Source organism: Balaenoptera acutorostrata, chromosome 2 (genome assembly GCF_949987535.1).
Source record: "Balaenoptera acutorostrata chromosome 2, mBalAcu1.1, whole genome shotgun sequence".
Classification (NCBI taxonomy): domain Eukaryota; kingdom Metazoa; phylum Chordata; class Mammalia; order Artiodactyla; family Balaenopteridae; genus Balaenoptera; species Balaenoptera acutorostrata.
This window is the reverse complement of record NC_080065.1, coordinates 120,024,298-120,293,323: the sequence shown is the minus strand read 5'-3', so window position 1 is coordinate 120,293,323 and position 269,026 is coordinate 120,024,298. Positions and strand designations below refer to the sequence as shown.

Here is a 269,026-nt window from a genome sequence, read left to right as displayed (position 1 = left end):
GGGGACACGGGTTTGATCCCTGGTCTGGGAAGATCCCACATGCCGCGGAGCAACTAAGGCCCATGCGCCACAACTACTGAGCCTGTGCTCTAGAGCCCGTGAGCCACAACTACTGAGCCCGCGTGCCACAACTACAGAAGCCCGCACGCCTGGAGCCCGTGCTCCACAACTAGAGAAGCCACCGCAATGAGAAGCCCGCGCACTGCAACGGAGAGTAGCCCCCGCTCGCTGCAACTAGAGAAAGCCCGCGTGCAGCAACGAAGACCCAACACAGCCAAAAATAAATAAATTAAATAAATAAATTAAAAAAAAATTAGCCTTCTAGCTCTCTGCTGCAGCTGCTGAATGTATTAGAACACAGATTCTTGGTCCCCTCCCCAGAAACCTGAAACAATCTAGCAGGGTGGAGGCCAGGGTCTGGATTTTTAAAAAGCTCTCCCAGTGGTCTTTGCAGCCAGGATTAAGAGCCACTTTGTCTAACTGGCCACCTAGACTCCAGCCTCTCCCTGTTCCAAACCCTCCCACCCACAGCTATCAGCTTAATTTTCTTAAAGCACAGTTTATCTCAGGTCACTGTCCTGCTCAAGATTCCTTGGTGGCTCCCCACTGCCTGTAGGCCAGTGCAAAGTCCTTGGTGTGGCATTCAAGGCCCTCTCCATCCTGATCTACTCATCCTGCTAACCCCTTGCCCCACCCACAGAGCCACGTTTCCCTGTGACAGCCTCCTGGCCCTGCTCTCTCTCCTTAGCTTGTCTGGACTTTAGATGTCAATTGAAACAGCAGTGATCCTTCCCTAAGACTTTGAGCCCTTCAATAAGAGGAATGAGGAATTATTGCTAAAATGCCCTCTTAATTCAAGAGTCATGTGTGCAGCTTTAAATGAAGAGGGTTTGTGTGGCTGCAGATGAAAGGAGATCCGCCAGCAGATACAACACAATAGCAGTAATGTGTAAACACAAGATAGCAGGAGAGGTGGGGCTCATGATTAATTCAAAGAAGATGGTATTTCAGCATTCTCCCTGCTTTTATTCAAGCCCAAAAGACAGAGCAGGTCTGGTAAGCACTGGGGCCGGGACCATGTTTCAAAGTGCCTCTCATGCTTTTCTGTCCCCATTCCTAGACAAAAGCAGAGAAACCCACTTGGATCTCGTTCAAAAGGTCAGAAGTGTTTTACTAATATGATTAAACAATGTGTGTGTTTGGACTTTGCTCCATTTCCCACAAAGAAACACCTAGCCCAAAACGTAATAAAAAGTGGATTGACAGCAGGAGTCATTTCAGAACGTGGCCTGGAAATTGTTCCCCTCAAGTACTTCAGAGTGAAAATGGACTCTAAAGAACTTCTGGCTAAATGTGACAAAAGAGCCTCTCATGAATCTCCATCTGCTCCCTCCCAAAGCCCTACTACAAACAACCATAAAGGAGTAAAAAGAGTTACAAATCCACAAGGTTTATGCAAATAAGGGAGGACATGGCAGCAGATGAAGTATGTCAGCACATTTTTGGAAGGCAGGAAGCAGAGGAAGGAGTGGCGAGTCACATGGCAGCAAGGGGGAGGCTGAAGGCCTGATGCCTACAGAGGGCTTCTGGGTGAGAAGCGGGCAGACTGCTGGGACAGGGAGGGCAGAGCTGCACATGGGGCACGGAGGGGGGAACTGGTGGAGACTGCATGAGAGCACAGTCCCTGTGGGCAGTGGGGTCGCCACACCTCGCTTGCTCCTGCAGGGGACTTCAAGTGCCCATGGGGAATTTGGGTCAGCTCATCAGGCACTATGGAGGGTGAGTATGGAGTACAGAACTGAAAATATGGGGACTAAATGGAAACCCTGATACTAAGAGGTAAACTTCCAGCCCCTTTTCCTCACCCTGCTTCTAGGAAGCCTGGCAACCAGGCACACCCCAGGCTGAAGACTCAAGAACTCTTCTGAGGAAACCGAGCAGACTCAAGGGAAAGGCCTACAGATACAGACATGATACCGTTACAGACGCCCAATAGAAGAGCCAGCTCATGACCAGCCACCTTCTACAGGGCAATCCACTGGTAGACAAGCTCTACCCAAGCATGCTGACCATCCAGTCATCTCTTCAGCACATGACTCTTAAATATGATCTGAGAGCCAAGATCCCCAGACATTTAAGGAAAGCCTCAGGCATGAGAGATAGGTGTGGGGGAGGGAGGAAGAATGCATAAGTTTAGAGAGGAGAAGAAAGCTTTACAAATGCTATGAAATCTTCAGGGAAAGAAAAGAAGATTTCTCTCTCAAGGTTCATTTTCATGAAATGTCAGAACACCAGGGATAAAGAAAAGACCCCAAAAGGACTCAGAAAAGAAATACAGGTCAATTGAAAGGATCAGGAAAAGATCAGAAGACACCAGACTTCTCAGCAGCAACACTGGAAGCTGGAAGATAATGGAGTCAGGACTTCAGAATTCTGAGTGAGAATTATTTATAGCTTAGAAATCCAAACCTAAACCATTAAGAGAAATGGTAGAATAAAAGACACTTGAAGACATGGGAGATCACAAGTAATTTGCCTCTCATGCTCCCTTTCTCAGGAAGCTCTCCACCCAAATAAGAGAACAATCCAAGAATGAGGAAGACATACCCAGGAGAGGGCATAGGGATTCCCAGGATGATGGTAAAGGAGACCTGGATGCCAGGGGGGCAGTAGGCCTAGGGATGTCCCCCTCTGAGCCAGAGAATAGAGGACTCAGGACAGAGATGAGCCAGATGGATTACCTAACAGGTGTGACTAGGTGGAAAATTACGTTGAGGGGCTATTAGATGGTTGTGAGAATTAGTTGTGAGAATAAGTTTGTGAGAAAAAGTTTACCAAAAACTGAGTCAATAAAAAATCTGAGGCAATTGCTACCTACAGAAAACCCCACAACACAAAAACTGTAAAAGATAAAGGCAACACAAAAAAATTTACAGAGCCATAATAATGTTAACACAGATTATTGATTTAACCAAAGGCTGTGATACAGTGTTGGGAAGCTGGAGGAAAGGGAAGGAGGATGTAGGTGGAAGAAGGTAAAAGAAACCAATCCTCATCTCCCATGGTTGCAAGAAAATGGGTAATATTTAAAATTGACAAATCAACAAAAGAACACTATAAATATATGATTTAGAAAGATGGGAGAGGAGGTTAAAACTGAGAGAAACAGCTGAAAGCATTTAACTGGGTACCTCTGAGCATCAAACAGGGAGCTGGGGTTGGGTGGGATAAGAGACTGCTATTTTCACCATGTCTCTTTCAGTACTATTTGACTTTTTAATTTTGGGGGTATATATGTTATTTTTATGAAAATTTTAAAATTAAGAAAAATTAATAGAAAATATTTTAAATTGACAAAAACAAAAATTTTAAAAGTGTTAGATATGTATTAATTACACCTCTGTGATTTGTTTCTGTCCGATTGATCTTCCTCATCATTCATTCATTCATTTTTCTTTCAAAGTCTTAAATATTGATTGGAAAAATGTGGCAGGTTGCCAGAGAAAACACATTTGGGATATACTTACACTAAAAAATTATTTGTTTATCTGAAATTCAAATTTAAGCTAGCTTCCAGTATTTTTTTGTGTGTGCTAAATCTGGCACACTAAAATGTGGTTCTCCTTTCACTAGCCCCACAGGTTAATCCTGTGGCTAAAGAGATGGCAGAACCAGAAAGTTTGTCTGCAATTAATATTCACAGTGTGGGAGAGTGTATAACAGGCGACGGAACTTCCTGGTTAGATGCTGAGAAGTGATCTGGTATCTAGTCGTGGTGTGGTGCCAACCAGTCCCTGGCCAGTCTTGGTGAGTCTAAAAGTATTAAAAGAGTGCAGTTCTTGCCCTGTGACTGGCATCAGTGTCCACCCCAGGGCCCAATGCCTGGCTGCTTCCCTCCATCTGTTCCTCAGGGCACAGGAGATGAGCCCAGGGCTCTTGCCAGTCATCACCATCCCTTTGCTGCATTTTCTTTCTTGAGAAGGGGTGGGGCAAGATAAAAAATAAATTTAACTTAGCTAAATTCAAGAGTGGAACCACATCCACATCACCTCTGCTTGCTTTTTTTTAAACCCAAACCCCCAAAATTGCTAGTTTATTTTTTTTTGGCCGGGCTGTGTGGCTTGCAGGATCTCAGTTCCCCAACCAGGGATTGAATTCGGGTCCAGTACTGAAAGTGATGAGTCCCAACCACTGTACCACCAGGGAATTCCCCCTTCTTGCTTTTTATTGAAAAACTATCTTTTTTTTTTTAATTGAAGTATAGTTGATTTACAATGTTGTGCTGGTTTCAGGTGTACAGCAAAGTGATCAAGTTATACATATATATGTGTGTATGTATGTGTGTATATATATATATATATATATATATATATATATATATATTCTTTTCCATTATAGGTTATTACAAGATATTGAATATAGTTCCCTGTGCTATATGGTAGCTCCTTGTTGTTTATCTGTTTTATATACAGCAGTGTGTATCTGTTAATCCCAAACTCCTAATTTATCCCTCCCCCTCCCATTCCCCCTTTGGTAACCATAAGTTTGTTTTCTATATCTGTGAGTCTGTTTCTGTTTTGTAAATAAGTTCATTTGTATCATTTTTTTAGATTCCACATATGAGTGATGTCTTGTGATATTTGTCTTTCTCTGTCTGACTTACTTCACTCAGTATGATAATCTCTAGGTCCATTCATGTTGCTGTAAATGGCATTATTTCATTCTTTTTTATGGCTGAGTAATATTCCATTGTACCATATTCCATATCTTTATCCATTCATCTGTCAGTGGACACTTAGGTTGCTTCCATGTCTTGGCTATTGTAAATAGTATTGCTATGAACATTGGGGTGCACATATTTTTTCGAATTAGAGTTTTCATCTTTTCTGAATATATGCCTAGGAGTGGGATTGCTGTATCATATGGTAACTCTATTTTTAGTTTTTTAAGGAACCTCCATACTGTTCTCTATAGTGGCTGTTCCAATTTACATTCCCACCAAAGGTGTAGGAGGGTTCCCTTTTCTCCACCCTCTCCAGCATTTAATATTTGTAGACTTTTTGATGATGGCCATTCTCACTGGTGTGAGGTGATACCTCAATGTAGTTTTGATTTGCATTTCTCTTATAATTAGTGATGTTGAGCATCTTTTCATGCCTGTTGGCCATCTGGATGTCTTCTTTGGAGAAATGTCTATTGAGGTCTTCTGCCCATTTTTTGATTGGGTTGTCTGGAAAAACTATCTCCTTAAGCAAGTTTCTTACACAAAAAGTGTACTGTGTGCTTACTTAAGAGTTTCACTCTCAGAAGAGGATTTTGTTCTTGAACTGTGGGGAAATCCTCTACCACCACTGACTAACAGTAGGAATGTAATAATTTTCTCCCTTTTGTGCTGGGGAAAGTGTTCTTTGGGGTTAATAGAATTAATACAAAGGATATGTGAGTCCTCCTGAAAGCTAAAGTTATTTCTGGAATATATAAATACATAATTTGGAAATACATATACATAAATGTATATAGAGAAAGAGAAACAGCTAAAATTTAGATATTTAAAAATGAGGAAGAACACAAATATAAAGCATTTTTGTTGTTTTGCTATTAATTATTCCTTATGTGAGTAGATGTCAAAGGCAGCCAGGCAGGCAACAGGTTTCAGAACTCCAATTGGGATTAAGATGATCAGCCACAGGGTCCTATTCAGCAAAACTAATAGAATAACAAAAGAGTCTGCTTTTCTTAAACATTTTCAGGTCTTCCTAAAAACAAATAGCTGTGGCCATATTTTTTTAATCGTAAAATATTTAATTATGTATCTAGTTCAATCATGAATTTAGTGTAGATGTGAGATGACCGGGAGCTTGGTTCAACCCAACGAAGCATTTTGTTTTCTTCTGACATCTCTAATTGTTTAAAGTTCTTCTATTTAAAGATTAAATCTAATTTTATAGAGCTCTCACTCTTTGGCCTTATGCCTGCCTTGAAAAGCCACGAAGAATGAGCCATATTCTACAAAACAGCCCTTCAAAGATCTGAAGACAGTCCTAGGGCCTCTCCAACTGTGTCCTTTGCTCCCATATAACCTGGTCTCTGACTCCCCTCCTCCATCTCCTTCCCTGTGAGCACTTCAGTTCATCAGTGCTGTGCTTAAAATAAGGCACTCAGACTCAACTCCTGGTATGGCCCGAGGCATACAAAATAGTGAAGAACTAGAACTTCCTGTGATCTGAGCGCTGAATATCCATTCAGTTAGGTTAAAGCAGCCGCTCAACTGCTGTTATAAGAATATCAGTTTTAACGTTTCTGGCAGAGAGAAGACTTGTCTAATTCAACAGAAAAAACTTAAGCTTACATTTACAACAGGTTAAAACATTCATGCATTTTGATAAAAAACACCATCTTATATGAATATAAATGATGGATTAACAAACTTTTGCAAAACAGAGGCTAACCTGATTTTAATCTTTACTACCTTTGCAGTAAGGAGCACGGTAACTTCCTGCAGTAGGAAGCCTTTGGGGAATGTAATTTCCACTGCCTTGTGATGTTAATTTGAGACAATTATCATAAGCAGACTAAAACAAGTTGTGCATATTATTTGTCCCTGTGAGAGCCCTCTGCTGTTGGCTAGTCAGGATATGGGAGAAGCCCTAGGAGAGGAATATCTAGAATTTAGATACCTCTTTAATAGCCATGGATCCCAGGGTTTCAAAACTTTTAATGTTTCCCAGCTTTGGCTGGGAAAACCTGTACAAAGGCTTGAGAAGCCAGATCCAAGAGCTCTCTCCACTTGGTATTTTTAATGCACCTGCATTTTCAACTTTTCCAAAGCAGGATGGGCAAGAATAAAACCGCTTCTCCAGTCCATTTGGCTATTTTGAAATAGTTTTGTCATGTATGGAGGGGAACTAGGTATTTTTTTCCCTTTGATACCTCCAGGACCGCTATGAATTTAGGTTATTTGCTGAGAAAAAGGAAACCCTGGGGGTCCATGGTTCACTGCTCTCATCTGACCACCCACTAGGAGGCCTTCTTGAGCCATTTCCAGGAGTGTTTTCACCTGTTGGATTGACCCCCCTTTTCAAGACCAAGATCAGAAGAGAAGAGCTGAAAGTGTTGGAAGGTAAATAATGACAAGCTGTTTTTCCAGCCTCAGGACTCCATGCCACGGCCTCTGGGTGGGGGACTTCTACAGAGTGTCAGCCACAAACAAAGTGGGGGCCTGCACAAAGAGAAGGAAAGTTTTGCTCAAGACAGTCTGGAAATATTAGAATGTTTGAGCAGTGATTGCAGTAACTGTTCACTGGCTTTAAAGAAGAAGGCTGTGGCTGGTAGATATGGAAACTTAGGTATAAACTTTCTAGGGGGTACTTTGGCAAAACATAGTAAAAGCTTTAAAAGTGTGCATGCCCTTCTGAACCGGGAATTTCACTTTTAGGAGTTTCTCAGAAGGAAAAAAAAAACCCTGATGTCCATTGAGGTTTAGTTGAAAGGATGTTTTAGTGGCATTAATATTTTTTATTATAATTTAAAAATAGGAAAATGTTCCATTTCAGAAGGAACATGGCAGCAGTTTAGTTCTGAATTGTCTCACACTCAACAAGGACAACAACAAACCTGCCAACTACGTATGTGGTGAAACCAGGAGAAAAATGCAACCTCCAAAGTGTTGTTAAGAGCAGCCAGAGGTGAAAATGAGCAGGAAAGCTGGTGAAAAACCTTGAGTGAGGAGGGGATGTAGAGCCTCAGAGAGCTCAGAAATCTCCAGCAATGATTCCCTTCTGGAAGGGAAGGACCCTATTCTGAAAGGAAACTATGAGAACAAGGTCATTTTGAACAAAGCATGATTACTGGGGACAGTGGAAAGTCTTGGAAAGCACTGGAAAAAAATAAAACTTTTAAAAGTGGGTCCATTTTCCTAGAGACAAAGGCTGTAAAGAAATCTGGGAAACAGAGAAGCGCTCCTCAACCAAGCTCTGAAATCCACAGAACAGGTGACTTCTCAAGGAGTCCATGTCAGAAGTCCAAGACTGTGGCAACGGAGAGGTCCCCCGGCCCCACCTCTCCACCCTTCCACCACTTCTCCAGGGCAACAATCACTACCACAAACAGTGGAGCCACACCTGCAAGACTGAGAATTCTATCCAGCCAAACTGATCTTCAGGTATAAACCCTGCAGACAAACATTTAAAAATCTGTAAGAAGTCGGGATATCATTCTCATGAGCCCTTTCAGAGGAACCTGCTAGAATTATGGGACAGCAGTCTCAGCACCCCTAAGCAAGCCTGAGGAAATCAGGGTAAAAGGACCTTCCTTGAGCACTGAATGTATTAAACTGTAGGAATAAGAGTAAAACAAATATAGAGATTAGGGTGACAGATCAGAATGCAGATGTTACATGCCTTACTTAATACTGTAGACATTTCTCATTACTAATACAAAATTGAAGAAGAAAGAGAGAAGATAGGAATAAGAATGAGTTTACTGATCACCTCAAATTACTTGATTCAAAGGATAGTATTTAAAGTTTCCAAATCAAGTAGAAGCTTAATCATATGCAACATAAACACTAAGATTGTTAATTCTATTGACTAAATGATGGAGGAGGGGTGAGGCAGAGAGGATGAAATTAAAAGGTAATTTTATTGTTGCTCATAGTAGGGAATCAAGATACAGTCCCCAAAAAGAGTGGATTGAGGGTACTTTATAAAGGTAACTTTTAGAGCAAAAATACAAACCTTCCTGAATATCAGAACTACATTAATAGGGCTTCCCTGGTGGCGCAGTGGTTGAGAGTCTGCCTGCCAGTGCGGGGGACACAGGTTCGAGCCCTGGTCTGGGAAGATCCCACGTGCCGCGGAGCAACTAAGCCCGTGAGCCACAGCTACTGAGCCTGCGCGTCTGGAGCCTGTGCTCCGCAACGGGAGAGGCGGCGACAGTGAGAGGCCCGCGCACCACGATGAGGAGTGGCCCCGGGTCTCCGCAACTGGAGAAAGCCCTCGCACAGAAACAAAGACCCAACACAGCCAAGAATAAATAAATAAATAAATTTAAAAACAACAACAACAACAAAAAACACTACATTAATAAAAAGGGCAAATTCAAAAATATATAATGAAAACACAACATAAAATAATACGACAGAGTTGAAATGAAATATATCTGTCTATTCAATAAATATAAGTGGGTTTAACTCATCTATTTTAAAAATGGTTTTCAAAGTAGATTGCAAAGCCTAATCCACCTCTAGACTATATACACAAAATGATTCAGAAAGGTTCATAATGAAAGGATGGGGAAAGAAAAGCATACCAGAAAAATACAAACATTAAAAGTCTTAATATCTGACAACACAGAATTCAGGACAAAAAGCTTTAAACAAGGTAAAGAGAAGTACTTTTAAATGCTAAAGGCTATAATTCATCATGAAAATTTAACTTATGAATATCTATGTACCAAATAACACAGCAGGAACTTTCACATAATAGAACTATAGAGATACAAGGAGATTTAGACAAAGACACACTGTGGTAGGGCCCAGCGGTAAGGCTAGGTAAGAACACAGGACTGGAGATGTATGAAACATAGCCAATACTCAATGCACAATCACTTGGTCTACTGCACACAATTAATGCACAACACAGGTTAGTCAAAGTAGTGAAAATAGAAAAGGGGTAATGAACCACTCCAAGGGGAAGTCCTCAGAAGGAGGCATCTCAGCAGTGGTCCCCAGTCCCTCAACAGGTCTCACAACAAGCCTGAGTGAGAAGTCGCCCTCTGCTCCGACAGTCTCTGGCAGTGTCAGTCTAGAACAGCTCTCAGCAGCCTGGAGGTGGGTCCTCCAGCAAAGAGCCTTCAAGTCACCTGACTCAAGGGTCTCATTTTAAGGAGTCTACCAGCAGGGTATAATGGTTACACCACAGGGAGTCTAGTCTCTATCTGATGTACCTTCTGTTCCAGTGAAGTCTTTCCTAAGATGTTACCAAATTTCTTATCTAAAGTAACACTCTTAGTTTCTAACACTGAGACACTCACAATCCTACATCAGATGTTTCAAAACAACTAATATGGAAATTCACACTGGCCACTGTGACTCCATTTTGAACTACTTAACACAGCTTAAATTCTATGAGTTTCTCACAAGATGAGTAGGAATCATAACACAAAAGAAATCCCATCACAACACACACTAATAATAGAAGGCTTTGATTTCACCTTTCTCAATCCAAAACAGATCAAGTGGTCAAAATTAAATAAGGATCTAGAAGTCTAACCAACACAATAAAAAATGTAGATATTATTGATATGCATCAAATATTGTGCCCTGAGAATAGAGAACATACTTTTTTCTCAAGTGCTCTGGGATATTCCTGCATACACACAAGATTATAAATTAGGCCACAAACCAAACCTCATTAAATTCCCACAGTAAAAAGAATATAGATAGCATCCTATAATAACACAATAAACACTGACATTTATAACATATTCAGAAAAGAAAAAGTGCCCTTCTATTTGGGGGTGTGTGGGAGGTCTAAAATAATTCCATGATCAAAGGGAAAATACAAATTCAAAACTGTAGAATTTCTAGAAAACAATAATAATGAACATACCATATCGAAGAATCTATGAGTATAGCTGAAGTAGTACTGAAAGGAAAATTAATAGCCTCCAATGATTGTATCAACATAAATGAAAGAAAATAAGTGAATTAAACAGCTGATTCAAAAATCTAGAAAAATAATTTAAAAGTAAACCAAAGGCAAGCAAAAGGAAAGTTAAGACAAATATAGAAATTAATTAGTTAATATAACAAAAATAAAGTAGAACTGATAAATAAACTTGTTCTTAGAAAAAAAATCTGTAAATTAGGTCAGTCTCAAGCGAATTTAATCATTTAAATAGGGAGAGGAAATATACAAATAACTCAAGTAAGAAATTACAGGTGGGAAATAGTCAAACAAACATTAGAAAGTAAAAAACAAAACAAAAAACCACAACAGAACACATTATACAATTTTATGCAAATAAAGTTGAAAACCTATATGAAATGTACAATTTTATCAGAAAACTAAAGATAGAAAATCAAAATACACCAATCTGCCTAAAGTAATTTGTCAAAATAATTTTAATGAAATATATTATGCATAAATATAATGTATACAGATGTAATATATAATTTATAATAAATAATTTATTAGATAATTTGTCAAAATAAATTGATAAAACTTGTCAAATACTTACCCTTCACCCCCCAAAAAAACCCCCAAGAAACACCAGGCTCATTATTGCACAGGGGAATTCTACAAGCCTACTAATCTTTAAAGAACAGGGCTTCCCTGGTGGCGCAGTGGTTGAGAGTCTGCCTGCCAATGCAGAGGACACGGGTTCGAGCCCTGGTCTGGGAGGATCCCACATGCCGCAGAGCAGCTAGGCCCATGCGCCACAGCTACTGAGCCTGCGCATCTGGAGCCTGTGATCTGCTACAAGAGAGGCCGCGATACTGAGAGGCCCGCGCACCACGATGAAGGGTGGCCCCCGCTTGCCACAACTGGAGAAAGCCCTCGCACAGAAACAAAGACCCAACACAGCCAAAAATGAATAAATGAATAAATAAATAAATAAATAAATAAGCTTTCATTAAAAAAAAAAAAAGAACAGATGATTCCAATGGTTTCTAAAACGCCCCACAGCCTAAAAAAAGAAGAAAAGCTTACAAATTATTTTCATAAAGCAAATATAAGTACATTAATACCAAAATATAATAAAGATTATAAGAATAAAGAAAAAAAAGGCCTATCTCACTCATAAATATTAATGAAAAAACCCTAAATAAAATTCTAGCAAACAATCCAGAGAAGCACACTGAAAGAATAATATACAGCAGCCAAATGGAGTTTATTCTAGAAATGGAAATAAGGTTCAATATTAGAAAATCTATCAATATAAATCATCATATTAATAGTTCTAAATAGAAGATCATATAATTACTTTATAAATACTGAAAATGCATTTGATAAAATCAAATACTTATTCTTTTTTTTTTTTTTTTTAACTTTATTTATTTATTTATTTATGGCTGCGTTGGGTCTTCGTTTCTGTGCGAGGGCTTTCTCTAGTTGCAGCAAGTGGGGGCCACTCTTCATCGCGGTGCGCGGGCCTCTCACTATCGCGGCCTCTCTTGTTGCGGAGCACAGGCTCCAGACGCGCAGGCTCAGTAATTGTGGCTCACGGGCCCAGTTGCTCCGCGGCATGTGGGATCTTCCCAGACCAGGGCTCGAACCCGTGTCCCCTGCATTGGCAGGCAGATTCTCAACCACTGCGCCACCAGGGAAGCCCGCAAATACTTATTCTTGATTAAAAACAAGACATTCAGTAAACTGGGAATCAACGGATACTTCCTCAAAATGGAAAAATAGGTTTTTCTTTCAGCAGAAAAGCAAAACTTTACTTAACAAGGAAATACTAGAGACACTAATATTTAGGATATACTATACTTACTAACCAATGCAATGTAGACATGAGAAATAAATTCGCGGTAAAAGAATTGAAGTATTCTAGAGTATTTTCTAAAGTATCTTCTAGAATTCTCTCAAGGTTTCCAGGCCCACGATTAAAAGAGTTGGTGAGGAATGTTCTAGAAGATAATCTTAGGAGGAGGAGGAAAGAGGACGGGTAGAAAAAGGAAGAAGAGGAAGAAGGAGAAGAAGAAGAAAGAAGAGAAGAGAAAAAAAATGTTTTAAATAAAAGAAGATGTGGTGGCTTAAAATCCATTCACAGGGCTTCCCTGGTGGCGCAGTGGTTAAGAATTCACCTGCCAAAGCAGGGGACATGGGTTCGAGCCCTGGTCCAGGAAGATCCCACATGCCGCGGAGCAACTAAGCCGTGCACCACAACTACTGAACCTGCGCTCTAGAGCCCGCGAGCCACAGCTACTGAGTCTGTGTGCCACAACTACTGTGGCCTGTGCGCCTAGAACCCATGCTCTGCAGCAAGAGAAGCCACTGCAACAAGAAGCCTGTGCACCGCAACAAGAAGCCTGTGCTCCACAACAAAGAGTAGCCCCCACTTGCCGCAACTAGAGAGAGCCCGCATGCAGCAATGAAGAACCAACGCAGCCAAAAATAAAATAAATAAATAAATTTATAAAATCCATTCACAAATTCTTTGACACTCTATTTGAAAGATGGAGCCTAAAACACCTTGCCCTCAAATGTGTACTGGACTTAGTGATTTACTTTTTTTTTTTTTTTTTAAGATTTTTTTGATGTGGACCTTTTTTTTTTTTTTTAATGTTATTCTTGTCTGCTTACATTCTTTTTATGTATGTATGTATGTATGTATGTATGGCTGTGTTGGGTCTTCGTTTCTGTGCCAGGGCTTTCTCTAGTTGTGGCAAGCGGGGGCCACTCTTCATCGCGGTGCACGGGCCTCTCACTATCGCAGCCTCTCGTTGCTGAGTGCAGGCTCCAGACGCGCAGGCTCAGTAACTGTGGCTCACGGGCCTAGTTGCTCCGCGGCATGTGGGATCTTCCCAGACCAGGGCTCGAACCCGCGTTCCCTGCATTGGCAGGCAAATTCTCAACCACTGCGCCACCAGGGAAGCCCTATGTGGACCATTTTAAAAGTCTTTATTGAATTTGTTACAATATTGCTTCTGTTTTATGTTTTGGTCTTTTGGCCGTGAGGCATGTGGGATCTTAGTTCCCTGACCAGGGATTGAACCTGCACCCCCTCCATTGGAAGGTGAGGTCTTAACCACCAGACCACCAGGGAAGTCCCTGGAGTTAGTGATTTACTTCTAATGAACAAAATAGGTTAGAGTGATGGTATGTAACCGATGAGTCCATGTCATACAAGATACTGTGGCTCTGCCTTACTCCTTGGTTCACTTACTCTGAAGGAAGACCTCTGCCATGTGAGGACACTCAAGCAGCCCTGCGGAGAGGTCCATGTAGTGAGAAACTGAGAACTGAGACAAACAACTCAGTGACTGAGCCATCTTGGAGGTGGCTCCTGTGGCCCTAAACAAGGCTTCACATAACTAAAGTACTTGCCAGCAAATGTACTGAAACCTCAGCAGAGACCCTGAACCGGAACCACCCAGCTAAGCCATACCTGAATTCCTAATTCACAGAAACTGTGAGGGACTTCCCTGGAGGTCCAGTGGGTAAGACTCTGCACTCCCAATGCAGGGGTCCTGGGTTTGATCCCTGGTCAGGGAACTAGATCGTGCATGCTGCAACTATAGAGCCTGCATGCCACAACTAAAGATCCTGAATGCCACAACTAAGACCTGGAGCAGCCAAATAAATAAATAAATTTTTTTTTAAAAAAAGGAGGGGCTTCCCTGGTGGCGCAGTGGTTGAGAATCTGCCTGCCAATGCAGGGGACACGGGTTCGAGCCCTGGTCTGGGAAAATCCCACATGCCACGGAGCAACTAGGCCCATGAGCCACAATTACTGAGCTTGCGCGTCTGGAGCCTGTGCTCCGCAACAAGAGAGGCCGCAATAGTGAGAGGCCCGCACACCGCGATGAAGAGTGGCCCCCACTTGCCGCAACTAGAGAAAGCCCTCGCACAGAAACGAAGACCCAACACAGCCATAAATAAATAAATAAATAAATAAAAATTGTATAACTTAAAAAAAAAAACAAAAACAGATTTATTAAAAAAAAAAAGAGAATGTGAGATAATAAATGGTTACTGTTTTAAGACACTAAGTTTTGGGGTAGTTTGTTATGCAGCCATACAACTAATACAGAAGGCAAAATAAAGTCATTTTAAGCTTGACAAAAAGTGAGCTTGCCACTAACAGACCTGTACTAAAGGAAATGTTAACAAATTTCAGGTGGAAGAAAAATGAAACAGATTGAAAGTAAGAAGTAGAGAATGAAGGAAGAACAAATAAAGTGGCAAGTGTGTTTTAAATCTAATATTTCATCGGATTTTAAAATATACCATAACAATAAGACCTAAATACATGGAGATATACCATGTTTATGAATTGGAAGATTCAATATTGTTAAGATGTTAGTTCTCCCCCAGTTGATCTATAGATTCAATACAATCCCAATTAAAATCCTAGCAGCTTTGTTTTTCTAAAAATTGAGAAACTAATGCTAAAATTTGTATTGAAAAGCAATAAATTAAAATAGCCAAAACAATTTTGTGTTAGAACACAGCTGGAGAACTCAGATGATCTTTTTTTTTTTTATAAACTTATTTATTTATTCATTTATTTTTGGCTGCGTTGGGTCTTCATTGCTGTGCGTGGGCTTTCTCTAGTTGTGGTGAGCAGGGGCTACTCTTCGTTTAAGTGCACGGTCTTCTCATTGCGGTGGCTTCTCTTGTTGCGGAGCATGGGCTCGAGGCGCACGGGCTTCAGTAGTTGTGGCATGCAGGCTCAGTAGTTGTGGCTTGCGGGCTCTAGAGCACAGGCTCAGTAGTTGTGGTGCATGGGCCTTAGTTTCTCTGTGGCATGTGGGATCTTCCTGGACCAGGGATTGAACCCGTGTCCCCTGCATTGGCAGGAGGATTCTTAACCACTGAGCCATCAGGGAAGTCCTTAAACGACCTGAGTTTGTTTTTTTTTTTTTTTAATTTTATTTATTTATGGCTGCGTTGGGTCTTCGTTTCTGTGCGAGGGCTTTCTCTAGTTGCGGCAAGTGGGGGACACTCTTCATCGCGGTGCGCGGGCCTCTCACTATCACGGCCTCTCTTGTTGCGGAGCACAGGCTCCAGACGCGCAGGCTCAGTAATTGTGGCTCACGGGCCTAGTCACTACACGGCATGTGGGATCTTCCCAGACCAGGGCTCGAACCCGTGTCCCCTGCATTGGCAGGCAGATTCTTAACCACTGCGCCACCAGGGAAGCCCCCTTAAACGACCTGATCTTAAGACTTTATAGGGACTTCCCTGGTGGCGCAGTGGATAAGACTCTGCACTCCCAATGCAGGGTGCCTGGGTTCGACATGCATGCCGCAAATGAGAGTTCACCTACCACAACTAAGGAGCCCGCGTGCCGCAACTAAGACCCGGTGCAACCAAATAAATAAATATTAAAAAAAAAAAGAAAGACTATAAAGCTACAGCATGGGCCAAATTAGCCTGCAGCTTATTTTTGTAAGGCCCATAAGCTACAATGCTTTTTATGTTTTTAAATGGTTGAAAAAAGAAACAAAGTATACACACTAATATGTATAAAATGGATAACTAATAAGAACCTGCTGTATAAAAAAATAAATAAAATTCTAAAATTCAGAAAAAAAAAAGTATACAACAGGAATTATATGTAGCCCACCCTTAACAGAAAAAGCTTGCTAACTCTTGAGCTACAGTAATCAAGACACTATGGGGGGCTTCCCTGGTGGCGCAGTGGTTGAGAGTCTGCCTGCTAATGCAGGAGACACGGGTTCGAGCCCTGGTCTGGGAGGATCCCACATGCCGCGGAGCGGCTGGGCCCGTGAGCCACGGCTGCTGAGCCTGCGCTTCTGGAGCCTGTGCTCCGCGACGGGAGGGGCCGCGATAGTGAAAGGCCCGCGCACCGCGATGAAGAGCGGCCCCCGCACCGCGATGAAGAGTGGCCCCCACTTGCCGCAACTGGAGAAAGCCCTCGCACGAACCAAAGACCCAGCACAGCCAAAAATAAAAATAAATAAATAAATAAATAAATAAATAAAAATTAAAAAAAAAAAAAAAAAAAGACACTATGGTATTTGTAAAAAGATAGACACATAGATCAATGGAGCAGAATAGAGAGTCCATTAATAGATTCACACATATATGGTCAATTAATTCTTGACAAAGGTATCAAAGTAATTGAATGGAAAAAAGATAATCTTTTCAACAAATTGTACTGGACCAATTAGACAACCATATGCAAAAAAAAAAAAAATCTCAACCTATGCTGGGAAATAATTTTCCATGGGTTTCTCAAGTATCTGCACACCTTAAGAGTTAGACACTAACTGCCCTTTTGTTCCAGACTGTCTTTTCAAGGATGTTTTGTCCATGAAGCAACCTAGGGATAGTGTCTACCTTCAGAGCAAAGGGTAAATTTGTTTACCATCCAGATAAAAAAGATAATGTATTGCTCTGGGGCAAAGGTTGAGCAGGTTTGCTTGTAGTCCTTTATAAAAGATTGATGTTCCCTGGGACTTCCCTGGTGGTCCAGTGGCTAAGACCCCATGCTCCCAATGCAGGGGGCCCGGGTTCGATCCCTGGTCAAGGAACTAGATCCCACATGTCGCAACTGAAGATCCTGCATGCCACAACTAAGACCCAGCGTAGCCAAATAAATTAAAAAAAAAAAAGATTGATGTTCCTTAAACTTGGGGTTCCTCAGTGGTCATACAAACCCACTGTGTGTACCTGTTTGTACCTTATCTACCTGGGCCCTCTGGCATAGCCCCTGTGGGACTTAGGGGACAAAGGGAACCAATACAAACATGAAACTCATGTTTGCTGTGCTCTGAGTCACAAAGTTCTTTGTCTCTGTTTTAGGAGTCTTAAGTATTTTGCCAGCACCCACTGAAACTGTGGAAGGGTAACCTATTAGCTTGTAAGTGGGATAAAATCTTATATTCTTTGTTGCTCTTGACAACTCATACCTTGCATCATATACAAAAATTAACTTGAAATGAATCACAGACCTAAAAGTATAACGTAAAACTATAAAACTTCCAGAAGAATACAGAAATTTTTAGGTCACTGAGTTAGACAAAGATTTCTTCGATAGGACAAAGATTTGTCCTTAGATAGGACAAAGATTTCTTAGATAGGACAAAAAAGCATGGCTCATAAAAAAAATAATAAATTTGATTTCATCAAAATTAAAAACTTTTGCTCTTCAGAAAACACTGATAGGATTTTTAGGGCAGTAAAACTATTCCGAATGTTAGTATGATGATGGATATATGTCATTATGCATTTGTCAAAACCCACAGAATGTACAACACCAAGTGTGAACTCTAACGTAAACTGCGGACTTCGATGAGAATGATGTGTCAATGTAACAGATGTGTCTCTGGTGAGAGCAGTTGGTAGTGCAGGAGGCTGTGTGTGGTGGGGGTCAGGGGAGGATGGGATATATGGAAACTCTCTGTACTTTCCATTCAATTTTGCTGTAAACCAAAAACTGCTCTAAAAAAATAAAGTCTATATATATATTTTTTTTTAAAAAAGGGCAAGGGAAACACTCCTGCACTGTTGGTGGGAACGTAAATTGATACAGCCACTATAGAGAAGAGTTCCTTAAAAAACTAAAAATAGAACTACCATATGACCCAGCAATCCCACTACTGGGCATATACCCTGAGAAAGCCATAATTCAAAAAGAGTCATGTACCACAATGTTCATTGCAGCACTGTTTACAATAACCAGGACATGGAAGCAACCTAAATGTCCATCGACAGATGAATGGATAAAGAAGATGTGGCACATATATACAATGGAATATTACTCAGCCATAAAAAGGAACGAAATTGAGTTATTTGTAATGAGGTGGATGGACCTAGAGTCTGTCATACAGAGTGAAGTAAGTCAGAAAGAGAAAAACAAATACCGTATGCTAATGCACATATATGGAATCTAAAAAAAACGGTACTGATGAACCTAGAGGCAAGGCAGGTATAAAGACACAGATGTAGAGAACGGACTTGAGGACACAGAGGGGAAGGGGAAGCTGGGATGAAGTGAGAAAGTAGCACTGACATATGTACACTACCAAATGTAAAATGGATGGCTAGTGGGAAGCTGCTGCATAGCACAGGGAGATCAGCTTGATGCTCTGTGATGACCTAGAGGGGTGGGATAGGGAGGGTGGGAGGGATGCTCAAGAGGGAGGGGATATGGGGATATATGTATACATATAGCTGATTCACTTTGTTGTACAGCAGAAACTAACACAACATTGTAAAGCAATTATACTCCAATAAAGATATTAAAAAAAAAACAGGGGCAAGGGATCTCAATAGATATATCTACAAAGAAGATATACAAATGGCCAATAAACACATGAAAGATGCTCAACATCATTATTCCTTAGGGAAATACAAAACAAAACCACAATGTGATACAGCCTTGTACCCACTAAGATGGCTATAATCAAAAAAAGGGAAAATAATAAGAGTTGACAAGGATATAGAAAAATCGGAACCCTCATACATTGCTGGTGGGAATGCAGAATGGTGCAGACACTGTGGAAAACAATCTGTTAGTTCCTCAAAAAGCTAAACATAGACCTAGCAATCCACTATCTACCAAGAAAATTGAAAATATATGTCCACATAAAAACTTGTACATGAATGTTCACAGCAGCATTATTCATAATAGCCAAGATGTAGAAAAAACCCAAATGTCTAGCAACTGATGAAAAGATAAACAAAATGAGGTATATCCATACAATGGAATGTTACTCAGCCATAAAAAAGGAGTGAAGTACTGACACATGCTACAACATGGATGAATCTTGAAAACATTCCGTAAGTGAAAGAGCTAGTCACAAGAAACCATTTACGTTAAACGTCCAGAATAGGAAATCCATAGAGATAAAAAGTTCATTAGTTGTTGCCAGGGGCTTGAGGGAGTGGGGAGCAATTGCTAATGGGTATGGAGTTTCTTTTTGGGGTAATGAAAATGTTCTATATTTAATTCGTGTTGACGGTTGCACAAATCTGTGAATATACTAGAACCATTGAGTATTTTAAATTGGTGAATTTTATGGTATGTGAATTATATATCAATAATGATGTTTTAAAACGAAGATGAAGTAGGAAAACTGATCCTTGTCTATATAAGTAAGTAACTTTAAGAAAACCTGAATCACAGAAACGAGTTAGAAACAATAAACTGGGCAGTAATTGGACTTGCCATAGGGGCTGGTAAAATGTTAATATTATCTAATCATTTTAGGCTACTTTACATTTTGAAAGTATAATGTTAACAAGATCATATTATAAAAAAAGAATTACTATTTGTGTACTTTTGAGTTGTTATAACCTGCATGGATGTCTGAATATGTTTGTATGTAGGTACACATCTGCATATGTCTCATCATTATCAAAGATGATGCTAAATGAGCCAGTTGCTGGATGAACTCTTAGCTTTTTCACACCCTGGGGGGCGGAGTTAGCTGTGTAGCTGCAGCTGTTGGTCACAAAGCCCAGGTTCCTATTTCTGGGTCAACCTCTCCACCATACAATCAGGTGACCCAGAATTTGGTTCCAAGAACCCTCATCAACATTTTTCAAAGTTTGGCCAGCTGCAGATGGAATCAATTACCTGGAGCCTAGACTCAACATCCAGTGATGGGCCTGGGAATCCACTATTTTTTTTTTTTTTTTTTTGCCACATCCCACAGCTTGTGGAATCTCAGTTCCCCAACCAGGGACTGAACCTGGGCCATGGCAGTGAAAGCGCCGAATCCTAACCATTAGACCACCAGGAAACTCCCTGGGAATCTGCTATTTTAACAAGGCCCTCAGGAGACATAATCTGCACTCAGTTTTGGGAGCCCCAGCTCTGGGCACCTATTCCTGGCTGATGTAGAGTAGCTGAGTCTGTCTTTGGTTTCACAGCCCTGTTCACATTCTTCCTGCTCACCAGGGTGAGAGTAGCATGCCTCCCTATTTTTAACCACAATGGGATGTCACTGAGCCTGGTGCTGGTTCTACAGGCACAGTCTACTCATAAGACTGCCTGATATTTCCATTCTATATGGGGTTTCTGCCTGTTGGAGGCCCTGATGTCTCATCAGAAGCTGCAGAAGCAGCAGACAACACATAGGTGGCTCTGCCCCTTGGCCTCATTCACAATATAGGACCTACACTGGAATCCTGGATCCTGGATTCTAGGCTCAGCTCTGTACTCTGCCCCACATTTGATGGGGGATGATGGGGAAACCTATTAGGTCAATAATTTCCCAAGGCTGATGGAGGCTCAAGTGGTTTCCCAGTTATTGTACTTGAACAGGATGGGAAATGCACCTCTTATGAGGAAGCTCTTCTGTTTGTCGATGGGTCTACCTGACCCTAGGACAGACAGCAGAGTTAGGCCAACTCACCTGCTCATCTCCTCTTGACACATCCATTTTGGCTCCTCCCAACATCTTTTGGATACGCCTGGTTAAAATCCTTCAGTGGCTCCCCATTCCTTTTAGGGTCTAGACCACAACTCCTTCCATGACCTACTGTGCTTGGTGATCTTTGCAGCCTCATCTCCTCCACTGTCCCCCACTTTAGGATCTGTCATACAGATCTTGCAGTTCTCTCACCAGGCCAGGCTCTCTTGCAGTGCCCTACTCGTTTTCATGTAGTTAACTCTTGTTCATCTCTCTGCTCTCCAGCATCATTTCCCTGACCTCCAAGTCTGGATCAGGTCTCTTGCTTATTCATGGTCCTAGCACTCAGGGCCTTTCTTTATTAAAAGTTGTCAACTTTGAAAAACCACCCTAGAGCAATTAAGTATTCACGACTGTAAAGTTCATTAGAGCAGCGCTCTGAATTTGCTCTCACTGCATCTCCAGTACCTAGCAAAGGGTCTGGCAGGTATTCAGTTGGATGGATTACTGGCTCCAGGAAGGCGGGCCACAACCTGGGTGGAGTGTCGAGACCTCTGGGAGTCGATAAAAGTAGATCCAGAGCAGCTACACCTATACGTCCTCAGAACTGGGGGCATCGGTCTGCGGGCCGGGTGCCCGGGGAATTCCCAGGCCAAGGACACAGTACAGTCCTGGCTGGCATCCGGCTGCCGAATTGGAGAGGGCCGCCCTTACTCTGTGCTTGGGAGGGCCTCAGTTTCCCAGTTTCCCTCAGGCTCCCCGCGGGGTGGGCCGAGAACTGCCCCTGAGGCCCCGGGGTAGACCCACTCCAGGGGCCGCGCTGCAGAAGTCTGAGGGGCCGGGCCGGGTGAGGCCGCCGCGCCCGCCGAGGGCGCTCCAGACCAGTCCGCCTGAGCAGTCGCTCGCCGCTGCGGCCCTTCTAGCCGCGGGGAGGTGGCGCAGTGCGTGTACGGAAGGCGGTGGGCGGGTCCGGCCCTCAGCGGCGGAGGGCGCCATGGTGGGTGGTGAGGCGGCAGCAGCTGTGGAGGAGCTGGTTTCGGGTGTGCGGCAGGCGACCGACTTCGCTGAGCAGTTCCGCTCCTACTCGGAGAGCGAGAAGCAATGGAAGGCCCGCATGGAATTCATCCTGCGCCACCTGCCCGACTACCGCGACCCGCCAGACGGCGGCGGCCGCCTGGACCAGCTGCTATCCCTCTCCATGGTCTGGGCCAACCACCTCTTCCTGGGTTGCAGGTGCGGACCCCTGGCGGCTGGCTGACCCTGTCCCGATCCGCAGTCCTCCCCCAGGGCTGACCCCTGCCCAAGGCTGACCCTGCCCCCAAACTCCAACCGTACTAGACAGGCCTAAGGCAGGTTTCCACCCTAGCCAATCCTTTGGAAAGATACTTAATCTCTCTGAGCTTTAGTTTCCTCATCTGGAAAATTAGTTGTGATGACTACAGTATTAAAGGGTGAAAAGCACTTAGCACAGGCTGTCATCTCGCAAGAGCTCTATACATGCTAGGCGTTCGAGTTGCCATTGTTATTTATATTATTATTATAATTACTTCAAACTGTCACCTTTGCAGAGGGCATTTTAAGTTCATTAGCTCCTTTCTTCCACATGGCAAACGTGCAGGGACAGAAACTCAGATCTCCAGTTTACATCTACGAAGCTGAGAGAGGGAAAGAGACATACCTAGGGTCATGCAGCATCTAGCAGGATTGGTGGATTTTACCATTTATGGCAGGATGTAATCTGTGGTCCTTGTCTTTTTCTCCCCATGTCCTAGTCTGCTGGACCCAAAGAAGCAGTCTTTGCCTCTCTGCCTTTCCTTTTATCAAAATAACAAATGCCTTCAAGGGACTTTTTGAAATGGCACTCCCTCTGCCACTCCATGAAGCAGGTGGCAAATCTTGAGGCTCTCACATCCTTTTATATAGCATTTCCTGAAATTGTGTTAGGATAATGAGATGACTTGGCTTAGTCCTGGTTTCTGTGCTCCTTATGGCTGTCTGGACACATGGTCCCTCCAGCCCTAAGCTGCTTGGTTTTGCTTTCAGATTTGGGGAGCTTTAGAACAGGATATGGGGAAGCAGTGCCTGCTGTATCCCTCCCTTTTCTGACTTCCAGGTTCCTCTAGTAAATTCTGGTTAACAGGATCCAAGATTAGGCAAATGTTAGAAAACTGGACAAATGAACAAATAATGTTATTTTCGTTAGACGAATACTCCACATGTTCAAAAAAATAAAAAAGAATTTTGGCCCTCATATCATATCCGTGAATATATACTGCCAGAGGTACAGTGCCTCTATTTTTGTAAGTCTTGTTTGTTTTGTAAATCTTAAAACGCCTGCTCCATTGGCATCCCTAGTGCTGCTTCTGTATCCACATGCACAAGAACTATTTTCTAACTTGATGCTGAACATCTATCAGTTTCCCCAGTAGTATCAGATCGTTCCTCTGAGAGTTGAGTTTATAGTCCAGCTACCTGCAGTTTCTTTTTAGCCCACAGTGACAATAAATCTTCCACGGTTTTTATCTTACTACTTTTTATCGTGCAGTTACAACAAAGACCTTTTAGACAAGGTGATGGAAATGGCTGATGGGATTGAAGTGGAAGACCTGCCACAATTTACTACCAGAAGTGAATTAATGAAAAAGGTAAACAGGATTTCCAAGTACATTTGAAATGGTATAGAGCTAACGGCCCCTGCCTTTATGATGATGTATTAGAGTATATTGTTTTCTGAATGCTCTTGTTTACTACCCCAATCTAAGCCCTTTCATTTTATTTCTCTGTAATTGGTATAAGCCTTTTCGTAACTAGAGAACAACTCAGTAGATAAGTTATGCATTGTTGGTAGAGTAACACATAAACTCAACCTCTTCAGTTCCTTTAGGAAAATTCTGTTGTGAGCTTTTTGCTTGAATTTTAAGAAAATGTTGGTTAGAGTGCTACAGTTTCCCACTTATTAAAAAATCTTGTTGGTAACATTAACTCATCCTTACCCCAATCGGTGAGGACCCCACCAGACCTGTTTGGACCCTCTGACTTGCTGATGGAAATGTAGATGGAGTAATATCATCATAGCTTTTCCCTATTCTGCCAGGCTTGTTCTGATCTGAGGCTGTGGATTTTTTACATGGTGAGCTGCTGCCTGTCAAGCCTTGTATCTGGGTCCTTTGGCTGGAGCCATGGAGAGTGTGGCAGAAGGAAGCTCAGAGGATGGGGCTGGGCGTCCCAACTGCTTTTCACAATCTCCCAAGATATGGTTTTTCTCATTTGCCCTGGTCTCCTCAGGCAACAAAATTAATTGCTTCCTCATCTCCCGTAGTTTATTTCTTTAGCACTTTACCCAGACTTTTTTAAGAGCAGATTGTAAGCTTCTTGAGGGAAGAGATGGTGCTTAAGATATTAGTCCTTCTAATTCCAAAACCTAGTATAGGCATAACCCAGAGAAGATGCTCAGAAAATGCTTACAAAATTGACCAAAGCAAAAGAGTAAAGACTGCTGGCCTCTCTTATAGTTCTATCGTCAGAAACATAGGTAAGCCCGTGCTTCACCCTAGCTGTGTCTTTTTCTGGGAAGCTGGGCATATAACAAGGTTCCCTTCAGTGTGAGTGTCAGGAGCTAATCAAATCCTCAGCTGCCCAGAAAGTACTTTAGCCCCAAACAGCACACCCCACTTGATTTCAGATATTTTTCCTTAAAAAAGTATTGTTTTTTAATTGAACCTGGAATCAAAAGTTCAGGTTGTGTTCAAGGGGCTATTTTGTTTTTAAAATCTGTTAACAGGGCTATTGTTTGTAGCCCGGGAGCCGTTGTGAATTGGGAGTTTGTGACTTCTTGGATTCTCTTATATAATATTTTAAAAAAACCTCTAGTAAGTCCTTCAGTATCCTAGCGGTGAGGTTCCTGGGGCCCAGGCATGGGGCGTCTAGATAATTTCCGGCCACCTGATTGCACCCCATTCGTCAGGGGCAGGCAGGGAATAGGATGAGCCTTTACTTCCTGACTGCTCATGGCTGATTCTTTCCTTGGCCTTTTGGTCTTAAGAGGTATTCTGCCCTCCGTAAGATCCGTTTTCACATAAATTTTGTTATACTTCTCTGTCTCTTTCCCGTCATACTGGGATGTTAGAGGTCAGAACACTTCACGATATTTGGGCTTCAGACTCCAGAAGAGACTAAGGAGGTTCTGTAATTAATATGCACATCCCTAACATTATCCATAGGCTGGTGTGAAGAAGTATATGTATGTGTGTTGAGGAGAAGAGTTTCTAAACTGTTATAAACATTGTAAAGGGGTCTTGAACCTCAAAAATGTAGGGAGCCCTGTCCTGGGATGTTCATTTTTGACACTTTAACTGCACAGTGTCAGCCTCCAGAGAAGAGTCCTCAGAAATGAACTTTGGCATCCCTGAAACGAGCTCTGCCATCAGACTGATGATTGGCACCTAGCTACCTGGAAGAAGCCTACAGGGAGCCTGTATTTCTATAGCACTTTTTGATTATATATGTTTGAACTTCCTTCAAATAAAACTTATGTTTTCTTAGTAACCAAGTTTTAGACTGTTGATGTCACTGAAAATGAAGCTAAGTTGATCCTGAAAAGTGAGATACTTAGAGGATGTGTAGAGTTTTGCCAGTTGGTAAGAGTCTTTTAGATAAGCCTGTGCTGAGAACAAGTCATCTGATCTGTGTGCCATGACAGAATTGTGTTGTGTTGAAGGCTGTCCCTTCTCTGTTGAAGGCTACCCTGAGAGCCCACTGGAAAGAGCGCCCTGGGAGCTTTGCAGCAGTTTTTTTTTGTCTTCTTGCCTGAGGTTTTTGCATGTAATAGATAGAGGCTGGCAAACATTAAGCAACATTGCCAGCCCAGAAACAAAAAACAAAAACAAAAATCTTTGATGTTGAGCCATGCACCTGAAAAGGTCAGTTATAGTTCTTTGATCCCTAGCTCTAAAATTATTTCAGTTGGGTTTTGAAGCTAGCTAGCAAGTGGAAATGAATCGCCTGGCATTATTGGTATCCCGAGACTGAATAGTGAAGATAACTTAGGGACATAAGTTCTTTAAAGTAAGATTTTAAAAATACTTCATGGTTATTCTGCAGTTTTAAGGGTTGTACACCTCTGTGGTCTGTTCAACTCTTTATTTTTGGCGGGGAAAGGGGGATGTGGAATCTGAGAAAAGAAATGAGCATTGGTCTCTGACAGGTGGTATTTGTCAGATATTTGCAGTGTATGATTTATTTTTGAAAAAGGGGGATTCAGACACAAATATATTGAACAGTCTCAGTTATCTAACAGCCCTCCCTAGGTACTTACTAGCAGACTTCGTGATTGACCAACCGGCTTTACCCATTAATGAGCAATAATTAACAAAGAGCAGCCGCTCACTCAGGAATGATGTTATTACTAAGACTGTCAGAGTTTATATTTCCAAGGCATTGTCTTAAGGAGAAAGAGGAGTGATTGACTAAGAAGCTATCATTATTGGCTCAAAAAATCTGTCCACTTAATTACTCCATTTTTCCTAAGAACATTTTTTTTTTTTTTTAATTTTATAGCTACTTTATTTATTTATTTATTTATTTCTTTTTGGCTGTGTTGGGTCTTCAGTTCTTGCGAGGGCTTTCTCTAGTTACGGCAAGTGGGGGCCACTCTTCATCGCGGTGCACGGACCGCTCTTCATCGCGGTGCGCGGGCCTCTCACTATCGCGGCCCCTCCCGTTGCGGGGCACAGGCTCCAGACGCGCAGGCTCAGTAGTTGTGGCTCACGGGCCCAGCTGCTCCGTGGCATGTGGGATCTTCCCAGACCAGGGCTCGAACCCGTGTCCCCTGCATTAGCAGGCAGATTCTCAACCACTGTGCCACCAGGGAAGCCCAGAACATTTTTTTTTTATAAATTTACTTTTATTTATTTTTGGCTGCGTTGAGTCTTCGTTGCTGCGCGCGGGCTTTCTCTAGTTGCGGCGAGCAGGGGCTACTCTTCATTGTGGCACGCGGGCTTCTAATTGCGGTGGCTTGTCTTGTTGCAGAGCACAGGCTTTAGGCGCGCAGGCTTCAGTAGTTGTGGCACACGGGCTCTAGACTGCAGGCTTAGTCGTTGTGGCACATGGGCTTAGTTGCTCCGCAGCATGTGGGATCTTCCCAGACCAGGGCTCGAACCCGTGTCCCCTGCATTAGCAGGCAGATTCTCAACCACTGTGCCACCAGGGAAGCCCAGAACATTTTTTTTTTATAAATTTACTTTTATTTATTTTTGGCTGCGTTGAGTCTTCGTTGCTGCGCGCGGGCTTTCTCTAGTTGCGGCGAGCAGGGGCTACTCTTCATTGTGGCACGCGGGCTTCTAATTGCGGTGGCTTGTCTTGTTGCAGAGCACAGGCTTTAGGCGCGCAGGCTTCAGTAGTTGTGGCACACGGGCTCTAGACTGCAGGCTTAGTCGTTGTGGCACATGGGCTTAGTTGCTCCGCAGCATGTGGGATCTTCCCAGACCAGGGCTCGAACCTGGGTCCCCTGCATTGGCAGGCGTATTCTTAACCACTGCGCCACCAGGGAAGTCCCCCTAAGAACATTTTTGTCCAAGAGGGAAAGTGGCAGTATGGAAAGTGACTAAATATGAAATGTGAAAGAGAAGTTGGAAAAACAAGTGTGCCTGCCTTTCAGGAGGTTTTTTGTGCATTATATACAGTCTTGGCAAGCTCTAAAGTAATGCAGCAGCCACTCCATTGGTGGAAGGAGATGCGATTCTAATAAGATGGCAACTATTTGTGAGTATTTAAAAAAATTTTTTTTCAGCTTATCAGATTAGTTAAATCAGGTTTTGTCTTGTATCCTAAGATAAATGCTCCATGGAGCTACCTTTCTTTTCCCTTTATCCACAGAAATAGAAGAAGCCAGAAAAGCTCTGTCTGACCCCACAGGCCAGTCTGTTGCCTGGTGCCCAGGCTGAGTGAATCACCTGCCAGCACCTTGAGTCAAAGACCATACTTGCAGCAGCCAAAGCCAGTGGCAACTCTTCTGCTATAGCCTTGGTCTATCCTATTGGAAATTTGAGAGATGGCTTAGGGGATTCTCTTTCCTTTTGGACTAAAGATGGTTTCTTTAGGTGATACTGCATTCTCCTAAAAAGACAAAGCCCTCTTATATTTTGCTTTTGCTGAGGAATTTCGCTTCTTCACTTCTCAAAGACTGGAGTGACAGGCTTAAGCTAGGAAATAGGTCATACCTTGAAAACTCTGCTTACTAAAAAGTGTCTCAGACTGATTCACTTGCACTGCTAAATGTTAAGGAAATCCATTCAAATAGAAGGTGACAGACAAAATGATTTCTTTGCACCCTGCTTAAAAGTTGTCTAAAGCCAAGTTTAAATTTACCAGTGGTGCTAGAGAGTACCCAGAAAGAATATATCTGCTTCAGTTCACCACTGTTAGAAAACATGCAGTTTCTGTAGTTTCTAATAGTGTGAAATCCACAAACCTATAACCTTCACATCTCCTAAATATCCTGACTCAATGTGAAATGTTGTAAATTACTACCTGGATTCAACTGATTTTAATTTAGAACAATAAGTGTTTATGTGATTCTGTTTTATTTTTTTTTAAATTAATTAATTAATTTATTTATGGCTGTGTTGGGTCTTCGTTTCTGTGCGAGGGCTTCCCCTAGTTGTGGCAAGCGGGGGCCACTCTTCATCGTGGTGTGCGGGCCTCTCACTATCGCGGCCTCTCTTGTTGCGGAGCACAGGCTCCAGACGCGCAGGCTCAGTAGTTGTGGGCCCAGTTGCTCTGCGGCATGTGGGATCTTCCCAGACCAGGGCTCGAACCCTTGTCCCCTGCATTGGCAGGCAGACTGTCAGCCACTGCGCCACCAGGGAAGCCCTGTGATTCTGTTTTTAGAAGCCTTCATTGCAGAGCATGCCATGGAAAAAAGTTATATTTTAAGTATTTCTGTTATCACTTTAAATTGTGAACATTTATCGATCACAAGTGACAAGACAAAAAAATTAGACTCTGGCTTCCAAATGGGTAGTATGGTCAGTGTTTTGCTGAATTTTCTGTATGTAGTAAAATCTTGATAATTTCTGAGTCTACCTACGATCTGGGTAGTACATAAATATTGCATCACTGCTGTATTTTAATTTATGAGTTTGATTCATTAGACTACATGGCTACTAACTTTTTCTTTTTTTCCTAGCATCAAAGCTAAGGCAGAAGATTCATCACATTTTCATCATTAGTTACAGGCTTGGAAAGGAGGCTGGGATGAATATGACATTGACCTCAGCAGCTCTCTTAAGACTCTTGATATTAACAACATGTAGGAAAGAGGCAATTGGAATGAAAGGGAATCTGTCTAGATTGACGTTTTAAAAGTTCTCATTCTTCTAGTAGCTATCATTGTAAAAGTATGCATGGATATTTATGTATTTATAAATCATGCCCTCTTTTTTATTTTCAGGTTTTGAATGTTGGTCAAAATGTTAAAAATGCCTGTTTTTTTTTTTAATGTTGATGTAATAATGGCAGGTAGTGAATTTTACACTTTGGATTTTTCAACAACGTACCTTTATGTGTGATTCTGCTTTATGGTCTTTTTTCCCCGCCGACTGAGGTAAACTATATCTCTTATTTCTACCTGAAGTTTACACCATCCATGTACCCTATTGCCACACACACTTCATCTTTTTTTTAAAGAGTTGAGTGGAAATCAAATCATAGGCTTCCGGCATCTACCAGCTCATGGGAAGAGGCAGCCTATAAAAAAGTCTTATTTTAAAACTCACTGACACAAGATTCCACAGCTTGTTTCAGGCAGCCAGTTGATTGTAGGTTCTCTAGAAAGCCTTCCAGGCCGCTGAATAAAGCCTATATTCTCTTTTTCTGCAGGGAGCCTGAGGCTTCAGTATTCTAGGCTTGAGGAATTGCCTTGTACAAAGTCCCTCAAGAAATACTTGCTTATTAGTGCAGTGCTGCTTTGCTCAGAAATTCTGGTTTTATTAATTTCCCCCTTTCAGTTGATGTATGTTTCTTACCCCCTCCCTGTTCCTCTTTCTTATTTAGTACCCACTCTTAAGTACTTATCTCCAGGCATAAATACCGAGAGGGACTTCATTTGGGGGGCAACAATGTAACAGTCACAGCAGGAGTCACTTATCACTGTACAGGAGAGGGTGGCAGAATATGACAGTGGACCTGCCTTAGCTTAATCTACTGGTAAACTCAGGTCACTGAAGTGCTGAAGAGGAGAGCAACTGTGGGAGCGTGGTGTCTGGGAGCAGAGAAGTAGGACGACTCTCACCCATGGCTCAAGGTTAAGGCCAAACAGCATACCACATCTCTGTGCAGCTTCTAGCTCTAATCTGTAGTGACCACTAGGGTGGGCCAAGTGAAGATCTCAGGACCTCTGACAAGCCACTTTTCTCCTGTGGCCTTTCCTGGAAAATGAAGATCGTAGAAATACCTACCACAAAGACCTATGGCAAGGATTAAGATGTTAGAGGGCCAAGCACGGTGCTCAGTGAGCCTTGGCCTCTCTATAAGATATAAAATAAAATGTCCTATCAGGAACATATCCATTGCAGTCTTTATAGTTTTTGAAGACTTCTCTAGTTAATCAAATTTTCTGGTGCCATTTTCTAGTGGGTTTTCTCTGTTTCCTCAGTTTAAGCTGCCCTTTTTAAAAAACTTTTTAAAAATAAGCTTTTATTTTAGAACAATTCTAGATTTACAGGAAGTCTGCAAAGATAGTTCAGATTTCCCATATAATCTGCACAGTTTCCCCTATTACTAGCATCTTGCATTAGTATGGTACATTTGTTACAATTAATGAACCAATATTGGTACACTATTAACTAATGTCCACACTTCATTGAGACTTCCTTAGTTTTCACTTAATATCCTTTTTCTGTTTCAGGATCCCATTACTCTTCCCAGGATAAGCTGCCTGTTTTTCATCTTACCTTCACAACCTCTGTGGCTTTCTCACCTATAAAATTAATATTTTAGAATTTTATCCGTTGTTTTTTTGGAGTGGAAAGTGGCATAGAAATCTAAAATTTGCATTGCAGCACTCCTTGTGCAAGTATAATGGCCCACTCTTAGATCTGAAACTGGAGCTCACACCAGATATAAGCTGCAAGCTACTGGTCTCTTCATATATACAGCCCTCCACAAGATGGGGTGAGGATCAAGTGAGATCACAGGAAGGGACATGGTAAAGTATTACTGCAAGTAATGACTAGGAGAGGATCTTATCTGTTAAAGACCTAAGTCTCAAGACCTTTTGAGAAGCAACTACAGTTGATCCTTGAACAACCCATGGATTCAACCAACTGCAGATCCTGTACATATTTATTGAAAACAATTTACATATAAATGGACCTGTGCATTTCAGACCTGTGTTTGGGTGACCTATACTAACGGTACAGTTTAGGGTGCTCAGTTAATAGTGATGCCCTTTTATGTTATACAGAAAGTTGCTTTTTGAAACATTCCTCAGAGTCTGTGGCCCACCTGATCAATATTCTGCCTTTGCAAAGGAAAGGATTCCCTCTGAACTTTTCCAGGATCCATTTGGACCTGTGGCTTACCTATTCTGTGGGCACTGGGAGGAATCACATTAACTATCACTGCCCATCCTCTGTTGCTTTGCTATCTGTAGTAAATGGCAGTGAAAATACACATTGTTGTATCTGACATGAGATATATATACCCTAACCGTCATGTGACTTGTGTTTCCCAGCTGTCCAGCTCTAAAGTCTCTGCCTGGGTACCCTTATGTCTGGAAGGAGACTGTCAACTTCTGGGGTCTGAGGCCTGTCATTTAGTTATCTTGTCATCTAGTCCTGGCTCTCATTCTTGACTAGTTTAGGGATACCTTTCAGTTCTGTAGGAATAAGAGTAAACATAATCCTTAAGAGGCAAGAATTTTAGAACTTAAACAGGTTGGTGGTCGTATGGAAATTGCTTCCTTCAACAAATAAATGCATGCTCTCCCTCTCCCTCTTAAGAAACAGAACCTTGCCTGGCTTGCTTTTCATTAAAATAGCTAGCCAGAGAACCTGTTTATTTAAATGAAAAGCAAGCCTGCTAATTTCTTTCCCAAAGTTTACTCTGTCCCTTCTAAGTTATGACACCCAGGGCAAGGGGTGGCAGTATTGACTGCCTTTCTCATTTTGGTGTGGAAGGTTTTTTTTCACACTGCCAGCAGTAGAGGCAGAGTCCTTTGCATGTGCTCCTATCAGAGATGGAGGTGGGCCTGAAGGCTTGCTCATAGACAAGAGTACCAGCTGAGGAGGTGGGGTAACAAAGACTATATCACCTGAACAGATTCCCTTGGAAATCAAATAGAAAGTAAAAGTTGAGACTATTAAGCTCCTATTAGAATGGAGCTAATTCCTACCTGTTCTAGACCTGGGCATGTGAACCAGAGCTTTTTTCCTTGACAGTGCTGTCAGACAAGGATACCTCTTTAGAACATAATCCAGGTAGTCACAGCGCAAGTCCCATCCTTCTTTCCCAGCCTAGTAAAAAAAAAAGGCCAGTGAACCAAAAATATCCTTGAATATGGCCCTTGAACTTATTTGCCTAGGAGAAAGAAGCTGTTAGGGGCCTGAGGCAGATCTTTTTTTTTCTTTTTTAATCTTATTTTTGGCTGTGTCGGGTCTGAGTTGTGGCACGCAGGCTTCTTTCTAGTTGCGGCATGCAAGCTCAATAGTTGCAGCGCGTGGGCTTAGCTGCCCTGCAGCATGTGGGATCTTGGTTCCCTGACCAGGGATTGATCCCGCATCTCCTGCATTGCAAGGCGGATTCTTAACCACTAGACCACCAGGCAAGCCCCTTGAGGCAGGTCTTGGTCCACCCCTGCTTTAGTGGAGGGGCAATTAACAGTAAGGTCAACCTTGAACTGCATGGGCCTAGTGATTAAAGCCCTTGCTTTGCTGTGAATGCTAGCACCAAAATCTCATGCTGTTAGGGCTGCATTTTTCCTTCCCTTCAGCATTTTCTCTTATTAAGAATGTTTAATTATCCCCAGTAGTTGTGAACTGGTAGTAATTCCTTCCTCTTGACCTCCTCAGTGTAGGGATCTGCACTGTGCGGATGATTCCTACTTTATTGGAGGATTCCGTAGAAAAACCAATGTCTGTATAAGTACCTGGCACTTAGTGAATTGCTTCATTTCTGCCCTACTTTCCCTTTGAGGCCACGCTGGGAGGATATGAAATGTTTCAAATAAAATTTACATAAAATAAAAATGACCACCCATAATCACCCCACCAGACCAGTCTCCATTCCCAAAGTTGGAAAAGGGTGGACCTAACATGCAGCTTGGCACCCATTAGGTGCCAACGTATCAGCAGTTATGTTGACAGAACAAATGGCAGCAGGCACTGAACAATGCAGCACAAATTAAATGCCAGGCTGTTTTGGACAGGGGGCAGAAGCAGGATGGGGAAAGGGGTCAGCACGTGGCCAGCCTTGGAATCCCTACCTCTAGGGGTCTGGGGCTTGCAAAGGCTGTGGGTATGCTCCTTTCTCCATGAACATAGCTGCCTGGCAGAAGGCTTGCCCTGGAGTCTCACACTGTAAACTGACTAGATTCCTTATCACTTTGGGTGTGAATTTTGGGCCCCAGACTATTGGAAACATTTGGGCTTGGACCAACACCTACAGTCCTCACTTCCCCTTAAACCAGCTGTTCTCAGCTTCTCAGGTGGTGAGAATGACTCATGCTTCCTTCTACCTTTGTGCTTACCAAATTTATTTTTTATGACTAGGTTCTACTTTTATAACAAAAAACAAAGCCGCTAATTAAAGTGTCCCCAGAGGATTCAGAGCTTGGACTCCTGTTGGCCTCCTCCCTAGGCCTGTGCATGTACTGCCAGAGGTTATCTGGAAAGCAGTTCCCAGTGCTTGGCTCCAATCTTTGGTACTTATATTGTTGCTCTTACAGCCTGATCCCTCAAACTTAGGTCTTGAGAGGGCGCCATGGTGATGGTGGTCTGTTCTCAAGCTGCTCTGTGCACAATATCCAGCCCCTGCCAAAGAACCAATGTGTAAGGGCTAATGAAAGCTAGGAAGGAAACTTTCTCCCTAACAGATGGTATCATCAACTTACCACCAGGCCCCAGTACTGCCCTCGCTGATCTTTCTGGCTTGCGAGAGATCTCTTGTACCCACCCCTGGGATTGACAGTCTTCATTCTAAAGGCAGCTTTCCAGCCGATGTTCCAGGGAGTCTCCATCTGAAACCACAGCCTTATGTGCTCATGCAGGTACAGTCCTATAGCCAAGGCCCACTACAATACAGCAAGGTCACTAATCTAGATTTTCTTTGGAGGCGATATTCTAGGCCTTTAGCTGAAGCTGAAGCCATGAGCTAGTCTCTGGATTCTTTCCTATTCTCTGCTCAGGATAGTTATAAGAACAAGAAGCTTCCCGTTCCTGTTGTCTTTGTACTAGCACCAACACAAAAACAAAAAACATAAAAACATAAAATCTCCCAACTCAAGTTTTGTAGAATGACTTCATGCAGAGGCCAGCCAAAGAGCTGCCTTTGACATTCTGTTCAAGTGCTGCTAGTCCAATTTAGCTGGTGGGCTGCAGTATTCTTGGCACAAGGCCTTGTTTGTAAAGGGGGAAGGGAAGAGGGCTTCAGACAGGAAGCAGCATTAAGAGGTCTGCCTTAAGTGTGCTTACACTTGCACTTTGGCAGCCCTTAAGACACCACAAAAGCCCTCCTGCATTCCAGGAAGAATGGCAACTAAATGGTTCAGGTTGATGGAGCCTGAGGTCAGCTCTAATATCCCCCCAAAGGACTACAGAAGCATCACACTTGTAACCAAATGAAGACCATCACCACGTAAAGACCTCTCTAACCAGCTAAAAGGTTATTTGATTTTACTCAGCAAAGTACACTCTATATTTAGAGTCTTTCCAAATATACAATTCCAGAAGTCACTGGTAAACAAAAGCATCTTGTGGCCAAGCTTTAGCACTAAGTCAATGGCAGAGTTCCTGACAGTCCATGCAGGCTTCTAGCCCAAGTCTGAGTCCTCCATATGCCAAAGAGGAAACTTGGAGCTTTTCCTTCCAGGGCTCTTGATTTCAACCAGCAAGGAACTAATGTTGCTGAGCTAAGAGAGTTTTGTATAGGGTGCATCTCGTTCATCTTTTGGGCCCAACTAAAAGAAAGCCCTAGTCCATGCTATGAACAGAAAACTTAAAAACCTCAGGATATTATTGACAAAATTATTTTAAAAACCTGTAGTGATGGTGGGGAGAAATTACTGAAAAAACAGCACACACGTTTGTGTGTTTCTAATATATCTTTGTGTTCTATATCATATACTGGAACAAGATAACTAGAATTTCCCCATATCAGACAACAGTTTAGTTTTTCCCTAACTAGATGGGAACTGAAGTACAGGGCTACCATCTTCGCACAAGGCCCCTGTCCTATGGACAATTTCATTTACCTTTAATGGCTTTCCACCTATGGACTTCTGTTTACATACATAATCCCCACATACCAGATTCCTTTGGGACTCTGCATTGCTGAATGCAGTAGAAAGGAATTGTAATAAACACCACCAAGACCTAAAAACTTGATCTCTCTTAAAACCTGGGAGAATTGAGGTTACCTTAGACATAACTCTAAATTGTTTTTTGAGCTCCAGGCTTGTCTTCTAAAAGAGTACTAAATGAATAAATTAAGATAGGTACCTTGTTTACTGGGCACACAACAGACTTACTAAATAAGCCACCTTCAATAGCTTTCCTCTCCACTACCTTCCACCTACATGAGGAAGAATTTTTAGATCAGTTTCAGAAGTTATTCATATTCATGGAACTTTTTAATTTTGGGGTGTGTGTCTGTACAGACCCAAGGATATTTCTAGGAAGGGGAAAAAAATTGGTCTATAAGTCAAGAGTGCTTTCTATCAGAGATGAGAGTGTTCCTATATCCAGACTTTACTTGTTTACATTACAAAAAAAAGTGGAAAATGGTGAAAACCTCTTCACTGGATAGACACAAGTCTATATAAAACTCAATCAACATGGTATTTTCACAAATTGGGATGAATATTTAAGTTCAGTAGAATTTTAAAACTGAACTCAATCCCTTAACATCTCTTAAGGGATAGTATAGTTATTGGCTAAAAGACCAGACTGCCTGGGTTCAAATCCCAGCTCTATCACATACTGGCTGGTTGACCATGAGAAAGTTACTTGATCTGTACCTAGTTTCCTCATCTGTAATATGGTAGTACCCACCTCATAAGATTACTCTGAGTTTGAAATGTGATCATGTTAAAGTGCTTAGAATAGTGCCTTGCACAGAGTTATGTTAGAAGTACTGTTACAGAGGAATTGCACATCACAAATGCACTTAATCTTTAACATGAATCCAAATTTGTACCAAAATAAATTAGTTCTAGCCTCTTGCCGTACCATACATTTATAAAATTTATGTAGTAAATTTTAGAGTAAACATTCTTTGCATGACATGACTTTGTAAATTGAAGTACATCTGGTATTCAACCAAAGAAACAGGAATCTGTTCCAAGGCTGAAGAAAAAAACTGAAGAGTAATTGAGAGATGGAACATTCCTAAGAATTTTCTCCAATAGGAATGGGGGCTAGAAATGAGTTTTATGCATGTGTTGAATTTAGGAGTTAGAGCTCATTAACTGCCTGCGAAGTAAGATGTAACTTCCTTATAATTATCTATCAATACTTGAAATATTTCAGTTTTAAATAGGGAAAACAGGTTAAGGATAAAAATAGATTTTGTAGTATCCAAATAGCATTTAATGAAATAAGAGGGGAGACTATCATAGCTACTGTATATTTAATCTAAGAGACAGTCACTGGAGTAAATGTCTAAAGAAACTGTTTTAGAGCTGAATATAGAAGTATCACACATTTGATATGACCAAAAAGTACCTTTAAATAAAGCATCTTTTTTTGGGGGGGCGGGGGCATAATTCCAGTGAGTTAACTCTCAATTGTATCAAAAGTTCCCTAAGATCATACACTTACCCCCAAATTTCCCAAGTATTAACTTTTAAAGGGAAACATCAGCACTTATCCTTTCTAAAATTTGCTTAATAAATAGAACCTATAGATATTGCCATCCTACAGTCTTCCAGTAGAGAAATCAGTCTTTCAATAGAAAAGAAGCTGTTAGCTTACTAAGCTACTATGAATGTGCAAGAAACTCTTGGGGTTAATGAAATAGCTCTTTTAACTACTAGAAAGACTACACAGGTGGTTCAACAGAATTTACTTGTATATTTTCCATTTTCTATACTATTTGAAGGCATAGGATAGCTTTGTATTAGCTTTCTTCAATACTGTGTTTTATGTTTATCCAGTAAACTAAAATGCAGTACAACTTTTATACAACTTAGGAGATTAAAAAAAAAAAATCTCCACAAGAGAAAGCAACTCAGCAGGCCCTGGTGTTAAAACATTTTTCCAGAATAAACAGATAGGCAATTGCATTAAAAGGCAGTTTTCAAATATTTAAATTACACCAAGATTCCTTCCAAAATATCTGCCTTGTTCAAACCAATGCAACAAGTTCTTATTTATTGTTAATAGTGGGGCATGAGTTTTTGGTAAATGTTGACGGTTTACTTTTTTCATTATCAAAAATCTTTTAAAGTGCTATCAAGCAGCAAAATAAGTTGCATCAGCTCTCTGCTCATGGTAGAGGTGCCAATTCCTCGTGGTGGAGGTGAAAATTGTGAAATCGCAAAAGGTAGAGTTTAACAGTAAGTAGTGCATGAAGAAACAGTAACAAGTGGCCTAAATACAGAGTTGGACAGAATCAAACCAGTTATGTCTATAATTGCTCAACTGAAACTAATATAGGTACATTCAAAATAAAGTTTGAGATTATAATTGGTGTTTAGAATCAAATTTGAAGAATTTCTTGATAAAATATAAATCTGTCCTTTTGAAATCAGACATGAAACTATCAATTGATGGAGAGCTAGAGACTTATTAACCCCTCCTACTCAGATAAGGAAATAAGTGACAAAGTCTCTTGCACTGAAGTTATGTATTTTAACAGCTTTACATGTAATATTCATATATAAAAAACTTTAAGTGCTTTTCTCCAATTTAAAAATCTAAAGAATTCAAAAATAAGGCATTCAATATTTGAAAAAAGTACAGATTTACAAAATGTGTATATTCTGTCATGAAAACTCCACACCAACATTATACACTTGGAAAAAAATACAAACAGGATATATTACAAATTTATGTAAGCAATAACTTAGTTCACACCATGCAATAAAAAGTACATTAATCAAGATACACAAGCTTTTGTAGGTTCTAAACCGAAGGACTTTTTTTTTCTGCAGAATCCTTAAAACCTGTGGCACTTAAAATTTGTTAGCCTTTCTACTGAGAGGTAAATTATACACAACAATGATGAAAAAGATTAACAGACCAGTTGTCTATTATGAATCATTCCAGCTTTGTTCAACAATGGCCGAAACTCTTTTCTCATATTCTCGTTTGTTTTCCTGATAAAGCTGTGCTGCCTGGCTATTGGCTGGACTATTTGGATTTGGTTCATCCAGCAGAGACTAGAAGGAAAGACAGAAGATAAAACATATTTGTAGAGTTATTTATATTAACATGGGTCCGATATGGAGCACAGAAGTTGTACAAAACAAATTATTCTATGAAGAAAGACAGAAATTAGTACGTCTTACATATTTTTAGATCTAAGTACTTTCAGAAATGGTTTGATAAATACACTAAGTTTCCTGCTGCTAGAGAACTTAAGCTTTCAAAACAGATAGTTCTTAATTGCCTTAAGACCTCTAATCTCAAAGAAATTGGAAAAGAACAATATTCTTCAGCATACTGAGACAATAACCAGAAAATAACTTGATTTGGTTAATACACAATATCTATAAAATAGCTTAGCAACTAACATTTTCCGAAGTTTAACTCTATTACTGAGGTAAACTTGCAAATTTCTGACAGTAAGTTGGGTAGTGTACCTTGTTTCCTTTAATCAACAAAACATATGCACCTAGCAGCAAGGGAATGAAACAGGAAAGCTGAAAACACTTTATAAGATGACGTGAATTAAAGCAGAAGTGTGACAGAAAAAACTTTAAAAAGGTCATAAACCAAAAACGTTACTTCTGCTCCTCTCAAATCCATATAACTAAAACATCACTCACCCCCCCACCCCTCCCCCAAACTGTCATTCAAGGTCAACTCTGAAATATTCTGCCAGAGTGCTTTGGTGAATAGTTATTTACTTTCGTTTAAAATAGAATTTCTTGGATGGGGTAACATACTCAATGCTTCTCTGCACTTGGCAGTTTCTTGAGGTCCCTATGTTTTTTTCTAAACAATCATCTTTATCTCTCTCCAAGAAGACTCTTCTTTGTGGGCATGAATAATACTTGACCCGTGAGGGAATTCCCTGGTGGTCCAGTGGTTAGGACGCTGCACTTTCACTGCAGGGGACATGGGTTCAATCCCTGGTCAGGGAACTAAGATTCCGCAAGCCTTGTGGTGTGGCAAAAAACAAACAAAACAAAACAAAACAAACACCTGACCTGTGAGAACACTTTATACTTAAATTTGATCAGAATGATTGTGTATTTGATCCAATGTGGTCACGAATGAAAAAGCAGATTGGTTGTATAAAAATCATGAGGGTTTTGTCCAAGCTCTGCCACTGGTTACCTTAGTGTTGGGAAGGTTAGGTTGCTCACTTGGCCTTTAAATTGATCCTAAAAGAGCCAATTATATCCCACAGAACCTTGAAAAGTTAAGATGCATCCTAACACATGCTTACCTGAATTGATGTTAAGATAGAAGATACATCGTATGTTGGACTCCATCTATTCTGAAGGATATCTAAACATATGCTACCATCAGCATACACTGCAAAGACAACACTAAAATTGGTTACATATTAACTTTGTCATTTCTAACAATTAAAGAGAAATTTTTACCACAAACCAAATGCTTGGTTCCGTCAGAAACCTTGAACATTAGTCAATAACTAAAACTTTTTGTCTCACAGGAAAATCAGTCTCAAACTAAGGACTCTTTATGCGCCTTTTGATCAGGAGGCTGAGTGAGAGTTAAATTTTTTCATCACGTACTATATAGCAAATCTGTTTAAATTCCACATTTCCAAATATTCCTCAATAAAGTTCTTGGGGGGATAAAAAAGCTAATTTTTTGACATAGCAATTCCACTCTAAAAGTAATAATCATGGACATGCAAAGTTTTATTTACAGGATGTTCACTATAATACTCTTTATAGAAGTGACAAACTGGAAACTACCTTTGGTCCACAGTGAGGGGACTGGCTAAATAATGGTACGTTATTAACGGTACATACCAATACTGCTGCCAGAAATGATATACATCTACCATATGTTAATTAATGTAGAATGACACCCCCAATATATTACATTAATAAGTTTCCAATTACTTATTTAGGATAATTCCATTTTTTATAAAGAATTATTTATAAATATTTTCATTTGAAGTATATGCAATCAGAAAAACATTTGTAAGACTAAATGCCAAAATGTAGATATCTGTAAATAGTAGGATTATGAAGGGTATTATTTTCTTTACCTTTCCTTGTACTTTATGATTTGTTTTTCCAATAAGTATGCATTCCTTTCATAATAAAAATAAAAATCAAGTGATTACCGTTTTAAAAGTCTAACATTTGAGAGGCTTTTCCCCCCTCCTGAACTGATTATGTGAGAATACAAACAATGAACATAAATTTTTATCCAGAACTTGCCAGATTATTTATCTCTACAATAAATTTCCAGAAGCAGAATTGCTGTGTTGACAAAGGATAAATGCATTTAAATGTTATAGATACTGCCAAATTGTGGAATGCTTCACAGAACAAGCCAGACCACTCTGCATCAAACAGGAATAAGTGAGGCCTTTTTGGGGAGGGGAGGCAAATTACACTTAAGTACCTTCATCCCTCAGGGCTCTATCCTCGGTCCTCTTCCTTTTTACCCTTTACACACCCTCTGGGCAATTTTATTCATGGCCTCAATTATTACTATCTATGTGCTAGGTACTTCCAATTGTTAGCGTTAGACCGGATTTAACTCTCAGCTTTAAAGCAGCATAGTCAACCGCTTACTGTGTATCCCACAGGAACATCAAACTTAGCAAGTCCAAAGCAAAAATCATCACCTCTGTAAGACCCATAAAACTGTAAAATGATTTTAAAGTTTTGAACTAGTAACTATTTTTGAGAAGTAATCCAAAAGTAAACTAGAAACCGAACATCCATCAACTGATGAATGAACAAAATGTAGTCTATCCATACAATGGATTATCATTCAGCAATAAAAGGAAATGAAGTACAAGTATGTGTTACAACACAGATGAACCTGAAAACTATGTCAGCTGAAAGAAATCAATCACAAAGGACCACATATATTATATGATTCCATTTATATGAAATGTCCGGAATAAGCAAACCTGTAGAGTGAAAATAAATCAGTGGTTGCCTATGGCTGGGAGGCAGGGGGTGGTGGGGATGGGGAGTGACTGCTAATAGGCATGGGATTTTTTGGGGAGGGTGATAAAAATGTTCTAAAATTGATAATAGTGATGGTTGCACAACTCAGTGAAGATACTAAAAACCACTGAATTGTACAACTTAAATGGGTGAGTAGCACAGTATGTCAATCTTTTAATAAAGATGTTTTAAAAAAAGCAAACTAGGAAGTTAACTAAATAAGGTACTGATAGTGGAAATAAGGGAAACCATGTTATTAATATGAAGGGATAAAAAAAAATCAAATACACTGTTTCCTTATAAATTTGTTAAGGCTGAAAATCTTAAACCTATACACATACACTCCTTGCACATTCCACAGTCTTTTCTACCTTGATTTACAGAGCTCCCTTACTACAGTTTGGGTTGATTCACTAACAAGTCTAAGCTAGTAAAGCTACAGTAGAATAAATGATAATAAGTGACTTGAAAATTTCCTCAGAATAGAAACAGAAAATAAAATTAAAGCTGCCTTGCCTCTGGGTGGGGGAAGACCTTGAAAGAAAAAGCGACTTCACAGCAATAAAGCACAAAGGCTAAATCTATGATCTAATCTATTATTGGGAAGTCACCTTGATTCCAGACACACAAACACACCTCTCCTATGAGTAGGGAGACCCCTATCTGCCTGCAGTTATCTCACGTAGTCTGTAGTTCTAGACTAGACGCACAATCAAGAGGACCTCTGAAAATGTTCCTCCTGAAAGTAAGTTAACTGATGGGGAAAACCACATTTAAATGTGCAAAGGATATAAAAGGGAAAAAGAACTTAAATATTCTGGAAAATAAGTCTTTCATACAGTAATTTATAATCCAGGAATACAAATTTATTAGAAGTAAAGAGCAATAAGTCAGGAAGAGCAAATTTAATTACAAGAGTCACTTAGCAATCATTTATGGCAAATAGTAATAAACTGCTAAAAGTAAAAATAAGAACAAGGGAGGAAAACTGTATTTTAAAAAAACCCTTAAAAACATACAAATCTTTGACCTAGTAATCCTACTTCTAAAAACTTATTCATGGGTATTTGAGATTTATTTTCAAGAAAAATGTGCTGTTTAAAACTGTAAACAATTAAAAATCACCAACTGAACAATGATTAAATAAATAATGGTAAACTCATAAAACAGAACATTTTGCAGCCATTAAGAATGATATAGGGAATTCCCTGGTGGTCCAGTGGTTAGGACTCCACGCTCTCCCTGCCGGGGGCCCGGGTTCAATCCCTCGTCGGGGAACTAAGACCCCACAAGCCGCATGGCGCGGCCAAAGGAGGAGAAAAAAAAAGATACAAAAGAATATTTAATAAGTGAAAATGTTCATGTTATATATAAATTACTTAACTTTACATACAACATGATCTTAATTTTGTACATTTATTTGCAAGCTAAATTTTAAGCTATAAATTCTTTTTAGTATCTTTCACATTTTGATAAATAAATAGATATTACTTTAAAATGAGAAGTTATTAAAACAAAACTTTATCTCAAATCTGGAACCTTGATAAGATTCCAGACTACAAAAGTATGGTTAATATTGACATAGAAGCAACATCTAGAAGTGGGCCCTAATAACGAGAAGTATGGGCAAGACCTAAAAGGATGAAACAACTCTTTTTTCCTCCTATCATTTGCAAAGGCTAATAAATTGCTACTTACCATTTGGATGAAACATTTTGGATAAAAACCTAACAGTTGGCGGTTTATTTGGATATTCTTCAGAAAATTCTATTACTAGTTTAAAAGTACCTAGATAGAAAACAAACCAAAATAATTACAGTAAAGACAAGCATAACTTTTCTCTCTCTTCATCAATGAACTCCCAAGCCCATGCTGGCTTTTGCATGACCACACAAAAATTAATGTCAATTTTGGTTTAGCGCATAAAACATACTAAATATACTATTTATGTACTGATAACATACAGCATTGGCAAGCACTTGGGGGGTACAAGCACTTACATGTGCTACTGGTGGGAACATTAACTGTCATATTGTTGGAAAGCAATTTTGCCCTAGCTACCAAAATTTTAAATGCACATTTGAGGAACTACAAATAATTTATTGTAACTTAGAAGGGGGTGCCAAATGATTTTGAGATGGGCTCACCACCACATGACAAAGGACTCAGATTGGAGGCATGGCCACTAATGTGAAAAGTCTGCTCTGTCCCTATCACTTAAGTATGCCAAGAATCAGTTAAGCATTAGTGTAACTGCCTACTGTTGGTTATAGACCAAAACAGTACATTTTGGTCAGTCTAAATCATTATCTTATGGTCAAAAGAAACAGGCATTTAAAAAAAATTATGCATTTATAATAAAGTCAATCTGTTCAGAGTATACAAAGAAGAGCTCTTAAATTCCAAATCTATTTAGCAGAAACAACCACCGTTAATAGTTTCGTGTTTGTCTTTCTAGCCTCCTTTTGCATTTATTCACTATCCAGAGTCCTTTTATTTTGAGGAAATCTACCTGAAGGTTGGATAGGTACTCCAACCACAACACCTTGGGCATAGTAAGTTGAGGCTTATTCCTAATGAAGTCAAAAGTTTAAAACCATTCCAGATGTCTCTACAAGCTTCTTTCCTTATTTCATCAATGCAGTTTAAAAAAACAAAACAAAAACCCTTTCTCACCCTAAATTCTAAACTCATGACTCCAGTATCAGAGGCATGTATTTAGTAAAATATTTAATATTTTATTTTCATTAGTCATATATTCAGTATGTAACCTCTACCTCTTTACATTTTTTGTTTGGAAATTTGGGATTAGGGAGGCCAAAGATACAAACAAAATCAAAGATGATATTTAATTCACATTTTGATATATTAATAGTCTATGAAATGTACAGTTCATTAGCAAAGATAGCCTTATACCTAGTTATATAGTTTTACAGTTTTAATTTTAATTTTAAAAATGTACAACATAAACACTTCAGACAAACACAGATATGAAACAGCTTTTTTTTAACCTTTTTAAATTCACATTATGGGGTCTCAGGACCCCTTTATACTCTTACTCCCAACCACGCCAAGCTTCCAAAGTGAAGTCACTGAATATGAAGTTGAGAACAGCATACCATTTTATAGTATTTCTACCAAAAATTGAAAATAATTTAAAAACATGGGCTCTTTAATAACCAACTTGCAAAAATTCCCCCAAATTTTTAAACAATCTATTCTCACAATCGGTATAAGCTGCCTCCAGCACATCACAGGCTATAACTATCTATATTTATTGTATTAGCAACTATAACTCAAGAAAAACTTAACATATTTATTAACAACTGTAAACTCATTACACATTAACCTAAGTAACATTTAATGAAAATAACTATATTTCCCCCAACCAAGTTAGTGAGAAGTGTAGCATTGTTTTACGTATTTGCAAATCTCTTAAATGATTAGCTTAATAGAAGACAGCTGCATTCTCTTAGCTGCTTCTGCATTCAATCATTGCAACATGCTGTTTTGGTTGAGGTACATGAAGAAAATCAGGCCTCACACAAATATGTAAATGAAAAAGGAAAGACTATTTTCATAGCCTTTTCAGATAATTTAGATATTCTTTGATATTACACCAAAGAAATGGTACATTTTTAAAGGTTAGCTGCAATGTAGAATCTGAAACCACAAAAACTTTCTGCATCAGTTACATTAACAACTGTTGCATATTGCATATATCTTTTATCCATCCATAATTTTCTAATACATTGGCCATTTGGAAAATATTGGTTCACTGAGTTATCCAAATCTTCTAAATGTTGCCGTATTTCATTATATATATACTCCATCAAAAAAAAAAATCACAACAGGTAATACCACCTACTGATCTCATGAGAGAAGTCTTAAAAGTATTGGGAAGCCGTCATTTTATCAGCAGCTACAAATACTGTCAGTCACTTTGCTTGACCTAACAGCTCATTTTGGTAACTTTTAAGAATACGTCAACCAAATACAAACTCGAATCTAAATAACCGGAGTTTGTCAGTCATTCCTTCAAGTAAAAAATGTTCCATGAAAAAAGCAGTAATTGAAGTTGCAGCTCAAACTACTGCAGAACTGCTTTCCCTCTAGATGACCATCATAGTTTGGTATGTAAGAGAAGTGTTTCATGCATACTTCCAACTTCATCACGCAGAATATTAAAAAGATGCATACTCAACGGTCAGAATTTAGTAATATTAATAAATTCCCACTTTTTCATCAAGACATTTTAAACTGAAACTGGCATCTTTTAAAATGCAAAAAATACAATGACTCCCAGCAGTTTGGTGCCACTATCTTGATATATGCCAAGGTGCTAAACTGCTTAGGGCCAGTTTTAACCACTAACACTTTTGTACCATCAGAGCTAATGTTAATACAATGAAAAAGGCAAATGTCTCACTACTGGTATGAAGACAGTTTTGATCCCATGGAACCCCTGAAAGAGTCACAGGGAACTTAAGGAGTTTATGGACCACCCTTAAGAATCCTCTGGTATAAAGTAAAAAGCTGAACTCCTTGAGTACCTCCCTTCAACTCCTTACCCCCCATCTAGAGGTAACTACTGGTAACAGTATGGTATATAACCCCCTTTAACCACACACACTTGCATGTATGTATTTAGTAAAAATGTGGTATTACAACATACATTCTGCAAGTTTTTTGTCTCCTCAGATATACGTCCAGATCTACCTTATTCTTTAATAGGTACATAATATTCTAGAGTCTAGATATATCATAATTTGCTAACCATTTCTCCTATTGAACATTCAGGTTATCTCCTTAAAAATACTTCTGCAATCATTATTTGTACAAATATCCTTGATGGGTTAATTCTGAAGCCACTGTGATAACTAAGACAAACCTGTTTAACAATTTTTAAAAATCCATGCTATAATTAGGGAAACTAAGTATCTGGTTAAACTCAATTTGAGAAGTTAAACTATAAATACATATTAGAAGGAGTTTTCCATTTTCCTGGCTCTTGGTGAAAATACTGAATTTAAGATGCAAAAGATCAAAAAAAAAAAAAAAAAAGATGCAAAAGATCCTGCAGAATGGTAACTATTTACGGGTGTCAAATGCTAGCTGTTATGTGAAGCTACTGGCAGCTGTGTTTGATTAAGAACAATTTCAGCTCAGCACCTGATCAATATACATAAAGTTAAAAAAGCATGATTACCCTTCTGATGTTTACCTCAAGGACACTTTTAGCATGCTACAAGGCCATTTAAACTATTCTCAACATAGACCCCACCATCTAATCTAGGCTTAGAGTTCTACAGCCAATATCAAAGTAACAGAGGGAACTAGTAATGAAGGTGATCAAGCTGACTTGAGAAGAAAGTCCTTTGTAAACTATAAATTCTCAGTAGCATTATTTAGTTACAATTTGACCTATTAACAATAGAAACTAGTTAACTAGATAGGTTGGTGTTACAATTCCCTACTTAAAAGAAGCCTCTTAATAGAAAACATTGAGAATGACTTACCATCTTCAAAGGGTGTCCCTTCTGGTCTGAAAACAAGAAGATTTCTGATTAAAAGAAGTTTTTCATTCTGCTTTTTCCTGATTTTCACAAGTGGAAAGAATAAACTCAGAGAAAGAGGGGCTCATTCTGGTAATTTGTGGAGTATTTAAGTTATTGTTAATTTAGTATCACCTCAGCCCTGGATTTTTATTGATATAGACATAAAAGGTAACTTTAATTTTCAAAGTTTTCCTTTTAGGGTGGTTTTGCAAAAAACAAAACAAAAAAAACTTGTCATAATTTTAGCACAAAAAGAATTCAGTTCATAAATACCAACCCTTTTGTAAGTATCTGTATTCTTAAGAGGAAAAGTCTTACTTTCAATGTATATCAGTAAGATGGAAATTAATACCCTTTAGTTTAAGATAATTATGACACCATGGACTTCCCTGGTGACACAGTGGTTAAGAATCCGCCTGCCAATGCAGGGAACAAGGGTTCGAGCCCTGGTCCAGGAAGATCCCAACATGCCGCGGAGCAACTAAGCCCGTGCGCCACAACTACTGAAGCCTGCGCACCTAGAGCATGTGCTCTGCAACAAGAGAAGCCTCCACAATGAGAAGCCTGCGCACTACAAAGACGAGTAGCCCCCGCTCGCTGCAACTAGAGAAAGCCCATGCGCAGCAATGCAACCAAAAATAAATAAATAAATTTATATTAAAAAAAGATAATTATGACACCAAAGTGTCCTGCTCTTCAAAAGAGCAATAGCTCTTGTTCAAATCGACTAGATTTATCTGATGTCACCAAGAAAGCCAGTTTCTTTTGCCCAAATCTTTTCCTTGCTACCACATTCCAATTTCATCTTTCCTAAGCAGCAACATGAAGTTTAATTACCACTTGCAAGGCACATTCAAGGTCTCAAAGAAGCATTCTAACAGCCTGAATTAGAAGGGTGAACTACACTCAATTTTCCACTAGTCTTTAACGTAGACTCTCATAACTGATTCAATAGCAATTCAGAATTCTGTTTACAAAAGTATTCCTTTAAAGTTTTAGTGCAAAACCCTAGTTTAAAAAGAGCGAAAGAAAATAAAATCCAGTTCTGGAAAACTAAAGAAAAACCATAAGGAAATTTTAAATTAAAAAGCATATATAAAATATTTACTATCTGTAAAAGGTAAGAATGCGTCTCAAAAGGCTCCATTCAGTTATTTCACACTGAGGTGTGAAACATTTTTCATTTAAATCCTTACCATGGTGGAAGTTCTAGTATTTTTGGTTCCTAGCCTTTTTACAGTTCTAGTAGAATGCAAGCGTAAGAATTTGCTTGGCACATTTTCCACAAAATAGTTTATCCTTCTCCTTTAGTCTCAAATGATATTTTTATCATGTAAAGCCCAAAGTGATCATAAAATCATAAATTTTATGTAACTGCCGAAACTCTTCTCAGAATTTTTTTTTTACCTTGCAGTTTTTGTAAGATCCCTGATCCCTCAGCTCCCTTTCCTAGTTGTTATACGTTCACTTTTCTTAAAAAAATCACCACACCTACCATTTGTCATTTCTTTCAACTCACCCAAATATAACTGCATTCCACTGCATGATGTTGTTTTCAGATGGTGCGCCACTGACACCCACAGGTGGGTCCTCTTGCAATCTAGAAATCCAGAGTAGAAATTTTAAAAGTTGAACATTAAGGCCACTAAGAACGCCAAACAGAACACCTATGGACTGTACACCATCTACTTTGAGAGACAAAGTAAATCAATTTCCTTGTTCTTGTGCTGAGCTGGAATAAACCATGACTTAAAAGCGCTTTGGAGTCATCCCTCTTCAAATATCACCAAGGTTAAGATATCTGTTCAAGAACTGCCTTCAACAGTAACAACAAAGTAAAAACCTCAAGTGAAAAAACGATTTTACTGTTGTCAACATGCAAAGACTTCGTGAGTCCTAACCACAGCTACTTGTGCAACATGGCCACCAAATATTCCTCCCCCCAAAACAAAAACAAAAAAAACCCCACCTCAGTGTAAACACTAAATGACTGAAAACACACGTATATCCAATTTAATTAGGAAACTAGTTTTAGGCAGTAGAGTTACTTTATCCCATTTGCTTCAATTAGCAATAGGTTTTAAAGTAATCAAAGCTTTGGTAAGGTTTTCCCCTCAGTCCCTATTTTAAAAGCTCTGCACCAACACTAAATCTACCTCTCAGATCATGCAACTCAATACAAAGTTACCTTCCAACATTTGTCATAATCAAATTCTTGCAACCGAAGTCCCCTGGAAAACTACCAAAGATGCCAAGTATACAACTCAGAATGAAGCAGAGAATTGCAGTGAGAAACCAGGGTAACAATGGCCACGAACTGGGAAGTTTTAATATTTGAATTTCACTCATGGGAGCTAATCTGAAATCTACTGGTTTCAAGCTGTAGAAAGCGAGTTCTGCACCAAAAAGAACATCTCCTTTTAAAGACTGTCATCTCAGTAAAAAAAAAAAAAGTTACATTATATATATATAGACTGCCATGTGGTATGATACTTGATATTAGTCACCCCCCAAAATGGCTCTTTTTAGTCAACCTCAAGCAGAATAGGCCACAACGAACAGAAGCGTTAGAGGATATGCTGCTTGAAGCCCGCCCACCAAAGATAAATGCTAAGTTACGAATACACTCAATGATAAACTGGCCAAAGCCCCAAACAATGGTTTCCAAGTGCCTCATTTAAGGGTTTATAATGAAGTTGAGAGATTACTTCCTGAGCGGCCATTCTAAGTTCTTACACTAGGTATTTTGCCTCAAGCAGGGCGGGTCTCCCTAGAAAAACACTTAAAAATGCGCAGAGGAGCGTAATGCTAAGTTTTCTCGGTCATTTTTCTCCCCGTACCTCCAAGCATTCAATCAACGGGAAACAACTGAAAAAAAGTCACTTCCTCCTCACTAACCCCAACACCTCCTAACAAAACCCTACTTTACAAAAGGAGGCCCAGGGAGTATCGGGTTAGCGCCAGTCTCCAAGGCGGCATTTCCCCAGGCTTTGGAGGCTATAGATAGGGCTTTATACACCAGGCCACAGAGCTGAGTTCCAGAAAGCACTAGCAGCTGGGGTTGCCAGCCCAAGTCCCAGCCCTCTAAGCCAGTTCTCAAGGTCCTTTCAGGAGGGCGGGGGGAGAGTCGGGTTTCGGAGGATGGGTTAACCTCCGGCTCTAGCGCATCAGACCCCACCCTCACTGCAGAAAGAATGGGGAGGGAGGGAGGGAGAGAGGGTTCGGCCCCAACCCTGGCCCTCGAAGGAGACCGCAAGGCCATCGAACAAAGCTAACTGGTGCAGCTAGCGGGGGGAAAGGCTTCTGCAAGGGCTTGCTTTCAGGGCAGAGAGAGGAGGTACCGCAAGGTGCAGGGGCGGGGGATGAGGTTTGAACGCCAGGGCGAGACATCGGGCAACTGGGACAAGTGGGCAGCAGGGAATCCTAGGACAGCCCATGGCCATCTTTTTACTTTTTGAGGGGGAGGGGGTGGCGAGGGGGTATCGAAATTTCTTACGTCGAACGAATGAACAGGCAAGGACACGAGAGTGCTAACGGGGGCTAGGACTGCGCTTCCGTCCGTCCCGCTGGGCCCACAGCGGCCCTCTTAGGGTCATGAGAGGAAGGTGTCCTGGATCCCCGCCCTGCAGCCCCGTAGCTTTGGGGAGGAGCCGTCATCCAGGCGAAGATGAAGGCCCTTACCGCTTGAAATCCCGCATAAGTCTCCTCCGGGCCGGGGTCGACATGCTCCCCAGCTGCCCCGCGGTCAGTCTGAAAAAAAAGAGTCCCGCGCAGCCCCCCCACCCCCCGGCGCGGCGGCCGAATCACTGTGGATCACTGCCTCCGCCGAGGTTGCACAAACAACCCTGCAATGACGTCTCCCTCCGCCGCCTCCAGATCCCTCCGCCCTCCGCCAGTACCATGGAGTGAGGGGTGGGGAGAAGGGGACGGGACGTAGGAGAGCTCGTTATTGGAGCCCTTTAGCAGGGACCCTATCCATTTTGGCTTCCTCAACTAATCGACCAATTATTGTTCTCTGTGCTCAGGCTGGAGATTGTGATTAAGAAACACCGAAACCGAAACACCAACCCGTTTCCCCCTCTTTTACTAGTTTAGGCTCAACCGGGTGGGGAGAGAGGGACGCATCCGGGGCCAGAGATATCAGGGAAAGAAGGTGGGATGACGTAAGATCACGTGACGGCCGGCGGCGTTGTCAACAATCCACGCCTAAGGGGGAGGGGACGAAGTATCTAGAACCACGTGTCCCTATGACGCGATTAGAACGGATCACGTGAGAGCGTCGCCTGGATCCGAGTTTCCTCCAGGTCTTTGAACCGGGTAAATTTACGGGGCTGAGGACGGGTATACACCTTTATTCGTTTTCCGTCCAGTTTGTCCAATGAACGGCAATTGATGAGGTGGTGTCGGAAGCAGTAGTTTGTTTTGCTTCTTAAATCTTTAAAATAGAGCCAAAAATAACTTGGACTTAAAATGCCCCCTAGTTGACTCAATGGCTTATCAAGTCTGGTATGTGGGGAACAGGGAAGGGACCTCCGTTTTCCCCAGCTCAATGCTGAGGCCCATACTAAGTAAAATCCCCTGAAATGCTTCCTTAGGGCCACCAAAAATCCTGCATGTGCATTGCAGTGGGTTTCCAGGGTTGGAAATTCTGGGCAGAGATAAAAGAACGGTGTATAGATTATCTAGTATTTGTTTACAATCCCCATAGAATTACGGAATTGTTTTTCCTTTATGGGTCTGCTCTTATTTGAGGTTTTGTGAGTCCGTGGATTTGGCTACAATAGGGTACCGTTGTATTTGTCAAGAAATGTGGGGGTGATCGCAAGAGAGTATATCAATAGGTGGTTGGTTGTCAGAGAAACCTAATACTATGATTCAGATCTGGGGCAGAGAGCATGCAAACGTCGGTGGGGGTTATGTATCTAGCCTGAGTAACTTATTTCAGGTTTTCTACACTAGCAAGTAAATGACCTGAAATGTCCCCCTCTAGGGGGGCTCGGGGATGTTGACCATTGGGATTCTGACATTACTTCTAGTCATTAAGTTCTTTTCCTCTATTGCCGCCAATTTCTGTTTTTCAGGGCTTTGTTGGTCTGAACTCTGAGCTCTTTTAACCCATTCGGGCAATTCCTCAGCCCAAAGTGTTATAGGAAGATAGAATGAGGAATTTAGCGTTGCCCATACTTTCATGGAACCAGAAAGGGTTAACGTTCTCTACTTTGTTGGTACCTCCCTTTCTTCAATCCCTGAATTCTTTCTCTTGTTTTTAGTAACTGCCTTGGTAATCAAGTTAGCCAGGCCTAACTCTTGACAGACACGCATTCACAAATGTAGTTCTCTAATAAGGTGAATATTCTTACTTTTGCCTTCCTGCCACAGCAATCCTTATCCTCCCTATAACTAAGGATGAGGACACACTGGTAGGGTTACCTACAGTGCAATGCCAAAGAGAAACTTTTTAAAAAAAATCCGTTATGTCATTTGTCTAGCAATTTATTATAATTGTTTTGGAAATCTACAGATTATGGTTTTCCAAAATGAAGTAACGCTTTTGAGAAAATCAAGTGAGGAGATTTCATTTAAGTCCTAGAGCTTTACTGTATAAGAAAGAATCATAGGCTGTCCTGGTTACCAGGCCTGCCATAATCTATTTGTAGAAAGAATAGTTTTAAAGCTATAATTTTATACTGTAGAGACTGTAGCTTTAGATTGTGAGCTCACTGAGAGCAGGAACTCTGATTCATGCTTTGTCCCTTGTCAATATTAAGCCAACAACAAATATTTAATAAATGTGCTTTACAGCAAGTCTGGGTCCGCTGTAAGATTTATTATGATATTCTTATTCATAGATAGAAAGTATTTTCTAACATGGTTGAATAACTTTTCAAAAGGAAAGACAATTCTGAATATTTTGGTGGTGATAAGCAAAAAACCATGACCACTTCTCCTTCCTCCCCCACACCTCTCTCAGTATAAACCTTAGCAGCATAGAAAACACTTAGGAAGGTTTTAAAATACCAGTTCCTTTACCCTAACTCATTTAAATCAGGATGTCTGGGGATGGGACCTTTTAAAAAGCTCTGTAGGTGTGATTTTAACGTGCATGGTGGGGTGAGACCAACTGGATTAGCATTTATCGGACAATAATAGTGCTTTCTCTTATTTCCGAGCAGCACACTGAGATTCGGCCTCTTACACTTTTTTTTACAGAAAAAAGAAATGAAAGCCCTAACAAAGACAGCACTCCTTGGGCGCTTCCAGTGATATTCAGTTTATTCATTGGAGGCTGGCACTCCAGCAGAACCTCATGTCTAGTTCTTAAGCAATTAGATTAAGGCTTCTTTTGGGGGGGGGGGGGTGGAGCCCTCTGAATTATTTGCTTTTCAAGAGGGACTTTTAGAGTTTTGACACGTAGGAAGGGAGTTTTTTAAAAGGATTACTATGAGTTCGAAAAAAAGTTGTAAGCATATAAGAGGTGTTCAAGAAATGTTCTTGATTTATGAATCGTTTTATCCCTGTTTTAAGGATGAATGTCAACAGTTGAGGTCGAAATCAGATCTATGGAATATTAACGTTAACTAGGTAACTTAGAAAACTATAATTACACAAGACTTCCTTGGAAGTCTCGTTTTACAAGAAATCTCTGCCTGGTGACACCAGGCATCCTTTTAGGATCCGGCACAAGAGGCAAGTGTTCACGAGCCTGGGGGCATCTAAGACACAGGTCGGATAAACTTCCACGCTGGTTCCCCTTCCCTAGAGGATCTGCAGTCACTCAAGCTGCCGTCAAAATGCGACCCGCCCCCATCGCCGCTCAAAACCAACCTTGTGTAGTGGCCCCAGTTTGATCGACAGCAGCTCGTATTTCCCACTTCCACCCTCAAGGAGGCTTTCAGTTGGCGCCCCCCAGGAACTCTTTTCTGCTTGTTCTCTCTTTTTCCTTCCGGGTCGGGCCTGGCCGGTGTTCCGGTCTTGCGCCCTAGGCCCCGAGCGAGAGGCCCGGTGCACTGTTGCCATGGCAGTAGGCCGTTGGGAGCTGACGGGATAGGTAGGGTCGGTGTCCTGGTTCCCGGCTGAGACTGCGCGGAGCCGGGCCGGCGAGACTGCAGAATGGGCTGAGGCGGCGGCGGCTGTCCGGACGAGGTCGACTGAGGGGCGAAGGGCGCGGCACTGGTCCAGGACCCTAAGACGCCTGGTTTGAGGAGCGGGTGGGACCGAGGTTTTCTTGGGCCCCAGGGCCTGACCTGTTGGCGACTGCAGCTTTGCGGGAACCTCATATTTGACGCGGGCATGACTGGACGTGTGGGGACCCCACTCATGATGAATAGGTGACATGTAGTGAGCGAATCTTCACTCTTGGTGGGAATGATCTTGACAGCAGGAAGCTCCCCAAGTTCTGGTGGGGGCCAGAGCCCCACAAGGACCCCTTACTGCCGAACTGGCAGAGTTCCCGAAGACAAACAGAATCTGTGAAAAGATTCCTACTTTTCCTGTTTCCGTATTTTTAAGTATGGGTTTATTGTGGAAATGCATTATCCACCTTGAATAAATAAAGGTATAAATGTTTAACCTTCTTCCTCCCCCCCCCCCCCTTTCTTTTTATAAAGAAGAAGCTGGGCTTGAAAATGGAGATGTATGAAACCCTTGGAAAAGTGGGAGAGGGAAGTTATGGAACAGTCATGAAGTGTAAACATAAGGATACTGGGCAGATAGTGGCCATTAAGATATTTTATGAGAAACCAGAAAAGTCTGTCAACAAAATTGCAACGAGAGAAATAAAGTTGCTAAAGGTTTGCTTCTTTTGCCTTAATTGCACTCTGTAAGTCAAAAGGGAAGTTGTTATGGAATAAAAAATTATATAATGAATATTTCAGTTAACATATGTATTTGGACATATAATAGAAAAACAAGTGTGTTAGCTTACCTTACTGTGTACATTTTGTAATTTTACAGTGATACTAGATATATGTTCTTATGTATAATGTAACAAAAGCTATGCCAAATATTGTGAAGTAATTATTCAGAAATATCCAGGTATAATACTTAGTAAAAATGTCTGTTTTGTGCAGGGTTTTGTGCCAGATGCTGTGACTATAATGACGTAAAAGACAGTACCTGCTCTTCCGGACTTTTATTAATTAGAAAGACAAGAGGGCATATAAAATAATACTGAATATTAAGTGGCTGATAATAAAAGCCAAGTGATTAACACAGAGTCCTGTTGGGTAGGGAAGGTTTCTTGGAGGAAATGGATCATGAATTTGGCCTTAAAGGGTATGTAGAATTTAGGAAAGAGGGAGAGGCTATTGTATTCCAGGTTAGGGGAACAGCATAAACTCAGAGAGGCTGAAGGCAGGACAAAGAGCAGAGCAGAAAGGACAAAGAGCATTTGCCTGTAGAATTTCTTATATGGAAATAGAAGGAGGTGAGATTAGAGAATTAAGCTGGAGGTAGGTTTTAAAGTCTTGTCTTTTAGGCTAAGGAATCAAAACTTGATTTTGTGAGAGGTGCGAGGTTTTGAATTCAGAGTAAAGAAACTGTAAATATTAATCTAGCATTATTTTTTAGAGTAGATTGGAGGACTGAGAAAGTAAAAATAGGGAGATCTGTTGTGTTTTTAATTCAGGAATCCTGTTAAATGTGAGGGTCCTTGCTAGAATGCAGCAATTTGAATGGAAAGTAGAGTTAGAACATAATATATTACTAAAGAAGACATGAAAGTGTAGAAGGAAACAGAAGGGGAATCAAAGGTATCTTTGAGGTTCAGTGATTGCTACCATTGATGGAAATATGAAAGACCCAAAAGAGACATGGTTTGGGAACTAGTTCAGTTTTAGAAATGTTGAATTTGAGGTGACAGGAATACAGTGCAGTAAACATGATAGGTAGGTGTTTAGAGGTGGAGAACAATAGCAGGAGAGATCAGGGGACAAGATAGAATTTCATGTAGGTATGATAGGTCCACTCAGTGGAAAGACCTCAGGAGTGTAAAGAAAGGAGCATTAAGATTCATTGGCAATTGGGTACAAAAGTAGTGATTTTAAAAATATTTAAATATACATATGTATTTTGTTTATTGGAATTTATCTAGATGCTTTAAGGTTCATTGCCTAGATGTTTTTACATGTGATGAAGAAAACAGATACTGTTCTTGATCTTTTTTATCTGATACAAAAGTAATATTCTCTTCTTTCTTTGTAAGTCTATATTAGATATGATGGATCAATTTGCTTTCTAAATAGAAGAAATATATTAGGCATGTGTGGATTGTTGGAACTGCTCTGTTTCTAGACAATGAAAAGGAAAGTTAAAGTCAGTAAAGATGTTATGATTTTGTGAGCGATACCTGTCCTTATCCTGATGACCTAAAACATAATAATACTGTAAGGCAACTGTTGTGCACCATAAGTGAAAATCTGACTAGAAGGAGACCTTTTCCCAGGCAATATCTTTTGCTCTTTCTTCACCTTTGTTGCATTTAAGCTAATTATTTTTTTCTTCTTAATTGTTTTGTAAAAATAACCAATATGTGGCAAGAACACAGAGATGAATTTGAAAATTTACTATTACAACTATTGTGCAAACTATTTTGAGATAGCTTAACTATTTTTTCTCATTGGTTTATTTCTTGTAGAATTTTTAGTTTGATCAGATCTAATTCCACGAGAGATTTCTTGGATTAGTTAACATTCTTAGTCTAAAAACACTGCCATAATGACTTAATTAGAACTAAATTTTTATCTGCTAGAATTTCATTAAATAAATTACAGTTAGAGTAATTAGTGAGAATATCTGTAGAAAAGTTTTCTATTTATAAAGGAAAACAAAGGTAAACAACCTGAAAAAGGATAATGGAGTATTTCAAGTGGTTTTATGGTTTATCTGAGAAAGTCACTGATTCCTTACCCCTGGATGGATGTTCCTTAATGCTTATTAACTCGCATTCACCCTTATCTGCTTTTGCCTTTAAAATTAAGACTGGTCAAGAAACCAGTAATTCTCCTTAGTTGAAGGATTAATATTATAGTGTCTAAAGGCAGTCTTTTTTTTTTTTTTTGCTACTGCCAGCATGTTGTTGCTGCAGCACTCTGGCACCCCACCAACCAGGAAAATTGGATTGGGAGCAAAAATAGGAAAGAAATCTGGCATTATATTTTGGCATGTTTTTCTATTAGTCATGTTTTGAGGAATTTAGTCTATGTATTAGTACAGATAAGTAGAAAAATGGATGTTGTGCCATTGGAATAAAGGCAAACTTTTTCTCTTACAAGTATAGCTTTTTGATGAATCCAACATCAAAAATATACCCCTTAATTTTTAGCCAAATGAATAAATATTTTTGGTAATTTGAAAAAGTTAAATATTTGAGAATTGATTGTAATTAAGTCAGTGTGTTAAAAAATAGAATAAGCAGCATAAAATGATAAACCTCTTTTGTTTTCTAAGCTGATACATGCCATTTTTGACATTTTGAAATTATCTTGACAGTGAGTGCTTACCAGTCTAAAAATGTGTTTGGTTGCTTAATAGACTATTACAGACAATGAACAAAAATGTACACACAGGGCTTCCCTGGTGGCGCAGTGGTTGAGAGTCTGCCTGCCAATGCAGGGGACACGGGTTCGTGCCCCGGTCCGGGAAGATCCCACATGCCGCGGAGCGGCTAGGCCCGTGAGCCACAACTACTGAGCCTGCGCGTCTGGAGCTTGTTCTCCGCAACAAGAGAGGCCGCGACAGTGAGAGGCCCGCGCACCGCGATGAAGAGTGGCCCCCGCTCTCCGCAACTGGAGAAAGCCCTTGCACAGAAACTAAGACCCAACACATCCAAAAATAAATAAATAAATAAATTTATTAAAAAAAAAAAATGTACCCACAAATAATTGTATATTTATGTAAAGTTCCTATGGATATAAATTGGTATTTCACATATATGAAAAGTTTCTAGATATTTTGATACCCTTTTGTTACAGTGTGGTGAATTTATAACGTCCACCTGGAACTTATATTTTACTCTTGAGAGTTCAGGACAAATCTCAGAGAGTAATTAACTTCTGTAAATTCAGATTACATGCTCAGTGGCACTGGAATCCATGCTCATTTGAAATCATAAGGACCTTTTAATCACAAACCAATTTAAAAGATAGGAAGATATTTCTTAGCAGAATACATTTTAGTACATTAACTCTGAATTATTTTAGTAGGCAACCAAATGTCAACTTGAAGTAAAGCAATACATCTCCCTCTGTTCTATAAATATTAATTATTAAATAGATTAACATTAAAAAAAAATAGGAGTGTAAGCAAATCAGTTGAGAAATTTTTATTGAAATGCATGGAGGAAAAGAAGCAGAGAATATTTCTTTTTAAAATTATATGGGTCTTATATGTACAAATTATGGTGCATGAAATACTAAAAATCCATTTCTCTTGTTAATAGCAATTTCGTCATGAAAACCTGGTCAATCTGATTGAAGTTTTTAGACAGAAAAAGAAAATTCATTTGGTGTTTGAATTTATTGACCACACAGTATTAGATGAGTTACAACATTATTGTCATGGACTAGAGAGTAAACGACTTAGAAAATACCTCTTCCAGATTCTTCGAGCAATTGAATATCTTCACAATAATAATGTAAGTGCTTCTGGGACGAAGTGAGAGAGTGGCATTGACATATATACACTACCAAATGTAAAATAGATAGCTAGTGGGAAGCAGCCGCATAGCACAGGGAGATCAGCTCTGTGCTTTGTGACCACCTAGAGGGGTGTGATAGGGAGGGTGGGAGGGAGACGCAAGAGGGAGGGGATATGGGGATATATGTATACGTATAGCTGATTCACTTTGTTATACAGCAGAAACTAACACAACAACGTAAAGCTATTATACTCCAATAAAGATGTTAAAAAAAAATAATGTAAGTGCTTAAAAATAAGCCAAACTAGGATGAATATGAATTGTAAGTGCCCTTTAAACATTGTTCTGTTTTTATGAAAGTTGTTAAAATTATTTTTCTGGACAATATTAATTGACATCCTGAAAATAGAGAGAAGATCAGGGGAGTTACTACCTTATAATTCAGCTGCAGAACCAAAAAACGTATTGAACACACACTAATTATAACTATAGGGCAGACCAACTATGGGATGCTAAAGGATGTATAGAGGAATCAACAGTCAACTGGGGCATCTTTTATTAACGAAAGTACGTTAAAACATTGAAAGTCAAGCCAGCTCAGATGAAGGGAGGTTTGGAGGTAGGAACTGGAAACTAGGCCAGGGGAATGGCAGGAGAAGGTGGATGCCTTTAGGGAAAGAAAAGAGAGAAATAAAGTGGCTGAGGGGTGTAGAGCCTTGTCATTTAAGTCAAGAAAGGAAAGAGGATCAACTGTTTTGATTTTTAGTGCTGTCTTTTAGCATTGTTTAGTTAATGTTTATCTCAGCAGGTTTTTATGGACATACTTTGTTCCCAACATGAGCTCTACTTTCTGTAAAGTTAGATGTATGTTTGTGAAATAACAGTACAAGCCTCAAAAGTAGTTTTATTAGTAAGTGATATAGGTATAACATCTATATGCCTAGGCTTTTTCAGATACCTTAATTTCTAATTTTCTGTCTTGGTAATAGTGCATCTCATGTTGCAGCTTTGAAAAATGTGGTTATGATAGCAACTAGAAATTCAGATTGTAATTTCCTTGCCAACTGGATCCATGGGGGGACAGTATAATGTAATAGTTAAGAGCACACAGTCCTTGGAATCAGACTGTCCTGGATTTTCACCCACCAGCTTATGTATGGATAACCACACAACTTGTGGAGTTCACACTTGCACAATGAAAGGTGGTAGCCCCATTACTCTGTGGCCCCAGGAAAGTTATCTAACCTCTCTGAACTTCATTTTCCTCATCTGTAAAATGATACTATAGTACCTCACAGATCTTTTATAAAGATCAAATTAGGTAGTAGGTAGTGTTTAACACTAGGTGTGTTTTAAGTGCTCATTAAATAGTGCAGATAAGGAGTCAGGAATAGTTATATGTTATCTGTATCCCTATAGTGTCTTGCCTGTAGTAGACTTTAAAAATATTTCTTGAATAATGGGAGACACCAGTATGGGCTATACTGAGAGTAGAAAACTTCAAAGGGAGGAAAAACTAAAGTAACAATTTTGAACTTATATGGGTGTTTAAATTCAAGCACATAGGGGAACAACCCAAGTGTCTATCAGCAGATGATTGGTTTAGGAAGATGATATATATATATCTAAATAGATATATATCATATTATTAAGCCATAAAAAGGATGAGGTATTGCCATTTGCAGCAACATGGATGGACCTAGAGAATATCATACTAAGTTAAATAAGTCAGAGAAAGACAAATATATATCACTTATGTGTGGGATCTAAAAAGTAATACTAATGAATCTATATACAAAACAGAAACAGGCTCACAGACGTAGAAAACATACTGTGGTTACCAAAGGGGAAAGGGAGGGAGAGATAAATTGGGAGTATGGGATTGACAGATAAACTACTATACGTAAAATAGATAAACAACAAAGATTTACTGTATAGCACAGGGAACTATATTCAATAACTTGTAATAACCTATAATGGAAAATAGTATGGAAAAAAAAGTATGTAACTGAATCACTTTGCTGTACATCTGAAACTAACACAATATTGTAAGTCAACGATAGTTCACTAAAACAAACAAAAATGCCTTAATGGAATCAAAATGGAAAAAAATATAAATGATCTTAAAACTAACAAAGAAAATGAATCAATAGTCAAAAAAATTCAAGGGGAATTCCCTGGTGGTCCAGTGGTTAGAACTCTCTGCTTTCACTGCCAAAGGCTAGGGTTCAATTCCTGGTCAGGGAACTAAGATGCCACAAGCTGCATGGTGCAGCGGAAAAAAAAAAAAAAAAAAAAAAAATTAAACAAAAATATTCAAGCACATGGAGCAGAGTTATTATAAATCATTGTAATATGGAGTTCTGTGTAGTTTTGGAGCATTTCACTACAAAATAAAGGAGAATTAAACTCACTGAATCCAAAGTCTGATAGTTCACACCATATACAAAAATTAAGTTGAAATGGATCAAAAACCTAAACATAAGAGCTAAAACTAGAAAACTCAGAAGAAAACATAGGTGTAAATCTGTGTGATCATGTATTAATGCATCAAAAGCAATCAAAGAAAAAGACAAATTGGACTTCATCAAAATTAAAAATTTTGTGCATCAGAGGACACTATCAAGAAAGTAAAAAGACAGTTCACACAATGGGAGAAAATATTTGCAAATCATATATCTGATAAGCAACTAGTATCCAGGATATATAAAATACAACTCAACATAAAAAGACAACCCAATTTAAAAATGGGCAAAGGACTCAATAGACATTTCTCCAAAGAAGATATAAAAATGGCTGATAGCACATGAAATGATGCTCAATATCCTGAGTCGTTATGGTAATGCATATCAAAATCACAATGAGATACCATTTCACACCCAGTAGTCTAGCTGTAATTTAAAAAACAGACAAGAATGAATGTTGGCAAGGAAGCAGAGAAATTGGAACCCTCATGCACTGCTGGTGGTAATGTAAAATGGTGCAGCTGCTATGGAAAACAGCTTAGCAGTTCCTCAAAAAGTTAAACATAGAATTACCATATGACCCAGCACATTTACTCCTAGGTATCTACCCAGGAGAACTGATAACATGTTCACATAGAAACCTGCCCAGCAATGTTCATAACAGCATTATTCAAAGTAGCCAAAAAGTGGAAACAGCTCAAATGTATATTAGCTGACGAATGGATAAACAAAATGTGGTACAACCCTACAGTCGGATTTATTCAACCACAAAAAGGAATGAAGTATTGATACGTGCTACAAAATGAGTGAACCTTGAGAACATTATGTTGAGTGAAAAAAGTCAAAATGCAAAAGACATAAGTGTAAATTCCATTTAAATGAAAAGTCCAGAATGGGCAAGTTTATATTTGTATATCTTCTTTGAAGAAATGTCTCTTCAAGTCCTTTGCCCATATTTAAATTGGGTTATTTGTCTTTCTATTGTCGAGTTGTGTTTTCTGTATTTTGGATACTAGATCCTTATCAGATACATGATTTGCAAATATTTTCTCCCATTCTGTGGATTGCCTTTTTGCCTTCTCGATAGTGGTTTTTTAAAAAATCATTTCTTGCTCTTTATTGATATCCTTTATTTGGTGAGACGTGTTCATACTTTTCTTTAGTTCTTTAGACATGGTTTCCTTTAATCTTGAACATATTTAAAATAGCCAATTATAGTCTTTGTCTAGTGGCTTCAATGTTTGGGCTTCTTCAGGGAAAGCTTATTGACTGCTTTTTTTTTTTCCTGTGCATGGCCATATTTGTTTCTTTGCACACCTATTTGGGGGGATTTTTTTTGGACATTTGTAATTTTTTGTTGAAAACTGGACATTTAAAATAATATGTGGTAACTCTGGAAGTCAGAATTTCCCATCTCTCAGGGTTTGTAGTTGTTGCTATTTGTTTAGTTACTTTGCTGAACTAATTCTGTGAAGTCTGAATTCTTTGTCATGTGTGACCACTAAAATCTCTGCTCAGTTAGTTTAGTGGTCAGCTAAGGTTTGGACAGAAATTTCCTTCAATTCTTGAAACCAATAAATCTCTCAGCCATATTTACTGAGGGCTCTTTCTCTGTGTTGGGCCATGTCTTCAATGTTCAGGCAGGCAGTTTACAACTCTGCCTTAGCCTTACCTTCCTGCTTGTGTAGAACCTTAAAGTCCACCAGTCTTGAGAGCTTAGGGACAATCTCAGGTCTTTCCTGGGTGTGTGCACAGCTGTGCATGTACCCTTCATGATTCTCAGGAATATGTTGGAACTTTTCAAACCCTTTATGGACATCTCACTCCCAGCCTTTCTTTCTTTCTTTCTTTCTTTTCTCTTGTTTTACACGCATATTTTGTTTTAACTTAACATTATATCTTGGAGGTCACACCATGTCAGAATACAGAGAATGTCTTCAATTCTTTTTTACAGAAGAATCATAATAGTAATCAACATTTTTGTGGCAGTTAGCACACATGAGGCACTATTTTAAATGTTTTCAGTGTTTAACATATATTAAGGCATATGTAATGGCATATTCTTCAAAACCACACTAGGAAATATATATTTATTTCACCCCCATTTATAGATGAGGAAGCCATGTTCATGAATCTTGCCCCACTCTCACAATATCAAGGGGTAAAGTAGGGATTTGAACCTGTTAGTCTCACCACAATTTGTGCTCTTAAACTTTATACTATAATACCTTTCAACTGCAGCCTTTCTTTTTTTTTTAAATTGAAGTATAGTAGATTTACAATGTTGTGGCAATCTCTGCTGTGCAGCAAAGTGATGCAGTTATACACATAGAGACATGCTTTTTTATATTCTTTTCCATTATGGTTTATCACGCAGGATATTGAATATAGTTCCCTGTGCTATACATTAGGACCTTGTTGTTTATCCATTCTAAACAGCCTTTCTTTTTAATTAAATATTTTGGTCAGCTTGTTGTTTGTCCTGTTATAGCTTCCTCAGGTGGCTATAATGTTATATAGTGGCTGCTAAGAAGGCTGATTGCTTGGGCCAGACCTGAGTTAGGTCAGTAAAGACAAGACTTCTAGTGTGATTTTCCAGTGATCTGCCAGACATGTCAAATAATGACTATTACCTGGGAATGGGGCTTTGGAGGAGGTACAACCCTATTCTACTCCCTCTGGTGGCTGCTAGGCTGCTAGTTTTCACCATGATTTTGGGGGCTGTTGGTTTACAAAGCTACCGGGAGCTGTGGAGAGAGGAATAGAAATAGGACAAGCTAAGAATACTACTGCATCACATGGTTAGTTTATGTTTCAACTTTTTAAAGAAACTACCAAACTTTTTCCAAAGTGGTGGTACCATTTTACATCCCCATCAACAATGTATTCCAGTTTTTCTGCATCCTCCCGTTATTGTCTTTTGATCATAGCTATTCCAGTGGGTGTGAAGTGGTATCTTTTTTTTTTTTTTTGAGTAGTAAAACTGTCTTTATTCACAGATGACATGATCATCTATGTAGGAAATTCTATGGAACCTACAACAAAGTTAAGAGAACTAACTTGTAAGTTTATCAAGGTTGTAGGATACAAGATCAATATACTGAAATTAATAGTATTTCTGTGTATTAGCAACAAACAATCAGAAATTGAAATTAAAAATACCATTATAACAGCATCAAAAATATAAAATACTTAGAGAAAATCTGACAAAAGATATATAAGACCTATACATTGAAAACTATTAAATATTGATGAGAGAAATTAAAGAAGATCTAAACACATAGAAAGAAATACTGTGTTTATAGAGGTCTCAGTGATTGTGGAAGACCAAGGAGGATGTTGTCAAAACACAGAATTTTAAAAATTGGGATTCAGAGAGTGCTTGATTCTCAAGGATAGAGTTCTGCCATGTAGTCATGGTGTTAGTTGTTAAAACGAGTGAGAACATTAAGACATCAGCTGAGTGAATCTTTCTCCCCCATGTTTAGAGCACTGAGGAGGAGGGTGATGGATGTGTAGTAGGCAGAATGTGTGAAGTGGTATCTTAACGTGCTTTTCCATGTTTATTTTTGCTCATGTTATATCCTCAGATCTTGGTATAGTGCCTGGCATATAGTAGTCACTCAGTAAAAGTTGTAGAAGTAAAAAAGGACTAATATAGTTTTATAGATGTCTCCTTTAAGGTGACTCATTACCCTAAATTAATTATTTGGCCATTTAGGAGGAAGAGTGAGGCAGAACAAGAGCCAACCCCAAAGGCTTATAGCAGCAAGTTGTATAAAAAAGGAAAGATCCCAGATTTCTGTCACCAAGATATTTTCACTTGTGTCATGATACTTTTCTGGTGATGAGAATATGCTTAATACATTTGATAAAGGTTTTAAATGCCTTCTTTGTTTTAGGCATTGTACTGGGCCCTGGAGATATAGCCTGAACAAAACAGACATACATCTTGCCCTCATGGAACTTACAGTCTGATGGGAGTGACAAAAAAGTAAATATGCAGTTAATAATAAAGCATGACAAATGCTGTGAAGGGGGAAGTGCAGAATAATGTGAGAACATACAGAAGGAACATCTAATAGAAACATCTCAGCTGAGACCTGAGGAAATAGTTGGCCAAGCAAAGTGTTCTAGGTGGTTAGAACAGCATCAGCAAATGCAAAAAATGATGACACAAACCTGGAAAATTGGGAAGCTAATATTCAATAGGCTAGCGAAGGGACATTGAGAATGTGAGCAGAGACCAAATCCTATAAGGCCTTACCAGCCATTTTACGTAGCTTCAAATTTGTCCTGTGGGGTAGGGAATCCTTGAAGGAGTGACATAATCATACATGTGACTTAAAAATAGTACTGTGATTTCACTGTGGACAATGGATTGGAGGGGATTAGAGTGAATTCAGGGAGACCATTTGGTAAGCTAGTAATTTTGATGAGAGAACTGAGGGAACTTGAACTAGGGAGAGAAGTAGACAGGTTGAGAGAGTATGGAACCTGAGGGAGAAAAGTGCCTTGATTTCTGGCTTGAGCCATGGGATCAATGTTGGTTCCATTTACTGAGCTAAAGGACTGTTGAGAACAAATGAGTTTGGGAGAAAAGATGATGCGTTTAGTTTTGGATTTGCTGAGTTTGTGGGGATGTGTGGTTCAGCCCTGTGGGACTTCTTGTGGACTTCCATTCCTTGTGGAAACCAGGAAAGATAGAAATAGAAATACGGAAGTCATCAGTTTATGGATAGTTACTAAGGCTGTAATGGTAGGTGAGATTGAGATGGAACAGCCAATAGATGGGAAGAAGCCCAAAAGAATATGGTGTTCCCATAACCAAGTGAAGAAAGTGCTAAAAAAAAAAAAAAGTAGTTGAGATTGTGCAGGAAACAAGATGTAAGAGAAGAGAAGCCTAAGACCAGAACCCTACATTTATGGACAGATAGAGAAAAAGGAACTGCCATAGGAGGAAGACTGGGGAATTTTAGGTCCCAGAAGTCAGGAATGGAGGAGTGGTTGATATCTTTTACACTAAGATACCAAGTAAGATGTGTATTGAGGGGTGTGTGTTGGATGTAGCAACGAGGCTGTTGATGACTTTGGCTAGGGCAGTTTGAATGTGGGAGCAGAAGACAGGTTGCATTACCTTGAGGAGTGAATGAGTGGTCAAAGTGAAGACTGAGTAAAAATAATGTCTTTGAGAAGTTTAGCCGTGAAGGAAATGAGAGAAAGGGCAGTACTTGGAGTGTGACATGGGGTTAAAAGAAAGTTAAACTTTTTCCATTAAGTTCTTTTAATTACTTTTCCTTTTAGGAATGTGATTTACCTTTTCAGTATTATGTCTGTTTTCTTGGCTTTGTTTGGAGATGATGGATGGGGCAAGAACTGAAAGTATATAACTATTTAGCTTTTGCATTGTGTAGTTAATCATTTGCATTTGGTAAGAAAATAGCTTTACTGTCTTAATTAGCTAGATTTTCTCTATGTAATTGTTGAGAGATTTTCTAGATAATGAAACCTCATTTTAATCTATTGCATCTTCTGTTTGTTTTTAGATCATTCATCGAGATATAAAACCTGAGAATATTTTAGTATCCCAGTCAGGAATTACTAAACTCTGTGATTTTGGTTTTGCACGAACGCTAGCAGCTCCTGGAGACATTTATACGGACTATGTGGCCACACGCTGGTATAGAGCTCCAGAATTAGTATTAAAAGATACATCTTATGGAAAGTAAGTATATTTGGGAATCCTGCCTGGCCTTTCCTAGCCGTCTCTTTTTTTCCCTTGGTGTATCTGTCACCCATACTACTGACACCCTCTGCCTTCTGCATCTGGGTTTGGGCTAGAAAAGGGACACCCCAAAATAGAGCAGAGAGACCCTAGGCACCTGCCCTGCTGCTATTGACTTTACCACGCTTGCCCTCTGGGGCTGAGTGGCCCCAGCCCCAGAAGACCTATGCAGTCACCCCTCAGGCTGTATCCATGCTTGCTTTAAGCTGTGCCACACCCTTAACAGAGTTGCCTCCTCTGCTTACCTGTAGGCTCTACATTTACTGTACTCTGCCAGTGTCACCACAGGATCTGCCAGATTTCCTGCTTCTTGAATATGGCACAGTCTTTGCAGACTGGCAAATAATTTTTAAATTGTACTGTTCTAGAGGCCTCAAAAAGTAGAAAGGTCTCAGTCTATTGTGAAACAGTAGAAACAGTATAGGAAACAACAATCTAATAAATAATGAATCTTGAAGAACAAAGGGACCAAGTTGTACAACTGAATACAAGAAATGGGAGTGGGGATAATTCTCACATGCTTTTCCTAGAAACCATTGTTCTGTTATTATAATAATATCTAACATAGGGGCTTCCCTGGTGGTGCAGTGGTTAAGAATCCGCCTGCCAATACAGGGGACACGGGTTCAAGCCCTGGTCCGGGAAGATCCAACATGCCGCGGAGCAACTAAGCCCGTGCACCACAACTACCAAGCCTGTGCTCTAGAGCCTGCGAGCCACAACTACTGAGCCCACATGCCACAACTACTGAAGCCCGCACTCCTAGAGCCCGTGCTCTGCAACAAGAGAAGCCACCGCCATGAGAAGCCCGTGCACGGCAATGAAGAGTAGCCCTCGCTCACCGTAACTAGAGAGAAAGCCCACGCGCAGCAACAAAGACCCAATGCAGCAGTAAATAAGTAAATAAATAAAAAAATAAATTTATTTTTAAAAAAATCTAACATCAATAAGTACTTATTTTAAAGCTAGAAACTGTTCTAAATGCTTTACATGCATTAAATTATCTAATTTTCACAACAACCTTCTGATGAAGGTGCTAGTATTTTATCCCCATTTCAAATAAGACGACACTAAGACAGGTAGTGAGTAAGACACTAAGAAAGTAAGAAAGTGAGTAAGTTTACTAGGAAAAGTAAACTAATTTACCCAAAGTCTATCCAGGGTATGTTTTCGACTGTACTTATCACTGATACCATATGCAGACCACCTCTGTGCCTCAGTTACTTTATCTGTATAATGGAAATAATAATGGAACCAGCTTCATAGGTTTGTTGTGAGGATTAAATGATTTAATGAATGAGAAAAATGAAAATAAAGTAAATGCTCAATCAATGTAGCCTCTGTAAGATCTCTCCTAGTTTTACCCTCTGTTTGTGATATTTTACTTCAATTCCTTTCCTGATGTACCCCCTTATTCCTATCCCTTGCCCCCAAATCTTATCTTCCTCTAAATCCTGTTGTACATTATATGTAAATTTTGTACCAGTTAATATTTAATATGGCCTAGTTCTATCTACCTCTTTTTAAAATATTCTTCTTGCTGAAAGATAAATTCCTTGAGGATAGGTGTAATCTCTTGTATTCTAGAGAGCCAAAATTGATGCCTTGTATATAGTCAGTGTGGATTCTAATGCAAGGCTTCACATTGAGTTTGAAATAAATTTGCTAGTGAGTTTTTAAAACATGTTAGATTTTAATATCTTTACATTTTAAAACATGTAAAATAAAACACAGATACAAGAAAAGCTCACACAACAAATGTATACTTCCATCACCAGATGGAAAAATAGAATTTTGCAGGCTACCCCAGAAAACCCTCTATGTGCCCTATTCCACTTACAGTACTCTTTCTAACCTCAAAAGTAACATGATATTGACTTTTTTTTTAAATAGATTTATTTTTTTATTTTTGGCTGCGTTGGGTCTTCATGGCTGTGCGCGGGCTTTCTCTAGTTGCAGTGAGCGGGCACTACTCTTCGTTGCAGTACATGGGCTTCTCATTGTGGTGGCTTCTCTTGTTGCAGAGCACGGGCTCTAGGCGCATGGGCTCAGTAGTTGTGGCTCACGGGCTCTAGACTGCAGGCTTAGTCGTTGTGGCACATGGGCTTAGTTGCTCCGCGGCATGTGAGATCTTCCCGGACCAGGGCTCGAAGCTGTGTCCCCTGCCTTGGCAGGCAGATTCTTAACCACTGCGCCTCCAGGGAAGTCCCTTGACTCTTATTATAATCAGTTTCTTGCATTTTTAATAGTTTTATTACGCAAAAGTATATCTACTTAGTTTAGCCTTTTTTAATGACAGCTCTTTTAAAGATAATGATTCACATACCATACAGTTGACAGATTTAAAGTGTACAATTCAGTGGTTTTTAGTATATTTACAGAGTCGTGCGACCATTACCACATTCAATTTTAGAACATTTTCATCACCCCAAAAAGAAATCCTGTGCTCATTAGAAGTCACTCCCCATTTCCTCCCAACCCTTCCAGGCCTAGGCAACCACCAATCTACTTTCATTTTCTCTGGATTTGCCTACTCTGGACATTTCATATAAGTGGAATTATGCAATATCTGGTCCTTTGGGACTGATTTATCTCACTTAACATATTGTTTTCAAGATTCATCTGTGTTGCAGCATGTATCGGTACTTTATCTTTTTTGGCTGTATAATATCCATTTTATGGGTATACCACATTTTATTTACCCATTCATTAGTTGATGGACATTTTGATTGTTTCTAGTTTTTGGCTATTATGAATAATACTGCTGTGAACATTTGTATACACATTTTACTGTGGACATGTGTCTTTATTTTTTTGGGGTATGTACCTAGGATTTGAAATTGTGGGTCATATGGTAACTCCATGTCGAGTTTTTTAAGGAAATGCCGGACTGTTTTTCAAAGTGTCTGCATCATTTTACTTTCCCACCAGCAGAGTATGAGGGTTACAAATTTCTCCACATCCTCACCAAGACTTGTTAGTATCTGACTTTTGGATTCTGGTTATCCTAATGGGTGTGAAGTGGTATCTCATTATGGGTTTAATTTGCATTTCCTTGATGACTAATGATTTTTGAACTTCATTGTTGATCTTTTATGTGCTTATTGGCCATTTATATATCTTCCTTAGAGAAATGTCTGTTCAGATCCATAGCCCATTTTTAAATTATATTGGCTTTTATTATTAAATTGTAAGAATTCTTCATATACTCTAGATACAAATTCCTTATCAGGTATATATTTGCAAGTATTTTCTCTCACTCTGAAGTAGTCTCTTCATTTTCTTAATGGCGTCTTTTGTCACACAAAATTTTTTATTTTGATGAAGTCCATTCTATCTGTTTTTTCCATTTGTTGCCTATGCTTTTGGTGTCATATTTAAGAATCCTTTACCAAATCCAAGGTTGTGAAGATTTACCCCTCTGTTTTGTTTTAAGAGGTTTATACTTCTAGTTCTTACATTTAAGTCTTTCATCTTTTTTGAGTTAATTTTTAATTAAATGTGAAGTTAATTTAATTAATATAATGAAGTTAATTTAAATGAAGTTAATTTAATTAACTTCATTCTTTTTTTTTTTTTTAATTTATTTATTTATTTATATTTATTTTTTGGCTGTGTTGGGTCTTCGTTTCTGTGCGAGGGCTTTCTCTAGTTGCGGCGAGCGGGGGCCACTCTTCATCGCGGTGCGCGGGCCTCTCACTGTCGCGGCCTCTCTTGTTGCGGAGCACAGGCTCCAGACGCGCAGGCTCAGTGGTTGTGGCGCACGGGCTTAGTCGCTCCGCGGCATGTGGGATCTTCCCAGACCAGGGCTCGAACCCGTGTCCCCTGCATCGGCAGGCAGATTCTCAACCACTGCGCCACCAGGGAAGCCCTAACTTCATTCTTTTGCATGTGTGTAGCCATTTGTTCCAGCACCATTTGTTGGAGAGATGATTTTTTTCCCCTATTAAATGGTCTTGGCACCCTTGATGAAAATCAGATGGTTTATTTATGGACTTCTGATTCTGTTCCATTGATCTGTATCTCTATCCTTGTTCTAGAACCACACTGTCTTGATTACCATTGCTTTGTAGCTAGTTTGAAATCAGGAAGTGTGAGTGCTGCAACTTTGTTCTTCTTTTTTAAGATTGTTTTGGCTGTTAAGGGACCCTTGCAATTCCATGTGAATTTTAGGATCAGATTTATCAATTTTGGGGGTTTTTTTGGCCAATAAGACAGCTAGGATTCTGATAGGGATTGCATATCTATAAATCAGTTTGGAGAATATTGACATCTTAATGTTAAGTCTGCTCATCTATGAACATAAGATGTTTTCAGATCTTTAATTTCTTTCAACAATGTTTTATAGCTTGTAGCACATACATTTTACATTTTTTTCATGGGAAGGCATTTTATTTTAAATATAGTAGTGTGTACATGTCAATCCCAAACTCCCAGTCTATCCCTCCCCACCACCCTTCCACCTGGTAACCATAAGTTCCTTCTCTTAGCCTGTGAGTCTGTTTTGTAAGTAAGTTCAATTGTACCATTTCTTTTAGATTCCGCATATACGTGATATCATGATATTTGTCTTTCTCTGTCTGATTTACTTCACTTAGTATGATAATATCCAGGTCCATCCATGTTGCTGCAAATGGCATTATTTCATTCTTTTTAATGGCTGAGTAATATTCCACTGTATATATGTACCATATCTTCTTTATCCATTCATCTGTTGATAGACATTTAGGTTGCTTCCGTGTTTTGGCTATTGTAAACAGTGCTGCAGTGAACATTGGGGTGCATGTATCCTTTCAAACCATGTTTTTCTCCAGATGTATGCCCAAGAGTGGGATTGTTGGATCATATGGTAGCTCTATTTTTAGTTTTTTAAGGAACCTCCATACTGTTCTCCATAGTGGCTTTACCAATTTACATTCCCACTAATAGTGTAGGAGGGTTCCCTTTTCTCCACACCCTCTCCAGCATTTATGTTTGTCGACTTTTTGATGATGGCCATTCTGACTGGTGTGAGGTGATATCTCATTGTAGTTTTGATGTGCATTTCTCTAATAATTAATGATGTTGAGCATCTTTTCATGTGCCTGTTGGCTATCTGTATGTCTTCTTTGGAGAAATGTCTCTTTAGGTCTTCCACCCATTTTCTGATTGGGTTTTTGTTTTTTTGGTATTGAGCTGCATGAGCTGTTTATAAATTTTGGAGACTAATCCCTTGTTGGTTGCATCATTTGCAAATATTTTCTCTCATTCTGTGGGTTGTCTTTTTGTTTTGTTTATGGTTTCCTTTGCTAGGCAAAAGCTTTTGAGTTTAATTAGGTTCCATTTGTTACATTTTACATTTATTTTGTTAAATTTATTCCTAAGTATTTTATTCTTTTATTTTTTTAATTTTTAATTTTTTTTATTTTTTAGCCACACAGCATGGCATGTGTGATCTTAGTTCCCTGACCAGGGATCGAACCCACACCCCCTGCAGTGGAAGTGCAGAGTCTTAACCACTGGACCGCCAGGGGAGTCCCAGTATTTTATTCTTTTTGATGCTACTGTGAATCAAATTTTCTTAATTTCATTTTCAGATTGTTCACTGCAAGTGTAAAAAAATTCAAGGGATTTTTGTATATTGATCTTGTATCTTGCAACCTTGCTGAACTTATTAGTTCTAATAATTGTTTAGTGGATTTATACTTTCTGTATAAAAGATCATGTTATCTGTGGGTAGAGATAATTTTACTTCTTTTCTGGTCTGGATGCCTTCCATTTCTTTTTCCTGCCTAATTTCTTTGACCAGAACCTCCAGCACAATGTTGAATGGAAGTGGTAAGAGCAGACATCCTTGTCTTATTCCAAATCTTAGGAGAAAAACTCCCCATCTTTTCACTATTAAGTATGATGTTAGCTGTGGTTTTTTCATAGGTACCCTTTATTGTGTTGACAAAGTTTCCTTTTAATTCCTAGTTTATTGAGGGTTTTTATCATGAAAGGGTATTGGTCAAATACTTTTTCTGCACCTGCTGAGATGATCATGTGAATTTTTGTTTTTTAATTTATTGATATAATGTATTACATTGATTGATTTTTCCATGTTGAGCTAACCTGTGTTCCTGGGATAAATCCCACTTTATCATGGTGTATAATTCTTTTTATATGTTGCTAGATTCAGTTTGCTAGTATTTTGTTGAGAATTTTTGTGTCCATATGTGTAAAAGATATTGGTGTGTAGTTTTCTTTTCTAGTGATGTTTTTGTCTGATTTTGGTATCGGGATAATACTGGTTTCTAAAAAGGAGTTGGGAACTGTTCATACCTCTTCTATTTTTTGAAAGAGTTTGTGAAGAATTCACATGATCATCTTCTTTAAATGTTTGGTGGAATTCAGTAGTGAAGCCCTCTGGGCCTGGGCTTTCCTTTGTATGTAGTTTTTTGATTACTAATTCAAAATTTTCACTTGCTGTAGGTTTATTTAGATTGTCTATTTTTTTTCTTTCTTTTTTTTTTTTTTTCTGACTGTGCCACACAGCATGTGGGATCTTAGTTCCCCAACCAGGGACGACACTTGTGCCCCTTGCGGTGGAAGCGTGGAGTCTTAACCAATGGGCCACCAAGGAAGTACCTGTTGACTTCTTCCTGAACCAATTTCAGTAGTTTGTGTTTTTCTCAGAAACTATCCTTTAATCTGAATTCTCTAATTTGTTGGTATACAGTTATTCATTGTATTTTAAAAATATTTTATTTATTTATGTATTTATTTAGTTGCGCCATGTCTTAGTTGCAGCAGGTAGACTCCTTAGTTGAGACTCACTGGCTCCTTAGTTGTGGCATGTAAACTCTTAGTTGGGGCATGCATGTGGGATCTAGTTCCCTGACCAGGGATTGAACCCAGGCCCCCTGCATTGGGAGCTCAGAGTCTTAACCACTGTGCCACCAGGGAAGTCCCTGGTCATTGTATTTTTTGATAGTACTTTTTATGTTTGTAAGGTTGGTAGTTGTGTTACTTCTTTCATTTCTGATTCCAGTAATTTGAGTCTTCACTCTTTTTTTCTTAGTCATTGTAGCTGAATGTCGATTCTGTTGATTTTTTACAGAGAACCAGCTTTTGGTTTCATTGATTTTCTCTATTTTAAAAAATTCTGTTACATTAGTCTTCACTCTGATCTGATCTAATAATGTTTTCCTTCCTTCTGGTTGCTGTAGTTTTAGTTTGCTCTGCTTTTTCCAGTGTCTTATGATGGAAGGTTAGGTTGTAGATTTGATATCTGTCTTAATTCTTTTTAAAAAAAATTAATTTTATTGAAGGGTATTTGATTTACAATGTTGTGTTAATTTCTGCTGTACAGCAGAGTGATTCAGTTATATTGATACATGGACATATATTCTTTTTCATATTATTTTCTATTATGGTTTATTACAGAATATTGAATATAGTTCCCTGAGCTATACAGTACCACCTTGTTGCTTATCCATTCTATATATAATAGTTTGCATCTGCTCATCCCAAACTCCCAATCCATCCCTCCCCCACCCCCCAGCCCCTTTGGCAGCCACAAGTCTGTTCTCTATATCTGTGAGTCTGTTTCTGTTTCTGTTTCATAGGTAAGTTGATTTATGTCATATTTTAGATTCCACATATAAGTGATGTCATGTGGTGTCTGTCTTTCTCTTTCTAACTTACTTCACTAGTGTGATAATCTCTAGGTCCATCCGTGTTGCTGCAAATGGCATTATTTCATTCTTTTTTATGGCTGAGTAGTATTCCATTGTATATATATATATATATATACCACATCTTTATCCATTCATCTGTCAATGGACATTTAAGTTGTTTCCATGTCTTGGCTATTGTATATAGTGCTGCTGTGTAGATAGGGATAGGTGTGTTGTCTGTCTTAATTCTTTTTTTTTTTTTTTTTTAATTTATTTATGGCTGTGTTGGGTCTTCGTTTCTGTGTGAGGGCTTTCTCTAGCTGTGGCAAGTGGGGGCCATTCTTCATCGTGGTGCACGGGCCTCTCACTATCGCGGCCTCTCTTGTTGCGGAGCACAGGCTCTAGGTGCACAGGCTTCAGTAGTTGTGGCTCGTGGGTTCTAGAGCACAGGCTCAGTAATTGTGGCTCACGGGCCCAGCCACTCTGCGGCATGTGGGACCCTCCCAGACCAGGGCTCAAACCCGGTCCCCAGCATTGGCAGGCAAACTCTCAACCACTGCGCCACCAGGGAAGCCCCTTAATTCTTAATATAGGCATTTATAGTTGTAAATTTCTCTCTAAGCACTGCTTTACCTACATACCCTAAATTTTGTTTTGTTTCTTCATTTTCATTCATCTCAAAGTATTTTCTGTTTTCCCTTTTGATTTCTTCTTTGATACATTTGTTATTTAGTAATGTGTCATTTCCCAAATTTTCCTACTACTTATATCTAATTGTATTCTGTTGTGATAGGAGAATATACTTTGTATCATTTCTGTCTTTTTAAATTTATTGAGGTTTGTTTATGGCCTACCATATAGTCTATCTTGGTGAATGTTCCATGCGACTTGAGAAAATGTATATTCTGTTATTGGATGAAGTATTCGATAGATGTCTATTAGGTCTAACTGGTTTATAGTGTTATTCAAGTCTTCTGTTTCCTTGTTGATCTTCTGTCCAGTTGTTCTCAACATGTTTATAATTGTTATGGCTTTCTGATGAATTGACACTTTTATCATTATAACATTATCTCTAGTAACATTTTCTGTTTGAAGTCTACTTTGTCCAGTTTTCTTGTGGTTGTTGTTTGCATGATGTAGCTTTTTCATTCCTTTTACTTTCAATATGTTTGTATCTTTGAATAAATGTGTAAAATTTATTAAATGTGTCTCCTGTAAACCTCATATAGTTGAATTATGTTTTTTTTGAAATTCAGGCTGACAATCTCTGCCTTTTAAGTAGATTGTTGAATCTATTCGCATTTAGTGTTATTAGTGATATAGTTAGATTTACACCTGCTTTTTTTTAATATATCCTTTTTTTAAAAAAAATTAAATTTATTTGTTTATTTATTTTATTTTTGGCTGTGTTGGGTCTTCGTTGCTGTGCATGGGCTTTCTCTAGTTGTGGTGAGCGGGGGCTACTCTTCGTTGTGGTGCACGGACTTCTCATTGCGGTGGCTTCTCTTGTTGTGGAGCACAGGCTCTAGGCACGTGGGCTTCAGTAGTTGTGGCACGTGGGCTCAGTAGTTGTGGCTTGCGGGTCTAGAGCACAGGCTCAGTAGTTGCGGTGCACAGGCTTCGTTGCTCCACGGCATGTGGGATGTTCCCAGACGAAGGCTCGAACCCGTGTCCCCTGCATTGGCAGGCGGATTCTTTTTTTTTTTTTTTGTCATTAACGTCTTTAATAATGTGCAAGACATGAGCGGGTGGCAGGCGGATTCTTAACCACTGTGCCACCAGGGAAGTCCATACACCTGCTTTATTTCTTTATTTATGTCTCATGTCTTTTTTGTTCCTCTGTTCTTATTTTACTGCTTTCCTTTTTCATTAAGTGAATATCTTGTAATGTATCAGTTCAATTTCTTTTTTTCTTTTTTTTTTTTCTTGGCCACGCTGTGCGGCATGTGGGAATCTTAGTTCCCTGACCAGGGTTCGAACCTGTGTCCCCTGCATTGGAAGCGTGGAGTCTTACCCACTGGACTGCCAGGGAAGTCCCTCAATTCAATTTCTTTAATGATTTTTTTTGCTATAGTTTTTGGGGATTTGTTTAGTGGTGGCTCTAGTGTTTATTATGTACACCTTAAATTATCATAATCAGCTTCAGATTTATATTAGCTTAATTCCAGTGATATATACATAGAAAACTTACTCCTATATAGCTTTATTCCCTTTTCTGTCTTTTTGTGGTATTTTTGCTGTGTATAATAATTTATTAATGTTACAAACCCAAAAATACCTTGTTGTAATTATTACTTTATAATCTATAGTAATTTCCTTAGCCAAAACAGTTTTGCTCTCTCTTACCTCCTTTTTACTGTTATTGGCAAATAATGTTACACATATATTACATTTCTATATGTTATAGGCCCAACAATATACTATATGCACAGTATTTTATACAGTTGCTTTTAAAATAAATCAAGAGAATAAAAGAGAAAAATAGGAATTTATACTGTTTTTTTTTCTTCCGGTTTTGAGATGTAATCGACGTACAGCACTATATAGGTTTAAGGTATACAGCATAATGATTTGACTTACATACATCATGAAATGATTATCACAGTACGTTTAGTAAACATCTATCATCTCACATAGATACAAAATTAAGGAAATAGAAAATAATTTTTCTGTGTGATGAGAATTCTTAAGATTTACTCTCTTACAACTTTCATATGTAACATACAACAGTGTTAATTATATTTATCATTATCCCTTGTACTTATTTATCTTATATCTGGAAGTTTATACCTTTTGACTACCTTCATCCATTTTCCCCTCCCCCCACATACCCCTGCCTCTGTTGTAACCACAAATCTAATCTCGTTTTCTATGAGTTTGTTTGTTTTTAAAGTATTGGATTGGCCAAAAAGTTCGTTCGGGTTTTTCCATAACATCTTATAGAAAACCCCGAACGAACTTTTTGGCCACCCCAATGTAATTGACCTATAACCCTATGTGATTTGATATTTCTAGACATTTCAGATAATCACCATGATAAGTTTAGTTATGATATGTATCATACAAAAATATTACATAGTTACTATGTTTACCATACTGTACGTTTCATCCCTTTGGCGCATTTATTTTGTAACTGGAAGTTTGTACCTTTTAATCCCCCTCACCTAGTTCTCTCTTCCCCCACCCACTTCCCCTCTGGCAACCACATGTTTGTTCTCTCTATATATAATTCTGTTTCTGTTTTGCTATGTTTGTTCATTTGTCTTGTTTTTTAAAATCCACATATAAGCGATATCATACAGTATTTGTCTTTCTCTGTCTGAACTATTTCACTTAGCATAATACCATCTAGGTCCATCCATGTTGTCGCAAATGGCAAAATTTCATTCTTTTTTATGGTTAAGTAATGTACAGTCTTTTATAATAACATAAGTACCTTTACCTGGGCTCATTGTTTTTTGTGTGGACTTGAATTACTGTCTGGGGTCACTTGTTTTTAGCCTGAAGAACTTCCTTTAGTATTTCCTGTTATGCAGGCATGCTGGTAACAAATTCTCTTAGTTTTTGTTTATCTGGGGAAGTCTTTATTTCACCTTCATTTTTAAAAGATAACTTTGCTGGATATAGGATTTTTAGTTAATAATTTTTTCTTCGAGCAGTTTGAATATGTTGTACCACTGCCTTCTGGCCTAAATTTTTTTTTTTATATTTATTTATTATTTATTTTTATTTATCTATTTTGGCTGTGCTGGGTCTTAGTTGCAGCATGAGGGATCTCCTTAGTTGCGGCATGTGGACCCTTGGTTACATCATATAAACTCTTAGTTGCAGCATGCATGCAGGGTCTAGTTCCCCGCCAGGGATCGAACCCAGGCCCCCTGCACTGGGAGTGTGGAGTCTTACCCAGTGGACCACCAGGGAAGTCCCTGGCCTAGATTGTTTTTATTGGGAAGTCAACTGTTAATCTTAAGGCGATTCCTCTGTAAGTGATGAATTATTTTTCTCTTGCTGTTTTGAAGTTTTTCTCCACACTCACCCAGGACTTAGCCTCAGGAACAGGTAACTGGGGAAAATATGAGAAATACTGAAGTTTTCCTCTTGGGAATAAAGCCCTCTGACTGGGAGCTAGGGAAAAAGGAAGCCTGAAGTTCTTGACTGGAACTGTGTAGGGTAGTGTCTTTGCCTTACTGAGCTAGAGTGGAGGAGGGAGAGAGTGGTCTTGATTCAAATACCACATACTCATCTTTTTAAACAAATTTTCATAGATTTTCTCTTTTTTTAATTAATTAATTAATTAATTAATTAGGTTGCGCCAGGTTTTAGTTGCGGCACTTGGGTTCCTTAGTTGCGGCTTGCCAGCTCCTTAGTTGGGCATGTGAACTCTTAGTTGCAGCATGCATGTGGGATCTAGTTCCCTGACCAGGGATTGAACCTGGGCCCCCTGCATTGGGAGCTTGGAGTCTTAACCACTGTGCCACCAGGGAAGTCCCTTCATAGATTTTCTTGAATAGGTATTTCTTCATTTGCTGTTTGCCCTTAGGACTATTTCTAGAGGTTTTAATTATTGTGGGGGTTTTTTCATAATTTTCACCAGTTTCACTGGAGAGTAGGTCAGCAGATCTCCAAGTCCTTCCCCCACTGTTTGCCCTTAGGACTATTTCTAGTGGTTTTAATTATTGTGGGGTTTTTTTTCATAATTTTCAGCAGTTTCACTGGAGAGTAGGTCAGCAGATCTCCAAGTTCTTCCCCCATGTGATTCTTTTTAATCCTCCTCTTATTCCTGCATGTTATCCTAGGACTTACTCATACTTCAGATAATGGGGGAGCCCATTAAGATTAGCACTGCAATGACAATCAATTATATGTATTTTGTCTCCTATTGCTCTTTGAGAGACCTGCCTAGATAATTCTTTACAATTCTGCAGATAATGCCTTACCTTACCAAACTGAACTGTGAAAGTTCAGAACAAGCTGGGAAAAAGTGAACTTATTTGTGTAGGAGTGTTTTTAGTGCCTCTGTTAGAAGTGGAGGAGGTGAGTAGGAATTTCATACTGTAGGGAGAGTGCCTAAAAATACTTTACTTAAAACTTTGAAGGCAATAAGTTGGTCTTAATTTTACTGTTTCTCACTAAAACTTATAAATTTCTATTAAGTTCTTTTTTTTCTTTTCTTTTTTTCTTATTGGAGTATAACTGCTTTACAATGTTGTGTTAGTTTCTGCTGTAAGTTCTTAAAACTTGTGAAGTAAGCAAGCTTTTAAGTTCCTATTATCCAGTTTTTGTTGTAATGTGGACTTAACAAATTGTATACACCACAGTTAAGTCATTTGTTCCTTAAAATCATTATCTAGCAATACACACAGACACACAGACACACAAACAGACACACATCTCCTTCCTTTTAAACAGAAATAGGAACATACTATATATATTGTATAGAATCTTGTTTTTTTTCTCTCTTTTAATTTTTTAAATTAATATACTTCACTTTTTTAGAGCAGTTTTAGGTGTATAGAAAAAGTGAACAGAAAGTACAGGGTTTCCCTATATCCCCTCTACCCCCACCCGCACAGCACAGTTTCCCTATTATTAACATCTAACATTAGTTTGGTACGTTTGTTAGAGTTGATAAACCAATATTTATACATTATCATTAATTAAAGTCCATAGTTTATATTAATATTCAGTCTTTGTGTTGTGTTTCCTGTGGGTCTTGACAAATGTATAATGTCATGTATCTACCATTATGGTATCATACAGAATAGTTTCACAGCCCAAAAAGTCCTCTGTGCTCTACTATTTTATCTTTCCCTCCTTTTCCCTGAACCCCTGTCAACCACTGATCTTTTAAATCTCTCTATACACTTGCCTTTTCCGGACTGTTGTATAATTGGAGTCATACATTATGCAACCTTTTCAGATGGCTTCTTTCACTTAGCAATGTGTATTTAAGGTTCCTTCATATTTTTTATGGCTTGATAGCTCATTTCTTTGTAATCACTTAATATTCCATCATATGTATGTCTGACAGTTTGTTTATCCATTCACCTGATGAAAGATATCTTACCTGCTTTCAAGTTTTGGCACTTATGGATAAAGCTGCTATGAGCATTCATCTGCAGGTTTTTTGTGGACATAAGTTTTTCAACTCATTTGGCTAAATACCAAGGAGTGCAGTTTTTGCTGGATTGTATGGTAAGACTATGTTTGGCTTTGTTAGAAGCTGTCAAACTGTCTTCCAAAGTGGCTGTATCATTTTGCATTCCCAACAGCAATGAATGAGAGTTCTGTTGCTCCATGTCCTTACCAGCATTTGGTATTGTCAGTGTTTTAGATTTTAGCCATTCTAATAGGTGTTTGGTAGTATCTGTCTAATTATTGTTTTAATTTACAGTTCCCTGATGACATATGATGTTGAACATCTTTTCATATGCTTATTATTTTTTTTTTTTAAAGATTTTCTTATTTATTTATTTATTTATTTATTTATTTTTGGCTGTGTTGGGTCTTCGGTTCGTGCGAGGGCTTTCTCCAGTTGCGGCAAGCGGGGGCCACTCTTCATCGCGGTGCGGGGACCGCTCTTCATCGCGGTGCGCGGGCCTTTCTCTATCGCGGCCCCTCCCGTCGCGGGGCACAGGCTCCAGACGCGCAGGCTCAGCAATTGTGGCTCACGGGCCCAGCTGCTCCGTGGCATGTGGGATCTTCCCAGACCAGGGCTCGAACCCGTGTCCCCTGCATTAGCAGGCAGATTCTCAACCACTGCGCCACCAGGGAAGCCCTTCATATGCTTATTTGCCATGTGTATATCTTCTTTGGTGAGGTGTCTGTTCAGATATTTTGCCCAATTTTTAATTTGATTGTTTTCTTTTTTCTTTATTTATTTGGTTGCACAGGGTCTTAGTTGCAGCAAGTAGGCTCCTTAGTTGCAGCTCACCAGCTCCTTAGTTGTGGCTCAGCAGCTCCCTAATTGCAGCACGTGGGCTTCTTAGCTGTGCCATGCAAACTCTTAATTGCGGCATGCATGTGGGCTCTAGTTCCCTGACCAGGGATCGAACCTGGGCCCCCTGCATTGGGAGTGCGGAGTCTTATTCACTGTGCCACCAGGGAAGTCCCTGATTGTTTTCTTATTATTGAGTTTTATTTGAGTTGTATATTTTAGATGCAGTTCATTTATCAGTTATGGGTTTTGAAAATATTTTCTCCCAACTCTGTGGCTTCTCTTTTCAGTTTCTTAACAGTGTCTTTCACAGAGCAAAAGTTTAAAATTTTAATGATGTACTTCTTAGCCATTTTTTCTTTTGTGGATTATGCTTTTAGTATTGTATCTAAAAACTCATCACCAAACCCAGGGTCATCTAGATTTTCTCCTATATTATTGTCTATAATTTATAGTTTTGCATATTACATTTAGGTCTATGATCCATTTTGAGTTAATTTTTGTGAAAAGCATAAGCTCTATGTCTAGGTTCATTTCTTCTTGCATATGGATTTCTAGTTGTTCCAGTATCACTTATTAGAAGGACTTTCTTTCCTGAATTGCCTTTGCTCCTTTGTCAAAGATCAGTTGAGCATATTTCTGTGAGTCTATTTCTGGGCACTCTATACTGTTCTCTTGATCTTTTTGTCTATTTTTTCACCAATATCACACTGTCTCACATACTGTAGCTTTATAGTACATTTTGAAGTCAGATAGTGTCTTTCTTCTGACTTTGTTCTTGTTCAACATCATGTTGGCTTTTCTGGTTCTATTGCCTTTCCATATAAACTTTAGAATCAATTTATTGACATTCAAATTGGATTTTTTAAAATAAATGTATTTATTTATTTTTGGCTGCATTGGGTCTTCATTGCTGCATGCAGGCTTTCTCTAGTTGCGGCGAGCGGGGGCTACTCTTTGTTGCGGTGCGTGGGCTTCTTATTGCGGTGGCTTCTCTTGTTGCGGAGCACGGGCTCCAGGCACGCAGGCTTCAGTAGTTGTGGTTTGCGTGCTGTAGAGCGCAGGCTCAGTAGTTGTGGTGCACGGGCTTAGTTGCTCCACGGCATGTGGGATCTTCCCAGACCAGGACTCGAACCCATGTCCTCTGCATTGGCAGGCGGATTCTTATCCACTGCGCCACCAAGGAAGTCCCCTCCAAATTGGATTTTGATTGGGATTGTGTTGAATCTATAGATCAAGTTGGGAAGAACTGACATCTTGACAATATTGAGTTTTCCTATCCATGAACATAGAATGTCTCTCTATTTATTATGTTTACATCTCCTCTGATTTCTTTAATGAATCTTGCTTTTTTCACTTGAGAGTTTATCTCAGAGATCACTTTATATTAACACATGCAGATAGACCTACCTTATTCTTTTTAACAACTGAGTAATATTTCATTGTGTGGTTGTACAAAAACTTACATAGCTATTCCCGTATTGATGGATGTCTAGGTTGTTCCCAATCTTTCTACTACAAACAGTGCTGCAGTGAAATTCTCTTATAATTTATCTTTGTGCACATGTGTGAGTAGATCTTTGGATAAGTTCTTAAGAATAAAGGTGTTTAGTCAAAAATATGTACATTTAAAATTTTAGTAGCTTTTGCCAATTTTCCTCCAAAGAAGTTGTTTAAATTTATACTCCCAGAGCAGTACATGTGAGTATTCATTTTCCATAGCCTCACCAACATAGCAGTTATCAAATTTTATAATTTTTGTCAGCTGGATCAGTGAAAAATAGATCTCATTATAGTGTTTATTTATAATTTCTTCTGAATGTGAGTTTGGGCATCTTTTTATCTATTTAAAAAACTGATTATGTGGGAAAAAAAGCTTGAATTATGGATGACTCACAATTCATTAAGATAAATAAATGAAAGTAAGTGGTAAAATATTTAAGATTTTTAATTTTTACTTTCTAAGTACAAGATGATTTTAGTATTCAGCTATTCTATGTCATAAACCATTTATCATAATGCCCTTATATAAGTATTTCAAACAATTTTAGAATTATAATTAATTATTTTGGACTGCTACATGGCTTCTCATGCAATTTAAATATAAACTATTTAAGTTACTAATAAAACATGATAATATTTAATATATATCCTAAAGTTGCTATATGATATTGTAGTGAAAATTGATAAATGATACCACTTAACCATTCTGTTTTCTTTAGCCTTAACTTTATTTTAAAAGTTCTTTTTTAGGGAATTCCCTGGTGATCCAGTGGTTAAGACTCTGCACTTCCACTACAGGGGGCATGGGTTCGATCCCTGGATGGGCAACTAAGATCCCGCAAGCCCCACAGTGCAGCCAAAAAAAAAAAAAAGTTTTTTCAGAAAAGATGTTTTATATATTTTTCCATGAAAAGTGATTTATTCTTGTCTGTTTCAGACCTGTGGATATTTGGGCTTTGGGCTGTGTGATTATTGAGATGGCCACTGGAAATCCCTATCTTCCTAGCAGCTCTGATTTGGATTTACTTCATAAAATTGTTTTAAAAGTAGGTAGGTATTACTGAAATATGCTGTTAAATGCCTCAAATAAGTGTTTCCAGATCAATTCTGCTTGATTTTCAAATTTAGTGTTTTCTTTATAAGAACAGGGAAGCGTATTTTTTTGATAGATGGGAGTAGATGGATGCTTTGGGCTGATAAAAAAGGTAGAAAGTTCTCCTCCATTTTTTTTTTTTTCTTAATATAAATTTATTTATTTATTTATTTTTGGCTGCTTTGGGTCTTTGTTGCTGCACGCAGGCTTTCTCTAGTTGTGGCGAGTGGGGGCTGCTCTTCATGGTGGTGCTCGAGCTTCTCATTGCGGTGGCTTCTCTTGTTGTGGAGCATGGGCTCTAGATGCATGGGCTTCAGTAGTTGTGGCACACGGGCTCTAGAGCACAGGCTCAGTAGTTGTGGTGCACTGGCTTAGTTGCTCCGTGGTGTGTGGGATCTTCCTGGACCAGGGATTGAACCCATGTCCCCTGCACTGGCAGGCGGATTCTTAACCACTGCACCACCAGGGAAGTCCCTCTCCTCTGTTTTTGCAAATAATATTTTTCTTTGCTGGGATGCAAATAGCTATGCCATGTTTTGATGGTTGATACTAAGAAAAATAGTAAAATAGAAACCTACTTCAGTTTGTCTGAAAGTTGTTTTAAAATTTTGGCTTCTACAAATATTTGCTTCTTTCAAAGAGGACTTTTAAGTAATAGAGTTGATTTTGATGCTTTTTAAAAGTGCTTGGAGGACTTCCCTGTTGGCACAGTGGTTAAGAATCCACCTGCCAATGCAGGGGACACGGGTTCGAGCCCTCATCTGGGACGATCCCACATGCCATGGAGCAACTAAGCCCGTGCACCACAACTACTGAGCCTGCGCTCTAGAGCCCACAAGCCACAACTACTGAGCCCCGGCGCCACAACTACTGAAGCCCACACACCTAGGACCCGTGCTCCACAACAAGAGAAGCCACCGCAATGAAAAGCCCGTCCACCGCAACAAAGAGTAGCCCCGACTCGCCACAACTAGAGAAAGCCCACGTACAGCAATGAAGACCCAACGTGGGCAAAAATAAATAAATAAATAAATAAATTTATAATAAATAAATAAAACTGCTTGGAAATAGAAAACCAATTATTTACTGAGAAAACTTTTTTTTAAACCACAGTAGATAAGCAGAGAGCTGATCTGCTTTGACTACCAAAACATTTTCATGGTTAGCATTGCTCATGGAGTTTCAAGGATTTTATATATATATACTTCTGAATGAGGAGCTTGAGGAGCCTTTTTTGTGGTGAGGAAGCTATACATAAACATGTAATTACAGGATCATGAGAAAGGTACTGTGAACAACTATAAAAACTGTGAATCTGGGTAAATATTGATTAAAGATACAGTTCAGAGCCTTAAAACATCATACTTTTTTCTGTCATCTTTAAAGTTCTGGTTATGAGATTAATGTTAGAAGGACCTCTAGAGATGGTGGGATCAGTTTTGTTATTTTACAAATGAGGAAACCAAGGCACAGAAAAGGAAGATTTGCCCAAGGTCACAGAATTAGTTACAGCAGAACTAGTGCTAGAACTTAGCTCTCTCCACTCCTTTTTATAGTTCTTTCCATTCTACTACTACTCTATAGCCTTGTTTCTTCTTTGCAGGATTCCTATTTCTATAATTTTAGTATTTTAGCTGTTTTGAGTAAGGCTTTGCTGATGAACACTTGCTAGTTAAACCATTTATATACCCTTATAGAAATATGTAAAAGTTTGAATGTGCCTTTTCTGATGGCATTATATAATATGTCTTGTATTTTGGGAAAAGAATATGCACATGTGGTTTTATATTTTCTACTGCCTATGTACTATCAATAGATTACTGGGGAAACTCACATTTTTTTTTTTTTTTTAAATTTTTTTATAGCTACTTTATTTATTTATTTATTTATTTTTGGCTGTGTTGGGTCTTCGGTTCGTGCGAGGGCTTTCTCCAGTTGCGGCAAGTGGGGGCCACTCTTCATCGTGGTGCGGGGACCACTCTTCATCGCGGTGCGCGGGCCTCTCACCATCGCAGCCCCTCCCGCTGCGGGGCACAGGCTCCAGACGCGCAGGCTCAGCAGCCGTGGCCCACGGGCCCAGCCGCTCCGCGGCATGTGGGATCTTCCCAGACCAGGGCTCGAACCCGTGTCCCCTGCATTAGCAGGCAGATTCTCAACCACTGCGCCACCAGGGAAGCCCCGAAACTCACATTTTTTTTATGCTGTATTCAGATAGTTCCTTGTTCAACTTTAAAAAATTAAAAGAACTTAACTGTTACTCTCCCTTTTTAGTAATTTAATGCAGACTACATAACAATTTATTATTTTGATTATAGAATAATTTCCCTGTTTTCTTATGTATATATTTTTTCTCTTTTCAGGCAATTTGACACCTCACTTGCAGAATATCTTTTCCAAGAATCCCATTTTTGCTGGGGTGGTCCTTCCTCAAGTTCAACACCCCAAAAATGCAAGAAAAAAATACCCAAAGCTAAATGGATTGTTGGCAGATATTGTTCATGTATGTTAAGAGATTAAGGACTTATTCTGGGAAATTTGCATAAATTATAATACAGTTTTAGGATATTACTTTAATGAAATTCCAAAAGGATTCATGAAGTAATGTTATCTGTTAAAAGTTACTATATTCCTCTGTCTTTATGTCTTAAGTTCAGAGAAATTAAAAGTCACAGACTGTTAGAAATGAAAGGCCCCTGGGGTAATCCTGTCTATTATTTTTTGTTTATCCCAATTTTATTGATAATTAGGGATAAACTGGAAAATTTTAAGGACTTACCATGTTTATCAACACCTCTTAACAGCCAGTCTTCCTAGCAATCTACCCAAGGGATTTGTTCCTTGTACAGTGGTATTCTAAGGTATGCACAAGGCGTTCGCAGCTGCAGTTTTAATGTTGTTTGAGGATACACCAGTACCAAAATTCAGGTTGAATCGGAGGAAGCAAAAACATTATATAGCACTTTTAAGTTAGTTTAAAATTTAAATTTTATTTTGAACTACATAATAAATATACCAGCATACTTAGTACAAAATTCAAAATGTGAGAGTTACTTGCTTCTATTTTCTCTTTCCAGCCAATTTCCTTTCCCAGGGTCAACTAAGGTATCTTGTTTCCAATGTACAGCCCTTAAAAAAAGTGGTTACCTAAATTTCAAAGCAAGTATAGTGTGGTGTTTATAAGAAGGGGCTCTGGATTCACATGAACTTTGTTTAAAACTCAGCTCTGTCACTAATTAGCTCTGTAAACTTGAGCAAGTCAATCTCTGTGCCTCAGTTTACTGGGCTATAAAACAACATTAACAATATTTATTTTCTGGAGCTGGAGGATTAAATGAGGTAATGGTGGAAATAGTCTCAGCACAGAGGCTTGAATAAGCTGTCAACAAATGTTGTTAATGTTAACTGTTGTTGCTGTTATTTAGATAAAACTAAACATATGACATGTAACATCTAAAAACTATTATCAAAGGAAGAAGGTTGTTTCTTTGGTACTTGGAAAGAACTAGAGTTTATTAAAGGATAAGACTTGTTTACTACATTTCACTTTAATTTCTTTCTTTTTTCATGTCATAGTTTTGATCATACAAGGAATACATAATGATCATAAGAAAAATAGGATACTTGATAAACAGTGAGGAGAAGTTAAGATTTTCCCAACCCCACAATCCAGGAACAATTACTATTAACATTTTGGTTTATATACTTCTGGGCTTTTCCCAACCAACTACATGCATAGAAGTTTATGCTTTTTAAAAGGTATCATACTTTACACACTGCTGTGTAACCTGTTTATTTTCACTTAGCAGTGTATTTTAAGCATACTACCATGTCAGTAAATATGGAGCTACATCATAATTTTAGGGCTTACATAGTGTTTCATTGTATGACTGTACTGTAGTTTATTTACCTTATCTTGCAATTTGGACATTTGTTTTCAGGTTTTTTCTCTCACTATTGGTAAAGTTGCTACAGTGAACATCTTTTATATGTCTTCATGAACTTGTATTGTTTGCTTGGGATAAATTCCTAGAAGTGTGACTAGTGGACCAAAGGGTTTACACTTTTTAGGACTTTTGATATATTTTGCTATTTTTTTCTCCAGAAAGGTTTCATTAATTTATACTCAAGTAGCACTGGATATAAATCTCCATTCTCAATCTAACATTGAATATTATAATTTTTTTATTTTTAAATTTTATTTATTTATTTTTGGCAGCATTGGGTCTTCGTTGCTGTGTGCAGGCTTTTCTCTAGTTGTGGCAAGTGGGGCTACTCTTCATTGTTGTGCGTGGGCTTCTCATTGTGGTGGCTTCTTTTGTTGCGGAGCATGGGCTCTAGGCGCATGGGCTTCAGTAGTTGTGGTGCATGGGCTCAGTAGTTGTGGCTCGTGGGCTCTAGAGCGCAGGCTCAGTAGTTGTGGCTCACGGGCTTAGTTGCTCCGCAGCATGTGGGATCTTCCCGGACCGGGGCTCGAACCTGTGTCCCCTGCATTGGCAGGCGGATTCTTAACCACTGCACCACGAAGGAAGTCCCAGAATATTATAATTTAAAAAATATTTGCCAACTTAATAAACTAGAAATAAAGTACCTTTCTTAAAATTGCACTTAGGTCGTTAACAGGAAAGTTGGACGTTTTACTAATATTAATTGGCCATTTGTATTTCTTATTTTAAGAATCCTTAACCTATTTGTCATTTCAAATATCTTTTTATATTGATTTGAAAAATAATAAACATATTAGTCTTTTGTTGTATATTTTGTAACTACTTTTTTTCAACTTGAATAATCTGGTGATTTGGAACGCCACATTTATCATAGACAAAATGCTTATACATGCTTGGGTCTGTTTCTGTTTTGTTGATTTCTCTCTTTATTCTAGTACAGATACAGTTTTGATTGATTACTGTAACTTTAAAATACATCTTTTTGGTTTTTGGCTGCACCACGCGGCTTGCGGAATCTTAGTTCCCCAACCAGAGATTGAACCCAGGCCCCAGCAGCGAAAGCGCCGAGTCCTAACCACTGGACCACCAGGGAATTCCCTAAAATACATCTTAATACCTGGTGTAGAGCATGTATTTTTTTCCCAGATTTAAATTTTTAAAACAATTTTATTGTGGTATAATTTCTGTACGGTAAACTATATGTACTTCAGGTGTATAATTTGATGAGTTTTGATAGATGTAAACACCTGTGAAACCACCACTACAACCAAGATACCTAACATTTCCATCATTCCCCAAAATGTCCTTGCGTCCTTTTGTAATCCATCCTTCCCTTCATTCCTATCCCCAGATAACCACTGATTTACTTTGTCACTATAGTTTACATTTTCTAGAATAGTCTACAAATGGAATCAAACAGTATATACTCTTTTATGTCAGGCTTCTTTAACTCAGCATTGTAGTCTAGAGATTCAGTTCATGTTTTTGTGTGTATCAGTAGTTTGCTCCTTTTTATTGCTGAGTAGTATTACATTGTATGGATATATCACAATTTTTTATCTATTCTCCTGTTTTGGGTTGTTTCCTCTTTTTGGCTTTTACAAATAAAATTGCTATTAACATTCACTTATAAGTCTTTGTGTAGATGTGTATTTATATTTTAGGGGGGAACTGCCAGTCTGTTTCTCAAAGTATGGTATTTTACATTTTCCAAACTAGGGCAAGTATTTAAATTTTGTGAATTATATTATTCACAGAAAGAATATTTATCTGCTTCTAATAGGCTATGACCTTTTAGCATTTTTCTTCCTAAGTTTTGTTGTTGGATAACTATTATGTTCTAAAATAAGCACATATTTTTAGCTAGTTGCAGTCTTAAGGATCTGAATATTCCCACATCATAAAGATGATAATGGACTCAGTTTTACTTTGTGAGTCAACATTTTTTTAATTGTGGTAAAAAACACATAACATATAATCTATCCTCTTACCAAATTTTAAAATGTACAGTACAATGTTGTTAACTATATTCACATTGTTGTATAGCAGATCTCTATAACTTTTTCTGTGAATCAATTTAAACATACACCTTTTGAAATAAACAAAAGTGTAATATTGTATGCAATTACTTTGGATATTCTGGACTTTAACTATCTTTTCTATTTATGAGATCTTAGACAAATTACTTGTCCTCTCTGGGCCTTAGTCTTCTCATCTGTACCATGAGGATAGTAATACTACCCACCTTGTAGGATTGTTGTTGGGATCAAGTAATAGGAAAAGGCTAGATAGAGTGTTGTATGGCACATAGTAAGCATAAATAAAAGTTAACTATTATTAGTATGTTTTGCCTTCTTTTAGAGGAAGAATGAATATTATAAGGCAAATAGCTTTTATTCAAATTCTATATTTAATATTTTGATTAGAGAAATGTGTTCTAGTTATAATTATATTATTTAATTATATATAGATTCATTATGTGCATCTTATTATCCAAAACTCTTTTTTAAAATAAATTTTTAAAAAAAAATTAATTAATTAATTAATTTATTTATTTTTGGTTGTGCTGGGTCTTCGTTTCTGTGCGAGGGCTTTCTCCAGTTGCGGCGAGTGGGGGCCACTCTTCATCACGGTGCGCGGGCCTCTCACTATCGCGGCCTCTCTTGTTGCGGAGCACAGGCTCCAGACGCGCAGGCTCAGTAGTTGTGGCTCACAGGCCCAGTTGCTCCGCGGCATGTGGGATCTTCCCAGACCAGGGCTCGAACCCGTGTCCCCTGCATTTGCAGGCAGACTCTCAACCACTGCGCCACCAGGGAAGCCCCTAAAATAATTTTTTTAAATTCATTTATTTTATTTATTTTTGGCTGCATTGGGTCTTCGTTGCTGTGTGCGGGCCCTCTCTAGTTGCGGCGAGCGGGGGCCACTCCTCGCTGCGGTGCACGGGCCTCTCACCGTGGCCGCTTCTCCTGCTGCGGAGCACAGGGTCTAGGTGCGCGGGCTTCAGTAGCTGTGGCACACAGGCTTCAGTAGCTGTGGCACGCGAGCTTCAGTAGCTGTGGCACGTGGGCTCAGCTGCTCTGCAGCACGTGGGATCTTCCTGGACCAGGGCTCGAACCCGCATCCCCTGCATTGGCAGGCAGACTGTTAACCACTGTGCCACCAGGGAAGCCCCTTATACAAAACTCTAACTTCCATTGTCTCTTTTTGTTTTGTGGGGGTTTTTTGGTTCTCTACTCAGTTGAAGTCCTCCCAAGTTAGGGAAACAGAAAAGAGCTGTTCTGATAATGGGTTATAGAAAGATTTGGGGGCTTGGATATTTGTGAAACTGTTTTATGCCATAGAAAGAGCACTGGGTTAGTAATCAGACAATATGAAGTAAAATTCTAGTTTGGCAAATCACTAATCATGCTTCTAGTTCTGTAAAATGGAAATGATAATCCATGAACTTTCTACCTTACAGGGCTGATAAGAGGATCAAAATGAGCTAATTAATTCCTGCTAATTCCAGCAGAAATAGACCGACTTCTGTTTTGGCTAGAATCACAGGACATTTAACCTGTAATAATGCCTTACAAGTACAAATTTCTTAGGGAAATAAGTGGTCAGAACTCACTGTCAGAAATTCCTGAGGTCTAATTCCATCTTTTCAAGAACTCTTTTAGCTCTGGGTAATTAATTACACCTACATTTGTGAAATAAATTTAACATTTACCTTTAGGAGCCCTGTTAAGAGTTTGTTTAACATAGAATCTTTTTTCATTTTCTAGGCTTGTTTACAAATTGATTCTGCTGAGAGGATATCATCTACTGATCTTTTGCATCATGAGTATTTTACTAGAGATGGATTTATTGAAAAGTAAGCATTTTGAGTGAGTGTGGACTTTTTCATGTTTTATATTAGGATGTTTTACTAGCATGAAAATTGCTATGTAGGTTAATGTTACACAACAGAAGAATTCAATTTATCAAAAACTTACTGAGTTTCTGTATTGACTAAGTATATGGTAGACTTACAGGTATCATGGTGAAAATTCTAATAATAAAAAAAAGTGTACATAATATTCATTACACAGTTACTATGTCCTAGGCAGTGTGCTAAGCTCTTCACATGCATTTTCAATTCTCATTATAGGCCAGAGATAACATTAAATAAACAATCAATACTTTCTAGATTTGTTTCCATTTAGACCTCTGACTCAGAATAGTCCAGTTTTTCCTCTCTGATAACATCTCTGATCTATATATTACAATTAGCATTCATTTCCCAGATGATTTTTTTTCTCTGCTTTACTTATTCTCTGTTGCAATTCCTGTTGTTTTATTCTCCCCACCAAACTGGAAGTTCCTTGAAGACAGGGACCATGCCTCTTAAAGCCTGTCTCTGTCTCACATTGTATCTAAAATATATAATGACAATGTAGATTCATAAGTCAGCCATGCTTTTTAAAAAAACACACCACTTTCTATTTGGGCTTTGAAAGAAACAGGAAAACTTTCTCATTAATTGCAAAATCAATCAGTTTGCCTTTGGATATGAGGTCACAAACGTGAATATTAATTTAAAATGTGATGGAGTTAAGATCAGGCATAGAAAAGACCAGGACCTCCATTGAAGATAGACCAAAATAGAAAAAGGCAAAGAAAAGGGAATCTTTGAGAGTAACTAGAACTTCAGGCATTTCAGGAATTTTAATCTAAAAAAAGAGAAGATATATTAAAAGTGCCATTGATAAGAAGGGTCAGTTATTGAATAAAAAAATTGCTTCCTATCAATTCTACATAGACTAATTTGATTTCTCTTGGGTATTTAGATATTAGGTTTTTACTATTATGGGGTGAAAGTTCTTGAGTTCCAATAATACAAGCCTCAGAAAATGTTTGGGGGAAGACCTTTTACTTGGATAAGAGGCCTCTTTTTTTCATGGACCTTCTGCAATGCAAGGAAGTTTTAACAGAAATGTGCCATTTTCTTATTCAGCCAAACTAATGATACTGGTTATTCATCTCCTCACACTACCCTTTACTATAATTCTAGGGAAGAATTCATTCATGGTAGAATTCATTCAGTCCCAAACTGATGGCAGTAGCTGCTTCAAGGAGGGAAACTGTGCAACTCCGGGAGAGGGGTGGGAAGGAGACTTTTCGGTATAACCTTTTGAGTTTTGAGCCATGTGAATGGATTTTCTATTAAAAAATAAATAACTTAAAAAAAGCCTAACTAAAACCAAAACAATCTCCCTTCAATTTTTTTTTTTTTTAATAAATAAATTTATTTATTTATTTATTTTTGGCTGTGCTGCATCTTCGTTTCTGTGCTAGGGCTTTCTCTAGTTGCGGCGAGCGGGGGCCACTCTTCATCGCGGTGCGCGGGCCTCTCACTGTCGCGGCCTCTCTTGTCGCGGAGCACAGGCTCCAGATGCGCAGGCTCAGTAGTTGTGGCCCACGGGCCCAGTTGCTCCGCGGCATGTGGGATCCACCCAGACCAGGGCTCGAACCCGTGTCCCCTGCATTGGCAGGCAGATTCTCAACCACTGCGCCACCAGGGAAGCCCCTCCCTTCAATATTGATGTATTCTATTACATTTTGTTCTGAAAATATTTCTCTAGAGTAAATTTTAGAAACTAGTTCATCTTTTAAGTCCTGTTACTTTGAAGAACCACAAAAGGGACAAAGTGGCCTGAGTCTTCCTTGAAAAGAATAGTATATTATCAAAATTAAAAACAATGCTTTATTAAGTAAACTTTGCATCAAAAAAGGAATCTAATACATATAAGTCTATGTTGTAAAAGTTTTATTAATAGTAGATTACCATGGAAAAATTTTAGAAAGATGTATCTTTACCAGGAAACAATTTGTATTAGGTAAATATTGTGCCATCTCTTGGCATGCATTACTGATAACTTATTTATGCTGTAGCTCAAATGCAAATTAATTGATTAGAAAGTTTTTTAAAGATAAAATACTCTATCAACATAAATAAAAGTATTTGATATTGCTTGTTTTATCAGATTCATACCAGAACTGAGAGCTAAATTGCTACAAGAAGCAAAAGTCAAATCATTCATAAAGCCAAAAGAGAATTCTAAAGAAAATGAATTTATGAAAGATGATAGAAAAACAATTTATACTAATACACTGCTAAGTACTTCAGTTTTGGGAAAGGTAAAAATTGGTCTTCTTTTTAACCAGTATAACTATTTTATAGTTAGTACTCTAATGATAAAAATAACTGTTCTCCTGACTCAGATTTTGGATGTATCTATTCTAGGAAATGGAAAAAGAGAAAAAGCCCAAGGAGATCAAAGTCAGAGTTATTAAAGTTAAAGGAGGAAAAGGAGATATCTTAGAACCAGAAAAGATAGAGTGTGAAGGTGGACATTGTCAACAGGATGCAGTTGAAATTGCTCATACTATGTCTCAAGATATAAAACCTGTAATCAGTGAACCACCAAACCCTGTCAATCCCAGCCCTAACTCTATGGGCATGAAAGACGATCCACATGCTGGAAGTAGTATGGTGATGCCACCCATCAATCTAACTAGCAGGAATTTGATGGCTTCAAATCCTAATTCAAATCTCTCCCACTACAATTCAAGGTGAGTTTTAACAGAAAAGAAACAGAAGGTAATGCACCTAAGTAATACAGTGTTTTTATATAATGGTATTTCAAAGAATCAACTTCGTAGTGTCTATGTATAAACTGAATTTGAAGGTATATTGAAATTATAATCATATAATGGGCCATTACTAAGTGCTTCGTATGAATGCTACAGAAGAAATAACTTTTCTCGGCTATCTAGGTGTTTAGTTTTTCACTAATGCTGTTTGGAAAAACCTCATTAAAAAAAAAAGACCCTCAGAAAAATTACTTCCCATTTGAAGAGAAAAATGTAGTGTGACCTCAGTTTTGGTATTGATGTGCCTTTGAATAATAAAGTAAGCTTTATTTTCGTATCATAGCAAATTGTCTAAATGGAGAAAAGATAGTTGAAAATAATCGTGTGTAGTCAAGTAGCTTTTCAAGGTCAAATTTTGGGAGAAAAACAGCATATTGGACCGATTTTAGATTTAACTACTAATACAGATTGAGAGACTGGTACCGTGAGTCTGGTTAATCAAGGGCAGTGTAATGGATGACAGGGGTCTTCCTAGCAAGGCATCAGGGCCCATTCTAAATTTAGGGAAATTACTATGGCTCTAGTTGGGGAAGGAGGCTTAGTTCAGTTATCCTAAGCCAATCCTAACAGACTGACTTGGGCTATAAGTTGTGAAGCTTAGTGGTCTGCAGAGGTGGCAAGTGGACATGTCTGTACAACAGAATATAGACAGCAGGTGTCCAATCGTTCTTGAGGTGACTCCTAAACCATGGTTGCAATAACCATAGTTACAAACTAGCCTTGGTCAGACAACTCGGAAGTTCATGAACGCAGTAGTTAAGAGATCCAGGTTCAGAACAGACAGAAGGGACCAAGTAGGCCAGCTGGAGTAACCTTACAACATGGTTGTCACCACTGATGTTAGCCATGAGTGAGTTGTTCTCTGCTCTGTTTTCACCTCTTTACTTAGAGCAATTGGTACTTAAGGACTAACAGTTGCATTTTCGCACTTATTGTTCAAATAGTAGGCTACCATGGTATAACATCATTATTGAAGCTAAAACAGAAGCACTTCTGGGAAGTTCTAATAACTTCTCATTTTTTTAAATAATAGGTTAACTGAAAGAGCAAAAAAGAGACGTACTTCTTCACAATCTATTGGACAAGTTATATCTAATAGGCATGAGGATGCAGGTCCCACTCAAGTAAGGCAAGAAGCTTGTCATTAAAATATGGCCTCTTTCAACATTATCCCCCCACCTTCTGTCATTTTCTCTATGTTTGGGGCTCTAACATTTTTTTTAACGTGCTTTTAGTTTCCTTTTTTTTTTTTCCTGAGGTGAAAATAGGTCATCATTTCCTTAGTGCTTTCACAATTTTTATTTCTTATAACTTGATTTGTGTATTTAATGTGTGACTTGGGAAAAGAAGGTAAGCTTTTCACCTTTAAAAGTCACAAGACTGGACTTCCCTGGTGGTCCAGTGGTTAAGACTCGACACTCCCAGTGCAGGGGCCGGGGTTCGATCCCTGGTTAGGGAACAAGATCCTGCATGCTGCAACTGAAGAAAAAAAAAAAGATCCCGCATGCTGCAATGAAGACCTGGCGCAGCCAAATAAATAAATAAATATGTTTTAAAAAGTCACAAGACTTTTTGGTTTTTCACTTCCAAGAAATGATTTTAATATCTTACTTTTTAGATTAAGAGCAATTACCAAATAAGTACATCTTTTCATAAGAAAACATAATCAATGTAGTTCATTTCCTCATTTTTCACATAGGAAAATAGTTCAATTAAAAATTGAAGCACAGTGTTATTTATAATAATAAAACATTGAAAACAACACAAATCCATCCCAGAGCAAGTGACTGGTTAAGTATGTTAAAGTACATCCACACAGTGGGATACTACGCATTACATTGTGGAAGAGTGTTCATTAGCCTAGGAAAGTTTCTATCATCTGTTGTCAAGTGAGCAAAAACAGGTAACACAAAAGTTTTTCCAGAATGCTGAGTTCACAAGTAATTTTTTCCTTTGGGTTTTCCCAGTGTCCAGAGCACATCATTTTGTAAATAGAAAAATAAGTTATTAATAAAACGAACTGAAGCAATTTGTCCAAAGTCAAAATGCAATGAATAGGATCAAAAATTAAAAGTTGAGACTGTGGTTCTTATGATCAAGACTATTCTCAGCATATTGAATATGCTAGAAAAAGTTTACTTTATAAAATTTTTATTGGAGTTTGATCTGTTTATATGTTTGATGGTATTCTCTTCTACTTCTTACTTATTAAAATAACCTTGCAAAGATAGTTATTTTTATGCCTATCTTATACCATCCAAATGGCTGGCATTTGTAGGCTTGTCATTCAATAAGCAGTTACATACCTTTCTTCAAATTAACTCTTGTTTATTTGTTTTTTTTAGAGCCAAATGGAGAAGGGTGTGTTTAATGAGCGAACAGGCCAAAGTGACCAAATGGCAAATGGAAACAAAAGGAAGCTGAATTTTTCCAGAACTAACAGGAAAGAATTCCATTTCCCAGAATTGCCTTTCACAATACAGTCAAAGGAGATGAAAGGAATGGAAGGTACATATTTGTTGCATAGCTTTGGAAATCTACAGACTTCATCTTTTACAAGACCTTTTTTGGTAATATAACTTAGATGTTATAATGTGATTTAGGTAGAAAGGAGTATATTGCTATGCAAAATATTTTCAGCTGATGAGAAATTTTTTCCCATAGTCAAATAATGGGTAAGACTTAAAGGAGATAACTTTAAAAAAGGGTTAAGAAAACTTTAAAAAGTAAAATTTTCATTAGCTCATTTTTGTTGGAATGTTAGAACAGTATTTGAGGAAGGTGTTTTTGGTTTAGTATATGACCTGGGGTAAATCAGTTTCCTCTGTTTCTCTGTGATAACTTGCCCATATAATAGGAGGAATGATATGTGTGCTTCAGGCATCCAAGGATTTAGTAGATTAAGATTTATAACATGTACTGAGCTCATAAAATGAAACTCATTTTTTTGCAGTGTTATTATTATGTTTCTTTGAAGAACAGTGACACCTTGTGAAAAGATAATATAAGAGCAAGAAAATAGTACTTGCATAGCTCAAGAGGAATTATCTGATCCACTTAACAGTTATACTCAGAATTTTATAAATAAATGTCCTCTTTATTTAGAGGACAGACTGGTAGACTGTTAGTAAAATTATATAACAAATCATTTATATTTGGCACATCATACCATTACAACTCATGATTTGTTCAGTTCCTTTATAGTAAACTCAGAAACTGACTTTAGTGGATATCAGAATTTCCATTTAAAACTGTTGAAAAGGAAAGTAAAATTTCAAGGTAGGAGTAACAAGTTCTCATTGTTGTATATATTTTTGCAAAAGTTAAACAGATAAAAGTGCTGAAGAGGGTATCAAAGAAAACAGATTCATCTAAAATACCAACTTTACTTAATGCAGATCAATATCAAGAAAAACAAGAGGTAAGACTTTTTTTTAAAAAAAATTTTTATTTATTTATTATTTTTGGCTGTGTTGGGTCTGCATTTCTGTGCGAGGGCTTTCTCTAGTTGCGGTGAGTGGGGGCCACTCTTCATCGCGGTGCGCGGGCCTCTCACTATCGCGGCCTCTCTTGTTGCGGAGCACAGGCTCCAGACGCGCAGGCTCAGTAGTTGTGGCTTACGGGTCCAGTTGCTCCGCGGCATGTGGGATCTTCCCAGACCAGGGCTCGAACCCGTGTCCCCTGCATTGGCAGGCAGATTCTCAACCACTGCGCCACCAGGGAAGCCCAGACTTTTTTATTTATAGCTTTTACTAAGTAATGCTGTTTAGAACCCTTGACTTAGTATATAATTTTAGTTATTACTGTTGGAAAGTCAGATAAAAATTCATAATTGTGTAATCTTTGACCTCTAGAAACAGAACTAAAATTTCCTAGAATAATCAATTACGAAAGTTTTTTAAAGGTTATTTTTTGAGGGTAGTAAATATGAACTCTCATTTGAATGTTGAGTGATTGAATATATGGTACCCAGGGAAAATAGTATGTGTGTTATGTGTACTACCCAGTGGTGGGTAAACCATGCCAGAGGAAAGGAATAATGGTATAAACATAGGATTATACTGGCCACAAGAACATATGTATTTTGTCTTTGGCCTTTTTCTTCCTGTTCTTTTGTCCAATTTACTCCCCCATCTCTGCTCTCTACCTACTGTCCTATTTTCAAAGATTTGCTCTCAGCTATCAGATAATCTTGAATTTTATTTGGGAATCTTGAAGCCATCAACATCTAAATGAATACTCTTTAAAGGTACTCTTTTAAGGGAAAGGGATTATGCTGAGCACCCACTGAATTAAATTATATTGACAGCCTTCGATCCTGTACACCTGTGTGGTCATTAACTTTGCTATCTCAGTTTCTTATTTTCTAAATAAAATTGACTACATTTTTATTCATGATAAAATTAGTACATACTTCCTAAGGAAATTTGAAGAAATTAGAAGATAGAAACTTTGATCTGAAATTATGTAAGAAGGTATTTTAACTAAGTCTATTCAATCTCTGCAACATTCAGGTAAGAGTTATCAGACACTGTTAGATATATTTTCACAGTGACATTTATGCCTTATTCCTGGCCTAGAACTTGTTAACAACTCCACAATCAACTTTTCAGAAAAGAAATATTTTCTAGGTAGAACAAGAAAGGCGTTAATGGTCATCTTTTAGTTTGTTATGAAAAGTAATAAAGTGGCTTTAAACTTTTAAACCTGCGTCACAGCATGTTGAACAGCACACCATTTGCACATTTTTTGAATGATTGGGTGAGTTAGGGCTCTTGAGTTTGGGCAGACTAGTAATGTGCTACATGTGTTTATCCTACTGTCCTATGAGAGCCCCCAGAACTAAAATTACATTTTAATGCAGGAAGAAAGGAACTCTTAAGACAGTTCTGTCATTTTAAAAATACAAAAGTAAGTAGGAAAGGAAAACCCCTTTTTGTACATATGGTGTAGAACTCCTGAAAAGACGATCTTTTTAAGAGTAATGTTGAAACAGTTGTAGTTGTTAGAAATATCCAGAAGTCGTCAGTGATGGTTGTAGTTTATTTGTACTAATCATTAAAATGCAGTTCTGACAAGCGACTGAAATTGCATGTAAGACTGGTTCAAATGCTTTTAATAAATTAATGTCAGAATTAAGAAAATTTCCTAAATTTCGAGTTGGTAGTTTGTTAATTTAGAGCATGAGAGAATATGACATGTTTTAAAACACTAAGATAGGGAATGGCAACTTATTTGTTCTATTCATTGATTTGTTTTTGAATTACCAAATCACATCCAGGCACTTCCCAGTTAATAGTATATACATGAACTGAATAGACTCTGTGACCTAGAGAGAAATTCTAATAACTGCTGATGAGTGAGTTAGGCAAGAGAGAAGAGTCCATAGAAAAGCCACCTTCAGTTTTGTCTCATGATGATAATAAGGAATACTTTGCTAAATAGTCTTCCTGTACCTTATAAAATAACCCCCAGGTGCAAATTATAAGTACTTATCTGTGGCTGTATTTCCTTAGCCAAAGACTCACCATTTCCTCAATTAAGGTCCTGTTTTTATTTACTTTTTAGAATACAGGAAATGCACAAACTGAAAGGAAGAAGAACCTACCAGATGTAGAGTAGAAAATGCAGCAGCTGAAAATTAAGGGAATCCCAGAATCACTGTATGGTTAAAAAAAAATCCTTTTTATTAATATTACATACACAAAAATGCTGACTAGAGAATTCTACAGATATATCGTAAATCCTGTGTAGTTATGTGTATACTCACCTATATTTGTTTTTAAATTTATTAATCTTTAGATTATTCATGTTTTCTTAATTTGAACATTAATTTATAAAAACTTCCTGACTGGTACATCCTAATAAAACTACAGCTTATGTTAAGTCATATAATTTTATTTGATGACCTGTTATCTCAGTCATGTTTGATTAGTGGTCATTCTTAGCTTTGGTTCAGAACTTTATAATTATAGATGGAAAAGTTTCTAAATGTGTAATAAAGTGAGATCCCACTGTCTGGGAGCACCAAACATTTCTGAGCAAACAGATACACTTGATAAGCATGAAACGTGGGTTTGGTTTCACACTGGACGTTCTGGAGCAGTATTTAAACATCATGAAGGTTGTTTAAAAGGATGGAAATTGAGCAAAGCATTGAAGCAGATCTTTTGGCTTGACCAGCATATTTATCATTTAGTAGTTTATATAGAATATATTGTTACATATAATTTAACATTAATACAGGCAAGGTTTTGGCAACATGTATTTACATTCTTATCCCACTTATTGGCTTGGTTTCTAATTTTAGGGTGGAGATGGCCATTGTAAGGGGAAGAATTTGAAGAGGAACAGATTTTTTTTCTGGTAGTGTCTTTTCTTTTAAATCTTAAAAATACAAATTGACAAGTCTTCCCTTTTAATTTTATGTACAATAGAAATGTAACATGAGCTGTTAAGACAGCAATTCGTTGGTATCATCATCCAACTTTGTTTTGTTAGCAAACCATTCACTGTTTTCTTCTTTCTTTCTTCTAAGAATTCTGCTGATGTGATGTCTTGATTTGGAATTAAAAAGTCGTCTCCTCTCTGCCTGCTTCTTTACTTGCTGTGATTACTGAGTAGGTAACACATCCTGTCATATGACACACACCGTATTTATACTGATCTCTGCCCTCTGCTAGTCACATAACCTAAGTGTCAGTTATTTCCTAGAATGCTCAGGCTTCCTGAAGTGAGTTCTCAATGAAATATCTGACATTTTTCTAAAAGCAGTTCATTACTATTACATGATTACATAGCTGACTAACATGTTCTGTTATAATATTTATAACTTATAATATTTATAAAGTATCAGAAAATTATATGGTGTTTAAATATTAATTTTTTTTATCCCTTTCAACAACTGCCAGCACTCTTCCAGTTTCCTAGTTCAGTCTGATAGTGCCTTTTATGTGGTACAAACTTTTTCTATTTATGTATGACCCAGAAGAGGTATACTACCAAAATTCTTGATTGTCATATTTTTCAAAAAACAATAAAGTGGGATTATCTGGTATTTCACAAGCACTCTGCCTGATTTTGTATTTACTAAATAGACATGAAAAACAAAGGAAACATAATTTCCTTTGATAATTTGATAATTTGATAGTTTGATAATTTCTTTTGATAATTTCTTGTGATCTCTTTTCAACTCATTAAAAGGTTGATTAAAATTAACAGCTCAGATTATTATATATGACATATCTTTCTAACAGACTCCCTGTTAGCTTTAGTAACTAATCTCATCCAGGGAAATTAAGAGTTGTTCCTGTGGTGGGTTCAGTAAATATAGGTCTGCCCATTGCCTATTGCATTTATATATTTGTTGATCCTTACATCAAAGGATTGCCCTTTTTTTTCAATTTCTACAAAAATGCCTGCTGGGATTTTGACTGGGATTGTGTTAAAATCTATACATCAATTTGAGGAGAATAGATATTTTAGAAATATTGAGTCTTCCAACCCAGAAGCATGGTATAAACTCTCCATTTATTTACATCTTTAAATTTTTTCTGTAATATTTTGTAGCAGTCTTATACATCATTCATTAAAGTTACTCCTATGTGTCTTAGTTTTTCATGCTATTATAGATGGTATTGTTTTTTAATATCTTCTAGTTGGTTGTTGCTAGTATTACAGAGGTACAATTTGTTTTTATATTGTGATCCTGTATTCTGAGACCTTGCTAAATTAAATTTATTTATTCTAGTAGGTTTCCTTCATTCCTTCATTCCTTCCTTCTTTTTTTTGTCTATTCCTGAGGATTTCCTATATAAGCAATTATAACATCTGCAGATAAAGATAGTTTTACTTCTTTCTTTCCAGTGTTTCTGTGATGTGTGACAATGTTGCACAGAAGTAGTGAGAGTGGGCATTCTTACCTTTTTTCCTATGCCAGAGAGAAAACATTCAGCCTTTTCCATTAAGTGTGATGTTAATTGTAGGTTTTATGTAGACAATTTTTATTAGATTGAAGAAGTTTCCATCTGTTTCTGTTTGTTGAGTGTCCTTACCATGAACAGGTGTTAAATTCTGTTAAATACTTTTCCTGTATGTTCTGAGATGTTTTATGATTTTTCTCGTTTGTTCTGTTAATGTGAATTACATTAATTGATGTTTTAATGTTAAATCAACCCTACATTCCTAGCATTAAGCTCTACTTGATCCTTTTTATGTATTGTATTGAATTTGATTGGTTAATATTTTATTAAGATTTTGACATCTACATTAATGAGGGATTTTAGTCCCTTTTTTTTTCTTGTGTTGTCTTTGCCTGCTTTTGATAATCAGTGTTAAGGTGCTTTATAAAATGAGTTGGGAAGTTTTACCTCCTCTTCTCTTTTCTGAAAGAATTTGTGTAGGATTGATTTTATTTCCTCCTTAAACATTTTTTAGAAATCACCAGTGAGGCCAGCAGGGCCTAAAGTTTCCTTTGTGGAAAGATTTTAAGATGCAACTTCAATTTTCCTTAAATTTATTTAATAAATATGGAGCTATCCAGATTTGCTATTTCTCCTGTGTCAGGTTTTTTGTTTTCTGTTTTTTAAAATATTTATTTATTTAGGCTGTGCTAGGTCTTAGTTGCAGCACACGGGATCTTCATTGAGGCTTGCAGGATCTTTAGTTGTGGCATGCATGTGGGACCTAGTTCCCCAACCAGGAATCGAACCTGGGCCCCCTGCATTGGGAGCTCAGAGTCTTACCCACTGGACCACCAGGGAAGTCCCTCCTGTGTCAATTTTGGTAATTTGCCTCTTTCAAGGAATTTATCCATTCCATCAAAGTTGTTGATTTTTATTGGCGTAACATTGTTTATCATTTGCCCGTGTTATCATTGAAGAGGTGATGTTCCCATTATCATTTCTTGTATTGGTAATTTGTAGGGGTTTGTTGGGGGGTTAGTCTAGCTAGAGGTTTATCAACTTTCCTAATTTTTTTGAAGAACCAACTTTTGGTTTTATTGTTTCTATTGTTTGTTTCTTATTTTATTGATTTATGCTCTTTTCTTTCCTCTATTTATTTTGGGTTTAATTTGCTCTTTGTAATATTGTGATATAATAAGAAATACAAATATTTGGTCTTTGTCCCCTTTTCCTGACACAGAGGTCCCCAAACCTTTATAATTTCCTGACTGATAGGAGTGAGAGGAGCATCTTTGTTATTCATAATAAGCCCCTTTCAACCATACCTGAGTTTATGCTAATGAGGTATTTATGTCTTATATCTTTACTAATTTTCAGTATACTAGTTTATTAATTGCTGAGGGAGGAATATTAAAATCTTCAACTGTAATTATATATTTGCCTCTTTCTCCTTTCAGTTCTAGTAGTAGTTGCTTTCTGCATTTTGAAGCTTTGTTATTGGGTACATATATATTTAGGACTATTATATATCTGATGAAATTGACCTTTATCTGCTGTTCATTGTCTGAAAACAGTTGTTTAATTTATTTTTTCCAGTTTTACCATTGTTTAAGGTAATATCAATACCTATTAATCATGGCTGGAACTAGAAGTTTAGTTAAAGAATTCTGAAAGTGGAGAGATCTAGTCACTATTGTGAATAAGGAGTAACCTTTAGAGTCATTACCAAAAGTTCTAGCTCTACCTTATATAAAATGTCCCTGATTGTCTGTTCTTTTAGTTTAAGACTATCCCTAAGGATATAGATATGGGGACAGGAATTTGTAGGGACTTGCCTGTGCTTTTTGTTGTTCTTATTCTGGTTATCGTAATGATCATTTATTCTGTAAATTCTTTGCCAATAATATGAAAGTTTGAGGTATGAAGTTTGCCAGTAGAACTTCAGCAGTAGACATAGTTAGACAGGTTGGATAGTTTATTGGCTGCTAATACTTGTCAAAAGTTATTAGTTCATAGTGATATTATCTACTGTTCTTCCAAATGACTGTAAACCAACTGGTCTTCTTTCTGGGTCTTCTAGTTTCAAAATTAAGGTGTACAAATCTGTTCTTCTTTTGCCAATGACATTTTAAAGAAGGGTGCTATGTTTGTCTGCCTTCTGATAGGTTTCCCAAATAACAACTATAACTAATAAATTATAACTATTTCTTAGCAATCCTAGGATGAGTGACAATATATTAGACAAGTGTGAATAGACCACACTCTCTCTACATTCCCTTGGTGAGCTCATCCAGATGCATGGCCTTAAATATCATTTATATACTGATGACTCTTAATTCTCTCTCTCTAGCCTGGACTTGACCATGTAACTCCAGACTCAGATTTCCAATTGTCCATTCAATAGCTCTGCTAAAATGTATAATAGGTATCTCAAACTTATCACGTCCCAAATTAAGGTCCTGATCTCTGCCCCACTCTCTGCTACTCCTCCATGTTTCCCCATCTTAGTTAAGGGCAACTCCATTTCTTCCAGTTGCTCAGGAGAAAAATCTTGGAGTAATCCTTGACTTCTCTCTCTCTCTGCATCTCTAACCTATATCCTTCCAGCTCTACTGTTAAAGTATTTCCAGGATTTGACTACTTTTTACCCCTCTACTGCTATTTACAACATTTGTTGCCTGGATTTTGTAGTAGTCTTCTAGTAACTGATCTTCCTACTTTCACGCTTGTTCAACCTTCATTTTCTTATCAACTCACTGGCTGGGTATTCTTTTTTTTTTTTTAATACAACTTTATTGGAGTATCATTGCTTCACAATACTGTGTTAGTTTCTGTTGCACAACAAAGCGAATCAGCCATATGCATACACATGTCCCCATATCCCCTCCCTCTTGAGCCTCCCTCCAGTCCTCCCTATCCCACCCCTCTAGGTCATCGCAAAGCACTGAGCCGATCTCCCTTTGCTATGCTGCTGCTTCCCACCAGCCAACTATTTTATATTTGGTAGTGTATATATGTAGATGCTACTCTCACTTGGCCCCAGCTTCGCCCTCCCACCCTATGTCATCAAGTCCATTCTCTATGTCTACCTCTTTATTCCTGCCCTGCAACTAGGTTCATCAGTACCATTTTTTTCTTTTTTTTTTAGATTCCATATATATGCGTTAGCATATGGTATTTGTTTTTCTCCTTCTGACTTACTTCACTCTGCATGACAAACTCTAGGTCCATCCACCTCACTACAAATAACTCAGTTTCGTTTCTTTTTATGGCTGAGTAAGATTCCATTGTATATATGTGCCACATCTTCTTTATCCATTCATCTGTCAATGGACATTTAGGTTGGTTCCATGTCCTGGCTGTTGTAAATAGTGCTGCAGTGAACATTGTGGTGCATGTCTCTTTTTTAAATTATGGTTTTCTCAGGGTATATGCCCAGTAGTGGGATTGCTGGGTCATATGGTAGTTCTATTTTTAGTTTTTTAAGGAACCTCCATACTGTTTTCCATAGTGGTTGTATCAATTTACATTCCCACCAACAGTGTAGGAGGGTGCCCTTTTCACCACACCCTTTCCAGTATTTATTGTTTCTAGATTTTTTGATAATGGCCATTCTGACCAGCGTGAAGTGATACCTCATTGTAGTTTTGATTTGCATTTCTCTAATAATTAGTGATGTTGAGCAGCTTTTCATGTGTCTCTTGGCCATCTATATGTCTTCCTTGGTGAAATGTCTATTTAGGTCTTCTGCCCATTTTTTAACTGGATTGTTTGTTTTTTTTTTTTTTTTTTTTTTTTTAATTTTATTTATTTATTTATTTATTTATTTATTTATTTATTTATTTATGGCTGTGCTGGGTCTTCGGTTCGTGCGAGGGCTTTCTCTAGTTGCGGCAAGTGGGGGCCACTCTTCATCGCAGTGCGGAGACCGCTCTTCATCGCGGTGCGCGGGCCTTTCACTATCGCGGCCCCTCCCGTTGCGGGGCACAGGCTCCAGACGCGCAGGCTCAGCAGCTGTGGCTCACGGGCCCAGCTGCTCCGTGGCATGTGGGATCTTCCCAGACCAGGGCTCGAACCCGTGTCTCCTGCATTAGCAGGCAGATTCTCAACCACTGCGCCACCAGGGAAGCCCTGTTTGTTTTTTTGATACTCAGCTCCATGAGCTGTTTGTATATTTTGGAGATTAATCCTTTGTCCATTGTTGCATTTGCAAATATTTTCTCCCATTCTGAGGGTTGTCTTTTTGTCTTGTTCATGGTTTCCTTTGCTGTGCAAAAACTTTTAAGTTTAGTTAAGTCCCATTTGTTTATTTTTGTTTTTATTTCTGTTACTCTAGGAGGTGGGTCAAAAAAGATCTTGCTGTGGTTATGTTAAAGTGTGTTTTTCCTATGTTTTCCTCTAAAAGTTTTACAGTGTCTGGTCTTACATTTAGTTCTTTAATCCATTTGGAGTTTATTTTCGTGTATGGTGTTAGGTAGTGTTCTAATTTCATTCTTTTACATGTAGCTGTCTGGTTTTCCCAGCACCAGTTATTGAAGAGGCTGTCTCTTCTCCATTGTATGTTCTTGCCTCCTTTGTCGTAAATTAGGTGCCCATATGTGCGTGGGTTTATCTCTGGGCATTCTATCCTGTACCATTGATCTATATTTCTGTTTTTGTGCCAGTACCATACTGTCTTGATTACTGCAGCTTTATGGTATAGTTTGAAGTTGGGGAGCCTGACTCCTCCAACTCCATTTTTCTTTCTCAAGATTGCTTTGACTATTCGGGGCCTTTTGTGTTTCCGTACAAATTGTAAGATTTTTGTTTGTTTGTTTGTTTTTGGCTGCATTTGGTCTTCGTTGCTGTGCTCAGGCTTTCTCTAGTTGTGGTGAGTGGGGGCTACTCTTCGTTGCAGTGCATGGGCTTCTCATTGGGATGGCTTCTCTTGTTGCGGAGCACAGGCTCTAGGCACACGGGCTTCAGTAGTTGTGGCTCGCAGGCTGTAGAGTGCAGGCTCAGTAGCTGTGGTGCGTGGGCTTAGTTGCTCCGCGCCATCTGGGATCTTCCGGGACCAGGGCTCGAACCCATGTCCCCTGCATTGGCAGGCAGATTCTTAACCACTGCACCACAAGGGAAGCCCACGAATTGTAAGATTTTTTGTTCTAATTCTGTGAAGAATGCCATTGGTAGTTTGATAGGGGTTGCATTGAATCTGTAGATTGCTTTCGGTAGTATAGTCATTTTCACAATATTGATTTTTCCAATCCAAGAACATGGTATATTTCTCCATCTGTTTATGTCATCTTTGATTTCTTTCATCAGTGTTTTATAGTTTTCTGAGTACAAGTCTTTCGCCTCCTTAGGCAGGTTTATTCCTAGGTATTTTATTCTTTTTGTTGCAGTGGTAAATGGGAGTGTTTCCTTAATTTCTCTTTTGGATTTTTCGTTGTTGGTGTATAGGAATGCCAGAGATTTTGGTGCGTTAATTTTGTATCCTGCAACCTTACCAATTCATTGATTAGTTCTAGTAGTTTTCTGGTGGCATCTTTAGGATTTTCAATGTATAGTATCATGTCATCAGCAAATAATGACAGTTTTACTTCTTCTTTTCCAATTTGTATTCCTTTTATTTCTTTTTCTTCTCTGATTGCCGTGGCTAGTACTTCCAAAACTATGTTGAATAAGAGTGATGAGAGTGGACATCCTTGTCTTATTCCTGATCTTAGAGGAAATGCTTTCAGTTTTTCACCATTGAGTATGATGTTTGCTGTGGGTTTGTCATATATGGCCTTTATTATGTTGAGGTAGGTTCCCTCTATGCCCACTTTCTAGAGAGTTTTTATCATAAATGGGTGTTGAATTTTGTCAAAAGCTTTTTCTGCATCTGTTGAGATGATCATATGGTTTTTATTCCTTAATTTGTTAATATGGTGTATCACACTGATTGAATTGCATATATTGAAGAATCCTTGCATCCCTGGGATAAATCTCACTTGATCGTGGTGTATGATCCTTTTAATGCGTTGTTGGATTCTGTTTGCTAGTATTTTGTTGAGGATTTTTGCATCTATGTTCATCAGTGATACTGGTCTATAATTTTCTTTTTTTGTGGCATCTTTTTCTGGTTTTGGTATCAGGGTGATGGTGGCTTCATAGAATGAATTTGGGAGTGTTTCTCCCTCTGCAATTTTTTGGAAGAGTTGGAGAAGGATCGGTGTTAGCTTTTCTCTAAATGTTTGATAGAATTCACCTGTGAAGCCATCTGGTCCCGGACTTTTGTTTCTTGGAAGATTTTTTATTTTATTTTTTTAAATTTATTTATGGCTGTGTTGGGTCTTTGTTTCTGTGCGAGGGCTTTCTCTAGTTGTGGCAAGCAGGGGCCACTCTTCATCATGGTGCGCGGGCCTCTCACTATCGCGGCCTCTCTTGTTGCGGAACACAGGCTCCAGATGCGCAGGTTCAGTAACTGTGGCTCGTGGGCCCAGCTGCTCTGTGGCATGTGGTATCTTCCCAGACCAGGGCTCAAACCCGTGTCCCCTGCGTTGACAGGCAGATTCTCAACCACTGTGCCACCAGAGAAGCCCGAGAAAAACCAAAGAATAAAATATGAAATAATTTTATTGGTGTGGTAGAATGTGCTTCCTATAGCATGCTAATATTCATTGCTCAAGTAGCTGAACAAGGAATGAATAGCAGTCATTCAGCATGGAGTTTAAAGGTGAAGTAGACAAGGTGAACTTACAGTTTGTTAGTGTTTTAATGGAGGAATTGAAACTTAGTTACATTTATAGGTAAAACTGAAGGATGCTTTTTAGGAACAGAATTCAGAGGAATCTCAGATAAGTTAGAAAAATTGTATCTCAAAATTTATAAAGAGACAAGGAAATTCAGGTAAGACAAGTGAAAGGGTAAAAAGAAACAACGCTCTACAAAGTGAGTTACAGTATATGGGTCAGAATTTTAGATTAACCACCTTCAGTCACCACATTTCTGTTTCTTTAGTGACTGCGTGTCAGGAGACCAGGCAAGTCCTAAATTAGTACCCTTAATACTTGCCATAGAGTGAGAAATTGTGTGAGTGTTGTCTCAGTGTTATGAAGGTCTCTCAGTTAACTCTCTTGGCTTAGAATAAGTGAAGTAATGTGCTTGCTTAATTGGATGGTATCGAAAGAATAAACGAAATATATAACTCAAAGAGGTAAATAAAATGAAGTTTGCTTCCGATTGACTTTCAGACTAACTTTGGGTTAAGGTGCTTGCTCTTCACAATTGGCTTTTCATTTAATGGATAGCAGTATAGAGATTGCAGGTATCCAGTGGCTATTACATGGTCTCTGTGCCGCTCTTGCCAAAGGGTAAAGATGATTCTGAAGTTCTCTTTGAAGTCACTTAGTCCTAACCTCCTCCAGAGGGAGCTCAGTGTCCAGCATTTCAGGACCTGGAGCTAGTGTCTGCCCTGATCTAACAGGACTAGCCATTCAGTTCCCTGTTGGACTGAACTAGTATATGAAGATGGGATCCTAATGAGACAGTGCTTTTTGCTCTAAATCAGTGGTTTTTACTCCCTGAGATGAGAACTGTAATAAAAATGCATGCTAGGATTTGGGTTTCCTCAGGTGGATGACTCCAAAGTCTTAGGACCTTTCAAACCAAGCCCTAGATTATTTATATACATTTCAGACAGCATCTCTTGGGCATCTCTGAGTAATTTCTTTGTGGCTACTAATTATTACATTGAACAGTATTATTAAAATGTTTAAAGCATCTGATGCCTCATGAAAAACCTTAAAAACCAGATTTATTATGGAATAATCTGCTATCATTAGTCTTCCTTGGGTTGTTGTTTGATAGATTTGAGTTTAGAAAATTGGTTCCTTTAATGCTGTCCTTTAAACAGAATATCTAGTGGTATCAGAATATTTATTGAAACTATACCTATAAATTTCTGGGGCTTTTTTCTTTTTAAAAATATTTGTTGAATGAATATTCAATTTTTATTAAAAGCCATGTAGTATGGGACTTCCTTGGCTGTCCAGTGGTTGAGATTTCTCCTTCCAGTGCCGGGGGTGAGGTGGTTTGATCCCTGGTCAGGGAGCTGGGATCCCACATGCCTCAGGGCCAAAAAGCCAAAACATAAAACAGAAGCAATATTGTAACAAATTCAGTAAAGACTTTAAAAATAGTCCACATGAAAAATAATCTTTAAAAAAAAGCCACATAGTATATCAGAGTCCAGATTATAATCAGATTGCTTAAATTAGAATCATGGCTTTTACCACTTCTTCACTGGGGAGTATGTGTGTGGTATTTTGTTGCCTCAGTTTTCCTCAGTTGGAAAATGGGGACAAGAATAGCTTATCTCTTAGAGATTTTGTGAGGACTTACTGAGATAAAGTTTAATACACACAGGGCATAGTGAGTTTGTACTGTACTGATCAAATTTAGTTGTCTCCTTCAAAGATGCAGAATTATGGTTTTGTTTGTTTGGCCATGCCCACAGCTTGTGGGATCTTAGTTCCCTGACCAGGGATTGAACCCGGGCCACAGCAGTGAAAGCACAGAGTCCTAACCACTGGACCACCAGGGAATTCCCCAGAATTATGGTCTTTAATCTTAGTTCTTTTGTCCAAGTTGTCCGAGTTTATCCTGACTTCATTCACTTTGGTAATAAATTAGGTCTACAGGTGCCCTTTACTCTTGTTGCATACTGCCTGTGAAATTCTGAGGGGATCTGTGCCTTGGTCTCTATTTGTTTAGATATGAAGTTGGCATGGATGACAAATACATGTCTGCTCTGCATGTATAAAATGTTACATTACTTTTTTTTTAATAAATGTATTTATTTATTTTTGGCTGTGTTGGGTCTTTGTTGCTGTGCTCAGGCTTTCTCTAGTTTTGGTGAGCGGGGGCTACTCTTTGTTGCAGTGTGCGGGCTTCTCATTGTGGTGGCTTCCCTTATTGCAGAGCACGGGCTCTAGGTATGCGGGCTTCAGTAGTTGTGGCTCGTGAGCTCTAGAGCGCAGGCTCAGTAGTTGTGGTGCACGGGCTTAGTTGCTCCGCAGCATGTGGGATCTTCCCGGACCAGGGCTGATGGGATTGCCATTACTTGGTTCTCTGTAGCTACCAAAAGTCATACAGAGAAGTGGGAACGGCAGAGGCAGTGGCAGCTGAATTGGCAGTCAACCAGGTCAAGTTTTGAAATCTGTTGGGTAGATATTCATGTGATGATTAGGAGTCCTGGTTTCAATCCTTTGGCCAAGTGGAGTTGTTATAAGTGGAAGGGGTTACAACTGGTAGCTCAGTAGGTTGCTGCTATGTGGCACTCATTTCCTTTCATTTGGAAGAAGGAACGTAGAGTATAGTCACAGTGATAGGAAGCACCCTGATGCATTTAACACCTTGAAGAATAAAATTAGACTACCGTTTTTTATTGTTTATACTATATATTATATATAAACAAATTTATATGTTTCACATCCTGCTTTATGATGCTAGTTACTTACCTCTTAATTTATATCTTTGTACCTTTACATCCTACCCCCAGTACCTTCATATAATTATGTACCTTGATATGTATGGAACAAATAATTTAAATTCAGAATGACCTTGGTAGTTTGAAGACTTGCTGAAGAATCAATGAATGATGTTAAAAATGATCAGTAAGAATCTGAGGCATGGATGTCACAGAGCAAGCTTGTCATAAGAAGTCTTGGGTTGGCAGTTAGTGGTGTCATGTTGCAGTTCTTTCAAACTTCAGAGCACTCACAATTCTGTGTGCCTTTAGGAGGGCTTAGTTGAAGTTTTTATCAAGTTTCAGCCTTCTCAGATCAAAAGCAATTCTACTTTTTCTTGGCAATACGTGTACTAGATATCTGACTGTATGTGTGTTGGATATCCTGAAAAATTCCAATTATGAAACTTCTCATTAATGGCCAAAAGTTACTGGTGGTTTAGAGCATTGGAGATAAAGTCTAGGGCCTAAGCAAGGTGAGAAGTTGTATTGGAAACTACACATAAAGCTGAGTCCTTAAAAAGTGATACCCTTAGTAAAGAGTGAATTAGACAAAATATACTCCTCAAAGAGTGATTATAGAGAAATTTGTTTGTCTTGTCCTTGGCTCTGGATGGAAAAAAAAATCAAACCAACAACCTTTCCCTGAGAACTCATAACCATCCTTCATACAGGTTTGGTGTCGCATTTCACCTACATGTATGATCCAAAAAACCCAAGATTAGAATGTGGTTTAAAGTGCTACTGCGTAAGTAATGAAACCAGTTACCTGGCAGAAGCAAATACAAATACTCTCTGGAGGAATGCACTTTATGTTTTAAGTTTTAAAAAAAATGTTATTTATTTTGATGTTTGAGTTTTTGTTTTTTGGTTTTCTTGGCTGCGTTGGGTCTTCATTGCTGCACGTGGGCTTTTCTCTAGTTGCAGAGAGTGGGGGCTTCTATTATTGTGGAGCATGGACTCTAGGCACGCGGGTTTAATAGTTGTGGCACATGTGATTAGTTGCTCTGTGGCATGTGGGATCTTCCTGGACCAGGGATCAAACCTGTGTCCCCTGCATTGGCAGGTGGATTCTAACCACTGCACCACCAGGGAAGTCCCAGGAATGTACTTTAAATGAAGGTCTTAAAGAATTTCCACAGATACTTTTACTATGAACATGGGCTCACTATTAAAAATCACAAACACAGGGCTTCCCTGGTGGCGCAGTGGTTGAGAATTTGCCTGCCAATGCAGGGGACGCGGGTTTGAGCCCTGGTCTGGGAAGATCCCACATGCTGCGGAGTGACTGGGCCCGTGAGCCACAATTACTGAGCCTGCGCGTCTGGAGCCTGTGCTCCGCAACAAGAGAGGCCGCGATAGTGAGAGGCCCGTGCACCGCGATGAAGAGTGGCCCCTGCTTGCCACAACTAGAGAAAGCCCTCGCACAGAAACGAAGACCCAACACAGCCAAAAATAAATAAATAAATAAATAAATAAATAAATAAAATCACAAACACATAAAAAATAAGGCAACATGAATGAGAGTTTGCAGAAACAGTAAACAGAAGCAAATCTGCTAAGACTTTATAAATTAAACTAGTCAGATACACACAGAGGCTTATTTACTACATATAAAGAAATAAAGAGAATATTGATTGTATGAATAAAAAAAACAAGAGACTATAAAAAATAACCAGACAGATTTGGAAAAAGAAACAATAGAACATCCATCTAGAAATAAATATATAATATTTGAAATTAGAATCCTAGTGGATTGGTCAAATGTTAATTAGCGCTGAAGAGAGAATTAGTGAACTTTAAAATAGATCTAAAAACTAGGGTGCCTTCCAGCTGCTGGTTGGGGACCCTAATGCCCAAGGACACGGGAGGGACCCCCAAGTGAACTGGTAGGATGTGGGCGGACTGAGGGGGAAGGAGAAGTGGAGACCAGACAGGATCAGCACCCTGAGGCCGGGGAGCTTAGGAGAGGCAGGCAGGAGGGGACCTCTGGGAGGAGCAGGAGAGGAGGGCGTTTGCCCTGCCACTCGAGCCCAGGAAGCCTGCTGGGCTCCCAGGTGAGGTCCCCCGCCCTCTGACACCAGGGGTGGGGGGCATACCTGGCCCCTTCTGTTGAGCCTAGGCCCCACCCCCACAGCCACTGGGGCTTTTTCCAGCCCTGTGGGTCCTGAGCATTGGCTCCGCCCACCACCCAAACCTCACCTTTTCTTAGGCCCCGCCCTCCACAACCAAGACCTTTCCCCCCTTTTCTTTTTCTTTTCCCCCCTCCTCTTTTTTACTATTGTGGTACTGTTGTACCTTCCAGTTGTTGATTCATCTACGTTTTTATTTTTACATTCTTTCTAACATATCTGTTAGTTTCCTAGTCTAATTTTATTTTTTACTTTGTTATTGTCTTTTTTGTTTTTTGTCACCCCACACAGCTTGTGGGATCTTGGTTCGTGAGCCAGGGGTTGGGCCGAAGCTCCTGCAGTGGGAGTGCCAAGTCCAAACCACTGGACTGACAGAGAACCTCAGACCCCAGGGAATGTTCATTGGAGTGAGGTCTCACAGAGATCCTCATCTCAGCACCAAAACCCAGCTCTACCCAACAGCCTACACACTCCAGTGTTGGAAGCCTCAGGCCAAACAACCAGTAAGACAGGAACACAATCCCACTCATAAAAATCTTTAAAAATTAAAAAAAATAATAAATGAGACGGCAAAAAAAATATGCTACAGATGAAGGAGCAAGGTAAAACCTACAAGACCAAATAAATGAAGAGGAAATAGGCAATCTACCTGAAAAAGAATTCAGAGTAATCATAGTAGAGATGATCCAGAATCTTAGAAATAGAATGGAGGCACGGATTGAGAAGATACAAGAAATGTTTAACAGAGATCTAGAAGAACTCACGAACAAACAGATGAACAACACAATAACTGAACTGAAATGAAAAATACACTAGAAGGAATCAATAACAGAATAACGGAGGCAGAAGAACGAATAAGTGAACTGGAAGAAAAAATGGTGGAAATAACTGCTGAGGAGCAGAATAAAGAAAAAAGAATGAAAAGAATTGAAGACAATCTCAGAGACCTCTGGGACAACACTAAACGCACCAACATTCGAATTATAGGGATCCCAGAAGAAGAAGGGACAAAGGGTCTGAGAAAATATTTGAAAAGATTATAGTGGAAAGCTTCCCTAACATGAGAAAGGAAATAGTCACCTGAGTCCAGGAAGCACAGAGAGTCCCATATAGGATAAACCCAAGGAAAAACACACCAAGACAACTATTAATCAAACTAACAAAAATTAAATTCAAAGAAAAAGTATTAAAAGCAGCAAGGGAAAAACAGAAAATAACATACAAAGGAATCCCCATAAGGTTATCAGCTGATTTTTCAGCAGAAACTCTGCAGGCCAGAAAGGAGTGGCAGGATATACTTAAGGTGATGAAAGAGAAAAACCTATAACCAGCAAAGATCTCATTCGTATTTGATGGAGAGATCAAAAGCTTTTCAGATAAGCAAAAGCTAAGAGAATTCAGCACCACCAAACCAGCTTTACAACAAATGCTAAAGAAACTTCTCTAAGCAGGAAACACAAGCGACAAAAAAGACCCACAAAAACAAACCCAAAACAATTAAGAAAATGTAATAGGAACATATATATCGATAATAAACTTGAATGTAAATGGATTAAATACCCCAACGAAAAGACACAGACTGGCTGAATGTATACAAAAAATAAGACCCATATATATCCTGTCTACAAGAGACCCACTTCAGACCTAGGGACACATACAGACTGACAGTGAAGAGATGGAAAAAGATATTCCATGCAAATGGAAATCAAAAGAAAGCTGGAGTAGCAATACTTGTATCAGATAAAATAGACTTTAAAATAAAGACTGTTACAAGAGATAAGGAGGGACACTACATACTGATCAAGGGATCAATCCAAGAAGGTATAACAATTATAAATGTTTATGCACCAAACATGGGAGCACTTCAATACATAAGGCAAATGCTAACAGCTATAAAAGAGGAAATCGACAGTAACACAATAATAGTGGGGGACTTTAACACCTCACTTATACCAATGGGCAGATCATCCAGACAGAAAATTAATAAGCTTTAAATGACACAATAGACCAGATAGATCTATTTGATATTTATAGAACATTCCACCCCAAAGTGGCAGAATACACTTCTTCTCAAGTGCACACAGAACATTCTCCAGGATAGATCACATCTTGGGTCACAAATCAAGCCTTGGAAAACTTTAGAAAATTGAAATCGTATCAAGTATCTTTTCTGACTACAATGCTATGAGATTGGAAATCAATTACAGGAAAAAAACCTGTAAAAAACCACAAATACATGGAGGCTAAACAGTGTGCTACTAAATAACCAAGAGATCACTGAAGAAATCAAAGAAGAAATAAAAAATACATAGAAACAAATGACAATGAAAACACGGTGACCCAAAACCTATGGGACGCAGCAAAAGCAGTTCTAAGAGGGAATTTTATAGCAATTCAATCTCACCTCAAGAAGCAAGAAAAAATCTCAAATAAACAACCTAACCCTACACTTAAAACAACTAGAGAAAGAAGAACAAAGAAAACCCAAAGTCAGTAGAAGGAAAGAATCATAAAGATCAGAGCAGAAATAAATGAAATAGAAACAAAGGAAACAATAGCAAAGATCAATAAAACTAAAAGCTGGTTCTTTGAGAAGATAAAAAAAAATTGATAAACCCATACCCAGACTCATCAAGAAAAAAAGGGAGAGTATGCAAATCAATAAAATTAGAAATGAAAAAGGAGAAATCACAACTGACACTGCAGAAATACAAAGGATTATAAGAGACCACTACAAACAACTATATGCCAATAAAATGGACAACCACGAAGAAATGGACAAATTCTTGGAAAGGTACAATTTTCCAAGACTGAACCAGGAAGAATTAGAAAATATAAACAGACCTATCACAAGTAATGAAATTGAAACCATAATTAAAAATCTTCCAAGAAACAAAAGTCCAGGACCAGATAGCTTCACAGGTGAATTCTATCAAACATTTAGAGAAGAGCTAACACTGATCCTTCTCCAACTCTTCCAAAAAATTGCAGAGGGAGAAACACTCCCAAATTCATTCTATGAAGCCACCGTCACCCTGATACCAAAACCAGAAAAAGATACCACAAAAAAAGAGAAGTATAGACCAGTATCACTGATGAACATAGATGCAAAAATCCTCAACAAAATACTAGCAAACAGAATCCAACAACGCATTAAAAGGGTCATACACCATGATCAAGTGAGATTTATCCCAGGGATGCAAGGATTCTTCAATATAGGCAAATTAGTGTGATAAACCACATTAACAAATTAAGCAATAAAAACCATATGATCATCTCAATAGATGCAGAAAAAGCTTTTGACAAAATTCAACACCCATTTATGATAAAAACTCTCCAGAAAATGGGCATAGAGGGAACCTACCTCAACATAATAAAGACCATATATGACAAACCCACAGCAAACATCATACTCAATGGTGAAAAACTGAAAGCATTTCCTCTAAGATCAGGAACAAGACAAGGATGTCCACTCTCGCCACTCTTATTCAACATAGTTTTGGAAGTCCTAGCCACGGCAATCAGAGAAGAAAAAGAAATAAAAGGAATACAAATTGAAAAAGAAGAAGTAAAACTGTCACTGTTTGCTGATGAGATGATACTATTCATAGAAAATCTGAAAAATGCCACCAGAAAACTACTAGAACTAATAAGTGAATTTGGTAAGGTTGCAGGATGCAAAATAAATGCACCGAAATCTCTGGCATACACCAACAACGAAAAATCCGAAAGAGAAATTAAGGAAACACTCCCATTTACCACTGCAACAAAAAGAATAAAATACCTAGGAATAAACCTGCCTAAGGAGGCGAAAGACTTGTACTCATAAAACTATAAAACACTGATGAAAGAAATCAAAGATGACATAAACAGATGGAGAAATACACCATGTTCTTGGATTGCAAAAATCAATATTGTGAAAATGACTATACTACTGAAAGCAATCTACAGATTCAATGCAATCCCTATCAAACTACCAGTGGCATTCTTCACAGAATTAGAACAAAAAATTTTACAATTCATATGGAAACACAAAAAACCCCAAATAGCCAAAGAAGTCTTGAGAAAAAAAAAATGGAGCTGGAAGAATCAGGCTCCTTGACTTCAAACTATACCACAAAGCTACACTAATCAAGACAGTATGGTACTGGCACAAAAACAGAAATATAGATCAATGGTACAGGATAGAATGCCCAGAGATAAACCCACACACATATGGACACCTAATTTATGACAGAGGAGGCAAGAACATACAATGGAGAAAAGACTGCCTCTTCAATAAGTGGTGCTGGGAAAACTGTACAGCTACATGTAAAAGAATGAAATTAGAACACTACCTAACACCATACACAAAAATAAACTCCAAATGGATTAAAGACCTAAATGTAAGACCAGACACTATAAAACTTTTAGAGGAAAACGTAGGAAAAACACTTTTTGACATAAACCACAGCAAGATCTTTTTTGACCCACCTCCTAGAGTAATGGAAATAAAAACATGGGACTTAATTAAACTTAAAAGCTTTTGCACAGCAAAGGAAACCATAAACAAGATGAAAAGACAACCTTCAGAATGGGAGAAAATATTTGCAAATGCAACAATGGACAAAGGATTAATCTCCAAAATATACAAACAGCTCATGGAGCTCAATATCAAAAAAACAAACAATCCAATTATAAAATGGGTGGGGCTTCCCTGGTGGCGCAGTGGGTAAGAATCCACCTGCCAGTGCAGAGGACATGGGTTCAAGCCCTCGTCTGGGAAGATCCCACATGCCATGGAGCAACTAAGCCCGTGTGCCACAACTACTGAGCCCACACCCTAGAGCCCGTGCTCCACAACAAGATAAGCCACTGCAATGAGAAGCCCATGCACCGCAACGAAAAGTAGCCCCTGCTCACCGCAACTAGAGAAAGCCTAACACAGGAATGAAATACCCAAAGCAGCCCAAAAAAAATTAAAAAAAAAAAAAGGGCCGGAGACCTAAATAGACATTTCACCGAGGAAGACATACAGATGGCCAATAGGCACGTGAAAGGATGCTCAACAGCACTAATTATTAGAGAAATGCAAATCAAAACTACAATGAGGTATCACCTCACGCTGGTCAGAATGGCCATTATCAAAAAATCTAGAAATAATAAATGCTGGAAAGGGTGTGGTGAAAAGGGAACCCTCCCGCACTGTTGGTGGGAATGTAAATTGATACAGCCACTATGGAAAACAGTATGGAGGTTCCTTAAAAAACTAAAAATAGAACTACCACATGACCCAGCAATCCCACTACTGGATGTATACCCTGCAAAAACCATAATTCAAAAAGAGACATGTACCACAATGTTCATTCCAGCACTATTTATGATAATAGCCAGGACATGGAACCAACCTAAATGTCCATTGACAGATGAATGGATAAAGAAGATGTGGGACATATATACAATGGAATCTTACTCAGCCATAAAAAGAAACGAAATTGAGTTATTTGTAGTGAGGTGGATGGACCTCACTCTCTGGCTGTCATACAGGGAGAAGTAAGTAAGAAAGAGAAAAACAAATACCGTATGCTAACACATATACATGGAATCTTAAAAAAAAAATAATACTGATGAACCTAGTTGCAGGGCAGGAATAAAGATGAAGACATAGAGAATGGATGTGAGGACACGGGGTGGGAGGGGGAAGCTGGGGTGAAGTGAGAGTAGCGTTGACATATATACACTACCAAATGTAAAATAGTTAGCTAGTGGGAAGCAGCAGCATAGCACAGGGAGATCAGCTCGGTGCTTTGTGATGACCTAGAGGGGTGGGATAGGGAGGATAGGAGGGAGGCTCAGGAGGGAGGGCATATGGGGACATGTGTATACATATGGCTGATTCACTTTGGTGTACAACAGAAACTAACACAGTATTGTGAAGCAATTATACTCCAATAAAGATCTATTAAAAAATAATAAAATAGATCTAAAGAAACTACCCAGTGTATAGCCTAGAAAGACAAAGAGGTAGAAAAGATAAAATAGAAGTTAAGAGACATGGATGAAGTATGAGAAGATCTAACATAATACTAATCAGAATTCCAAAAGGAAGAAATAGAAAGAATGAGGAAATGCAATATTCAAAGAAATAATAGCTGATAATTTTTCCAGAATTGATTTAAAAAAACCAAGAATCCTCAGATTCAGGAATCCCAGTGAATCCAAGAATAACTAAAATGAAACCCACTCTCAGATACATCATCATGAAAGTGCAGAACACCAAAGAAGTGAAAAAAGATTAAAAGTAGTCAAAGACTGATAACTGCAAATGAATGATGGGTAATGACAGCAACTTCTCAACAGCACAGTGAAAGTCAGGAGACAGTTGGAATAATATTTTGTAAGGATGGAGAGAAAATAGCTGTAAACTTGGAATACTGAAGCAGATTATTAATAGTTATCTCCAAATATCTGTTCTTTGCTTCTTCTTTTGTAATAAAATCCCTGATTTTTAACTGAGCACATGAATGATGCCTGGAATAAAATCTACTTTTCCCAGCTTTCCTTACAGTTAGCGCTATCAGAGAAGTAGTGAAAGTGGTAATTTGTATTAAACTCTAACAAGTCAAAGGTTTTGCTTTATTGCTGCCAACTTCTGAGATAATAGAAAAAAATATGAAACAACTGTCTTGGACACTGGGCAACAGGCAGCCCAGGACATTGATCTCTGAGAGAAGAAAAATGAGTGAAGCAATCATTATGATCACACAGGCTTTCTACAATTTCTGGATCACTAAACAGGGAGGTGGTGATTCACTGATAGCCTGGCACATTTGGTGAGTTTATGCGGTAGGGATATAAGCTTGGGGAGGTCAAGGTGGCTAGAGTTTGCAACGCAGAATACAAGAGAAGAGAAAGCTATGTAGAGAAGGAACTTAGAAATCTGCATGGCTTCCCCTCCAATCTTTGGCTGAGTAGTAATTTGTGCATGTGTTGCAGCCATCATAATGCACCTCCCAGAGCTCCAACTGCAGGGAGTGTAATTTAAATTAAACCAAAAGAATAAGAAAAATTAGCTAGGGGCTTCTCTGGTGGTGCAGTCGTTAAGAATCACCTGCCAATGTAGGGGACACGGGTTCAAGCCCTGGTCCGGGAAGATCCCACATGCTGCAGAGCAACAAAGCCTGTGCGCCACAACTTCTGAGCCCGTGTGCCTAGAGCCCATGCTCCACAACAAGAGAAGCTACCACAATGAGACGCTCGAGCACCGCAACAAAGAGTAGCCCCCGCTCGCTGCAACTAGAGAAAGCCTGTGTGCAGCAACAAAGACCCAATGCAGCCCAAAATAAATAAATAAAACAAATAAATTTTTTTAAAAATGGACTTGATCTTTAAAAAAGAAGAAAAGAAACAAGAAAAATTAGCTAGCTTACCAGGAGGATTCAGGAAAATATCCCTGGAATTAGATTTTTGGGTGTTTGATCAAGGTGACTGGAATATAAGCCTAGATAAGCAAGAATTCATTGACTTGAGGGAACCTTCTCAGGACACGAGATTTAACACCCTAGCAAGGACCTTAGGCGTTATAGAAAATACACTGCTGTGCTTGCTCTTAAGCCTGGGGAAAACTATGGCCAACACTCAGGGGAGTAGAAATGCCTGAATTGCCCTTACAGTGACAAAGGAAGAAATAAATAGACTGAGGGAAGTGGGCATGCTAGAATAAATGTATTATATAAGACCAGAAGACAACCAGAGAGTAATGTTCCATAGGAGGACCCAGGGGACCCGTCATTCACCAAGTCCATTAAGAATACCCTGGTGATAAATCACCTATACTTCAATTAAAAAAAAAAAAAAAGAATACCCTAGTGAAAGGAAGTGCAAGACTTGTATATTGAAACCTACAGCAAAGAGACTAATGCTGAGCCCCTGGCATGGCATTATTCTTTGAGGAGACTAACTGGCTGCTTGGTGGCAAGTCAAATATATCAGGCTCTTTCCATCCTTGAAGAGCTAAGGTTTCATCCTCACTGAGATAGATACCCATTCTGAATATGGCTATGCTTTCCTGCCTGCAGATTCTTAGTAGCCTGGAACTTACAGAAAACCTGATCCACAAGCATGGAAATACACACAGCATAGTATCCAACCACTTCACATTGAAGGTGTGGGTGTGGTCCTGTAACCATCATAGAACACTGGATGCTTTATAAGGTGCAGCTGAAGTGACACCTCAGAGGCAATCTTATAAAAGGATGATATGCCATTCTTCAGGATGCAGAATATGTGTTAAATCAGAGGCATTTTATAGTGTGCTGTATCCCTAGTAGGAATAATAGGGTGCTAGATCCCCATGGATTTGGGGACCAAGGCATGGAAGGAGGATTAGTTCCATTTAACATCACTCCTAATGACCTACTTTGGGATTTTGTACTTTCCATCCCTGCAACCCAGGGCTTTGGCAGAATTGGAGTTCCTGGTCTCCAAAAGGGGCACACTCTTGCTAGAGGCCACAGCAAGAGTCCCACTGAACTAAAAATTTGAGTTGTCACCATGGAATTTTGGATTCCTTGTGCCCATGGCAAGCAAGAAGAGGAGTCACCATATTGGTAGGGGTAATTGGCCCTGAGCAGCAGGAGGTAGGATTACTGTTACATGAAGGGGGCAAGGTGGGATATGTGTTAAACCCAAGATATCCATTTGAGTACCCCGTGGTACTCCCTTATACTACTGTAACTGTGAATGGACTCACGTAGCAACTTCTGACTGAGGAGGGTATGATTACCAAGGGTTCAGACTGCCCAGGAATGTAGGTTTGGGTCACACTACCAGGTAAGCCACCAAGACCTGCTAAAATGATGACCTGTAGGTGAGGAAAATGTAGAATGAATCATGGAGGAGGATAAGTAGCAGTTGCAGCCCTGAGATCAACTGCAGTGATGAGGGCTGTAATTTGTCTCATTGTTCTCCATCCTCTGAATTTCCTTTCAAGAAGGGTAACAGGAATCATGGAGGAACCTCTCTCCAAATTGTGAGAAGTAGATATATGTGGTGCGATGGGTGAATCTCTGGTGGCCACAAAAATGTACCTCTTAGATCTCTGACTGTGGAGAGCATAAGTGAGCCCCAGCTGCTGCACTCTGAAATCTGGCACCGCATTTGCACTAAAGCTACACTTCCCACATGTTAATCTCAGTTAATGACTGAGCTCATCAGGGTTATAAGGCAGGCCTGTTCCTGAGAAATGCAGTTCTCCTGATGGGAGACTAAGGCTTGAGGATTCCACATCAGCTTCCCAAACTTCCTTAGAGCTACAGTGCAGTGTAAATGTTTTCCACTCAGTCTTACTTTCATTCCTCTCTCCTTCACAAGGGTTAGACCTGCATTGCAATCTTATGACTCTGTTAGCTACCCCTGGCTCCCTTCCCATTTTTCCTTATAGGTGTTTTACTTCCATAAATCTCTTTCATGTCAAATCCTCTTCTTGGCATCTGCTTCTTGGAGTAACCAGACTGACAAGGCATGCATAGAGGAAATTTATGAGGCCAGTCAAAGAATATCTGCCAGGGAGCTATAAGCTGAATACTTCTTAGAGATCACACCGAGCTAGGAGAGACTCAAGTTTCTGACATCCAGTGTGGAACGATCTTGTTGAATACCTGCATATTCAGTAGAGATCCCAGAAGAATCATACGTCAGCAGGATGAATAAATGATCATAACACCTCCCATTCAAACTAAAATTACTAGACTTGAAAACAACTCAGAAAAACATAACCCATAATGAAAATTAAAATATCAGTCAATAGAAAGAGATAAAGTAATGATGATGGGGGATTTCCCTGGCGGTCCAGTGGTTAAGACTCCGTGCTTCCACCGCAGGGGGCACAGGTTCAGTCCCTGGTTGGGAAACTAAGAACCTGCATGCCATGTGGTGAGGCCAGGGAAAAAACAACGCTGATGGATTAGCAGACAAGGACTTGAGAACAGCTATTATAAAATGCTCATATATTTAGAGGAAAACAGAAACATAATGAAGAAAGAAGTAGAATATTTTAAAAGATCCAAATGGAACTTCTAGAGCTAAAAAATACATTATATGAAGTGAAATGAAAATTCACTGAATTGAGTCCAAAGCAAATTAGATAATGTAAAAGAAAATATCAGTGTCTTTAAGACATAGCAATAGAAACCATCCAAATTGAAGCATAGAGGAAGATTGAAATAAAATGAAACAAAACTGAAATAAAAGCAAAATGACTCTGGTACAATATTAATCATTCTAACATACATGTAATTGTGTTCCTAGAAAAATAGAGGAAAGGGCAGAAAAAAATATTTGAAAAAGAATAACTGAAATGTCTTCAAATGCATTGAAAACTATAAGTCCTCAGATCCAGGGAGGTAAATAAATCCCAAGCAAGATAAACACAAAATTTCAGCAAGGCACATAATAATCAAATTGCTAAAACCCAGGGTGTATTAAACACAGGTTTTATTATTATTCTGGTATGGTGAGGCCAACAGATCAGGAGAAAACTACCATTGAAAAGATTGTTGTTATACTCAACAGATCTCAAGAGAAGGAGGCACAACATGCCACAGAGGGCCACATGGGGAAACACCAGCGTTGGTCAGGAGGCAGAGGGAATGAGGGGGAAACCTGGGAAAGAGCTTTTATTGTGGCTTCCACAGGGAAGAATGTGCCAAGCAGATAAGCAGTCTTAGGAATGGCTAGTTTGAATAATTTCAGCAGGCTCTGGGGGGTAGGGGGTGTCCTTAGTTTTCCTGTACCTGGCCCTGGGGTGATTAGGGCAGGGGAATAGTGGCCTGGAGTGTAAGAGCCTGATAAAAAAGTTAGTTGGCGTATGGACGCATATGGATTGACTGCATATGAAAGACATGCTTACAGGTGAGTTCTATTTCTAGGCATTGACTAGCCCTAGGAGGGGGCAGTCCCTCAAGCATCAGCAAGACCTCAAGATGCCAAAGCATAGAAATACAGAAAATTAAAACATATGATCAATATGCAGGGATATGGAGAAAATGTAAAAGTGGAGGAAAACAACCAGAGAATGGGAGAAAATATTTTTTTAAATTTATTTTTATTTATTTATTTTTGGCTGCATTGGGTCTTTTTTTTTTTTTTTAAGGAATGTAGTTTATTTATTTATTTATTTATGGCTGTGTTGGGTCTTCGTTTCTGTGCGAGGGCTTTCTCTAGTTGTGGCAAGCGGGGGCCACTCTTCATCGCAGTGCGCAGGCCTGTCACTACCGCAGCCTCTCTTGTTGCGGAGCACAGGCTCCAGACGCACAGGCTCAGTAATTGTGGCTCACGGGCCTAATTGCTCCGCGGCATGTGGGATCTTCCCAGACCAGGGCTCGAACCCGCGTCCCCTGCATTGGCAGGCAGATTCTCAACCACTACGCCCCCAGGGAAGCCCTGCATTGGGTCTTCATTGCTGTGTGTGGGCTTTTCTCTAGTTGCGGTGAGAGGGGGCTACTCTTTGTTGCCGTGCGTGGGCTTCTCATTGCGGTGGCTTCTCTTGTTGCAGAGCATGGGTTCTAGGCACGCAGGCTTCAGTAGTTGTGGCACACAGGCTCAGTAGCTGTGGCTCGTGGGCTCTAAGCGCAGGCTCAGTAGTTGTGGCATACGGGCTTAGTTGCTCCACAGCATGTGGGATCTTCCCAGACCAGGGCTCGAACCCATGTCCCCTGCATTGGCAGATGGATTTTTAACCACTGTGCCACCAGGGAAGTCCTATTTATTTATTTTTGCTGCTGCTACTTGTGTTAATTTTGTAAGTTATGATTCTCTAGGAGTTTGTCCATTTCATTTAAAATTTCAAATTTGTCAGCATAAAGCTGTTTATAATATCCCTTATTAAAGTCTGTAGGATTGTAGTCAAGTCCCAGTTTTCGTTATCAACGTTGGTCATTTGTGGTTTCTCTCATTTTTTTCTTTTTATAAATTTATTTATTTATTTATTTTTGGCTGTGTTGGGTCTTCATTTCTGTGCATGGGCTTTCTCCAGTTGAGGTGATCAGGGGCCACCCTTCATCGCAGTGCGCGGGCCTCTCACTGTCGCAGCCTCTCCCGTTGCGGAGCACAGGCTCCAGACGCGCAGGCTCAGTAGCTGTGGCTCAGGGGCCTAGTTGCTCCACGGCATGTGGGATCTTCCCAGACCAGGGCTTGAACCCGTGTCCCCTGCATTGGCAGGCAGATTCTCAACCACTGCACCACCAGGGAAGCCCTCTCATGTTTTTCTTGATAAGTTTTCACAGCAATTTATCAGTTTCAAAGTCTTTTCAATTAAGTTGGTCCACTCTATGTACGTTTGTTTTCTATGTCTGCTTCTGTATTATTTTTTTCCTTCTCCTTTCTTCAGGTTAAATTTTATGTTCATTTTCTAATTTAAATAATTGATTATCAGCCATTATTCTTTTTCTAATAAGCATTTTAATGTTATAAATTTACCTCCAAGCACAGCTTTAACTGTACTGAAAGTTTCTATATGTAGTATTTTCATTATTATTCAGTAAAAGATATTTTCTAATTTCCTTTGTGATATCTGCTTTGACCCATGAGCTTTGTAGAAATGTACTTCTCAGTTTCCAAACGTGAATATCTTTGAAGTTGGAATTTAGCTTAATTAGAGTGTGGTCAGAGAATATACGCTGTATTATTTCAGCCCTTCGAAATGTATTTACTTGTTTTATACACCAGCATATAGTAAATTTGGATACACTGTTCTATAGATGTCAATTAGGTCAGGAGCGTTAGTTATAGTGCTTAAATCTTTATACCATTTCTGCTTCTTTGGTATGTGCCTATTCTAACAGCTATTAAGGGGTGTGTGTTAAAATCTCCGACTATGATTGTGGATTTTTCTATTTGTCCTTTTTGATTCTATCAATTTTTTCTTTATATACATTTAAGGCTATGTTTTTAGGTGCATAAAATTTAGATTTGTTACATTTTCCTGGTAAAGTGTACCATATTTCATTATGAAATATATCTTATCTCTAGTAATGCTTCTTGCCATAAAGTCTTCATCTGCTATCAGTACAGCTACACTAGCTTTTTTGTATGTTTGTATGGTACATATTTTTATTTCCTTTTACTTTCAGTATTGCTATATATTTCATATAAATAGTTTTTTTTAAGCAGCATATGGTTGGTGCTGGCCATTTAAAATTTTTTTAATCCAGTCTATTTATGTCTTTTATTTGGTGCATTTTATTTGGAGCCATTTATATTTAATGTAGTTATTGATATGTTTGGCTTTCAATCTACCAACTTACCATTTACTTTCCATTTGTTCCATTTATTTCTGTTTTCTCTCTCCTTTGTTGCTTTCTTTTGGATTTATTAAGTTTTTTTATTTTTTTATTTTAAAAATTATTTATTTATTTATTTGGCTGTGTTGGGTCTTTGTTGCGGCATGTGGGATCTTTCGTTGCAGCACTCGCAGCACGCGGGCTCTTGGTTGCGACGCGCAGGCTTCTCTCTAGTTGTGGCAACGGGGTTTTCTCTTCTCTAGTTGTGACGCAGGCTCCAGAGCGCGTGGGCTCTGTAGTTTGCAGCATGCAGGCTCTCTAGTTGAGGCGTATGAGTTCAGCAGTTGTGGCACGTGGGGTTAGTTGCCCCGCAGCATGTGGGATCTTAGTTCCCCAACCAGGGATCGAACCTGCATCCCCTGCATTGGAAGGTGGATTCCTGATCACTGGACCACCAGGGAATTCCCATGGATTTATTAAGTATTTTTATTATTCAAAATTTCCCTTTTATTTGTTTGTTAATTATACCTTCTTTTACAATTCTCTGTAGATTGTCACAGTTTAATAAAATTAGTACTTTTACTTCTTTTTGGACAATGAAAGGACTTTAGAATACTTTAACTCCTTTTACTTCTCTCCTGACTTATGTGCTATTTTTGTCATGTATTCTAATTATATACGTTAACTCTGCAGTACATACTATTGTCTTAGACAGTTAATACTTACCCTTTTTTGTTGCTATTTATTCTTCCCTGCATCTCCAAGTTTACATCTGTGATCATTTTTCTCTACCTGAAAAATAGCCTTTAGTATTTCCTTTAGTGTAGACCTGCTGCTGACACATTCATGTTTTTCTGAAAATGCATGTATTTCACCTTTATTTTGAGGGCTTTTTATTTTTTTGTTTTTAAAGATTTATTTATTTATTTATTTGGCTGCACCAGGTCTCAGCTGTGGCACGTGGGATCTTTAGTTGTGGCATGCAGGCTCTTAGTTGTGGCATCTAGTTCCCTGACCGGGAATCGAACCCAGGCTCCCTGCATTGGGAGCTTGGAGTCCCAACTGCTGGACCACTAGGGAAGTCCCCGAGGGCTTTTTGAATTGATCTTAAGTCTTCAGTTGAATGAGTTTTGACAATTGTATTCACCAATGTAAACACAGCCTGAAACAAGATAGAGAACATTTCCATTACCCCCGTTCCTTTCCCAGTCATCATTCTACTCACCCTCAATGCGAACAGTTTCTGATTTCTAACACCATAGATTAGTTTTGCGTGTTTTTGGACTTCATGAAATTTGAATCATATAAATAGAATATAGTATGTATACTTCAGTGTAATGTTTTGAGATTCATCTGTGGTTTGCATTTATCAGTTATTCGTTACTTTTTTGTCAATGTAGTATTCCATTATATGAATATAAAATATTTTCTTTATACATTCTCCAGTTGATGCACATTTGAGTTGTTTTACTTATTATGATTAAGGATGCTATGTACCTTTTTGGGGGACTGCGTCCTGTGGCTTGCAGGATCTCAGTTCCCCGACCAGGGATTGAACCCAGGTCATAGCAGTGAAAGCGCCAAGTCCTAACCACTAGACCACCAGGGAACTCCCAACTATGTACTTTCTTGTACAAGCCTTTTTGTGGATATATGACTTCCTTTTTCTTGGGGAAATACTTAGAAGTGGAATTGCTGGGTCATAGCATAGATGCATGTTTAAATTTATAAGAAACTATCGTACCAAACAGTTGTCTAAAATGAGAAAACTGTTTACACTCCCACCAGCAGTGGTTGAGTGTTGCAGTTGCTCCACATCGTTATAAACATTTGATAGAATCAGTCTTTTTCATTTTATCTACTTTAGTATATGTGTAGTAGTAACTCATTGACGTTTTAATTTGCATTTCCCTGGTAAGTAATGATGTTTTTCATCTTTTCACATGCTTATTAGCCATCCTTATGTCTTTTTTGTTAAGTGTTTGTTCAAATGTTTTGTACAATTTCAACTGGAATGTTTGCTTTTTTATTGCTGATTTTTAGAGGTTCTTGATATACATATTCTAAACACAAGTCTTTTGTCACACCTATGCATTGCAAATATTATCTCCCAATGTGTGGTATGGCTATTTGTTTTCTTAATATCTTCTTCTTCTTTCTTTTTTAAATTAATTAATTTATTTTGCCTGTGCCGGGTCTTTGTTGTGGCACTCAGGATCTTCTTCATAGAGGCATGCAGGATCCTCTAGCTGCGGCATGTGGGATCTTCTAGTTGCGGCATGCGGGTTTCCTACTTGTGGTATGCCGACTCTTAGTTGCGGCATGCACGCGGGATCTAGTTCCCTGACAGGGGATTGAACCCAGGCCCCTCACATCGGGAGTGCAGAGTCCTACCCACTGGACCACCAGGGAAGTCCCAATGATATCTTCTTTTTAAGGTGTGGTTTACATAAAATAAAATGCACAGGTCCTAACTGTTTAGCGTCAAGAGTTGTGACAAAAATACTCACATAACCACCACCTAAAGCAAAATACAGAACAACTATATCACACCTTATTCTTTTTGCAGTCAATGCCTCCTACCAGAGGCAACCACTATATGACTTCTCTTAACACAGATTAGTTTTATTTGTATTCGAATTTTATGAAAATGAAATATAATATATAGGTAAGCAAATCATATAGTATGTATTCCTTTGTACCTGGCCTCTTTCATTTGACAATGTTTTTGAGATTCATCAGTGTTATACATGTATTTTTAATTCATTCCTTTTCTGTATAGCCTTATTGAGATATAGCTAACATCCCTTAAAATCCATCCATTCTGAGTAGTTCAGTCCTTTTAAATTGCTGAGTAGTTGTCTGTTGTATGAATATGCCACAGTTTCTTTATCCATTCTACAGTTCATACAATTTGAGCTGTTGACAGATTTTAATATTTCTATGAACACTTTTGTACAAATGTTTTTTGGACAAATGTTTTCATTTTTTTCAGGTAAATACCTGTGAATGCTGGTAGTTCATAGAGGGTAGTTCATATAAGGAAAACCTGCAAAACAGTTGTTCAAAGCAATGATTGAGGGTTTCAGTTGTTACATGTTCTCACCAATGACGGGTTTGTCATCTCTTATCTTAGCTGTTCTAAGGGGTGTAGAGTAGTATTTCATTGTGGTTTTGATTTTCATTTTCCTGATGAATAATGACTGAGCATCTTTTCATGTGCTTTTTGGCCACTTATATATCTTCTTTGGTTGCCTGTTCAAGACTCCTGTTTACTTTTTTTTTTTTAAGATTTAATTTTATTTATTTTTGGCTGCATTGCGTCTTCGTTGCTGCGCGCGGGCTTTCTCTAGTTGTGGCGAGCAGGGACTATTCTTCGTTGCGGTGCACAGGCTTCTCATTGCGGTGGCTTCTCTTGTTGCAGAGCTCGGGCTCTAGGCACGTGGGCTTCTGTAGTTGCAGCACATGGGCTCAGTAGTTGTGGCACGCTGGCTCTAGAGCGCAGCTTAGTAGTTGTGGCGCATGGACTTAGTTACTCTGCGGCATGTGGGATCTTCCCGGACCAGGGATCGAACCCATGTCCCCTGCATTGGCAGGCGGATTCTTAACCACCGTGCCACCAGGGAAGTCCCTTAATGGTGTCTTTTGATGAGCAGAAATATTTAAATTTGATAAAGTCCAGCTTATCAATATTTTCTTTTATGGCTAGTGTTTTCTATGATGTAAGAAATTTTTGCCTACCCCAAGGTTGCAAAGATATTCTTCTATGTATTTTTCTAGAAGTTTTAGAATAGTAGTGTTTGATTGATTTAGATCTAGTGCCAAATTAATTTTTGCATATGGCGTGGAATAAAGGTTGAGGCTCATTGTTTCCCCCAATCAGATATTGTTATTCTATCACCACTGATTTGACACCAGGAGTGTGTGTGTGTGTGTGTCTTTTGGGGGTGGGACCCAAAGTTGAATACAAATAGTAACAAAGGAACCTAATTATATTACAAATGAATAAAATAACCACACTGGAGAGGGAAGAGAAGGAAAGAACTAACGTAAATAACTTTAGAAAAGAGTATTTTGACTATATACTATAAGGCCCAAAACAAAAAGAACAGTACACAAATATTGTACTCTAGTTAATAAATTTGTGTTTCACAGGAGCATGTGTTAATAATTCTGACACTTAATTATATGTATATTCTAGGGTTGAGCAAATATATAATTTTTATTAGATTTAGGTATATATACGTGCATATGTGTATACAATTATATATATCCTAGTTCTGTCTGCTGAGACACTCCAGTAGCAGTGAACACACCTAGTGCCCAGATCTTGACTTCTAAATACTGTTCTTCAATAAAAGATAACAGAGCTCCTTGTAGAAATGGCTGATTCTGGGGCTGGTGCAGGGAAAGTGGATGATGAGCCTGAAACATCTTGTTGTGAAAGTAAGGAAGTCCTTTAAAAAAATGTTGAAAGACACAGATAGCAACTAGAAGGAGCTCCTAATGCTCAAATCTGAGACAATAGGAGCAACAAAACAAATAATGATGGTAATGCAGTATAATGCATAAATAAAAATGAGTATCTATGACTCATACATATAAATGAATAATTGAAAAAATAAGTAAATGTGGAAGACACAGCTCTTTCTTGCAGTAGAACTCCATTTAATAAATGTAGAAGGAATGATGGAAAAAGAAACTCATCGTTTGCCATCACACTAATAATTGGTGCAGGCAAGCATCATTGAAGGATGCTAAAACTAAACAGGATATTTGCATAGTGTCTCCCCATGGATACTTATTTATTACAAAAGGAAAAGAGTAATTTTACAGAGAAGAAATCTTAGTAAATTGGTCAAAGTGAACATTTTCAGTAATGGAAGAAATTGATATAATTTACCACCTGACAGGATACAATGAGAAGAACACAGTTATTTCTCTGGTAGTCCGGCCAAAAATACATGACCTGAATCTAAACATGAGGAAATATCAGGAAAACAAAATCTGGGGCACTATACAAAACAACTGGCCTGCAATATTCAAAAGAGTCAAGGCCCTGGAAGTCAAGGAGAGACGGAAGAACTTTTCCATGTTGAAAGAGAAGGAGAGAGGGGAAAACTAAATAAAACATGTGATCCTGTACTAGAGTGTTTTATTTAAAGACATACTGGGACAGACTTCCCTGGTGGTGCAGTGGTTAAGAATCTGCCTGCCAATGCAAGGGACACGGGTTCGATCCCTGGTCCGGGAAGATCCCACATGCCGCAGAGCAACTAAGCCTGTGTGCCACAACTACTGAGCCCACGTGCAACAACTACTGAAGCCAGCATGCCTAGAGCCCACACTCCACAACAAGAGAAGCCACTGCAATGAGAAGCCCGCGCACCGCAACAAAGAGTAGCCCCCACTCGCCACAACTAGAGAAAGCCTGTGCGCAGCAACAAAGACCCAACACAGCCAAAAATAAATAAATAAATAAATAAATTTTTAAAAATCAAGATTAAAAACAAATGAAGATTTAAAAATAAATCAGTAGAGGTTGGTGATACCAAGTGTTGGTGAAGATATAGAGGAACTGGAACTCTCACACACTGATGGCAGAACTACAAAATAGTACAACAACTTTGAAAAATGGTTATCAGTTTTTTAAAAAAATTACCATGAAATCCAGCCATTTCACTCTTAGGTATTTACCCTAAGGTAAATGGAAAAAAAGTGTCCACTATAAAGATTTGTACACAAATGTTCATGTGAGCTTTATTTTTAATGGCCCAAACTGGGAAAAATCCAAATGTCCATCAGCAGGTGAATGGATAAACAAATTATGGCATATTTACACAATGGAATACTACTCGGCAACAAAAATGAATAAAATATTGATACATGATTCATCATGACTGAATCTCAAAATAATTATGATAAATGACAAAATGAGTATAATCTATATAATTCTATTTATACAAAATTCTAGAAAGTGCAAACTAATGTACAGTGACCAAAAGCAAATCAATGATTGCATAGGGATGACAAAGGTATGAAAGGGTTAAAGGAAGGTGCAATGGAAAACCTTTGGGGACAATGTATTTCTATATATTAGCAACAAACAACTGAAAAGTGAAAGAAAGAAAGCAGTATCATATACAATAACATCACAAAAATACCTAAGAACGTTACTGTAATGCAAGACCTCTTCCCTGAAAACTATAAAACATTTCTGATAAAAATTAAAGACTTGAATAAATGGAAAGAGAAACACATGCATAGATTTGAATTTTCAATATTGTTGTTATCTATTCTGCCCAAATAGATGTATACATTCAATGCAAACCCTATAAAATCTCAGCGATCTTTTTCAAAGAAATTGACAAATCAATTGTAAAATTCATATGGAAATGCAAATGACCTAGATTATACAACATACTATTTTAAAAGGACAAAGTTGGAGGACTTAACATTAGCTGATAAAGCTATCAAGACAGTGTGGTATTGGCTTAAAGATAACATGAACAAATAGAATAGAACAGACAGTTCAGAAATACACCCACAGCATATATGGTCAATTGATTATCAAGCAAGGTGCCATGTAAATTTATTGGGGAAAGAAAATCTTTTTGCAAATGATCCTGGAATGATTAGATACCCTTATGAAGAAAAAAGGTAAACCTCAACTCCTACCTCACTCCATGAACAAAAATTGATGTGAGATGTAACATAGATCCTCAAACAAATGCTCGAACCATGAAGCATCTAGAAGAAAGCACAGGACAATATTTTCATAATCTTAGACTTGGTAAGGATTTCAGAGAAAGAACAGATTAAATTGCTAGCCATAAAAAAAAAAAAAAGACATACTGGGCCAATTGGAGGAACTTGAATGAGGTCTGTGGATTACATGGTAGTAATATATTAATGTTAATTTCCTGCTTTTGATTATTGTATTGAGGTTGAGTAAGAAAATAACATTTGGCAAAAACTAATTGTCAACACCGAGTGTTGGTGAGGATGTGGAGCAATGGGTTCTTTTATATGCTGCCAGTGGGCATGTACATTGGGACAACCACTTTGGAAAATCTGGTATTATCTGCTAAAGTTGTAGATGGGCACACACTATGTCCAACTGTTCCTCTCCTTAGTGTTTACCCTAGAGAAAATCTTGCACATGGTCTTCGGGAGATAAGTAGTATAAGAATGTTTCTAGCAGTGTTGTTTGTTATAGCAAAAACTGGAAGCAAATCATAAGTCCTTCAACAACAGAATGGATAAACAGTGATATATTTAATACACACACACACACACACACACACACACACACAGTTTTTACTTTTTTAAAAAAAAATATTTATTTATTTATTTAGCTTGAGCCAGGTCTTAGTTGCGGCATGCGGGATCTTCATTGCAGCATGCAAGCTCTTAGTTGTGGCATACCTGTGGGATCTATTTCCCTGACCAGGGATCGAACCTGGGCCCCCTGCATTGGGAGCACAGAGTCTCAGCCACTGGACCACCAGGCAAGTCCCCCACACACAGTTTTTAAATGAATGAACTAAAACTCCATCAACATCAGTAAATCTCACCAATAATCTCTTATTAATTTTTTTTTTTAAACATTGATTGCAAAGTGATTTTTTTTTTTTTTTTTTTGGCTGCATTGGGTCTTCGTGGCTACATGTGGGCTTTCTCTAGTTGCGGCGAGCGGGGCTACTCTTCGTTGAGGTGTGCAGGCTTCTCATTGTGGTGGCTTCTCTTATCGAAGAGCATGGGCTCTAGGCGCGTGGGCTTCAGTAGTTGTGGTGCTCGGGCTTCGCTGCTTTGCGGCATGTGGGATCTTCTTGGACCAGGGATCGAACCCGTGTCCCCTGCACTGGCAGGTGGATTCTTAACTACTGTGCCACCAGGGAAGTCCCTCACCAACATCCTTCATCAAAAAAGCAAGTCACAGTATGATTTCACATGTGTAAGTTAAAAACATGCAAAACTATATCTTGAAATATACAATATAAGATTAAATTATAAAGAAAGACAGGAATAACAAACACAAAGTTCAGTATAGCAGCTCTGTCTGCTGGGAATGTGATCAGAGAGTGTACCTGGAGCTTCAGTGGCACTAGTAATGTTGAGTTTCTTAAGTTAATTGGATTCAAGGGAGTCTATTTTATTACTATTCTTTAAATATACTAATTATATTTTTACCAGTATTACATTTTCATAATAAAAATATTTTAACCAAAAAAGCAATTCTTACAAGTTGAGAGTGGGGTGGAAATGGATATTATTCTTGAAAGTCAGTAGAAGAAGTGCAGGACTCTTCCAGAACATCCCTACAGATGATTATCCACTTCCTGTTTCATTTTTTATTTTTAATTTGTATGTATATTTTTATTGTGAACCATTTAGAAATATTAAAATGTTTAGAAGGAAATCCCTGGCGGCCCAGTGGTTAAGACTTTGCGCTTCCATTGCAGGGGGCACAGGCTCGATCCCTGGTTGGGGAACTAAGATCCCGCAAGCGGCACAGCCAAAAAAAAAAAAAAAAAGAGAGAGAGAGAGAATAACATAATAATAATAATCACTTATGTGCCCATGACCTCATGTAAACGTTTACAAAAATAGTTGATGGGCTTCCCTGGTGGCGCAGTGGTTGAGAATCTGCCTGCCAATGCAGGGGACACGGGTTCGAGCCCTGGTCTGGGAAGATCCCACATGCCGCGGAGCAACTAGGCCCGTGAGCCACAACTACTGAGCCTGCGCGTCTGGAGCTTGTGCTCCACAACAAGAGAGGCCGTGATAGTGAGAGGCCCGCGCAACGCGATGAAGAGTGGCCCCCACTTGCCGCAACTAGAGAAAGCCCTTGCACAGAAACGAAGACCCAACACAGCCAAAAATAAATAAATAAATAAATAAATAAATAATAAAAAAAAATAAAGGAATTCCTTTGAAAAAAAATAAAAATAAAAAAAATAAAAAAAAAATAAAGTTATATGTTTTTAAAAAAAAAAAAAAATAGTTGAAGCCCCTGTGTAACTTTCCCAATTAGATTCCCCTTCCTGCATCCCCAGTAACCATGGTTCTGAAATTTATATCTGGCGTGTCCATTCTTGTCTTCCTAACTCTATGCATGTACCCTTAAAGTTTGTATTGTACTGTTTGGCATGTTTGGCATTTTACATAAAAGGTATCATTCAGTACATATCCTCCTGCAACTTATTTTTCCCCAGTTTTTTTATTTTTTAAATCTTTGTCCATGTTGATATGGCAGGATTCTTTACATCCAGTTTTAATTTATGTTTCCAATGCTCCAAAATTTAAAAAAAAAACTTTTTGTTAGGGGAAATTTCAAATATATATGAGTAGATGGAGTATCATTTTGATACATGCATAATGATTCCCCATGTACTCATCACCCAGATTTAACAATTATCAACTCATGGCCAATTCTGTTTCATCTATTCCCCCACTTATTTCCTCCCCTCTTGTATTAATTTGGAGCAAATCCTAGACATCAGTATAATTCTTTCCTAAATATTTCAATGTGTATATCTAAAAGCTAAGTCCTCTTTTTATAAGGACATAATTACGTCTTTACAACAGTTATTAAGTTTTTTTTTAATATATAAATTTATTTTATTTTTGGCTGTGTTGGGTCTTCATTGCTGCATGGGCTTTCTCTAGTTGTGGCGAGCGGGAGCTACTCTTCGTTGTGGTGCGCGGGCTTCTCATTGTAGTGGCTTCTCTTGTTGCGGAGCACGGGCTCTAGGCGCATGGGCTTCAGTAGTGGTGGCTCGTGAGCTCTAAAGCGCAGGCTCAGTAGTTGTGGCTCACGGGCCTAGTTGCTCCGCGGCATGTGGGATCTTCCCAGACCAGGGCTTGAATCCGTGTCCCCTGCACTGGCAGGCGGACTGTTAACCACTGCGCCACCAGGGAAGCCCCATTAAGTTTCTTAATGTTATCAATATCCAATCAGTGTTCACATTCCGTATTTCTCCTGTTTTTACATTTTGTTTGAATCAGGCCTCTCTTTTAATTTTTTTTTTAAATGAAAGCTTCTTTATTTATTTATTCATTTTTGGCTGTGTTGGGTCTTCATTTCTGTGCGTGGGCTTTCTCTAGTTGTGGCAAGCGGGGGCCACTCTTCATCGCGGTGCGCGGGCCTCTCAGTATCGCAGCCTCTCTTGTTGCGGAGCACAGGCTCCAGACGCGCAGGCTCAGTAGTTGTGGCGCACGGGCTTAGTTGCTCCGCGGCATGTGGGATCTTCCCAGACCAGGGCTCGATCCCGTGTCCCCTGCATTGGCAGGCAGATTCTCAACCACTGCGCCACCAGGGAAGCCCTCTTTTAATTTTTTTAACTGCTGATGGGCTACCCTGTGCAAGGGTAGCCCATCTTAAGTGAAGTTCTATTGAAAATGTGTGGGGCTGAAGATCTCACTCTGAGTGAAGGGCAGCTCACTCACTCCATTGATGGGCTCAGAATCTAGACTTCTTCAGGTGGCTTGTGGAAACCAGCAGCCATTTCCACAGATGCCTGGTTTGTTCATCACTGATAATCATTTAACTCTGTGATAATGTTGTTTTTTGTCCCTTTTATAGACCTGTGTAAAGAACTCCTGTAACATATCTTTCTTCTTAGCACCCTATTAGATGGTTATGCAGTTACTCAATATTTACCATATCAAGGAAAGATATAAATAATACTTTTCTGTTTACTAATAATCCATGCTAAACAAATACTTACTTCCATCCTCCTGCCATCCTTGTTCTTCCTTGAAACTGAAGGAAGGGTGTGGGATGAGATGAAAGAGTGAGGTGATGGCCAAATGAGATAATGTACCTGGAAGTAGATTGTAACCCATCAGGTGCTATCTGTACACAGGTTGTTTTAACAGAACAAGCAGCCTCCTCTCTCAAACATTTTACTTTCATACTCACTGCAATCCCAGCTTCTCCTTAGTTCACCTGTCTTATATTCAGGCTCTCATCCATCATTTGGGCTACTGCAGTCTAGTATCCTCTGCCAGGTCCATGGTGCAGTCTTGAAAGTGCTGCTCTCATTGTTGGCATAGTGGTGCTTATGTGACAATTTGAATATTTTACTCTTTTTGGGGTAAAAATGAAAATTATTTGCAGTGGAAAAATGAGATTGCTGATGCTAGTGATTAGAAGCCTCACTCCTCACACACACAAAAAAGAAGCCTCACTCTCATGAATGTGATCGCATTAAGACAAAGATGAGCTCCTTAGGGGTGCTAAGAGGGTGCTAATTAATCTTAAGCCTCATTTGGACTCTTTTTTTTTTTTTTAAATTAATTAATTTATTTATTTATTTTTGGCTGCATTGGGTCTTCGTTGCCGTGTGCAGGCTTTCTCTAGTTGTGGCAAGCACAGGTTACTCTTCGTTGCAGTGCGCGGGCTTCTTGTGGCGGTGGCTTCTCGTGGAGCACGGGCTCTAGGCGCTCAGGCTCAGCAGCAGTGGCACACAGGCCTAGTTGCTCCACAGCATGTGGAATCTTCCCGGACCAGGGATTGAACCCGTGTCCCCTGCATTGGCAGGCGGACTCCCAACCACTGTGCCACCAGGGAAGTCCCTCATCTGGACTCTTACATGCCAGATGTCACATGTCAGATGACATACTCAGTTGTGAAGGAAAGGAAAAAAAGAAAGAATATCTATAAGGGCTGGAAATATATTGTTGGACACTGTGATTAAAATGTGAGACGTAATTAGGGATTTTATAATGTTTTTAGCTTTCTGGGAATGAACTGTCCTTAAAACATTTAAACAAAATGTATGTTTGACCATACACCTGACTTCTGAATATGTTTTCAGAAACACGAAACTGCCTGTAGTTGAATAGGCTTCCTTTCCCACAGTTACCCACAGAGCTAGAACTCTGGAGATAGAGGGAGAAAACCAGCCTAGCTCTGCTCCTGGTCGTAGGACTCAGGCAGTCTAGGAAAAGGGGGTGGTGAGCTCTGCCTGGGACAAGAAGCCACTCCTCTTTTGCTGGCAGGCCAGAGCAATTATTTCATGAGATGCCATCTTGATGACATGTGCCCAGTTTACATGCCCCCAATATGCTGTCCAGCTGCATTGTTTCCTGCTGTAGTAGGCACTGTAAGAGTCATCTTCTGGTATTTGGGTGAGGCAGGGACCTGAGCGAGTCTCACTTCAAGTCATGTTGACACTGAGAACCTGGCACTGACATAAAGCATCATTTAGTACAAGCAGAGGACTCTTTCTGCAGATAAAACTCAGTGGGAGTCACTGACCTCATGGACTTGACAATCTATAGGGACAGAGGATGCAGCATGGATACGCAGCCTTCACCATCTGTTCTGCTCTCGAATTACAAACACACCACGAATACACATCACAACTGCATCATCAGGAAAAGGAGGCTAAATGTGCTTCTAGCCCTGTACCGTATTTTAGGTCCAACGCTTTGTGCATTTATTTTGGAAAAAGCTTTGGGGACAGAGGAAGTCATAGTTTGATCATATCGTTTGAATCTGACAACATCACTGATACAACTTTTCCCTTGATAGTCCCCTAAATTCAGCTATGTTCAATTGTATTTCACTGTATTTGCTCTCAAGAGGTAAATTCTGCTTGGTAGTAGGGGAAATGGTCATGGTCCTTGGGTTAAAATCCAGCTCATACTTTGAGATTATTCTGTACAAGAGGACCTCAGGGAAACAGAGTATCACAGTAATGATAATGAGCCACAGCTTTATTCAACAATCATTGTATTTGAGTGAATTGTATTGAGTTGCCAATGTCTGTTTACTAACTAGATTGTGAACACTTGTATGGCAAAGAACCAAGTTTTCTTCATCTTTTCTTCCCTATGGCACTTAGTACATGGCAGGGATTCAGTAAAGTAAAGCAGAGAAGATATGTATCTAAATAATAATAATTATGTAAGGCAGAAAGTAGTGTGGAGAAAGAGGTATGAATGATCTATGGGATCCCAGAAGGAGAGATGAGACTGGGGGAACTAAAAATGCTTCAAGGGGTAGTGTTTTTTGACAGATAGATGGACCTTAACAACTGAAATAAGGGCTATCATATATTGGATGTTTATTATGTGCTGGGCACTGTGCTAAGCATTTTGCTTGCGTAATCCAACAGAATCCTCCAAGCAACTCTATGAGAAAAGCACTATCATTATCCCCATTTTAGAGCTGAAGAAATTGTGGCTCAGGCAGATTAAGTGATTTTATCAAAGCCACACAGCTGGAAGGTGACAGAGTCAGGATTGGATCTAGTCTGACATGATGGGTATGCTCTTAAACACTGGGCTATACTGTTCTTTTTTTTTTTAATTAAAAAATTTTTTTTTAATTTATTTATTTTTGGCTGCGACTGTTCCTTTTTCTAGGAAGTAAAATAAGTCGTTTAGGGTTTGGAAAAACATGGACCATGTTCTAAAAATATTTACTAGTTGATGTGGCTGGAGAATAGAATATGTGGAGATTGGAGAACAGTGGGAGATAAGGTTGTTCCAATAAGTCAGGGACACATCTCAGAGAACTTGGAATGCTATCCTAAGGAATCAGGGATTTTTGGAAGGTGATGGAAGCATTAAATGCCTATTATTGAAGTGGCACGATTAGATATGTGCTTTAGGAAGACAACTCGATGTGAAGGGGCAGGATGAGAAGCAGAAAAACCAGTCAGGTGGCTCTTGCAGTAGTGGTGCAGGAGTGAAAAGGCATGCAGAGCCCCAAGAATATGTGATTTCCTCTTGCAAGCCTAGTTGAGATTGTTTCATTTTAAGAAAAAAACATGTTTAAAAATCTAGACTCAAAAAGAACATAGGGACTTCCCTGGCGGCACAGCAGTTAGGACTTGCGCTCCCAATGCAGGGGGCCGGGGTTTGATCCCTGGTCAGGCAACTAGATCCCACATGCATGCCGCAACCAAGAGTTCACCGGCCACAACTAAGGAGCCCATGTGCCACAACTAAAGGAGCCCATGAGCCACAACTAAGGAGCATGCCTGCTGTAACTAAGACCCAGCACAACCAAATAAATAAATAAAAATAAATAAATATTAAAATAATAATAATAATAATTTTAAAAGCCCTTTAAAAAAAGAACATAATTTAGGAAATAATTTTTAGCTTTACAAAATGTGTTCCCTTTGAGATCTTTTAAAATAGGATTTGGTTTACAGAATTTTTTGCATATCTTGGGGAACTATGTAAACCAACCTGTATTTTTTTTTGAATTTTTGAATTTTATTTATTTTTTATACAGCAGGTTCTTATTAGTTATCTATTTTATACATATTAGTGTATACATGTCATCCCAATCTCCCAATTCATCACACCACCACCACCGCCCCCTGCCACTTTCCCCCCTTGGTGTCCATACGTTTGTTCTCTACATCTGTGTCTCTATTTCTGCCCTGCAAACTGGTTCAGCTGTACCATTTTTCTAGATTCCACATATATGCGTTAATATACAACATTTTTTTAAATTTATTTTTTATACAGCAGGTCCTTTTTAGTTATCCATTTTATACATATTAATATACTGTATTTGTTTTTCTCTTTCTGACTTACTTCACTCTGTATAACAGTCTCTAGATCCATCCACGTCTCTACAAATGACCCAGTTTCGTTCTTTTTTATGGCTCAGTAATATTCCATTATTTATATGTACCACATCTTCTTTATCCATTCGTCTGTTGATGGGTATTTAGGTTGCTTCCATGACCTGGCTATTGTAATTAGTGCTGCAGTGAACTCTGGGGTGCATGTGTCTTTTTGAATTATGGTTTTCTCTGGGTATATGCCCAGTAGTGGGATTGCTGGGTCATATGGTAATTCTATTTTTAGTTTTTTAAGGAACCTCCATACTGATCTCCATAGTGCTGGTATCAATTTACATTCCCACCAACAGTGCAAGAGGGTTCCCTTTTCTCCACACCCTCTCCAGCATTTCTTGTTTGTAGATTTTCTGATGATGCCCATTCTAACTGGTGTGAGGTGATACCTCATTGTAGTTTTGATTTGCATTTCTCTAATAATTAGTGATATTGAGCAGCTTTTCATGTGCTTCTTGGCCATCTGTATATCTTCTTTGGAGAAATGTCTATTTAGGTCTTCTGCCCATTTTTTGATTGGGTTGTTTGTTTTTTTTAGTATTGAGCTGCATGAGCTGTTTATATATTTTGGAGATAATCCTTTGTCTGTTGATTCATTTGCAAATATTTTCTCCCATTCTGAGGGTTGTCTTTTCATCTTGTTTGTAGTTTCCTTTGCTTTGAAAAAGCTTTTAAGTTTCATTAGGTCCCATTTGTTTATTTTTGTTTTTATTTCCGTTACTCTAACAGGTGGATCAAAAAAGATCTTGCTGTGATTTATGTCAAAGAGTGTTCTTCCTATGTTTTCTTCTAAGAGTTTTATAGTGTCTGGTCTTACACTTAGGTCTTTAATCCATTTTGAGTTTATTTTTGTGTATGGTGTTAGGGAGAGTTCTAATATCATTCTTTTACATGTAGCTGTCCAGTTTTCCCAGAACCATTTATTGAAGACACCGTCTTTTCTCCATTGTATATCCTTGCCTCCTTTGTCATAGATTAGTTGACCATAGGTGCGTGGGTTTATCTCTGGGCTTTCTGTCCTATTCCATTGATCTATATTTCTGTTTTTGTGCCAGTACCATATTGTCTTGATTACTGTAGCTTTGTCATATAGTCTGAAGTCAGGGAGTCTTGATTCCTCCAGCTCCGTTTTTTTCCCTCAAGACTGCTTTGGCTATCCGGGGTCTTTTGTGTCTGCTTACAAATTTTAAGATTTTTTGTTCCAGTTCTGTTAAAAAATGTCACTGGTAATTTGATAGGGATTGCACTGAATCTATAGATTGCTTTGGGTAGTATAGTCATTTTCACAATGTTGATTCTTCCAATGCAAGAATATGGTATATCTCTCCATCCGTTTGTGTCATCTTTGACTTCTTTCATCAGTGTCTTATAGTTTTCTGAGTACACGTCTTTTACCTCCTTAGGTAGGTTTATTCCTGGGTATTTTATTCTTTTTGTTGCAATGATGGATGGGATTGTTTCCTTAATTTATCTTTCTGATCTTTCGTTGTTAGTGTATAGGAATGCAAGAGATTTCTGTGCATTAATTTTATATTCTGCAACTTTACCAAATTCACTGATCAGCTCTAGTAGTTTTCTGGTGGCAGTTTTAGGATTCTCTATGTATAGTATCATGTCATCTGCAAACAGTGACAGTTTTACTTCTTCTTTTCCAATTTGTATTCCTTCTATTTCTTTTTCTTCTCTGATTGCCGTGGCTGGGACTTGCAAAACTATGTTGAATGATAGCGGCGAGAGTGGACATCCTTGTCTTGTTCCTGATCTTAGAGGAAATGCTTTCAGTTTTTCACCATTGAGAATGATGTTTGCTGTGGGTTTGTCATACATGGCCTTTATTATGTTGAGGTAGGTTCCCTCTATGCCCACTTTCTAGAGAGTTTTTATCATAAATGAGTATTGAATTTTGTCAAAAGCTTTTTCTGCATCTATTGAGATGATCATATGGTTTTTATTCTTCAGTTTGTTAATATGGTGTATCACATTGATTGATTTGTGTATATTGAAGAATCTTTGCATCCCTGGGAGAAATCCCACTTGATCATGGTGTATGATCCTTTTAATGTATTGTTGGATTCTGTTTGCTAGTATTTTGTTGAGGATTTTTGCATCTATATTCATCAGTGATATTGGTCTGTAATTTTCTTTTTTTGTAGTATCTTTTTCTGGTTTTGGTATTAGGGTGATGCTGGCCTCATAATTGAGTTTGGAAGTGTTCCTTCCTCTGCAATTTTTTGGAAGAGTTTGAGAAGGATGGGTGTTATCTCTTCTCTAAATGTTTGATAGAATTCAGCTGTGAAGCCATCTGGTCCTGGACTTTTGTTTGTTGGAAGATTTTTAGTCACAGTTTCAATTTCATTACTTGTGATTGGTCTGTTCATACTTTCTATTTCTTCCTGGTTCAGTCTTGGAAGGTTATACCTTTCTAAGAATTTGTCCATTTCTTCCAGGTTGTCCATTTTATTGGCATAGAGTTGCTTGTAGTAGTCTATTAGGATGCTTTGTATTTCTGCGGTGTCTGTTGTAACTTCTCCTTTTTCACTTATAATTTTATTGATTTGAGTCCTCTCCCTCTTTTTCTTGATGATTCTGGCTAAATGTTTATCAATTTTGTTTATCTTCTCAAAAACCAGCTTTTAGTTTTATTGATCTTTGCTATTGTTTTCTTTGTTTCTATTTCATTTATTTCTGCTCTGATCTTTATGATTTCTTTCCTTCTACTAACTTTGGGTTTTGTTTGTTCTTCTTTCTCTAGTTCCTTTAGGTGTAAGGTTAGATTGGTTATTTGAGATTTTTCTTGTTTCTTTCTTTTTTTTAACATCTTTATTGGAGTACAATTGCTTTACAATGGTGTGTTAGTTTCTGCTTTATAACACAGTGAATCAGCTATACATATATCCCCATAACTCCTCCCTCTTGCGTCTCCCTCCCATCCTCCCTATCCCACCCCTCTAGGTGGTCTCAAAGCGCTGGGTTGATTTCCCTATGCTGTGTGGCTGCTTCCCACTAGCTATCTATATTACATTTGGTAGTGTATATATGTCCATGGCACTCTCTCACTTCGTCCCAACTTACCCTTCCCCCTCCCTGTGTACTCAAGCCCATTCTCTACGTCTGTGTCTTTATTCCTGTCCTGCCCCTCAGTTCTTCAGAATCTTTTTTTTTTTTTTTAGATTCCATATATATATATTTTAGCATACAGTATTTGTTTTTCTCTTTCTGACTTACTTCACTCTATGACAGACTCTAGGTCCATCCACCTCACTACAAATAACTCAATTTCGTTTCTTTTTATGGCTGAGTAATATTCCATTGTATATATGTGCCACATCTTCTTTATCCATTCTTCTGTCAATGGACACTTACGTTGCTTTCATGTCCTGGCTATTGTAAATAGAGCTACAGTGAACATTGTGGTACATGACTCTTTTTGAATTATGTTTTTCTCAGGGTATATGCCCAGTAGTGGGATTGCTGGGTTGTATGGTAGTTCTATTTTTAGTTTTTTAAGGAACCTCCATACTGTTCTCCATAGTGGCTGTATCAATTTACATTCCCATCAACAGTGCAAGAGGGTTCCCTTTTCTCCACACCCTCTCCAGCATTTCTTGTTTGTAGATTTTTTTGATGATGGCCATTCTGACTGGTGTGAGGTGATACCTCATTGTAGTTTTGATTTGCATTTCTCTAATGATTAATGATGTTGAGCATCCTTTCATGTGTTTGTTGGCAATCTGTATATCTTCTTTGGAGAAATGTCTATTTAGGTCTTCTGCCCATTTTTGGATTGGGTGGTTTGTTTTTTTGATATTGAGCTGCATGAGCTGCTTGTAAATTTTGGAGATTAATCCTTTGTCAGTTGCTTCATTTGCAGATATTTTCTCCTGTTCTGAGGGTTGTCTTTTCGTCTTGTTTATGTTTTCCTTTGCTATGCAAAAGCTTTTAAGTTTCATTAGGTCCCATTTGTTTATTTTTGTTTTTATTTCCATTTCTCTAGGAGGTGGGTCAAAAAGGATCTTGCTGTGATTTATGTCATAGTATGTTCTGCCTATGTTTTCCTCTAAGAGTTTGATAGTGTCTGGCCTTATATTAAGTCTTTAATCCATTTTGAGTTTATTTTCATGTATGGTGTTAGGGAGTGTTCTAATTTCATTCTTTTACATGTAGCTGTCCAGTTTTCCCAGCACCATTTATTGAAGAGGCTGTCTTTTCTCCATTGTATGTTCTTGCCTCCTTTATCAAAAATAAGGTGACCATATGTGCGTGGGTTTATCTCTGGGCTTTCTATCCTGTTCCATTGATCTGTATTTCTGTTTTTGTGCCAGTACCATACTGTCTTGATTACTGTAGCTTTGTAATATAGTCTGAAGTCAGGGAGCCTGATTCCTCCAGCTCCGTTTTTCTTTCTCAAGATTGCTTTGGCTATTTGGGGTCTTTTGTGTTTCCATACAAATTGTGAAATTTTTTGTTCTAGTTCTGTGAAAAATGCCATTGGTAGTTTGATAGGGATTGCACTGAATCTATAGATTGCTTTGGGTAGTATAGTCATTTTCACAATATTGATTCTTCCAATCCAAGAACATGGTATATCTCACCATCTGTTTGTATCATCTTTAATTTCTTTCATCAGTGTCTTATAGTTTTCTGCATACAGGTCTTTTGTCTCCTTAGGTAGTTTTATTCCTAGGTATTTTATTCTTTTTGTTGCAGTGGTAAATGGGAGTGTTTCCTTAATTTCTCTTTCAGATTTTTCATCATTATCATATAGGAATGCAAGAGATTTCTGTGCATTAATTTTGCATCCTGCTACTTTACCAAATTGATTGAATAGCTCAAGTTGTCTTCTGGTCGAGTCTTTAGGATTCTCTATGTAAAGTATCATGTCATCTGCAAACAGTGACAGCTTTACTTCTTCTTTTCCGATTTGGATTCCTTTCATTTCTTTTTCTTCTCTGATTGCTGTGGCTAAAACTTCTAAAACTATGTTGAATAATAGTGGTGACAGTGGACAACCTTGTCTTGTTCCTGATCTTAGAGGAAATGGTTTCAGTTTTTCACCATTGAGAACGATGTTGGCTGTGGGTTTGTCATATATGGCCTTTACTATGTTGAGGTAAGTTCCCTCTATGCCTACTTTCTGCAGGGTTTTTATCGTAAATGGGTGTTGAATTTTGTCAAAAGCTTTTTCTGCATCTGTTGAGATGATCATGTGGTTTTTCTCCTTCAGTTTGTTAATATGGTGTATCACATTGATTGATTTGCATATACTGAAAAATCCTTGCATTCCTGGGATAAACCCCACTTGATCATGGTGTATGATCCTTTTAATGTGCTCTTGGAGTCTGTTTGCTAGTATTTTGTTGAGGATTTTTGAATCCGTGTTCATCAGTGATATTGGCCTGTAGTGTTCTTTCTTTGTGACATCTTTGGGTTTTGTATTAGGGTGATGTTAGCCTCGTAGAATGAGTTTGGGAGTGTTCCTTCCTCTGCTATATTTTGGAAGAGTTTGAGAAGGATAGGTGTTAGCTCTTCTCTAAATGTTTGATAGAATTCACCTATGAAGCCATCTGGTCCTGGGCTTTTGTTTGTTGGAAGATTTTTAATTACAGTCTGAATTTCAGTGTTTGTTATTGGTCTGTTTATATTTTCTATTTCTTCCTGGTTCAGTCTCTGAAGGTTGTGCTTTTCTAAGAATTTGTCCATTTCTTCCAGGTTGTCCATTTTATTGGCATATAGTTGCTTGTAGTAATCTCTCATGATCCTTTTTAGTTCTGCAGTGTCAGTTGTTACTTCTCCTCTTTCATTTCTAATTCTATTGATTTGAGTCTTCTCCCTGTTTTTCTGATGAGTCTGGCTAATGGTTTATCCATTTTGTTTATCTTCTCAAAGAGCCAGCTTTTAGTTTTATTGATCTTTGTTATTGTTTCCTTCATTTCTTTTTCATTTGTTTCTGATTTGATCTTTCTGATTTCTTTCCTTCTGCTAACTTTGGGTTTTTTTTGTACTTTCTCTAATTGCTTTAGGTGTAAGTTTAGGTTGTTTATTTGAGATGTTTCTTATTTCTTGAGGTAGGCTTGTATTGCTATAAACTTCCCTCTTAGAACTGCTTTTGCTGCATCCCATAGGTTTTGGATCATTGTGTTTTCATTCTAATTTGTCTCTAGGTATTTTTTGATTTCCTCTTTGATTTCTTCAGTGATCTCTTGGTTATTTAGTAACGTATTGTTTAGCCTCCATGTGTTTGTTTTTTTTACGTTTTTTTCCCTGTAATTGATTTCTAATCTCATAATGATGATTGTGGTCAGAAAAGATGCTTGATAGGATTTCAATTTTCTTAATATACTGAGGCTTGATTTGTGACCCAAGATGTGATCTATCCTGGAGAATGTTCCATGTGCACTTGAGGAGAAAGCATAATCTTCTGTTTTTGGATGCAGTGTCCTATAAATATCAATTAAATCTATCTGGTCTATTATGTCATTTAAAGCTTGTGTTTCCTTATTAATTTTTTGTCTGGAGGATCTATCCATTGGTGTAAGTGAGGTGTTAAAGTTCCCCACTATTAATTGTGTTACTGTCGATTTCCTCTTGTACAGCTGTTAGCAGTTGCCTTATGTATTGAGGTGCTCTTATGTTGGGTGCATATATATTTATAATTGTTATATCTTCTTCTTGGATTGATCCCTTGATCATCATGTAGTGTCCTTCCTTGTCTCTTGTAACGTTCTTTATTTTAAAGTCTATTTTATCTGATATGAGTATTGCTACTCCAGCTTTCTTTTGATTTCCGTTAGCATGGAATATCTTTCTCCATCCCCTCACTTTCAGTCTGTATGTGTCCCTAGGTCTGAAGTGGGTCTCTTGTAGACAGCATATATATGGGTCTTGTTTTTGTATCCATTCAGTGAGTCTGTGTCTTTTGGTTGGAGCATTTAATCCATTCACGTTTAAGGTAATTATCAATATGTATGTTCCTATTACCATTTTCTTAATTGTTTTGGGTTTGTTTTTGTAGGTCCTTTTCTTCTCTTGTGTTTCCCACTTAGAGAAGTTCCTTTAGCATTTGTTGTAGAGCTGGTTTGGTGGTGCTGAATTCTCTTAGCTTTTGCTTCTCTGTAAAGCTTTTGATTCCTCCATCAAATCTGAATGAGATCTCCGTGGGGGCCCGGTGTGCAATGGCTGCAAAGAGCAGCCTCCTTGGTAGTGTATGCAGCCTGTTGCCTGTACAGGTTGCCCGAAGGGACCTTGGAGACAGCCCTTTCCAGTGGACATTCATGTCTGGCCTCAGGCTGTCCCCAGTCTGGGCTCCAGACGGGTGCACGGGGTGCCTTGGGAGGGGCCTCGGGCATAGTGGCCAGAGTCTACGTTGGCGGGGTCGTCGTGCCCATCCACACCAAGCTGCAGAACGAGGAGCACGTGGTTGGGGCCCTGTGCAGGGCCAAGTTCAGGTTCCCTGGCCGCCGGGACATCTGCATCTCCAAGGAGTGGGGATTTGCTGGGTGTGATGCAGATGAATCTGAAGGCATGGCGGCTGAGAAGTGGCTCATCCCAGATGGCTCTGGGGTCAAATACATCCCTAATCGTGGCCCCTGGACAGAGGCACTCATGAGACCTTGGCCCTGTCCCTTCCTCACTGAGGCCAATCAGTGAATCCCACTTCCTAACAAAAAAAGAATAGTAATAAAGTCTTAGATATGGATTAATTTGGAAAAAAAAAAAAATCTGAATGAGATCCTTGCCGGGTAGAGTAATCTTCATTATAGGTTCTTCCTTTACATCACTTAAAATATATTGTGCCACTCCCTTCTGGCCTGTAGAGTTTCTGCTGAGAAATCAGCTGTTAATCTTATGGGAGTTCCCTTGTATGTTATTTTTTGTTTTTCCCTTGTTGTTTTCAATAATTTTTCTTTGTCTTTAATTTTTGTCAGTTTGGTTTTGTGTGTCTCGGTATGTTTCTCCTTGGGTTTATCCTGCTGGGCATCTCTGTGCTTCCTGGACTTGGGTGGCTATTTCCTTTCCCATGTTAGGGAAATTTTCGATTCTAATCTCTTCAAATATTTTCTTGGGTTCTCGCTCTCTCTTCTCCTTCTGGGACCCCTATAATGTGAATGTTGTTACGTTTAATATTGTCCAAGAGGTCTCTTAGGCTGTCTTCATTTCTTTTCATTCTTTTCTCTTTATTCTGTTCCGCGGCAGTGAATTCCACCATTCTGTCTTCCAGGTCACTTATCCGTTCTTCTACCTCAGTTATTCTGCTATTGATTCCTTCTAGTGTAGTTTTCATTTCGTTTATTGTATTGTTCATCTCTGTTTGTTTGTTCTTTAATTCTTCTAGGTCTTTGTTAAACATTTCTTGCATCTTCTCGATCTTTGCCTCCATTCTTTTTCTGAGATCCTGGATCATCTTCACTATCATTATTCTGAATTCTTTTTCTGGAAGATTGCCTATCTCCACTTCATTTAGTTGTTTTTTGTGGTTTTATCTTGTTCCTTCATCTGGTACATAGTCCTCTGCCTTTTCATTTTGTCTATCTTTCTGTGAATGTGTAAACCAACCTGTATTTATGTAACATTCTTAAAGGAACATTTGTCAATCAGTCATTACAAAGGAATATAGGGAATATGTATATATCTCTTAAAACAAACCCCCCTTTTTTACATGACTCTGCTTTCTCTTCTAACCCTTATGAATGCCACTAAATATTATTATATCTCCAATAAATTCCTGAAATATTTCCAAAGAAATAGAAACCAGTAGAATTAGGCATTGGAAAACTCTCAGACTGTTGCTTCTGGGCTGTGCTCTGGATCTACAAGTAATTCCGTGGCTTAAGATGCTCACTCACATTTCTGAGCTGTATGTGTAGTTCTGAGGCAATGTGTGACACAGTGACATGGGCTGATTACACCGTCTCCACTTGTCCAAAGGGAATCACACATGAGAAGGCAGGCTCTCTCATCTTCCTTTCAGGGGGATTTCATCCCATAATTCCCCACCCAGAAGTGCTGAGTAAACAAATAACAACAATTAGGTTGACTGTGAGACCTCATAACCCACTTTCTGGGTCTTATCAGCAAAGCTAGAAGCATGTCCTATTTAACCACAGAACCTGTGGCAATGACTATTTCACATTTCTATGGCTGTGGGGATATTTCACCTCTCTCCACAGGTCAACATTTTTTATTTGCTTCCTAATCACCTGGATAGTATGGAATTATTAATTTCAAATGTGGGAACAATTACATTAAAATGAGTTTTTGTCTTTTAGAGATACATAATGAATATTTATTGATAAAACTGTACGATGCCTAGAATTTGCTTCAAAATGGCACAGGATGGGGGAAGTCAGTGGGGGGGTATAGATAAAATAATAATGGCCATGAGTTGATGATTGTCGAAGCTGGATACTGGGTGCACGGGGAATCATACTATTCACTATATGTTAGTGAATAATTATTAGCTTTATAAAAGGTCTACTCTTTATATGTTTTAAATTATACATAATTTTAAAATGAGCACTCTTTAGGTAGAGGGCAGAATTAGCAATGTTTAGATTTTGGGTTGAGTATTGTAGTGAAAAAGGAGAAATGCTGATGAATTGGTTCTAGAAAAATGTGCAAGTCCAGTAATTTCTCTTTGTAATGCATTATACACTATTCTGTCCATCACCTGCCTCCAAGGCTACACTAACTCTGTAGAGCTATGATTAATGTCCTATGCATTTGCCTGTGCCTTTTATCTGTATTCCTAGAGTTTTTTCACCTTTGCCTTGTCTCTTTCATTAGATTAGTAATCTCATCATGTCAGGACATTCCATGTAATCAGCCCCTCACTCCATAGCGCTGAGTACTATGATTTTCCAAGAATGATAAAATTTAAAAAGTTAAAATAGGAGATCAAACAATGTAAGCCAATATTTTTCAAAAGACTTGCAAAGGGATGGTGATTATCTAAATGTTGGTTTATGTGTCAGAAACAGCTGAGTTCACTTAGTCACCAACAGTGATTCTCTTTGAAGCTAAGGGGAATACATTATACTTTTTCTTCCTGTAAAACAGAAATAATTTAGTCTCAGAATGGAGAAGGGAGAGGAGGGGAAAAGGAGGGAAACAGGGATGAGAATGGCAGCAATGTTCTCCAGTCACCCAGTGGTTGTTCCAAAATTCATTCCTAAGTGGTAGGGACAATGGACCTGTCCCCAGGTGGCTGTGCCCACAACCCTGGGTCTTGTTTCTTATTGGTGTGTCTCCAACACAGCTTTAACTCTTCTGAGTAGGTGAAATTGCTTCCAGAAATCTTCTGCAGCAACTGCAGCCTCTTTTCCTCTTTAAGCATAGAGTTCTAGAAAATTTTACTGCTGTGAAAGGCCATAGCATTATTTTTAAGGTTATCCAAAGACCCTGAATGTGCAGGGTCTTGCACCAGGTATATACAGCAGGGCTGATACCAGAAGCCAGGTCTTAGTTCTACCGGCCAACTTCCCACGTCCACCTAGGTCCTAGAGATCTACCTTGGAGGTTTGTTTTGAAAATTTTATTCTGATAGGATTCAAGGGATAGATTGAGTGCCCCATTTAAGAACTATAATCTCTAGTTCTGGCTTTCAAAAGGAAGTTTGAGGAGGGTGACTTACCTCTTAAGCAATGTGCTAAGATGACGGAGTGAACTGCTGTGGGGAAGTAGTGATGTCGTCAGCCCTTTCTGGCTTCCACACTGAAACTGCAAGTCTCTGTTAGGAAGTAAAGGGGGAAGTGAAGCAGATTCATCATTGCTTAAGGAGCCTGGTATGTGCAGCTAGGATTTCCTAGCTGTTGGCTGAAGCAGCAGGGGGAAACTTTCTCATACACTTGCTGGGCCCCAGCTGAGAAGGGCTGGGGAGCTGCTGGCTCTTAGGATGGACCTGCTCATATGTGTTCTCCAAGGAACTCATTAGGAACTGCTGTGATCTCATTTTTTCTGTGTATGACATTGTTCAATACCTCCAGGAAGTTTTCTTTAGGAGAAACCTTTTATAGCAGCTCTACATGGATAATTGGTAAATATGGCTGTGATACAACAGGTAAGATTCGATTATTTGAAAGTTTCTTCCACTAAATGGACATTAACTTTTAAGATTCCCCTTTCCTTGGCCCCCTTAAAAGTGGTTAAGAAAATGAATAGTGAATAGGCCCATGCTCCAGGGGTTCCAGAGAGCAGACAGAGCAGGTAGTCTGAGCTCTTGGAATCCTAGCCAGGCTCTCAGCCCTCCTTTGTCCTCTAGGAATAGGTTCTTAGTCAATTGTTAAGAATGAAAAATCCAGCTTGCCTAGAGCATCTAGCCACTCTGCAGAAGTGTTACCAGATTTGAAAGGCACCTTGGCCTTCCCCTGCTTGCAGACAGGCATGCCTCGAGTCTAGACTATGCAAGGTCTCCTGCTCTTTCTGTTCCTTGAAGGGCTCTGAAATGAGATGACATTCCCATCTTCCTGCCCATGGTCTAGTCCAGCCTGTGTTTCCTCTTTTGTGAAATACTTCATCAGGAGCCAAATTAAATCTCCCTTGTGTTAATTTGAGCCCATTTCTTCTTCTTTTTTTAAAAAAAAAATTATTTATTTATTTATTTATTTTTTGGCTGCATTGGGTCTTTGTTGCTGTGCACGGGCTTTCTCTAGTTGCGGTGATCAGGGGCTACTCTTCGATGCGGTGTGTGGGCTTCTCATTGTGGTGGCTTCTCTTGTTATGGAGCATGGGCTCTAGACACGTGGGCTTCAGTAGTTGTGGCTCTCGGGCTCTAGAGCACAGGCTCAGTAGTTGTGGCGCATGGGCTTATTTGCTCTGCAGTATGTGGGATCCTCCCGGACCAGGGCTCAAACCCGTGTCCCCTGCAATGGCAGGGGATTCTTAACCACTGTGCTACCAGGGAAGTCCCCAGCCCATTTCTTCTTGATTAGTCATCTGAGATGACACAATAACTTCTTTTTTTTAAAAAAATTATTTTATTGAAGTATAGTTGACTTACAGTGTTGTGTAGTTTCTGCTGTACAGCAAAGTGATTCAGTTATACATATATATATTTTTTCATATTCTTTTCCATTATGGTTTATCACAGGATATTGAATATAGTTCCCTGTGCTACACAGTAGGACCTTGTTGTTTGTCCATTCTATATATAATAGTTTGCATCTGCTAATCCCAAACTCCCAATTCATTCCTCCCCTACCCCCCTCCCCCTTGCCAACCATGAATCTGTCTCTATGTCTGTGAGTCTGTTTCTGTTCCATGGAAGTTCATTTATGTCATATTTTAGATTCCACATATAAGTGATATCATATATGTATAATATCTGTCTTTATCTTTCTGACTTCATTTAGTATGATACTCTCTAGGTCCATCAATGTTGCTGCAAATGGCATTTTTTCATTCTTTTCTGTGGCTGAGTAGTATTCCATTGTTTATATGTACCACATCTTTATCTATTCATCTGTCGATGGACATTTAGGTTGCTACCATGTCTTGGCTATTGTGAATAGTGCTGCTATGAACATAGGGATGCATGTATCTTTCCAAATTATAGTTTTGTCTGGATATATGTCCAGGAGTAGGATTGCTGGATCATATGGCAACTCTATTTTTAGTTTTTTTGAGGAACCTCCATACTGTTTTCCATAGTGGCTGGACCAACTTACATTCCCACCAACAGGAATTGGAGGATTCCCTTTTCTCTACACCCTCTTCAGCAATTGTTATTTGTAGACTTTTTAATGATGGCCATTCTGACCTATGTGAGGTGGTACCTCGTTGTAGTTTTGATTTGCATTTCTCTAATAATTAGTGATGATGAGCATCTTTTCATGTGTCTATTGGCCATCTGTGTGTCTTCCTTGGAGAAATGTCTATTTAGGTCTTCTGCCCAGTTTTTGATTGGTTTTTTTTCCCTAATTAATTAATTAATTAATTTTTGGCTATGTTGGGTCTTTGCTGCTGTGCGGGGGCTTTCTCTAGTTGTGGCAAGCAGGGGCTACTCTTCATTGCGGTGCATGGGCTTCTCATTGTGGTGGCTTCTCTTGTTGCGGAGCACAAGCTCTAAGCATGCGGGCATCAGTAGTTGTGGCTCACGGGCTCTAGAGCACAGGCTCAGTAGTTGTGGCGCATGGGCTTCGTTGCTCCGCAGCATGTGGGATCTTCCCAGACCAGGGCTTGAACCCATGTCCCCTGCATTGGCAGGCGGATTCTTAACCACTGTGCCACCAGGGAAGCCCTGACCCAGACCTCTTTAAAGTGAACATCAATAAGCCAAAGATATGAGTTAGTAACTCCTAGAATATAAGGTTGGAGAGCTAACCAAGAGACACTGAGGCAACAGGCAGGCTCCAGGGCACTGAGGTGGCAGTGTGCCACAGGTCTGAGGTATGGAAGGGGATGAAGCATGCTGGAACCATTTGAGAAGGATAGCTGTGTTCAGCCCAAGTATACAGTGCTCGAGCAATATGGCACTACTCGGTCACATTAAGTATACACATATCCTATGATGAGATTTCTGCAGTCTGTTAACACCCTCCCCTTCCTGCAGCAGTCAGGAGTGATGTTCAAAAGAGTGGAAACCTGGTGGAAGTGAGGATGGGGGAAATGATTTTTGGCAGAGCCACCTCCTACAGTTGTGCAGATTGTGTCCTGAGCAAGGCTCCTACTGAGGGGGCCAGTAGGGGCTGAAACCAAGCCTGAGCTCCACCTTGCCAAGCCTTGTGCAAGGACTGTGTCCTCCAGGAGGAAGAGGTGCTTTTTCTGATGCATAAAAAGACACCACATGGATGAGAAATTGTCTAAAAAGATTGCCACTTGGGTCCAAAATTGGACACACATGAGGCTGCTCATGGCAGCATTGTTTTGGGTGGCACCGGGAGTGCCCATTACTGGAGAGCAGAGAGGCCACATGCCATGAGTACATGGTGGAGTCCTCTGCAGCAGTCAGGAATGGTGGACTGGAGTGCACATGGCAGTGTGGTTAGGTCTTAAAAACAAAGTGCGCAGTGGAAAAAGTAAGACCCAGTGAGATCTATATCACAAGGCTATGGATGTAAATTAAAATGCATGCAAACCAGACAACAACACACACTCCCTTGAACACATACAAGCCAAAAAATGGAATTAAAGATATTAAAACAGTTGCCTGGGATTTCCCTGGGGGTCCAGTGGTTAAGACTTCGTGCTTCTACTGCCGGGAGCATGGGTTTGATCCCTGGTTGGGATCCTGCATGCCGCACAGTGCAGTAAATAAACAAACAAACAAATAAAATGGTTGCTTGTGGAAAGGACAGGAGTGAGGAGTGGGCATAAGAGGAAATACATGCGTACATACATAAAAGCACGGCTTTGTATGGACCAGTTAGAGTAGTAAAAGAGGAAGGGAAACTGTTATAAATTAAATATTAAAAAATTATCAACTAAAAGAGACAGAAGAGACATATCAACAAAGACAAATGACATTGCTTGGCTCCTGATTAGAATAAAGTATTACAGAAAGATACTTGGGAAAATCAGGGCAGTTTGACTTTTGACTGGATACTAGATGTATGAAGGAATTATTGATTTTTTAATAAAAGAAGGAATTATTGATAATTTTTAAAATGTGATACAGTGGTTATTGAAAAAAAAGTCTTATTTGTTACAGATAAATACAGAAGTATTTAAATATGAAAATATCCGTGATTTGCTTTAAATTGGTTTTAAAATAGAGATGGGAGGTATAGATGAAACAAGATTGCCATATGTTGATAATTGTTGAAGCCAGGTGATAGGTACGTGGGGGTTTATTACATTATTATCTCTAGTTTTGTACATATTTGAAAACTCCCATAAGAAAAAGTTTGACAAAAGACAGGATGGTAGGTCTTCTGTGCTATTCTTCCAGGCCCTGGTTTTGTGCTAACAGGTGCCAATGGTTTAAATAGATTGCTCCTCTTTTAAACATGATCTCTGTGTACTTCTGGGGGCTTCCTGAGACCCAGGACCCTACACTAATGTGGAGATTTCAGGCAGATAAATGGACTAGCAGAGGAAAGCATATTCTTAGGTAAATGTTTAGGCTCTCCTCAAATTAGTATAATTTTTGGTGGCTAGAATTCCCCTTAAAGACAGAATTCTCTTCCCTGACAATACCCAGCGCAGCACTAGGTACACAGAGGGGATCCTAGCAAATTGACTTGGATTAAGAAACCTGATTGTTCAGGCTTAATTCATCAGCTTACTCCAAAGGTTAGGTAGTGTTCAATTTTGAACCTTGAAATATATGTCAGCAGAAAAGCAGGCAACAAGGCTGCATATTGCTATGCAGATGACATATCTTGGAAGGTCCTTCTGTTTGCATGTGAGTTCTCTTATTGAAGAAAGACTATTAACTCATGCTGCAGCCTGCTGCTCTCTGCTTGGTTTTGGCTATGTCACTAAGCCCAAAATAGAAAGTTCTTTTACTGCAAAGCAGGGAAAGAGGTTTAAATTTATCAATTCAAATAACAAAGGGCAGCATTATACTGGTTTTTCTTGGGTGGGGGTGGGGAGAGAGAATGCCTGCTTCATCAAGGAGAAAGAGTGATCTGACACTGGTAGAGGCTGGGACCAGGAGACAAGCATACACTGTGGTGAGTTGGGCTTGTTTCCCATCCTGGCCCCCCTCACTCTTTGCAACTGTGTCACCTCTTTTAGGACATGGGAAAGCAGCTGAGCCACTGGGGATTCAGTCCCAGAAATGTCACTGAAGTTATCAGACTGGAAACAGTTCTCTGAGCCAAACCCCTTCTCTCTCAGCTTTTAGTGGGGTCAGTACCTTGCCACAGAGTTAAACAGCAGGGAGATATTTTTTCTTGTCAAATGGTCAAACATTTTAAATGATCTCTAGGGTCAGAAAGAGTTTGGGGAAATTGGCATTCTCATACATTGCTGGAAGGAGGTAGATTGATCCACCCGTCTGGAAAGCAATCTGACAAGATGGATTCATGGTGTAGCAGAGAATGTAGACCCAGAGGCTATCTCACCTACAGCTAGCTGGTGGAAGTATAAACCGGCTCCATAGACAAACTCTTGTGCAAGTACATCAGGGGACCTTTACAGTAATGTTCATAGCAGCAATGTGAACAAGAGCTAAATCCCAGAAACAATGCACTTGCCCATGAGTGGAAGAGTGGATGGTAAACTGTGGTGTATTTACGCACTGGGATATTTTACACCAGTCAAAATGAACTACAGTAAAATGTAATGATATGGATGAATTTTTAGCAAAGTAGTATTAAGTGAAAAAAAAATCCTGAAAGATTACATGCAACATGATATCCTTTTTATAAAGCTAAGAACAATTTAAAAAAATTACTCTTTAGGAATATATATAAATACAGTGAAACCATAAAAGGAAAAGCACGGAAATGAACATCTGATGCAGGTTCCCTTGGTTGGGGAGCACAGGGAAATGAGGGGGAAGCCCTTATGGGTTAAATATTGGTTATTGTTGAAGTCCTAGCTTTTGTTTGGGGTTGTGGATTCACAGGTACTGATTACATTATTGAAATGAATTTACCACCTAAATTAACAAAATCAGGCCATCCAGTAACAATTATGATAATGCCATAAACCAAAGATTGTGGTTAATTCAATTCTGAGAACCTGACATTAAAACAAAACAAAATAAAACAAAAACAGTCCTAGAAATGTCACTGAAGTTATTGACACTTGGCAGTTATTCTATTTCTAAACATTTATCTTAAGGAATAAACAGAGATGCACACAAAAATTTATGAACAAGGACATTTATCATGGTATTTACAAATATAAAAATAGGAAACAATCTAACTACCAAACTAAGGGATTAGTTACCTAAGTTGGGTTACATCGATATGCTTGAAAAAAAGGTAGTCTTTTTAAAATATTCTAAGAGTATTTAAGTACCAATGTATGGAAAATACTATATATCAGTTGAATAAAATGGGTTACAGAACAGACATACACAATATAAACCCAGTTTTTTTATTTCCTGTATGTATATATATATACACACAGAATAACTGGGAAGACTATCCATCAGAATGATTATATCACTCTTCCCTAGATGTTATGATTATTTTTTCCTTAAACTCTTCAGTAGTTCACAAATTTTCTACAGTGATCATTAATTCTTTTACAATCAGAAATAATTTTATTATAAAAATAGATGTTAATAGTAGTAGCTAATGTAGATGGAGTACTTGTCATGTGCTAAGAGCTTTACTTGGGTTAATTTATTTAATGCTTAAAATAACCCAGTGAGGATGGTACTATTATGATCCCTATCTTACAGATGAAGATACTGAAGTTTAGGGGCTTAAATAACTTGCCTGAGGACACAGAGGTCCTAAGAAATGGTGCCTTGAATCAGGCTTCTAGGGAGCTCTTCAAAGAGTGGGCCTGATGGAAGGGTCTTGGTCTCCCTGGCTCAGGGATGGCTCCACCAGAGAGAATGATCTTCCTGAAAACAGCACTGGGAACTAAACAGCCTGATGTGGACCTGAAATCCACATAGAGAAAGAGACCCCAAGGGATGCCCATACAAGGGAGCCAAACATTGAACATGGGGAGGACAGACATGGGGGAACCAGGGCACCCAGCCCTGAGGATTTCTGATGAGCCCTTGTGGAAAAGGAGATCCCATTGATTGAAGAATTGACTGGAGAGCAGAGATGTTTTTACTCATGGTTCGGGCCAGCTCTGACTCCCACCAGCCATTTCACTAGGATTGGTGTCCAGAGCCTTCGGTAGAGAGAAGAGGGTGCTCTAGGCATGGGACAGAGCCAGGGACTTGGCTGTGGTCTCTTCTCATCACTCATGCTTTAAATATAAGCTCTGATGTGATCAAGGCATCAGAGATAACATGCCTTTCTCAAGCTCAGTCAGCAGGATCTGGTATCCAATTTGGACAAGACAGTGGAAAGTAGACTCAGGGGGAAAAAATCCCTTGGTCTCAACACCAACACACGTGAGTTGAAGAATTTGACACCTTAACATTGTAGAATAAACAAATGTAGGCACGTTTTCCTGTTTTCTTCAAAACAGCTAGAACAGATATGATTTAAGGGGAATGGATTTTAACAGTTAGTTCTTCTCTTCTCAGCTGAAGAATTCTGGACTATCTTTCAAGATGTAGCTCAAGCATCAGCTTCTGTGGAAATACTTCCCAAGCTGCTCGAAGCAACAAGGCCATCCCTCTTCTATAAATGTTTAAAAAATGACTTGTTTACCTGTCAGACTGTCTGTCTTCCCCTGCTGTAGCATAGCTCAGTGGACTGTGTTATACACCTCTAGGTTTTCCCTGCTTTCCCTGTATCTATTTCCATCAACTCTCCCCCCACCCCCAAGCATCCCTGTGCATGCCATGTGGTAAGTGCTAATTAGCAAATTTTTTTGGAATTTTTTTTTTTTTTTAGGCCGCACCATGCAGCATGCGGGATCTTAGTTCCCCACCAGGGATCGAACCCGTGCCCCTTGCATTGGGAGCTCAGAGTCTTAACCACTGGACAGCCAGGGAAGTCCCTGGTAAGTGCTAATTAAATATTGCTGTTGGAACAGAGAGCTGTAGAGGTTTGTGGTGTGGTCTTCTAGAATTCTCAGAGCTGGGATCCAATCCCCTTTTTGTATCTCTGATACTGGAGAGAATCTGATGAAGGCTAAGAACCCTTCCCCAGAAAACACATGCAAAAGAAAATTCCCAATTGTATAGCAGTAAATACACACACACACACCAACAAATACACAAATGAGTGCATGTAAAACTGGGGAAATCTGAATAAAATAGGTGGATTTTACCAATATCAGTATCCCAGTTGTGTACTGCTATAGTGCAAGATGTTACCACTGGGAAATTGGGATCTCTATTATTTCTTACAACTGCATATGAATCTAAAATTATCTCAATAAAATTTTCAATAAAAAAGAAAAATCCTGTACATTATCCTTTAGGAATTGATATATCCCCTTGAATTCACCCATGAATCCTAGTTTGAGAGCTCCCCAATATAGCCCAATCTCTACATTGTTGGAGGGGAAACTGATGGGAAAGGATGTGCTCAAAGTCATACAGATTGTTGGTGGCAGAAGAGGAAATGAGCCCAGCTTTCTTTTCCTTACACTACAGCTGGCTCCTGGGAGGAAGAGAGTGCTGTCCACATTGTGCTATTTTCTTGACTTAAAGGCAAGACAAACCAATCAGGGCAACTGATATTCCCTGACATGGGGAGCAAGCTGGGTAATTCGTTTGCAGAATTATTTGGTCTTTTTTTTCTTCTCATTGCTTTTTAGGCTGCCTGTACTCAGCCTATGGATGGGAAGGATCTCATTCCCAAAGAAGGTGGCTTGGAAAGGTGTGGCTCAGGGACCAGCAGCCTTTTTGATTCTGAGTGCCATAAGGGGAGCCAAACTGTGCCTATGGGTTATCCCAATAGGGTGGAAATGGAGGAGTAGGAGAGAAAGAAAGAGAAGAAAAAGAGGGGACATCAGGGGGAAAGAGAGCAGAAAGACATGGTAGGAGGAGAGGAAAGTGGAGGAGGGGATGGGATAGGTGTATTTAGGGAGTAGGATTGATGGGGTGGGTTGGACCACAGGCCAGTCACTAAGCTGCAGCCTTTAAGGACACCAGTTATTGTTCTATTCTTGGAGATTGCTAGGCATTGAAAGTGTCAGATGGTTGAGTGGTCAAGATATTCCTTTTATGAAAATCGCTTGTGATCTGATGCTAAAGGCTCTCCAGTAGTTAAGAATTTAGGTACTCTGTACTAGTTATTTTACAAGTTACTTAATCCCTTTGTGCCTCAGTTTCATCATCTGTAAAGGAGGATAATAATGGTACCTACCTCATGAGTGGTGAGGATAAATTATATAATACATGTAAAGCATTTAGAAGAGTACCTGACACATAGTAAGTACTTAATTAATGCTGGCCTTATAATTGTTACTACTTGACAGAGGCTCATTTCCTCTTGCTTGTTCCTCCAAAGACAGAGACAGTGATTAGCATCCTTCCTCTAAGAAACAACCCTCAGGGCTTCCCTGGTGGCGCAGTGGTTGAGAATTCTGCCTGCCAATGCAGGGGACGCGGGTTCGAGCCCTGGTCTGGGAAGATCCCACATGCCGCGGAGCAACTGGGCCCGTGAGCCACAATTACTGAGCCTGCGCGTCTGGAGCCCGTGCTCCGCAACAAGAGAGGCCGCGATAGTGAGAGGCCCGCGCACCGCGATGAAGAGTGGCCCCCGCTTGCTGCAACTAGAGAAAGCCCTCACACAGAAACGAAGACCCAACACAGCCAAAAATAAAAATTAATTAATTAATAAAAAAAAAGAATGTCCTGGAGGGATTGCTTTAAAAAAAAAAAAAAGAAAAAAAAAAAGAAACAACCCTCAACATGTAGGCACTAAATTATCCACCAGTTTTCTCTTTTCTGCACACACTCTTCCTTCTTCTGTTTGTGGACCCAATTCCACTACCATCCACCACAATGAGAACTTAAAGAGGAGCACATAAGTACCTGGTAATCAAGGGGTCTCCCTGGCTGGTGTTCCCTCTAATGGCTTAGGGAACAAACACTCTGGTGAGGGAAAGTTTGTTTCTTTCCATCTGACAGGAGTGCAGTATGGTCCTATCTTTCTGTTTTTACAAATGAACTTCAAAGCACTGTTTAGATGCCTCTGTGCTTGCAAATTCACCTTCTTTGGGGGATCTGATTTTTTTTTTTTTTTTTTTTTTTTTTTTTTATTATTAGTTAATTTATTTTTGCTGTGTTGGGTCTTCGTTTCTGTGCGAGGGCTTTCTCTAGTTGCGGCGAGTGGGAGCCACTCTTCATCGCGGTGCGCGGGTCTCTCACTGTTGCGGCCTCTCTTGTTGCGGAGCACAGGCTCCAGACGCGCAGGCTCAGTAGTTGTGGCTCACGGGCCTAGTTGCTCCGCGGCATGTGGGATCTTCCCAGACCAGGGCTTGAACCCGTGTCCCCTGCATTGGCAGGCAGATTCTCAACCACTGCGCCACCAGGGAAGCCCCTGGGGGATCTGATTTTTAAACCTTGCGTAGCATCAAGTTAGAGTGGTGGTGAACTGATTAATCTGGAAAATAAAGAAAAAAATATGAACAGATTTTTCACTCCCCCCTCCGGCAAAATGTCCCCCTCCTCGGCAGTGTTTCTGGGAGTCTTTAGGGAACAACTCCCATGGGCTCACCAATAAGTCCTCCATTCATACCTCTCTGCTCTGACAAGTGCCAGGTCTCTCTGAGGTTCCACTAGATTCTGGGGCTAGGTGCTCCCAATCAAGAGAGACCTAGAGTCATCAGGGAAGACTGTTCCGAGGGTGTGGGGCTTGAATGACAAGTAGGGTTCATGTAGATACAATGGACTATCTGGGAAGCAGGGACAGGCTGAGCAAAGAGGTGAAAGTAGGAATGGAACGGATGAGGATAGCTTTGGTCTGGGAGATTTAGGGGCCCACTGAGCTGAGTGGAAGAGCTTTTAGTGAGAGGTAAGGCAGGAGAAAAGGCCATATTGAAATGCTTTGTGAGGAGACCGTTTGAGAAGACCACAGGAGAGGTGAGACTTCTTTTCACAAGAAAGTGAGGGCCCTTGAGTAATATTCCAGGGCATGGTGGAATATTCACTAGAACTGTTGGCTACATGTTCTTTGGGCCTGTGACTCCCCTAAAATGTGCTGTGTCATATTTACTCAGGTATTCTGAAGATTTTCTTTTCCCAATTATAAAAGCAATATGTTTTGTTGCAGAAGTAAAAAGAAAATAAAAAACAATCCCACTTAACCAGAAGCAACTGCTGTCAACACCTCACTGTGTATCTTTCTAAAGTCTCTTATAAACATATATTTTATAATATATATTTAATAAAATTAGGGTTATATCATACATGCTGTTTTTTAAGGCCTGTGGTAATTTTTAAAATTACTTTATCACATAAATAACATTCCAAGCTTCAGTTATTACAAGATCACCGAAGGAATTTTTGCCCAACTACTTAATATAGATGTTAGCTCATACATGTTTAAAACTTCCTATATAGTTCCCCAGAGAACTTCCCATTGGTGGCACTGCATTGAGCCTAGCACAAGCCCAGGAAGACAAGAAGAACAGAGAATTCCAGATGTTTTGTTTGTCCAGGTGTTTTCATTGTTGGAACGTAGGACTCCCCTTACAATGCAAATGATTTTTTTTCCTTGTCTATAAATAATGTTTTATTGAAACACAGTTATACTCCTTTATTTACATTTTACTGTGGCTGCTTTTTGGCTACAATGACTGAGTTGAGTAGATACAACAGAGATCATATGGCAAATCTAAAATATTTACTCTCTGTCCCTTTACACAAGTTTGCCAACCCCAATGCAAATGATTTTTTAAAACCCCATGTTATAATAAGATTCTGCTGCAATAAATTTATATCTCGATATACATAATATCTTTAAAACTGAAGGTAAAGTTTCTGTCTGTGCTCCCCATCACCGCTCCATACCCCAGCCACTACTATTGGCTCCCAAATTTCCTGTGTCATCTGCCCCATAAACTAGGAGTATCTCCAGCCTAACCACTGTACATTCATAGTTTGAATTACACTGGGATTAATGGAATATTTATATTCACTAAGAGGCCTCATTTGGAGAGTGTACAGTTAGGTGATGTATGCATGAGCTTGCTGCCACATGGTACAAGTTTATTATGTTTAAGTCATATCTAAATTGGAATAATCTGACCCAGTGAAGTTTGGATGGGGCAAAAGAGCCAACTTTCTGAAGTTGTAAAACCACTCTTAGATGATGCCAGCATTTAAATCTAAGTAAAACTTGTGGTGAAAATTTGGGAACTTTTGACCTTATCTCTTTAACTGTGGTACATTAACTGAGTGATTCCAGTACCTAATTTCTATAAACACCTGCTCTCAGTTTTTTTTTTTTTTTTTTTTTAATTTTTTTAAAATTTTTTTATAGCTACTTTATTTATTTATTTATTTATTTTTGGCTGTGTTGGGTCTTCGGTTCGTGCGAGGGCTTTCTCCAGTTGCGGCAAGTGGGGGCCACTCTTCATCGTGGTGCGGGGACCACTCTTCATCGCGGTGCGCGGGCCTCTCACCATCGCAGCCCCTCCCGCTGCGGGGCACAGGCTCCAGACGCGCAGGCTCAGCAGCCGTGGCCCACGGGCCCAGCCGCTCCGCGGCATGTGGGATCTTCCCAGACCAGGGCTCGAACCCGTGTCCCCTGCATTAGCAGGCAGATTCTCAACCACTGCGCCACCAGGGAAGCCCCAGTTTTTAGTACTACTTCATACATGCTGTTTTATAAAGGTATTTTTTTTTCTTAAAATATATTGCAAGTAACGTTCTATGTCAATAAACATATTTCTATGATAAGATTTTTAATAGCTGCAAAGTTGGTGACAGTATTCTTAAGGTCTACCCAGCCTTCCCGAGTGATGAACTTTGCTTTCCATTTCAGATTTTTTTTTTCCTTTAACAGAGAAAAATATTCCCTCTGTAACTGACAATGGTATCTGGATGTCATGGACATTACTAGGGGACATGGTCATATTTTCTTTAGCCAAACTGCAGAGCTAAGGGAAAGGGCTGATTTATATCTGTGCAAAGCTCCTGGTCACAAAATTTTGGCCACATCTATAAAATTCTAATTTCAGGTGAAAGGGCAATATAAGTTTAATTTTTCTGAAAACCACAAAGGAAAGGAACAGGGATAGATACCAATGAGTTGTAAGCATCATTGCGTATCGTGAGTGCAAAAATCTTCTGGTAGTTGGGCAGGCCCAGTTGATCAGAGCATAGCAGGCTTCTCATGGGCAGAGCCACTAAGATGTTGACTGCTCAGATCTGTTTTTGCGTTTCTGGGGCATATATGGCCTTGCCGCAAAGAGTGTGTTATCAGATACGGCACCTTTTTCAGAGAGAAGACAGGAGCATAAGACTGACCAACTGAATTAATTTTTGGATTTATTCCTAAGTGACTTACTCTCTGTACAACAAACTTTCTGAATGTTTGCTTGATGGCAAAGGAAGAGAGAGGGTGTTCTTTTTGTTCCATCTCTGCTCTCTTTCCTTGAATATCCTCCCCCTTCCCAGCTTGATCCAATGGCTTTGTGTCTATATGATGTTTTTTTTTGGTGGGGGTGGAATATTAGTTCCCCAACCAGGGATCGAACCTGGACCCCCTGCTGTGGAAGCGCAGAGTCCTAACCATTGGACCGCCAGGGAATTCCTATATGATGTTTCTGATAGTTATGTTTTGTTTCCAAAGACCACTATGTATTTCATGGCAGACACTGAGGGGCTCCAACTGGCATTAAAGTATATTTAGAATCAGAGACCACTTAGAAATAATAATAATAATACTAACTGGACATTTATGATATACTTTTTGGTGTCTTACATTTATAATTTCATTTAATTCTCAGAAGAGCCCTTTTATTGGCTATTATAATGATCCTCACTTTATAGATGAGAAAACTCAGAAAAGTTAGGTAACTTGCCAAACCTCACACATCTAGGCAGTTGCAGAACTGGAATTCAAATCTGGTCCATCTGACTCCAGATGCCATTTCTTACCTACACAGCCCTACCTTCTGTCTCAGTAAGTTTAGAAGTCAGGGAGCTAGAAGAAACAACAAAATATACCTAACATAAGGCCAGGAGAATTGCTGACAAATAAAATACATCTCATTCCTTCTCCATGTTTAATGTCAATTTTTATACCTTGGCTAAGAGTGCCCTTTATAAAGCTATTTGCTCAAGGTTATCTTCCTCATACCCCGCCCCCATCATCAGATGATTTTTATTTATACCTATGTTTAAACATCATAGGCAACCCTCAGACTCACTGTATACTGAATTTGCCACCTGAGCAAAGATTCTTTTTTGAAGTATATTTGCTTTATTCATTCTCTGGTTTTTGCCAAGAAATAAAAAGGACAATTCTTTTTTTTTTTTTTAATAAATTTATTTATTTTTGGCTGCATTGGGTCTTCGTTGCTGCACGCAGGCTTTCTTTAGTTGTGGCGAGCGGGGGCTACTTTTCGTTGCGGTGCACGGACTTCTCATTGCAGTGTCTTGTCTTATTGCAGAGCACAGGCTCCAGGCGCACAGGCTTCAGTAGTTGTGGCACGCAGGCTCAGTAGTTGTGGCTCATGGGCCCTAGAGAGCAGGCTCAGTAGTTGTGGCACAGGGGCTTAGTTGCTCCGCGGCATGGGGATCTTCCCGGACCAGGGCTCGAACCCATGTCTCCTGCATTGGCAGGCGGATTCTTAACCACTGCGCCACCAGGGAAGCCCAAAAAAAAACAATTCTTTTTGGCTTGCTTTTAACTTTTTGTTCCAGGTATTCCTCAGCTCTAGAATTGAGACAGTCAGGTCTAATTAGCCAAGACCAGATAAATCAAACTGAATTTTCAGATCCATTGGTTATTTTGGGTTCTACAGAGTAAAAAAAAAAATTCTAGATTTCTTCTAAAGGAAACGATATTCTGATTTAGTTCTGTACTGTTTATAATCATATTTGCTTTACTTCACGGCTTGAATGCTAATAAGAGCTTCCTAGAATTCATTCCTTAAGAAGTTAAGTCATGGCATCTAATTATTTGGCAGGATGTTTTAAGTATATATAATTATATCTTCCATTTTTGTGGTGGTGGAGAGCCAAGTCATCTGCATCAAGAGAAAATAATACCTGCATTAATGCTACCAGCTAGGATCTCACAGCATTTTGGAAAAACCCACTCATTATAATCTAGGCGTATATTGAGTACTCAATACTTTTTAATCTGCCAAACTAACATCACCCCCACCTTTTTAGATAAGAGAACTCAGGCAAGGGAAATTATACTGAGCCTGCTCCATATTTCAGTCCTTTGAGGTCAGTTGTGTGAGTGTGGCTGAGACCTTGCACTTGGGAGTATGAAGTTTTTTGTTTTTTTGTTTTTTTAATTTTTATTTTATATTTATTTATTTATTAATTTTGGCTGTGTTGGGTCTTCGTTGCTGTGTGTGGGCTTTCTCTAGTTGCAGCGAGCGGGGGCTACTCTTCATTGCGGTGCGCGGGCTTCTCACTGTGGTGGCTTCTCTTGTTGCAGAGCACGGGCTCTAGAGCGCACGGGCTTCAGTAGATACGGTGCGCGGGCTCAGTAGTTGTGGCTCGTGGGCTCTAGAGCGCAGGCTCAGTAGTTGTGGTGCATGGGCTTAGTTGCTCCGCGGCATGTGGGATCTTCCCGGACCAGGGTTTGAACCCGTGTCTCCTGCATTGGCAGGCGGATTCTTAACCACTGCGCCACCGGGGAACCCCGGGAGTATGAAGTTTTAAATCCTGACCACTACCTTGGGCAACTCCCTTCTCTTTTCTGAGTGCCTGTCTGCTTCTTGCCTGATGAGAAAGGACCACTTCTCACAGGTACAGGGCAATGGTGAATTAGATAAGATAGCTTTATAATCATGGGCACCAAGTGATGATTTTTTTCCCCATTCATTCCACATAGTCTTAACTCTTATTCCTCTGTGTTTGGGGACGTTAACTGCAAAACATAGTCAGAAATTGAGAAAATGGAATTGCAATTTCCAGCCCGGGTAGACCACGCCAGTCAGCCTCGCCAAGCAGGTTGTCTTGGATGAAGGAGAATTTTCAGTCCCACCATTGGCTGATCCTGGCCTCCAGGGCCTTCTTCTGCTTGTTGGTCAGGATGATGTGGTCAAGGCTGCAGAGTGAGAGCTCTCCTCCAGCACACTGCTGAGTACTTGGGTTGGCTGTTATTGGGAGTAAGGAGTCTAGAAGACAGGGACCAGGTTCACCTCTTGCCTTGCCCTTTAAGGTTTAATGTCTTTTGGGAAGCTGCTATCTCTCAGGTCCTGTGGACATCATAATCGCTCTTCTGCCTACCTATCCGCAGACCATCCTGGGAAGTACTGTTGGGAGAATACAAACTCCACCAGGGTAGGGTACCGTGTCTGTTTGGATGACCCTCCTCTCTCTTAGTCATGGATCTAGCACATAGTTGGCACTCTACGGAGCCAAATATTTCTGTGAAGGGAAGGACGACGAAATGTGAAAACATTTCACAAATCTCAAAGAGATTCACAGCCAGACAGAGGTCCGATCCTAGGGTATCCGAGCTTTATATAAAGCGCGGACCACTGCCGCTTCTAACACGACCGGGTCCCGGGCAGGACGGGTGCATCTATCTCCTTGCGGCCTTTCCTTGAGAAAGTAGGCCCGAGTGGGCAGGGGTTGGGGGAGGGGAGCGTTTCTCCCCAGGAGGAACCGGAGTAGGAGGAAGGCGCACACCTTGGGTACAAGGGGTGAGGCTGCGCAGGGCTTGCGGAAGCCAGGAGAGCTACGAGGCCCCAACCATCGCGCCGGAAGAGACATCTAAGCCCGGGGATAGGTGTGTGCCGGGGGAGTCAGGTGTACTGCGCGGCCCTCCCCCGACAGGTACACCCTCCTCCGCCTACGAGTGACCTAATTACAAGGTGCCGGCCACGCCCGGAGGCGAAGGTGGCCACTCCAAGCAGGCTACCACTCGGCGCCCGTTCTTGCCCCCAAGATGCAGGAATCCCACGCAATTCCAGTGTTGTATCACGGAGGAGTCATAGGGTCGCATTTCTAATTTCCGTGATTTGATTTCAGTCGCCAGGTGAAGAGCCGAAGCGTATCGCCTTAGAGAAAAACTCTCCAGCAGCAAGGAGCCACCCTCCCACCCCGACTGCGCCTGCGCCACGTCCGCGCCTCCGCCGCGCAGGACGTACTGCTCTGGGATTAGCCTACTTCCCCGCTGCAAGCCTGGCCCCTGCTCGGTCTCGGTCTTCCCTTCCCCCTCGGCCTGTCCCTTGTGGAGGACAACGCCCTAAAGGCTAAGGTGCCTGTTACCAGCTGGCTACGTTGCGCCTGCGCCTAAGTCCCTAGCACTCCAGTCTGGCGGCTGATCCGGGCTGGCGCTGCAGTTGCGCAGCTCTGGTCCTGGCCTTTCTACCCCACCGCCTCCTGACGCCGGGCGTGACGTCACCACGCCGGCGGCCGCCATTACAGAGAGCAGAGCTCCGGGGCTAGAGTGAGTGGAGGACGGCCGCGGCCGGTGGCCGAGCACGGAGGGGTGAGCCAGCGGGCCAGCGCTAGCGCCGAGCAACCGCCAGTACCCGCACAAGTACCCCGGGAACCGGCGGCGGCGTGTGCGTGTGGCCCGTGTGCGGGCGGCGGCGCGGGAGGAGAGCGGAGCGGCAGCCGGTTCGGGCGGGTGGCATCATGGACGAGAAGGTGTTCACCAAGGAGCTGGACCAGTGGGTCGAGCAGCTGAACGAGTGCAAGCAGCTGTCCGAGTCCCAGGTCAAGAGCCTCTGCGAGAAGGTGAGCTGCACCTCGGATGCGGGAGCCGCGGCGGGCCGAGCCCGCAGAGAAGGAGGCGGCCATGGGGAGGGTGCAACATGGCGGAGGCCCCGGCCCCCCGAGCCTCCCAGACCGGCGCCCGGCGCGGCCCGGCGGCGGCTCCCGGGCGACCCGGCGCCCTCTGCCTCCCGCGCAGGGATTGGTTGTCGTTGCCACCGCCGCCTAAAATGGCGCCGTTCGCCCAACTTCGGGGCTTCAGAGCTTCCCGGCCTTGGCACGGGGCGAGGTGGCTGTGGGGAGCGGAGACCCTGTGGGTCAGGGTTGGGGACGGTTTTGAGATGTAGGTAAGAGGACTTGAGTTCTATGGCCTGGGAGTGGGGCCTGGGACTCAGGTGAGTAAGAGGCTTTTTACTTGTACTCAGACCTAATTCTTAGGTTCAGAGCTGTCCAGAAGCTCCCCGAACGGCAAGCTTATAGACCAGATCCTAGGACCTCTCTAAAGGTCACACAGCTTTAGTACTGTCTTGGGTGGTTTGTGTTAAACTCACCGAGATATCTTTTCCAGAGACTTATTTGAAGCGTGTTTTTAAAGAATGTCAAAATGAATTTCTAACCTAGTTTCTACGAATGTCATGGTGGTAGTCATAGGGAGGAGTGTAACTTATTTTTCATAGTTGGAAGAAATGGAGAATTTGGTGAGTCATACTACATAAGGAACTTTGGGATTGGAAATCAAGTGTCAGTTTATGATTTATATGCCGACTCAAATGGGGTAGTGTGAAACGCTTCTCTAAGTCTAACGTACTTGGCATTTTGCCATTTCTTTTTAAAACGAGCAACGTAAACTATAAGCAAATTTTTGTATTCTGGCTCTTGGAAAAGTTGTTTGTATATTTGTGACTTTAAATAGTGGTAGTAATGATAAGAATAGTTGTCGATTGAGCTTTTACAGTATCCCAGATATTGTGCTTAGTGTTTAAATAATTTATCTCACAGGTGTTGAAAATGGAATGTTGTAGTCTATTTTAGTAAGTCCGTTTTAAATTACCTAATTCTGATTTGTTTTTTCCAAGGAGCTGGGGAAACAGATAGCTTGTTGGGTTTTAGTCTTATAATTCAGTTTCCTAAATAGAGAAAATGATGAGCTCCACCATGAATGTTTCAATTTACCTTTTCAAAATTAACTTTGCAGCATTTCTTTTTAGTTCCACAGAATTGTGGGATATCATATTAGCATTTTGTATTAGTGAAGAGTTATTGGAAAGCAATTATGCTGACTTGTTTGTGGCTTGATGTGAGAATTAGGTTCATGAGTTTGATGTATATGCTCCTAAAACCGGCTTTTTCAGAAACTCTTCTGTGAATAATTGCAATTTAAGTTAGTCTAACTCAGATTTATTTATCCTGTGCTTCGACAGAACTCTCCTGTTGATGAGGTGGTACATCATTTTTTGGAGCTGAATTTTAATGGTAACAATGTAGAGTCTTTTGTTGCTTCTTGGTCCTTAATTTGCTTCCATCAAATGAGGATAATATTTATTTTAAAGGTTTAGAAATAGGCTTTTAAAAATTATTTAATGTATAGTGTTAGGTCTTAGTTTCTAGGTACCATAAGTGATGATTTTAATGACTTCTAAGGTTGAGTTTTTACTCTGTTTAAGACTTTGAGTCAGTAGTTGGCTAGATGACTAGTTATTTGTGTAGAAAACATCGCAAGAGAGCAGTGATGTAATTGGAAGACCACTGGACTGTGAGTTAGAACTGGACACTAGTCCTCTTTCTGCCACTAACTAATTGTGATTGACCTTGAGGCAACCACTTCACTTGGTCCACGTTTTCCTGTCTATAAACTAGAATTAAAATATATGTTCCAAGGTTCCTTCTAATCTTAGATTATACAGTTCCATTTTAAATTAGTACTTTGTGTTTAAATATTGAATACTTACTGGATATCCAAGATTGCTTACTTTTATGAGATGAATGAAAAGCAGTGAAAAATAATCATGCTTATTCTCAAGGAGCCTGAATCTAGTTGGAAGTCAGTAGTAGATGGAACACAGAAGTAGAGGGTTTGTGTTGGAGACAACAGAGGATAATACTGGAGTTACAGTGGGGTGGCTGAAGCTTGATCCATCTGGTAAATGGTCGTTGTTTGCCACGTGTTTGTAAAACTAAGATGTAGTGAGGTTAATCAATTTATGCTGAAATCTCCATTGCTCATCTACTGTGTCAAGATTTTAATTCTTAGAGCCAAAAAAAAGGAGAAAATATTTGAAGCTAGATTTCCAAAACATGAATCCTTTTGGGGGGCTATCACACAGCCTTCAAACTGTTTGTAACTTGTAAGTATTCCAACTTTTGGAGCATTATTAACCTTCCAAACTAAGTTAATTTGAAGGCAGCTTTTTAGGTATATGGGATAAGTTAGGGTGCATGACTTGAAACATCTTTTGTACAAATCTTTTTAGTGAAGCAAAAGTTCTCATTACTATAATAGTTTTTTTTTTTAAAGAGACGATACTTGGTGGAGATAGCTATTTGGTAATAGTTGATAATTCCTTTGATTATAAGAAGGAAAGTGTGTTTATAGACAAGGGTGGATATGGTTTTTATGTTATTAATTAGTTAAGCTATTTTCCCCCAAGATGTGATTAAAGTCTATATCAAAGACAGGGTTGTTGTGTGTGCAATGTACCTTTTCATTTTGGGGATCATAATTTGTTGGTTGTTTAAAAATTTGTTGTGAGTGAAGCAGTTTTGCCTATAGTCAACAGCTCTGTAGTCATTTGCTACACCTGTATAACTGGACTGGTATGTTTCCATCTACCTATGGGAAGAAGTAAATAGTATCAGCTTGTTTTTGCTTTAACCATAGTAAACAGTCTTTTGTTATGTTCAGCAGTGGTTTCATTTAGGTATGATTTTTGGCTTTGTGCTTTCATGTCTTACCAAACTTGTGGAGAATGTTGTTTGATAGCCAGATTTTTTTTTCCAAAGGAGTTCTTTACCTAGGTATGCTGTTTTCCATTGCTCTACAAGCACTATAAATAAAATGCAGTATGAGTCTTCCTGCTAGTTGGATGACCTGCAAGTACTTGACCAAGGTTAAATTCCTATATGAAATGGGTAATATATTTGAGTCTGTATGTGTGTTTAATTTAAAAGGTGGTTTGGCTTAGTTCCATAAAGGTAATTTGAATATTGAGAACAAGCAGTTGTGGGGGGAGCATGATACAGAATATTGTTTTCATCATTCTTTCACATACACAGTTCTCTTAACAGGTTTATGAGACAATTATCCTCAGTTAGAGATGGAAACCACAGCTCAGAAAGATAAAGTGACTTGACTACAGGGGCTAAATTGAGATTGCCTAGGTTTATGGTTTGTAAGCCCAGTGTTTTAGCCTTGCTTCACAGCCCCCTTCTCTTTTTTGAGGTAGTGTTAATAATGAAGACGCAGATGAATTGGGGGCAGACTGAACTGTAGAATCAACAGCTCTGTAAAAGAAAGCATATTTGTTCTTTAAAGCTTCCTATTCACGTCACATACTGTTGTCCCACTCTCTCCTGGAGGAGGAAACAGGACTTATTTTTCAATGTTGGACGTGGCTAACTGCATTTGTCTCTCAAATAAGATAAGTGAGATGATAAACCCCAGTTAATTTTCTATGTATTCTCAGATACTGTAAATCATGATCCAGAGACCGAGTTCTAAAATATTCTAGTAAAGTGTAACTGACATTTATATTGTTCATTAAGCTTGTTAAAATGCCCTTCTTTTTATCCTCATAGCTTCCACAGTCAAGGCTATTTGCCTGTGTGTATTCTTTGATCTCCCAGGCATGAAGCGGTAGTGCAGTTGATTTTGAGTTGACTTAATGAGGAAACACCAAAAAGGTGACAGTTCTTCTGTTCAGACACACAAGTTCCCCCCACGCCCTGCCCCACTCTGCCTTTGTTTTCTCTATCAGAGCCAAGAGTTCTGTGTCTGCAAATATGGGCAATAGGACTAAGGTGAAACTCATGCTATAGAAAGAATGATGGGCACTGGAACAGCATTTGAGTTAACAGTAGTCTGGTGTTCTTTTTTTCCTCTATCTCATTGTAAGTCAGGTTTGTCAGTTACCTGTGGAGTATTACTTGTTTAGTTTGGAGGAGATAAGCTAGGAAAACCAGGAGACATTGGGTTTGGGTTGATGCATGGTGGAGAGGGTTGGTGTGTTTTGTTTGTTTTTGTAAATTTATTTATTTATATTTGGCTGCGTTGGGTCTTTGCTGCTGTAGGCTTTCTCTAGTTGCAGCGAGTGGGGGCTACTCTTTGTTGCGGTGCGTGGGCTTCTCATTGCTGTGGCTTCTCTTGTCGCGGAGCACGGGCTCTAGGTGCGCAGGCTTCAGGAGTTGTGGCTCGTGGGCTCTAGAGCGAAGGCTCAGTAGTGGCGCACTCACGGGCTTAGTTACTCCGCGGCATGTGGGATCTTCCCATACCAGGGCTCGAACCCGTGTTCCTCTGCAATGGCAGGTGGATTCTTAACCACTGCGCCACCAGGGAAGTCCCAGAGAGGGGTCTGTTTTGAGGGTGCTGAGGAGAGGTAGGAAAAGTTATGTGTGGCATAGAACCACCCCCCACCCCTTACCGTTTTCTTTATACGTTGACCGGTTTTTCTTATTTTTACCTTTTTCCTTATCCATTTCACATTACCATCCTTTTCTGAAAAAACCCTCAACCTGCTCTCTCCTACACAAGTGAGATCTGAAATGGACTAGAACTGGGAAGGGGAAAGATTTTGGTTGTTGTTTAAAATAGGCTTTCTTTCAGCTTCTGGAGCAGAAGTTGTAGAAGAGGCTGACAGAGGTCTGGTTGCCAGTAAATGGCTGCGGGTGGGGGTGGGGCCTGAAAAAACTGAAGAGCAATCTGGGATTAACAGCTTAATTTCTTCACAATACATGGTTGCTATTGGTATTGTGGTTTGGAATGGATAAACAAAGCAGTGACAGAGACGTATCTGCATCTGGGTATTTTCTAAACTGTACGTGACCAGCTGGCCAGTCACTCTGGCACACCCTGTCCCCACCTCTGCCTTAGTCATTTAGTTACTACCACCAATGGGAATTTTTACCTTTCTGTTGTTGAGGGGCCGGAAAGAAGGTTGAGAACCTTTGTTCTAGAGTGCACCTGGAAGACAAACATTAGATTACCTAGATAGTCACGCAAAGTGTAGTTCACACAGGTTATGGAGTGTCAGTGATACTGTTAACTGTGACAGTGTACTTTTGTTTTTGGAATACATTCAAACAAAATTTTTTTTATATATATATAAATTTATTTTTTATTTATTTCTCTTTGGCTGTGTTGGGTCTTCGTTGCTGTGTGCGGGCTTCTCGTTGTGGGTCACGGGCTTCTCATTGCGGTGGCTTCTCTTGTCGTGGAGCATGGGCTCTAGGCACGTGGGCTTTAGTAGTTGTGGCTCGCGGGCTCTGGAGCACAGGCTCGGTAGTTGTGGCACATGGGCTTAGTTGCTCCGCGTCAACTGATGGTTGGTGAAGGCCTGGAGGCACTAAAGGTGACTCATTAGAGGTCCCATTGGGTGACCCATAGAGGGGGGTGCTATTAGGTGCTTCTGGGATTTATAAGGCCTGACTCCTGTGATAGAAAAAGAGATGTCTGAGAGAAGCTATGCTATGATTAGTTTTCCTGACTAGAATAATCTTTAATAAGGACGTCTACAGTCTTTTGTTGTGGTGTTCTGGGACTAGTGTATTTTGTGTAGTCATCATCTGAGAGCTGATAAGTTGAGACAAAAACCCAAAAAGTGTGTTTTTAAAAAAAAATTTTTTTTTAATAAACTTATTTATTTTATTTTTACTTTTGGCTGTGTTGGGTCTTCGTTGCTGCGTGCGGGCTCTCTAGTTGTGGCGAGCGGGGGCTACTCTTGGTTGAAGTGCGTGGGCTTCTCATTGCGGTGGCTTCTCTTGTTGTGAAGCATGGGCTCTAGGCACGCGGGCTTCAGTAGTTGTGGCACACGGGCTCTAGAGCGCAGGCTCAGTCGTTGTGGTGCACGGGCTTAGTTGCTCCGCGGCACGTGGGATCTTCCTGGACCAGAGCTCGAACCCTTGTCCCCTGTATTGGCAGGTGGATTCTTAATCACTGAGCCACCAGGGGAGTCCTGCAAATTTCTTTTAAGGAGGACCTATCTTTTCATTCATAGCTGTTTTCATTAGTATGTACTAGGTGCTGAAAACATCAGGCCTGGTATAAATTCCAAACAGGTTTAGTAATGGAATATGCCTAGTGAACTTCTGCTTTTTAGTAATAATAAATTGGGAAGTTGGAATTACTGTAGAGAGATGGATTATATGTATTTCTTAAGAAATATCTCCTTTTGAAACACAGTGGAAATTTTTTCTAAATTTAAAAATGTTAGATGAAATTAATAACTAATATTGCGATGTCAGTGGTTGGTAAATGTCCTGAAATAGGCTTCCCAAAATGTTTGGAGATTTGAAAATAGTGGTTCTTAAACTTGGCTGCACCTAAGAAAGCACTAGTGTAGGGTGGGGAGGGGAGACTTAAAAAAATTATTGACGCTTGGATCCCACAGACAAAGATTCTGACTTAATTGGGAGAGGAGTAGTTTGGGCATCTGGATATTTTTAAAGAGCTTCTCAAGTGATTTTTTAATGTGCCGCTAAGGTTGCATACCACTACCTTAAAACCAGTCCTTGACATCCTTGGTTGTCACTCAAAATGTAATGAGCAATGGCTCATTAGCAACAATTCTCTTAAGATAGTTTCACCCGCATATTGCAGTGTGTTGCCTTCCCTTGACCCAGCCTCCCACTGTACGTTCTGGGACACCATTCCATACTGCTGATCCCACATAGAAGATGCTTAATAAATGTTGATTAGATATATGAAGTAAAACACTTTAAACCCATTCTCAGAACAAATTACTTTTACCTTCTTGGCTTAACTGACTCTCCCTGAGGAAGCCTTTAACCTTCTCTAGTAGCCCTCCCAGGTGGATGGGTTCTGCATCCTTCTATTTGAGGATAAAATTCCCTGTGTTTTTCAGGCTTCTGTCCTTTACCTAGATACCTGGACATTTTTCCTTATGGTTATTACCTGTTATTTCTTCATTCTCCAGAGAACTTGGTACCACTTTCCAGGTCCGTACTGATGCTGTTGTCCTGGCAGACATCCATGACTCTCCCTAAAGATGAGCTGTCTCAGTTTAAGTTCTTGATTCCCTCAAAATATATATTAAGCGTGTGGGGCATTGTTTTAGCGAGGTGCTGTGTAGACAATGGTGGATAAAATGAATCTGGTGATAATTTTTTAAACTGTCACTTTGATTGTTGCATGGAAATTAAATTGGAGGCAGGAAGACTAGAAACAGGGAGTTTATTGTGGAGGCTAGCGCAGTAATCCAGGTTAGTTGATGGTGGCTTGAACCAGGATATTGGCAAAGAAGATAGAAGCATATGGATTGAGATGTTTTGGAAGGAGACTAGGCAAGACTTGTCGGTGGATTGGTCCCTGAATACTGGTGGGTGGCCTTTAAGCTCTACTCCACCTCAGATATCCATATCCACAGCCCTACCTCTGAAATCCTTAATTCACTAATCAAATTTTCTGCCAGTGGATCTTTGTTTTAATACTACTTTTTGTTTGTTTTGTTTTGTTAGTTTATTTTTATTTATTTATTTTTGGCTGTGTTGGGTCTTCGTTTCTGTGCGAGGGCTTTCTCTAGTTGTGGCAAGCGGGGGCCACTCTTCATCGCAGTGCGCGGGCCTCTCACTCTTGCGGCCTCTCTTGTTGCGGAGCACAGGCTCCAGACACGCAGGCTCAGTAGCTGTGGCTCATGGGCCTAGTTGCTCCACGGCATGTGGGATCTTCCCAGACCAGGGCTCGAACTCGTGTCCCCTGCATTAGCAGGCAGATTCTCAACCACTGCACCACCAGGGAAGCCCTTTAATACTACTTTGATTAGACTTGTTTTCAGTCCATATCCATGCTCCATTCTCCTCCTACATTTCCTAGCTGGGTGACCAACTGTCATCATGGTTTGCCTGGGTACAACTGAGGCGTTTCTTGGGATACAGGACTATCAGTGCTAAAAACCAGGGTAGTTTGTTAACCTGCCCCCACCCCAGTCTGCTCTCTTCTCTACTCTTGCATGCTATGCTTTAGCCATGTTAACTTTTTCTGCTTAACTCCTTGGACTTTATACACATGATTGCATCTGCCGGTGTTTGATGTCCTCCGGTTTCCTACTCCCATCCCTACTCCCATTCCGTTTCTGTAGCTCCCGCCCATTATTTGCACCTCAGGCAGTTTTCATAGCTCTCAGTTTTTGTGAGCCCGGAACACTGCTGCTTACTCTAGCATGTCTTAGCACTTGGCCCTTTCTTTTGTAATGATCTTTTATTGTCTGCCTCTCCTGCTCCACTGTGTACGTTTATGGGCTGTCTTGTTTGTTGTGATATCTTAAAAAGTGGCCTCCACCAGTTACTCTCTCCCTTTCTTCCATGGCACTTAATACAGTCTGTACTTTGTTACTTGGTTACTTGTTTGTGGTCGTTCCCCTGTACCCCCTCCCCAGCCCTAGTGTGGGAATGATCTATCTTTATCTTGTTCACTATACCTCCAGGGGCTAACACAGGGCCTGGCACAAAGTATCACTCATGGTTGAGCAAACGAATGATTATCTCCCAGTTCTCTTTACAGTTTTTGGCATACAGTAAATGATCAATAAATGTGTGTTGAAATGAATAAAAGAGTTTCTACGGAGTGGAATATTATGTTGCTCTTAAAAGTGATGTTTCGATGTTTGAATTTGTGGTTACATGGGGGAATGCATAGGATGCCAAACAGTTTTCTGAAAGCAGCATAAAAACCATGTATATTGAATAGTCACAATTGTAAAATAAGAAGTTTATGTTTTGATATAAAGAGTGTAAAAAACCCAAAATACAGACAAAATTTTAATGTCTTCCAAAAATCTTTTTTTTAAAGTAGGACTAAGAAATCTCTCCTCGTAGCCTGGAATCCTAGAGTGCATTGTAGTTAGAACTCTAAAGCTAGGGAACTAGGTACCTGAGTGTCTTGCTCCATTTTCATTGATCCTACATGGCTGCTAATAATGATCTCTTTAGCACTTACACAGCAACTGATAGATCTAAAACTCATGATACTGATGAGAGGAATGGGACTATGTATCTTGATACATGTTTTTTTTTCTAGGTATCAGAGGTGAGATAGCTGGTGGATAGGTTCCAGGCATCGTCTTGCCCTCTTATTTTAATGGGATTGTAATTGTTTGCAATTTGATCTTATGCTGAGTCTGCCCTTTAAAGCTGTATTAAGGGTAACTTAAACATATCTTATGTGTAATTAAACATCTTTGTTAATGTTGTTTAATGTGAAATGTCTTGGTTTATTTTTCTCTATCTGTAGGCTAAAGAAATCCTGACAAAAGAATCCAATGTGCAAGAAGTTCGATGTCCAGTCACTGTCTGTGGAGATGTGCATGGGCAATTTCATGATCTCATGGAACTGTTTAGAATTGGTGGCAAATCGCCAGATACAAATTACTTGTTTATGGGAGATTATGTTGACAGAGGATATTATTCAGTTGAAACAGTTACTCTGCTTGTAGCTCTTAAGGTAATTTCAATTTTATGTTTGAGCATTTTGAATTGGGTATGGCAGTCCTCTTGAATGTCCTTTTTTTCCCAGTGATTCGTGGTTTTCTGCATCTGCATGTTAGCTTTTAGAATAAATCCCCACATTTAGGAATTTAGATATTCAGGTTTGGGACTTAATAAATCATACGTCTATCTTCATTCTGAATGAGGGAATGGTACAGAATAAAAACAAGAAGGTTATTTTCTAAGGAAGAAAATGCCTCAGTCAGATGATTTAAAAATGCCAGAAAGCTGATTAAATAGAAATTTTAGTTCAGTAATTTGGGATATGAGAGGCAATATAATTATTTTTCTAGATATTTTTGAAGTATTTTAAAGGGGCAAAATATTTCAAATATTGGCATGTTTATATCCTTTGACACAATAATCGTATAATTGTGCAGAGGAAGAAGTTTAAGAGGAAGAGAGCTTTACTTACATGAAAACATAAATTGTAGTATCTTAAATATAAGAGAAAGAATTGATATAAATATCTAATGGTAAGTGAATATCTAAATTATGGTTTATCTCAATGGAATAGTTTGCAGCCATTAAACATGACATAATCTAGAACAATAGAAATGATAATTAAAGAAAGCATGTTGTTTTATACCAGTTGTAGCTCTGGGAGATATACAGAGATCTGAAGGTGAAACACAAAACGGTAAAAAGCTTTTTTGAGATGACCTTTCTCCCTTAAAAGAAATTATTTGACTTTATTTTTGGGGAGATGATTTTATTTTAAAGAATATGTAGAATGGTAAGATGGCTGCCAGCATCTTCTAGTACTAGAGAAGCAATGAGATGTGGTTTTGGCAAGAGCTGAATTTTAGGCAGTTAACAAAGTGTAAGTGTTCATGAAGCTACGGGTCTGAATCATGTAAAGTGCTACAAAACATTTTTGGAGATCATTATGTTCTGCATCTGTAAATTGAAGGAGTTGAATTAAATGATGGAAAGTTTCTGCAGTGACTCTAGATGCTATGAAAGCAGCCTTGCAAGCTAACCTGCACTTAAAGCCCAGGATGAATCCCAGTGCTCAGAGGAGGAATAAATATGCTACCTTTAAGAGTTTATGTTTGAATGTGTTATGAGCTGAATTGTGCCACCACCACCCCTTCCCCAAATTCATATGTTGCAGTCCTAACTCCCAGTACCTCAGAATGTGACTGTTTTGGAGGTGGGGCCTTTAAAGAGGTAATTAAGGTAAAACGAGGTCATACAGGTGACCCCTAATCCAATATGACTGGTGTCCTTATAAGAAGAGATTAGGACACATACAGAGGGAAGATGAGAAGACACATGGAGAAGATGGCCGTTATCTAGCCAAAGAAGAGATGCCTTCAGAAGGAACCAACCCTGCTGACACCTTGATCTTGATCTTGGACTTCTATCCTCTAGAACTGTGAGGAAATAAATTTCTGTTGTTTAAGCCTTCCAGTCTGTGGTACCTTGTATGGTAGCCCTAGCAGGCTTAATACAGGGGAAAGGAAACGTAAGCAAATAGTGCTGGAACAGTTGGGCATCCATATGCAAAAAATGAAGTTAGCTACCTCATACCTTACAAATGGATCAACGTCAATCATAGATCTAAATATGAGTGCTAAAACTGTGAAACTTCTAAAATAAAACATAAAAAATCTTTGTAACCTTGGGTTTGGCAAAGGTGTCTTAGATATGATACCAAAAACATAAGCCATTAAAAAACTGATAAATTAGACTTCATAAAAATTGATTTTTTGTCCTTCAAAAGACATCACTAAGAAAAAAGTACTTGTATTCATATATATTTTTTTAAAACCTATAACAAGACATAATTTTTAAGTGGACAAAATATTTGGATAGATGTTTCACCCAAGAAGATATATGAATGGTCATTAATTAAGCACATGAAAAGATGCTCAAACCTTAGTCATCAGGGAAATGCAAATTAAAGTCAGAATCAGGCCCATTAGAATGGCTTTCATCAATAAGGCTAGTATAATACCGTATGTTAGTGAGTTTGTTGAAGAGATTAGAAACTTAGGAATCTGTCCAAGAGAAATGAAAGCATATATGCGTAGAGAAAGTTCTTATATGTGGTTTGATCATAGCAACATTATTCATAATAGCCAAAAACTGCGGACAATCCAAATGTTCAGTCTACTGGTGAATAAAAAACCAAAATACGGTATAGCCATACAATGGAATACTGTGCAGAGCGGTAAGATGAGACAGACCACTGATCCATTCACAGATGAGTCTAAAAAATATTCTGCTAAGTGAAAGAAGCCACACACACAAAAAAACTACATATTGTATTGATTCCATTTATATGAAATTTCTAGAAAAGCAAATCTCAAGAGACAAAGTATCAGTAGTTGCTGAGAGTGGGAGTCGGGAGTGATTGCAGACAGGCACGAGGGATCTTTTTGGGTTAATGGAAAGGTTCTAAAACTGGATTGTAATGGTTGTTGTATAATGTAATAAAAAAACTCATGGATGGAGTTTTGCAGCTGATGATTATGCGTGGGATAAAGTTGGTGGTAGTGAGAGTTTGATTTTAGTTGAAATGGGGTTGGCAGATACCCCATGGGATAAATGATCTGTAGGTGTGATTTCACTTTTGTGTGATGTGGGGGTGTGGGAGGTTTTTTCCAGCAAAGTTGGAATTCTGTATTTCCCTGTAGAATGTTTGCTTGATTTTTATTTGGTTTTTGAAGGAGCCAGCCGTTCATGTTGTTTTCAACTTTGTTGTTTCAGGTTCGTTACCGTGAACGCATCACCATTCTTCGAGGAAATCATGAGAGCAGACAGATCACACAAGTATATGGTTTCTATGATGAGTGTTTACGGAAGTATGGAAATGCAAATGTTTGGAAATATTTTACAGATCTTTTTGACTATCTTCCTCTCACTGCCTTGGTGGATGGGCAGGTATGTAGGTCTTCTTAAAACTTACATTGCCGATTATTTTCAAGGATCTGCTTTCTTAATTTAGGTGACAGTAACTTATTTTTCCATCCTCACATCCCTTTGAGGTTTTTCTTTGAAGTGCCTTCTTTGTGAGGGGCACTGAACTATATGTTGGGACCACAGGGGGATGGAAGATGTAGCCCGTCCATCCTCTTGGGCTGTTTCTGGACATGTTGGGGAGATGTAATTAGCTATTTACTGGTCCCAGTAGAGCAGTGCACATAAGAAACTGCAAGGAAATTCTGTGAGAAGAAAGATAATTGTCTATGATGAGGGTAAGGTCAGAGAAATGTTTTCTTAGAAGAGCTGATTGGGATTTGGGAGCAGTAGGGATGGTTTATCAGGAAGAAAGGGAGTGTATTCCATAGTTTAGAGTGGGAGGCAAGAAAGAAAGATCTGCAGAAACAAGCCTGGTTCTGGCAGAACACAGAAACACCAGCAGGGCCGAGTGATGTGGGCTACAGCCTGCAGCTTAGTCCAGAATGTTTGTAGTTTATTTTAAATGAGGGTAATGTTGTAAACCACTCTTTTCAGATCTTCTGTCTACATGGTGGCCTCTCACCATCCATAGATACACTGGATCACATCAGAGCACTTGATCGCCTACAAGAAGTTCCCCATGAGGTATTGACCTTATTTTTGGTAATAAAATCTTTTCTTTTCAAAAAACTTTTTAGAGAAAGGAAATATTTAATTGTAACTTAGTTCATTGTATGTATTTTCTTGTTTAATTCTCAAAAATGATCATGTGGTGTGAACACTCTTGTTGACCCCATTCTTCAGAAGCTAACGTTAAGAAACCTACCAAGATCACAACAGCTCTGGGACTGGGTTTAGGACCTAGGTGTTGGTTGTCTTAAGAGCTTCTGCCTTAAGTTACTAAACTCTACTGCCTAACATTGAAATTTGCATACACTAGGCAGATTAATTAGTTAGGGCTTGTTGCTACTGGGACTCACTGATGTAGGCTCTGCCTCTTAAAGACATCTGGAAATAGTTTCTTATTTATTTGACTCTATCTGCAAAACCTTTTACCATTTTCAGCAAACACCATTCAAAAAGTGACTTAGTAGGGTGCTGCTCTTGGTGAATTACTCAGATCACATATTAACCAATTTTGCAAAAGGCAATCTAAAATATAACTTGCTTTTTAGGGTCCAATGTGTGACTTGCTATGGTCAGATCCAGATGACCGTGGAGGTTGGGGTATATCTCCTCGAGGAGCTGGTTACACCTTTGGGCAAGATATTTCTGAGACATTTAATCATGCCAATGGCCTCACATTGGTGTCTAGAGCTCATCAGCTGGTGATGGAGGTATGTTCTATTCTTTGACTGATTTGCTTTTTAAGTAAAAATGAAGGAAGATCTTAGGAAATTTTAAATTATATGATATAGTGAGAACATGCCATGTATTCTTCTGATGAATTTGCCATTATAGCCTGAGCCTTTTCAGTAGATGCACACTAGAATTAAAATCTCAAACTTTTGATCCAAATGAAATTCACAGGTAAAATGTTTTCAGAGAATTCTTAATGACTGTAGTAGTGCTTGGGGTTTAAGGCTGGGAAAGTAAGATGGGGGAGAGTGAAAAATAATATTTTATGGTCTCAGTTTTATTTCATGTATTTAACATGTGTATGTATGGAAGAGAGTTTGGGAAGAAATACACCAAAATGTTTAAGTGGTCCTTTGGATGATAGGATTACAGGTGATTTGAAAGAAGAAGCTAAAGGGAAATGGGCTAAATTCTTAGCATAGAACATTGATTAGCATACTTATAAAATTAGGGTCCTATTTAGATTAGTACTAATACAACTGTATTGTGATTATCAATAAAGTCTGACTTTGCTAGAGATAGGGAAAGAAATTTGTGAACAATACTTGAAAAGTAACTCGTGTATTCAGATGGGCTTTGAGAGAATGAGGCTGGAGTTCCTAGAGGCACCTCTCCTTTGTACCTTGGGCAGTACAGGTAATGCCTGTACTGACTGAGGACAGAATTAATAAGGTTCTGGTCTCCAGGAGTATGTATCTGCCTCTACAAGGAATGGCCATATACTCATTCTTGTATCATGTTTAGGGCTGCTGCAATAAGAGAGGCTGAAGAAATGCTGTTATTTACCGAAAGTCGGATATATAAGAAGTAGCTTATCCTTTTCTGATTAGTGATTTTTTTTAGGGATTTTGTTTTTATAGTAGACTACTTTTTTTTTTTTTAATTTATTTATTATTTATGGCTGTATTGGGTCTTCGTTTCTGTGCGAGGGCCCTCTCCAGTTGTGGCAAGCGGGGGCCACTCCTCATCGCGGTGCACGGGCCTCTCACTATCGCGGCCTCTCCTGTTGTGGAGCACAGGCTCCAGACGCGCAGGCTCAGTAATTGTGGCTCACGGGCCCAGTTGCTCCGCGGCATGTGGGATCCTCCCAGACCAGGGCTCGAACCCGTGTCCCCTGCATGGGCAGGCAGACTCTCAACCACTGCGCCACCAGGGAAGCCCCAGTAGACTACTTTTGTACTTTTGGGAAAAAATAAATACATGGTTTTTCTTTTGGTTTTTTTTTTTTTTAAGTTGGGCAGAAGGAGTTCCCTGGTGGTCTAGTGGTTAGGATTCGGTGCTTTCACTGCCATGGCCTGGGTTCATTCCCTCGTCGGGGAACTGAGATCTGAGGTCCCACAAGCTGCACGGCACAGCAAAAAGAAAAAAAAAAAAGTTGTGTGGAGTACAGAAAATTATTAAATCATCCAGAAACAAAGCAATACTTTTTAAAAAGCCTTTTGGGCAGAAGGGGAGATCTTTTTTTCCCCTCTTGAGAGAAGTCACATTTAGTTGTGTAAATAAGGGAGTAAAATAGGGGATTTTTTTCTGTTCTTTTCCTTGTAGGGATATAACTGGTGCCATGACCGAAATGTAGTAACGATTTTCAGTGCCCCAAACTATTGTTATCGTTGCGGAAACCAAGCTGCAATCATGGAACTTGATGATACTCTAAAGTACTCTTTGTAAGTATTTACACTTGAGTCGTTGGTTACCATTATTTGAATATATTAGTTTTAATAGGAAGTTTAACAGTTCAAGAGCTCATGCTAAATCCAGATTCCAATTGGATTTTTAAGTTTCCTTTGAAACACATCAACAGAAACCTAGATCCTAATATGAATTATTAGGGTTTTAACTTTTAAATCCATGTTTTTATTGTAGAGTTAATAAAATATATCCTGAGGATGAGATGATAGGTAACAGTACCTTAGGCTATTTAAACTTTCTTTATTTAGAATCCTTCTTTCAAATGGTCTTAGAAGGAACTACAAATATACAGAAGCATGTCCTCTCTAGCTGAAGTTGCCTTGGTTCTTTGAGGAGGCGTGCAGCTAGAAGACCCTTATTAAATGCATGATTAGGGTTCTCTTACATTAAATTATTGGATGGGGGGGGGAAATGTGTAAAAATCTGCATGGGGATGAAATATACAACATGGGGAATATAGTAATATTGTAATAACTGTATGGTGACAGGTGGTAACTAGACTTACCTAGATCATACTGTAATTAATGTATAGAAATTTCAAAACACTGTGTTGTACATCTGGAACTAAAACAGTGCTGTAAGTCAATTATACTTCAGTTTTTAAAAAAACAAACTATTAAAAAATGTAAAGTCAAAGACTAATATTCTTGATTTTAATTGTCAGTACATTGATGTCTTGGAGTATAAACAACAAATATGTCTTGTTTTTCAGCTTGCAGTTTGACCCAGCACCTCGCAGAGGCGAGCCACATGTTACTCGTCGTACCCCAGACTACTTCCTGTAACGAAATTTTAAACTTGTACAGTATTGCCATGAACCATATTTTGACCTAATGGAAATGGGAAGAGCAACAGTAACTCCACAAAGTGTCAGAGAATAGTTAACATTCAAAAAAACTTGTTTTCACACGGACCAAACAGATGTGCCATATAAAAATACAAAGCCTCTCGTCACCAACAGCCATGACCACTTTAGAATGAGCCAGTTCATTGCATGCTGAAGCGACATTGTTGGTCAAGAAACCAGTTTCTGGCATAGCGCTATTTGTAGTTACTTTGCTTTCTCTGAGAGACTGCAGATAACAAGATGTAAACATTAACACCTCGTGAATACAATTTAACTTCCATTTAGCTATAGCTTTACTCAGCATGACTGTAGATAAGAATAGCAGCAAACAATCATTGGAGCTTAATGAACATTTTTAAAATTAAGTACCAAGGCCTCCCCTCTACTTGTGAGTTTTGAAATCGTTTTGTTTATTTTCAGGGATACTGTTTAATTTAATTGTATGATTTGTCTGCACTCAGTTTATTTCCCCTTCTCAAATCTCAGCCTCCTGTTGTTCTTTGTTACTGTCAGATCCTGGTGAGTTGTTTTGAACAGAACTGTTTTTTTTTCCCTCCCTCCTGTAAGACGATGTTAACTGCACAAGAGCACTGCAGTGTTTTTCATAATAAACTTGTGAACTAAGAACTGAGAAAGTCAAATTTTAATTGTATCAATGGGCAAGACTGGTGCTGTTTATTTAAAAGATACATCAATTGATAAATTTTAGAATTTGTAGAATTCTAGGTAAAGAAAAATAAAAATCAAGGCCACTACATAATCTCTCTCGTAACTCCTTGACATTCTTCAAATGAATTTCAGGACTTATTTGTAGTCCGGATAGTACAATATGTCAGATTGCCAGCATGCTCTTTGTGGGTTCTTCTTCCTGCATATTGTCTGCAAGAAAGGAAATGAAGTCTGTGCTGCTTCAGTAAGACCTGATTGTAAAACCATATAAATCGAGATTTATGTTTTTTAATGAAAAAAGCATGTTTTCAGGTAGAGGTTAACAAACTAATGTATCTACTTATCAGTCACTGCAGTTTCTGGTTATAAATATTGCTATGTGTGTTACGTGGACGCTTTAAGATGATTGACAGAGTGGTAAGTTCTTAACGAATATTTGTACATTACTTGTCATGTGATCTTAAAGTTAAATTTGTCTCAGATAAGGTATAGCTGTTAAAGCATTATCCTGTATTATGCTCTTTAAATGATACTAGTTAAACCAAATAGAAAACTGTTGCTGGATCATGGCTTAGTGTTATGTACATTCACCCAAGGACAAAAATGGCATTTGAAATGAAGTTGCGGTGATAAGCACATACTGAGTTTTTCCCTCCCTGTTATCCTTTGAATAGGATTAGGAAGTTAAAACAGGTTTTCTATGGAAACTAATACTTGATTGTCTTAAGCTACCAGGGTAAACTTCAAGACACTTAATCATTAATTGTGTGGGTATAGTAATAAAAGTTTCTTTGCTTTGTACTGTGTTGAATTTGGAACTGATGAGGAAATTTTTGCATTTTTCTTTCTAAGATGCTTGAAGAAAATACATACACAATATATATATTTTTTAAGTGGTCCACTTTCTATTTTTTTGGTAGCTCGTGGAGTTGATTGTCCAAAAGCCCTTAGTTTTTCCGCATTTCTCCCTTTCATTTTACTCTTTTATGCTTTCATAAGAAATACATCCCTCTGTCTCTTTTTTGTTTTGTCATTTTATGCATTTTCTTTCTGACTGAACAAATAGTTGATTAATGTGCAGTACATAATCCAGTTTCCAGCTGATCTGTTGATAGATACCAAGCAGTGATTTTTCAGGTTCCTGTGATCAAAATTGACTACAAAAGAACGAGTATCTTGTAACTGATGTGTTATTGTCATCCAGGTACAACCTCTCTAAAGTAGACCTTGTGGTTAACAGAAAAGGGCTTGTGGGGACTTCCCTGGTGGTCCAGTGGTTAAGACTCCAGACTTCCACTGCAGGGGGTTAGGGGTTCAGTCCCTGTTTGGGGAAGTAAGATAATGCATGCCATGTGGGGGTGGGGTGGGGCTTGTGGCCAGACTGGCTTGGGTTTAGAATGATTACCGGGGTTTAAACGAATTGGCTAATTGTAGAGAATGATTGGATTTTGGCCATCTAAGCTAGAAAGTGTTAGTAACCTACCTGATTATGAAATGGGTAAAGAAAATGCATTGGTGTAACATTGTAAATCAACTATACTTCAGTAAAAACAAATTTTTTAAAAAAGAAAGGGCATTGGTAAGTATAGTAATTTGCTTTAAAAATATATAATTGCTGTTGCTGATTTCTCAATTAGTAACAGATTAAAATAGAATTTTCAGTTTTACAAAGCTTGTTCAAAAAAAATGAATGTTTTTTAGTGTTCTAGACTGAGGACTTGGAGAAATTTGCTTTGGAACTTAATTTTGTAAGGGTAAAATGAATTGATAAAATGATGTGCTCATTTCTTAGGTTGAATATCCTAAGCAAACATAGATGACTCTTCCTTTTCTTGGTTGCAGTAGGTGTGTTTTAAATAGAAGTGTAGCATGTCAGTATTGGATAATTTTTCAGAAAGACCTAGGTTTAGCTTAATAAGGATTTTTTTTTACTGTGGTTCTTAACGTTGATGCCCACAGCGGTTATGATTTAAATTATTTGGAGGAAGGCCCAGGCGTAAGTATTTTTAAGTTTCCCAAGTGGTTTTAATTTACATCTAGATTTAAGAACCGCTGCTCAGTTTCCCAACTACAAATTTAAGAATATTGGATTTTGTGCTAATTGATGGTTGTTGTGGGTTTTAGTGAACAATTAAAATATACCGTGTGGTGATTTTCTTTCAGTAGTGACTTTTACCTGTCCTGTATAATAAGTAGTCCCTTACTTTCAACTGTAATGTGTCACTAGAAATGGACCTTAAAGTTTAATAATAGGCTTGTTTGGTATGAAGTAGATTCTGTTCCCATGAGCTAAAACTTTTTTTCATTAAAGCCTTAATCTGTTCTCACGTGTTGTTTGACATATTTCTAGCTTTTATGAACTTTTTGCGGGTGGGGAGGAGATGGGGGCAGCGCCTTGCAGCTTGTGGGATCTTAGTTCCCGACCAAGGATTGAACCGGAGTCCTAACCTCCGGACCACCAGGGAATACGAACTTTTTTAAGTTAGGTTTTTTCCCCTTCACAGTTATATATTCTGTTGAATAACGTTATGCAGGTCGTAGATGTATTATTTAGGACACACCTAATGTTCTCCATATTTGTTTCAATTATAGTTTAAGCCTTACATCTTAGGGCTGTAAGTACATTATATTCCTGTTTCTTATTATATATATTTAATTAATTGCACAGGTTACTGCCATGTAGACAGAAGTAGAATGTTGCAGAAACAGTAAGTAGTATTGCTTGAAGTCCTAGTGCTATCCAGTAAATAGGTTACAGTGTTCACTTATCAGCTGGTATATAAATTTGAGGGAAGGAAAATGGATTATGGATATTTATAATGTACAAATTTGTTTGAAAGTTGAACATACAAAGATGATTGATAACTAAGAGTAAGTGGACTGGGTGACAAACCCCAGATTCAAGGTTCCTGTCATACCTGGACGAGAATTCCTCTCCCAGGAATTGAAAAGGGAGGAAGTTACTGCTAGTGATTGAATGCTGAAAAAAAGGCTGTGGTTGTGTTTTGGTTATTTTTGTTTCATTTTTTCATTTGTTGCTTTTATTTTTTCTTTAGGCAAAACACAGATTTTCATGGCTGAAATTTAATTGTAAGTAGTTTGTATCCTCGACAGGTTTGGGATAAGTGGGTGGGCTGTTAAGTTTTCTCTGCCTAAAATGCTGCTAATGGAGCAGACCACTTCATATGAATGCTTAGCCCCCTTAGGAGTCTCTTCAGATAGCCTCAGCCATCCAGATATTGTCATTGGGAAAGTCCATTTAGGCTTTAATGGACAATACCAGGTACGTTCTTCCAAGAGATGATTTAGCAGACTTTTTTTTCTTTTTTTGGCTGTGCTGAGCGGCATGTGGAATCTTAGTTCCCCAACCAGGGATTGAATCCGCGCCGCCTGCATTGAAAGTGCACAGTCTTAACCACTGGTCCACCAGGGAAGTTCTTAGCTGACTTATTAGTGTAGTGGTAGGTTGTGGCCACCATCCAGTCTGTTGCCCATTGGTGGAAGTCAAAGACCAGCATTGTGTGATAGAAAAGGAAGTTAAGAGTGCTTGCTCTGCAGACGCTAGGAAGACCAAAGTGAAAGGTCTAATTAAAGCTTCTGGAAATGCCAGAGTCTGTTGAGCACTTCTGCTTCAAGGCTTAGCATGTCTTCTGAGCTGTAAGGAGATTCCATGGTCTATTATGGTTTAGGTTTTTGCAGTAGATCAAACAGCAGTGTTACCTCCAAGGCAGGGGCAAGGACTAGTAGTTAGGTTTTGTAAAGCCTGGTCAAGGGTGGGCCTCGTGACTCTAAGGTCAGGTATGTTCAAGAGTGTTTCAGGAAAGAGCCAGTTTACAAGGTACAGTGAAATATGCCAGATGTAATAATGTGTGTAGAATTACCCTTGCTGTTAGGTCCAGCTTTCCTTTCAAGGTAAGTCCCTTGCCAGCAGCAGTGAGGATCTGAGTGTGTGTTGAATGTAGCAAGAAAGAGGAATGGGAGGAGAAGCTGTATGATGTATTTGGTCTCGAGCAATCTTTGTTTCCCATAATCACGTGCAAAAGAAGAGTGATCTCTACCTTGGTTCAAATAAAACTACCTCTTTAATTTTAATCCTTTCAATGACTTGTGATTAAAAGACTACAAAGACAATAAGCCCTAGCTCACTACTCCCTCCCCATAGCTACACCAGAGCTGGTTGTAGAGAAAAGGGCTGGAGGGACCTCCCTGGTGGTGCAGTGGTTAAGAATCCGCCTGCCAATGCAGGGGACACCTGTTTGAGCCCTGGTCTGGGAAGATCCCACATGCTGTGGAGCAACTAAGCCCGTGCGCCACAACTACAGTAGCCCGCACGCTCCAGGGCCCGCATGCAGGAACTACTGAAGCCGGCATCCCTAGATCCTGTGCTCCACAACAAGAGAAGTCACCGCAATGAGAAGCCTGTGTGCAGCAATGCAGCCCCAGTGCAGCCAAGGAAGGAAAGGGAAGGGGGAGGGGAGGGAAGGGATGGAGAGAGAGGATGATCAAATATGGATGAAGATCTTTGGGGTGGTAGTGCAGTAGCTCTCATGTGCTCTGAAAAGCTCAAGATGATAAGGGATCTGGTTATGGCCTCTTCTCCTGGTGCCAGTGCTGCATATATTGTCCTTTGCTCTGGATTTCTTTATTTTTTTTTTAATTCAAGTATAGTTGATTTACAATATTGCATTAGTTTCAGGTGTTGGATTTCTTCAAAGCAGATTCTTAATGATTGCACTGTAGGCCTGTGGGTATTTCCAACTTCACCTCAGATCCTAGGGAAAATACCCTACTGCAGTAATCAGGAGGCAGGATTTTAAAAGTAGGGCTGGGAACGTGGATAGATGGGTGAGAGTATCTGTTTAAGCCACCTCTTGGAAGCACTTCGACATTTCTGCTTTCAACCTGAAATGGCAGATGGCCTACATCATTAGGTATGTTTGAAGAGTGCAGAATAAGTGGTCTGTGGCTTCTCAAATAATTTTGATGCTTCAGTCCTCAGAGCAGTAGCTGATGTTCTCAACTAAGTAGGGGTTCTGGTGGCATTTGTGAATAAGGAGAATAGAGTGCTGAAATGACCATTACTGTAAAGGGGTTAGTTGAATTCAGAGTGGTCAGGAGAGCATTAGGCATTGGACCTTCAGGCCTTAAAATGGCAGAAATAGCTAATGTGAATGATGTCTAACACAGCATTTCCCATGTGTCAGACATTTTACATGGATTATTTTATTGAGTTGTCTCAACAGTTTAGGAGGGGTGGGAAGGTAAAGCTATTCAGGCAGTGTTACCCCAGAGTCCTTGACTTTCAGAAAGTGTTGCCAAAATCTTGGCTGTCTGTGCAACAATGCCAAACATAAATAAGGAGCCAAGAGTTATGGAGAAAAAAGAAAAAGTGGCTTTATTTCTTTGCCAGGCAGAGAGGGAACACAGGCCAGCGCCCCACTAGTAGGCTAGCTGGAACTGTGCCCCACTCCCTGGGGAATAGGGAGAGGTTATATAATCAGGACTGTGGTCAGAGGTATGTAATAAAGGAATAGGCAGTAACAGTCTTGCATTCTCCTCCTGCAAAGTGTCAGAAGGGTGGGTTGCTGTCAAGATTAGGGTGTGTGCAGGGTCTCAGGTGGACCCTTGAATCTTACCTCAGGTAGTTTCGTGGCTGCTCCTCCCTTGATTAGCAACTGTTCGAATCTGCCCTTTGGAACTCGGGGAAGGTCCTTTGGAGGCTGGACTCTTGCCTACAAGAAATGGGCAAAAATCCTCCATGCCCAGGAGCCCCACAGGGCCCTGCTTGGCATCAAAAGCATTAGAGTTCGCTTTCCTTTGCTGAAATTGGTATTTAGTGGCCTTTGAAGTGTGGGTAAGAGCCTACACAGCTCTTGGGTCTAGAGAAAGTGACTTGTGTGTGTGCCTGACCCTGCTTCAGGTAAGCCAAATATGTGGCAGGCCCTTTGGGAAGCATAGTCAAGGAGGTTTGGCCCTCTTGAGTGTTGGCCCAAGTCAAGTATACTGGTCACTGTGCTCCTGAAGCTTATGGAATGACTTGACTGTGTGTCTCAAGGACATTTATGTGAACTAGATTCTGAAAGAGCTGAGTCTGATCAAGAAAATTATTTTCGACTCACCACCTGCCACCACAGCCCAATTGTTGTTCCTGAGGATAAAGGAACTTTCACAGTGGACTTAGCTTGACAAATATATTAAAAATGGAAAGGAAAACCTATGGTTTATTTTAAGGAGGTATATATGGAATGGGATATCCCATCCAATTTTTTTTTAAGACTTAAAAAATTTTGGGGTTCACAGCAAAATTGAGAAAGTACAGAGGTTCCTATATGTCCCCTACCCCCAAATATGCATAACCTCCCCCGTTGTCAGCATGCCCTACCGGAGTGGTACATTTGTTAAAATTGATGAACCTACATTGACATAATCATCTGGAGTCTACATTAGGGTTCACTCTTGGTGTACATTCTATGGTTTTGGACATGTATAATGACATGTATCCACCATTGTATACAGAGTATTCTCACTGCCCTAAAAATCCTCTGCTCCACCTATTCACCACTCCCTCACCCCACCCCAGTCTGTTGCATCTAAGTGAAATAATTCCTCTTTTTCTCCCTGATAGCCAGAAATGATTTTTGAGTGTTTTTGTATGTGAGAAATGCCCCTGGTATTTTACTCTTTAATTAAACATCTGGTATTTTGTGTAAGACTGTTGGAAACTAGTCAGTTGTTTAGGCTTTAACAACGAGAGTAAATGGAAGCTTCTGCTAACTTTTCATCACCTGACAATCTCCCAACCTTTCTGAAGACCATTAATTTGTCATCTTTGGGAGGAGCCAGAAGCCAAGAGCAAATTACTTTCTTGTCTCCTGGTGCCAGTTAACCATCCACAAATTCTGATAGGGAAGACCTGACTCCCCAAATGCTGCCCACCTCTGATCTGTATGGGTGCTCCGGCTTTTTTTTTTTTAGTTGATCTTTTATTTTATTATAAAATAATACTTGTAGTAAAGTCAAGCAATAGAGATGTATACAAAAAAAATGATCTCCCCCACCTTATGCCTGTGAAGTTCTGTTAATGATTTGTGGATACCTTCACAATCATACCTACCAGCACATAAAGCATGCCTTTGGTACGGTGGTCATGCTCTATCATACTTACCTCATGATGATCATGAAAAGTAAATTGCCTCCCTGGGAGCAACCTAGGTTAATTTTACATGTGTCAGCACATAGGCACTCTGTGTGTGTGTTACTCCTGGCCCCCTTACAACAAATGATAGCCGACACTTCTGTACATGGTTGGCATGGTATCCAAGCATCTTGGATACCATGCCAACCAGTATGAGCTTTTAATTATTTTACAAGTAACAGCAGTGAGTTGGCGAAAGTATGCTGGGCCCCTAAAGTAGCTAAATTTTAAACAGGGAGGCAAAACAAAGTTAACTCACAAGGTTGTTTGAGTGTGGTCATAGTTGTGCACAGCTCCAACATAGGGTGACGATCGTCTCGGCTTGCCAAGTACTTCAGGGTTTCCCAGGAAGCAGAGCTTTCAATTCTCAAACTGGCACAGTTGGTCACCCCAGTGTGGGGTTCTGTGCCTTCCTCTTGTAGGTACAGAAAGCCTTTCCCACCCTCACCAACTTAGCAGAATCGAGGCTTTGCTTTGGCTCTCAGATCTGAGTTTTTGGTGGAGGAGTGCTGGAGGTGGTAGCTGGATGAATCGATTCACGCCTGAGTCCTAAGTCCCTCTGTTGCTTGGACTGGTCAGCAGGAACCAGTCTGCATTGAAAAGCCTATGACTCAGGACTTCCCTGGTGGTGCAGTGGTTAAGAATCCGCCTGCCAATGCAGGGGACACGGGTTCCATCCCTGGTCCGGGAAGATTCCACATGCCGCGGAGCAACTAAGCCCATGCGCCACAGCTACTGAGCCTGCGCTCTAGAACTCGCGAGCCACAACTACTGAAGCCCGCGTGCCTAGAGCCCGTGCTCCGCAACAAGAGAAGCCACCGCAGTGAGAAGCCCTCGCACTGCAACGAAGAGTAGCCCCGGCTCACCACAACTAGAGAAAGCCTGCGTGCAGCAACGAAGACCCAACGCAGCCAAAAATAAATTTATTTTTTTAAAAAAAGTTAAAAAAAAAAAAGCTTATGACTATTATTTGTAGTAAGGTGTTTGGACCTAGAATCTGTTGTACAGAGTGAAGTAAGAAAGAAAAAATACTGTATGCTAACGCACATGTATGGAATCTAAAAAAACGATACTGATGAACCTAGTGGCAGGGCAGGGATAAAGACACAGACGTAGAGAACGGACTTGAGGACACAGTGGGGGGAAGGGGAAGCTGGGATGAAGTGAGAGAGTGGCATGGACATATATACACTACCACGGAGGCTCAAGAGGGAGGGGATATGGGGATATATGTATACACATAGCTGATTCACTTTGTTGTACAGCAGAAACTAACAACATTGTAAAGCATTTATACTTCAATGAAGATGTGGAGAAAAAAAAAAAAGGCCTGTGACTCTAGGGCTTGCTGACTCTAACATTCCAAGCCTTGTGCTTTATTGATGCTCTTGTTTTATAAGAGAATTTCAAGGCTTTCCAAGTCTTGAGGCAAAGGACGGAGATACTTGTCTAAGGGGGAGATGAGAGGTAGGAATAAATCGACAAAAAGAATGGGAAGAAAGGGGGAAAGCAAGGATGAGTGTATGCTGTGGGGTGGAATAAGGTATGTGATTCTAGCAAGAGGGTTTCCTTCTCTCATTCAGAGTGTAGTAAGGGGTTGCTGCCATCTGGGGGAGCGTAGCAATGGGGAGTGGAACAAAAAGATGTTGCCATAGTGTTTGAGTAAAGCTCACGGGGTAAGTAAGCCACTGCCAAGCACTGGCTGAACTGAGTGGTCTGGTAGAGTGCGGCTAGTGGCTCGTTCAGGTGGTGTATCACAGGTACCTAGGGTCAGACAAGTGACAGGATGGCCTGGGCGGGCTTGGGAGCCATTTTGACTTCGTTGCAACACAGGGCTGTGTCCTATCCTCATAAGACAACTGTATGGTGAAGGAAGTGGAAGGGTATAGTGAGGACCCTGATCCTAGGTGTGTTGTCTTGGGTAACTGCAGCTTTGAAGTTTCTTCATTAAATATTTCTCGGTGTTAGCCAGGAGCCTTTTAAAATGGAACAGCCTTTGAAAGGGCAAGCAGAAGGAGAGAGATTTAAACACTCATTCAGTAACTGCTTACTGAGCCACCTGTTGCATGCCAGGTGTTATTAGGCACTGGGAATAAATACAGTGGTGCACAACACCAAGTGTCTGCCCTTGGAAGCTTACACTTAATGAGAGACAAATATCAAAGTCAGATAGGAAGCATGTGCTGTGAAGAGAAAGGGCACAGGAAGGTAAAAACAGGTGCCCTTTTAGCCAGAGCCTGCATATACTTTTGTGCAGGTTGTCTGTTGCACAACTCAAGATGATGAATTATGACAGTTTTCCTTGTATTAAGACATTTTGATGTAGATAAATTTTCATTAAATTGAACTGCACTGATTGGGCTAGTAATGAGGCTGGTGGTTTCTGAGGAAGTGACTTTGAGCTGAGACCTAAAGGATGGCAGGAGCTATCCCTTCTTTCCAGTCTGTATTAGACACTATCTCAAGATGACACTTATTTTAAATAAGAGAAAACTGCAGTGTGGTTTGTAGAGCAGCACTGACCGTGACCTGACAACATCCCCAGAAATTTCTGTCTTCACCTGCTGGGGCGGGGAGGTCGGGGGCGGCAGGAGGGAAGCTGCTGGATGGGAGCCTGTTGTAGTCTAGCCTGGGATTTTCTGACCAGAGCCTGGGGCTGCACCTGAGCAGCAGGACATGGCTAGAGAAATTGACACAACTATACTGGTAGGGACCATAGTTACCACCAGACAATCCCCTTCGCTTCCTGAGATTTTGTTCTCAGCCATCAAAAGGACTCATAAAGATTGCCAGCATCTCCCTTCCAGAACTCTGATGACGTTGCCTATTAACACTGCAGAGTCCAGTCAGACAAGATCTCTCTCTTCCTCCTGCTACCACCTCCATCAACCTCTCTGTCTCTCATGTTGATCTCCTCAATTGGATTATTCCCAGCAGCATAAACAAACATGGCTCCAGTATCTTCAATCCTAAAAACAAACTTCTTTGACCTCATAGCCCCCTTAAGTGTCTCCCCCTTTTCTATACTCTTCTTAGCAAAACTCCTTAAAAGAACTGTTATCTATTCTGTCCATCTTTTCATATTACATTCCCTTCTCAGCACACCACTCCACTGAAATCACTGGCTTTATTAAGATTATTTTCATATTGCGAAGTATAGTAGATATTTTTCTGAATATTAAATCCCAGTTTCTAGCATTTGAAGCAATTGACCAAAACAATTTCCTGGAGATAGTTTATTCTTCCACCATTACTAGCCTAGGGCAAATATAGTGATTTGCTTGTTTTTCTCCTATCTTTTTTTTTTAAAAGTCTGCAGTGGGTATATAGGTGTTCAACTTTTTTCCAGATTTTTTTTTTCACACACACACACACACACACACACACACACACACTGTATTTTATTTTTACAAGAGATAAATAGACTGACACCAAGCATTGTACATGGATGACCACAACAAAAGCAACAATGATTGCAATTACCAAACATGAAACACACTCATACTATGTCATAATATTGACATTCAGTCCAGTAATCCTCCACTGTAACAGCTCCTTTACTTTGCAGTGAAAATTGATTTGTATATTCTTTGCCTCTGAGTCCTTGTGGGATTTTTTTTTTTTTAATTCAGACAGAAAGTCACAAAAATTATGCTCATCCTCATCAGTTCACTCAGTCCCATGTAATTAATTTTTTTCATCTTGATCTTTTGTTAGCACTTTTATGAGTTCATCAGTTTTTCATTAGAGTTCTGAAAATGCTTATTCATTCAGTTCAGCAGTACAGTCAGTTACCAGAAACCTGTACTTGTCAGAGTTCCTCCTATCTTTTTGCTCCTTCCCAGGTACCTTTGCAATTTCTTCCTGTGCTCTAAACGTTAGGATGATTAAATGCTTAGGTCTGTTTCTCCTCTACCTAGGTGATCTTATCTAGTCCCATCTACATGCGGAAGAGCCCTAAATTTATATCCTTAGCCCAACTTCTCCCCTGAGCTCCAGAGTTACATTTCCAATCGCCTCCTTGACGTGACTCAAATCTCTAACATGCATCTCAAACTGAATTCCTGATCTCCTCCCGCACCAACTCCTGGTGTTTCCTTACCTCAGTAAATAGTACCACCATTCACACGGCTATCCCTCACATGTAGTTCATTAGCTATACCTGCAAATACATCTTTCTCCTCAACTCCATTGCCCCTGTGCTAGTTCAAGCCTGCTAAAAAATCTTACTACTTCCCTTCTTTCCCCCACTACAATCCATTCTCCGTATAGTCACAAGAGTGATCTTTTTGGGGCTTCCCTGGTGGCGCAGTGATTAAGAATCCGCCTGCCGATGCCGGGGACATGGGTTGGATCGCTGGTCTGGGAAGATCCCACATGCCGCGGAGCAACTAAGCCCGTGCGCCACAACTACTGAGCCTGCGCTCTAGAGCCCGTGCTCTGCAACAAGGGAAGCCACTGCAATGAGAAGACTGTGCACCGCAACGAAGAGTAGCCCCCGCTCCCCGCAGCTGGAGAAAGCCCGCGCGCAGCAATGAAGACCCAACACAGCCAAAAAAAAAAAAAAAAAAAAAGAGTGATCTTTGTATACTGTAGATCCCATCATGCCACTTGCTGCTTACCCTCCCTCCCCTGAGGTTGCTAAATGCAAATAGAAGAAAATCCAACTTTCTTATAATGTCTTCCCTGCAAAGCTCTTCATGTTTTGGCCCTTCTCGGCCTTCATCTCTTTGCACTCTCCCGCCATTCATTAAGCACTAAGGATGCTGGCCTTGTTGTTCCTGGAATATGCCAAACTCAGTCTTACCTTAGAGCCTTTGCGCATGCTCTACTTGAACACTTCTCCCACTTCTTTCCATGGCTGGTACTTTCTTCAGCGAGTTTCTGCTTAAATGTATCGCTGCCCCCCCTCTCCCCAACTTCAACTCTTATTTTCTTCACAGTACTTATCTAACATTCCCTTAATTGTGCTGGTCACATCTAACCCATTAGAAGAGAAAATCCCTGAGGGCAGAAATCCTTTATCTTTCTTGTTTACCACTGCCTGCTGATGACATGGGGGTGGGGGGGTGGTTGAAGCGAGAGGGTACTAGATAAATACTCATTGATTAATTGACTGACACAGTCCACACACTGGCAGCTTTCTCGGCCAGTTAGTGAGTGGGTCATTGACTGAGTCAGAGATTCTCCTGGGGAAATCCGCGCTACACAGTGGCCCCTTGGCTGACTGGCCTTCCTGCCTGGGCATTCAGTAGTCACAAACTGACACTTGCCTTGCAGGACATAATCAAGCTGCACTTGGCTTCACCTCACTGATGACTCCCTGAGTCTGGCTCCTGGAATGTTCAGCATCTCAGGGCCTGGCCTGGAGCTCCACGGGCAGACAGCTGGCAGGCTAGGCTGCACACCTTTCAGACAGATTACCCTGCCTGGTGGTCTCTGCCCCCGTGTGCTGTCTCCAGATGCCACATTGGTATTGGGGTCTTCTGATCTCCTACGGAGGCAGACAGTGGGAAGACATAGCTGGAGATTATAGGTCATACCTGTCATGGTTTTGTCATCTGCAAAAGAGCCCTCGATGCACTGCACTGCCCTGCTCCTCACTGAGCCTACTTGACTCCTGCTGCCAGGACTTGCTGTGTGTGAATTCAATTTCACAGAAGGACGCTGTGGCCCACAGGATTGGAGTCTGCAACTATGGTGTGTGTGAAAAATCTGCACTGGCATTCATTCTCTGATGGCCAGACCAGGGATCTGGACAGGATTCTAGGTCCTGGAGAGGAGAGAGGGCAGCTTCTGGAGGCATCTCAGTGAGAGGGCAGGGCAAAGAGTGCAAACCTGAGAGGGGGAAGGCCTCCTTGGACAGCCATCTGGCCCTCTGGCACCATCTGCTGGCTGAAACCAATCAGTGTTGGTAGTTCTTGGGGATTGGCCAGGACCAGCCTGTAGGGCAACCCCATACCTGTGCCTGCCTTTGCTGGGTCCATCCTGGCCAGTCTGAGCCCACAGGGGGCACCAATGTGTCTCCATAGACTTTCCCTCTGGGAGAGAGGGTGGAACAGAGAATAGCCCATGTTCTTCTGGGAAGCTTTGATTCTTCTGTAGTGAGTCGGTCAGATCTAGGTTCAAATCCCACCTCCCCACTTCCCTGCTATGTGGCTGGGGCAGGTTGCATAACCCATCTCAATCTCATGGGCAGGTCCACTCTGGCTTGACAACCCTCCAATATAGCCTGGGCCCACAGCTCTCTGATGGTGCTGGGTACAGATATGGGTCAGGAAGTTTTCTCCTGTACTGTTTAGGTTGGATGCCCCTTCTGCCTAGAGCTTCCATGGCAGCTTTCAGAGGATGGGTCCATAGCCCACCGGGGGCGGGTGGTGCAGTGCACTGGCTGGCTGTGATAGAAGCAAGGAAGCTGATGAGGGGCCCTTTCTGCAGTGTTGTCTAAGGCCTCGGTTAGACTCTTCTACCCTGGGCAGATAAGGCACAGGGGCCTTGCAACAATCCCCCACCTTCCCTCCCAATGTCTTTCTTTACTCCTGCAGCCTTGGATGTGGAGGGTTGGGCAGCCATGTGAAGGAGAGGCTACAGGGGCTCAAAGTTCCTTCTGGAATTGACCCTGGAACCATGCTAAGTATGCAACATCCATTTTTACACTCCCCGCTTTTTAAACTGAGTTATGACTTGTAGGCAGTACACAAATATGATTATAGCTCAGTGAAATTTTATATGTGCATACACCCGTGAAACTACCACCTGGATCAAGATAGGGAATCGCCAGCATCCCAGAGCTTCTCTCTTCAATACCTGCCTCCCTGGCAAAGGGAACTATTATTCTATCTTCTCTAACCTACATTAGTTTTTGGTCTTAATTTCAATGGACTCATAAGTACTCTTCTGTCTACCTTCTTTCACTCAACATTGTGAGATACATCCATGGCTATATCTGTAGTTTCCTTTTCATTGCTGTTTAGTATGCCATTGTATGAATATATGACAATTTATTTTTTCATTTTCCATTTGATGGATTTGTTACTTCTAGTTTTTTTCTCTTATGAATAAAGTTACTGGGAACATTCCTAAACATATTTTATGGACATGAGGACTTATTCCTGTTGGGGATTAGTCCAGAATTGGGATTACTGAGCCACTGGGTATATGCATGTTTAGTTTTAGTAGATACTGTCAATTTTCTGAAATATACCAATTTGTACTCCCACCAGCAACATGTGAGAGTTCCAGTTGTTCCACATCCTTGTCAACACTTGGTATTGTCACTCTTAAGTTTAGCTATTCTAGTGATTGAAATAATTTTCACAAAAATCCTGTGAGGTAGGTATTGCTATAAGCCCCATTCTACAGACAAGGAGACTGGGGTTAGAGAGGGGAAGCCACACATCCCACCCAGATCACACAGATGTGAGCAGCAAGTGGGCAGCAGCAGGTCGATATGATTCCTTTGCACCATGGCTGTATGAAATTTTAAAGTCAGAAAATTTGGGTGTGCCAAAATGATAGCTCTTTTACTTTCTATAGTACCTATTTCCAGATGATAGCAAAAATATAATCTGGTCACTTTAATCGAGTGGTTGTATGATCACTGTCATTTCAGGGGTACACTCAGTCAAGTTGAGGGCTTTGTCCCTCTTCTGCTATCCAGGATCAAAACTACAGTCTGAGCTTATATGATCATGGCATGGAGTGGGAGTTGAGGGGGCTGGAGATTGTCTGGTCCTTGGTCATCATCCATCTTCCTCTACTGCTCAGGAAGGTAGGTAGACTTGACCCCTGCCAGTTGTGAACTGTCATCCTTGATTTCTGCTGTGCCCATGGATGTCCGTGTTTGTGCCATGGTCTCTGGCTTGGACTGTCCAGATTCTTCTAGGCTCATTTGGTTCCATTTATTACATCCCACAAGCCCCTTGCTGCTTATCTAGCCCCTCTTTGAGCAACTTCCATGCTGTTTTAGGGTCTCAGGACATACTTCAATGCTCCTCACCAGCCTGAGATGCTCCCAGGCCCACTTGCCTAGGCACACCCAGGTGCCATTTCTACTTCACTGCTGCCATACTTTCTCACCATGGAAGACTTTAGACCTTACTCACAGACCAAGGCACAGATTCTCTTCACTCTCAGAGCTCCCAAACCTTTCTGGAGGTCCTAATCTCTCCCTATTCCTGGGTAGAGGGGATCGGGGGAGGGAGTGAGAGAGAGTCCCTTCTCAGAGGCCCACCCCAGTAGCTAACTGCAATGCTCACTTTGCCTTAATTTTTTCCCCACCCCCAGTGTTTTAGAAAACTCGCTCTGGTGTCATCATACCTTCTTCCTGACTATGCTGTTGCTGATGTAAAATTTAAGATATAAGTCCTTCAGCCTCTTGGACTTTCATTGCTCAAAAAAACTTCTTGCATTAAAAAGCTTTGGGTTTCAAGAGTCCATTTTGCTAATCAAGATCCAAGAATTTCACTCTTTTTTCTTTGCATTCAGCACTCTCTGCTCTGGAGTAATAGGTAGTCTGATTTTAGATGGAAGGCTTCGAGTTTGACAAAAGGGAAGAAGGAGTGGCTAAGCAGAGGAATGTGAGGCTCAGAGAGGTGAAATAACTTGCCCAAGATCATATAACAGTGACTGTGCTTACCACTGTATCAGGGGAGAAAGACTGAGAAAGTTGACACAGCAGGAGAGTACAGCCAGGAGATCTCTGACCATGTAGACTGGATTACTTCTTAGCTTACATGCTGTCCTATGGGCTGGAACACACATCCAGAGCCTGAGGTCTTTCCCATGGGTAAGCGCTTGACAAACGGAGTGTGACTGAATTCTGGGCAGCAAAGTTTGATTTTAGATCCGCCGAGAGGGCCGGTCCTCATAGGAATGCTCCTGTGAGCCCTTTACATCAGTGAAACTCTATTTACAAAGGGAGATCATCTCTGGAAATGAATTCACCATAAAAACCAGATTTTCCCACCTGGACTGCTTGAATCCCAGGACTTTTGCTTCCCTGGAGGTAGTATGCTGGGAATAGTTAATCAGAAAATATTCCTGGCATTTGAGGGATGGGGCTAAAATTCAATATCTGGGCTGTGGTTGCAGAAGCATAGCTGGGGCTGGAACCTCAGCCCTGCTCTGCAATGGCTTTGTGACACTGGAAAAGTCCCTTCTCTTTGGTTTTATTTTCTTCCTCTATAGCACAAGGAGTTTGATCACATGGTGTGTGGAGTGACTGAAGTAAGGATGAGACCTCAGCCTTCTTAGGGCTAGCTCCAGGATCAACAGAATCACCGCCTCCCCACCCCCCCCCCCCCCCCGCAAAAAAAAAACACAACACACCCACACCCACATACCAAGGGGACTCTGTTGGGGCCATTCCTTTTTGACCTGGGTTGGTGATTACGGATAAATGAGTGGGGATGCGTGTTCCCCAGCCCGCACCCCGCAGTCTTACAACTGTCTTGTCTCTCCTGAGTGGAGGGTATGGTTGATTCAGAAAGTGTGAATCTAAATGAGTCACCTTTGACAAACACTGCTGGCCCCTTCTTAGCAGTGCTTCATCACTAAGTCCCTACTATAGTGGTTTCTCAACTTACCGTGGGTTTAAGAATCACTTGGGGGAACTTGTTCAAAGTCAGAAAAACCTGCCCCCAGGGAGTCTGATTCATTACATCAAGAGTGGACCCGGGAATCTGTATTTTTCTTGACCTGATGCCAATTTTTTTGAAGTAAAGAAATTTTTGAACATGTAATACATTCATATGGATCAAAATCCAAAAGGTGGAAAGGGTATAAAGTGAAAAATCACCCCAACCCTCTTCTCCAGTCACCTAGTGCCCCTCCCCTGAGGCCAACAATTACTTGTGTATCTTTCCTGAGATAATCTATGCGTACAATAGCCGCATGAGTAAATAAAATACGCTTTTTAAAAACAAGAATCTCTTGGTGACTCTAATATTGGGAGACCACAGACGTGTGGAAAAAACATACACCTAGTTTATGCCAGGCCCCGTGCTAGATCCTCAGGCTAGATGTGTGATGTGGCACTGCTTACGACGCTCAACAAGACTTTACAAGGTGCCACCTTGTATGCCATAGGCAGGGGAGCAAAGGGGCTCCCGTGGGTCTTGAGGAGGAGACCTGAAGCTTGAGCTGCTGAGGGCAGGGTGGTGTTGTGAGACAAAGTCTGAGAGCTGTAGGTCCTTTCATCTTCCTGTCATCAGCTATGGCACCTGGCAGACACTGGATACCACAGCTAGTAGACAAAGACCTGGTAACCCAAGGAGCTGCTTGGCCTCCCTGCCCAGTCCCTTCCCAGAAGAGCTGTAGGCCTCTGATTTCTTTAGGGGGCCCTGTGTGGAAGTGTCTTTTGTTTCTTTGGCGTCAGGAATACCATCACGTGCCTGTTGGTTAGCTGAGCCTGGCGCCTTCGTCTCCTAGGGAGGGGTGGCGATGTTCCCTAAGCAGAGCAGGGTAGAGCTGGTCAAAGTCTCTGACTGGAGAGGATGGGGGGGGGCGGGGGGGGGATTTTCAGACTAACCCCTTTCCCTTAATGGTTGGCTTCATCCTAGGGAGACTATCACACAGCCCTCAGGAAGCATCCCATACAAGAGTTCTGTGCAGGCTGGATTCTGGCTGCCTGGTTCGCTGCAGAATCTCGCCCGGTGGCTCTTCACCGCCCCGCTCCCCTCCACGCCCCCACCCCCATCCCCAATACACTTCTGCTGAATGAATGGATATTCACTGGCAGAGAGAGGCCTCCTCTCTACACTTGGGGTTTCTCTGCAACAAGGGTTACTTTGGACTGGAGGCCTCTTCAGAAGTCAACGATAGGCAGTAGGGGTTCAGAGTATCAAAAAATCCTTGCTCTGCTACTGAACCGTTCTGAACCTGTTCCCTCACAAATAAAAAAGGGTAACGATACTTCACCGCATGGATTATTGTGGAGAGTGAGCTAACTCCTATTAGGTTCAGGGGAGGACACTGAGACCCTGAGCAGAAGCTCACAGCGCTGACTGGAAAGGCCAGCTCCCATTCTTTCTCGGAGTCCCAGTTTCCCCGTCCTGAAAGGGAGCCGTAGCCCCTCCCAAACACCACCCTCAACACACACGCCAGAGAACATCTCTCTCTCCCTCCTCCCCCTCCCTTCCTCCCCCCCCCTTCCTCCCCCCCTTCCTCCTCCTCCCCCTCCTTCGCCCACGGCTTCCAGGCTTTTCAGGTCTGGGGTCTTTAATTCAGCTTAGGACAGCCCCCGCCTGAAGGACCCTCGCAGGCCGTGGAGTACCACAGCCAGTCCTCCGTTCCCGCTTTGAGGAGACTGAGCCGAGCTTCCGAGGGAGGGGATGAGAATCAAGGCCCGCCGCGCCTCGCCTCGCCCCGCCCCGCCGCGTCTCCGCCTGGCCCGCCCGGCCTGCCTCCGCCTGCCGTCAGGCGATCTCGGCGGCCAGCCCCGCCGGCTCTGTGACGTGACGGGCGCCAGGGTCCTCGGCGCCTGCGCCCGCTCGTATAAAGGCAGACGCCGCGCCGCTTCGCAGTGTTGGCCTTGTTCTCCGCTTTTCTGTGTTTCTTTTTGCAGACGCAGCCCTGCTCTCATCAGCTTCTGGCCAGCCATCTCCTTGAATCCTAACACCGTGAGTAGCCGCCGACGGAGCTGGGAGGGGCGGTGGCGCCGCGTATTGCGAGCTGGTGGCCGCACCGCTGGTGCTTTGGCCCTGCTGGAGGCGGGAGGCACCTGGGCCTGGCCTTCCCTCAGGCTCTTTGGAACCCGTTGTCGGCCCTGTTCTCCCACCCCGCCCCTCGACTCGGCGAGGCCTCCTCTAGCTTCGCGTCTTCACGGCGCCCCATGGGTGCCCGGGCGGGCGGGCGGGCGGGCGGGAGAAGGTGCGAGCCGAACCCGAGATTAGGCCTTCTCTGCACGGGGCGACCGTCAGCCGTGGCGGAGCTCGGCTGAGGGCCCAGGCTGGGGCCGGGGGCCTCGCTTGGCGTTGAGCCTGCCAGCCACTGGCACCCAGGGCGAGGGTGGCGGCGGGGCTTTTAATGGAGTTCCCGGGGCTGTCGTGAGCGTGGGCGTGTGTCCGTGTTTGTTGTTTTGGTGTCCGGAGGAAGCGTGGCGGTGGTTGTCCGGGAGCGCTGGATTCTTGGCACCCATCCTTTTCTTGCCCCTGTATCTAGCGTCGCTAGTCACCGGTCTTGGCTAACTGTGCTGGGTCCGAATCTTGGCAGAGAGCCGCCTGCTCCTTCGGAATATTTCTCTCCCATTACTTTGCCACAGCATGGGCTTGCTGAAACCTTTGTTGTAATAGCAGATGCCATCGTCATAGTGGTGTGGCTTTTAGGTGCACTAACTCCTAACTCGAGGTGCCTGGTTTTTGAAGGGATAGGACATTCACCTGCTTCGGTTTACTTTTTAATGGAGACTTCAGGTTTAGGTTTTGGGTCATGAATTTTTTCATCAGAGCGTTACAGTAGAATGTTTCTGTGTCATAGAGCAATGCAGATTTCACTCTACCCTCTAAAAAGAGGTGTCGGAATTTCGGGTCACTTAAAACAGGTTTTTTCCTTTATGGTGTCGATAGAACCCACTCAGAGTGATTTACAAGTACTGGAGCATAAGGAATTGAAGGAATGGTCTTGAAAGCATGTCAAACAAAATTTCACCCATCATTATACGAAAATTTTGCTCTGAATTCCGGCTGTATAACACTAAAAAAGTTGTCTTTGAGTACCAAGTTTAGCGTTACAAAGTGCATCGAATTACAGATTAACCGATTGTTTCTCTGCTATTTATTAAGATCTCAGCTCCCGTAGGAGTAACCTAATAGACGAATTTGACTATGACTAAGCAGATCTTGCTGTTTATCAAAAGTTATTTGAAATATGAAATGTTCGTCTTGCTTAAAAGTAATTTTATCAACTGTGTTGCCAGACTCTTGATTCTATAATGTTCACTCCAGTACTGTGGAACATAAAAAGAACATAGAATGTTTCGTAATTAAAAATTGAGCTCACGTTAAAATATTTCTTTTGGGGATACCTTTTGTTATTGCCTTGTCACAGAGAAGGTCCTCTGCTCTGGGTCTTTCTCCATGGAGCAGGACAACTGCATTATTGGCAAGTACTGAGCATCACGGAAAAGCAGACATATTTGTGAACTGTAAAATGAAATCTGATTCTCACCACCCATGGATGATGGCTGAGAGCTGGATATTTCAATGGCTGGTTTTAAAACAGCTTTACCTTTTTGCTTCCTTGCCTTAACAGCTTGTCGTTTGGGAAATGGAGACAGTTGTCTGGGGAAAGCAGAATGAATATTTTAGCTGATTTAACGGGTCTTAAGTCTTGGGACCTAAAACAGGTTCAATCAGTGTTTTAAATGCCAAATTCTATGTTTTTAAGTTATAGCGACATCACAGGATTATGATGGACCTTTAAAAAATCTATACTTGAAATTTAAAGAGGTTTTGAATTTTTACAGTCAGGTATTGTTGCCGTTCCCCCCTCCCCTGCACCACTCCCCCAAGAATCTGAATATGGTAAGAAATTGCTGGCTTAGAAGCTTAGAACATTTAATTTTAAAGAGGTGTTTTTTTGTTTGTATGTTTTGGTTTTTTTGCCAAAACTCAAGTCTTTCGAAGTTAATTGCTTAATTAACTTTTATGTAAGAGGTGTCTTTTTCCTCATGACTCATAATTAATCTGAGTTAATAAATACATTTTTGGCGCAAGTAATAGGTTATTACTATGAGGACTTTGGCAGGAGATCTCAAACTTGGACACCTGGACAGTCAGTAATGAAAGGTAAAAAGGACTCTGAAATTTACTAGGTTTACAACATCTGCTTATCCTTAAAATATTTTATTCTTTTGTGTATGGTCTTGCATTGATCCAAACATAAATAAGTATATCCTGATCTACTCTTTGGATCTGAACTCATTTTTCACTGGTAAGTCTCACTGGGGGAAAATTACTGTCTTATCTGGTAGCTTTGTTTATTTTGGACTCACCTCCCTCAGGTTTGCAGGTGGAGTAGTCAGTGTTCAGTGAGAGCAGAAAGGCGGGCAAAGAATAAGTCCATTTTAGATACATTTTGCATCAAAAATATAAAGTGTTAATTCTAAAACTTACACTAGTAATGAATTCAGTAGGGCAGGCTTTAAAAGCTTCTGTTCCTAGGAGTTACACTTTGACAAAATTTTTATAGAAACACTTGTGTGCTAGCCTGTGAATAATCACTTAGTGTTTTATAGGGTTATATACTATAGGTCCTTAGGGTTTTATGGTTAATAAGTTAGAAGGTGTCTAACAGACTGTAGTTTGAAATGTAGTTTGTATAGAAGTAATATCTCTTAAATTTCAAATTCAATATAATACCTTTTTTTAGATGCCTTCAATTAAGTTGCAGAGTTCTGATGGAGAGATATTTGAAGTTGATGTGGAAATTGCGAAACAATCTGTGACTATTAAGACCATGTTGGAAGGTAAGTTTATTAGAAAACATGGGTCAGGGGAAAGGCAAAGAAATGAGTAGCTTGATATAACCTGTGAACATCAGATCTACAGAAGTAACAATCTGTCAGAAAACTCTCAGGGGTATGAAGGGGTAAAGTTTACTTTTTTTTCTTTAAAGTATTAACTGCATTTTTTTTTGGTACAGGTCAATATTTTCTGCATTTTCTGAATTACTGAGTTTTTTCCCTTATTAGGTAGATAATACCATAAGCTAATACTGAAATGATTTCCAAGCCTCAGACAATGGCCCATTTCTCTTTCAAGTAAATTTGCATTCATAATTTCTAATGACAAAAACTAAAGCCTTTGGAAAAGAGATACCTTATATATGGTAGCTAAATAGAACACCTTGTTTCAACAGCGGGAGTAAGCTGAGTAGATTGTAAACTGAGTAGATGTCTGTTTCGTTCTTTTTTTTTTTTTTAACCAAGTCTTCCCTTTTGTCTGTTTTGTCATTCCTCTGAAACTGCTGCAAAGCATATATGCAGTGCATCAAAGAAGGAAGGCAAGAAAACAGGTCCTGAAACGTTTTGAAACTTTTACTAGTTAACATGGATCTCTCTTTTTTTAAAAAAAAAATTAATTAATTAATTTTTGGCTGAGTTGGGTCTTCGTTGCTTTGTGCGGGCTTTTTCTAGTTGCGGCGAGTGGGGGCTACTTTTCCTTGCGGTGCACGGGCTTCTCATTGCGGGGGCTTCTCTTGTTGCGGAGCACGGGCTCTCGGTGCACAGGCTTCAGAAGTTGTGGCTCGCGGGCTCTAGAGCGCAGGCTCAGTAGTTGTGGCGCACAGGCTGAGTTGCTCCGCGGCATGTGGGATCTTTCTGGACCAGGGCTCAAACCCATGTCCCCTGCGTTGGCAGGCGGATTCTTAACCACTGCGCCACCAGGGAAGCCCTGGATCTCTAATTAGTATTATCGGTGGGTTGGTAGACATTAGTAGTATATGGAGACATACAAATCAGTTTCTAGAATTGGTGGGAAAAAAACAGTAGTAATAAGAATGTTCTTCAGTACATTTGTCTCCATATCTGCAGGGGATTGGTTCCAGGATCCCCTAGGGATACCAAAATCCATGGATACTCAAATCACTTATATAAAATGGTGTAGTATTTGCCTATAACCTACATACATTCTCCCTTATACTTTAAATTATCTCTAGTATTTATACCTAATAACACCATAAATGCTATGTAAATTCAAGTTTAGCTTTTTGGAACTTTCTGGAATTTAAAAATTTTTGTTTTTTAATACTTTCTATCCACGGTTTGAATCCGAGGATGTGGGACCTGCAGATATGGAGGGCTGAGTGCACTCAAATATCAAAAGTTTTTGTTTATCTGTAGCTTATAGATATTTAATTAAAGAGTTATATGCCAAGCATTAGCGGGAGATATAGTAGTCAGTGTTCAGTGAGAGCAGAAAGGCGGGCAAAGAATAAGTCCTGGTGCTGGTGAAAAGAAGGTAAGTGAGAAGTGGTCTTTGCTCTTGAAGGATTTATAAACTAGGCAGGGAGATAGATACCAAACAAGGCTAACGGTCACATGGTATAATTAGTGCATTAATAAAATTGTGCCAAGTGGTGCTATGGGAACTTCTTGGCTGATGTTATTCTTTAGGCTTGTGGAGAGAGTGCAGTGTGTAGTACTAGTGAGGTGATATTTCAAATCTAGTAAAATTAAGATGTTTTGGGAGATCATTCTGAGGTAAAGTAAACAGGATGTGTTTAAAAAAAAAATTGAGGTTTTTAGTTGGGGTTGCGATTGTGATACTTGTAGTTGATAGAGCTGAGGAACAAGTTTGAGGGGAATGGAAAGAAAATGACTTTGAGCTTGAACATGTTGTGTATGTTAGAGATTCCCTCAAAAGATCTTTGTAGTAAATAAGCTGCTAGTCAGTTGAGTATGTGGATCTTGGTCCCTGAGTTGTAGGCTGCTAGAGATAGACTGACTTTGTATGGTGTGTTATAGGAGTGTATATATATATATATAATCTGTCGGAGTAAATGAGCTTGAGCTTGGCAGGTGGCCATATTGGGGCAGGATGGGCTGTTAAGAGTGAAGTCAGAAGTGGAGAATATGTGGAGTAGGAAGCCAAGGGAAAAGGGAGGCATTTTGAAGTGACCAGAGTGATTATCAGATTCATATACTGCAGACTGGTCACTTAGGATTTCAGGGATAATAACTTAGAAGACTTCTAACAGCAAGTATTAGGTGTGGTAGAGGCAGAAGCTGAGCTGCAGAAGGTTTGTCTTCTGTTTTCTAATAGAAAATAAAAGCTGAACATAAAATTGTTTTTGGTAATTGACACCAGTTATGTGGCACTTACAGTCCTGCACCCTGGTAACTTACATAGATTACTTCTATTAAGTTGTAAACCCCTTGGTACATCCCACAGTCACTGTTCATCAAGTACGTGTTGAATGAAGAACTATAGTATGGTCACTGATAAAAGAGTGTGAAAGTTATCCAGGTGTCCCTAAAGGCAGGTGAGTAAGGCTTTATCTAGAAGATGTAGAAACTGATAACAAAATTGCTGCCTGAATACTTGCTTTATTTCATCATAGTTGGTGCCTGGCACACTAATCTCTCTTGTGCTGCTTCAAAGAAGCATTTGCTAGTGTAGGAACATAGGGCTGCTTGAAGGTTTTCTGCCAACTTTGATCACTGAAGCAAGTGGATGATAGATAGCAACAGTTAAAATGTTTCTTTCCTTCCATAGCTTTGGGCATCAGAGGTGAATGGCTTTATCTTAAGTACCAGTGGTTTATATAGAATTCTGGCCTCTTGAAGACTGGAGTGTATTGAAATAAAATCTTCTAATCAGTGGACAATCAGAAGTGAAAATCTTGGCATGTGTACACATGGATTGACTCATTTCTTCAGGTCCAGGTTGTGGTATCAGGATACAGGTGTCTTTCAGAAGTCCTTGAAACTAAATAGCTTAAAGGAATGACTGTTGGTACTTGTGCATTCAGTCTAAAAGCAAAAACCATTTCAAATCCTCGGTTTAAATGCTAGAGAAGTGATCCTTTACAACTGTAAGGCCCTTATTTTTAATGTGACTTAAGCCTTCTTCCAAATAACATTTGTATCTAAACAAGCTGGTCTTCTGTATTTCATTTCCTCAAATCTGTTCATTCCCCAAACGCATGCATTTTCCATAGTATAACTTCTTTTTCTCCCCTCTGAGTTAAAAATATTTCATACTAGTTCAAGAAAAGCATAAGTGGCTTGATCCAAATTGAAATATTGTGATTTTATAGTTTTACTGTCAGCAGAGATGGAATCAGGTAAAGGCATTGGTGGGGAGGAATAGAGGGGAGATGAGTGAATGTACCCATACAGGAAAATAGGATACTTTTTGAATATACTCTCATCTTTACCACTCCACTGGAGAAGCTTGTTAAACTCATTGATCTCCATGTTGTCAAGTGCATTGTTTCATTTCTCATCTAGACTTATTGATAGCCTTTGACAGTAGATCAGTCCCTTCTACATTTGGCTTTCAGGATACTTAATACTTAGCTCACTCACAACCTGTCTCCCCATCTTTAAAGCCTTCAGTTCCCCGGAGTTTGCTTAATCATTGTACCTCTTCACTGGATCAATACTCAGTCATTCCCTTGGTTACCTCAGCTAGTCTCATAGTGTTATAAATCATTTATACATCATTTCCCAAACTTACCTACAGTTCTAATCTCTTCTTTTGATTTTTAGACTTGCATATTTAACTTCTTGGTCTACCATTGAATATCTAATAGACATCTCAAACTTATTAAACTAGAATTCTTTTCTTTTTTTTAATTTATTTTTGGCTGCGTTGGGTCTTCGTTGCTGCGTGCGAGCTTTCTCTAGTTGCGGCAAGCGGGGGCTACTCTTCTTTGTGGTGCACAGGCTTCTCATTGCGGTGGCTTCTCGTTGCAGAGCACGGGCTCTAGGTGCGTGGGCTTCAGTAGTTGTGGCGCGCGGGCTCAGTAGTTGTGGCGCACGGGCTTAGTTGCTCCGCGGCATGTGGGATCTTCCCGGACCAGGGCTCGAACCTGTGTCCCCTGCACTGGCAGGCGGATTCTTAACCACTGCGCCACTAGGGAAGTCCCCAAACTAGAATTCTTGATTCCCTGCCCTCTAAAACAAGTTCTCTGACAACCTTCCCCATGTCAATTAGTGGCAACTCCAATGGCAGCTCCATCCATCTGGTTCCTCATGTTATAAGCCTTAGCCGTCGCTAACTCCTTTCACATTCTGCTTTCCATCTATTGGCAAATACTTTTGCCTCTCACTTCAAAATGCATACAGAATTGCACTATTTCTTCTTCCATAGCTATATACCTTGTACAAGCCACTTGTACTTGCCTGGATCATTGCTAGCCCCATAATTGGTTTCCCTCTTTCCCCTCCTGCTCTCTGCTATCTCTTACCAAGATAGTAGCCAAATTGCAGAAGGCCCTGTTAGGGCCCTGTCATCTCCTTTCAACCTGGCTAACTCTGCTCTTGTAACACTAGATTCCTTAGTGTTTTTAGGACACTATCAGAAGGCCTTTGCATTTGCCATTTCCTCTGCTTAGGTGTTCTCTCCTTTAGGATTTTAATTAAAATGTCATCTTCTCTGTGAGGTATCCTGAGCAACTCTATCTAAAATTGCAACAGTTCCTCCCATCCTCCTGTATTCATTGCTGATTCTTCCCTGCCTAGCACAGCTATACATTAGGGACTCAAATGTATGACTCAGCACTTAACCGTGTCAGCATAACTGGTGCTGTGCTACAACCAGTAGAGCAATGCAGTACTTTTGACCTCTGATCTTGGTACTTCTGTTACATAAGTTTCTTTGGCAGCTCTTTTTTAGTCCTGTAGAAACTGAAGGATGGACCCATTTGGTTTGAAAAATACTCTTATTTAGAATCTTTAAGTAACATACGGATTTTAAGTTTTCTCTTTGGAGCTCAGCAACCACTTTGATAGTCTAAAAGTTAGGACTTTTTATTAGAGAAACCTATATATTCAAAATTATAAGTAGTATGTATGTGATGAATAACACCAAAGGGTATATGTTGAAACTAAGTCTCTCAACCCATGTTCTCATTAACTACCTTAGAGATAATATTAACAATTCCTTGTATATCCTTTTGAAGATATTTTAAATATAAATATAAGTATATTCCCATTTTTATTCAGGTAACATTTATCTTTTATACCTGGCTTTTAAAAACTTTAATCTTGAAATCATACCAGTATGTACGGAGCTGCCTGCCTTGTTTTTTGTCAGTGGCTGCACGATCTCGTGTGTGTGTGTGTATACATTTTTGGGCTTCAGATTTTAATAGATTGAGATTCTGTTACTTCTGCAATACCTCACATTGTTTTATTTTCCTAAGTGCAGTCCATCTAGAGTTTGGTATAAAGAGGAAGGGTAAGCGTCTGGCTTTAATTTTTTCCCAGGTGGTTACCCAGTTATCTCAAGCCCACTTATTAAATCACTTTTCCTCCTAATGAAGAACTCTTTTTATATAATCCTGTATTTGTCTTCTCACACATTTTTATATAGTTTTGGGTGGTTCATGGAGCTGTTGCTAGGAACCGCCAGTTTTAAATACTTTCAAGAGAACTATTCTTAGTAAAGTACTTTTATAGTCTTTCAGATAACATGTCTTACAAGTTACTTGTTTGAAACAGCCTGGTTGTTATAATGGGGCTAGAAAATAATGGCAACTCTCTTTTGGTTTACTTAGATTTGGGAATGGATGATGAAGGAGATGATGATCCAGTCCCCTTGCCAAATGTTAATGCAGCAATATTAAAAAAGGTAAGGTAGCAACTATACCCTTATATATATATATATATATTTTTATATATATATATATATATATATATATATATATGTATGTATCCCTTTATCCCTTTTCTCATTAACAATATCCTGGTGATATTTCTATATTGATATATAGATAGCTTCCTTAAAAACAAAACAAAACAAAACCAATAACTATATAGTAAGATTATGACTAAGATATTTATTTTAGTTTAACCAGGCCCTGTGAATATTTAAGTTGTCTAGTCTTTTTCATTAGCACATTTAAATTATTGAAATATAATGGTATGTGCTTAGCAAAAAGGGAAATTTTTTTGTATTGCTTGTCTGCTGAATGGGTATGCCTCAAAGGGAGTTTGAGGGACTTCCCTGGTGGTCAGTGGTTAAGAATCCGCCTGCCAATGCAGGGGACACGGGTTCGAGCCCTGGTCCAGGAAGATCCCACATGCTGCGGAGCAACTAAGCCCATGCACCACAGCTACTGAGCCTGTGCTCTAGAGCTTGCGAGCCACAACTACTGAGCTCACGTGCCTAGAGCCCGTGCTCCGCAACAGGGGAAGCCACCACAATGAGAAGCCTGTGCACCACAGCGAAGAGTAGCCCCTGCTCGCCACAAGTAGAGAAAGCCCGCATACAGCAACGAAGACCCAACGCAGCCAAAAATAAAAAAAATATTAAAAAAAGGAGTTTGAGAACAAGATATGTGCTTTTTTTGGTTTGTTTCTTTTTTTTTTAGTTGATCACCTTACCCTGTGTCTAAGCATAAACAGCCCTCTACATATTATTATTGTTTTGGCTGCACTGCGCGCGGCTCGCAGGGATCTTAGTTCCCTGACCAGGGATTGAACCTGGGCCCATGGCAGTGAAAGCACCGAGTCCTAACCACTGGACCACCTGGGAATTCCCCAGCCCTGTACATTGAATAGGATTTTAGTGTTTCAGAGCATATGGCTCCTTAATAGAGCCAGCTGTTTAACTGAATGCTCTTCTGAAGAAACAGCAGCCAGTTTCCACATTGCGGGGAAAACTGGCTAGGCTTAGAGATGGGAAAACTGGCTAGGCTTAGAGATGGGAACGGTCGGTTCCAGTTGGCCCCTTCCTAAGGAATTTTCAGAGTCATTGACCATACGCAGTTGCATTTTATGCTTTCTCTTGACCCTGGCATGAGATACAGCTGCACTGCATATTTTTCCATATTCTTACTATGATTGGCTATTACCAATCTTTTTAATATCCCTAGTCTGGGTAAAAAGCCCCTTGTAACCACTATTCTGTATTCTGTCTCTGTGAATTTGACTATACTGGGCTATCTTATAAAAATGGGATCATAGGATATTCTTTTGTGTCTGGCTTATTTCGCTTAGCGTAATGTTTTCAAGGTTCATCCATTTTGTAGTCTTAATAGGCTTTTTATAGGAGTTCTTTATGTAGTTTTTACCACTTTGCTTGTCTTAGGTCAATTCACAGCTTTGTATTTTATCTAGTTAGATCTCCTTTCTGACTTCTGGGTTTTGTGTTGCAAATTAACATTCTATCTTATGCTAATATTAAATGCTTCTAAAAGGACTTTTACTTGCATTCATTCAAATTCCAGTCATTTTTTAGGTGCTGGAGGTACAGCAGTGAACTAAAGAGACAAGATCTGTTCTTAGGTAGTTTACATTCTGAAGGTGTGTGGGAAGCATACAACACAAATATGTCAGATGGAAAAGCTGTGGAGTGTAAGTGGGATGGTAGGGGGGAGTTGGCTATTTGTAAAATAAAGATGGTCAGGAAATGCCTTACTGTGAGAAGTGGATCTTTGGACAAAGACATGAATATGTGGGGGAAGAAAGCTCTGGGCAATGGGAGTAAGTGCAGTGACCCTAAGATAAGAGCATGTCCTGTCTTTTGAGGTAAGGCAGGGAGGCTAGTGTGGTGGCTAGATGATAGTGAACAGGCAAGGAAGTAGAGGTTAATGGGTTGGGTGATACAGGGCCACTTAGAATAATTTTTTGCAATCTATTTGGATTATTACTTATCAATATTTAAACTTAAGTATATTTACTGATTATATGACCCCAAAACTGTAAAAGTGTAAAGTAAAATTTCCCTTCCTTGTCTCTCATCTGACCAGAAACTCCCATCGGCATTAATTTCTTACGTAGCCTTTTTTTTTAAAAGCTTTTCAAAAAAAATTAATTTATTTTATTTTATTTAGTTTTAGCTGTGTTGGGTCTTCCTTGCTGTGCGCGGGCTTTCTCTAGTTGCGGCGAGCGGGGGCTACTCTTCGTTGTGGTGTGCAGGCTTCTCATTGTGGAGGCTTCTCTTGTTGCGGAGCACGGGCTCTAGGCGCGTGGGCTTCAGTAGTTGTGGCTCATGGGCTCTCGAGTGGAGGCTTAGTAGTCGTGGCGCACGGGCTTAGTTGCTCCGTGGCATGTGGGATCTTCCTGGACCAGGGCTCTAGCCCATGTCCCCTGCATTGGCAGGCGGATTCTTAACCACTGCACCACCAGGGAAACCCTACTTAGCCTTTTAAGACTTTTTAAATGCCATTATGTTACTAATTGGTTTCTTTCGTATACTACTGGAATACTTCTTAAAAAGCTACTTAATTAAAGCCCTTTATGCTTGGCTTTTTCTTCTAGAAGTAGTTCTTTCCCTTTTTTGTATCCTGGTAGTATAATTTCTCAGTTCTCCCATTTTCTCTCAGCATTGTTTATTCCTCCAACATTATAATATAAAAAAAATTTAATCATACAGAAAAGTTAAATTATACAGCAAACACCCATTTTCCTACCACCTAGATTCTGTAACTTAACAGTTTCAGTGTAGATTGTGGTCTATAAGATGGTGCACAGTCTAGCTAATCAGCTTCTGGAAACTTTAATGTGTTCATTCCACTACTAAGGGAACTTTGGGCTTTTCCTGCGTTATTCTTATACTGGATAGTGTTGTGCATGTGTCTAGGGTGTTTAGAATTGCTTGGTGATAGTGTATGCACATATTCAGCTTCCCTAGGTACTCCTAGGTTACTTTTCAAAGGGATTATACCAATTTACACTCTACAGTAGAAAAGTTCATGTTATCCTCACACTGTTGCCAATGACTAGTATCGACATCTTGATTTTTATTTATCTTTTGGGGGTACAGTCTAAAGTAGTATCTGTAGTGTTAATTTTGCATTTAATGAGGCTGAGCATTTCCTCCTTTTTGACTATTCATATTCAGATTTATTTTGTAAATTGCCTGTTCATATCTTTAGCCCATTTCTGTGTAGAGATTTTTAAGATTTTATATTTTATAAGGTAATGCATTGCTGGCATGTACATGTTGCAGGTATTTCCCAGTCATTGTCCTGTCTAACTTAATGTGTTTTTTTGCACAGGAGCTTTTTAGTATGGTCAAGTATAGTAATCTGTCTTCATGGTTCTCTGTTATCTAAGATCTTCCTTGAACTCTAGGGTTGTGCTTTTCAAGCTGGGCTACTAACTTTATTATTCAAGTTGACTTACAGTTAGTTCTCAGCCCCATGTAGGAATAACGTTGCCCCAGCAGTGGAACGAAGTACCTTGTTATAAAATGCCATATAGGAATGAACTTTTGTTGTTGTAGGTCATTCAGTGGTGCACCCACCACAAGGATGATCCTCCTCCTCCTGAGGATGATGAGAACAAAGAAAAGCGGACAGATGACATCCCTGTGTGGGATCAAGAGTTCCTGAAAGTTGACCAAGGAACACTTTTTGAGCTTATACTGGTATGTTTTTAATGCATAGTATAAGATATTTCTAGTCCATACCTTTAGCACTTTTCATGGAGTTAAATTTGTTAAATTCATTGATACTGAATTTTAACTCTAAACTCTGCAATGCTATATTTAAATCCATGTATCAATAACCACATTAAATGTAAACAGTCTAAACACCACAATTAAAGGTTAGAGGTCATCACATTGGATAGAAAAGAAAGAGTTAGCTATTCTGTCTACGAAAAACTCACTTTAAATATAAAGACACAATTAGGTTTAAAGGATGGAATAAGATAATATTATGCTAACAATAATAACCAAAAGAAAACTGGGGTGACTATATTAGAGTACATTTCAGAGCGAAGAATATTACCAGGATTAAAGAGGGTCATTGCATAATGATAAAGTGGTCTATTCATTATTAAGAGGACATAAGAATCCTAAATGTTTTTCTACCTAAAAGCTGAGCTTCCAGAAAGTGAAACAAAAACCAATAGAACTCTAAAGGATAAGTAGGCAAATCCACAATCATAGTTAGAGATTTCAAAACCTGTCTCTAAATAATTGATAAAACAAGTAGACAGAGAATCATAAGGTTGTAGAAGACTAATGACAGCAGAATTCATATTCTTTTCAAGTGTATACTTCCAAGATAGACATGTTGTGGGCCTTAAAACAAGTCACAGGGGAACTTCCCTGGTGGTCCAGTGGTTAAGACTCCTGTGCTTCCATTGCAGGGGGTGCAGGTTCAATATCTGGTTGGGGAACTAAGATCCCACATGCTGCGTGGCACAGCCAAAGCAAAACAAAACAAACAAAAAAGTCTCATTTGAAAGGATTCAAGTCACACAAAATATGTTTTCTAATCACAGTGGAATGAAATGAGAAATCAGTAACAGAAAGCTATCTGGAAAATCTGCAAATATTTGAAAACTAAGTAACACATTTCTTAGTAACCCGTGAGTCAACAAAGAAATCAAAAGAAAAGTTAGTATTTTAAACTGAATGGAAATGAAACACAACATACGAAAATCTGTGAGATGAAGCTAAAGTAGCATTTAGAGGGAAATTGATAGCCCTAAACACCTATATTAGTAAAGAAGGGGGCTTCCCTGGTGGCACAGTGGTTAAGAATCCACCTGCCAATGCAGGGAACACGGGTTTGATCCCTGGTCTGGGAAGATCCCACATGCCGTGGAGCAACTAAGCCCATGCACCACAACTACTGAGCCTGTGCTCTGGAGCCCGTGAGCCACAACTGAGCGCTCGTGCCACAGCTACTGAAGCCCACGTGCCTAGAGCCTGTGTTCCGCAACAAGAGAAGCCACCACAATGAGAAGCCCACGCAGTGCAACGAAGAGTAGCCCCCACTCGCTGCAACTAGAGAAAGCCCACGTGTAGCAGCAAAGACCCAATGCAGCCAAAAATAAAATAAATAAATATATTTTAAAAAAAAAGAAAAAAGAAAAGTTTCAAATCAGCAGTCTAAGCTTTTACCTTAAGAAACTAATGAAAGATGCATTTCATCCCAAAGAAAGGGAGTAGTAAAGGTAAGAGCAGAAATCAGTAAAATAGAAAACAGGAAAACAATAGAGAAAATCAAAGAAACCAAAAGTTGAATCAGAAGGTCAGTAAAATGTAATGCTATAACTACTTATGGGATCTTAGTTCCCCGACCAGGGATTGAACCTGGGCCCTTGGCAGTGAGATCGTAGAGTCCTAACTACTGGACCACCAGGAAAATCACAGAATTCTTTAAATATTTTTGTCAAACACAAACTTGTGTTTGTGTGTGTGCACGCGTACACAACTGCCAGTAGTGGCCGTTCTTTAACATTTGAGGTAGTGTAGTTTGCTGAATGTAGCACAAGGACTCAATATTACAGAGGTATAACAAAGAATGGGACATACAATAATCTTTCACAGAAGAATTTGTCTGATTTATTTATTCATTTAATTTCATTTTAAGCTAAGTTAGATATGGATTGTTAGTCACTGACTTTGGATTTAATTTAAAGCATCAAGTATACTTTAATGAAAACAACAATTACTTTACAGGCAGCAAACTACTTAGACATCAAAGGTTTGCTTGATGTTACTTGCAAGACTGTTGCCAATATGATCAAGGGGAAAACTCCTGAGGAGATTCGAAAGACATTCAATATCAAAAATGATTTTACTGAAGAAGAGGAAGCCCAGGTAGGTGGCTAACAGCTTGTTCTTGATCAAATGCTTTTCAAGAGAGACTAAAACCCATAGCATGCTAGGAAAAGAGGTATTTATATCAAGGAGTCTTGACTTTACTTGAGGGAAAATAGGTACCTTCTATATGCTAAAAATATTCTGGTCTGTCTCTTAGTCTAAGCACTTAGATGATACTGTTCTTTTATAAGCATAAGAACAATTAGTTTTCATCCAAAGGTGCTGTTTGATATTTGTTCCTTAGCAGTTACTAGTTTTGGCACCTGGGACCTTACATGTAAGCCATCAATATTTGACTTCAGAAGAGCAGGCCCTATGGATTATGTGCCAGGCTACTTCAGAGCAACTTAGTGAATGGGGAAGAAATGAATAGATCAGAATGATTTTGTTGACGCAGGTCATCTCTGGTGACTTAAGCTGTAATTGCCCATTGTCTTTGCTTTTCTTGATAATTTCATCAGGGCACAGTAAAAAACTGGGGAGAGAAAGAATGGTAACCTGGAAGCCTACTGTTAACTGGGTTTTTCCGGTTTTCTATCTATTTCCTTCTGACCCACGTCACAGGCTATTGATGAATCATTGGATAGTAGTCTTAGAAAAGACTACTTAAGGTACTTCCTTATATTTGTCTCTTCTTCTAGGTACGCAAAGAGAACCAGTGGTGTGAGGAGAAGTGAAATTTTGTGTCTGATGCTGTAACACTGTAAGGATTGTTCCAAATACTAGTTGCACTGCTTTGTTTATAATTGTTAATATTAGAAAAACAGTCCACAAATGCAGCAGCAAATCAGTTGTATTAGCAGAATGTTGTCGTCATTGCATGTGTAGTTTCAGTACAGATTCCAAACTTATGGCTCAGTTTCTTCTAGTATGATCAAAAGTTCTTTTTTCTTTGCTCTGAATAAAACTGAACTGTGGGTTCTCTATAGAAAGAGGCATTTTGGGCTTTCCCTCTTTTTGTAAAGCAATATATGCCTAGTTTATTGTCCAGTTAACTTTAGTTTAGTGACTTTTAAAAGTTGGCATTGTAAATAAAACAACTTGCAAAAAAATTTTCTGAAATAGAATTAAGAACGTATTATCTTTATTCATGATTTGGAAACTGGAAAAAGGCTAATTGAGGTAAATGTTATCAGAGTGGGGTTATCAGAATGTCTTCCAGCTTCCTGGAGTCCACTGGTATTGATTAGCCTGTATGTAGCAGGGCTCCCTTAATTGGATCTGAGGACTTGTTTTTTCATTTTTAATCCTCTCAGCTTTGAATATGTTGGCTAGAGGCTCATTTACTACTCAGTTTGTGGTTTGGGAGGAAACAGAATTAGACAGTTTGCTGGCTTTTCTATTAAAAGAGACACTTAACCCATGTGGTGTGTCATCTTTTTATAATCAGTAATCCTATGTGGGGAAAACCATAAACACTACTTGCATGTAAAAAATAATTTAACCTTTAATGTTAAAATGTATGGCGTTACCCAGAAAGCATCAGTCACGAATGCAAGATACTTTCAATAAAAAGTAAGTTACATAGTAGGTAGTAAGTGGTTTGCTTTTTGTGTATTTAAATGTTTCACTTCACTTAATATTAAAAGTTAAATTTACGTATGGTTGTTTAGTTAGAAAAGAGTTGCAGGCAGTTCATGTCCTAGCTCACTGGAGGCTGCGACATAACAGTAAGGTTCTGGTAGACTCTGTCTGTTCTAATTGTCTTCTAATTTTTTTTCTTTCCTCCTTGTGTTCCTTTTTTACTTACTTTCCCAGTTAGAATTAACTATATTCACATGTAGCCTTAATGTGTTCTCTTCATGTTTACTGTGAGCTCTTCTTGCTCAGCTTATTACTTGAAAGTAGTTTGCTTTTACTTCAACTCTTATTTGTCCCAAATCTACCTTTATAATAAAGTTCCATGTGCTGTCTCACATAAATCCCCATTTGTTGTCTGTACCAGAGATAGCAAACTACAGCCTGTGTGTGGGTGAAATCCAGCCTACAACCTGTTTTTGCAGTCTGTGACTTAAAAATGGTTTTTACATTTTTAAAGGATTGTTAAAAAATAGACACACAAAGACTGTATTTGACCAAAAAGCCTAAAATATTTACTCTGGCTCTTCACAGAAGAAGATTGCAAACCTTCGACTACTTCTGGATCCCTGATTCCCTTTACTCAGGAAGTAAGCTTGTTTTTCCATTTGTTCTGGTTTTAGTGGGGAAGGTAGCAGCATTCACTCCTAGCTGGAGTGTCTCAGTTCTGCTATTTCCCAATGGTCAACTCTTGCCAAAAGTTTAACTACCTCAAGTATATCCCTAGCAATATCATAACAAACAAATCTTTCCTGAAAGTTCAGGATTGTTAGCATATGCTCTATTTAGTTTGGAAAGGAAGTATCAGCTTATAGGAAGCGGGAGCCTATTACTATTAGCTGTTGATCTGTAACCCCCAAGAATTGTTACAATTACAGGACTAAATATCATCACTACCCATATTTAAAGGATACTGGGATCTTTCTGAATATGTAAGATTGAGTGGACAGACAATATAGTAGTTTAAAATTCTGTTCTCTTCTTGACTTTATAGACATTGGTCCTTGTCTTTAAACAAACAAAAATTCCTGATAATCTTAAACTCTCATGTTTAACAGAAATCTGACAGCTCATCCAAGAGAAAATAGGCAATTTGTGGACATTATGTACCCAAATAAATCATAGGCATATTAAGAGGCCCTTCAAACTGGCTGCAACACTTTCCTACCCTTTTCCCTCTTCCCTCTTCCCTGTTATATTCTGTTTCTTTAATATGTCTACCAAGAGTTTTCCAGGCTCTCACCTTGTCCAAGGAAAGTGAGTGGCCCTTTCCCATTATCCATAATAGCAAACCTGTCTTCAAAGACACACTCTCTCCTGTCTGCCCTCTCATTTCCCAGTATTCTGAGCTAATGCTGTAGCATGAAGTCAAACTGAGGCTGGAGTCCTGCCTCTGCCTCTTAGTGCCTACCTTGTCTTGGGTAAGTTGGAAATAGTAGCTACCTGCAGTGTGGTGCTCTTGGTCATGAAGACTCCTCTGTGACTGTCCTTTGGCTTCTCAGCTTTTCATTGATTCTGTGGGTCACTTGTGATCCAAAGTAAACCAGCCGCCTTCTGAATGTTAGCTTATTACTTTCTCCCTAACATTGTCACGGATTAAGGATGTGCGCTCTCAAACAGTTTCTAATAATTCTTAACCTCTTTTGAGGTGCTGTTATATTTTATTAGCTCGCCTTCATAAATCTGCTTTTAATATACAAAGTAGGTATTGCTTTACAGTTTGTATATTTTTCCAAAGATTCACAGAGGCATCCCTTTAGGTTACAGATCCCTGAAGTGGCATTATAGCTGTGATTTGTTTATTCTACAACTGTTTGAACACATCAGCTGCTGGAATTGATTAAGCAAGATCTATATTGTAACTTGGTAGACTGCTAGGACTGCAGCTCTGTAACATGGTGTCATGGTAATTCTGAACTTAGTCTGGAACTAGCTGGAGTGAGTCAGTGAGTCACTATAGGCACATGACTCAGGGCAGGCCGATACTCCAAACCACGTGATTTTTTTTTTTTTTGGCTGCGTTGGGTCTTCGTTGCATCGTGCGGGCTTTCTCTGGTTGCGGCTTGTGGGGGCTACTCTTTGTTGTGGTGCGTGGGCTTCTCATTGTGGTGGCTTCTCTTGTTGTGGAGCACGGGCTCTAGGCACGCGGGCTTCAGTAGTTGTGGCATGCGGGCTCTAGAGCGCAGGCTCAGTAGTTGGGGCGCACGGGCTTAGTTGCTCCACGGCATGTGGGATCTTCCTGGACCAGGGATCGAACCTGTGTCCCCTGCATTGGCAGGCGGATTCTTATCCACTGTGCCACCGGGGAAGTCCTGCCTAGGCTCTTAATACGGCAGTTTGAACAGGGAGACGAAGTGGTTTCCACAGGGAAAGAGAGCAGCAGACCCTTTGATCTGAGCACGGCCTTTACCTTATCCACATCCGTCAGAATCTCATCTTTCAAAGCTTAACTTTTGGTTGCCACCAGTTCCATTTGAAGATGTTTCTGATTATTTTTATAAAGCTCAGTATACATTGAAATGGGAAGGTACCAAATAAATGTTCTCCTTATGAGTTGCTTGTGCTTTAAAAAGGTGATAATCTTCAATTGTCTGGATTTGTATGAAAACCAGAAGGGAATAAGGGAGAAGACTGCAAGTAAAGGGTAAGCACATGAAATGGTTAAATCCCTGAAGTGTAGCTCCTGGCTTCTTTGTAGGAAGTATAAGACATAGTTGCCTTCGTAGGAGATTTTGGTGTAGCTTAGGAGGCAAAGATAAATACTGCTGGGAGGAAATGAATAATAAAAATGTTCTGAGACAGAACATTAGTGAGCAAATGGGGGCTGCAGAGCTGGAAGGGTCTAGGAAAGGTTCCATGAAGAACTTGGTTTCAAAGGTCAAGTTGGATTTGGTTGGGGTGGAGGGATGCCAAGGTGAGGGAGAAAGCAGTGTGCTCAGTCTGGAACTAGTAGCAGAAGTTGGGTGTCATTAGGCCTGCTAGAGAATATAGTCTGGAAAGAGATACTAAAGCTGGATTGGTGAAAGAATTTTGGTGACATTGTAGGAAGAGTATTCATCAGACTCATGTTAGGCAGTGCAGTTCTTGAGTGAACCAGAATGTTTTTATTATTATTAAAGTATTCTGAATATTGAGGACTTTACAACCAGAGTCTTGATGCCTTTTTCTTGGTTACTATTGTTAAAAGTCACTACCTTCAAAAAACAGGATGAGTAAGAACTGTATGTGTACACAAGATGAAGAATGATGTAAGTTTAGAACATGTCCCTTAGCCCAAGATTTAGCCATTTGAACACCTAAGCAGGTAGGCTGAATGCTATCCTTCCTGTTGAGTTGTCAGTGGATTATCAGCATTGTTGGTGGCATAAAGGTGTTGGTGAAGGGGCTCTTGTTTGAGCGATTTCCAGTGTGGGACTTCTTTTGAGTGACAGTTTGTTAACTTACGGATAACATACTTGCTTCCTTGCAGTATTTTGCACTGTTGGCAATATCTGGTCTGTGTGCCAATACTGAGAGGCATTTTGCAGGAGGAATATAGTTGCTCACAACAATACCTGCTTCCATGTCTCTAGTTCTCATGATCTTCTGACACTGCTGAACTTGACATGTTCAGGAGTCATTTGCTGAACTTATTAACCTGCTATATGCCGGCCTCTTCTTTCACTGTGAGGATCAGCCTATTCCATAAAAGTACTCTCACCTTCAGAACCTTCCACCTGTATATGTTGCAAATTGGTATTTTTCCTTTGTGTGCTGAATGTGCCATTTCACAACCTCTAACTTTTACCTGCTTCAGATGCTTTGCAGATATTTCTGTAGTAGGAGGCTTATAGGAAGAGTGGGGATACAGAAGAAACTTAGATGTATATATTCAAGAGGAGTTTTCACAGTGGCTGTGTGTGTGTGTGTGTGTGTGTGTGGCTAGAACCTAATTTCTACTCCTCCATTCCCGCCCCCCCCCGCCCTGTCATTGACTGCACATGCCTGAAAGAACAAGACTTCAGATAAAGGAATGTGAGAACACCTGAATAAAAAAGGAACATCTGGTCCAGAGACCCGGGTGAACTTAAAAGAAGTGTCAGCCTGAACTAGTAACTATCTCCCTTATAATTCATAGCTGCTGAAATATCCCTTACTTTAGGTTGCTAGTGACCTAACTCATGGGGACTGCTAGGGATAGGATAGTTCCTACCCCTACCCTAGGACAGAATTACGCCCTTTCCAGTTAACTCTTTGTCCAGTCCCATACTGTTCTTAACAACTTCAAAATGTCTCTTGATCTAAGGTGGGCTTTTATTCGAGGGAATTGACTATGGGAATATCCCCATCTATGTTCTCTGTTGTAAAACTCCCTGCTGTACTCCCCGAGTACATTCAGTTATAGCTCCTCTCAGACCCCCACTGCCCATTGTGGACAAGCAGACCAGTACAGACTTTGGGAGCCTGAGTTAAAAAGAAGCCCATGGTGATTTGAGATCTGAAACAGAAGGTGATCTGAGTAGTTGGGATTGGGGGAGTTGACACAACCTAGGAACCAGGTTCTGCTTTGGTGGCCAGCTCTGTTTCAAGGACCCTTGGTGAACTCTTAAGCTCTCAAGAGACCTGAGAAACAGGCATGCTAAAGCAGCTTTTCTAACCTCACAGAAAAGCCAACTCAGCTTTTTTAATATAATGAATTAGTTTTTGGTCTCATAGGCCTGGCAAGTCTGTGTTACCCTTGCTCCTTCTGTGCTGTTTTTTTTTTTTTCCCCGTAGAAATGCATGCAGGAACTGATTCCCTTTCTTATTCTTTGGAACAATGTGAAGAACCATTCTGCTTCACTGCACATGTGGCCTTCCTAGCCAGGCTTACGGTACACTGCATAGAGCTGGGCAGCATTGCTTCTGGGCCATCCAGAATGTTACAGTTCAGAAGAGAGTCTAGCCACAGAGCTTCCTGTAAAGGGGGTAACACCCTCAAATTGGGAGACTTGGGAAGGCCCTGCTAGCTTGTTGGGCTGAGCCCTCACCATGTCTTCTGAGCCTAGGAGGGCAGGGGGAGCAGCTGTAGCAGGGGAGGGATCAAGATCTGTATTTTAAGCAAATCTGCCAGTTGTCTAGGAATGTGTAAGGGAGGTTGGGATGTCTTACGTCTCAGAAAACGGCATGTTTTTGGCTGGAAATGAGGTGGGACTGCTGTGGTATTTGAAATCGAATTTGGGGCTACACTCTCAAAGTCACCCTGTGCCCTCACAGGAATGTGCTGGTATGATCTAGGAAGATTTGAGTTTCCTCTTTGAAGTCAGTTTCTTTTAAAAGGCTGGTTTGATTTTAACAAAGTTGCCAAAGCCCCCCTTTTTACCCTCACATACACAAAGAGTGCATTGTTCATGCACCCCTGCCCTGTGCTGTAAATAAGACACCAGATCAGATGCAGCAACCCAGTCTTGCATAAGCCTTGGTTAAAATGTTTTTTTGAAACAACTAGGCCAGCAGCCAGAGCGGAATTCTTTAAATGGGGCAGATGTCAAGAGAATGGCTGGTCTCCTCTAGCACCCTTGCAGAAAAAAGCAAGTCTAGGATTACAACTTTCAGTGGCCTACTTTAAATAGACACTACTCTGGAAGATGACTTTCTTTATATTTTTAAACATAAAATCCAAAAACCTAACTCTGTTAAGTGAAAATTAACAATAAATTATGGTGACCCAGCAGCTGGCTGTTGTAATACTTCCTGCCCACCATTTGTACCTAATGGTTGACTAACCTCTTGAGGTGGCTTTGTGACACCTTTTACATTCATGATGGGTCTCAAGAAGTTTATACTTTAACATGATGGAAACTGCTGTGGAAAAAGATTGTAGATTTATCAGTCTTCAGAAGTTTTGTATAAGAATATGACTACTTCAAGAAATACTTCATGTACCTTACAGTCTTTGGGAGGAAAGGGTGCTATTAAAATACCCATCTTCTGGATTTTATGATGATACCAGGTTATAAGAGATTCCTGTGTGTTCATGTTTTCCTCAAAATAGGCTATGTACTTGTGTCTTTTATCTCTGCCTTCAGAGGAAAATGGAGCCCAGTGATGATACGTACCTATTTCTGGTTGGGTTTTCTTAGGGGCTGTGGCGGCAGTTTCCAGTCCATTGTCATATGAGCAGTGGGGTAGGTTGGCCTGCGCGTGCATCAGGGGTGAGCTCAGAGGACTGGGGGGTTAAGATCAAGGCTTGCAATGGGAACTTAACCTAGCATGAGCCCCGCTCTCTGGGTTGGAGCAGGGCCCAAGCCCCTTAAGGAGAGATGACAAGAGTCAATCCCTGGCTTGTGTAGGTTCAAGGTCTTGAGAACATGTGTACCATAATAGAGAATAAACTTTGTGGCTGTGGAGAAGAAAAGGAGAGTGTTATACTCTGTCACTGAAACAGCTTATTCCTCAGAGTCAAGCTTTGAAAAAGAAACCCAGTAAAAAGTATCTTTATTCTCATATCAGAAAACTTTTTCTGTGATATGCATTAACAATACAAAAATATTTTGAATACTACAATGGTCCTTTTTTCTCTCAAGACTTCTTGCAACACTACACCAGAACATATGATCTTTGGATTCTGAGAAGCCAGTGGCTGAAGTAGGAACTAAAGGCTTTTGTTGAGGGGGTGTATGGGTACGGGGATAGCCCTTTCTCTTTGGACTCAGGCTATGTACAGTGAAGAGGAGGCAAAAAACCCAAGTTAAATTAAAAAAACATTTGTTTTTTAAGGCTCAGGGTTGAAGCTTGGCTCAGAAATGGGTTAAAGTAGGCTGTGGTGCAAACCCGATGTCCACCACTAGAGGTTTTCTGGGCTCCTTGCTTTGGTTGTAATAGTCTTTCTTCCTGCAGCCTGATAGGGAAACTGAAGCTGGCCTACTTTCATGCTGGAAGATAGGCACTGGCTGTCCTGAGGTTTGGTTTGCCCTCTTACAGCTGTCTGAGAGCTGGCTATAATGATGTGGATAGGCTGGAACTGGATCTGTGAAAAAGGCTCTCAAGAGCAGGTAGGGATGCACACAGGATTTTGAGCCATGACTAACTTGAACCGTTGACTGCAGCCACTAGTGACTGAGGCATTTGGTATCAGGGCTTCTTAGGTGGTTGAGTTCCTTAGGAAACATTTCCGAGTAATTTGAACTAGAGCCACATACCCTCACCACCCACACTTGCCTTTAAGGTAGTGTCAGGTTATTCTTGTTGGCTAGGGTGATAGGCCTAAATTTAACCTATTCCATTCACTCCTCTTCTTGTAAGCTCCAAAGAACGTGAAGAAGCTTCCTTTGGTCCAGCTTACAGATAGCAGCTGGTTTTCTGTAAACAGGGCTTCTCCAGGTCCTTAAGAGAGAAGCACTGTTGTCTTGAGCTTTGTGGTTGTGACCATGCTTACATATTGTTTGGTAAACCAGCTTGTTCTTGGTCCATGAAGTATCTGGTATGGGGAGGGTGTGGCAGTGGTGGGGTTGGGTGGGGGAAGTAGGGAAAGCAGTTGGGCTCAGTCCAGTCCATCTATGACCTATAGCAGAAAAGCAAGGGAGGCAGGGAGGGGCATCTGGCTAGCAAGATAGATGGTAAAAAGAACAGATCCAGTCTGCCATAGGCATGAGGGGATGCCCGTAATCAAATGACACAACGCAGATCTAATTCCCACTGCTTGGAGCAGTTTGAATTGATGGCCCCATGTTCAGGCAGAAGATGTGCAGCCTCTGAAATCTCCAGGGCCTGGACTCTGAGAGGGAGCCAACAGGGCCCCTGGCCGGTTTCCACGTGCTTTGGGGCTCTGTCGTCTCCTCTCAGAGGGTGGGCCCCTGGAGGAAGCCATGTGTCCTGTGCATGCTAGGCTGCCTGTCTCTGAGATTCCTGTTGCTGTACCTGTGTACTCTGCAGGTTGCTGTGAGGAGCCTGAGGGGGCCCAGGGGGCTGGGAGGCTGAGAGTGGCCGAGAGACCTGGTGATGTAGGCGCCGGTTCCGCAGGGCTAGCAAGCAGTTCTGTGGGGAAGTGGGGCAGCAGGAGGTACGAGGGCGAGTCCTGGGGAGCTGGGGACCCGGGGCAGCCTAGAGCACTGTCATCGGAAGGAACGGGGCTGGGGCAGCGGCCTTCTCCGGGTAAGTACCGAATGCATTTCTTTTTCCTCCTAGGAATAGTGAAGAGAGTTATCTGTAAACAGAGGGTGAGTTCATAGTCATACTCCACAACCAAAAAATGCTGTCCTTGCATAGGCCTAGCTCCCCATGACTTAGGTGATATGCCTGTGCCTTCAGGCTTAGCGCTACAACTGCTGAGCCTGGCCCAGACCTGGGACAAGTGCAGCTCCCAGCAGAGCCACAAGGTAGCACTGGGACCTTTTCTAGCTTGGCCTGTGGGCTGCCTGCTATCTTCCAGGGCAGCTATCTCCTAGTCTAGGCTGTAGAGGCTCTGCTTCACATGTTTGTGGAGCTCAGATCTGATTAAGGAAGGGGGGCTGCAATGGGCTTGTGGCTTCTAGGGCTGAGCAATCCAAATGCTCAGAGCTAGGCTAGGGGCAGAGAAGGGAAAGAAATGGACAGTGACTTGTCCTATCCATTCCGACCATCTTATTCTCTGGACCACACTTTGTTTCTGAGTAGCGTGGAATGGATGGAATAGGGCCTCCTCTGAGAACAGGGTTGCCTCCCATCATGTGTACATACACACACATACTTATTTCCCCCAAATTCCTCTTTGCCCTTGGACAGGGAGCACGGTGGGCACGCATAGGGGCTGGACAAGTATTTCCTAGAGTCAGTGAACTTACTGCCTGGAGCAGCCTCAGCCTTGGCCCTAGCAGGCCTGGCCTGAACCTCAACTAGGCAACTTTAGCCATTTAGTAGGTATACTTTCTTTTCCTATACACAAATATTTCTCTGTTGTATGGTGAAACATACAGGTTTAATGCCACAGGGCCTGAGTATGGGTACCAGGGGTACCTCTGTTCATCTCCCTACCTCTCTGAGCCCTCTGGTCTCAGTAGGTACATGATATAAGTCACATGGCCACTGGGCATTTAGGTTATTCAAGTTTTTCTCTACTACAGTCACTTTGTTATTCTTACAATTAAGGGCTCGGTATGGTACAGCAGGGATCCCAACTGGAAGAAGTGAGGGAGCTGGTGGACCATGATGACTTTGAGGCCTGGGAACAGGGGCTCAGGCCATTTAAATGCTGTGTGTGTGATTTGTCTGCTGAGGACCTGCTAGGCCTGATGAGCACCAGACCAACATTACCAGGGAACCCTGGGCACCAGGTACCAGAAATACCTTCTAAGTCTGCCTTTCCTTTCCTCCTAGAGCATTGTCTCTCCTTCTCCTTCCTCTTAGACCCAAGTGGTCTTCCCCATGAGCTGTTCTGTGTTCACTCCCATTCTTAGGAGGCATGGGCTCCCCAGTCTGCGGGTATGTTGGGGGCTAGGGGCCAAAGGAGGGCAGCAGGCCCAGCAGAACATGTGCAGAGAGTAAGGGAAGCAGCTTGAAGCAAAGGGAGGACAGTGGTGGGGACAAACCCACCTGCACGGACCACACCAATCCGTCTGCTGGTTGAGGCCAAAGCGAGCACGGCATTTCTTAGGCGAGCCAGGGTCTGCTCACAGCCATGCCAGAGGGGCAGAGCAGGGCAGAGGGCGAGCAGGCAGGCAGCAGGGCAGAGCAGGGCCCAGAAAGAAGAGGTAACATCAGTGTTAGCCAGTCACAGATACCCCACAGTCCCTACAAGCAAGGGCTTCTCCACGGCACAGCCAGCCCTAGTGGGAGCCCCAGGGCCCAAAGCCAAGGTATCAGGAAAGGGTGGCACCCAGCTGGCAGTGTAGAGGCAGTGGGAAGAACGGCAGGGGTGGGGAGGGAGGGGACCCTATCAATCAGACTGGCTCCTCTCTGTGGCTTGCGGGGCCCTTTGCAGCAAGGGAGCTCAGAGAAGAACCTGGGGGGCCCGTAGGGATCAAGCCTTTTCTGCCTTAGGGCACCCCCACCCCCGCCAACTCCCTGCCCATTTTATCCAGTTTTTCTTCATCTTTGCCAGTGTGCAATCTGCCTGACCCATATCCCCTGGGGCTGTAGCTTAAGCCTATGCTACATACTTTTCCAGAAGGAAAGTAAAGCCCATTGTTCAACCTTAGAAAAAGGACTGAGGACTCTCCCGTGCCCCAGTCCTAGCCTCCAGCTTCCCTGTGTGGGGCAGCACAGCTGAGAAAGTCACTCGTGGATGGTGGATGCGGAGTGTGAAGTGGGGGCAGGGTGCGGCCTCCCGGGTCCTCTATACAGAGCACTTTGCACCTCCGTGAGAACTGGGGGTGGGGTGATAAGAGAAACTGCTACGCACCAGCCAACAGGCTGTGTGACTACTGGGCTCAGGCGTGAGGCCTGGCTCAACCTCCACCCAGACAGCCTGCTGCTCACCTCCGCAGAACTAACCAGGATGCAGTATTTGGGTTTAGTCTTGAATCAAACAGTTCCTCACTAGCTTCTCTGGCAGAGGCTGGCCGCTAGCAGGGCTTGCAAGGGGGTGTGTGTGGCGGGTCACAAAGCACTGCTCTAAGAATTGGCTTCTGCAGGTCTTCCCTGGGACTTAGTGTAGCTGTTCCTCCTGTGGGGGGTTGACTTGTGAGATGCAGGCCTCGTTTCCAGAGGGCCCAGGCCCTGAAGGTTCATGGCTCAGTACTCTGCCCCTCTCCTGGGCCAGAGCAGGGCCGCTCGTGAGCTGGGGACCTGGAGAGGAGCCTCCACTACTGCCGAGGGAAGGCCTCACCTGTGTTGGATTCTTGGTGCTTTTCCCGTGACCGCCTCTTCTTCTTCCCCTGCAGGGAGCAAAGCGGAGGATGCTCAGAGGATGCTGGGAGGTGGACACTGTAACCCCAGTGAGCGAGTGGCTGGGACACCTGCAGCCTGCTGCCTAGTCTGGCTGCTGCTGGGATTCCAGGTCCACAGTGCCCTCTGACTTGGGGGCCCTTGGTGTTTCTTGATTGCACTTTTTGCTAGGTTACCACGGGGCAGTTGGGGTCTCCTCCTCCCTTTCCCACACTGGTCTCCTTTTTGAATGCAGGAGGTGACTTCCGGGCCCCTTCCTCCGCTTGTGCTGATGTAGCCCAATCAAGTACTGGACAACAGCCCTGTGTGGAAGTACATCCTGGGGAAAATGAGCCTGCCTCTAGGGGCAGCTCCCCTCATCTGATCCTCTTCTGAGCTAGCCATGGGAGGCCTTGGACCCTCTATTCCACCACCTCCCCTCCTCCTCTGTGCCTTCAGGACAGTAGTCCTGACTTCCCTGGTGAGACTGGCCTGGCATCTTGAAGGTTCCCCTACTGTGTGTTGGCCACTCACGTAGTTGTCCCGCGCCGACCAGCCTGGGTAGAGCTGCATGTGCAGCTGCCTCTCCTTGCGGGCCAGCTCATAATACTTGGCCTGCTCTTCCCGGGACAGTGCGTGCCACTGCAGTGGGAAAGGGGGGCAGATGGAGGTGCATCAGGGAGTCAGCAGGCTGCACCGGGGTGAAGGTAGTCAGGGCCGGCCCCTACCAGCCCACCTGCCCCGTGGCCTCACCCTCCGGCCCAGGATCTGGTTGATGGCAGCGCTCTCCTTGAGTGTGCATTCTGCAATGACCTTTGCTCTCATCTCCTTCATGTACAGCATGAAGGCGTTGAGAGGCTTCTTGATGGTTGGCTTCTTGGCTTCCTTCTCTGCCTTGGATTCTGCCTGCGTCTTCCTGAAGGACACATGAACAGATCACTCAGGGGCCGCCACGGTGTCCTGATGCTACCACTCTCCTCTAGTGTGTCCAGTGTATGTGTAAGTGCCTGGATACTAGGGTTTTGTAAATGGGATCTTTTTTTAGCTGCCCCAAAGTAGGTGAGCAGAGCTAAGTAACTGTTCCTTATAGGAATTCTGCAGCTAAGTAAGGAAAGCCCCTCCCCTCTTGGCTCAAACTAAATCCACCCACTCCGCTCCTGCTTCTGAGGATCAAAAAACTGGTCAGTGGCAATTGCCACAAGACGGCTTGGCCAGAGGCCTCCTGGCAGTCCCTGGAGCTTCCAGGCAGCAGGCTTGGGCCTGGTGGGAGGAATGTGTATCTTGAGGTCTGCTTACCTGTCCCACCCCCCCTCCCCATTGAGTGTCTTTTCACTCACAGGCTGCGGTCATAGGTCTGCAGCTCCTGCTTCCCTGAAGGGGGCACAATGGCTGGGTGGGGGATGGCTGCGGGGTGACCAGGTACACCGGAACCTAGCATCAGGGGTGGATGGGTGAACCTAAAGGCAGAAGAAGAGTTAACACTGAGCCAGGTATGTATGGGCCAGATCTTTGGACACAGAGAGGCCCCTGCACAGTACACGAGGGTGAACAGATACCCACCTCCACTGGCCTGCATACAAGTACACAGAAATACAAATACCTGCTCCCAACACACTGCACAGACACGATGCAAAAATCTACATGTATGTCAAATTCAGGTGGTTATTAAAGTCCTGAATAGCTTTTGAATCTATCCCTTTCTCACCTCCTGCCCTCACCAGCTCAGCCTCAGCCTGTGGCTGCCCTTACTTTCCTCCTTGACCCCTCCAGGCTCCTCTCTATATAACAGCCAGAGTGACCTTTTAAAAACACCTGAATGCTCTTGGCCACTTCTGTTGAAATTCCCCCACTGCCCACAGAATAAAACCCAGGCCCCTCCCTAGGGCTTGCACAGCCCTGTATGGCCATCTCTGCTGACATTTTTAGCCCCATTCCCCACCCCCCCCCACCCCATTTCCCATCACTTCCCACCCCCAGCCATCTCCAGCTACTGATGTTCCCTTTGTTCCCCTCACTCAAGAGATGTTATCCTCTTCATGAAGCCTTCCCTGACCCATCAGACATGGCTGGGGTCTCCTCGGAGCTTCCCCATCACCCAGATAGCCCATTCAACTGCTGCTGCTGTGTCTATACCTCCCACCCTGGGCTGTGGGCTCCAGTAGGGCTAGAAATGTCTGTTGAATTCCTTGTTCCATACCTGCACACGAGCCTGTCACTGAGGGAGTGAGCCAAGTGAAAGGACACACATACACACATAGCTCCCACTTTACTTTCTTGATGTTCTATGGATACCAATCTGTCCCTTACTGCTTGCACAGGTATGGAATAACTGAGCAGGTGGCCCCTAAGGGCCAGAGGTTGGAGACACATGTAAAAGGTGCTGCCTCAGTTTGGGCAGAGCTCGGGGGATGCTGTCCTGACTCACCCTTTGCTCAGCAGGATGCACAACAGAGGTGAGTGCACACACACCTGCACATGTGTACATACACTGTCTCAGGCTGCTCTGTCGTGCTCTGCACAGTATGGCCTGGGCTTAGGCCTCTTGCACTCCCACTGGCTTCATTCTCAGGTATAGGGCAGCGTGGGGCTGGAGAATGACAGACGGACGGATGGACAGACGACTGACACGGCAAGCACTGGCCTGGGCATGGCCTCTTGTGGGCACTGAAGCCTGGGCAACAGGAAGCAGGAGCCTAGCTGCAGGGTAGGGGACTCACCTGGGGTAGGGGGCGCCAGGGGCTGCGGTGGGGGCAGGGAAGTGCTGTCTATATCCGCAGGAAGGGGACAGGGGGTAGAGAGGAGGGCTGGGCCTGTGGTTGGGAGAGATAGCTGTTAGCAGTCTGGCTACTTGCCAAACGTGGGGAAGGACTTCCCCACCTTGCTCGGGTCTGACCCCTAGTGTAATAAGGCAAATTGGCTTCTGCTTGGACCACTCTAGTGTATGTTTTAAACAGCTGCCACCAGAGGGCAACCTTTCCCTCTACAGCAGCGGTCCCCAACCTTTTTGGCACCAGGGACCGGTTTTGTGGAAGACAGTTTTTCCACAGACTGGGGCTCGCCCTGCCGCTCACCTCCTGCTGTGCGGCCCGGTTCCTAATCCCTGCTCTACAGGCTTACCTTCCCTCTATTCGTGTATAAGGGGTAGAAATGGCAGCATTCTCCTGGGACCCAGGTTAGTAGGTCCCTCCAGCCTCACCTCCTGAAATTCGGGCTTGATACCTGCATACCTGCCCTAAGGCCTTTGCACTCACTGTTGACACTGTTAGGATTGTTCTTCTGTCCCACTTTGCTTCAAACTCCTGGTCATCTGTCAAAGTCTTGCTTGGCCAAAACACCCTTTCTCCTGAAAGCCCTTGAGATCCCAAGCTGGATGAGGTGTCCCTCCAGGCTTTTACAGTCCTCAGAGCACTGCTAACAGTGCTCTGTAATTGGCCTCTTGCCTGACTTGTGCACTAGGTGGACTGAGTTCTGAGAGGGCGGGGACCTGAGGGTCAACCAGCTTCAGCAGTGCTTCTCTGGTTCCCAGAACCTGCCCGGTGCACTTAAGTCCTGGGGGGCCTCGTAAGGGTAGTCCTGATTTGTATTCAAGGTGGAGCTTTATCCAGAGACAATCTGGACATGGAAGAGTGAGCTGAACGTGGATAAAGGGCAAGTAGAAAGGGGCAGGCGGGCCCCAGGTTGGGCTTCTGGCCTGCTCTGCCTTCCTGGGAAGCCAAGCTTTCCTGCCTTTGGGTAATTGTCCCAACCTAGAGAGGCTAGAGACCTGCCTAGGTCAAACTGCGCATGATGAACAAAGGGTCACGTACTCTGCCAAGGCCCAGCTCCAGCTGAAGACGGGCCCTTTGGCTCACAGTTGGGCCTACCGAATGGGATCCAGGCCGTCTTTCCCTGGCCCAGCCTTAGTAGACTCTCCAAGCAGAATGCCAGGGGCTTGGACTGAAGCAGGCACCATAGGGGCAAGAAGGACCCTGCCCTTCAAGCAGCCCAGCCAAGGAGGGGACCAGCCAGCAGTAGACACTGAGGCAAGTGGGAAGTATCCCTCTGTCCACCAGGCCACTGCGAAGCAGCAGCCTCTCTTGTGGCCATGCACGCTGCCACCTCCCTGGTCAGGCCTACTTTTTCTTCCTCACATACTCATATGGCCCTGAACAGCCCAGGGTTCCCCCACTCAAGTCTTAGACGTTATGGCAGAGTGTGATAGGGCTAGGACCAGGAGCTAGGTCTCCTGCCTTCCCAAAGGGAGTATGTCTAGCTAGCTGAGGCATGCATAGAGCTGCTGGCCAGCCCCTGGTACCTGCAGAGCTGGCAGCAGGGTGCTCAGCACAGAAGGATGGAGGAGGAAAATGGAAGGGCAGGTATGGGTCCAACCAGCGCAAGGTGCCCCTTTCCCACTGGGCCCTCACTCACCAGCTCACAGTGTGCGGGAGCTGTCCCATGCTGCCTGAGGTCAGAGAGTAGAAGCCAGAGAGGTCAGGGGTCTGCAGAGGCCTGTGAACTCCTGCAGTGGAGAGGGGCTGATTAAGTGAGCCAGCCTGACCTGGAGGCCACTTCAGCTAGTTACTGCATCCTGGAGCCTCCTGTGGGGCCCTCCTAGGATCCCATCTCTGTGTGCTAGAGGGAGGACCAGACATACTGGTTTGTTCAGGACTATCCCAGTGTGATAATAGTGCCCCATTTACAGGCTAGGGGAATCAAGGGCAGAGGGTTTGGGTGACTTGCCTACGGACAGTGGCTGGACAGTGGCAGAGTTGGAGTCATTCAGGAGTGGGAGGCCAGACGTTGCCACACGCTGGTCTAGTGCTGGTCTGCAACTGGGGCCTCTCTGCTGGGGGCTCTAGCCTGGCTTTCCGGGCAGGAGGCAGACCCCCTGGCCTGGGGAGCCAGGGCTCCACCCGTCCCCCCCGTGCCCCCTCCTCCCCAGGGTTGAGTCAGCAGGTTTCCCACAGCCGACAATGGCTGATTTCAGAATGACTTTGCCCCAGGCTGAGGTGAATCAGCCATCACAACCACCACTTTCCATTTTCTCACTGGGGGAGGGAAAGACTACAAGATTTATATTTATCAGCTTTACACAGAGGCCTACTCCCATACTGGTATTGGGTAGTCACGCAGGATTTAGGCTCCTACCTCAACCTGAAGCCTTCAGATTTTGACCAGGTACCACCTTCCCCAACCCTTTGGTGCCCTCAGGCTCCTCAATCTTTTGGGCATGTTCGAGGGGCCCTGAGTTTGCACAGCCCCAGGTTCCCCATTTACAAAAAGGGTCTAGCCACCTGGTCTCAGAAGGCAAGGACTCGATCTCCCCACTCCCCGGCTCTGGGTCTTGTTGGGCCCTTCCCATCCAGGATCCATACCTTGCTTCTGGCTGATGTCGGCTGGAGCAGGTGTGGGGTGTGGGCTGCTGAAGTGGTCATAGAGAGGAGAGAGTTGGGGGACGCCGTGGGAAGGCTGACTGGCCTTGTTGTGCTGAAAAACGAGGAGGGTGGGTGAATGCGGGGGACCTGAGGGAGGAAGGCACGGGACTGGGGTGCACATACAGGAAGAGCCCCAATTAGCTGTGTGGCGGCAGCCCAACCACCAAGGGAAAGTGGAGGTGATCAAAACCACAGGCTTCACTGGACAGGACCCCACTCAGGCCACCTGGTGCCCAGGGGCCCTGCCCCCCGCCCAACTTTGCCCAAGCAGTCCAGTCTCCTGGAGAGCCTCTCAGTCTTTCTTGGCCCTCAGTTCTAGGAGGCCTTTCCCCTGCCCAGGAAATTCTTCCTGCCTCCTGGTTTCAGAGATCCCCCAGTTTCTCTGAGGCCCTATGGCTTGTCTGGTGAGCTGCTCACAAGCCTCCAGCCCTAAGACAGCCTGGAGCTTGCTCTCCCCCTCCTCTAGCCCCCAGGCTGAGGGGCTTGAGTCTGACCCTCTGGACCCACCTCAGGCTTAAGAGGATTTGTTGACACAGGGAAGGGGCCCCCTCAGCTCTCTAACTCAGGGGAGGTGGGGCAAGGTGCTGCCAGCTGTGGCCAGGCTCCCCCCAGGGCCAACCCCCCCAGCCTCCACACTTCCTGTTTCCTCAGCACCGCAGGACTCTTACTTTTCACGCTAGTCACATGGATTTGTCATGAGTTGACTCATATTCAGACTGGGACGGGGGCTCCCCTGAGACCCAACCACAGGGAGTTTGCGGCTCAGGGCCAAGGCCTGGCTCTGTATATCCTCGGTGCACACCTTTGCAGGCCAGGGCCCTGGAGACATCATCTAAAACTGAAGGTCAGCTTCCACTTGGAAAAGTCCACCTGTGGGGATGCTGCTGGCTGGGAGCACAGAAGAGTGACGTCTAACCCCTGACACAGAAGAAACGGGACATCTTTGGGCCAAGACAGTCGTGAGAGATGGTAGTCTGGGCTCCTTCCCACCCTGTAGGTGTAATTTCTCACGGGCTGAATTTAGCCAGACTCCTTAACATCTCTGGGCTTCCTCTCCTGTGTAATGGATGGGGTTCATGATCCCTTCATCACCAGGTTTGGGGAAGGTGAGGGTAGCTCTTGGTGAGGAGGCCTGGTACCGGTCCTTCGGGCTGTTGGGGGTCCAGAGTGAGGCTAGAGGGAAGGGCAGGTATGAGCCACACTGTAGCCATGGCATGAGGCTCCCGGGTGGGCACAGGATCCCACACCTCCCAGCAACAGCCCTGGCCACCACCTTTCCCACATTCCTGCCTCCAGGGGAGCTTCAGGCTGGGCTACAAGCTGTACCCTTCCCCTCAGGGCTTGGTAAATTGCTGACACTGCCGTCCCCTGCTCATCCATCTGCCCACCAGGAGGAGTCTTAGATACCAGGGCTGATCAGCCTGCCTTCTGTCCTCAGGCAGACAGGAGTTAATGCTCTAATAGTGGTGGCTCCTTCTTTGCGGCTGGCATGGATCTGGCATCACAGCCACTTCCTGAGGCCAATGCCTCACCTCGGACCAGAGGCCTCTCCTGGCCTCCTGGGGTAGCGCAGGAGAGCTTCTGAGGACTCGCCACTGTGAGCTTGAGGAAGAGTCTGCTGACCACGTTCAGTTCCTGGATCTAATTTACTACAATACCTGAGCACCTATTACCTTGTCTCAAATGGCTCTTGTGAGGATAAAGCCAGGAGCTCAAGTAGTCAGGTGTCAGGTAATGAGGAAGGAACATGTAAGAAGCCCCTCATTCACCTTGAAGAGTGAGGAGGAAACGTTACTTAGAGTGCTTCCCTAGCCCCCTGGTGCCAGGCCTCACATGGGCCAGACACTTCGGTCTTATTATGCCAAAGGAGGTCTGCCTGGAGATGGCAGACATGCCTGGCAGCCCACTGGCAGCATCACTTGGGGAGAGTGAAGACAGGGCCATGCTGTTCAAGGCTTTGGTTGCTGTGACCTTCCTGTTGCTGTGTGAAGGCTGGGCTTCCTGAGCAAGCTGGGGGAAGCTCCTGTCATTCCCAGGCCTTCTTTTATCCCCAGCACGGACCCAGACACACCTGTGACAGGTTGGGATTGTGTGGGGGAATGGAAGATGAAAAACAGGATCCTCAGGCCTGCAGGTGACCGGCAAGAGAGAGGGGAGTAGACTGGGACCAGTAGGTGTGGGGTATGGGGTGTGGGGGAATGTGACCCCTTCATGTACTGAGTACTTGCCACATGCCAGGCACTGTGCCCAGCACTTTGCAAGCCCAGTCTTATGCCCACCAGGGTACCAGCAGGTTGCTATTTCTCCCATCTGTAAGTCCTCCAGCTGCCACCTCAGCAGAGCTGTCCCCATTTGCTGCCTCTAGTCCTCAGCTCTCATTATCCCTTCATCCAGGCCAGTCTCTTGCCCCATCACTTCCCTAGGTGACCCGTCAAGGTCCCCAGTGACTTCCATGTTGCTGAACTCAGCGGTCAATTCTGTCTGCATTTTACCTGACTTCTCAGCACACTGAACACAACTGATTTCTCCCTCCTCCTTGTGGTAGTTTCTTCACTTGGATTCCAGAATGCCACACTTCCCTGATTTTCCTCTAACCTCAGAGACCACTCCTTCTCGGCCGTGTTTCTGGCTCTTCATCTTCTTCCTGACCTGACCCAAGGCTTGGCCCTCAGTTCTCTATCAATCCTCACCTCCCAGGGTGCTCTCATCCAGGCTTACAGCTTTAAACGTCTTCATCTGATGACTCCACATCTGTATCTCCAGCCCCCACTTCTCCTAGCAACGCCACTCTCCAAATGCTCCCCAAATTCAACATGTCCAAAGTAGAACCTTTGACTTCCTGCCCCAAACATTCCTCTCCATCTTCCTCAGTTAATGGTAACTCCCTCCTTCCAGTTGCTGAGACCAAACAGCTTGGAGTCACCTTTGACGCTTCTTTTTCTCACACTCCACCTCCAATTTGTCAGCAAATCCTAATGGCTCTACTTTCAAAATATAACAGAATCCAACCACTTCTTTCTTTCTCCCTTTCCCCACCCAGTCCAAGCCACAGTCACTTCTCACCTGGCGACTGCAGCAGCCTCCTGCTTCCTCAGTCCTCCATCCAGCAGCCATATAAATCAGATCACGTCGCTCCTCAGCCCAGGCCTATGAAGCTCCAGGATCAGGCCCCCAACTACCTCTCTAACCCCATTACCTTCCTCTCTCCTTGCTCGCTATGCCCAGCACTTCTCATGGTTGTTTCAGCCTCTTCCTCCAGTGGTCATTTTTAACTGTGCCAGGATGGGAAGTGGGTTGGGAAGTACAGCTCTAAGCTTGCTGACCTTTCCTCTATAGGATCCTGGGCCAGTATGCCCCTTGTAAAATGAGCATGATCATATCAACCCTGCCTACCTCATTGGTCATGGATGCAAAAAACCCTGCTTCATCCTAGAATTTTTGGGAGCAGGAGCCAAGGGCCTATGAAGGTAGAAAGCTTTCTGGAAGCCTCGGGGGCCTTTTTACCCAGATAAGTTCCTAGGACAGGGATTAGCCAGATCCCAGGCCTTGTGGCACACAGGGAGATTAGCCTCAGGGCCCACTCCCTCAGGAACCTGGGACCCTGGTGGAAGGCATTCCACTATTCGCCGTCTAAGGGCACAAATGCCTGGAGCCCTGGTGCAATGGGTGGAATGAACACCATCCACAGGGCCCTGCAGACCCTGGAGCTTTCAAGTCTAAACTTCTGCTTCAGAGAAGGCCCTGCCATCCAGCCTTGGCTCTGGCTTTTCAGCCCTCAGAGTTATAAGGCTGGCTGGCGGAATAGGCAGCTCTGACCCTGGGAAATCTTAGGAGCAGAGCCTGGGGTCCAAGGTGCCAGCTCTAGGAAGACAGTCCCGGAGTCCCACTCTGCCCAGGGCAGGGAGAGGGTGGCTCCACCGCAGGTTTCGCACACACCACCTTCCCTGGGGAAGGCTCGTTTGGGCCAGGAAGCCCTGTCACCTGAGGGGCAGCTAGAGCTGACCCTCCTTGGCCAGGCTGGTTAAGCTCCATGTTGTAACACAGCTCATTCTAGGTCTAGGAGACCTCAGAATCCAGCTCAGCCTATAGCCTCTGGCCTGGTATGTACGTGTGTGACGGGAGCAGATGGACAGAGGGCTCATCCTGTCCCCCAGCCTTCCCCGGGAACTGGGGAAAAGCCTCATTAAACGGGAGTCTGGAGCCAGACCACAGGAGAGGTGCCAGGTGGGCGGAGGTGGGGCTGAGAACCTGCCGGCAGGTGGAGGCCCTGAGGTGCCAGGGCTCCAGGGCAGAGCACCGAGGGCCTGGCCAGTCCTTCCCACGTTCGTGCAGGCTGCCTCTCAGCCTCACTCCCCAGCCCCCTGCATGCCCGGTGGTGGCAGCCAGGGGCAACTGTCTGGCGCAGGACCTGGTGCCCCACGTCCCTCTCAGCCAGTGGAACGTCCCGCTCCACGGCCTCCGCACAAGGCTGTCCCAGGGCTAGCCTGCCCAGCCAGCAGGGTGGAGTTGCCTGGGGCCCGGCCTGTGTCTGGGGAGCCAAGTGACTGGAGCGCCACTCCTCTCCTCCCCTGATGGTGACTGTGTCCTGCCTCCGAGGGAAGGAGGCAGGCCTGGGTTGATCGTCCCCACCGGTCCCTGAGTATCTCGACGGCACAACCTCATCTCTTACCTCTGAGGGCAGAGTGCCAGGCATAGCGCTGGGCACTCAGTAAGCGCTCCCAGCATGGTGGGATGTATAAACAAATGAAAGACCTAACAGCAGACCATACTCCTTCATCAGCACACTCCAAGACCCCTCCAGACTGCAGCACTCCAGGACGAGTCTAGACTCTGAGACCCTTGGACTGGGAACAGCCTTAGCAGGGGCGGTCCTTCCTGCCACGACATTGCTCCTACTGTTCTTCCCCACGCCAATTCAAAACCTATTGTCCCAAAGGCGGTCCTCATCCTTCTGGGATCTTTTCGTTAGCCCATGGCTGGAAATTCCTCACTCTGGTGCCCCAGCATGCCCTCCTCTTGCTGAGCAGGCTGGAGCCAAGAAGGGGCCCTAGGGCAGGGCCAGGCAGGAGGAGGTGGAAATGAGGGACTCCTGAGGTCGGTCTCCTCTGCTCTGAAGTCGGGCTTGGGCCTGGCCGGGCTGCTCCCGCCTCCCTCTTCCCCAGCCCCCAACTTCCTGCAGGCTCAGGTGAAAAATAAACACGGTCGGCATTTTCCCTGCAGACCGCAGAGGTCGGCTTACAGGCTGTGTGCACCCTGAGAGCCCTTGCCACCGCCAGCAGAGAAGCTCCCTCGCCTCTAACGGTTGACTCTGAAAACCCCCAAAGGCTTAAGAAGCCGCACAACACTTTCTCAGCGAAGAAAGCTGCTGCTTCCTCTGGTCTCAAGCCTGGGGGGTGGAAGCGTGTGAGGCTGACAAGGCCCTCCCCAGAAGGCCTCCCCTTGGCAGGGACTGTGCCAGGAGAAGCACCACCCCCCAACACACACATACACACATTGCACCAGAATTCGCAGTTGATCACTCTCAGCAGACAGTCAGGATGTATTTTCTAAGCTCCTACTATGTATCAGGCAAAAGAATGTTTCAGGCCAGGAGATCAGCATTCACTAATGACAACTAATGGTTTATACCCTGTGCGAGGCATAATTCTGAGCACCTTACAGAGTTTAACTCACGTACTCCTAAAACAAACCTAGGAAATAGGTACAATTATTATCCCCATTTAACAAACGAGGAAACTGAGATGAAGACATTACATAGCTTGCCCAAGGTCACACAGCTTGTAAGTGGAAGAGCTGAGATTCCATCCACTGTACTGCAAAGGCCCTACGGTTATCAAGGATAGAACAAGGGGGAACAGGGGAAGGAGTCCCAGTCCTACACTCAGTCTCTCCCTTCTTCAGCCTAGTTGGTCAGAGTCACCTGAGCCAGTGCTCCCCTGACCCTAAAAATGCTCCAGTAAGTTCTGGGACCCCGGGATTGGGGTTCTAGCTACACCCCATGCCTGCCTGCCTGCTAGGGCTGTTGCCACCGGGAGCTTGCCTGATACCAATAGTTGGGACGTGACCCCAGGTCCCCAGCCCACATCTCCCCAACTCACTATCGCACAGCCACACCCCAGCCATACCCAACCACGCAGGCCTGCCTCTCTCTTACCCTGGTGTCCAGCTTTTCTTCGCCTCTGCACCTTTACCCACCCCTTACGCCCTCCCCTCCCAGCTTTCCACACGTCCTCCTACTCTTTGCCATACTGATTCCTTCTCATCCTGACCTCAGTCTAAGGGCCACTTCCTTAGGACTGTGACCTGGGTGGGGTTCCACCAGCCCAGCAGGCAGAGCTGCCCACTTGCTACAGAGGTTGGCCTGGGGGCCCTGGGGGGCAGAATCGGCTTGTCAGTCATCTCTGCCTCTCCAGGGTCTGTACTTGGCATGTTCATTAAGATTTGCTGAATGAAGGCCTCTAGAATACCTGATGCCCCAGAACCCCTGCATGCCTACCCACTCATCCAACCATGGACCTGACTTCAGTCTCTTGGCTCCTAGAAGGGGGGGGGGTATTCCTGATGCCCGCTCTGGAGCTGCGGAATGGCCCTTGGGACGAGTCCACAGAAGGAGGGCAGATCCACACCTCGAGCTAGATAGAAAGGTGGGCTATTGATAGAGTTACTGTTCTCTCTGCCAAGTGCGCAGATGTGAAACTGAGTATTGTAAATGCCACATGTGAAAACTGATTTGAGGCAGGCATTATCCTTCCCCTTTTACTCATGAGGGAAGTGAGGCTCAGTGACGCTGAGGAAATTGCAAGTCAGTGCTGGGGACCCCTTTAAGGTCTCTCAGGGTCTTCAAGCAACACCAGACAGCCACATTCTCATCTCTCACCTCCTCTCCCTCTGTGCTCCAGCCACTTTGGCCTCAAGGGCCATGCTGTTGCCTCTGCCTGGAGAGCTCTCCCCCCACTTGTTGCGCTCTCAAAGTTGGGTCTCTAGCAGTACGTGTAGGTAGGGCCCAGTGTGAGCCAGTGTTTAGGGAGCGTGTGGCAGCACTGGACAAAGCACCCTGGCTGGGGCTGGGCATGGTCACAGCAGCACACAGGAGGCTGGGAGGAACTGGGGCCACTGCTGGGAGTCAGGGACATCCTGCCTGGCAACTGAGACCCTGTGCCTCCTTCTACCCCATCTCCTCCTTCCTGCAACACCTTGGGAGTCAGAATTCACCAGCCAAAGCCAGGGCCACCACTAGTTCATATGGTGCCTTTGTGCTAATTAGAAGAAGTACCCCTTCCTCTGGAGAGACAGCCAGGCCCACACCAGGGCACGTGGCTTGGGGAGCATAGTGCAGGCTAGATTTCAGCTCCTTGGCCCAGATCCCCTGCATAACCCCACACAGTGGCCCTGCTCAAAAGGTTCTCTCCAGTTCTCAACTTCTCTTCCCTGCATTGCCAGAAACCAGGTCACGCTCCATCCAGGGTCTGCCGCTGAGCCTCTGCTCTGGCCTTGATCAGTTCCTCTGGACTCCTCTCCCAGCTCCAGGGCCCACTAGTGCCCACCACACACAGCTCCCCCAGACCTCTAGGTCTGGAGCTGGGGATCCACTGTCCAGCACCCATGGTGCTTAAGCACCAAGGAGTCCGGCCAGTTTCTGAGTGGGAAGCTGCCCCACGGCCTGGGACCATGAGAATGAACTTCCCAGAAGGAAGCAGGTCCTCCAAAGGGGACTCGCCTGCCTATCAGCCAAGGCTTGATGTGCGGGCTCCCGCAGACCCGTCTGCAGATATCCCCTGGCTGGGCTCATGCCCTTTTATCGCCAGTCCCCGCTCTGGGCCCTGCTGCCCAGGACGTGGTGCTCTCCAGAGGACGGCCCTCAAGCACCCCGCCCACAGCGTGCCGGACGCCTTGTGCTAGACGCCCACCGCAGAGCATGGAGCCGTGGCCGTGTGGCCAGCTGAGCTGGAGGGCTGGGGTATGGCTGGGCCACACCCTTGTGGACCAGGAGGCTTTAGTCCCGCCTGCCAGCACAGGACTGTGGCCAGGGACGCACAGAGCCCTCCCAGGTCCACGTGGCCAGTCCAGCAGCTGCCCGGCCTCGACATCAGATAGGGGGTCCTGTCACAGCAGAGGCGAGGACTGGAGCCCCTGCCTACAGCCTTGGCAAACCACAGGCCTGCTCGAGACCCAGCCTGGCCCCGAGGCACCCCCGGAGCTAGCGGAACCTCACTGAGCTGAGTGGCCTGGCCCACAGCCTCCAGCGGTTTCTATGCATTCGTTTACTTTTGCTTTCCTTCTTCCTCTCTGAGGTAAACGCCCCTCAGGACAGGATGTTTTTAGAGGAAAATATAAGCTTCCGGGAGCTGCTGCAGCAGAGCTGCTAGTTGATGCTACCGACACACTGTCTGGGGACTCTGCAGCAGCCCGGGGGCTGGGCGTCCCCTGTCCAGGCAGTCGCCCTCCCAGCTCCTCACGGCCCAGCCCTCCGGGAGCCCATGTGCCTGAGGCAGAGGCCAGGGCACAACCTTGGCTCAGGCTGTCTTTGGCAGCAGGGAAAGCCAGGCTCTGGGAAGAAGGCATTTGAGGAGTTCAGAGATTTTGCTCCCCTGGGAGCAAAACCAAAAGGCTTTGTAGAAAAGGCACGAAGAAAGCAGTGGAGGTGCAGATTTAGAGACGGCAGCCCCCACTAGTGACAGCCTCCTGTGTGCCTAGCACCCTGCAGGGTCCGCCCCCCGCCCCCCGAATCCCACCAGTCTTCCCAACCACTTTGTGACGTGTGTGTACAGATTGTGCGGATGAGGAAAGGGTAGCCGGGAGAGGTTAAACGACTTGCCCAAGGTCTCAGAGCAAGTAATGACAGATCGGGATTTGAATCCAGCCCTTTGGGGTTCCTGGCCAGAGATCTTTACCACTCAGTGAGAGGCCTCACAGGCCAGCTGGTAGCGCGCCAGCAATGGAGACCACACGTGTGAGGCGCGGGAGCCGAGTGGTTGCCAGCTTCTCCCCCCCGACACTGGGTCTCCTCACTAAGACCTCCACCCACCCGGGACTTGCTGGATTTTGCCAGCAACACCCTGCCCTCATAGGAGGTGATGTGGGTCCTCAGTCGTAAATGACTAAAGGAACCGTGAGAAGTCATTCTTCCCACCAGGTCTGGCCTCTTTTCCCAGTCCACGTGCATGCGGGGTGGGATGGCCACCCGCAGAAGAGTTAGTGTGCTGCCCAGGAGCGAGAGCCAGGACAGCCCGGCGCAGGGCCCAGAGAGGCGGAGGCTGATGGGCAGTGACGGCTCAAAGGTGGGAGGCAGAGGAGACTTGGAGATCTCATCCCCAGCCTTGGCACTGCATTCCTGCCCCGATTAATTCCAGCCAGCTTCTGAGGAGCAGAGACAAGATGGGGGTCTCTGAGTTACCTGGTCTGTTCAGCTGCCTGTACCAGCCCCGGGAGGACAGTTCTGCCCTGGGGCCACAGTCAGGAAGCTCACTTGGGTCTAACCCTTGCAGCTACTGCCAGTTAAGGAAGGCCCTTGGGGCTCTGCCTGGACTCAGTCCGGTGGTTTATCCCAAGTGAACAAGGCAAAGAGTGGAAAGGAGTCGCTGGAGGCTTCAGGCCCCAGGATGCTCCCACCCAAGCCCCTCACGCCAAGTGTGAGCAGACAGAGGAGGGCAGGGCTGCTCCAACTGCCACAGGGGCCCTCTTGGGGTGGAGCCCTCTAATGAGGTGGAGTTAGGGGGTTCCAAAAACCACAGCAAACAGCTTTTACAGATACACACCTGGGTCTTACACTATAAAAATACAGGGAGAGGGTGAAACACTAAATTCCTGGGGGAGGTGAGGAGTGGGGATGGATGGGATGGGGGAGCCAAGGGGACCCAGCTGTAGCTATAAAACCCAATTTTTCAAAAATAAGTGGATAGATATGTTGTCTAAGAGGCAAGGTAGCAGGTGGTAAGGGCAGGGAACACAGAGGTAGATGCCTGAATTCACATCTCTCCTCCAGCACTTGCAAAGTGCGTCTCTCTGTGCTTCGGGTTCCCCATCTGTACAATAGCCATATCTCATAGGGATTCAATGAAGTAATATTTGTGTCTGCTAATATTTTTTAAAATTAATGAAGAAGAAAACAAAAGACAAAGGCGAGCATGTCCCTAGACCAAGGCTTTTCAGGAAAGCCAGCCTCTGTGCCAGGCCAGGGCTACTGGCCCTCGATTTCCTTTGGTCTACTGCCAGATTGCTGTTGGGCCAGACTCCTGAGGTCCTGACTAGCCCAATGCCCAGAGCCAGGGCAGGGGCAGGGGGAGGGGTGGGGGGTGGCACGGGGGGAGGAGAGGAGGGCAGTGGTAGAAGAAGAAACTCTCAGAATGCCGCAGCAGGGTTGGGAGGTGGATCTGGTTCCCAAGGGGTTTGGGGAGGGGACACCCATGCGCAGGGATGCCCTCAGATTCCTCAGTCCAGCCATTCCCATTGTCTCAGAGCCTAGGACACCCTCTAGCCCATCCCTGGACCACACAGAGGAGGGCACCTGGGCCAGAGAAGTCCAACAGTGAGCTCCAAGCTAAGCCAGGACCAGGGCCAAAGTTAGAAAGAAGGAATCAACCTACACGTAGTCTTAACTGTCCTTGCATCATGCATCAAACCTGATGTAATCTTTTTTTTTTAAATTTAATTTAATTTTTGGCTGCGCTGCGAGGCTTGCGGGATCTTAGTTCCCTGACCAGGGATTCAACCCATGCCCTCGGCAGTGAAAGCGCGGAGTCCTAACCACTGGACCACCAGGGAATTCCCAAACCTGATGTCATCTTAAATGTCATTTATAAACACTTTTCCAGGTAATATTTATTCTGGAAGCCCTGAGGTCCTGCTTCTAACCAAGAAACAACCCTTTTGGCCCCTGATAGCATGTAGTCCAGCCCTGACCCAGGTCCGGAGCTCTGAGGTCACGCCCAGGAGGGGCAGTAAGGGCCAAGTCTTTCCTTGAGGCCAGAGGAATTCAGCTCATAAACTCAACAGGAGTGGGTTCAGCTTTGCAGCCTGCAATGCGCCCAACGAGCTCCACACAATCAAGACCAAAGGGACAGAGCAGAGCCTGGGCTTTGGGGTAAAACAGACCTGAGTCCAAGTCCTGACTCTGCCAAGTACTAGCAAGTTCTTAACCTCTCTGAGCCTCAGCTTCCCCATCTGTAAAATGAGGGCAATAATAGTATCTACTTTCTTGGTTTCTTGTAAGGATCTTGATATCAGGATTAAAAGTCCCCAGCTCAGGTCTGGCACTTGGGAAGTTCTTGACACGTGCACTATTACTGTGGCTGTTGTTATTCTTGCAACTGTTTACGAGCACCTACTATGGGTCATGCACTATGCTGGCCACTAAGGTTCCAGCAGTGAAGAAGACAGATGTGGCCTTGGCCCTGTAGATCCTCTCTAGCCCTTTTGATTCCAACCACCATCCCTTAAACCCCACCTCAACACGGCCATCAACCCTTGTGGCCTCTGCAATCCCAACTTCATCTGGCCCCACGCCCTTTGGTCTATGCTCACCCCCCCCAGCCCCACCCATGGGGTTGCCCACCACAGCTGGGGGGCTCCCAGGCTGCAGCCTGCTTCAAAGCCTGTCGGCAAGCTCTGGGGCGGCTGCTGCAGCCCGGCGCACACTCGGGGCCGCCCCGCCTGGACCCTGGCTATAGCCGCAGAGACCTCACTGCCGCTGCTGCAGAGCTCTCTCCACAGGCTGCTTCTCAGCGTCCCTAAGCGCCCACCCGCCTCCTGCCTGCCTGGCCACCGGGCCAGCCACAGAGCCATCTGATTTGAATGAAACTTCAAACTTAATGACTTTCATGCTGGTTATTTAAAACGCAATGTAATTTTCTTAAACACCCTATTATTTCTTTTGATAGCTACAAAGCTTCCCCCAATCCCATAAGCATGTTTATTTTTAGGGAAAAGAGTGGTTTTGCAGTTGGTCATAGAGACTATAGGGAAAAGGAGCCTGCAGAAAGTAGGACAAAGAGTCAACCATAGCAGCCTGGAGACCCACAGCTGCCTTGCCTTCGTGCTGGGGCAGGCTCCACCGACACCATGGGGTCCAGGGCAGGACCCTGCCCTTCTCATACCAGCACATCCGCCAGCGGCCCTCCTGTCTACCATCTGACAGTGGCCAAGTTCCCCTTCCTGTGCTTCCCCTCTACAGGCCCCAGTGTCCTCATCTGTAAGATGGTTCCACTGGCTTCCCACAGACATGCCAGGCATATATGGTCTGGGGAAGGGGTCCTGGGGCCACCGACATGCCCTCAGCTGCCTCCTCCGGACATTCTGCCCTAGGTAAGGCCTTGAGGCCTGCAGCTTTGACCAACTGGACTAGATCTGTGCCCAGATAAAGTGGCCTCCGGCAGTGGCTGCCCACACTGGGAGGGTGGGTGGGTGTGGCCCTGCCAGTCGGGGCCCCCTGGCAAGGGAGGTGGCCTAGTGGTGGGTGTGCGTGCAGAGGTCAGCTGAGCCCCGCCAATGCGGGGTGTCCTCTGGGAATGGCTATTTTTAGATCCCAGGCTTTCATGTGGCCGAATGATGTGCAGTTTACAAAGCATTGGTAATGCGTTTCAGATGGCGGCCCAGCAGACCGGGAGGCTGGGCCTCCTGCCACCAGAGCCAGGTCAGAGTTAGTCAGAATACCCTCAACTGGACTCCTGTCACCTGTTTCTCCGTCCCTACAATTCCTTCTTGCCTGACGGGGAGACTAGGCCTGGAGCAGTTCTTGCAATGCCCAACAGAGCCCCACCTGAGGCCCACCCGAGCAGCAGGCCTCTCCAGCTGACGCTTATCTGAACCTCAGAAATCCTCATGGCCAGGGCTCCCCACCCCCGTTTACAGAAGGAAACTGAGGCCCAGAGAGGTTAACAGATTTGCTTGAGGTCACACACCCAGGGGAGAAGGTGGCCTCGGTCCCTGGCTTCCTTACCCATCATAGCCCCCTCCACTCATGGGCAAATTGGGCTTCCTGGAAGGGGTGATCGGCCAGCCCTGGCTAGGCCACCCAGACACGGGGGGCTGGGGCAGCTGTAACCATGCACCCCCAGGACCCACTGTTCCCTGGGGCCACTTCCTGCCCATCCACGCCTGCAGCCCCAGCCGCACACTCGCCATCAGCTGAAAGCAGGGAGTGTGGAGCCCAGACACCTCTCCGTCCGTGGAGAGCGAAAAAGATGGTTGTCTTAATGGCAGGGGTAAAGGGGTTGGCAAAGCATCTGCTTCCTCTGATCTCCAAGGAGCTTTGGCTGTGGAGTTGGCTGTGACCTGAAGGCTGTGTGTCACCGTCTCCCTCTGGGCTCTAAAGCCGTATCTGCTGGCACAGCCCAGGCAGGCAGGCTCCACGGGTGGGACAGGCTACAGGGCTGCCTCCCCACAGGAGAGGGCCAAACTCACCAAACTACTACCTTGGGCCAGGGACCCTATCCAGCAGGGGACAGTCCCTCTCCCACCAGGGGACTGAGCCAACGGGAGCCCCATGTTCTGCAGGACCAGAAGGGGCCAAACCCTCTGACCAGGACAAACCCTCCCGGGCTGCAGCTCAGAGACTACGCATGCCAAGGCTGATGTGGGCCACACCTCTTTAAGGGAGGGAGGCGGCACCCCCGTCCAAACCCCAAGCATCAAAGGTCTGCGAGCTGAGACAGCAAACTGCCTGAAGGAAGAAGCTAACAATGTCCTGGGTTCTCAGAGACCCTCCATTGACTCCTGGGGCCTTGGAGTCCTGCTAGAGACAGTGCTGATGAGACGTGCTCTCCACACCCTGGCTAAAGCACCAATGGGCTGTACAACCTGACCTCTGGGGTTCAGCTCCCCTCAGGAAACAGTGGACAAGACCCTGGACTCATGACCCTGGAGTGAGACTGAGAGTCAAAAGAAATAACACAAAACTTCCACCTCTGAGGCACTCCTGCCTTGCATGTGCCAGTTCGCTTGGGTCTGCCCTGCCCAAAGCCCACCCCCTCCCTTGCATCCCAGCATCCACCTGCCCCAGCTGCCGGCTCTGCCCGCCTCACCCTCTATGTTCAACTCAAACCATCTCCCGTGGACACCACACTGCCCTTCATGCTGCTAACACACTGCAGGTACCCACCAGCCACTCCTGGGCTCCGGAACCAGCGCCGCCCGGGTATTAAGGTCACGTGCTGCGCCTTCAGTGCTGGCCCTTCTCCAGCCTCACAGACCCTGGGCTTCGGGTGGCCCGTCCAGTGACCAAGAACATACTAATTTCTGCCTCTCCTCCTCTGCTTGAGCTGTGCCCCCAACCTAGAGCATTCTCCCACTCTCACCTTTGCAGGTTCTGGGCCAGCCAGAACTCTCCCCTGTCAGGAAGCCTTCCTGGCTGCCCCCCCTGGCCTCCCTCCCTCCTCAGTGCCCTTTATCCAACACGGCCGACTCCGAGCCCCCAGGAGAGTCTCTTTGCCTTGCCAGAACTGAGCTCTGGGGGGTGGGGCAGAGGCAGCCGTCCCCTCTGTGCTGAGCCAAGGCCAAGTGGGGCTCCGTAAATACCGGTTAAGAGTCTGGACCAGGATTCTAGATACAGCTGGCACTATGTCGTCGACCAGCTGAGGGCCCGAGGGCTGGCTGGGCCGGATAGCTGTCCTCTTTGCCCTGCCCCAGGGGAACTGGCTGCTGAGCTGAGGACGGACAGCATCAGGGGCTTTAGTCCAGCCGCACCTTCAGGAGCACTGCACCTACTGGCCCGGCGTCCTTTACAAGGGCCATTCCCACACAGTGTTAACAATCCCTCCCACAGTGGCTTCCACTCATGAAGCACCTACTATGTGCCGGGAACTCCACATACACTATCTCGTTCCATTCCACAGTAACCCAAGGAGGTGGGAACCTTCGCTATCCTCAGTTTTAGATGAGAAAGCTAAGGCCCACAGGAGTTAACTTACCCAAGGCCACTCAGCCAAGGAGTGGAAGATATGGTATTTGAGGGCGGAGCTTCCCGACTCAGGCCTTCCCCCTTCACTCCTCTAAGGGGCCTTGGATAAGTCCCTTCCCTGACCTGGCTTTACTGTCCCCACCTGCAGAGGAGGGTTGTTACCCAAGGATCTGTGCACCGTACCGTTGGGGGAGGGGGAGCCCTGTGACCTGATAAAACACCTGTTTCCTCCAACAGAGTCTTGTTTGTACACAGTGGCAGGAAGCAGCCAGTCACAAGGTATGAGGGAGTGTGACTGTATGGCTTCGGGACCGCAGCTGCCCGAGGAGGCTCAGAGAGGGCTGCGGCTCCCCTTGTCCCCTCCATGTGGCTCTGTGCCCACCCTGATCCAGCCTGACCTCAGCAGTTATGCGACTTGAAACTAGTGCCCCTGCAGCCCATTCTTACAGCTCAGCTAAACCTCCCTTCATGCAGGAACGGGGGTTGGGTGTGATCTTAGGAGACCCAGGAGGGCATGGGCTGCCAACTGGCCATGAGAGGGGACCACCAAGGCCCCCCCTCTTCAACTCCACTCATGCCTAAGTCTTGGAGCACCTGGGGAAGCAGGCAGAACTTGTATGGATATCCCTGTTTGCGGGCTATGGAAGCTGGCTCGTGAAACCCTGCTGGGGCCGGGGGAAGAATACCTGGGTCCTGGTGACCAACTCAGGGCTCTCTGTCAGCCCCTCCACCCCGCTAAACTGGAGGAGTGGATGGCAGCCCTAAAACTGCAGCCCCTGGTGACAGGGTGGGGCAGGGGTCTGCAGGATAGGCCTCCTTCAGGGTGCTTTCCTGGCCCTGAAATGCATCAGGGAAGCCCCCAAAACAAAGTTTCACCTTGGGAGCAGCTGGCGGTGAGGGGGTTGCTGCAGATTTTCCAAATACCACACAGCCTTCCAAGTCAGGAAGGAATGCAAGTCAAAATTACTTTTAAGTCTCACTGCCCACCACGAACCTATAAAACGAACAACAAAAAAGGGGAAACTCCACGTCAGCTATGCTTGGGCACCGCAAGGAACCCTCAGTGAACTGGGGGCCATGATTATTCCTACCTCTTGAACCCATAATTCTCTTTGAACATTATGCTCCAGGAAAATAATCAAAATGGAAACTAAGGAGTGATTTGTATAGAGCATCGTTCCCACTGGTAAAGGCGGCAAGCTGCGAGCAAACTAGAAGCCCCATGAGGGAGAGATGAATAATAAACATGAGGGAAAACAAGCAAAGAAGCCGTGCATGGGCACTGCCTGGGGGCCTGCACACCAGGGAAGCGTCGGAGCAAGACACAGGGGTGTTACACACGGGGCACCATGTGAGAAAAGCTCTGGGAGTGGTTCAGAGGCTAATGGCCATGAAGGTCTTTTCCCTTTTTTTTCTTACAAAATAGCTTAAGCCCCTAACATCTTGTGTAAAGGGCTTCTATATGGCTGGGGAAGGGGAGCCTCTTTCCGAAAAATCTCTGGGCGGTGGGAGAGGATTCTCAGGATGGAATGCGTGGCTATGGCTCCCAGTCTGGCTCCAGGAACAACACTTTTCCTCCCAAGAATGCCTGGGTGAGGCAGGCATTGAGGGGGCCTGTACACCTGAGTCCCACCTGAGGGCTGGTCCCCAGGGTTCAGACCCCCAAACCGGGTGGCCCAAAGTGGAGATATAATTCTCCAGACAGGAGTGCACATGGAGCCTACCACTGAGCCACCACTGGTCCCAGAGGAGCCAGGACAGCAAGGGAGAGGGATCACTTGTGGCCAAACCCCGACCCCCAAGCCCAGGCCACGCTGGCACCTTCCTGGGCACGTCCCTGGTACTGCTGCCTCCAGTCCTCACTCCAACTCTGGGAGGAGGGCTTGCCACTCCCATTGTGCAGATGAGGAAACTAAGGCTCAGACATACTTCTGACACATGGGCTGTGTCTGGACTAAGCATGGAAAGTGCATCATAAACCAGTGCCAACCACCTTGGCCTGAAGAGCTGCCGGGGTGGGCACAGCAGCCGAGGCCTGGTGGGGGATGATGGAGGGCCCCACTTGGATAGTCAGAGCAAGTCTCTCTGAGGAGGTGACACCTGAATAAGCCCTGGGTGAGGAATGAGAAGCGGCAGCTAGGTGAAGAGCTAGAGAATGCCGAACTGTGGGAACGAGCGCAAAGGTCTTGAGGTGGAAAGAACTTGGTGGCTGTAAAACCTATCAGGCCACTGAGGTGGCTGCTTTTTAGGGAGAAAGGAAGAGTACGGTGCAGATGAGGAGGGGCGGTCAGCAGGGGCTGGCCACCCAGGCATTCAGGCCGTGGCGAGTGGCTTAGATTTTACTTCAAGAGCAATGGGAGCCTCTACAGGGTTTCATCAGGCGAGAGATGGGATCTGACTTATGTTTGGCTGCTCTGTGGATCCTGGATTGAGGGTTAGGGTAGGGTTGTGGGGAGGGACCCAGGTCCGCTGCAGGGACCCTAGAGGAGGCTGCCTTCCTGGAGGAGGGATGGTGATGGTTGGGGCTTGGGGGTAGTGAATGAAGTAGAGACGCGGAAGATTTGGGATGTCTGAAGGGAGCCCAGATGCCTGCCAGCCCCCTATTTGTCTTCATCTGGCAGACAACGCTACTCCTTCAGGAAGCTGCTCAGCAGACCCTCCCCACAGCCTAGGCAGGGGCCAGGTCTGCCCAGGACACGCCAGCAGGACCTTTTGTGACAGTACTCCTCTGGCCAGGGATTCAGGTCTATTCATCTGTCTCCTCCACTCAGCTGGGCACTCCAGGGGCAGAGGCTGGTTCTGCTCTGTCTGGTGCCCAGCCTGGTGCCAAACTCTCTCCTAACAGGCTTCATCCCAACCAGGGCCGGTGACCAACCATCACTACCCCTCCTCCGCGAGGCCCCACCGCTCACCCTCTGAGGGGTGTGGAGGGTTGGGTGGGTGCATCTCTGCAGAGCCCCCCCGGACAGGCCAGCCACACGTCAGCAGCACTTCCTTCCTCTGCTCAAGTCTTGCTCATACCCTCACCTCCTGCTCCCCCAGGGCTCGCTCCCCTCACTTGGACCTCAGACCTTGGAGTCAGAGAACATGAGCCCGATGGCCAGGAGTCCACTGCTTCAAGTGGGCTCCTCCATGTCAGATGTCTCCGGGCATGCCCAGACACCAGGATGGCACAGGGGAACAGCCCCAAGTCCCTGCAAGAGCCAAAAGGCTCAGCTCAGCTATTTTTTTTTTAAATTGAGATGTAATTCACATACCTTAAAACTGACCATTTTAAAGTATACAATTCAGCGGCTTTTAATATATTCACAAGATTGTGCAACCATCACCACTACCTAATTCCAGAACATATTCATCACCCAAAAAAAGAAACCCCATACCCATTAGCAGTCACTCCCCATTCTCCTCTTCCCTCAGCCCTCGGCAACCACTCCTCTACTTTCTGTCTCTATGGATTTGCCTATTCTGGGCATTTCATCTAAATGGCAAAAGGCTCAGCAGCCTTCCAGGCCACAGATACCAAGCAGAGCCCATAGAAGGGGTCAGAAGAGTGACATGGCCTCATACCCTTTTTGAGATGAGGATTTGCACCAGACTGTCAGTTCTGCACTAAGAGTCTGAGTTTTCCTAAGGAGTGATGCCTTACTCATCCCAGAAATCCCTCAAAGTCTGGCGCAGGACCAGTCATTGCCCCTCCCCACCTCAATCCCAGAGCGGAGCAAACAAAACAAAACAATAGTGGCTACTGGTCTAGGCCAGTAACTGTCTGCAAGCCTACATTAGATGCCTGAAAGACATCAGCTATGAAATTAACTTTGACCTAATTTCCACTTCCAAAAACAGAGTTTGCAAGAAACCAAGTACCAAAAGGAAGGAACCTTTTGGGAAAAAAATCTCCCTCTGCCCCCCTGGCAGTTGTCTGTGAGGTGGTCATTTGGCCCATTGCTCCTGACAACGTTCAAGTCTGCCTGCCTTGAGGTGTCCAACGTAGCAGCCGCATGGGTATTCCACCCACACAAGGGCAGATGAGGTCCCTGGCATGGGTTTTCCCCACTGTCAGGGGAGGTCAAGCGTTCGGCCCTGAGCTCCCCCGCACAACTGTTGACCACTTGGATTCTCTCAGAGAGGGCAAAGAGCAAGAGGGGCCAAGTCCTAAGGCTCATGGGGAGGGGCTGGGCAGTGTGTCATCTGTCCCCTGAAGAGGGGCTCAGGAAAGCAGAGCTTTGGAAAAGAACTTCCAAAGGTGATTTTCCTCAGGTCCCCTACAAGGGACTCCTAACCCATCGTAAGAGTTTCTTTCCTCATTCCAGACACATGAACCTTGAATCACATGATAAATGTGCTCCCAAAACATGGGGTCAATTAATTTTGCTTTTTAAAACCTCACCATATTTTAAATGTCCACACAACTCTGAGTAACACAAAGAACTACTACTCTTATTTGCTATTTGGTTGTAAGTATCAGATTTGCTTAAAGGAGGCTCCCCTATATTCACGTACATCTTCCTCACCCAGCATCTCCCCAACTTAGGCCCTTGCCTCTGTCCTTGTCCCCAGCCCCATGGAGCAGCCGATGCCAGGGCACAGAAAGTCAGCTCCAGAGCCTGCCCTCCTCCTGTGTTCCCAGAAGCCAGGCTGCGGGAGGCTACAGCTGTGTGGGGAGGAGGACAAAGGGATCTGCCCCTATAAGAGAGGGTGTGACACATAGAAATGCATCTGCTGTAGCTTGAGAAAGAGCCCAAAGTTGAAAAAAATGAATGATCCAGGCCAGGGGAGTGATGGTGTGCCTGCCCTAGTTCCTACTCCCCCCCAATCCTGACTGCTAGAGGCAGCCATCCATCCGCCTACACTTCGACCAGTGTAAGCTAAAGGACACCAAATGGTCCCATCACCACACCCTTATGAAGAACGAGGCACTCCCACTCTGGGCACTCTCCTACCACTTGCCCAGGCTGTGAAAGAAACTCAGAAACACTGCCTTTTCCCTGCACCTCTGTGGAATCATAAGATGCTGGAGGGAATCTGCGTGCTAGGCCTGCTTTGGGTCCTAGGCCTTTTGTTTAGTCATGATTATCAGGGACCCCAGCCCCCTGTTGGCAGCTCACGTGCCTGTGGTTTGGCAGTGGTGGGTTATGTCCCACCACTTGGCCCCAAATCTAAAGGTTTACACCTTGTAGGGGGCCCCCAAAGCATCCTTCAGTATCAGCTCATGGAGGGTAGAGGTCTCTCGGGAGAGCTGCTGCGTCAGGTGGCAAGGTCAGAAGGTGAGCCCCTTGCCCCAGACTTGGAAGGAAGCGAATACCTCACAGACGGAGCCACCCCAGAGCAGAAAGCCAGACAGACCACTCAACCAACATATTCCTTCACAGATGAAGGAACGGGGGTCCAAAGGGCAAGGAGCTTATTTCTAGTTAGCTGCCCACCACCAGGTTTTCCATCCTGGGTTTCTGGAGAGAAGGCTCAATCTACTTTCTCATGTCCCACCAGCTTCAGCATGAAACAGCTTTCAGAACCAACCCTCCTCACTCCTGATCTGACACAGCCTGGCAGTCACTCTCCGCCCTCTGGGTGACCCCCACCACTAGCCATGTGAGCCTCCTACTGCTGGCCTGACCTGCACTGGGTCTACATTTGCACCCAACACCTGCCCACCACAGATCCCAAACCCTTACATGTACTCTAGAAGCTCTAATCTCACCCCTGACTTCGGCCAGCTGAGCACACTCTGAAACACTAATCTGAGTTTTTCGTAAGTGCAGCTTTACTGCTGCTCCACAGCACTGAGATAGGGCTCTTCACACTTTAGGTCATCTGCACCAATGGGCAAAAAGCATGGTTTGTAATGATCATGGAATCTTCTCAAAGCACTGGGTGCTTAAATTTAATTTGAAAATTCATTAAACAGGCCACTTACTGACACTACTGATTTGAAACACCTTTGCAAACCCTTCCTAGTGCATTTGAGACCAAGCCAGCTTCATAAAAACCCACTTTCCACACATCGTGTTCGGGTTGTTTCTCTGGTAAGGCCACATTCATGCCAATAAGGACAGAGCGAGTAGAGCATGTTTCTCCTGTACAACCAGGACCTGAAGACCAGCTTTTCTGCCCGCTCCTCCAAACACTGAGGACTGGGGCTTAGTGAGAGAAGGCTAACAGCAAAGCTCACAGCTCTGGGCACACTACATACACCACCCTCAGGAGGGATGGGTGGTCTCAGCTTAACCGTTCTCCAAGCCGACTCCATCCCAGCATCACCTAGCACCAGGACAGGGCCCACGCCTGCTAGTGAGCAAGCTGGGAAGACAACAGCCAACCGCTGGAGGCAGGTGGGGTGCCTAAGGCAGCCCTCCTTCCTTCAGGGAAGTTCTCCTTCTGGTTCAGATCCCGCTGGGTGTGGATGGGGAAAGAGACAAGAACAGAGTTCTGTATCCATTTTGTTCTAGGTAAAAGTCACTTCTTGCCCATGCCTCACATACCTGATCAAGAAGGTAGCAGGCACAAGGCGGGATGGGCTGCTGGGGCCACTTACCAGCGAGGGCTGCGGCTGGGGGTGCTGCCCTGCTCCCGACGGGGGTGGGTAGTGCATGAGCAGATTGAAGGCGGAGTAGACGGTGTCTTTGTACATGCCGCTGGCGCACTCCGGGGCCTTCAGGCCTGGAAAAACCACAGCTGGTCAGAAGCGCCAGCCCGGGCGGCTCGGGCTGAAGGCTGTCTGTTCGCTCGAGAGAAAATCGGAATTGCCAAGGGGTCCCCTTCAAGTTCGTGACTTGAAGGGCTGGGGGTGCCCGCAGTGCCAAGTTTCGACGAAGGACCCCGAGTTCGGGCCTCCCTTTCTCGGCCCCCACTCCGCCCTCCGGCCAAGGAACCTTGGCCAACGCTTTCTCCTCAAGTCGGGGGATTAGTCAGTCACCTGGGCAGGAGGGGAGGCGGAGATGGCGGGGGTCTGTTTACTCCTATAAAGGTCAGGGCACCGGAAGTGACTCGAGCTCGGCGGCGCCCGGGAAACCCGCCCCCACTCCCCCACCCCCTCGGTTTTACCGCCTCCTCGAGCTGCAGTTGGGGGGAGGCACCCCCTCGGCTCCCTCCCGTCCTCAAAGGCCCCGCTCTCCCACCAAGGCCGGGCCTTAGCGGGAGGAGGGGAGCCGGGCCGGGCAGAAACTCACCGTCTTCCAGAGACTCTGTAAGTTTGTCGGGGAAAAGTCTCTGCGAAGTGTGTTCCCGCCCGAGAGCCTGCGGGGAGATCCAGAGGGGCCTTGAGAGGGCTGGGAAAGCTGGGGGCTCGGGGCCCGGGGCAGGAGGGGTCTGAGGGATGCGGACCCCCGAGGGCCGCGGGAGGGAGGGGCGGGGCAGCGCGAGCCGAGCGCCCGGGCCGGCGGAGCGCGGCGGCTGCGGGGGAGCAGCGGGGCGCGGGCCGGCGCTCACCTCGGCCCCGACCTCGGCCTCGCCGCGGGCACCGGCGCCCGCCCCCGGGACCCCCGCGTCGCCGGCCGCGCCCTCGGACTCATTGACGAGCGACGACTTGAGCTCGGCCAGGTCGCGCTCGGGGCCCGCGGCGCTGTCGCGGCTCTTGTCGTCCTGCTCCTCGCCCTCGTCCTGGAAGGCCAGCAGCTCGTCGGGCGCGCCGAGGTCGTCGCCGCCGCCCGCGCCGCCCCCGCCCGAGTCCAGCTGAGGCATGGTGCGCTCCGCCCTCGGGGGCGCGGGGCGCGGGGGTGCGGGGCGCGGAGCCGGCCCGGGAGGCAGCGAGCCCGGAGTCCGGACCTCCGAGCCCGGAGCGCGGCGGGCGGAGCGCGGGCTGACTCCGCCTGGGCGGGCTGCGGGCGCGGGGCGCGGGCGCAGGGCGCGGACGCAGGGCTGAGAGGCTCGGGGAGCTGGCGGGTCCGAACATCAAAGGCGCCGCCGGCTGAGTGCCGGGGGCGGGGCGGGGACGCCGGGGGCGGGCCCGGTCGATGGGCGGAGCCATAGCGCCCGGCCCCTCCTCTCCCGGGAGAGGCCGGGACGTACCCAGTGGGTAGAGACTTAAAGGGCTCGCTCTCCCAGGCATAACCTGAGTGAGGCGTCGGAGGAGCCTGAAAAGCATCACACTTCTGAAATGCGGGGACTCTAAAGGAGATTCTTGACCTTGATTCCTCACCTACAACAAGGGAGTCCCTTCCTGCGCCCAGGTTTCTCCCCCAGCTGCGGAGGGCGCGGAGTTTGTGGGTGCCTTGGAACGGGAGCCAAGGTGTGAGCAGTCTGTGCCCCGGGCCCAGTATGTCCTGGGCTTGGAACTGGGGGCTTCCTAGAGCTCGGGGGCTGCTCGAGGCTGTGCTCGAACACCGGGCCGGCAGAGTTAGGACTCCTCAAAACTCCATTCTCTGGCGCATCTTCCAGCCTTCTGCCAATCTGGGACCTCCTTCCAGGTCGCCCGCACACAGTGCGAACGCAAGCATATACCCCTCACACTTCTATTGAGTGCCTGTTGTATGAGGGACTCATACATTACACATCTGTGATGGGCCTCTCAGCCATGTGGCGGCTCCGAGGCGCGAACACAGCCAAGTGGGCAAGGGGGAAATATCCCGCCAGACCCCATTCCAATCCTCCAGCCCCACCCCCCCACCCCACCCCCAACACCTCGCTCAACTGAGTTCCATGCCTGGAACCTGCGGCCGGAGGAGGGGAGACTTTGGGCAGCTACGTGGGCCGCGGGATTCTGACGAGGGGTCAGTGGTCCCAGCAACTTAACCGGGAAGTCGCATTCCCGCAGAGCCCATTGACTCTGAGCCTGGCGCAGGCGGGCCCCCGCAAGATCTAGGCTGCAGGGTCTGTAGCCGGAGGAGAGCGGGAACGTGAGCCACCTTCCATCGCATCTACCAGGCACCTTGGGTCATGTCCACGCGGGCCTCCTCAGCACACTTGACCTCAGCTCAGCCCCTGCATCTAGGAAAGACACCGGCCCTTTTGGATCGCGGTGCAGTAAACCCAGCAGGTTTCGGTGCTGGATTCAGTGTAGACGTTCCCACGTCTCCCGAAAGCAACTGGTGCAGAGGGTATTTAGGAGGCGAGAGCGTCTTGGACGCGTGTCCGGTTCAGAGTCCCACAGGAGTCCTGTAGCGGCGCAAAGCCTGGCCGGAAGAGGGCCGCGCCGCCCCTGCGGGTCCAGGCCCAGCCGGGCTGGCTGCGGATCAAAGAGACACGGCCGCCCTTCTCTGCGTTCAGATCCTATCTGCACCCGCCCAGCGGGGCGCCTCGTCCCCCCACCTCAGGGCTAGAGTGCCCACTTTTCCTCCCTTCCCCGTGCTGGAGGGGCGGGGCGTAGGGGGGAGGGGGTTGGGCACTGGTGCTCAGCTTGGTGATGGAGATGTGGGAAGACCCTGCCCATTAGGTCTCCCCGGGCTCCTTTCCTGGCTGTGAGCTTGCTGCTCAGTCTCACTCATCCCCTCTAGAGTGTGTGTGTGGGAGGGTTGTTCCAGCCTGACTTGGCCCAGTTGAGGGGCAGAGGGTACAGGAGGAGGGGCCCACAGCTTCCCCCATCCCCTGCCCCTGAGGTTGCAGGGTCTGACTTCGGAATGAGCGTCCTCTGGGAAGTTGAATGGGAATACGAATCTGCCTAATCCAAAGGCTTTGGAGGTCCTCCTCTGTTTGCGGGTGACCCCAGCTTAGTAGGAGCCTCCTTCCTCCAGGAGAAGGTCTGCAGACCCATGCCGTCACAGTGGACATAGGCCAGTGGGGATTGAAGTTTTCTCCATGGAGAAAGGAGAGAAGTCAGGGCAACAATGAAGTGGTTGGTTTGTTTTTCTCAATAAGGCTAAATTTTGTTCAGCTTAAAGTATTAGCCTTTAATCAGAGATTATGAACTTTCTGCTCTATTGGGATGAAAACAGCCTTTCTTTACTAAAATGATAGTGAGAATTGATTTTTTAAATATCCTTATTTGGCAAAAGAAAAACTTGGCCACTCTCTGTTCCCTCTGCCACCCCAAATTTCTTTGGACATTTTATAGGGCTGTGAAATCCCAAGGTCTGGGATCTGCTGCCCTATGGGGTCATGGCCCCAACCTCTTGCCCTGCTGGGTGGAACTGGCGGAGGGGGTGGGTGAGTAGGGACAACAGAGGGGTGAGGTGGGGTAAGGTTGGGAGAGAGAAGCTGAGGCTCAGACATCCACAGCCACACTGGAATCAGCCTGAAGGCTTGCTGAGGGAGCCTCTACCCTATATCTGGACTCAGGCTGTGGAGAAGGGAGGGGCCGAAGTGGGGACCTGCCCTCCAGGAGGCATTGACTGTTTGAGAAGCTCAGAAATTACTAGAGCTGAGTTTGTTACTGTATTAATCTGTACAGATGATGGGCAGAAGGAGCTCAGATATGGGGAGATCAATGTGGCTGGAGCGGTCAGGCTGGTTTCCTGAAGGAGGCGGATTTCGTCTGGGTCTGGAAGGCTCTGTAGTGCTTGGAGAGATATAGAGGAAAAGGTATTCAGGCTTGTCCCCAAAAGATATATACTCACCTCTGCAGCAGCCCCTTGTCTGGTCAGCACTGAATCCATCATCCACACAGTGACTTCATATTACTGAGTGATTACTATGTGCCAGGCATCATGGCAAGAGCTTCACATACATTATCTCGTTTATTCACCATACCAATCCTATGACATAGGGACTATTATCCCCATTTATGAATGAGGAAACTAAAAAGCTCAGAGAAGTTGAATAAGTCACCGCAGGTCTCACAGCTTAGAAGTGAGGGTATTAGTATTCCGAACCCTGGCAGTCTGACTCCTGAGCTACCCTAACCACCACACTCTAGTGTTCCATTATGACTTCTAAAATTCCAGAGGGTGTCCTTATCGGCTTTGTGATCTTTGCAGACAAATGCTGATGAATGAGCTGTCACTAATAGAATCCCAGCTTCCTGGGTGGCTCACGTTGCATACAGGGGCCACCAGGAGGATTGGGGAAACTTCCTGGCTGGTCTGAATAGGGTGGCTCAAGCCCTTTGCTGGTTGAGAGGGCCCAGAGCATCTGCCTTGAGTCAGACAGACCTCAGCCCGTACCATCTCTCCCTTGGGCTCACCCTAGACTGCCTGCTCTGGGCGCTGACTCAGATCCCAAACAGAGATGATAGGCCCTGGGGTTCCTCTGTGGGGTGGTGAGTGGGATCTGCTGTGGCTGGCCCCCCGGAGGTGACCAGGGAGTTTGGGGACCAGGGCCAGCTGCAGAGAGGCCCCAGAATCTTCTGGCAGCCCAGGCTTCATTTTCACACAAATGAACCAGGTGGATCGCGCTGTCATCAGATGCTGAACGCAGGACAAAATCAGAGCTCTTAAGGGTTGAGGGATGGAACAAGAGAGCTCTGGGTTTGGACTTAGACAGACCTGGTTTCCATCCCTGCCCTGTCATTTATTAGCTGGGGGACCGCAGATAAATCACTGACCTTCTCTGAGCCTCAACTTCCTCAGGGGTAAAATGGGTGTCACCCCAGAGCCTGCCTCGCACTGTGGGAGCAAGGCTGAGATGACTCATGTATCCTAGGAAAGAGCTTAGCACAACACCCAGCACATTCCAAGCACTCTAATAAATGGGTGCTCTTGAGCTAGATATTTTTCAGAAGTTGTTAGGCTAATTGGCTCTTCATGTAACGTCATGTAAATCATCTAAATGTTCTCATGGCCTGAGCCCACTTAATCACAACTAAGGCTGAAAATATACATTTCCTTTCCTTTTCTTTCAAGTTCCTTTAACATGAAAGGCCCGCATGAACTCTCTGACCTTTTCTAACAGGGAGACCCTTGAGATGTGGTGTTTCCAGAAAACAGCTCAAAGGAGCCCCAGATGGATTTGGTAAATTACAACGGGGAGAGAGGTTCAGAGTGGGTCTCTTCCTGCCCGCCAGCCGCCTGGCATCCTGTTGGGGCTTGCTGAACGCTGCCTGGAGGCTGGGCTGCTGGCTCCAGGCAGGAACACTTCCCATGGAGCTTTCTCTCTCGGGGCAAAGCCTGGTCACACGTCCTAGAGTCAGACTGGTTTGTTACTAGAAACACAGTTTGCTCTCTGAAAACTCTGTGTAGTTTCACTGCACGTCTGTGCATGTGTGTCTGTGTGTGTACATGTGGGAGGTTGTAGCCTGCAGAATGGCAAAGACACACAATTGCTGGGATGTGACTGCTCTGGCAGCTGCCTTTAAAATGAAGCAAGAGGGTTTGGGGGTCATTTTTTCCACCTTTATAATCTTCTGTGTGTTCTCCCCCAGACCCCCTCCCCCACAATTAATGCAATAACCGAGAATTACTCTTAAAATAGAAATTTAATAATGAAGCTCGATGTTAGCTTTTCCTGATGAAAACCCAAGGAAGTTTGGCCAAACTGGCTTGAGGGGTTGTAGTGGTGGTGAGATTATAAAGAGAGCTGCCCCACAGGTTCAGAGGGCTCCTTATGACAGTTTCCCAGGGCTTATCTCCCACATGGGACCAGCTATTGTTCCCAGTGAATGGGGCTGGGATTTGCTCACCCGGAGGAATAAAGAGTCCTGGGTTTCCACAGGAAGGGGTCCGGAGTCAGAGGCACCAAGGTGTCAGCAGCAAAGGCAAGCTGGGAGTGGCTGCTGCGTGCCCAGCACTGTGCCGCCAGGGCGCACTGGTCTCCCAGGAGCTCAGTAGTGGGAGGCTGTGTCCCGTACCCTGCTCCACCACTGGCCTGCTGGATGAACTGCCTTCTCCGGGCCCAGGGCCCCTTACCTAGTTTCAGGGATGCAGTGAGGAGCCTGTGGCGATGAGTCCAGAGGTGAGAGACAAGAGGCACCCCAAATGCAACAGGAAGTGGGGGACACTGAGGCCCAGTGTCCATGTGAGAGTCGCCGGCAGTTTCACGGAAGGGTGTGCCCACGTTCGCTCCTGTTTGGGTTGTGGGAACGGCCCCGGACACGGTGACGTACGAACGTCTTACCAGGAAAGTATCATTAGATGTCTCTTTTTGAAACAGGGCTGTCAGGGCTTTGCTGCTTATCGCTAGGGTCTGACACAGAGCTGGCGAACTGCAGTGCTCAGAAATTTTTGGATGGATGACTTACTTGATGGATGGATGGATGAGTAGGTGGATAGATGGATGGGTGAATCATTCACAGCAGGGACCACTTAGAATTCAGGGAGAAAGTAGCAAGCCCAGTACCCGCTTTCTAGGAACTTGCCGTCTTGCGGGGGACATCAGGCCAATAGAGTTCCCAGGAGCCAGGGGTTTGGAAACATGGCTGTTGTATGCATGTCATGGTGGACAGGGAGGGCTTCCGGAGGATGAAGGTCAGCCTAGGAGGCAAGCAGAATTTAGGAGGTGGGGCAGTAGCCCACACTCTGGGTGGCGATGAACTTTGACCCCATAGGGTCTCTGGGGCCTAGGTGAGCCAGGGTCCTGGGGGAGAGTTTGGCTATCTGTCGATCCTTGCCCAGAATGGCGCATCTTCATGCCCCAGTTCCTACAGTCCCCTCAGCCCCCCTCCAACTGGGACAATTTCTCCCAAGTACCGCCTCCCCAGACACCAGCTCTCCCTGTTTACCTCCTCTCCTAGGACAGACTACTTCCTGGGCGCATAATCCACCATCTTGCACTGGGCTTCAAGGCTTTACTGGCTCAGTGCCCCAAGTAGAGTGCCCCCTCTTTTCTAGCAGCTGGGCGGGGGGAGGAGCAACAGGACATGGGAGGTAGGGAGGATTAAAGGGGACCTGGGCCAGACCCTGGAGTCACTGCCAGTCCCAACGTACATGGCCAGTAAAGATTCTGAGAAGTCCTGCACCAGGAAAGTCCTGTCTAGCCTTCCTTGGTTAAGTGCCTTCCAAACTTATCTGACCGTAAAACTATTTTTCCATGTATGATTTTCCAAAGAACGTGGCTCCCCTGAAAGTCTTTTGGGAAATGCTGGTACCCCTGGTTTCAGGAGGCAGAGATGGGCACTCCTTATCCAGAACATATTCCAATCTGTGTCCCTGATATGGAGGAAATTAGCAACACTTGCACCCCAAACTGGTCTTTACAGCTCTAACCAGGCTTCACTCTAGGCCTACTGGAGTCTCGGCTTCTTGGGATCACGGAACCTTCATCTGTGCCATTGCTGAGTGCTAATGTGGACCAAGCATACTGTGGCTCTTAATAAATGCCTGCTGCCCAGGGCATGGGGCTGTTGTGTCAAGGTCCAACCCACCTCGGTTCCTCAAACTCCCAGGGGCTATTCCCATTGGTTTGTTAGCTGGGAATTCAGCAGCGTCTGAGATGCCTTGCTTTTTCAAGGCTCATCTCTGGTCTCTCCCTTATCCAGGAAGCCTTCCCACCTACTTGGGTCCACAGGGCTCTCTCTCCCTTCCAGACTCCCATTGCCTTTTGAATTGGAACCCCTCAACTGCTCCTGAGCTGTTCAGTCTCTGTTTCCCGTGAGTGAGTCTTCTGTCCCTCGACTGCTGTCTGTGTTGTCTGGTGGTCAAGAGCGGGGCTTAGAGCTCACAGCCTGTGTGTGAACTAGGGCTTCTGCACTTACTCATTGTGGGTGGGACCTTGGGCGAGTCACCTCTTTCTTGGAGCCTTCGGTTCCTCATCTGTTAAGTGGGCGCAATGATAGTATTGTCTCAAAAGCTGGGAAGGTGAGATGAGTTCCTACTTGTAAAGTACTTTGCACGGTGTCACGTGTGGAGTAGGTTCTTGCTAAGTGGCAACCAGTTTCAATTATTATTATTGATCCCAGCCAGCAGGGCTGAGCCCAGGACCAGCCCTTCAAAGTGCTTAGCAGAGGCTGTCCTGCCATCTCGCAGTCCTGCTAGTCATGGGTGGAGAGCGGGAAACAAGGTGGGGAAGGCACCAGGAACCCTGCCTTCTGAGGCCAGGCCGAGGCCACTGAGTGTTCAAGTGGGGACTCCTGAGTGGGGACTCCTCCTGCCAAGAGATGGCCACCTCCACATGTCTGCAGGCCCGAGGGAGCCAGCTGGCCTGTGGCGCCTGAGGGCAGAGACAGGACTAATGGGAGGAAATTACATGGAGAGATTTCATCTGGCTTGAGGAAGCACGTCTACCAGGCAGAGCTGGCCAACCGTGGCCCGCCCAGGCCACCGACAGAGCCAGTGAGCTCTCCCTGTCACCAGAGGTGTACGAGCAGAGGCTGGGGGCTTCCAAGGGAGGGAAGCC

General features: G+C 42.2%; 6 protein-coding genes and 1 pseudogene across 17 annotated transcripts; 5 read left to right on the top strand and 2 right to left on the bottom strand.

The window, feature by feature from the left end:
- The first annotated feature begins 21,999 nt into the window (after positions 1-21,999).
- CDKN2AIPNL (CDKN2A interacting protein N-terminal like) lies at positions 22,000-31,055 on the top strand. Of its 5 annotated transcripts, none has more exons than XM_057540164.1 (3): positions 22,000-22,291; positions 23,604-23,703; positions 30,963-31,055. In XM_057540164.1, the coding sequence occupies exons 1-3, from the start codon at positions 22,053-22,055 to the stop codon at positions 31,038-31,040; spliced, it is 417 nt and encodes a 138-aa protein (XP_057396147.1). In that variant the 5' UTR covers positions 22,000-22,052; the 3' UTR covers positions 31,041-31,055. The 5 variants fall into 5 exon arrangements, with proteins under 5 accessions (XP_057396147.1, XP_057396146.1, XP_057396149.1 ...); XM_057540163.1 differs by lacking the exon at positions 30,963-31,055 and adding an exon at positions 29,576-30,944; XM_057540166.1 differs by lacking the exon at positions 30,963-31,055 and adding an exon at positions 27,932-29,233.
- Positions 31,056-37,941: 6,886 nt separating this feature from the next.
- UBE2B (ubiquitin conjugating enzyme E2 B) lies at positions 37,942-54,115 on the bottom strand. 3 transcript variants are annotated; one of them, XM_057541215.1, is made up of 6 exons: positions 53,990-54,115; positions 48,684-48,764; positions 47,126-47,151; positions 43,305-43,394; positions 39,890-39,978; positions 37,942-38,654 (listed from the first exon to the last, which is right to left on the bottom strand). In XM_057541215.1, the coding sequence occupies exons 2-6, from the start codon at positions 48,707-48,709 to the stop codon at positions 38,526-38,528; spliced, it is 360 nt and encodes a 119-aa protein (XP_057397198.1). In that variant the 5' UTR covers positions 48,710-48,764; positions 53,990-54,115; the 3' UTR covers positions 37,942-38,525. The 3 variants fall into 3 exon arrangements, with proteins under 3 accessions (XP_057397198.1, XP_007172212.1, XP_007172213.1); XM_007172150.3 differs by lacking the exon at positions 53,990-54,115 and adding an exon at positions 50,846-51,004; XM_007172151.3 differs by lacking the exons at positions 43,305-43,394; positions 53,990-54,115 and adding an exon at positions 50,846-51,004.
- CDKL3 (cyclin dependent kinase like 3) lies at positions 51,259-170,099 on the top strand. 3 transcript variants are annotated; one of them, XM_057541211.1, is made up of 15 exons: positions 51,263-51,481; positions 53,825-54,492; positions 54,772-54,954; positions 58,602-58,796; positions 66,811-66,989; positions 84,067-84,179; positions 86,583-86,722; positions 91,934-92,022; positions 94,175-94,328; positions 94,435-94,763; positions 95,878-95,968; positions 97,190-97,352; positions 98,168-98,265; positions 160,664-160,772; positions 169,894-170,099. In XM_057541211.1, exons 3-15 carry the CDS (start codon positions 54,790-54,792, stop codon positions 169,902-169,904), a joined length of 1,836 nt encoding a protein of 611 aa, XP_057397194.1. In that variant the 5' UTR covers positions 51,263-51,481; positions 53,825-54,492; positions 54,772-54,789; the 3' UTR covers positions 169,905-170,099. The 3 variants fall into 3 exon arrangements, with proteins under 3 accessions (XP_057397195.1, XP_057397194.1, XP_057397196.1); XM_057541212.1 differs by lacking the exons at positions 53,825-54,492; positions 54,772-54,954; positions 58,602-58,796; positions 169,894-170,099 and adding an exon at positions 161,535-161,730 and having other exon boundaries at positions 51,259-51,481; XM_057541213.1 differs by lacking the exons at positions 51,263-51,481; positions 53,825-54,492; positions 54,772-54,954; ... (1 more) ...; positions 66,811-66,989; positions 169,894-170,099 and adding exons at positions 67,765-67,948; positions 161,535-161,730.
- LOC130707434 (small nucleolar RNA SNORA70) lies at positions 149,373-149,498 on the top strand (annotated as a pseudogene).
- Positions 170,100-170,291: 192 nt separating the features above from the next.
- On the top strand, positions 170,292-187,729 carry PPP2CA (protein phosphatase 2 catalytic subunit alpha). The gene is made up of 7 exons (XM_057541214.1): positions 170,292-170,607; positions 180,044-180,253; positions 183,016-183,189; positions 183,763-183,852; positions 184,383-184,544; positions 186,112-186,230; positions 186,968-187,729. The coding sequence occupies exons 1-7, from the start codon at positions 170,506-170,508 to the stop codon at positions 187,038-187,040; spliced, it is 930 nt and encodes a 309-aa protein (XP_057397197.1). The 5' UTR covers positions 170,292-170,505; the 3' UTR covers positions 187,041-187,729.
- An 18,699-nt stretch (positions 187,730-206,428) lies between these two features.
- SKP1 (S-phase kinase associated protein 1) lies at positions 206,429-222,730 on the top strand. Its single transcript, XM_057539852.1, has 6 exons — positions 206,429-206,587; positions 209,337-209,433; positions 215,193-215,266; positions 218,867-219,010; positions 221,060-221,200; positions 221,845-222,730. The coding sequence occupies exons 2-6, from the start codon at positions 209,337-209,339 to the stop codon at positions 221,878-221,880; spliced, it is 492 nt and encodes a 163-aa protein (XP_057395835.1). The 5' UTR covers positions 206,429-206,587; the 3' UTR covers positions 221,881-222,730.
- Positions 222,731-229,220: 6,490 nt separating this feature from the next.
- Positions 229,221-261,797, bottom strand: TCF7 (transcription factor 7). Of its 4 annotated transcripts, none has more exons than XM_057539849.1 (11): positions 261,314-261,797; positions 261,055-261,121; positions 260,421-260,545; positions 238,936-239,047; positions 237,989-238,079; positions 236,299-236,391; positions 234,919-235,038; positions 234,335-234,497; positions 234,116-234,223; positions 233,544-233,592; positions 229,221-230,945 (listed from the first exon to the last, which is right to left on the bottom strand). In XM_057539849.1, the coding sequence occupies exons 1-11, from the start codon at positions 261,563-261,565 to the stop codon at positions 230,923-230,925; spliced, it is 1,203 nt and encodes a 400-aa protein (XP_057395832.1). In that variant the 5' UTR covers positions 261,566-261,797; the 3' UTR covers positions 229,221-230,922. The 4 variants fall into 4 exon arrangements, with proteins under 4 accessions (XP_057395832.1, XP_057395831.1, XP_057395834.1 ...); XM_057539848.1 differs by having other exon boundaries at positions 229,221-230,922; XM_057539851.1 differs by lacking the exon at positions 236,299-236,391.
- Between the last annotated feature and the right edge of the window lie 7,229 nt (positions 261,798-269,026).

Excerpts from the sequence above, each read along its gene's own strand:
- CDKN2AIPNL (XM_057540163.1), top strand. The coding sequence starts at position 22,053 with ATGGTGGGTGGTGAGGCGGCAGCAGCTGTGGAGGAGCTGGTTTCGGGT. Across the intron at positions 22,292-23,603 it reads CACCTCTTCCTGGGTTGCAG|TTACAACAAAGACCTTTTAG; the intron begins GTGCGGACCCCT and ends TTTATCGTGCAG. Across the intron at positions 23,704-29,575 it reads GAAGTGAATTAATGAAAAAG|GTAGTGAATTTTACACTTTG; the intron begins GTAAACAGGATT and ends TAATAATGGCAG.
- UBE2B (XM_007172150.3), bottom strand. The coding sequence starts at position 50,889 with ATGTCGACCCCGGCCCGGAGGAGACTTATGCGGGATTTCAAGCG. Across the intron at positions 48,765-50,845 it reads CTTATGCGGGATTTCAAGCG|ATTGCAAGAGGACCCACCTG; the intron begins GTAAGGGCCTTC and ends CTGGATTTCTAG. Across the intron at positions 47,152-48,683 it reads TGGAATGCAGTTATATTTGG|ACCAGAAGGGACACCCTTTG; the intron begins GTGAGTTGAAAG and ends TCTTGTTTTCAG.
- CDKL3 (XM_057541211.1), top strand. The coding sequence starts at position 54,790 with ATGGAGATGTATGAAACCCTTGGAAAAGTGGGAGAGGGAAGTTATGGA. Across the intron at positions 84,180-86,582 it reads TAAAATTGTTTTAAAAGTAG|GCAATTTGACACCTCACTTG; the intron begins GTAGGTATTACT and ends TTCTCTTTTCAG. Across the intron at positions 94,764-95,877 it reads CTCTCCCACTACAATTCAAG|GTTAACTGAAAGAGCAAAAA; the intron begins GTGAGTTTTAAC and ends TTTAAATAATAG.
- PPP2CA (XM_057541214.1), top strand. The coding sequence starts at position 170,506 with ATGGACGAGAAGGTGTTCACCAAGGAGCTGGACCAGTGGGTCGAGCAG. Across the intron at positions 183,190-183,762 it reads CTGCCTTGGTGGATGGGCAG|ATCTTCTGTCTACATGGTGG; the intron begins GTATGTAGGTCT and ends CACTCTTTTCAG. Across the intron at positions 186,231-186,967 it reads GATACTCTAAAGTACTCTTT|CTTGCAGTTTGACCCAGCAC; the intron begins GTAAGTATTTAC and ends CTTGTTTTTCAG.
- SKP1 (XM_057539852.1), top strand. The coding sequence starts at position 209,337 with ATGCCTTCAATTAAGTTGCAGAGTTCTGATGGAGAGATATTTGAAGTT. Across the intron at positions 215,267-218,866 it reads ATGCAGCAATATTAAAAAAG|GTCATTCAGTGGTGCACCCA; the intron begins GTAAGGTAGCAA and ends TTGTTGTTGTAG. Across the intron at positions 219,011-221,059 it reads CACTTTTTGAGCTTATACTG|GCAGCAAACTACTTAGACAT; the intron begins GTATGTTTTTAA and ends ATTACTTTACAG.
- TCF7 (XM_057539848.1), bottom strand. The coding sequence starts at position 261,565 with ATGCCTCAGCTGGACTCGGGCGGGGGCGGCGCGGGCGGCGGCGACGAC. Across the intron at positions 261,122-261,313 it reads AGGCCGAGGTCGGGGCCGAG|GCTCTCGGGCGGGAACACAC; the intron begins GTGAGCGCCGGC and ends ATCTCCCCGCAG. Across the intron at positions 234,224-234,334 it reads ACCAGATCCTGGGCCGGAGG|TGGCACGCACTGTCCCGGGA; the intron begins GTGAGGCCACGG and ends TTCCCACTGCAG.